The sequence below is a fragment of the Cyprinodon tularosa genome, unplaced genomic scaffold (assembly GCF_016077235.1).
Source record: "Cyprinodon tularosa strain WSP-4 unplaced genomic scaffold, ASM1607723v1 ctg256, whole genome shotgun sequence".
In the NCBI taxonomy this organism is placed as follows: Eukaryota; Metazoa; Chordata; class Actinopteri; order Cyprinodontiformes; family Cyprinodontidae; genus Cyprinodon; species Cyprinodon tularosa.
Genome location: NW_024038950.1, coordinates 594,353 through 868,313, shown reverse-complemented (window position 1 = coordinate 868,313; position 273,961 = coordinate 594,353). Strand labels below are relative to the sequence as shown.

General features: G+C 39.4%; 6 protein-coding genes and 2 non-coding genes across 18 annotated transcripts; 3 read left to right on the top strand and 5 right to left on the bottom strand.

Moving 5' to 3' along the window:
- The first annotated feature begins 22,839 nt into the window (after positions 1–22,839).
- timm22 (translocase of inner mitochondrial membrane 22 homolog (yeast)) lies at positions 22,840–25,179 on the top strand. The gene is made up of 4 exons (XM_038288459.1): positions 22,840–23,117; positions 23,981–24,177; positions 24,462–24,534; positions 24,620–25,179. The coding sequence occupies exons 1-4, from the start codon at positions 22,859–22,861 to the stop codon at positions 24,694–24,696; spliced, it is 606 nt and encodes a 201-aa protein (XP_038144387.1). The 5' UTR covers positions 22,840–22,858; the 3' UTR covers positions 24,697–25,179.
- Positions 25,180–31,452: 6,273 nt separating this feature from the next.
- abr (ABR activator of RhoGEF and GTPase) lies at positions 31,453–205,195 on the bottom strand. Of its 7 annotated transcripts, none has more exons than XM_038288436.1 (23): positions 204,409–205,195; positions 137,282–137,448; positions 125,140–125,238; positions 123,242–123,427; positions 116,254–116,361; positions 110,255–110,315; positions 99,943–99,995; positions 97,650–97,790; positions 97,334–97,455; positions 86,695–86,863; positions 81,271–81,390; positions 81,008–81,083; positions 80,798–80,902; positions 77,766–77,840; positions 70,875–70,972; positions 70,651–70,782; positions 36,422–36,481; positions 36,068–36,177; positions 35,856–35,995; positions 35,623–35,757; positions 35,421–35,526; positions 34,454–34,607; positions 31,453–32,768 (listed from the first exon to the last, which is right to left on the bottom strand). In XM_038288436.1, the coding sequence occupies exons 1-23, from the start codon at positions 205,193–205,195 to the stop codon at positions 32,679–32,681; spliced, it is 3,294 nt and encodes a 1,097-aa protein (XP_038144364.1). In that variant the 3' UTR covers positions 31,453–32,678. The 7 variants fall into 7 exon arrangements, with proteins under 7 accessions (XP_038144364.1, XP_038144365.1, XP_038144367.1 ...); XM_038288437.1 differs by lacking the exon at positions 204,409–205,195 and adding an exon at positions 170,765–171,083 and having other exon boundaries at positions 32,679–32,768; XM_038288439.1 differs by lacking the exon at positions 204,409–205,195 and adding an exon at positions 159,965–160,088 and having other exon boundaries at positions 32,679–32,768.
- Positions 36,921–36,993, bottom strand: trnav-aac. The gene has a single exon. It is a non-coding gene; the product is annotated as a tRNA-Val (tRNA).
- Positions 41,023–41,095, bottom strand: trnav-aac. Its single transcript has one exon. It is a non-coding gene; the product is annotated as a tRNA-Val (tRNA).
- Positions 205,196–213,784: 8,589 nt separating the features above from the next.
- Positions 213,785–237,542, bottom strand: aspa (aspartoacylase). Of its 4 annotated transcripts, XM_038288453.1 has the most exons (8): positions 237,197–237,542; positions 236,916–237,117; positions 236,698–236,825; positions 223,040–223,235; positions 219,110–219,203; positions 216,293–216,400; positions 214,948–215,057; positions 213,785–214,823 (listed from the first exon to the last, which is right to left on the bottom strand). In XM_038288453.1, exons 1-8 carry the CDS (start codon positions 237,319–237,321, stop codon positions 214,632–214,634), a joined length of 1,155 nt encoding a protein of 384 aa, XP_038144381.1. In that variant the 5' UTR covers positions 237,322–237,542; the 3' UTR covers positions 213,785–214,631. The 4 variants fall into 4 exon arrangements, with proteins under 4 accessions (XP_038144381.1, XP_038144383.1, XP_038144382.1 ...); XM_038288455.1 differs by lacking the exon at positions 237,197–237,542 and having other exon boundaries at positions 236,986–237,122; XM_038288454.1 differs by lacking the exons at positions 236,698–236,825; positions 236,916–237,117; positions 237,197–237,542 and adding an exon at positions 226,807–227,164.
- A 1,593-nt stretch (positions 237,543–239,135) lies between these two features.
- cunh11orf54 (chromosome unknown C11orf54 homolog) lies at positions 239,136–246,810 on the top strand. Its single transcript, XM_038288456.1, has 8 exons — positions 239,136–239,300; positions 239,385–239,483; positions 239,572–239,645; positions 239,726–239,827; positions 242,771–242,947; positions 243,157–243,306; positions 246,004–246,120; positions 246,207–246,810. Exons 1-8 carry the CDS (start codon positions 239,234–239,236, stop codon positions 246,378–246,380), a joined length of 960 nt encoding a protein of 319 aa, XP_038144384.1. The 5' UTR covers positions 239,136–239,233; the 3' UTR covers positions 246,381–246,810.
- Positions 246,811–252,916: 6,106 nt separating this feature from the next.
- Positions 252,917–255,569, bottom strand: LOC119785685 (microfibrillar-associated protein 3-like). Its single transcript, XM_038288448.1, has 2 exons — positions 255,248–255,569; positions 252,917–253,614 (listed from the first exon to the last, which is right to left on the bottom strand). The coding sequence occupies exons 1-2, from the start codon at positions 255,495–255,497 to the stop codon at positions 252,917–252,919; spliced, it is 948 nt and encodes a 315-aa protein (XP_038144376.1). The 5' UTR covers positions 255,498–255,569.
- Positions 255,570–256,908: 1,339 nt separating this feature from the next.
- fam114a2 (family with sequence similarity 114 member A2) lies at positions 256,909–272,461 on the top strand. 2 transcript variants are annotated; one of them, XM_038288465.1, is made up of 14 exons: positions 256,909–257,094; positions 258,999–259,250; positions 261,688–261,787; positions 261,990–262,091; positions 262,182–262,285; positions 262,528–262,662; positions 262,748–262,912; positions 267,273–267,396; positions 267,474–267,559; positions 270,053–270,139; positions 270,315–270,439; positions 270,524–270,596; positions 270,741–270,794; positions 272,124–272,461. In XM_038288465.1, exons 2-14 carry the CDS (start codon positions 259,026–259,028, stop codon positions 272,223–272,225), a joined length of 1,482 nt encoding a protein of 493 aa, XP_038144393.1. In that variant the 5' UTR covers positions 256,909–257,094; positions 258,999–259,025; the 3' UTR covers positions 272,226–272,461. The 2 variants fall into 2 exon arrangements, with proteins under 2 accessions (XP_038144393.1, XP_038144394.1); XM_038288466.1 differs by having other exon boundaries at positions 256,909–257,120.
- The last annotated feature ends 1,500 nt before the right edge of the window (positions 272,462–273,961 follow it).

Here is a 273,961-nt window from a genome sequence, read left to right as displayed (position 1 = left end):
CGTCACTCCCCCCCAAAGCCCTGCTTTAGGAGGAGGAGAAGGATAGTGAGGTGAGAAACAAACAGCAGGAGGAATGCAGTGAGAGCAGCAGCAGGAAGAAAAAATATGCAGACAAGGAGCACAGGGGGAGGAGGATGATTAGGATGAGAAACAGCAGAAGGAGAATGGAGGAGGATTAAATGAAGCAGGATAAGGAGGATGAAGAGGATCAGGAGAAGCAGCAGTAGGCAGGGGATAAAGAGAAGAGCATCAGCAGGATGAGGAGAAGGAGATGCAGCAAGAGCGACAGCAGGATGAGAAGGAGATACAGCAAGAGTGACAGCAGGAGGAGAAGGAGACACAGGAAGATAAGCAGAAGCAGGAGGATGATGAGGAGAAGCTCCATTAGCAGGAGGATGAGGAAGATAAAGAGAAGCTGGAGGAGGAGGGGGATGAGAAACAGTGGCAGCAGCAGAACGAGAAGGAGGGGGAGGATAAGAGAAGCAGCAGCAGGCATAGGCTGAAGAGCAGGAGCATAGGATGGGAAGGAGCGTGGAGGTGGAGGTCGCTTGGTTCCCGCGGTCGCGACATACCAGGCGGTGCGAGCTGCGAGGGCCGCCCAATGCCACTTGTGGCTTTAATTGTTTTTAAATCTTAAATGCAATATACATTTTATTCAATTTTGATATAATTACTGCAATAAGTGGGTTTTTCTCTCACCAAAAGGCATGTTTTAGAAAATCTATACTGCGGTTAATCGATTACTAAATTAGTTGACCTTTATTTCAATAACCGATTAATCAAGAGTAATTCTTTCAGCTCTTCTGTAAACATGCAAACAAAAAAAGAGCAACAACATTCGTGTTAATAACATTTTTTTCTAAGTAAAAAGACAAGGTAAAGACGGTAATAAAAACATTTATTAGCATCTGTTAAAATCTTATGATATAAGAAATTAAGTTCTTCATTAAGGGTTTCCCTCTTAAGATAGTTTTCTTACTTAGTGATTAAGTAAATGGAAAAAATCTTAGGGAAACCTTTAGATTTCATAGAAAGTAAAAAGTTGTAATATTTACCCTCAAAGGTAAGAGAGTAGTGACGCACATGCTTCCTTTAATCCACACTTTTTCCTTTCATGAATGATCCATTATTAAGACTGTATGTTTCCCCAGTCAACCTAGAAATAAAGATATAAACTAGGAACTCCTAACTGACCATTTTAAGCTAAATTGTTACTTCATTGTTTGATTACAGCTACCTCACCCCAGACAGGAGCAGAAGATTAACCCCATGGCTTAAAGCGTTCTATCATTTCTACTGTCTTTGATATAGTTTTGCTAGTTTTTTTGAAACAAGAAACACTGAGAAAGGAGAAGAATTTCAGCAAAGATCCTTAAGTCAGTGTTCAAACTCTAGAGGATTGCCTCTATAACCGTCAACCTCTATGTAAGGAGCAGCTGATCTATTGCTTCATCACATCAGCACAGATGCTGAATATAATTGCTAAGAGAATTTTGTCAGATGATATTATTAAAAGGGAACAAAGGCGTCAAGGTGGGCTGAAAGTGACTGCCATTCAGGTAATCTTTTTGGTCAAAGATTTAGATTCTTGGCGAGTTCTTATTCAGTGCAGAGAAAAAAAAGAGTTTTCTTGAGAGTTTAGGCCAAAACTATTAACTATTATTGACTTTTTATGACTAGTTCAGATAGTGAATAGGTAGCTTGTTTAGTATGAACAAGAAATATGAACAAGATTTTTTTTTAAACATGTTTCTTTAAACTGAGGATAGTTCAAGTACTTGTTAAGGATGCAATTGAACAATACTTGATGCAAGCAAAAGAATGAAGAAACATCTTTTGCAATAAACAGGTTTCCATAACGTGCTGATGGAGATCCTCAAGAAACTGCAATTGCGAAGCAAGTACAAGAAGCCATGTTTTATCCATAGAATGGACAGCTAGTCCATTTCAGAACCAAATGGACGACGATTGGCAAACGACGGTAGGATGCAAATGGTAGAAGAACCATTAGGTGAAATAACTCTGCAAGCAGCAGACTGACACTCATACAGGGCTGCTGACTACATCTAGCTTACTTCCTTTTTCCTCCTTTGAGGCACAGGAAGGAGCAGTGAGTCAGATCCTCCATGCAGACAAAAACAAAGTTTTTGACCAAACAAGAATGATGATTCAGATGAATGCGTCTGAAAATAAATCTGTTTCCATTATTATCATTGCCCATGTATACGCCAGCAGCGAAAGCTGCAACTATCACGACTCTTGACGTCGAAATAGCATGTGAAGATTTGTAAGAGGTCAAGTAGTTCTGTTGTCAGCATAGAAAAGGTCTGTCCATTAGTCACTGTTCGGTCTCCATGGGAACTAAAGGTTTTTTTCTGGATGCTTTTTTACTCCGCCATCAGGTTTTAATTCAACCTTCAACAGTCTGTCCCCTGGAAGGAAAATGTTCCAACCTGTTAACAAATCCAGCCGGATTTAGACACATTGAGATGATCATAGACTTGAGCATGGTGGTGTCTTAACTGCAAATTTTCATGTTGCGTTTTTGATGTTGTGAAAAAAAAAAAGCATTAGAAGGAAGAATAGCATGGATTGTTTCTAAAATTAAGCAATAAACCAGGTTTAATAAACAGAGCTCCTCAGCGTCTTCCTCAAAGCACAATGCATTCACTGCATCTTCCTTCCTCCCGCCATAGCTCTGTATATATCATCGAATATCATCCTTATCTATATGTAAATACTTTTCTTTCAATGACTGGGTGATTTTTAACATACTGGTAATCTTATAATTGCCAGGTAAGATTCATTTGACACAGATATCACCACATTTCCATCTATTAAAGAATGAATGAATCCTTCCTGAGATCGCTCTATACAACAAATTCAAACTAACCAGGCTTACAGCTGAATAAGAAAACAAGAAATATAAAAATGGAAGCCACAAGGATTGCTATAAATGGGCATTTGTTTTGCAACAGAGAGCATAGATGATAGAGATGGTAATACCACGTTATGACAACAGCAGCTGAACTGATGGTCATTAACAGTGGACCAATAACATCGTACATGAACTGATTACAATGCAGGACTGCACCAGATCAAAAGATTTTCCGATCCTGACTATTTTGGTAAATGCATACAGCTACACACCTAAAAAGTAATGAAGTTGGTCTTTCAAATCTGGGTCCGGTGAGTCTGAAGGTTCAGACCAATCAGGATCAGGATGTTGCAGAGAAGTTTACAAGTAAATTCTGCCTTAATATCTTATTCCCTCATCTGCTGCATGACGTCTGCTCTACCTTTAACACTTTATCAACGTAGATTATGAGTTTATATCATTAGGCCTTGTCTAACACATGAACCTTAACCAATCAATATCTATTCCATGCAAAAATTTACAGTTTGAGAATTTTTTTACAAATGTGAATTTATTTAACAAATCAGAAGACATACATTAAAGCAACACTACATCATTTTGACTCAACTATTTGCTTAAGTTGAGATGTATAACATAGTGGATTTGGTTCGTACCAATTGTCCATGTGGGCTGTCCCCGTCAAATACTCTCCTATGTAACCTGAGAGGCTGGAATCTGTCGCTGAATGAGTCATGTGACCCAGAGCGCTCCTTTACAACAGTCTCAGTTCCTCTTAAACACAAGAGCAAACTAAGCTAAATGTTGTTATTCAACACAACAGATATGATAATAATTCATATAATCTCAAATACGATAATTTTATGACAGTGAAGCATTCACAAGAGGTCACAGGTCTAGCGCCCCTACTGGCTAAAATTTACACAGTGTTGCTTAAAAACCCTGGGCTGACTGGTTCTGGGCTCAAAGATGGTAAAGAATTAGTGTTGTCTTGAGTTTGATGAAGCATTTCTGTGCCGTTTTGGTTAGAAGTAGACAATCAACACACTGAAAGATCCAGTGGTGATTCACGTTAATTTCCTTTCAAATATCTTGTTGGTCCTTGTATTGTTGTTTTTTTTCCTCAAACCCGTCATGTTGCTGTTCACCCCAAAATAATTCCCAGGATCTCTGAGAGAAGCAAGACCACAGCATCACAGAGCCTCTGTTGTGTTTTTCTTCCTGTTAATGCTTGGCAGGCTTGTTGTTGAAACACAGTTGTTAAACTTTATGTTTGTAATGAAGGGACAGAAAAGGCAAGGCTAGATTGCATAATGACTTCTCTAAATGTTTGGTGTAAAACTGTGAACTTGTTATACAAGATCATTTCATTCCCAGCCTCACTTCCTAATGTTGAAGTGTGCATAAAACTGGATTGCTGACATCCATCCATAAAGGTATCACTGCTTCAACACATGTATAGCTTTCAAACATCTGTCCAACACCTGAACATAGTAAAGGAGATTTTAGAAAAGATGTTATGTCAGCTAAAGCCTAACAGGAAGCATGGGACCACTATGTATCCCATGCTGTGAGACAGTCTCTGTTCTCCCTCTGTGTTCCTATATTAGTCTGCAGGGATGTGAAACTTCTGTGCAACAGCACAAACAATGTGGTATTAGAGAAGTTATCATCACTCTTACAACAAAAATGAGAGAAAAAGTTTCAATTTACAGGTAGTAGAAGGTAGTAGGTCGCCTACATGCTGTGCAGTGTTTCAAAATATGTTACAAAGAGATGTCTTAGAGCCTAAAGTGAGTAAAATTACAAATCACTGTATCTTAGTTGAAGATTTAAATCGTTACATAAATGTTTTTTCTCAAATTGAACAGAAAAAAGCTTCTCCTCTGTGTATAAGTAAGAAAGAGCAACAACTGCGGTGCTGCTTATATCAGCATCTTTCGAGTTTGAAAACAAGAGGAGATGAAATCTGCAGAGGAAACTGCTGAACTGATGGTTTGCTTTGATGTGGACAGAGATCAATAGGATTTCCATTCAGCCTTTAGCCCTGGTTGGTTCACACAAACCTACAGAATAAGAAGGACTCACTATGGGACTCTGACTTGTAGCTTGTTTTGGCTCAGATTCAAGAAAGGAAGTAACTTTTTTTTTGTTATTTTTCTTACAGTTTATGCTCAAGAACCAAAACCAAAAGCTTAAAAATAGTTTATCATTATTGATCTTTTCTCTTTTAAAAAACATTTAGTGTGCACAGATGAATGCAAATAATACTATTGTTCTCTCTGTATCTATTATTCTAAACATCTTTGACAAAAAATGATTAATTTTTTGCACCAGAGCTTCAGTCACACAAGACGGTGACAGGAATCTGATGGTTTTACAATATTTTGCTTATTGACCTGACAGCTTAAGCTAACAATAGGCCTGTTTTCTGTATAATTTGTCTCTGATGATCAAAGACAGCAAGTTAAAATGAAATCAGAAAAAAGTTAAATTCGTTATTTAAAAAGGAAAGTATAATTTTCAGTAGAAAGATGCTGGCTATTTAATCCAGTTGCTACAAAAGCGAAGCAGCAATCAGCAACTAACTGAAGGCTTTCTCAAACTTAATGATTTTCTTGCAGGCTCTAAGGAGGACTGTTCTGTTATTTTCATTGAGTTCAATTTATTTCTACTTTATTAGTTAGTAAATAGGATGGGCAGTTATTCCTTTTACTTTATTTTTTGGGGTTCATTGTAAAGTGCATGACTTTATTTACATTTTTTTAGTAATGCAAGGTAAATTATTTGCTTTTCTTGAGAAATCACCATTTTGCTTGATAACGTGATATTTAAACTAAAATTAGCTAAATTTAACAACAGGTTTCCTAACAAAGGAAAACAGTAATCAGAACTCAGTCACACAAGCACAAATGTAGTCCTCGGTTCAGTCAGTCATTGCTTTCTAAATAATCCTCCTTTCTGCATATTTTGGGGTTATAAAATGTCAGCACCAATATTTATCCCTTTCATTTTCTGTTTCATCTTTCTCAGAGCTACGGGGATCCCCTGAGGTCTGAACTTCCTGCTCCCTCAGAGTCAAAGTTCTTGACTGATAAACAGTCGGTCGGAGCCACGTTGCAGAAACTTCTGCTGCTTTGCAGTCTGCCAAGCAGGCTGCGTGCACCGAGTGGGCGGACTCCATAGAAACACAAGCATCCAGAAGGTCTGTTAGGAAATAAAAAAAAACATGCAGCCGCTCAACAGAGCCGAGATATTTTCCATCATAATATGTCCAACCCAAAAAGACGTGATTCCTCCCGTCTTTAAGCTGTTCTGCGGTATGAAAGGCATTTGATGTTCCCAGTGGGTGTGTTCGGTTTGTACGGAGACTAAAGGAGATTACAATGGGTCAGACATCTGACAGACAAAAAGCAAATATTTTAGTGACACAACACGTCAAACAGTCAAACTTGCCGGTCCTGTTTGCTTTTTAAATCTTCTGCCGACCGGGTTTGCCCCAATTTAACCAGAATCTTTAAACCAGTGAGTTTTGCTGCTGAGGGCTTGTCAGGTATGCAGATTGTTTCCGGAACGTTTCTGTAATTCAAACAGCCTGAGGAACAAGATGCTTGGAGCTTTTCTCCATCAGTAAACTGACAGACAAACACCATGAACCATAAAATAAATATAGATTGTGGTCCATCATCTTTGGGCAGAAAATCTTTAAAAAAAATTTGTGGAGGATGAGAACCATCTGTCGTTTACAAGGCAGCAGGACAAAAATCTAAAACAGGAGCAACCTTCAAGCCCACGATTTCCCCGGTAATACTGATATTTCTAATGCATTTTAAACATTAATATAATAATTTTGTTATATTAAAAATTAAACCAGCAGACTCCCTAATTAGCTACACACCACTCAGAGAATAAAAAGGTGTAGATGCTGTTACTAAACCAAGAGAACAACAAATTTAATCTGAAGGAGGCAGCATTTTCTGCTACATCTCCACATTTATCTGCAGGTTAACAGGCTCTGAGAGAGCGAGATTTTCAGCTGATAACAGAAAGGTTGGACTGATTTCCACTCCGTTTTACCTCTTAAGAGCTTTCACTGCTGGGTGCTATTAGCTGTGATCCTTAAATGTTTGTCAGCTGAAGGGAGAAAGGTGTGAAGAATGAATTTAAAGAAACTAGAAACAACTGCAGTAAAGGAAGAGAGAAGCTTCACAGGAATTAGAAGAACACTGACTGGCTCATCTCTACAGCTCAGAGTCTGTGGTCTTACCTTCGTCACTCACCTTCTGTATGCCCGAGTCCTTATGAATAATTTCAGATTTATTTCTTAGAAATCTGTAACAGCACGATAAGTTATCTCAGTTACTGAGCTCAGACCGGTCTTGGCACGTTTTTTCAGAGGTAGTGTAAATGGGGTATAGCCTATGTTTTTTTAAATTGTCAGTATGAGTGTAAACTATGATAACGAGCAGAAGAGTGATGCATTCTGTGTTTAGGCCACAGGTGGCAGTATCATTAGAAAACTTCGCAATGCCTCTTTGATCATAAAGGGCGGATTATACTTCTGCAACTGCACACATGAAATTTGCTTGCGTCTGGTCTCAAACCGGTTTTGCTGGTATGCTTCTGCAACATCAGTCTGGAATTTCTAGGCACGCACAGCAGTTTCCCACCAAAGCTCTAGGGGGAGCCTATTGGAGAACTCGCAAGAACTTCGGATGGTAAAGAGAACTTCTTCGGTGGCGCAGGCGAGAGTGTTTACTTTCCAAAACAACATGTATGAGGCATTGTACAAGTGGTTGTACTTCTGAACCTCCTTGATCAACCTTTCGTCGTGGTTATCCATTGTTGTTATTACTCCTCAGTTTTTAAATGGCGCGCCCCGGCACCGAATCGAGAAGGACGACCACACAGACAGCTGGAAAGGCATACCAAGGACAAATCACAGCTGCTCTTTGTCTGCGTACTTCGGCTTGAGGTCTGCACTGGTTTGCGAATGTCCAACACGTAGTCAGGATTTCTTAGAGGTGCGCAACGATGGTTGCAGAACCTCTGCGTGAGGGATGTGGTCACGCACAGAGACAGATTTGACGGTTGCAGAGCCTATGCGTCAGTAGTATAAATTGGCCTTTATACTGTGATATTTCTAGTCGATGTCCCAGATCTCAGCTGCCCCTGATTTTTCCTGACTCTGATCTGTGCAAATCCTGAGCGTAAGGTAACCCCTGATGATCATCTCTGAAGTTCCCATTGTCTAGTGCAGGGTGGGCCCTCCCCGTTTAGTGGACAATCATCATCCGGTTACAAAACAACCCACCCAATGGATGTCTGTGAAACAGACTGAATGACAGCAGTGGAGAAAACAACCAACAGCTCCTGTAGAAGGACAACCAGCTTTCTAGAATTGTCCAATACCTTAGGCATCATCAGTCATATAAATTCACAGTAAAATACATAGTGGTTTGAGTGTGTAGCATAATTAAGTGTGTAATGTGTAAGGAAAACAGAAATCGTCTCACCCTATGATAGAAGGAAAACATTTTTGTGTAACCTCCACCCATAATGCACAGGAATGTAAAATATGCTGACAGAGTGGAGGAATTTTATTCTAATTATAAATGTGATATCTAAAAGGCTACATAAGGTTTATCGTATTAATCATACACGTCATTTAAGGAGCTATGGAGGACAAAATGGTGTGTGAGCAGAGAGAGGTAGACATCAGAAGCCGATCTTTGCAGTCTCTTCATTTTATAAACCTCGACTTAGCTGGACAAGGTCAGTCCAATTGTAGTAACCCATCCTGACTTATTTCATTCTGCTTTAACAGTCCAAGGGTAGCAGAGTTCATTTTCTCCTCAGCAGCACTATCAACATTATCCGTTTCCAAGACACCGCCGCTGCTGGGAGATGGGACCTCGAATTCCCTTCTCAGCGTCTCGCATTCACAAGGAAGACATATTCAGATTCCTCCCACCGAGTCAAGTAGAACACGAGATAACATTTTCTGCGTAATATAAAGACAGTTTGAGCACTGTACAGCTGGACATGTGTGCTCCCCACACAAACCCTGGCTATAAATAGCACATGACAGGAAGTGCTTGGATAATGAGTTGAACAGAAGATGAGAGGAGCCAATGACAAACTTAGGAAAGACTTAACCTTCTTGGTGTTGGATATTTATAAGAAATCAATTCATTCAACAGCAAAAAGAATCAAATCTGTAACTGTTATTAAACACTATCTGACATCTTAACATTTGTGTTCAGCAGAAACACTCCAGATCAAAGTGAGCAAACGGTCCCATCAACAAATGAGGAATTACAAAATAGGATGTTTTTAACTGAGATTTCCCATACCTCCGCTGTCATTTGACTAAAACATCCTGAGGCTTTTCAAAAGAACAGCCAGTCCTGAAAACGGCCTCAAGACCGAAGACGGAGCTCCAGATTAACCGCACGTAAAATCTGGGATTTTAATGGGCCCCTTTACAGAAAGTATGCACCGCAAGCATCATAAAAAGCAGTAAAGCCCTTATTCTATACTTTTCTCTGCTGTTCCTGTCAAAACATAGAGAAAAACTTAGAAAGTTGGAATTGACGGGCCTTTTGGTTTTTTATCCAACCGGTGTCATGAAATTATGACAGCCGTTTTTGTCCCAAACCTGCAGATCTGAGCATCCTTCACAGTCATGTTATTTTCCAGGCAAGTTGATGCACATTTGGTTTATATGTGGTAAGATTGGAATCGCAAACACTAAAAGACAGAAACTGCAAACAGTCAGAAAATGCTGCAATAAACACAACAATGCCTCATTTAACTACACAGGTAACAACCTAATAAGAAACAAACTGCGAACTGATCACACCAGGAGGAACAGCATGACGCTGCCAAGGAGGGGACTATGTGCAACTTGGCACTAAAAGCAACAAAGGACATCCGAAGAAAAGCCGCTCATCTGGTTCATTTTTGGGAAAATTTGAATTAATCAAACTCATAAAAAGGAAACTAATGGTTGGTTGGCAACAACTTTACATATAATATAAGGTTTCTGCAGCATGTCAGTCTGAGCTCTTGTTAAAAATCTCAAGAATTTCTTAATCAACATAATTTCTGTTGGGTTTTCAGATATAAATTTTAATGTATAAACAGTAACTAGAAACAATAAACATTTAAAATATACAGTGCTATAAATCAATCCCTGTATCTAGCAGTCTAAACTCACCTTTAAATATTATTTTGAAAAAATTAAAATAAAAATCCAGGTAAAAATTGCTTCTTTCACAACTGTCACAATGTTTGGTACTCCTAGCAATCTAGTTACAGCCATAAGCCCCATTGCTTTTGTCCACTAACCTCTAGGTTGGACAATGGCAGCTAAAAGACACAATGAACCTTTACAATAATGCAACCCTAAAAGATCTGCCAAAGTGAGGGAGGCAAATAATAAAGAGACCAGAGAGAAAAACATAACTGGAACGGTGACTTCAGCAGTTGTTAAAATGGTCAACACAAATTATTTATAGATCATGAAATTTTTAGATTTTTATCCATTCATGCCTTGATCAGTTCAATGTAAGTTTACTGCAAATACTTCAAACCAGAGGTCCATTTCACAAAGCAGGTTTAACAAACTCAGACTGAAATCTGCAACTCTAAATTGATCGATCCTTAAGTTGGGAACTCTGAGTTTTCGGTTTCACAACGACTGCTATCCAAATATAAGTAGGTCCACTCAGAGTAAAGCGCGTGTGTAACACGTAAGAAAAGGTATTATCAGTGGAGCACTGGTTAGATGAGTCATAATGACAACAGGCAACAGGAAGAGCCTATTTCACCCCATTGGAACTAGAGATGTTAATGCAGAAATAAAAAAAAAGGAGAATGTGTTTAAAAGACAAAAACAGCGCTACAGCTACAAAGGAGAGGAAGATGACGAAGGAGAAGATTGTTACTCAAGTTAATGTGGAAGTCTATATGAAGTTTTATATATCTAGATATATTTACACATTTAAAGTGACCGTTTTGACATTTATCAGCTTGACTGAATATGTATTTATATCTGAAATACTTGACTAATAACTTTGTTCTAATATATAGAACCTAAGCATCATCATCATGCATCCCTCCTCATGTTGATTCAATCCTTTTTTCTTTTTTTTTTTTACACGGAAAACACTAAGTGGCTGTATGCAGCCATGCTTTGGTTGTTATCATCCCAGTAAATGTTAGTTATTAGCAGCTATCAGTCCACAGAATGGCTTCAGATTGTGCCAGTAGGCTCATTAGGTTATTATCATCGAGTGAATCCTAATCCTAAAGTAATTCCTTTTACTGCAATGGAATTAACAAATCTATCCATTTGTAATCTCAAATTAGTTTTAGTACTTCATATACTTTAAATATAACTTAATAAAAATAAAATAATCCGCATCTTGATCATATTAAACAAACCAAAGAAACAAAAATCTCTCATCCTGTCACTGAGTTGTAGAATCCTCTTCCTATAAATACTAATTCTCTGTGAAAAAGCGTGGATCATTCTTTAATAAGATCCTATCATTTGTTTTTAAAACCCAATGTATTAAACAGACCTAGTGAATAATATATATTTTATGCACAAAAATACGACAAAAATCTGATAAAACAGCATGATTTGCTAAAAGGAGACAGTAAGTTTAGTGAAGAAAACCTGCTACGGACCAGGTTAGCTCTGGGGAGAATGTTACTACGGTGACGAAATCAGGTTGAAGAAAGTCTCTCAGGTTTAGACAACTTACGAGTTTTCGATAAACCTGCTTTGTGAAACGGACCCCTGGAGTTTCTTCTACCAGTTTCAACAATCACTGATGAAAGAAGCTTACCAATACTCACCCTTTAATCAACCCCCTTTCGGGGTTAGGCAGCGATAATCGATCAGAATTGGTTCCAAACCTTTAAATTGTTCCAGAATAGTTACATTTCTTATTTTTCCTAGTTTCGATGCCCAGTTGGCAGCCGGAAACAGATCCATAAAATCAGCAAAGAAGAATTGGCAGGAGTGTGTGCGCAACCATCTGTCGAAATGGTGGCTTAATATTACGAGATTATATTATGCAAGGGGCGGCACAGAGCCAACATCATTAAACACCAGCTAATCATCTCTGACCAACTGCATTAGTGTTGCGAGATAGATTCCCTGAGGGAATTTGTTCCTCCTCTAAATTCGTAAGGATCCCTTTGCAGGGAGTTTGGACCTTTTATATGCTTTCTTCTTCTTACTTTACATCTTAACTGATTCCCTCCTTATTTCCTATGCGTCCTGAATAGAATGGAAAGCAGTTTAACGTTGACCTGCTGAACTTATGAATAATTCCAAGGGCAAAATCATTGATTGCTTATTTTTGCTCATTTGGAATCAGTTTTTAATATTATAAATCCAACAAACTGCGCAACATAATATGAAATCCAACTTTCCTCTGTCCACAAAAGTAAAACATCACTATTTCCACGTCTAGTTGAGTAGAACTGAGGCGCAGGAAACAATACTGAGGACATAAATTGTGAAACCTTTTCTGCAGCGCTGCTTTTATCTCCAGCTCAGACAATCTTTCTAGCACTGCACTACAGCCAGAATCAGTTTGATGATAAAATAAAATTGTCGGTGGCTGTGGCATCACACACTGAATATATGTAAACGTGTTTAATAAGGTTTTAAACGATAAAGCTCCATGTGTAAATGCTACTGATTATATGGGGGTTCATAGGTTTGATATTTATAAGTTGAAAATAACTATGTGGTCATTTATAGTGATGTTCACACAAACTTAAACGATCGAAATGTGCCAGCTAATTTATAACATGCAAACTTTCATGATTTTTCTGCTTAAATGAATCAAAATAGATAATCGAAAAGAACTGGACTGAAACAAAGGAATCACAACTGGAATTGTTCCAACGATGCCCAACTCTACCCTTAAGCCCTGAATGTATACCCAGCTGTACATAAAAAATATACATCACGTGTGTTTTCGCTGTAAAGTAGATCTTAGATTAAACAGAGGTTATTTATTTCAACATTGCGCCTGTAACTAGAGCAAATTTAGGTATGATGCTAATTAGCGACACTAGACATCTAAAGCCCCTCTCACACCTTGACTATTTAGGCCAGCGTATGACTGACGTAAAAAAATAAATCTGGCAAAAAACGCTGGCATACATTGGATAAGTTATGGTTGAGTTTTATATAAGTTATTGGCACAGTGAAGCATGCTGAAACACGCTGGCACATGTCGAGATGCGGCAAGAACATTTTGACCATGCTCAAAATTTCCAGATATTTGCCAGCTTATGCTCATACGTGGGGCCTAAGTTACAGATAAAATATCTGATCGTTGACATACGTTAAGGGTAAGTTACTCATAAGTTGTGGTGTTCAGCTTATCTAAAACCTATGAGTATTGTGTGCATAACTTATTTGTAACTTATCAAGAACTTATCTCCAACGTATATATCAACCACTGAACGTGTTTCCAACGTGAAGCTACTGTTTAATGGCGTATTGGCAGCGTTTTGGTATGAAAGGGGGTTCATAGGAGGAAACTGTCAGTTCTCCTCCAGACTGCATCCCCATCATATGTGAGTGAGAAGGTGAGTGTGATGGATCCTTCCTGCGTTCACGCCCATGGCCAACAAACTTCCTAGCAGACAAGACACTGAATCTGCTGCGACTGCGAATCCTCTTTCTTTCTTTTTGTCTTTTTCTTTTTGTTATGTTATGCATAAGTAAGGCTGACTTTGGTTAGTTCTACAGGTGCTGGTCATAAAATTAGAATATCATGAAAAAGTAGATTGATTTCAGTAATTCCATTTAAAAAGTGAAACTTGTATATTATATTCATACATTACATACAAACTCATATATTTCAGATGTTTATTTTGTTTAATTTTGATGATTACAAATGACAACAAATGAAAATCTCAAATTCATCATATCAGAAAATTAGAATATTGTGAAAAGGTTCAAAATTGATGGCCCCTGGTGCCACACTCTAATCAGCTAATTAACTCAAACCACCTGCAAAAGCCTTTAAATGGTCTTTCAGTCTAGTTCTATAGGCTACACAATCATGGGGAAGACTGCTGACTTGACAGTTGTCCAAAAGACGACCATCGACACCTTGCACAAGGAGGGCAAGACACAAAAGGTCATCGCTAAAGAGGCTGGCTGTTCACAGAGCTCAGTGTCCAAGCACATTAATAGAGAGGCGAAGGGAAGGAAAAGATGTGGTCGAAAAAAGTGTACAAGCAAGAGAGATAACCGCACCCTGGAGAGGATTGTGAAACAAAACCCATTCAAAAATGTGGGGGAGATTCACAAAGAGTGGACTGCAGCTGGAGTGAGTGCTTCAAGAACCACCACACACAGACGTATGAAAGACATGGGTTTCTGCTGTCGCATTCCTTGTGTCAAGCCACTCTTGAACCACAGACAGCGTCAGAAGCGTCTTGCCTGGGCTAAAGAGAAACAGGACTGGACTGCTGGTGAGTGGTCCAAAGTCATATTCTCTGATGAAAGTAAATTTTGCATTTCCTTTGGAAATCAAGGTCCCAGAGTCTGGAGGAAAAGAAGAGAGGCACTTCATCCACGTTGCTTGAAGTCCAGTGTAAAGTTTCCACAGTCAGTGATGGTTTGGGGTGCCATGTCATCTGCTGGTGTTGGTCCATTGTGTTTTCTGAGGTCCAGGGTCAACGCAGCCACATACCAGGAAGTTTTAGAGCACTTCATGCTTCCTGCAGCTGACCAACTTTTTGGAGATGCAGATTTCATTTTCCAACAGGACTTGGCACCTGCACACAGTGCCAAAGCTACCAGTACCTGGTTGAAGGACCATGGTATCCCTGTTCTTAATTGGCCAGCAAACTCTCCTGACCTTAACCCCATAGAAAATCTATGGGGTATTGTGAAGAAGAAGATGCAATACACCAGACCCAACAATTCAGAAGAGCTAAAAGCCACTATTAGAGCAACCTGGGCTATCATAACACCTGAGCAGTGCCACAGACTGATCGACTCCATGCCACGCCGCATTGCTGCAGTAATACAGGCCAAAGGAGGCCCAACTAAATACTGAGTGCTGTACATGCTCATACTTTTCATGTTCATACTTTTCAGTTGGCCAACATTTCTATAAATCCTTTGTTTTTATTGGTCTTCAGTAATATTCTAATTTTCTGATATGATGAATTTGAGATTTTCATTTGTTGTCATTTGTAATCATCAAAATTAAACAAAATAAACATCTGAAATATATGAGTTTGTATGTAATGTATGAATATAATATACAAGTTTCACTTTTTAAATGGAATTACTGAAATCAATCTACTTTTTCATGATATTCTAATTTTATGACCAGCACCTGTAGACTCATTATGAATACTCCATGTACACGCCAAAAATTGAAAAATACATGGAAAGTTCAGGGTATGCCAGCGTTTTAGGAGATTCTGGGACGTCAGGCATACGCTGGCTAAAATCGTCAAGGTGTGAAAGGGGCTTAAGGTACAACACAGTTCATAATATCAGTATGTTAATTATTAACGTGTTTTACAAAGTAAAAAAGCTATAGAGTCAAAACATATTTATTTGAGTTGAAAAGTTTAGTATCGTGACAACCCTAATTCCTTGTTTATAATCCTGTTTCAAATTGCCCTAATTTGTGGAAACTTGACTCACTGCACAGGAGCTGTAAGGCCTTTCTTTTTGCAATAAAACTAAAAAGTGTTTGAAATAGAACAATGTAAGAAATTTGATCTATAACGTGTGTTTTTTAACTATTTTTTATGTCAATTTTTTTTCCAATTTAGAAAAAAATACTCTAAAGTATTAGCTGTTCTTTCCCATTAGCAGCAAAACCTTTTTAATTAATATTAATAAAGCTGTACTGTCTGGATTTAGAGTGAAACTGATACAAAGCTAGTTAGATTCAGCCGTCCATAAAGAACTGAAACAGTTTTATCACCTCCATCCCAGCCTCTTTGCATTTAACTCAGAAATCATTTAAGATTCTGCTGAAGTATTTAGAGCCATTACTGACTAAGTCTCATCATATTACAGATGAGACTTGGTCTCTGGATCTGACAGCTCTCAGGTCACCAGACAAACCTTAAAAAATAGTGATTTTTCTGTTAAGACAAACCCTCCAAATGTGGAACTCGGTCCATCACTTCTTTTCAGTCTCCAGCCGTGTAACTCTTTGGTTCATTGCTGCTTCATCACAGCTCGATCAAATGATTGATCATCATTCATCACACTATCAAGTTAGAAAAGGCCTGATAACAAACTGCTTTGATTCAGGTTTGCTGGAGGAACAGGGATGTGCCCGGATATTGCAGGACTAACAGGCCTGTACCCTAAAACTTGTAGACATAAAACTGGTTCAACTAGGGCTGTCAAATTTATAGAAACTCAAACCTGTTATCCAGATACAGTACAAATTTGGTATAATACAGATACTAAAGGCTAGTGTTGTATATTTCTGCTGTTGTTATTGTAGATTAATGGATTATTTGCACATTAAAAGAACAACGCCAAAGACAAAGTTTAAATATTGTCAAACTGTGTTATATTTGGCTTCTTTATTGAGCATTATTTGCAAACGTATTTAACTATCATCTGCAACTCTGTTGAGATAGAATGTTTCATGTTGAAATCGAAAAAGAGTTTTATTTATTGACCAAAATATTTTCACATCTTTGTTTATCATCACACCATATTTTTAACCCCCATGAGATCAAAATAGCATTAGTTACTGAATATTTTCTTGGGTATCAATTACAGCTGTATTCTTAAAAAGATGATTTCCTATTCTAAACTGATTCTCATTAATTCTTAAATATAGATTTGTATGAGCAAAAACCTATTTTTTTCCCAATCAATCCATATTCCACTCTCCTTACAGCTGCCATTGACTACAATAACCGTCATCATTTTCTGTTGAATGTTAATATAATACTAGTATCAATATGTTGCATAACTACAGACACACAAATCACCGAACAGCTAAAAATGTCTTAATTACAGCGATCCAATTTGAGATTGGATTAAAATGGGAATTGAAAGGATTCTTAAAATTTGAAATTATATCCACCCCAATGTTGAGTTTAAAATATCAGTATCACGGCAACCCTAGGTCCAACATACCGGAACCAAATGGCTAAATTAACTTCTGAGTTTACAGCCAAGTTCTGCAGAGTCCCGCCTGCTGATGACCTCATTACTTGATCAAGTCTGTAAAAGCAGAGACACGGACCCTCGAGGGACTGGAGTTTGAAACCGGTGCTCTAAGTTGACCATTTTTCCCTTCTAATTTTACAACAAATCTGTATTATCTTTGTTTTTTAATTAGTAGTTTTAAAGGTTGCTTGATTTTACTTCTGCCTTCTGCTAATATTTTAATAAAATTGACAAACTCAGATATTCAAAATATTGGGCTTTATAGCATCAGCAGCTTTAACTGATACATGGGATAAATATGAGGAACATAATCTCATAGTGTCTGATAAGTATGGTGGAGAATCAGTGGTACTGTGGGCCTGGTTCTCTTCTAAAAGCCTTAAGCACCTCAATACAAAACATTATTGTAATTTTGAAGTCCAAAGATAATAAGTAACTAGTGTATCTCTCTAGTAAAGATCATTCAAGAGATTAATGATCCAAAGCATACGACCAGGTTGACAAAGAAATGGTTCAACAGACACTCTACATCGATAACAGCAGGAATCTAAATGCTGCTGTATTAGTATAACTTGGTTTTTGTGAAAATAACAGTTGGGTCAAATCCCTTTTTTTTTTCTAATAGACAAACAATTGTTTTACACATTTTATAAAATTCCCAAATTAAAATGGCAGTTTCTAAATTTAACTTAATTTTTTTTATTTTTTTATTTATTTTTTACATAGAATTGTTTTACAGATTTATAAAATTCCCAAATTAAAATGGCAGTTTTTAAATGTAACTTTCTATTTTTTTTTTAGACAATTGTTTTACACATTTAATAACATTCCCAAATTAAAATTGCAATTTCTAAATGTAACTGTAATTTTTATTTATTTATTTATTTATTTATTTTTTTTTTTTTTTATTATTTATTTATTTATTTTACACACACCTTCACTAGGGGCACCCATTTTAAAACATAAAACATTTTTAAGTAAATAAATTATTATTAAGTAAAGAAAAGTACGAATGTTTTCATTAGATTCTATTTTATATATAAATGGGGAGATTTGTATCTATTACCACTAAAATAGATGGGATGACCTGCCTTAAAAAGTTAAGTGAGCACAGTATAGCTAAAGGAACATCATTCTATCAGGATTATTAGGATTATGTCTCCAGATATGCCAGATTAAGAATCAATAATAGATTAAGTGCAGGTGGGATGTATTGATGGAGCATTAATCCTGCAGACTTTTAACATTCAGCCTCTGCTGTCCAACAGTATAGCCACCTACAGGTCCAGTTACCCTGCAGCTTCACCCCATAATAATATGCTAAAATAAAAACAGGATAAACAGCCGAGCTGCAGAGAATCTCCTCCTGTATCGGTGGCCAAACCAGCCGGTCCACAGCAACTTGGGACTGCTTCTTAAATGTCCGACAAAACACAGCGAAAACATTCAAATATTTAGATTTTAAATGAGTGGACTGAAGGAAACCAGAGGAACCGCAGCGAGCTGTAAAGATGATTTAAAAGAAAATGTAGCGGGTTCGTTCTCCTCACCTGTTCGCTAATGCGGCGGGGTCTCTCCGGCTGATGCTGCTACTGACGCCGCCTGGAACAGTCACCCTCCTACTGAGCCGGAGCCGGGAGGTGGAGCGCGCGCCGGACGGTTTGGCGCAGTGCTCGAAAGGCTTTCTGGGAAATGTAGTCTTTAGTTCTGCAAAAACACTAAATGAATGTATTCCAACTGGTAAACTTAGACTAACTTTATTTTCGTTTTGTATAGACAGAGTGCATACAAAACGAAATTTCTTTTTGTACAACTCGAATGACATTTCTATTTCTTAAATTTCAGTAGTGATCAAATGTAAACATGTTGATCAAATGTAAACATAAGATTGTGATATGATTTACAGTATTTCCAACATTCAGTGCTTTTTTTTATTTTTTTATTCAAAATTCAATAGTCTGATGGCAGTGGGGAAGAATCTGTTTCGGGACCTGCATCGGATGCTTCGAAGCCTCTTCCCAGAGGGCAGCAGGGAGAACAGTCCATGGTGGGGGTGTGAGGGGTCATTGATGATGTTACGGGCTCGAGACATGCATCACTGGGATGAAATGTCTTTAATGGAGGGAAGAGGAGCCCCGATGATCCTCTCTGCTGTTCTCATCACTCTCCGAACTTTCTTCCAGTCTGAGATGCTGCAGCCTCCACATCACACAGTGAGACAGCTGGTCAGAACGCTCTCTATGGTGCTTCTGTAGGAGGTGGTGAGGATGATGGGGGCAGGTGGGCTCTACTCATCCTCCACAGGAAGTAAATGTGCCTCTGTGCCCTTTTGACCAGTGAGGTGGTGTTTACTGTCCAAGTGAGGATGTCTGTGATGTGCACCCCAAGGAATTTTGTGCTGTTAACCACCTCTGCTGCTGAGCTGTTGATGAGCAGTGGAGCGAGCTTCAGCTAGTTCTTCCTGAAGTCGACGATGACTTCCTTCATCTTCTCCACATTCAGAATCAAGCTGTTATCTCTGCACCAGTCCACCAGCTGCTCCACCTCCTCTCTGTAGTCCTGGTCGTTATCGTCTCTGATGAGGCCCACCACCGTAGTGTCGTCTGCAAACTTCACGATGTGATTGGTGGTGAACCTGCGGACGCAGTCATCTGTCATCAGGGTGAACAGCAAAGGGCTCAGGACACAGCCCTGAGGGGAGCCTGTGCTTAGACTGATGACATCAGAGGTTTTCTGTCCGACCTTGACTGACTAAGATGTAGTTTCAATTCAGATGTATAAGTTTACAATTATTTTGACCCCTTTCTGACCCCGTACTATGGAGTCGGTCCATTGGTTAGGTTTGCTTTGTTCATTTTAACTTCTAGATAAACTGAGTCAGGACAAGCATAATTGAGGAACAAATGATAGAATATCAGATGATTAAAGCAATGAATCATTACTCTGATCTAAGCAACATTGACTTTTCAGCTCAGTACTGACAAGAGTCGTTCAAAGATAAGAGCAAACATTGCAGCAAGTTACGCCTCAGGCCCAAATAGGGCTGAAATTTGCATGGTTTAGTTGCAACACAGTGGCGGTTCTAGACCAAATTTACCAATAGGGGAACAGAACAAAACAAAAACAAACACAAAAAATAAAATAATAAAGGGTCAAAAGTGCACCATTTAAAATATTAAGTGAGTCACAAAGCCAAGACTGCAGACTTGTGATTTAACTGATAAAAATACAGCTGATTCTATATTAATACGGCCAGAGCTTAAAGCTGACTGTAATTTCTAACTAAATGTTAAAGTGAATTATAAAACTGAATATTAAATTGATCCAAGGGACATATCAGTTATGGTCCCTTCCACCACTAAAAATGTATTTAGAATTACAGGTGCTGGTCATAAAATTAGAATATCATGAAAAAGTAGATTGATTTCAGTAATTCCATTTAAAAAGTGAAACTTGTATATTATATTCATACATTACATACAAACTCATATATTTCAGATGTTTATTTTGTTTAATTTTGATGATTACAAATGACAACAAATGAAAATCTCAAATTCATCATATCAGAAAATTAGAATATTACTGAAGACCAATAAAAACAAAGGATTTATAGAAATGTTGGCCAACTGAAAAGTATGAACATGAAAAGTATGAGCATGTACAGCACTCAGTATTTAGTTGGGCCTCCTTTGGCCTGTATTACTGCAGCAATGCGGCGTGGCATGGAGTCGATCAGTCTGTGGCACTGCTCAGGTGTTATGATAGCCCAGGTTGCTCTAATAGTGGCTTTTAGCTCTTCTGAATTGTTGGGTCTGGTGTATTGCATCTTCTTCTTCACAATACCCCATAGATTTTCTATGGGGTTAAGGTCAGGAGAGTTTGCTGGCCAATTAAGAACAGGGATACCATGGTCCTTCAACCAGGTACTGGTAGCTTTGGCACTGTGTGCAGGTGCCAAGTCCTGTTGGAAAATGAAATCTGCATCTCCAAAAAGTTGGTCAGCTGCAGGAAGCATGAAGTGCTCTAAAACTTCCTGGTATGTGGCTGCGTTGACCCTGGACCTCAGAAAACACAATGGACCAACACCAGCAGATGACATGGCACCCCAAACCATCACTGACTGTGGAAACTTTACACTGGACTTCAAGCAACGTGGATGAAGTGCCTCTCTTCTTTTCCTCCAGACTCTGGGACCTTGATTTCCAAAGGAAATGCAAAATTTACTTTCATCAGAGAACATGACTTTGGACCACTCACCAGCAGTCCAGTCCTGTTTCTCTTTAGCCCAGGCAAGACGCTTCTGACGCTGTCTGTGGTTCAACAGTGGCTTGACACAAGGAATGTGACAGCAGAAACCCATGTCTTTCATACGTCTGTGTGTGGTGGTTCTTGAAGCACTCACTCCAGCTGCAGTCCACTCTTTGTGAATCTCCCCCACATTTTTGAAGGGGTTTTGTTTCACAATCCTCTCCAGGGTGCGGTTATCTCTCTTGCTTGTACACTTTTTTCGACCACATCTTTTCCTTCCCTTCGCCTCTCTATTAATGTGCTTGGACACTGAGCTCTGTGAACAGCCAGCCTCTTTAGCGATGACCTTTTGTGTCTTGCCCTCCTTGTGCAAGGTGTCGATGGTCGTCTTTTGGACAACTGTCAAGTCAGCAGTCTTCCCCATGATTGTGTAGCCTATAGAACTAGACTGAAAGACCATTTAAAGGCTTTTGCAGGTGGTTTGAGTTAATTAGCTGATTAGAGTGTGGCACCAGGGGCCATCAATTTTGAACCTTTTCACAATATTCTAATTTTCTGATATGATGAATTTGAGATTTTCATTTGTTGTCATTTGTAATCATCAAAATTAAACAAAATAAAAATCTGAAATATATGAGTTTGTATGTAATGTATGAATATAATATACAAGTTTCACTTTTTAAATGGAATTACTGAAATCAATCTACTTTTTCATGATATTCTAATTTTATGACCAGCACCTGTATACAACAAAAACTGATTTAGAAAAGTACGAATTTCTTAAAATAAGTGTATTTGCCCTTTATTTGAGCAGGCATTGAAGATTATCAACCAAAGGCATGAATATTTTTGCCCCTAGAATGAGATAGTTAGATATGAGGCTCTTGAAAGAAGATTGCGTAAAGTGGATTTTTTCTCTTATTTTAAATGTAAATAATCATTTTCTGTTTCAATATTTAGATACATGCTCAAATAAAAGGAAAATACACTAAATTTTAAGAAAAAAACAACTTACAGATAAACTGATAAAAACACTGTCTTAAAAAAAACATTAATCAAATTAATTAACTTAATATAATAAATTGCAAACTGTGGAGTAAAACAAAATTACTTTATATTATTTATTTATTTATTTATTCATTTATCCATTGTTGTTGTTTTCTTATATTTTATTTGTGTTTATCCGTTCTGTCTTCAGGGCATTTACAAATGTTTATTTTTAAAAACAAACTCCTCCCACATCGCATCGTGAAGACTTCTTGTCGGATAATACACCGGTTAATCCTGAAGGAGTAGACGCTAATTGCGTTTATGTCGAATGTACTGATGAGAAATCGTGACTTTAAAAAAATACTTTAAAAATACATATACTTCAATTTATGTTTTTCTTTCTTTGATTATAAAATATTATTTACATATAAGTATTTTTGACCAAACACGAACTTAAATTTGCAGAATTATTTCGCGAATCTGCAGTTCGAGGCTTCAAACTACACCTACCTGAATCAGTGTCATTGAGAAACATGGCGGCCTCCACGGGAGCTGCAGATGCTGCTGGATCAGAGCCTAAAGGTCCAGGTTCCTCGGTTCCTAGCATGGGCAGTCCAACGATCCAGTACAGCCTGGTTCTGGAGCATCTGATCGGGGAGAAGAGGCCCGTTAAAGAGCTGAACCCCGCAGTTATGGGGGGTCTGCCGGTGCCTCCCAAAAGCGAGGAGCAGAAAATGATAGAAAGGGGAATGGAGAGCTGCGCCTTCAAGGCTGTGCTGGCCTGTGTTGGAGGTAAATAACTTAAAATTAAATAAAATGTTGATATTAAATTGATTTCCTACCAGTTACCTTGCTATAATGTATAAAGCTGATTGGCTAAAAGAAAATAGCGAATAATTTATGTAGGGTGGATTGACTCATTTAGGGTTTTTTACGTTTAAACATAGTCCTATGTCCTCTTAAATAAAATCGAGAGCAATCACTTAACTTCAGAATTAATCTACTTTGAAAAAAAATTAAATAATCTGTTATTTAATCTCAGTTTACATCCAGCTATTCTGTGAAGGCCTCAGAGGTTTGATTGAGAACATTTTTTTTAAGGGCATCATGATGATCAAGTTTAAGACATAAATGATAAGGATGCATCACCACTATATAAGCATCAGATCAGTTCATCCAAATAATCTTTCAGAGCTAAGAGGCGAATGGTAACTAGCTTTGCTAGTGGTCACAAATCTGGTCTTTAAGGCAGAATAAGATGAGAATCCTTGCTTGTTCATAAAAAAATAATAATACTATGAATGTGGTGGAAGATCTGCTCAGATTAGAAAAAAACTGAACCGTACAGTCTTGACTCTTAAGTGCCAAGAAAAACACCCACACCCTAAAACAGTGGTGGTTGCATTATGCTGGGGGACTATTCCCTTTAACAGCTGGTCAGAGTAGATAAAAAGATAAAAAGGTTTTACGTTTTACTTTTTTTACTTTTAGCTGTAGGTGATTTTAGTCCATCCTTCATCTTATACCGGTATGCACTATATAGGGAAAAGGATTTAAGGAGGATAAACACTCACTTCTACATTTCTGTGTTCATCATTAGCTGCAGTGGTTCTAGTTTAGTCCCATTTGAATAAAGAGCGTTTCTCTTTCCACAGGGTTTGTCCTCGGAGGAGCGTTTGGCGTGTTTACAGCCGGTATCGATACCAATGTCGGCTTCGACCCCAAGGACCCCCTGAGAACCCCGACCGCTCGAGAAGTCCTTAAAGACATGGGCCAGAGGGGGGTGTCTTACGCCAAGAACTTTGCTATTGTGGGCGCCATGTTCTCCTGCACCGAGTGCATCATAGAATCGGTGAGCCATCACTTCCTGGTTTGTCCACTTATTGAGAACGGACACAGGTGGTGACATTCTGTCTCACTATTGTTATGTTTGGTATATTATCATTTCCAGCCACGTAGTTTACTAAGATATTTGATCATTGCTATTAACCAGCGCCCTCTGCTGATTGGATTTAATATTATTCCCACTTGAAATTCAAATGCAAATAAAGGGAAAAGAACCTCAACCTTTGACCTATAGTAGAATGTACTGATAAAATTTAACCATCCTTGTTTTTATATCTGTTTGCTCTGCAGCACAGAGGTAAATCAGACTGGAAGAATGCGGTGTACAGCGGCTGCGTGACCGGAGGGGCTATAGGGTTTCGTGGTAGGTCACCTCGATGCTTTCTTTCCACACGAGGCTCTCTTTCTGTCTTCCAACCGTTTCTCTTTTTCTTCTGTCCTTATTGCAGCCGGTCTGAAAGCTGGGGTCCTCGGATGTGGTGGATTCGCTGCATTCTCTGCAGCCATTGAGTATTACTTACGATGAAGAGCTGTGGAGCAGCCGTATGGAGAAGAACCTTTTTTTTTTTACATGGACCTGCTGCTGCGGAACCAAATATAAAGAAAGGAAAACAAATGAACTATGGCTTTAGTAGCACCGCAGGGACCTGATCAACACTTATAGGGGATATTCCCCTGTTTATTTGTACAGAATCTCACAAGCAGAGACTTCTGCACCCAGGTTATGGTGATGAGGCCACCGCTGCTCAAGCAGCGCTGTTAAGTTACAGGTCTGTTGTAGGAATTAACAGGATGTCTTCTGTAGATTTATTTAAATTAAAACATTTATTTTCAATAAGTAATAAATGTAATAATTCCTGCTTTAAACTCACAGTAAAAGTTGAAGGAAATCAGAGATTCCTACAGCTTCCTTCAGCAACGTGGGACCTGTGAACGTATGGCTGCTTTAAAGGCTGCAGTCGGTGTCTGTGTGCTCCTAACTGAATAAAAGGAGAATAATCAGGTTTTATATCATTGTTGGGATTTTATGTTCAATGCCCATCCAGGTAGGATGTCACATTAATGTTGTGGATTTATTTTTTATTCAATTCCCATCCAGCTGGGAATTTCTATTTCTGATACTTTAAGATGTTTAGTGCACTCCCCGGTAGGGGTGGTATATATCAGATAATCAGATATTATTTTGGCTGTTATATATTGTTTATGAACACACGCCCTACTAGCTGTGTGTTAGAACAATAAACGAAAGAGTAATCCGAGCCTTTATCGAGGTCAGACAATTAATTCTGCACATACATGGAATACATTCACCACAACTTCGGTTCAAAATATAAGAGTTTATTAACAGAAATCATTCAGCTCCTAGTCAAACATATTTCAGTTTAACACTCTCAACTAAGACTAGTAAAACTCAACTAAACTAAACTACTAAAGTATGTACAAAGAGGAAGGAGAACATGGTTAAAAAACATATTACTTTTAAGATGGATTTTGTGTTTGAAACCAAAGTCTATCTGGAAGAATTTGGGATATGATCAAATCAGCTTTTCAATAATTTTAAAGAAATTGGAATGTTTTCAGACCAATTCACAATGCAAATCCATGAGCTGAATAAAACATTATTTGGCCAAATACTGTTTTATTAAATTATTTCATTAATCAAGAACCAAAAACCTTTATTCAAATGATTCTTTACCCTCTTTAAAATAGCTAGCAGCGAATAGACATCGGGATTCAACTAAATGACTCTTGGTCAGACTTGGTAATCGAGATGTAATGAGCATCTTAAGAACACATGAACACTAATGTTATATCAGTGTTTAACCCTTAGTGAAATAAAGCTTGTCCAAGCTTCAACAACAGCTCAACACATGTTTCTGTATGGCATAGCGTAGCATGCAGTCCATTCTGTTAGCTTTGAATTTACCCATCAGTAAACACGTGAAATGATCAACATCATGGAAGGACATATTGTTTTTTTCGGTCCGTAATTATGCCAGACCTGGAAATATTTTTTTTAATCCATGTCCATTTGGGAAGTTGAGTTTCATCCAGCCACAGTTCAGCAGTCAGGTCAAGCTCTCTCTCTGTCTCAGAGGCTGACATCAAGGCAGGCTTCTTATCCAGTCTGGCTCTATAAGTTCTGAAACTGAAGAGAAATGTGTTGCAACAGTCTGTTTTGCAGCAGTTTGGTTCTGAAAGGTCACCATCATGATTGAATCCTTGATGATTGTGGAGGTCTGGATCTTTTTGGGCCCGGATCTCCATTTTTGCTCCTGCGTCGACGTGCAGGTCAGGCAGCTCCATGGGAAAAGAGAGGGAAAAAGAGAAGGAGATCCGGTTTGTTCTGTGGTTTTCTCTGTCCTCACATAGAGGGGGCTGGCAAGTCACACCTCTATGGGAGGTCCTGTGGAGAGATCTTACAACTGGTTATTCACCAAAACTATTTCCTTCTCTGGTCATCATGTCCAGATGAAACATGGACACTGGCTCCCAATATCCAAAAATAATCATGGCATATGGCACAACATCGTTGTCATTCTAATAGAATGAAAATCAATGTGGTTGTGATATTTAAAGGGCGTTTGTATTTAGGTTATGTTGGTAGTATGTATCACTTAAGAACGGAAGGTCTAAAACCATACCCAGGATTTCAGAGGTTTGTGGAAATCTTTAACTTTGATACCTCTAAATGAAGTTAATTGGTTTGGAAGGTGCGCTGTGAGCTGCCGTCTGGCTGAAATCAGCAGATCCTTCAGCAGGTTCAGAAAGCAGCCATCTACTCCCATTAACTCACACAGCAAACCCTCCATCTGCAAACTCCACCTCCCCTGACATCTCACTGGCAGCGGCGTTCCAAGATCTGGAAAGCTCTGTGATATTTACTCTACACCAGGGGAAGGCAACATCAGTCCAACATCAGAGTGCCAATGTCCTGCAGCTTTTGCATGCATCTCTGCTCCAACACACCTCGAAAAAAAAGGCCAAATTCCTTCCTTGGCATGTCTGTATGTTAAGCAGAGGCCTGGCCATTAACTATTCATTTGTTTCAGGTGTGTCGAAGAAGGGATGCATGCAAAAGCTGCAGGACAGTGTTACTCGACGTTGCTGCTCTGCACTGATATTTGCATTATTCCAACCAAGTCTTTGTTTGTAAAATAAATACAGCCTCTTGCATTCAAAGCGACACCGCAGGTGGCTATGGGGTGAACTGGTAAAGGAGAATCTCATGTTTAGAGTATTTTTCCCCCCCACATTTAGTCAAACTACAAAGTTTGACAAAATGTTTTTTTCTTCACATCTGACTGGGAAATAGGATTGCAGAACTGTTCACCTACAGGGCCGTCTTCCTAAACTGAAAAAAGGTCAGTAATCTATGAAATAGCCAAGAGGTTCCCATGGTAACTGGTGGAGCTTCGCAGCTCAGCAGGGCAAATCTACTGCCAGGATCACTAATCGTTGTAAAATCCACACGTTTGACATTTATGGAAGCGTTAGAGGAAGGAAGCCAAAGTAAGTCCCATTTATAGTTTAGCATAAACCATGAAGGAAGGTAATCTGGTCAGATGAGACCAAATCTAAAGGTTTTTCTGTTTGTTTTTATTTGGGTATTTATGTGTCTGCATTTGATCGTTCATGAACTTTGTTGATATTTTTCCAGCAACATAAAATGAAGTTGGCAGTTTTACCTCAAAACGTGGAGTTCTGCATGAAGGAGTTTCATTTCAGTGTTTGACTGCAGTAGGACTGAAACAATCAGATTAATCCTGATTAATCAATTATTTAATAATTGTCAACTAATTTATTAATCGATTAATCATTAACTGGAGCACAGAGACTATCCAGAACTCCTCAAGTAGAAAAGTTTGAGTTTCACCTGGTTTAATTTGTTAAAAAGTCTTTCTTAAAGATTCCCAATCTATCCGATTATCAATCGATTTATCTGGGGGGAAAAATTGTCAACAGATTAATTAATTTGTAAAATAATCGTTGCAGCCCAAGAATGATCATTCCCATTTATTTCATTGACTTTATTGATCTTCAGTCGAGAAATTGACTCAAATAGTTAAAGAAGAAAAAGAGGGTGCCGAAGGAAGAAAAAGGTGCATGGGATATATAAAGTATATACAATGCCTCCACATATCACAGCTTTTTTTTTATTTTTTATAGTAGCATCATTATACAGGGTTATTGCACAGGGTGCTTACAATGGTATTTATATGGATGGATATTTATATATATAGTTATTGCACTGGGTATCAAATGTAAAGAAACAGGTTATTGCACAGTGTATTAGGTAATAATTGCACATTATACATTGCACAAGTTATTGCTGTTGTAGCGTCGCATTGTAGAGTCTGGTTGCAGCAGGGATGAATAACCTGCGGTTGCGCTCCTTTTTATAAACAGGGTGAAAAAGTCTTTCACTAAAAGAGCTGATCAGCTCCTCTACAGTCTGGTGCAGAGGGTGGAAGGTGTAGTCCATGATGGATGCAAGCTTGGACAGCATCATCCTCTCAGCCACTTCCTCCACCGAGTCCAGAGCGCAGCCTAGGACAAAAGCGGCCTTTCTCACCAGTTTGTTCGGTCTCTTTCTGTCCCGCTCTGAGTGCGGTAAAACTAAAGCTTTAATAGAGATAAGAAAAGATGAATGGAGGCTGCTGATGACATCAGAAGACAGGGAGGGACCTTAAAGTGAGACAGCAACTGTCTCACTATAAGCAGCGTCTCACATTACAGCCAGAGCTACAGGAGGGATGGTTTAGATCAGTGTTAGATCCAGTCTAAGACCAGACCTTAATCTATTTGATCATTTGTCGCAAGCCATGAAAAATGCTGATTGAAGATCTAGGAGGAATCCAAGCTGACCGAGCTGTGAGGCAAAAAAACCTTAAGCTGTCTTTTAAAGAATGGAGGCCAAAAGGGCTGAAGGTCTAAAATGTTCAGATATGTATTATTATCAAAGACTTTAAATGGAATAAATACATCTGAGATCAACCAGAATGTAAGTTTCTCTGTTTTACAAAACCTTCTGTCCAACAATGCGAGTTTATTTACGATGCACATTTCAGTGACCAGACAATTTAAAGTGCTTTACATGAAGAAACAGATATAAAAAGAAAACAGAGAAAAGTACATTGCAGTGGCTTAAAGGCATTCAAATAATGAACATAAATACTTAAATCGAAAGTTGGACTTTAAAAAAAACTACTCTGATCAAGTTTTTTAATAATGATTTAAAGAAATTTAAGGGTTTCAGCACTTTTACAAACCCTGATCAGGAAGTGAACAGGGGTAGATCTTCATTGAGTGATAGCAACATCTCTCCTCAGTTTATGTTCCTCACTATTTGCCTGCATGATAAACTGAGAGGCTTTATTTTACAACAAATGAAACCAGATTAAAACATTCAGCTTAAGTCCTTTCTTTCCTTTAGTTAGATAAATTGCTTTCACAGATTGGATTTGCTATTACAACTTTATTGTCTTTAAAGTAAAAAAGAGAAAACAACTTACATGTTGTTCTCTACACAAAGTAGTGCATTTATGGTGCTACTGAAGCAGAGTTTGTTCCAGGTAATATTCAGCCTGTCAGGTCAGAGGATGTTTATCTACGGAAGAGGATTAGGGCCACTGAAAAAAAAAAATTAAACTGATTTTTACATTTTATTTCAGTTTAACATGGGAAATCTCAGAATTCTGACTGAATTCTGACAATAAAAAAAGTCAGAATTCTGAGATTAAAGTCAGAATTCTGACTTTTTTCCCATACTATACTGAAATAAAAAAAAAAAAAATCATTTAACTTTTTTTTTTTTCAGTGGCCCTAATCCTCTTCCGTATTTATCACCTGAACCTTCTAAAAAAAAAAAAAAAATCAGTTCATGCAATGACGGATATTGGCCACCAGAGGGTGCAAAAGATCAAAACTGAAGAGCTCATTAAATCAGTCTTCTATTAAATGCTATTTTAGATTTTAATATCTATATTTCTAAACAGCCATTAGTAACATTATAGCACTGAGCTTTGAGGAAGTAAATACCCTATATCTGATATATAGCTTTGCTTTTCTGTCCCAACTAAATGTTTGAACATCTTAAAAGACTAAGTTTAAAATGCTGTTTTCAATCAAAAGCTCTCCACACTAACTAGGCTCTGCAGCAATAACTGCTTTTGGCAGCATTAACTGCATTAGAGTGTTTGCAATGAGGCTTTCAGAGGAGATTGGTGAAGGTTTTAGTTTTCAGCCACAGTGCAAGATTTCTTATGAAAATTAACCTCTTATCTGACCTGTACTGTTCAGCCTACACTTTGACTAGGCCCCTTTAAAGCTGTGATCGTTAAGTTTTTTTGCTGTGTTTTAGCCTTTTGGATTTGTTGGTCAGCTTCATACTGTCGCTCTGGTAGAAGTTTTAACGTCACAAACTGATGCCCAGATATTTTTTTAGGGTTTCATGCTAGAGAGCAGAATTTGGGGTTCTATCATTTACAGGAAGTCATCAAAGCGACCTGAGACCATTCAATTCTCTTGGATTAGCAGGTTTCGCCTCTAAACTCTTCCACTGTTGCCAAGGAAACGTTTCCACTGTTTGGCGAGTCTCTAATTGTTGAATTGTGAACTCTGACCTTTGCTGAAACAAGTATCGCTCACAGTGCTTTAGATTAGGGCTGCAACTAACAAGCATTTTAATAATCGATTAACCTGTAGATAATGTATAGAAAAATGTTCCTTAAATAGTTTTTTTTTTTTTTTTTTTATAGAATTTAAACAGTTGAAACTCAAATTTAAAGTATTTATACGTTTCTTTTTGCAGTTTTGGAATAATTCCTGCTAAAGAGTGTTGCTCTGTCAGCCAAATGTTTTAAAGTCTATAATCAGTTAATCATGACTAATCTGAATATTTCAGCTCTACTTTAGATGTTTTGGATTTGTATGACTTTTATAAGTTTCTTTAGATCAGATTCCGTAAAATTTCAAAAAAGTAAAAAAAATGTATATATATATTTATCAGCATATTTAGATCAGATCAGAGTATTAAATCTTGTGGTGAGATCCATTTGCCTACTTCATGTCGTCAGACAGGTCCATTTTAGTGAGTTGAAGTGGTTTTAATCTAATTCATTTGATATTCCAGACAAGATCTGTTTAGGTCCCTTTCTACTCGCTAACAAAATAAAGTTAAAATTGAAAACTGGTTTTCTTTTAGTTTAATCTAAGTTTGATGATGTGCAACATCTGGGTAAAAAAAACAAAAACATTTTCACATCAACAGACACAGAGCGAGTGCTTCAATAATTTTTATTTTACTTTAAAAAAGAGGGAAAAAGTTCACATTGACATTGAGTCGCAATATTACAGCATATTGAAATTCTTCTCAGAGGAAGTAAAATACAACAGTTTTTCATTTCTTTTTATTCTTATATTAAAAATATCAAATATTACTCATCTAGCAGTGCTTGTATGTTCCTTAAGATATGTAGGCTTGATAGCAGAAAGGTTGGCTTTGCATGGGTTTGTTTCCGTTCATGACATTAATGACCTACCTTTGTGTTACCCCACCTGATTTCATGGACAAGCTGAACATGCAATGAGGGCGTCTAAACAAATCCTCCTACAGATAACACTGGTGCAGCAACACTTGGAACAGGCTTGAAATGCAAGAAGCAGCAGAAAAAGAACAAAAAAAGGGGTCAACTGTTCCATCCATGGTGTTATCCCCCCCCACCCCCATAATAAACCCTCATGTGCCCTTGCATGTTTACAAAGTGAGCAGAAATGAACCTGGTGATCCTCTCAGAACAGCTCACCTTCAACGACATGGTGAGAAAGAAAACTGACTAATAAAAAAACATCACTACCTGGATAAACTTCAAAAAACATACTCCTTGGAGAACATCTCTAGTAGCACAGAACTGTACAGGCACAAATATTATATATATAATTTTTAAAATAAATAGGGCTAGTTCAGCCTAGACTCAGTGGGAAAGGACTGACCCGAACCGAGTCACGATCCTTGCTGTTTCATGGGGCGGCTTATCAGCCACCTTTGACTTTAGTCCCTTCAACACTTCCTCACAGTCTCAGAGGAAATCATCCACAGTCCTACGCCCCCCCCCCCCCCAAAAACACACACAAAGTCAGAAAGACCAAAAAGGAGAAGAAAACATGAGGAACTTTCTTTTTTTTTATATAAAACACATAAATGCCGATTTTTCTGGAATGCCTCTGATTAGGAAACAAAAATTCAGCTCCTGAACCACCGCACCAGGCTGTGGTCTATAGACCCCCCCGCTCGTGAGGCAGGTCATATTGCTGATGGGAGGAGTTTGTTTAATGACCACAAAGAGTTCGTCTTCCTCTCTTCACAGGGTGAATACCAGGCTGGGTTCAGATGGAGGAGTGAGGGACTGCGGTACAGATGAGCTGCCTGCTGGGAGCAGGAGTAATGAGTGAGGGGGGGTCCCCCCCCATCCCTGCTTAGGCGAAGCCCTGAGTGGGGTGGCAGCTTTAGACGTCAGTGGAGAAGTAGAGCGTGTTTCGCTTCAGTTCGGCAAAGGAGATGGGAGGATGCTGCAGGTAGTAGAGCAGAACCTGGACCTAAGAGAAGCAACAGATGGAGGAGTTATCAGGACTTAAACAACCCACATCAGCTGTGATCAGCTTTATAAACGTACTGACTTTATAGGAGATTCCAACAGAAAGCAGACGATACTATTGAGTAACATCACTTTTTGGTAGAAACAGCAGAAACCCCAGCAGCTGTAGGTCTAATGTGTTACGTCTCCCTTTCCACCATCTGCAGACTAATTGTTTTTTTTTTTCACCCAGATTTCTTTGCAAATAAACCTCTCAGACAGACGGGAAGCATCTGCTAACAGTGATTATTAAGACTTTTCACTGATTCATTTGAACTTTAGAATTCAAATGTTCTAATAGGAATTTTCTTATATCCAAAGCAGGAAGCTTCATGTCCAGTCCACCAGGGGGCAGTGTTCTGCTACCTTCTGATGTGTCCCTGAATGAAGCGGCTAAATTATTTCCTCCAGCTTACATTCATTGAGAGTTTGGCTATTTTATATTTTATTTTTTATTTAGGACTATTGAATTGGAGACGGATATAAATGCTGCACGATTTATGTTTTTTAATATTGGACCAACAGTAAAACCTTCTAATTTACTTCTAAGTCTCTCTTTTTAGGCTCTTTAATCTTTCCATCAACTGTAACCATCTCCCCTGCTGAGGAAAAAAGCAGTCCCTCAGCATGACGCTACCAATACCATGTGTCAGCATAGGCTGGTGCCTTCTGCCCTGCCAACGGGTTCTCCCAACTGAACTTTAAATCTATGCAGCTCCTTCAGAGTTACAATAAGCCTCATTTATAGAAAATATAAGTTTAGGACATATTTCTGTTTTTATTCATTTGTTTCTAAGTAAAATTTGTTTTAGACATACTTTGCCAGTTGTTTAGGCTTCTGTACGGTGGCCAGGAAGCTGCTTTGGTTTGGAAATTTATGTGAATAAATGAGCAACATTAGAGCCTAAAACAGCCTCCTCTCCTTCATTTCATAGTGTGAGAACATCACAAGGTAGAATGGAAAATGTTGATCCTACAGTTACCATGGTAACCATGACTGATTTTCTCAGCTTCTCTTTGAGCAGGACTATCACATCTTTGCAGTGTTGAATATGTGCTCTGCTAAACAAATATGCATATTGTGCTTAGAAGATTTTCTTTTTGAAAACCTGAATCCTTTTTTATTTCACAGCTCTTTATCGCTCCTTTAGATAAATCAGAGGTTGCTATCTCCAGTGTGATCGGTGCCATTAAGTGCTGTAAAAGTGTTTTTCCTTAAAAATGCAACAGAATGCATTTAAGAAAAGGTCTGGATAAAGGTCTTTCCTGCAAAGACTCTCAGGACAAACAGCAGAGACCTGCCCTATTTATGGTGTTTACCTCCAACTTGTTTATCCAGCTCAGAGAAGACATCTGCTCGCATGAAAGCCGTCAGTCAGAATAAATAGATAAACAGAAGAACAAGCTAAATACAGCTGGGAGAATGGGTCCCTCTGAGAGGGGTCAGTGGGCCACGAGGGAGTCCAGTTAATCCAGGAAACATGCAGCAGCAGAGGAAACACGTGTTTAGTCACTTCTTAAAGGGACTCCTCTTTCTTACCGTCTATCAACCAAATGAATGGAGACCGAAGGAGCATCAGGGAGGAACCGCAGCAAAAACAGTGGAAAGAGTTTTTTTTTCCCTTTCCCAGTAGATCATTTATTTACCTGTGCCATGACATCATGTGACCAGATGTCAGAGGCGCACGTGATGTGCTGTCCCTTGGTGCTCTCCGACTCTGAGGGCCTGAGCAGGGTGGGGCCAAACACGGTGCCCAGGTTGTGGAGGGACATCTTGTTGATGGGCTCCTTCTCAGCCACCCTGCAGGAACAAGCAGCAGCGTTTGGTTCTAGTAAAGGAAACGGATCATGATAAAACTAACGGTACAACGATCTAATTCAGAACCATGTCGTCAAACAGCTTTAAGTAAACCATGAATAAGAGAAAGCGATTTTATGGGAAAATATAATTTCTGTGAGAGTTGGGGAAGTGGAGGCCGAGTGGTAAGGACAGTGCACTTTGAGTCCAGAGGTTCTGAGTTTGACTCCCACAGATGCCACTCTGGGTCTCTGAGCAAGACCCTAAACGCCACATGGCTCCCCAGGCGCCCCACGATGGCAGCCCACTGCTCCCCAAGGGGATGGGTTAAATGCAGAGTTAATTTCTCCAATGTGAGATCAACAAAGTTGAATTATTATTATTAAAGAGGATTATTTGTTAGTTTGAGTCAAATGATGATTAAACCTACACCCATTTTTTTTTTTTATATAATAAACTGTTCAGATTTAGCCAAACTCTTCTATAACTGACTAAGAATGAAAGATATAAGATGCTTTTTAAATAATTAAACTCTTATAGCAAAGTTGTTTTTTTTGGCGATAACTTCTTTACATTTTTAACAACCTATAATATCAAATAAATACAAACAAACATATTTTATGTAAAACTGCATTTTGGTTTCATAAATACGGCAGCTCTGCTTAAGTTAATCAATTTATTCTCTTTCAATAAAGTAGTTCTTTAATGCAAGCATTAAATCTCCTGGTCGATGTTGATGAGATTTAAATGTGTTTTAAGAGTTATCCATCTATAAAATCCCCGTAAATAATAAAACGCTAGTGACCCCTGTCTGACCTTTTGAGGTGGTCCAGCAGAGTGAGGAAGGTCATGAGGTTGGGGTCGGGCAGAGAGCGCAGAAGGTGCATCATGCAGTTCTCCTTGGCTGCAGGGTCAGAGAGAGCTAAAAGACAGAAGAGACATGTCCCCTTAGATCCAGACAGCCTTTTCTTTTAACTCTAAACTTGACGTCCTGCAGCTGATCCAGCTATCCTCCTACCTATCCCCTCCATAAAGGCCGGGTACAGACGGTCTGTGAGAAGAGGCTCTGGCAGCTCCCTGAAATACAGCTTGAGTGTTCCTGCGATGGCGTTGATGTCCATGTCGCTCAGCATCATCAGGATGTCTTTGGTATCTGGGAATGAAGACAGACGGGTCAGAGAGCGATCACGCAGCTGCTGGTGTACATGTGGGGAGCGTCTGGTTTAAAACATTTCTGGAGTGGATCTTTACTTGTGTCGAAAGCTTGTTTGAGTGCCTGAATGTCGGTGGCCACCCCTGAGATCCTGTAGATTCCCACTTCGTCGATCCCCCTCTTCTCCACCTCCTCAATGCACTGACGGACGATGTAAGGCACCTTGGAGCGCTCGCGCCTGTGGACGGTCGCAGCGGTCAGTGTTTTAGCAGATATGACATCAGAACTCCCTCTATTTGGTGACACTTACTTCGTAACCACGTTGATCTTGACTCCAAACACTCCGCTCTGTTTTTTGGACGGCGTCCTCTTAAGGCTGAGGTCCCGACTCGTGAACTTCATGGAGAACTCCACTTTGATCTGCAGATTAGGATTCAGACAGACTGTTTTAAACTCCTTCTGACACATTAACACCACCACATAGTTTGTCTGGAAAAAATGCTCAAGTCAAAACTGTTTAGCGACAAAATAATCTGTTTTCCATGTACAGAGCAACCAGCTGTCATTCGGACTTCCTGTGGATACGGCCAGAAACACAGCTGTGTTAGAGACGGAGGCGCTGTCTCTGCTCCAGTATAAAAGGGAAACTCGACACCATCCTTACCCCGTTCATCTCGATGACATCCATGTGCCAGTTCTTGGACTGTACGGTCTGTGGGTCCAGCTGAAAGACACAACAGACAAACGCAGCAGTTAAAAGTTTGTTTTGACCAAATATAGGAATAAAAAACTTTAATTTATGTTGTCATTTTTCCCAGAGGAGAGCTCAGCTTGATAAGAAAAGGATTGAAACACATGCTAATGTGCTCAACAGCTGAATTTGTAGCCGCCTTTTTTCTGCTCCATGTCACATATTAGTTGATGATCCGTGAAGATAAAGGATCTCTGGTCCCTCAAAAAAAAACCAATTGAAACGTGTGAGTAACTTTTAGGAACCTTGGTGTGTCTTAAAGCTCCGACCTCGTGCTGCAATTTATGATTCAGTTTGTTTGATTCAGCGAGGAAACTGTTGAAGAGAAAAATACACCAAGGTTTTGTAGCTTAAAAACAACCTGAAGACCAAATAATGATTTAATTAAAGACAAAAAAAACCTCATCACTCTTGTTCCTGCCCGGTCTCGAACCGAGGACCTTTCGCGTGTTAGGCGAACGTGATAACCACTACACTACAGGAACTGATATGACTCACCACCTACCCCGAGATTTGATCAGAGGGAAGCATTTCAGACTACATTGACATTAAAACGGGGGTTGCTCAGTGGCACAGTGCACTGCTGCTTTACAGCGAGAAGGTTCAAAGTTTTCATGTTCTCCCTGTGCATACGTGGGTTCTCTCCGGGCACTCCGGATTCCTCCCACAGTCCAGAAACATGACTGTTAGTTTAACTGGCTTCTCTAAGGTGTGAATGTGTGTGTGAATGGTTGTTTGCCCCGTTTGTCTCCAAGTTGCCCTGGGATAGATTGGTGACCTGTCCAGGGTGTGTGCCGCCTCCCGCCTGTAAACAGCTGGAGATAGGCACCAGCAGGGCAACAGAAAATGGATGGATGGATGAACCTTAAAACTACTCGTACATAAAGTGTTTCACCTTCGTCACGCTTTATGTGTCTGATACATAAAGATACAGTTTAAACATTTTCCCAGCAGCACAGTCACAGTTCCTTCTTCTGGGATAAATGACGCCATTCCTGCTGCGCTCGCCCTCGGCGGATCCTCTCGGGTCCAATCACAGCTCCAGACGCTTGGCCTTCTGCTCATTGTTTTAAGTCCGCAGTAGTCTGCACACTCTGCATGAGGCCTAAACAACTACAGGTGCTGGTCATAAAATTAGAATATCATGAAAAAGTAGATTGATTTCAGTAATTCCATTTAAAAAGGGAAACTTGTATATTATATTCATACATTACATACAAACTCATATATTTCAGATGTTTATTTTGTTTAATTTTGATGATTACAAATGACAACAAATGAAAATCTCAAATTCATCATATCAGAAAATTAGAATATTGTGAAAAGGTTCAAAATTGATGGCCCCTGGTGCCACACTCTAATCAGCTAATTAACTCAAACCACCTGCAAAAGCCTTTAAATGGTCTTTCAGTCTAGTTCTATAGGCTACACAATCATGGGGAAGACTGCTGACTTGACAGTTGTCCAAAAGACGACCATCGACACCTTGCACAAGGAGGGCAAGACACAAAAGGTCATCGCTAAAGAGGCTGGCTGTTCACAGAGCTCAGTGTCCAAGCACATTAATAGAGAGGCGAAGGGAAGGAAAAGATGTGGTCGAAAAAAGTGTACAAGCAAGAGAGATAACCGCACCCTGGAGAGGATTGTGAAACAAAACCCATTCAAAAATGTGGGGGAGATTCACAAAGAGTGGACTGCAGCTGGAGTGAGTGCTTCAAGAACCACCACACACAGACGTATGAAAGACATGGGTTTCTGCTGTCGCATTCCTTGTGTCAAGCCACTCTTGAACCACAGACAGCGTCAGAAGCGTCTAAAGAGAAACAGGACTGGACTGCTGGTGAGTGGTCCAAAGTCATGTTCTCTGATGAAAGTAAATTTTGCATTTCCTTTGGAAATCAAGGTCCCAGAGTCTGGAGGAAAAGAAGAGAGGCACTTCATCCACGTTGCTTGAAGTCCAGTGTAAAGTTTCCACAGTCAGTGATGGTTTGGGGTGCCATGTCATCTGCTGGTGTTGGTCCATTGTGTTTTCTGAGGTCCAGGGTCAACGCAGCCACATACCAGGAAGTTTTAGAGCACTTCATGCTTCCTGCAGCTGACCAACTTTTTGGAGATGCAGATTTCATTTTCCAACAGGACTTGGCACCTGCACACAGTGCCAAAGCTACCAGTACCTGGTTGAAGGACCATGGTATCCCTGTTCTTAATTGGCCAGCAAACTCTCCTGACCTTAACCCCATAGAAAATCTATGGGGTATTGTGAAGAAGAAGATGCAATACACCAGACCCAACAATTCAGAAGAGCTAAAAGCCACTATTAGAGCAACCTGGGCTATCATAACACCTGAGCAGTGCCACAGACTGATCGACTCCATGCCACGCCGCATTGCTGCAGTAATACAGGCCAAAGGAGGCCCAACTAAATACTGAGTGCTGTACATGCTCATACTTTTCATGTTCATACTTTTCAGTTGGCTAACATTTCTATAAATCCTTTGTTTTTATTGGTCTTCAGTAATATTCTAATTTTCTGATATGATGAATTTGAGATTTTCATTTGTTGTCATTTGTAATAATCAAAATTAAACAAAATAAACATCTGAAATATATGAGTTTGTATGTAATGTATGAATATAATATACAAGTTTCCCTTTTTAAATGGAATTACTGAAATCAATCTACTTTTTCATGATATTCTAATTTTATGACCAGCACCTGTAAGTAGCTTTTTATTGCTGCTTTTAGCATCTGCCATTACACCTCTACACACCATTAAACATTGTCTCCGAGTTCATTTCATCAGCTCTTAAAGGCACCATTTAGTTCTCGTTCCATGCATTCCTCAAACTGCTGCTGCATGTTTTCCCAGCAGGGTTGGCGTTTGTGTCAAAGGATGGGTAATCACCACAACTGTGGACAGTTACTGCCAGGAAGGGAGCTGGACTCTATGATGACGCCTCTTCTCGCTAACTGGAGGAGACTCAAAAGAAAAAAACTGCTGTTTCATAGATTTACACAAACACCTGATTAAATGTGACTCAAACAGGGTTGTAAAATCAGAAGATTCATTACAGGCAGCGGCTGAACTCACTGACCCTTTCTGGATCCTCAGACCAGGCTTCTTTTATTAGAAAATACTCCACTCAGGATTTTGACCCGTTGGCCTTCCCCTGGCTTTCATGGGAAATGACTTCCTCTGACCCGCTGGGCATGCATCAAGCTGACTGACTTAGCTTGTATCTATTCAGAATACTGCAGCAGGAACTCTCCTTTCCACCAGCGTGGTCATGAAACCCATTATGCTTTGCACCGGTTGTTTCAGGGAATTTATTAAAAACAATTTCCAAAGCAGAACTTTTTTTGTAGAACAACTATCCACATTGGGTTATATATAACCATTTGTTAAAAACTCAACAAGTTGATTTTTCTGAACTCCAATACAGGCATAAAATACTTAGAAGAGTTTGTAAAATGCATTAAAAAATGTGGTTAGACTGGATCTTCAGATATGATTCCATCTATTAGCATAAAGGCTCATTATGGACACACCGGAAGAAAGAACAATGTAAAAGAAAACAGTCTAATATTTTAAACTGATCCTACGCCCAAGCACAGCCTCAGATATTTAGAACTTAATATTGAAATTACCGCCTCCTGCTGTAGCCGAGGCGTTACTGCCTAATTGAATCCCAGAAAGCACATGGGCACAAGCTTTTATACAAAAACAAAGGAAATACAATCTTAGGGGGAAAAAAATGAAATATAGGAAAAAAAAATATTTAACTGCAGCTTAAATGTCAGAAAGATGTCTGCAGGGTGTGAAAATGTAACGAGTTGTGACGGCTGTTTCCAGGCAGCGAGAGAAGTCATCTTGAAAGACAGACAAACAGAGATAGAACCAGCAGAAAGAAAATAAATATTTTCTGGTGTCTTTCAGGATAACACATCCTTGGCCAGCAAGTTCTTTTTGAAGCCCCCTCTAAAATAAGATAATTAGATATTATAAGCTTAGAATAAGATAATGAAGTGTTTTTTTTTCTTATCCGAATCATAAATCATCATTTTCCATTAAGAAATTGTCTTACCAGCTCTCATCAAGAGGGAATAAACCAATTAAAAAGAAAAAACGACAACAAACTTCTACTTTTTGCAGCATAAGTGTGTGACATCAATGACTTCCTGTTAAACCATTTAATTTGTTCTGTTTTCCTTATCTGATATACTTGGTCTGGCTTCCTTACATGTGGCCAACTGAACCTGATCTCCTGTACTTACTTTCACTTTTCAGCAGGAAACCATGATTCAGCCCACATGCAGACATTAAAGAAAACTCATGGCTGCGCTCGCTAGTGGAAATACAAACGTGCAGCCATCAGCCAGGTCGTACCGGGTGTACCGTACTCTGATCTGACAGCTGATTAGACACACTCTGCAGTTCAACAAGCTACTGCTGTGCTATTTTTACTGCTGGAAGAAAGGGAGACCAACAGATGTAGAGAACAAAATAAAAAGGCTGTTTCCGCCCGGTTTCGAACCGAGGACCTTTCGCGTGTTAGGCGAACGTGATAACCACTACACTACGGGAACTGGCTGATGCCCCCTCCCCCTACTGCTTGCCTTATCGGTGTACCCTGAGCCTCAGACAGACACAGTTTCACAATCTCTCAGCATTTCTAAGAACCACAATCAATACATCAGCTCTGACTTACATGATAATTCATGCTTCACACTGAGAAATGAAAGAACAAAAAGGCATTAAGTGCTCTTGTTAAACAGAGAACCGCTGTGGAAGTAATGAGAGGTAATAGTGATAATAATGAGGACAGCCTCATTAAACATTACCCAGTAGAAATCACGCTGCATTCACTGTGTTAGTTAAAGCACGCTGTTGACAACCTTCTGAAAACCGAGCAACTTGATCCTTTGATCCGCAAAATATTCTAATGAATTGCTGCTTTAATTCCTCCTTTGTGTTTAATCACAGTTCTCCTCTGCTGCTCTCTGCCTGATTAAATATTAATTCGGCTTTTTATTAGGTCTTTAATTAGAACGCAGAGGAAAACTTGCACGCCCGCTTGGCTTTAGCAGGATTAGGGAAAGTGTTTGTGCTGCGAGTCCCAGTTAGAACGTCGCAGTATGTTTGCTTCGTGGAATAGAGTCAGGGCAGCTATTTTTAGCCATATTGTTTACATGTTCATCAGTGGTTGGTCTATTTACTACACAGCTGCTATAGGAGGTGTTCAACTCTGTTGCTATGCCTCCTTCTTTAACAAAATTTGAGCAGTGATAAAAAAAAAAAAAAAAAAAAAAAAAAAAAAGATTTAGAGCAGTTTCCTTCACAGCCACTGTATGCAATATTCAGGAGCACAGAGAGGAGCGCTGCACTTCTGGAAGATGACTAAGCCTACAGCCTGGATGAGTAAGAGATCTGCAGCATAACTGAGTAAAGCCATGAGATCACTTCTGGACAAAACTGTCTAATATGGGAGGAATGCAATATAAAAATAATATATAGACAGGATAATAATAGCCGCTTGTTGTAGGGAAAAAACCTCTAAATGTTTTTAATCTGCAATGAAGTTAGTGTATTTCCCTCTAAAGCTGGTTGATCCATATTCTACACTTACAAAAAATTCTAAAATAATGGCTTTAGTATTGCATTTTATTATATTGATAATCATTAAAAAAAAAAGTTTATACTTTCATCATTCTAACAGTAAAAACCAAAATATTGCTAAAATCCCGTCTTGTGACTCAGATTAGATACTGTTTTGCTAACGAGCTGTCATGCTGGAACACCATTATTACAATCATCTGTTCTTTAAACCAAACAATTAGAGGGTTATATTAGATACACTATACTATAGTGTACATTCCAAACAATGATGCTCTAACTGTAGATGATCTATATGTTGGTTTCATTTCCCTTGATAAACCCTCATGTTTTCATAGGACCGAGGATCCTGCATAGCATAACTCTGAGCTCATTACCTAATTTTTCTGGTGATTTGTAATCTTTATCTCTGTCAGCATGGAGGCCGTTAGAGACAAGTTTTCAGTGGAATAAAAGCGGCATTTTTAGCCCTGCACGGCATCTCTGTTCTTAGGTGATTAAAATATTCTTCTGCCTTAAAACCTCATTCTGTCATTAATCATAGTACGATAATCCCCGTCATCACTCACCTTAAACTACCTGGTAAAGTCTGTAATTAAACTCAAACCCACACCACCGGCTTAGAGGACCAATAGCTGGTTGTCGTCCTACAGGGGCAGAGGCCACCCTGCTCGCTTTTAGCCGTACAGCTAGGAGCAGGAGGTCATTATAAGTATTAACCTGAGAATATTTTACTGAGCTCCCGCTTGCCTCCTGAAACTCATCAACCAATCGCAATGCAGCACACAGAGGCACAGATAAGGGCCAATAAAGGGCTATGCCCGCTGGTGTGGACAGATGGAGATTTATGTGGCCTACATAAAAAGGCCATTAAAGGGCTGGCTGGCATTTTAGGCAAGAGGGAGGGATGAACCCGAACATTTCATCCTCACTAATCAACACTTAAATGGAAGAGTGTAATTTCATATGAGGGCGAGACGAGTGACGTGCAGGCTAGCCGACAATGGTTAGACGTTATTTTCTCTGATGGCTAATCCACAGTGATGGTTTGATTGTTTTTCTGAGCTAAGCTGGTGAAAAAGGGCACAAAAAAATAACACTAGACCCACCCAGGAAGCAGGTCACCAAGCAAATGGAGCAAAAATCCAGCTAACAGCCAGCCTGTGGCTACTTCATCATCGGTTGCTCTTTTGTGAGGACACCTAAGATATATGATGTCTGGTTCCAGTCCAATTAGTGTTCCCAGTCAGCCTGGCATCTCATCTCCCTGCGTCTTAATTAGGCACGGCTGTCAGCTGAAGGAGGAAGAACATTTCCCCGGTGTTCCTCTGTGCCCTCACAAATCTTCTCTCATGCAGATTCCTCTGAACAGAAATTAGATAACATACTGCTTCCATCGGCACACACTAAGAGAAAATACAATAATGTCTACTGCATTCCCTGCGCCGCTCAGTAATCATATTGGTGCATTCATTGCTCTTTTTTTTTTCTTCTTTGCAATTTTCTTTGCAAGTTTTTAGTGTAGAGTAATAAAAACTTTGGCATTCAGGGGGCTTTACGCCATAAACATTAAAAAACAACTACATTACTCTCTTCGTCTCATTAAAAAAAAACCCAGAGGATTTTTTTAATGTAGCCGTTTCAGGCAATGAGTAATGATTTAGCATCGCCGTATCTTTGCGGTCCAACTGAGATCCCAGTCATGCAGGGGCAGACATACAGCATAGGGGAGGCATAAAGGGAGAATTATACAAGACCTGATAGTATCAGAAGGTAAGTATGCACATAACTGCAACACAAACTTACTCAGTCCAAATGAATGAATGATTGTAAAAATGAATGGGGGCTCTGAGAGGTGGTGGTGGTGGGGGGGTTTCTCTGCAGTCTGACTATAAATACAATCCAAAGACATTAGCAAAATACAGGAACCTTCTTTATAGCATTAATGACACCAAGGCAGCAGTCTGTATGTAGAGGACTGAATCAATGCCAGACCTTTTGATTCATTGGTTAAAGGCTGATTTGAAGCTGTAACTCCTCTCCTATTTCTTTCAGATTGACATTTTCCTCAAGCTCATATTGCACACTGTGGAATAAGACATCAGATATTGGCTAAAGATAATAAAGTAGCTGATTATGTGCATCAAATACTAGGTGATATTCTGGCTGATCAGTCAAAACAGAAAGTGAAGACTGCTAAATAAACATGAGTGAACACAGAGCTAAAACTGCCTCACAGCATCTAATTTTATATTTTGGTTAGTCACAGCTGAAGGTGCACACGTGACGAGCTTTGCTTATAATCAGAGCTGCTGCACATGCTCGCTTTGGATACTTCAGAAGCAAAAAAAAAAACATAAAAAAACTGCTGCTCTTCAGCTTGAAGGAATGACTCATACATGAACTGCTGCATTTTAACTGTGCCATTATAAATCTGACCTAGGTATCAAACTAGAGCATTTTTTCCCTTTAATTTATGTGTAAATGGAAACAAAAAGTGTATCAAAAATGTGTTTGACCTACTTAATGTATCTGTTATTAGAAACCTTCGGATTTACAGGCGGGATAAAGAAATCGGATTGTAGTAAAATGCACCATGCCTATCAATTAGAGTCCTAAACACTCTTCGGTGTAGAAGTTCTATATGGTGGGATGTCTAGGCAAAGTTATGTGCGATTTGAATATAAAGAACTTTCTCTGTTGTGAAGATGTGTTTGAGGTTCAGTGAGAAAGCTAGACTTTAGCAGATAACAGCAAAGCTAAAAATGTAACCATAGAACTGCTTTATATATACTACGTTTTTATGCAAATTTGTGGAACAAGCTGGATTTGGAACTGGACTTGATAAACTTAAAATAATCTAAACATAAAAGCTAATTTTTACAAAATCGGAGAAAAAAAAAACAAGATTCTAATTATAGAAATGCTATTTGTTGTATAAAAACCAAGCTCATCACTAGCATGAGATGTTAAAGTGTTTAAAATGTCAAATAATGTTCAGTTAAAGAGCGCATTTTACATAATTGACGTATATATATATATACATGTCAAAAAGGGTACAAAGACTATTTCTTTACTCTCAGAAATAAAAATAAGCCAAATGATGCATATTCAGTTAATAGCTGAATAAAAAAATTAAGATTAGAAATTGTCCATAAAATTCTGGTTGGTGTATATCCAATTATATCCTTTATTTACCGAGAGTTTCATAAAAATTACTACAACTGAATGTTGCTTCAAAGAAACATACACTCATAATGATACAAAAGAATAAAAGAAATCTTCTATTAAAGAAATATTAATGCTAAAAATGCACTTATCGATTCAACCAGAGGATGATATCTCAAATGAACAGCAGAGGGAGCTGTTCTGGCAGAGACACATCTCAGATACATTAAGTCCTTTTTTTTCTCTTTAGCTGAAACTTAAAGTGATAAAAGAAAGTGATGGATGTGAAAACAAGTCAGGGGTGAGCTAATGGGAGCAGAAAGTTTATATAAATCAGAAAGGCAGAGATTATTTTATAATCCAGTGTCCAGGGAAATAAAGTTAAATTATTTCTGTGAAACATCTTGCTCTGCCACAAGCATCATTAAAGCTCTACCACCAGAGTGAGCAATAAAAGAAGCCTGATTTACAGGATATTGAATACCTTTGAAGACGTGAACATTTTCCATGTCTATCCTCTCAAATGAACGGCAGTTATATGAGGTTTGAACTTTGTTTTCTAACCGGGTCAAAGCTTTGGCATCAATGCCATCCATCACAGATTGACCCATCAGATAAGAACAACGGTCAACTAGGCAATAGAGAGACAGCCGGGCATAATGAGCAGATTCACTGAGAATAAAAGAGAAGCAGAACAAACAGATGGAAGCGAAACGGTGATGAATGCAGCAGGACAGATGCAGCAGAGAGACGACAAAAAGCAGAAAAGGTTTGGAGGTGACGTGTACATGTGTCAATATGTCAGACCTTTTGTCTGAGCAGCTTGCTGCGGACGCGGCCCCATAGCTTGGCCCCTGTGTTGGAGTGCCTCTTGAACACCGGGGTCTGGGGCTGGCTGGACAGGTTGTGCTGGTTCTGGTCCACACAGCAGTGCTGCTCCAAACGCTCGCACACAGAGTTCAAGTTTACGTCCGACACCATGATCTCAGTCATTCCAAAGCCGTGGAGTCTCCCTTCCACCAAAAAGTTGAAGGTGGAGGAAGCACTTGGGGTGAAAAAGGATCTCCACGTAACCCTTCACTGATGGAGAGACCAGGTGCCAGAGAGCAGAGGACCGTGGAATTTTTTTTTGTAGTTTTGCTTTAATTCAAAAACAATAAAGATGAAGAGCCAAATGAGAACTGGTTACTTCCATGACCGCCTCGACGAGCCGCGTAAAAACTCCAGGTATGATCCGGTTTCTGCGAGTTGTTTCCACAGTCAGCCTCCAGCATCTCCTCACTGTGTGATCTGACTTCCACCGCAGCAAACAGGCACAGAGCGCTCAGACAGCGAGAGAGCAGGGAGAGAGGGAGCCAAGCAGGAGGGGTGAATGAGCTCCTGAGCGGAGCTGCTTCTCCAGATGTGGATGGACACACCTCCGAAGGGGGGAGGGGGGCGTAAACAGTCAAAGAGAAATGAAAAGAGAACATACAGACAGGACAGAAGGGAGGGTAGGACGGCTAAACACTGCACTGTTTTGGTCAGTGCTTTGACCCCTTGTCAACTTTTCTCAGGGATGCTCAGGAACGATGATTTTTAGCTTGACCACCTCTGATTGGTCTTTAAAGTCCAATCCTTTATGCTTTGCAAACACCTTGCAGTGTAGATGTGGTGAATGAGTTAAGACTCATTAACTACTCATTGACAGACATTTTTTCAGTGAGGAGCTTTAAATTAAAGTCAGAGGAAGGCGAGCAGACGTGACAAGATAATTAAAAGGAAATCTTCACCTTTTATGTCTTAATGAAAAAAATCAATGGTTCATTCAGTAAGACTTTTAGCATTTAAGAAGGCTGAAAAGAGTACCTACAAGTTAATATGTTTTTCATTTTAAAATGTCAACCCTTTATGGAAGATGCACTGCATTTCCTATGAGCGTATGTCTGTCAGAATTCTTGTAAAAGGAAGTATGCACAATAAACTACTTTCCATGCACATTTTACACCCTTTACTTGAGCAGATTAAGAACCACGAGGCCCAGAAATAATGCTAGCATGAGCTTCCTCTCTAGTTTGCTTTTCACGCACTCGTTACCAATACTAGTGACAATCAAACAGAAAACAGGACGGTTTGAAGAGTAGCCAATCACGGATAATAATAATTTACTCTCTCCATGGGTACCACCCTAAAAGTGATGAAAGTCCACATCCAAGTAGGAGAGAGGCATGAGGAGAGCAAACCACGGGCCATCAGGATGGGGAAGAAGCAGGAGCATATTGGTAGTGAATCTACACCCGTGAAATGTTTAAAATGTTGGTGGAGAGCAGTTAAGTATTTGTGACCTACATAAAACTGTTCTAATGAGTATTTACTGAGCTTGTAGCAAATTTCACTTCATAAATGTCATTCAACAGCAAGAATGCAGCCGGGGCTATGGCTTTATCTTACAGTTTGGTTAAAAGACGACAAGAAAACTGTCAACCACATCAGCTCATAACAAATATTTGTCAACAAAGAAGATGACCTGGGAGAGCATTTTCTAGGGAAAGAGATGATTAAAGACATGGTATCTATGCTAACTCAGCTTATTGCTAGAATAAAATGCTAAATAGAGACCAACATGGCGCCTTTATTTATTTATTTTTTTGTCTTTGCTGTTTTTGTTTTTGGCAGAGATTGCCCTTTCTCACACTGTGGGACATTGCCTTTACTCCTAATAAAAAAAATTACAATAAAATTACTGCTATGGTTCAAAAACTGAAAAAAAAAAGATGCAATTGGAAATTAAGAGGGAATTAAAAAAGAAAAAAAACCCGCTACCAATCTCCAACATGTGCATCTCTGCCATAAATACCTCAAGTTGCTGGAAGACATTCTGTGAGGGCAAATCCCCACGTTTATTCAAGAGGACATTCAGAGTAGACTGCTCGTACGTCCTCTATGGATCGATATGGGGCAAAGGGAATCTCTGTGTGCCTGTCTAATCCCATCCCTGTTTTGTGTCAAACCCGCTGGAATTGGAGTGGAAAAATATTCAGCTTGGGAAAGGTTAGAGATGCGAGGATGCATTTTAAAAGGATGATGATTGTGATTCAGAGCGGATGTGTCTCTTGAGAGGCAGACATCTGTCTGCTGATCTGATTTATTAAGGGTCTCAGATAAGCAGAGAAAAAGAGACAAAAGCTTCTTTCATTGAGCCACAAACACCTGTGTTCACATGTTGAGGAGGGTAGTCATCTTTATAACTATTATAAATTCCCTCTAGAACATAAGAAATGTTTAGACTAAATATTACCTTAGCAGTAATTATCATAACAGTACCAAACCAGATCGGTTGCGTCATCACTGGGCGTTTTGGATAAGCTCAGACTGAACCAGACCACAGTAGAAAACATGTGGGCTAGTGTGTCTCCTGTAGTGGTGACTAAACAGGAGCAGATGAAAAGGGCAAGTGGCACAGCGTGGATGTCTGGTTCAGTGAACTAGAGGAGAGGGTGGAGCGTTTCTGTGGAGGAGGCCGGAGCCGACCCCTCAGCAAAAGATTATTTTTAACTGCCGAAGTCACAACCATGAGACATACACACTCCATGCGTCACAACTTGGAAAGAATGTCTGGGAAAACCATGTTTTGAAAACGGGAGAAAGAAAACCCACAGGGAGATCGGGGGGAGGGTATTTTGGGCAAAATGGGAGAGAATGGGAACACTGGTTTAGCTTTGTATTTTATAATTCATAAATGTTAAAGGCTTTTTACTCAAAGGTGGTTTCTGCTGCTACAGCATCCATCAGACAAACTGATGAAGACAGGAAGGGGGAAAACTACCCTTCAATGACTTTGTTCTCCAGTTGATGGCAGACAAAAAGCTTTCTAGTAAGGTCACTGGAGAGCACCTCTTGTCACTGTGTCAATAGAAGGTCAGGACTCACAACACAATTGATGAATGCGTGATGCAAGCTGAAGGTGGTGATTTTCCCTGTGTGCCATGAGCCAATCTGGCTACAGGGATGCTAACCCAACCACCCTGCTTTGTATATTCGTTAAGTTTATTGGTTTAGCTAGGGAGAATCAGTAAATCACAAATGTAATGTCCGTTTGAAAGTGGACCCAGACCACATCAAGCAGTGAGCTCTGGTCCTGATCAGGGTTCACAGAGTATTTTCACACCTGCAAAAGAATTCCTAATTCCTATTCAGGACTGTCTCTCAGCTCAACTGTGTAGAACTAAGTACCGTAATTTTCGGACTATAAGCCGCGACTTTTTCCCCATTTTTCGACCTTGCGGCTTATGTAACAATGCGGCTTATCTATGGACTTTTACAACTAACGGCCATTAGCGTAATACCTAAATCTATGGATTTTACCATCCACCATGTTGACGTCGCATTTGCTTCAACACACAAGTACGGTAGCCGCGCGCGGGGGAATGCGGAGGTCCTCCGGAAGCAGACTTCTACCGCGAGTGATTCGAGACAGAACGACAGCGAGAAAGACGGACATAAAAAACCTGCAGCTTATAGTCCGGTGCGGCTTGTATATGTACAAATCATGCAATTTAGCTTCTGCGGCTTATATTCAGGTGCTGCTAATAGTCTGAAAATTACGGTATTTGGGCATCATTAAAATGAAATATGAAAAAGTATTACTAAATATCATTGAAATTTTAAAGGTTTGAAGGAAAAACAAATGTTCCCCCAGCTCAACAAAAACACATAAAAACAAACAAAACATAAAAACCACAGAGGCAGTGAGAATTTTACAAAAATGTAAGAACCTCTTGGTCCAAAACAGACATAGGTAACTCTACTTAAACCCACAGCATATGATCATTCAACCCAGCCAATGGAGAAAAATGAATTGAAGACCTTCACATACTCTATGTTCTACCACCACAGTTCACAAACGCTCTACAGTCACAGACCCACTCTCACTAATGTCAGCTCATCTTATTTCAGACATGAAACTGTAGATCAAAGTTAAAACGGGACATGAGGAGGCCTGGCTAATATCTACGAATTTACCTTCAGCTTTGAGGCTCTGTTAGTCAGATTGGTTTTTACTGCATATGTGGAACCAAATAATGGACCTAAGTTTTCTAAAAGGCCTTGAACAGAAATTAAATAACTATAGAGATAAATTAACACAGAGATGAATGGCTGAGGGGCCTTGAGCTACAGAGACATGGACTGATAAAAAGGCGACAGATGAGAGCACAACAGGAGGGGGGACCCATCGGAGAGATAAGGCTGAGGGTTCTTGTGGGAATGGAGGGATTCAAAAGAAATAAAGGAGTAATTAGTCAAGCTCAGATCCTTGAGATGTTTTCTTTATCAGAGCATGGTGTTATGGTGATCTTATAGCTGATTTATTAAATATTCATACAATATACCTCCATATGTCTCTGCTGCGACATCAGGTTCAGACCTGTATCAATTATAGATGGACTAGTTGGGACGGCCCCTCATAAAGTTCTCTTACATGAACATAAATGTTGGTGGAGGAGAGTATTGAACTAGCTCCCACAGCAGCACTGGGATGCTGTTGGCTCAGTGATTCTCCAGCGTCTCTCTGCCCATCACACAGATTTTCACGGTCCTCAAATGTTGTTATGATCCTTTTAACAGCAGCAACTCTTCAACATGAACATGGAGTAGTTCCACATTTAAATGAACCCAATCAACAATGGATGGTCGCGGTGCCAGGCAGCTAGTTGTTTTAGTGCTAAACATCCTGGGATTGTTTAGTTTACTGCCTGGGAATGTTCCCAATCAATTCCCCACTGTGTTACCAGTACAGATGAACTGAGACACAGCTGGGTGTTCACCTTGATCAACTCTGACCACTCTGTGCTCAGTTTAAAAGGCTAAGAGTTAGCTGTTTCTGTATTGTTGTGAAACTATTTGGATTAATATTAATTTTAACAAGTCATTTTCTGGGTTTCGCTGAGGTTGAGAAAGAGCAACATGTCGGCCACCCTCTGTCCTACAGTTTCAACCACACCGAAAACATGCACAGATTTTTGTTTTTCTATGCTTAATCTTGCTAACTGCAAATATACTTGATGATGGTTTCCAATGTCATCTCCATCATTTATTAGATCTTTTATAAGAGTCACTGAATCATTTCTCACATACATGCTGCGAAGCTGCATCTGCTGCCATTATAAATATTTAAAGACCTCACAGCAGAAAGATTGTAAAATATATTTAGAAAGCTGCTCCTATTTCATTTAATATCAGCTAAAAGTAGCAGAATTAAGTAATCATTTCATTAGTAGGTTAAAGGTTTACAGTAAAATAAGACATTAGATACCATTTTCTGATCAAGTTAAATCTAAATGAACTATTGAATCTTTAGCTGGATACTTTTTCATTCGATAAACTATATAATATCATTTATGGCTCCGAGTCCAACTTGGATCACCTCACATGAACCTGCTCTTGTGATGGAAATGGAGAGCTTCTTGGTTCTCAGTGGCGGTTTCGGGCGCAGATCCAGCTCTCAGCTGGAGCCCTCTCTGCTTATTTATGTTGCTCTGCTGTCCTTGGATTGCTTTTAATACCAACAGAAATGATAAACAAACTTTCACATTGAGAGAATAGAGGGGGAGATTTTTACTTTTACTGGTTTACTTTACTGTTCAAATCAGAGCATGGATAAAAAAAAAGCCTTAAAGTGCGGGGCATCTCATATTTTTGTGAGAAGTTTATCTTCTGTATATGTCTAGCTGTTCCTTTAAATAAAGCATATTGCCATTGAGTTGCACTTTTGCTTTGAACTCTTTGCAGCCTCTAGGAGTGAATTTGTATGGAGCTTTCAGGTTTTGGGAGAATCTTTTACAATATTCACTTAGTACAATCATATATACTTGGTTTTGTTTTAGGGTTGGTCATTTTTATTAAACCAGAGCAGGGAAGGTGGTGGATTTTTGTCTCTTAGTGATTTTCTACCACTGCAGCTGATTTCTAAACCGACTTTAGATTAAGAAAATGAGTCGTTTTGCCCTGGGCTTCATCCTTTTATACCCACCTTGGGGATGTTTTGTATTTTCTTTGCCACCAGATGATTTAAAATTATTGTTTATGATCTACTCATAATAAACACATAATAAATGTGGGTGGATCTCCCCATTTATATTTATTTACCAGTGTTAAATCAACAAAAGCCAAATGGTTTGAACATGGATCAAAATCTGCCACCAGAACTATGAACCGTTAAAAGAATAAAGTATTCAGAAAATCAGATCCTATCACAATTAAATCAACATGAGATTTGTAATTTTCTTTTAGATGTATCTCTATAATTCATAAAAACTTACATTTGTAAAAAAAAAAAAACTGGTCATATCAAGGTATAAAACTGGGTTAACAATAACATAAACAGAAAAATGTCTTGATAAAGTAAAGCCTCCCCCCAATCTACTGCTTTATAAGTGTCCATTTATATTCTAGGCCTCAGCTCTGTGTTGATGCCTCTGTTAAACCCTTAAGAAGTTATCTGGGAACAAAGATGATCATTTGGGACTGCAAGAATGAAAAACGATGAAATTGAAAAGAAAGGGGAAGAGGCCTAAGGCATATTTGATTTACTCATCACCGAAGACAAAGTGCTTCATGGTAATCGCGTGCATCTCATGGAGGACGGGGATTGGCTGGGGGTGACGGCTGCATACGCTACTGAGCGGATCACTCAATCAGGTTAGAGTCAATAAATCTGGATAAGCATGTTTGGGGGATGACCCGCTGCACCTCTTTGATCTTTCCTGCTACTTTTGCAGAAGCTTAGAAGGAAGCGGAGGAGATGGAGTTTAATAAATAAAATAAAAAAAAAGAGAGGAGTCTTTGTGAGGGGGGCTTTCGAGGGAGGATCTTTCAGGGTGCAGTGAGAGTGCTAATGTGAGTGCAGAAGCATCGGGGAGGGTTTTGCACGGTGGGAATTCACAGCCTTGGGGTGCTTTAAAGATTATTCCTGCTTCTCTTTCATCCTGGCCACTGGGAGCATCTTCCTCTGATAAACCGCTCCATCTCTTATTAAAGCACATTAGAGCAAAAGTGGTGAAGGAGGCTGAGGGGGGGCAGAAGAGAAGCTCGCATTAGAATGTAGCCCCAGTATGTTGTGTGTTGTTGGGTGTGGCTGTGATGAACACAAGGAGAGCGTTACAAAGAGTTCTCAAACAGCCAACAAGCCCACAGATATTTTAAACCTTAAAAAAACCTCAAAGGTGAAGATAGAAAAAAGGCTTTGAAAAGTTTTCTCTTGTTTTTTAGGGTCTCATGAATATGTTTTGATGCAAACTGTGAAATAAAGTGAAGGAAATGAAGAAGGCTTGAGAAACAGACTGATGCAACAGCAAACAGTGACGAGTAATGCTGCAGTTTATACGAGAGCAGATTCTACACCATCAAATCTGTTTATTTAAACAGCCATCAGATGACTTTTAATTGTTTAGTTTATGTTTACATTTCATCTTTATAATTATTTTGACTTGAAATAGTTTCTTTCAACAGAGAGATGGACAAACAAAACCAGTGAGATTTATTCAATTCATTTTGATTTGATCTGTAAAAAATTTTACACATATAATTCACAATCAAGTTGTTACCAGTTTATCTGCGTCTAAAAAAAAAAGAGAGAAAAAAAATTGAGATGGAGGGAAAAAAGGAAACGAAATAAGATTCAGAATTAGCACCAAAAGCAAACTGTGTTTTTCTCAGGCTGATGTGAGAAAAGATACCAGAAATTGACTTTGATCAAAGCCAAACCAGAAGCTGCTCCTCTTGTCAGACCAGAAGTAAAATTTCAGATGCCCTGAAATAAAACGTTGACATAAAAATGAGTGTCTGTCTTCTTTACTTTTTTTATAACCTAGGATTGTTTTCTTTAAACTTCACCTTGTGATATTTGATACATATTGTGATATAAAAGGAAACATACAGACCCATACTCAGCTTTTATCCTGAACTAGAGTGCAATGTTTTTGGTCATGGCTACAGTATGTAGGTTATCTATTCATAATTCAAAACCTCTCTCTTTAACATACTAGCCTTCCTCATGGGTTATTGGTTATTTATATAAGGAGAACATCCTTAACTTAACCTTTGAGATTTCCACTTTGAGGAGAAACATAGGCTGAGATGTTAAAAGGAAAACGTGGACCAAATATGCCTTTCTGTTATCTGCTGGAAGTATTGCTCTCTCTCAGATTGAATTAACTGCAGATGAGTAATATAAATATTGCTGCAAGTTTTCCTTTTATTATCTATGCATATCTAATTGATATACCAATCCCCAATGTTGTGCATTTTTAACGTAGCATACTGCGATTAAATTGGAAGAACCTAAGGTGAAAGTCTAAGTAGTCTGCTGATGAGAACTTTTAATGAACCCTACAGAATCAGGTGCTTTAAACAACCCTGTAATGTAAACAGATATTAAACAATCCTGAAGTTTTAATCTCTGCTTGACTGAAGCGAGGCTGTGTTTCATCTGAGTGTCATGACCCAGTTCCAGGGATGAGGAGAGTGCAGCCTCTAAGGACAGAGCTGCTGCTGCTGACCTGCTTGAATAATTTATCTGAAGCGTGCTCACCACTGCTGACTGGACGCAGCCACCTGGAAGATTACACGGACGGGGAGGAGGGGCACGGCGGGACAGAGAGAAAAAGTGATAGCATGATCCCGGGTGACAAGAGATGAGAATGGGTTATGCAACAGGGGAATGTAGTAGGAAACGTGTGAGAAAGAAAAGAGGATGGTCTAAATATTTCAAGAGGAGGGCAAGAAAATGTCAGTTTGGCTTTCCAGGATCATGAAGTGAACAGACCGAAGCTGCAAGTCTTCCTCAGAGCTAAACAAAGACAGCTTCACGTCTAACAGCAGTTTCTACCAGTCAGCAGATTACACTATGCTAATTATCAGTGACTGTCAGCCAAGTGCGCAATCCACACCTTCAAAATTTGACATTTTACTTTATTTGAATCTGTTAGGACTTATTTGAATTGTTAGGGACAATAAAGATACAAAATAGATACAAAAAAAAGTAATTGGTCAGATTGAGAGGAAAATAAATGTTGGATGGATTATGTAGTTCAAAGAGACATGATGGACACAAAGCTGTTGATATTCTGGTGCAAAATTTATTATTTCTATTCAGTTATTTTTATCTACTTCTCTATGTGAACAGTGCAACAAATTATGCCCCTAAAAAGCTTTCCTAAAAACTGTATTTCTCTAAGAGGACTGGATAGCATCAGATAACTGTCAGTAAGCTCCAGGTTAGCGGACAAGGGGAGGCATGTCAAGACCTACATCCTCCGTTTCTACTGCTCCAAAACTCATCCAACCCATCATTAATTCTCACAAATCCTCGTAATTTGATTTCAACAGAAATTTAATCAAAATTTTGTGCTTCCAAACAACTCCAAAAACAACTGACCCCAACTATCAAAAATAGTTTTATAAGTGGGGATGTTTTCCATTCCAGTAAAATCAGGTCAGGCTGTCACGAAATCATCCATTCCCCCTCCCCGTTCCTCCTTACTGTACCCAATAAAAACAAAAGCCCTTGAAAAAATAAATCACTTTGAAGTCGAACCTCATTTGCAGGTGAACAATCCATTATCGTCTGAGTGGGGGGAAAAAAATCAATAAAAACGACCAGCTTTAGCGCCCGGCAGTGATTGAAAGAGCAGCTTAACACTTTTTCCCTACTGTGACAAACCGTTCTACCTCAAAGTCTTCCCCGTCATCTTCTCCTCTGTTCTGCATTGATCTTAGTCCTCCTCTTTCTTCTAAATCTCACAATAAGGTGATAGATTAGAAACCAAACTGGACAGCTTGCGGTTAATGATTAACGTCGGGTATTAGTGAAGACGGATCATAGAGGTTTAAGTGAAACATTATAAGTTTGAACTGGAGGAAGAGATGCCATCAACTCTTCTAAGACTCCTGAAACACCAAACATAAAGTCCACATCACTTTCCAGGCTATTACACAACATGAATTACATAATCCAAACAATTTGTGACTGCGAGAGATGGACTTCTGAGGTGCACGCCCTCACAAACACCCACTCAGCTCTTTGAAAGCACTGGAGGGAAGAGGCACACGCTTGATATCGCCACATTGTAGCATTCTGCCAAGGACGGTTTCAAAAATATTTAAGCCACAGAAAATGTTTGCTAGGATGAATTCATGGCAAGCTTCCCATGTAACATTGCAGAGATCATCATCTCTGAAACATGGAGAGCGGCAGATAACCGCATCAATATCAATGGTTTAGTTGCTTCATTGTTGAGTTGCGGGGTAAAATCTGCCATTTTTAAAGGTTACATCGGGAGCAAACAGAGAGCAGAAAGCTCTTAATGTTGCAGAAGATCTAATATAAATGTTCTGATCCCTGACAGGTCAGCACAGAGGGTGGATGTGGAGCAGCTGCATGGCCTCATGCAAGTTCAAAACATCAGAGTCTGAACAAACTTTGATAACTCCCATTAAACTCTTACATTTTTACTCTATTATGAGACACAAAAGTGACCTCTAACAACATGAAGGTCCTACAGAAAGCTTTCTATTCTCTGTGACGGTTTTAAAGAACATATCAAAACCATTTTTAATGCAGAAACATTAAGTATTTATGTCAGCTTTTTTGAGGTGATAACCTCAAACTTTAATGTGTTTAATGAAGACGTTTGGTGACATAAAACACAAAAAACAGCATGATTATATAGAGGAAGTTAAATGATGCATGGTCATGCATAGATTGTAGACCATGTGTATTTAAAGATATCCTCCTGCCAGACAGGGAACCTCCACCTCAGTCTCAGGTCATTTACAGCTGCTAATAGGCTTTCTTCCAGGATAACCCCAAATTTAGCTCCAATCATCTCCCCATCCACTCTGATCAGCCTCTTTTCTTGTTTCCATTCCCTACAGTGTGATGCTGCCATGTGGTGAAGAGATGCTGAAGAAAAAACACCCCCCTCTGCATTTCCAGATGGATCAAACAGAGCTCTCTGAAATGCTCAAAGACTGGGGCATTGTTTTGAAACCGAATTGACATTGTTCCCCCTGACCTGTCTGTTTTGTTCCTTCGTCTTTGTGATGCCATTTGTTCTCTAACCTCTGAGCCGTCCACAGACAAGCTACACTTTAGTAACGATTGAATTATACACATTCATTGATCAGCTGACCTTTGAAGGAAGTCAGTTATATCAAAGTCAATCTTGGGGTAATAGAGTAATAGAGTAGCAAACCTGTGTCCAACATCCTGTAGTAGACAAGTTAGAAAAGAAAAGGAAAACTTTAGTAGAGCTTTAGTGAGTACCAGTCCTCAAAGTCTGCAAAGTTGGACAGGAAACAGGCCGTTCTCCCTCCCTTGCCTTAGGACAGGAAGTAATAAATCAGGATCAAACGGCTCACAGTTCTGCCATATGAACAGTGCAATGTCAATTGGGATCACAACCTCAGCAATAACTCTGAGGAATGTCAATAAGGAGAACTTCCAATTTAAAACTCGGCTCTGCCGGTTTGTAGTGTACATTAAACTTAATAATGCAAAACAAAAAGCGTTTATTATTAACATAGACATTCTTCAGGACAGCAGTTTGAAACTGCACAACTAAACACCAACTGCTTTTCACATTAGGGTTAAATGTCAATGTTAGGTCAAGAGACTAAGAGTTGTATTTTAGGAGTCCAATTAAAGAGCGTTAAAAGCCTGGGAAAGATAACTAATCAGCAGTAGGTTCTTTATGTCTGTGCCTTCTTATCTATAAATATGCCTGTAGCTGTCCGTGTTAAAGTGTTTTAGTGCTTTAACTTTGTAGTCTGACAATAATATGTAGGTTTTGCAAGTTGAATTTTGTGGCAAATATCTTGGTTTTATTATATAGTAAAAAATATACAATAAATTAGATTTTTAAAATTTATTTGGAAAAAATGATGCACGTCATCTTCCATTGATGATCCTAATTTCCTAAAGATAGGCCATGAACATACAACAGAAAGGATTTCCCATTCACCATGATGATGATGTGTGGAACCACAGTGAATTGATTTTAAGTTTTCGTATCATTCAATCCTTCATCCCGTTCTGTATATGGGTTCAGCAAGAGGAGAAGAACGAATGTCAGCTCCTGCAGGAGCAGCTCTGATCACTTTAAAGACAGACCAGGCTCTCAGAGCAAAGACAGAGTTGAGTTGCCAAGGCATATTTACTTTAATAGTGGCCAGAAAGGTTGCCAAAAAACAACACGAGGAAGAGGAAGAAAGTATTTTGGTCCCACCGGGGTTTAGGGAATAGAGAAAAAAATAAGCTGAAGCTTTTGGAGGAGACTTGAATCTGCAAGTAATATGAAATCTGACTATGAGAAAAAAAGCAGTGAAACACTGACTGATGTTTATGTAAAACTGTTCCTCCGGGAATTGTGTTTCAGTTTTTGACTAACCTTAATCGACAATGTTCTGCCTCCATAAAAGACAAGTAAAACAATTTAAAAAAGAGCTAATAAAGAGCCCTCTCACTAATCTTAATGTTTAGTTTCATCAATGATAATAACATTTTATTTTCTTCTCTGACACAAAAACATAGATTATTTCTCATCCAATGTTTTATCAAGACACTATATAATTTCATTAGGGCTTACTTTGCCTTAAAAGTATCATAAAAGCTCTTATTTATGGGACATACTTTAGAATGATTTGTTCAGTCCAGTGTGTTCCAAATAACTAATGCTTGAAGAAGGAATGCAAGAAATAAAAAGTTTGAATGTCTGTATATCGTCTTTTAAGATGACATTTAAAGAGAGAACAGAAAAAAAACTTTACAAAAAAAATGGGAAAGGAAATGGCGCCAAAGAGGTAGTGGCAGATGAACAGAGGAATCTAACGGACCCAGAGCTGTGGAGAATCTCTGATAATCCACGGGGCACAGCTTCACAGTGTACTGGCAGGCAGAGCGGAGCATGAAATGAGCTTTGTCTCTCTGGGAGTCAGACTGGGACTGTGATGAGAAAGAAGAGGTGAATCTTTCCCCCCCCATCGTCATCTGTTGTCAATAACCCCGCAGCTTGAGGACAGCTGAGGAATGGGCGTTCAGAGGTTTGTGAGCAACAGCAAGAGGAGGAGGACAGCTTAAACTGGAGATGTTTTCCCAGAGTTCCAGCTTACAAAGCAAGAAAAGGAGCTGCTCTAGAGGACAAATTGGAAACAAATAAATAAATAAATCTAAGGGTAAATTGTATCATCTGCCATTCCAGAGTAATAGTTTTGTTTGGGAACTTTCTGAAATGGTTTTGTGATTTTAATGTAATGAAGCAGCTTAAACAATAAAAAAAAAACACTTCATACACAGAAGTTAACAGATTCTGGTGGCAACAACACAAAATCTGAAGCCCTTTTAGCCATGTGAGAGCCTCTCTCTTATACTCATTAATTATATGTGGATGTAGAACAGACAGGTTATCTGTTCAAGCATCTGAAAACCTCCTTCATACAATCCTTCCTGAACTCTGACTCTTCCATGTGGTGGTAAGTGCACACACAGATTCATGGTTTCTCCCTCTGGAGAGCATTTCATTTCTCAGGCTGTGATGAGCTCCTTTGTTCTCACTTTAACTCCCATAATTGGCCACCATCTGGGGCTCTCATTCCTATTCTCTTCTCCCTGATCCGGCTCCTTTGTTCCCCTCCCTCTGCCTTCTCCACATGTGAATGTTTCTGGTAGGAAATCTTACATCTGTTGTGTATTCATTAACTCTTCCGAAAAGATTATGCAATTTTATTAGGAATGATTATAAAGTCGGACTTCCTTTGACTTCTGAAGGTGATTTTTGGTGTTTTTAATGAAGAAGGAAATATAGAGGGACATATGGGGTAAGGGACAGAGGGCATTATGCAGGTGGTCCCCCGGAGGTCCTTTGGCCTTTCAGTGACCTTTTTACTTTAGGCTTTTTTGTTGTGTCATCTGGGTAGACTTATGAAAAGCAATTTTCAGCCTAATTCATCCTACAGGGTTTATACAGGAATGAGTAACTATAATTTAATGCTCTTAGAAATACTTTTGTTGCCATCAACAAGTACCCATGAGTATATATATATATATATATATATATATATATATATATATATATATATATATATATATATATATATATATATATACATACCCGGAACAGTTATATCTGATATATCTGACGAAACCTTCCTACATGGGTCCAGTCTGATCCGGCAGAGCAAATCCAATGCCACTGAGTTTTACAGAGGTCAGCAGCAATTTAGGATTTTTTTTTAATAGTTTTCTTTTTTTTTTTTTTTTTACTTCTTAACTGCCCGACCTCTGGATTCAGCTTATTCCCCTGACTAGCAAAACAGCAGTCACTACAGGAGACGTATCGATTAAAACTATGTGGCTCATTTCTGGTCATAAAAAGCTCTGATGTGATAAAACTGATTTGAAACCAATTAAGTTTCTCTTGAAGAACTTTAATATAAGAACTTTGTGTGATAGAGGCTGTCAACGGAAACTTGCTGAAACGATTTGGAGCAAAGGTGACACAATGTGTGAGACCAGCATTATTTAAAAAGGGTTTAAGATATATTTTGAAACTTCTGCATCACAAGGCTATGAAAAGGAGGTCAGAGGGTTATCTTTAAAGTTCACTTTTCAGGTGCCGTTGTTCTACAAATGTATGTTTGATGATCATTTTAGGCGAGAACGTTATACCTATTATACTTTTATATGGCCCATTTACAGATTTAGAGTGTAATTTAAAAGAAAGTTCTGATATTGAGAGGACCGGGACAATTAAAGGAGCTCCGACGCTAACCGCAGTCAGGGCTGACGTTAGCCCGTCTGCAGCAGCCCTTTCTGGGCATAGTCGTGTGTGAAGTACTGCTGGCTCTTGTGCCGATTTGTTTTTTCCTGTTGTATTCAATTTGGAAAAAGTTAATTTGATTTTATTGGTTATCTGATTGACTTGTGTTTTTTAACTAAATACTTATTGGAATAACATAATTATACCGTAACATTTTAATACCATATTATAAACACCCTTTTCAGTACAAGTATAATTAGTTGTACAGTTTAATAATTATTGTCCCTCCTAAATAAAAAATAATAATAAATGAGAATTGGCCAAAGCCTCCACATTTACTTCTCTAACCTATTGAGTTCCACAAGGTTTAATTCTAGGCCCAATAAATTGTCCAAGTATTAATTATCTATTTAAACCTTTAATAAAACTTGGTGCTGTTCCAAACCTTGATACCAGCCTAGAAACTAACAGTTTCTGAAAAGCACAGGACAATAAACAACTTAGACTTTATTTCATTTTTTTTTTCATTTTGGCGGATATTCTAAAAACTAGTTGAAATTATTTTTTCTTACCAGGCTTTGGGGTCATGATGTTACTAATGCTACTGATTTACTTAATGCTATTTAAGTCCTTTTAGGTGTGATGTGCAGCACTGCACTCTCTGTACGGGAAAAACGCTTTATGAACATGATTACTGGCGGCTTTTAAGCAAAAATTGTTTTATTATTATTATTTTTTTGGAAGGTAACATATTCATATATCTTAGATCTCTTCATCATTAATCAAGCTTGTAGGGATTTCATTATTTGTGGCATCAGAACACAACAGATTTTGGCCATTTTCCATATTTTCCACTCCAGCAAAAAACCTTTAAACCAAAAGAGATGAAATGCTTTGTCTTTCTACCATCATACAGTGACTGGTTCTGGCAGGTCCACAGCTTTTACTCATCTTCTAAAACCAACAAAAAAGTTAGTGTGAAGGTTTGCTTGAACTGTTTGCATCCAGATAGGGGGAGTGTATTCCCACAGGCAGGGTGATGAAGGTGGTTTTAAAGGGAACAAAGGCTTTAGAAGCGAAGGCTGTGATGGATGAACCCCTCTGTGGGATTATGACAGAGGAAATCATCGGAATCCATCAAAACACTGCTACCAGCTTCACTGATCAAGGATCCACTGATGAGGAAGTTGGCTTAATTGGGACTCCTCATCAATAAAAAAATGCCATATGTCATGGGAGGAGCATGACAGATGAGACTCATTAAAAAACATAGTTGGTATAAACAAAAAAAAGCTGAAAACCCCAATGAATGTTTTCGTTTCTCCTATCATTGTTTTATTTTTGTATTATTTAAAATAAATGTCCAGAATCTTTATATCTAAAAGTTGAACAGACCGACGTAGAAATTCTAAACTATAAAAGAGCGAAGCTAATAAACACAGCTGATTATTGATATCATTTACATTACATAACATTTATCACCCCATCACCCACTTGCGTGTATATGTGAGCCTGTGGTTTGTCCCCGGAGCGGCATATCATAAGAGCAGCGCCCCATCTGTTAGTGTTGTTGACAGCTGTGGGTGAGCTTGCGCGTGTATGGCCGCAGGGGGCGTGTAGGGTGGGAACATGATGGATTGCAGCGTCTAATGACTGAGGGTGGCTGAGGTTGGGAATGGGACACAAAATAAATGACACCATGTATTGGATGCTAATTTATATCAATACTAACAGACTAAAGCATGACACACACGCACATTTATTAAAATCACCCAGCTCGGTGGGTAAAACAAACAGCATAGTGTGTCACCGCCCTCCAAGCACTGAAATGATATCTAGCCAAAAACACTTGGATGTTTTAGACACTAATTCCATACAAGCAACTTTTTGGGGAGTGTTAATAATTATACACAGTGTGCCTTGTTAAAAACGTATGTTTAATTGTAGACATGTGAGCCTCATCCTATTTTTAACAATGACATTGTAACTCAGTCTACCTCTATAACCAAGATACTCCTCATCGCCGCCATGTTGGCGTGTTTTCCTCACATGAGTTGTCTGCACTTGTCCAGTGTTTTTGTCAGTGATCACTGATCTCTATTCACTGGATTGCTGATAGGCCATTGGTAGTACACGGTGAAGTGAAGTCTCCGGCCACCATATTGGCAGTCCCTAGTTAGACCGGTCGGAATGTAAACAATAAATGCACCACAGCATCAAACAACGATGATGTTCAGATTTTGACTTTTAAAATAAAGATAAATTCATCCCTTTGACAGAAACTTGCTGTTTCATAGCATCAGCAGATTAGTCATTTATGGTAAAATAATAGGCACATCACATTGCATATTCAGTATGAAGCCCATGCAGTCTATAAATCTTGCAATATAACATATTATACAAATCCATCACAACAAAATTAGTGTGTTAATGAATCTTAATAATACTGTAGTCAGATATTAAGAATATTACACACACAAACACACACAATCTGATGATGTGCCAAAAGTGCTAAATTGATGATGTACATGTATTATGCATCTATTGATTACATTTTTATGGTAATAACATTACACTACAGGCATTTTTATGGCACTACTCTATGAGAGAGTAAGGAGTAACAAGCAGTTGGTGGCAGTTTTTTCCGGCCTAACAGCAATCCAGTGAATAAATAGGGATCTGTGGCATTGATTCCCAACAGGGGGTACTCCTACCCCTAGTGGTCTGTGAGGGCATTGCAGGTACATGCAAGAATTTCATTTATTAGGTAGTAAAATAAAATTGGGTTGGGATCTCTTTTACTTTGTGAGGACCAATTGAAATTAAACAAGCTTTATCTACCAAAAAGTAGATTTTTTTATGATATGTTTGAGTCCACCAAGCAGATGAACAGACCTGATGTAGAGAACAGCCTGGTATCTGCTGTTTTTCACACTGAGCTATAGGAGCTAATCAAAGCAGCTTACGTGTTTTGATGAAATCAGTAAAACTAATTAAACTCTTAAAACCGGCGATCCGTTCTTAAGTGGGAGTAATAATTCAGAATGCATAAAATTGCACCGGTAAAATTTTTACCTGCAGTTGGAGCATTGTGTGCCGCTCCAAGCTGACACCAAAAGTTCCAAACCCCCACAGCTCTAGAACGGTTATAGCTAAAGGTCTGAAATTTTCTGAATTTGTGGTTGATATGCTGTAGAAAAAATATAATGCAATAAAACCAGATTTTCCTCAAGAGTGTCTTTATTACTGCTGTTCAAAAAGACCTATCATTTCCGAGAATAAAAAAAAACAACTTTGAGTTATGTTTGAACTGATGCAGCTTGGTCAGTGTTCCACTTACCCAATTTTATTTTATATATACAGAAACTAGAGTGTTAGCTTTTAAATAATGTATTACACGTGTAATTTGGGCTTACAGTTCATAAGTTATTTGCTTTTCCATTTGGGTATGCAAAATAGGCGAGGATTACCCAAAATGAGGTGAATGTTAAGAGGTTAAAGCTGAAGTCTGTAAGTTTTTAAAAATCACTTTTTTGTCATATTGGCTAAAACTGTCCCTATGCCCAGACAGCAGTACATCTGATATGTAACCTGTGAAAAAAACTGCTTCAATTGGTACCGCCTACTGCCTGTATTTCAATCTGGAAAGAATAATTCGGGACGAGTCAAAACAACCAACCACAGCCAGAGGAGCGTCTGATGGAGTGTCAATCACAGCTCACACACGCTGAATCGCGTGTGTGATTATATTTTAGAAGGGTAAAAAAGTTCTGAATTGGTCTGTTCAGGCTGTCGTAAACATTTTTTTGATATGATAAGCAAATGACCCAAAAAAAACCCACATTTGTCACATTTGGTTGTAGTGTGAACCTAGCTTTAGGCATTTAAGTTACTGGACTTTGGTAATAATCATAGTACCTATAGTAAACACGTAATAAGCGCTGATAATAGATGTTAAAGCTAGTTTAAAGTTTTATCTAGGAAAATATTTGGATCCAAATAAAACACTGTACCCCCTCAAAGCAAGATGGTTAAAAATGCTTTAATTGGATGGTCTTCTTGTATCAGTTTATATTATACATTTTAGAGATGATTGCAGGTCAAAGCTTTACAACAGAGACCAGAACTGGACCACAATCCTCTGATGAAGGCAATCAAAATGTAATAAGAGCTCCTGATTTGTACTTTTTTCTTGAAAGCCAATTCTCCAGATAACCATGCTGCTCCCTTTCCCATCAGTTGCATTTTCTCTAATAAAACCATTTGTACAGCACGCCAAACTTTGCATCTAATGCCCCCTTGTAAAATCAGAAGAACCCTACCCTCTAAAGTGGAAATGAAAGTGCTCGCCTCAAACTTTACAACGCCTCTGCAACCACAGCTTCAAATTATTGAAACACTGAGCTAATGCATGTAGCCTTGCTAGATGGGAAGAAAGAGGTAAGAGCTTCAAGAGACAAACAACTTTATCACCCCTTTGTCTGTTTGCAACCGTAATCCAACTTTTCTGGCTTTCATTATTTCTGGGAAGCGGCTCAGAGCGATCAGGTTACACCTTACTGAGGCCTGTAGGGCTGCATGCTGGGTGAGGTGGTGGTCCTCTGCTGGGGACATAACTCTGCAGGAGACCCTGCATTCTCCAGAAATAAGATAATCAAATGTAAGCTGCAGCAATGTGATACGCACAAAATGGGATGTTAAAAAAATATGGAGGTTTTCTACAAGCAGACATCACGGCATAGTGGTGTTGATGTGGATCATGTCAGGGATTTATGGAGGGAAAAGCTGAATTGTGCATTGTGATGATATTTCTTTAGAAAAGCCATTGTCTCTTCTTTAAAACTGACCTGCTATTGATTAGAAAACATGAATACATCTGAACCAACACTCAAACGCTTTGCTCTAAAAAGGGGGCAAAACAATTTGTGAAATATAGACTCTCTCAGCTTCAGATGGATCTAATTTTAAAGTCTAAAACTTTCCTTAAAAGACTATGAGCTCTGGCGTGTATTAAAGACAACACATACAACAGGAATACAAAAAAAAAGAAAGCCCAAACAGAGGAGAGTTTACCAGTTCTAAGCTTTGTTGCATTTCTACAGCTCAAAGCACTGTGACTGAAACCTAAACAGTTACATAACCAGCGCTTTGAGAGAAACTATTGCAGGCTACAGCCGAAGCAAACCGCTCGCCAGGGAGGAACCATACAGTGTAAGAGAGGAGGAAGGCCACAGGAGGACAGTTTGGACTTTGAGGTTCTGGACTTTGATAAGACTTAAGCAGGCCGACTAAACGAAAAAAAATGTAAAGATTAAGTTTGAGCTTCTGAATTTTTACAAACATATATTCAAAATTTAATCAATGTATTAAATTGACCAATTGCTTTAACCAATGAATAGCTGCATAAATTTGATACACATTTAGACTCCAAATATAAACTTCTCTAAGCAGCTTTTGAGAACATCTTCGGAGGCCTGAGGAATGTAACCCTGACTCTGTTACCAGGTGATGGAGGATTAACAACCTTATCTGAAAGGTTAGAGGTTACGTGCTTTGGCTCGTGGACGTCAGACGTTTCAAGGTTGGAAATAAATGCTAACTATTCCCATGTGGAGAAACTCCATCAAGCATCGTCAGGATTTCTCTGCCGTCACATTTTTGAAGGTTTACCATCTGGATCTCACATAAGGTTAGAGAACACCTCTAAAGCTCGGCATACACTATGTAAAAATTTCAATCGTTGCACGCAGCTACAGCTCAAACTGTATGATGAAACCGCAGGGTTTCAAAGTTCACATGTGATGATGCATGTTCTAACACTGTGCGGCCCGACGCTCTGATGCGACATTACGATGGCCGACTGAATTTCAAACATGTTTGATTTTCTCCCAACCTTATGATTTCTGTTCAGGAGGTGTTAATTACCCACTGTATACCGCACAAAGCACAATCAGGCTGAAAGTATCGGTAATCCGAAAATTCTCGCACGACTGGAGAATTGGCCCAAAAAGCGCAAAAGATCCGTACAGTGTAAGGCCGGCTTTACAGGCTACAGAACTTTTTCTATATTCATCTCTAAACATCCTTCCATGTACTGTGAAGATTTTACCCATGTCTGCCAGAACAAAAAACATCTCCCAAAGAATTACACTGCCACCATCATGTTTAACTGTAGCAATGTTCTTCTCAGGAATATTCTGTGGGTTGAATACTTGAAAGGGATGTCCTGATCCGATATCAATATCGGTCCAATATAGCCAAAAAACACTAATATTAGATTTCAATGGTCGGAATCTAAATCTCTTATATTCTCATGCTGATAGAAACACTCTGCTATTGCCAAATTTCTATAACTCATAGGCTAATTTTACATGGGTTAGTAATTTTCATACCCTTTGTTGTTTACTTTTGTTCCCTGTTTTAGTAATATTACTTAATCAAGCTTTTTCTAACATTCTACAGAATAAAATATGTAATAAAACCTGGTATGATTGATAATATCGTATTATGTCAAGATCGGTTACGGCCAAAACTCAGAGCTGCATATCGGTATTGTATCAAAAAAAAAAAAAAAAGTTGTATCGGACATCCCTGTGAAACACATCATTAAAAAAAAAAAAAAAGGTAGAAACCTACAAACTAAAGCTTCATCTGAAGACAGAACAACCTTCTCAACAGTGGGTAGAAAAAAAAACCAAAAAACCGACAGACCACTATGCCTATTTATGGTCATCCAATATTCTGCAAAGCTTGTTAAATAAATCAGATGGTCTCTGGAGAGAAACAGAAAACACTGAAAGCTTCTAAACTGTTTCATCAGAGAAGTAACCAGCGTCTCTCTAGGCGTGGAGTCTGAGCTGCACCAATAACAATGTGTTTAACTGCAACAAGTTTCACGGTAACATCCCAGAACAAACAACAATAACAAAAAAAACATTTAAAGATTAAGCTTGAGGTTCAGAATTTTTACAAACAAGACCAAATATAAATATATATGGCTTTGATAAACTGTTCCATCCCCCTGAGGGTTTCACACAGTACATGCCATTCTCCGATTCCTTTCAATAACAGAGAACCAGCAAACATGTGGCTGGTTTATTTTTTCCCCTTGGCTGGGAGCGGAAATTCCCAGCAGCAGCAGTATTTGGCTCGTGGATCGGCCCTCATATCATTAAGGGTGTCAGATATGGTGCAAGAGGAAATCAAAGATGACCTCTTCTGACAAGCTCAACATGAATCTGAGATCGTTGCACATAATCCAGGTTACTGATCTGTAATCACTACCACAGTTTACTCATACACTGCGGTGTAATGGTATCCTACCTATTTACATTTTTGTTTCTGTTACTGGGATTGATATGATGGGCTACAGAGTAAAAATCCTTCATTACTGTACACCTTTTAGGTATCTATACTTTACTCCATTACTTATTTTTCTACCTACCTCTGAAAGGAATAGAAAGTACAGAAACTTGTGTGAAAATGTAATGAGTAGAAACTCATTACATTTTTACACAACTATCTGTACTTTCTATTCCTTACATTTTTTTAAACAAACGTTACTCGATACTCTTGGCTTTGCTTTAATGTTTATAAATATATATTTCACGTCATGTGCGCCATCCAATGCAGATCATTGGCTCCATCCACATCTAGTGAAAACTAGTGTAACTGGATGAGTCATATAACGCAAACACTCATTGGTTAGCTAAAGGAAATCATCAGAAGCAAGCAGGTGTTCTTCAAACTGTAAACATTAATTATCTATGCCATGCTACAATTTCGGATTCAAAAAAAGATGTTGAAATGTCTGAAAGGTCGGACATAGAGCGTATCGGGAGATGGAGACTAACAAGACCTCCCTCATCCTTGGCCCTATCTCAATGAATTTTTAGAAATAGTCGGAAAATTGAGCTTTCAATTCATATAGTGACAGCTGGCTGTTTTTTTTTAAGGCTACTTTATAATTTTATACTTTAAGTAGTTTTTGGAGCTCATACTTTTTCACTTTTACTTGAGTAAAGAGGTCAAGTTGATACTTCAAGTTTTACCAGAGTGTTTTTAGACTGCAGCATCTATACTTCAAGTCACAAATGTGTGTACTTTGACACCACTGATGGGCTGAGGCGACGCCAAAATCTGTAAGGAGTGGTATATATATATTTTTTTTTCTTTTTACACCCACTTACTCTGATTATAAGGTACAAGAAGACGTTTGTGAAGAAGTGTTTTTTATTATTATCTTATTGTTTTTAATTTTTTGTTATTCTAATTACTTTTGTTCACTAATAATCTTACTTCCTTAATGCCACTGAAGTATATTTTTCTTATTAGGTTTCATGAACAGCACTTTCATTTGTCTTGCTACTTATTTGAGCTCTATAAATAACTGACAAAACTAGAAGATTGAATGTGTGAAAGTGACGCATGTTTCCCAAAGACTTTATTATTGTAATATATAGAAAGATACATGACAAACTTTTAAGTCCAGATTGCCCAAAGGTGAATAGTAGTTTAAATGTTTAGGAATGAAGAGAAGACAAAGACGTTGGAAAATCCTTGGAGAAAACCTGGTAAAGGCTGCAGAGCACCTGATGCAGGGTTGCATAGCTCTTTAGTCAGCAGTTAGTCTCTGGGTTTTCTGGGAGAGCTAAAGTGTTCAGCTACTTTAGACTTAAGCAATCTGAGTGGAAGTATCGCACAGAAAACATAAGTGGATCAAGAAGGATGCATGTATGGTGCTGCAATGCAATGCTGAGGAAATCAAAGACCCAACTCAGGGACATCAATCATTAAACTGAATGGGGAACTGCGAAATGCGAACAATCACATGCAAGTTGGAAATTTTTCAGACATTTGTAGCAGAAACTTCAGGAGTGAGGAGAAACAACAAAACGCTAGATACTTTTAATAGGATTCACGCTAGTGTTCTATTCTTGTTTGTCCCACTTTTCGGATATGTGAAGCACAACTCTTGTAAGAAAAAAAACTGTCAGGGATTCTTCTTTTACCTGTTGACTCTGCATGCCAAAAAAGAAGCCCCTCCACAAGGTTTAAAAGCGACAAATAAGTTCTTGAAGTGTGAAGAGTAAAAGAGGGAGGGTTATAAATAAGCAGCACACACTCACTGCAAAGCCGATCTACATTCATGGTGGGAGGTTCTACTGATTAAAACACTGCAGATGACTGAGCTGTGGGGAAATTACAAGACAAATGCTTTATTTGACCAAGCTGGATTTCCAGATAGTTCATGGAAAAATGGAAACTTGGTAGCTTATTGGGGTATTCTGTCAACTCAGCATTGATGCAAAGCAGAATGAAACCCCCTAATTCACCATGCGGGCAGATTGCACTTAAATATGGAACTTTAAAGAGATATTTCTCACATCTAAACAGTGGAAACCCCCTTTGAATTCTCTCTCAGACTATTAATTTAACAACTTTCTTAACAAGCCGCCACTACGAAACCACTTTATTGCACAGAAAGGGTAGACGGCTCATTAAAACGTGTCGCATGAAGAGAAAAGGAGGCCAAACATCATGTTTTGTTCAGAAACCAGCCTCACCTGGACCTGCCCTTTGCCCATGATCTTGTCCACGATCTCGTTGTCGTCCTTGTTAAGCATGCTTTTGTCGTAACACTTCTCGTAGCACAGGATCCGCAGGTACTGTGAGCCCTCCAGCTCGATCTCAAACTCCTACGAAGCAACGCAGAAGGAGAGGGGGGGGGATCAAAACGGCGGGCTGAACAGAAAGCAAAGCGCTGGGAGAAATGTGTCGGGGGACTGACTTCGTTCCACTGAGGCTCTGTGGTGTCTCTGAAGACCCGAGTCTTTGCCTTGCTCACGAAGTAACCAAAGGAATCCACTTCAAGGGTGCAATATAAATCTACAAGAAAACAGAAGGAACCTGGATTAACAAAGCTCCTATACATTTTTACTAACTTTAAATATGAAGGTTGCAACAACAGAGACAAGAAGGAAGGAGTGAACTGAATCAATGAGGAGGAATCATGAAGGGTGGATGTGACGGGGGACCCATACAACTTTTTCACTCAATTTAGGATTAGCAAAATGTTTCAATGAGATCTAAACAATATTAGGTTCATACCTCTTGGTTACATTCCTTACATTACTTTCCAACTATGGTAAAACAACTTGGATGAAGGAAATGTTAATGGTGTTACATTATTCTAGGGCAGGGGTGGGCAATTCTAGTTCCTGGGGGCCGGTATCCTGCAACTTTTAGATCCATCCTTGGTTCAACACACCTGAATCAAAGGGCTGAGTTACCTCCTCAGTATGCAGTCGGTTCCTGCAGAGTCCTCCCAATTATCTGATTACTTGATTCAGGTGTGTTGAACCAAAGGCACATCTAAAAGTTGCCCTGTTTTGCCCAATAATGAAAGGTTCAAAGCTCTGTTAAACAGGTTTAGAAGACATTATGAATAGTGAGGCTTTAAACTAGATAAATCAGGTTAAAAGGAGCTGTCAATAAGTGGGTCTGAATGCAGCCACTGGATCGGATTGCTTTAAGGACACAAATACATTTTCATTGAAGGCAAAATGCACAGAATCAGCAGCCTGAACTAGTTAGGTGGGAGAAGACAAATGAAATGTGGCATTGGGAAATGGATTGAAATGTGTTATTTAATGGTTTCTATCCACACAGTCGGCATCAGCAACTTTGCTCCACTTGTCCTCATTCCACTGCCCTCCTTCCACTGACAGCAGCTCCTGCTATGCCTTACACCGACCATTCAAGTCCATTTATGCGTTTCCCTCAGTGCTGCTCCTGCAGACTGAGCTACCGACTGTCTGGGAAGGTTCTTCAGCCTGGACCCTGTCCCCCTGGAGTTACCTCCGTCTGCCAGGAAGACTAATGGGAGCGTGTGACAACCTCTCACCAGGACGGTTACAATGATAGGTGTAGGGAGTGAGAGAGACCTGAACTGAAATCAAGGCCGTGCTGATGAGGAATATATATAAGTCTGACCTATCATTAATAGAGGAACATGGATTCTTATTCCATCTGGTTTGACTCCATCTTTGTTTATTTTCTCAGCATCCTGAAAAGTTTTGGGCATAATTACTCCCAGGGTTGGAGAGATTAGTGGAAGTGATATGAAGAAAGTTCAGCAGAGCAGAATATAATGTGACCATATGGGGAAATTCTTTAAAGATGAAGCACGTCCCTACAAACAGAGGAATAACTGCTAAGGAAGCAACACATGTGCAAAAATAGAACATGAAAAGTTATAGTGATCTTTGTAAAGAAAAAAAAATAAAGGAGAAGTATTTTTGTCCACATTTCTTAAATTTTTCACTTCCTTCCATATGTCCTTAAACTGTGAGATCTTTCTCATATTTAGTTAACAACAAACTCCCATGTGTTCAATGGTAAGTTTTGGTCACAGACTCCAATAAGAGTAACAGAAGAATAAGGTAAGAACAAGGTGAAGGGAAAATGATACTGGTCATCAAAGTTCCTTAAAAAATATAAAAGACCAATGGCGTCCAGTTTGACCATACTTATCTTTATTTACTTCTATCTTCCCTGACAGTGCACAAAAGAAACACATCTAAAACATCTATGCCAAACCCATTAAGATGTTGAGCCTGATCTGCAGGGCTTGTTTTTTAACCTTTTATAGGATTATGGTTGTTGGGTCAATTTAAATTATTATTAATAACCACCCTGAACCTGTTTTCTGTACCTTTGCCATGGACTGTGGGAAAGCAAAATGACTCGTTTCAGATTCTCCCACCTAAGCTTCTTCAGAGCTACTTCTACTTCTTGTACAGCCATTTCTGCTGCATTTTTAGGATGAATCCCATTTCACCGCAGCAGTGTGTCGCAATGAGCTTGTCGCAGATATTTTTGGAAGTGGGGGGAAGTTTGTGCGACAACGGAGGGACATGAGGGCGAAAAAGAGCGAGGATCCAGGTGGAAAAAGGATCCCAGCATTCTCTGCACCTCGCTCTTCTAGCTGGTCCAACTTCACGAGCCGTTTTCCGCAATGGCGGTCATACAAACAGAACCAGTAAGGTACCAAACAGAAAATACGCATAGTGTAGAGCGGCTGTAGATTTGACCAATTAGAGGCCTCCTTTCTGCTGCACTGTATGCGGTCACCTACAATTTGGAAGAGGTGCAGCAGACTGTCAGTGGAAGGGGCGTGGGGACATTCGTAATTACTGCGATACACACGCAGAAGACATGGTTTCTGAGTATAATCAGCCTTTAGCCCTTCCGCTTTGCACATTCATATGTAGGGGTAGAGGTACACTATATTGCCAAAAGTATTTGCTCACCTGCCTTGACTCACATATGAGCTTAAGTGACATCCCGTTCCTAATCCATAGGGTTCAATATGACGTCGGTCCACCCTTTGCAGCTAGAACAGCTTCAACTCTTCTGGGAAGGCTGTCCACAAGGTTTAGGAGTGTGTTTATGGGAATTTTTGACCATTCTTCCAGAAGCGCATTTGTGAGGTCGCACACTGATGTTGGACGAGAAGGCCTGGCTCTCAGTCTCCGCTCTAATTCATCCCAAAGGTGTTCTATCGGGTTGAGGTCAGGACTCTGTGCAGGCCAGTCAAGTTCATCCACACCAGACTCTGTCATCCATGTCTTTATGGACCTTGCTTTGTGCACTGGTGCACAGTCATGTTGGAAGAGGAAGGGGCCAGCTCCAAACTGTTCCCACAAAGTTGGGAGCATGGAATTGTCCAAAATGTCTTGGTATGCTGAAGCATTCAGAGTTCCTTTCACTGGAACTAAGGGGCCAAGCCCAGCTCCTGAAAAACAACCTCACACCATAATCCCCCCTCCACCAAACTTTACACTTGGCACAATGCAGTCAGACAAGTACCGTTCTCCTGGCAACCGCCAAACCCAGACCCGTCCATCAGATTGCCAGATGGAGAAGCGCGATTCGTCACTCCAGAGAACGCGTCTCCACTGCTCTAGAGTCCAGTGGCGGCGTGCTTTACACCACCGCATCCGACGCTTTGCATTGCACTTGGTGATGTATGGCTTGGATGCAGCTGCTCGACCATGGAAACCCATTCCATGAAGCTCTCTGCGCACTGTTCTTGAGCTAATCTGAAGGCCACATGAAGTTTGGAGGTCTGTAGTGATTGACTCTGCAGAAAGTTGGCGACCTCTTCGCACTATGCGCGTCAGCATCCGCTGACCCCGCTCCGTCAGTTTACGTGGCCTACCACTTCGTGGCTGAGTTGCTGTCATTCCCAAACACTTCCATTTTCTTATAATACAGCTGACAGTTGACTGTGGAATATTTAGGAGCGAGGAAATTTCACGACTGGATTTGTTGCACAGGTGGCATCCTATCACAGTTCCACGCTGGAATTCACTGAGCTCCTGAGAGCGACCCATTCTTTCACAAATGTTTGTAAAAACAGTCTGCATGCCTAGGTGCTTGAATTTATACACCTGTGGCCATGGAAGTGATTGGAACACCTGATTCCAATAATTTGGATGGGTGAGCAAATACTTTTGGCAATATAGTGTATCTCTATGCCTGTTAGGACTGAGGGGTTGAGGTAAATGGTAGGCCTATATAGGCCTTCAAAATGCACTTCCAACAGAGGGGTGCGACAGGATTTCCACGCTAATGTTAGTCAAATTTCAAGTTTTTGAACATGATCCAAAACACTTACAATCAACAACATTCATAATTTATGTAACTCTGCCAAACTGCAAACCTTGTTTGCATAACGTCGTACATCCTACTTTCTTTAAGTGCATGGAAAAACAAACAAATGTTATGTTGAAAAAGAAGGGATGTCCTCACATTGAAAGTAACACAGTCATTATCATTTTTACACTAATGTTCTCCATTTCATCCTACATACCATAAACTGATCCACCAGAGGCATTAAAGAGGTTGCGTTGTTCTTACATTCCTTCGTTTATTGTCACATAACAAAATGATGCAAAATGCCCATGAGAGAGGGAGATTGTCACAGCTAAAGACGGCACAATTTCCACAGATTTCTGTCAACACCTCATCGCATCTGCTCACGTATAAGCCAGCAGTGACTGCTGACGATGTATGGGATTTTTGAAGGGGTGTCCTAATTCTTAGGGGTTACCCTTCAGACCCTACCCTTTGTAGGCTCGTTTTAAGGGGCAAGGGGAAGGATTAGGAAGCAAAGGGTGAAATGGGATTCACTGCAGACATCTTCTTGATGTTCTCCCTGAAATATCACCTCCATTTGTGGATCTTCATGCTGCTTGTGATCTAATGTTCTCTGACAAACTTTTATAGGCCTTCGCCAAACAGCTGGATCTATACAGAGATTAAACCACACAGAGGTGGACTATTTTATTCCAACTGAGTGGTTGAAGAAGGAACCTTTGTTGTACAAGATTTTGTTTGGGGCTCATGTTGGTAATTTCTGGAAGTATTCATACATATTGAAGTCACTGTAGCTGCTGTTGATATCACAAGTATATTCATAGTGAAAATGAGGCTGAATTGCTCTCTGAAAATGACTTTCCTCTCTATCTGTCAAGGTTTATAGACCCAGAACTGCATAAGCACAACCACAGAAAGCATATTTAGAGGCTTGTCTCTCTGTATTGGATCCAGGGGGCTTTGAAAAGCAGGACAAAAATCCATGAGTTTTCATTTTCCTGGCAGGTCATCATCAGGCTAACCCGGTGGGGGGGATAAACCGGTCAGCACTGGGTCTCGACCCCTAAATACCGGGTAATGGATACCATCCTCCTCCATCTTAATTAGCCAAATAACACAGCCGTTATGTGTGTGTGTTTGCTCAGAGAGGGCTAATCTGTGCCCAAGGCTAAGCTGAATGTTGGTTCAACACGGCGGGTCCACAAGTGCTAATCATTAAAACTAAATCAGGGCTCCACTGTCGCAGCCACCAGAACAGATGTTTGTGGGTTCCCTGAAAGGCTTTAGGAGGAAATATTTGCTTTGATGAACATTAAAAGAAGAACCGGAAGAAGTGCAGCAACTCATTCAACCCAGAGAGGGACAATGAATAAAAGCTGGATAAACAACGAATGGGAAGCAGGCAGCCCAGGCTGAACCCATAGGACTGAAACAAGTATAAAAACATACTGTTATCCATGTTTCTATTTTGTTATAGCAGATATTATTCTATGCGTTTCTCACTGTTTGGCCTACTTGTTCTTATCTGGATCTGTTCTTATGAAGCACAGCAAAGGCTGCAGAACCTGATGCAGCTTCCTGTCACTTTAAGACCAAAATAAAAACGTCAGAATAAACGACTGATGTGTTTTCCACCTTTTTTCCACTAGGATCGACTTTTTTCATTTTCTTCATTTTTTTTAACGAGCAGTTTTTGTGACATGCTCAACTCCCAGTTTCTGTTGCTGTGACCCAGTTAGACAAACTTTTGCCCTGGGCTGAATTTAAAGCCCCTTTTCCCACTGAGCAGAGATTGTTTTGACACAAATAAAAAAAAAACAGTAATGTCTTCTGTTACATACTGATGAGCTTTATCTCTAAAAGAGGAAGGACAACCACTGGATAATGGTAAAAAATACTAATTTGAGATGCATTTAGATCCTGAAAGGGACTCTAATTAAGCTGTACAGCAATAGAAATTCTGAATGCACTATGTGAAAAAAGAGGAACTTATAAACCTTTTATTCTTTTATCAGTTTATTGACTTGATCTCCTTTTATGTGTGTTAATTTGCATCTCTGGTGTTTCCCAAAACCATCCGTCTCCATATCTGATCTGTTCTGTTAGCAAAATAACTTCCTTTAATAAGTTCAGCTTCTTTTAAACAGTATTAACTATCACTTGTTAAGTACTTTGTTATGTTTAACTGTTACATTGAATGAAGATAGTTAGACCTTAAAGAAATAATGAGATATGACTATCAGAATGACCTCAAACAGCACTGACACACAACCTATCCCTCGCCATAGCTGCCGTGCCCCACCTTGAATCTGCATGCTTCACTAGACACACCAAACAAAATCCTAACACGCGCATCCATGTTTCAACCCATCAGCTCCCTCCGCTCGATCGAGGATCAAACTGTCTTTCAGAGCAGACATAGAAAGCTTTTCAATCCATTAACTGGCACATTCTAGTGGACCAGCTCTCATATACAGAAGCAGGGCTGTCATGGTAACTGGAAAAAGAAATAAATAACAAAAAAAAATTCCTATCTCCCCTTCGCTGTCTCAGCTCTGATATCTGATCTGCTATTTGTGCAACAAAGGTAACAAAATGTACTGGAGCAGCAGCTGTCCTCCGCTGACATGTCTGAAACAGTCTCTGCGGTTTTCTACCCAGCGCCACTCTTTGCTGTTACAGAGTTGTCCGCGCTCAGAGCAAACACAAAGAAACTGTTGTTTAAAGTGGTCAATCTCACAGAAAGTGAACAAAGCATTTCAGCATGTTTGGCTCTACCCTGAAAGCAGCGTGGATGATATTTACTCTAACAATGCTTTCTGAGCCAGCAGTCATTAAAAAAGGGGGTAGGCTTTCTAATTGTTCTTCCTCCTTTCACCCTTTTGCAATATTTCCTCTATCATCTCGACATGCATCATACAAACACTGAACATGCATGACTGACAGACTGCAATGACTGATTGGATGTTATGTTTTGGTGGATTAAACAAAAGGTCATTTTGATCTGACGACTCACTTGTTGACTCGTTGAATCCTGTGGCAGAGTGGACGATCACATGCAGGAAGCCATACAGGCCGGGCGTCTCCTCATCTGGAAAACAAGCAGGAACGAGTGTTATCCATTGTTCTCACCTGCTACTGGATCAGTTAGAAGATAGAAAAATGTGTTTTTAATAGCAACACAGAATGGTTTACAGCAGGAAGGATCGGTTATTTAATGGGGGAAGAAGGCGGGCAATAGGTAGTAATTGTTTTTCAATATTCACTTCAAATTAAATGTAAAAATGACATCATATAATAAAGTTCACTATGCTTAAGGGTGAACTTTGTTTTCCACCTTAAGCATTCCACCTTGGGACCTTAAGCATCTATAAATAAGATCTAAAACAGTGTCAGGTTCATACTTTGTTTCATTCATCTTTCTAACTGTGATATAACAACAGAAACTCTGGAAATTTTAAGATTAAAAAAAGACAAATAGTGGGGCATGCATGCACACGGCTGACCCGCGTTCAAATTCAACCTGTGGTCTTTTGCCTCATGTCTCTCTCCCTCTTTCGTCCTACTGTCCAACAAACGAGCCATTAGTGCCGTAAAAACTCAAAAATAGAATAAAATTAGGGTTAATCTTTCTTTAAAAGGTCTTTAACGTTGGGTTTAAACATCCAACTCCCCCAAACAGTGAATGGTTAAAAGCTTCAATATAGAGATTTGGAAGAAATAATGAGTAAAGAGTATGAGACCCAGCTGGCTGAAATTATAATGGAGCTATCATGTTATGATTTTCCCCACGCCTCTTGTCACATTGTTTGCAGGACTTCCTGTTGCTTTGACTAGTTTGGAGAATCATCATCTACTGTGATAAAACTCGCAAACTGTGATTTTATGAAGCAGGACATAAATCATCCATAAATGATTTCATTTTACAAAGTTCTTGTGTCTACTGATATTTCCTTACTGATAGAGCAATATATACTGTATATGCTGGAGCTCAGTGAGCAGGAAGGTAAAAGTATCAAGTCATATTGTGTTTTGGATAAACTAAGTTTCCCCCAGACAGAAAATAAACTTTCTTACAGCCATTAAAGACCCCCGAAGAGGATTGTATATGCAAGCTAACACAGATGCATATATAAGCATTACAAAGCATACTATTTCCTCACTATTTGAAGATCAGAGTAACAGTGGACAGTTATACCAAACTACTTCTGCTCCTGCTGGTAGCGGACCACACATGGTCCACCAGAACAGATTAAAGCTGAGCATTGGAGGGGCAGTCAGAACCCTCCCAATAGACCATACATTCCTGCTTTGCTTAAAGACTGCGAAGCTCAGCTGCTTCCTGGTAAATAAACCAGGATGAGAGCTGATGGGACCGTCGAGGGCTCCGGTGGAGGTGAAACAGGCAGCACTGGGGGTTAATTCTGTGCCTGTGTGTGTTTTTTTTCTACAGGCAACTGAGAAGTTTCACAAGGAGATGGTTCATCGAGTTCAGCTCTGGGGTGGCCTGTGTGCTGCTTCTCCATGGAAACAAGAGATCTTTATGCATCTGATAATACCAAGTAATAAACGATGCAAAATCAGAGAGATTTCACAGAGTAACCACTTCTCTACCAGCCTGTAACCGCTCCTCCTTACATCACATGTCCTTCAGATAGAACATTTATGTTTGCTTTGTGATAAGGAAATGGTCATGAGACTGCACTCTAAAAACACAAGATTGTACATCTTTGATGAAAAGAAGAGCATCAGAAGTAGAGAAGCAGGAAGACTGCAAACTTTCAATACACTGCAAATACTGAAATCTCAATAAGTTATTTTTTTCTAGAGAGGAGTGTTTTTTTCCTGAATTGAGGAGGTAAATGAGATACTTTGCCATTGGAACAAGAAAATTTACATTTAAAATAAAAGATAACAGTTGCATTATTTTATTTCAAGTGCATAATATCTAGTTATGTCACTTTAAGATAAAAAATACAAATTCCAAGGGCAAATACTCTCAATTTAAGACCTTTTTCCTTATTTCTAGATGTGGAGGGGGGCAAATAAAACTGTTAGAGGCTGCAAAAGACTTGAGAGCAAGCGAAGGTTCACCTTTCTTCTTACTAAACATACAGCCAAAGCTACAGAGGATAGTTTGGATCAGAACACATCTCTGCTGCTAGAACAGCCCTAAATCCAGAGCGGGTTAAGGCTCCTAAATTCTGCTTGTAGAGGAATAAGAATACACCTGCAGCTGTACTGCTGCAAAAGGTGGTCCACCTTAAAAATAACAGGTTCAACATTTTACCTGTGAATAACCTGTAACCTTCTACATCTGCTTAATAATTCTTTATCTATGCTGGCCTGATGTGCCAAGTTTGTTAAATTTTTTGGCTGTTTTGTGACAAATGTATATAGTCCAAAGGGAATGAATATCTGTGTGTCGAGGAAAACAAGCAGGTTTGGAATTAAAGGGAGCAAACAGCAAAGCTTGGAGGGCTGTAGTTGTGGCCTCAGTGTGGGAATCTCAATATGAAAACACGACTGCAGGGACTTTTTAAAGCCCTTTGGTGTTTAAAGGAACAAACCTAATGCCACATTGAAGGCAAATGATAGCGCACTAAAGGCTCACGCCAAGGTTCTCTTATGCAAGAGTCAAACCATGTGCTTTGGGATGCGCTGAAACTGAGGGGTTTGTTTGCCTTCTGAGTGAATGTAAGAACCTCCTGGCATTTGAGAGGGGATCAGAGCGGGTCGGCCAGATGGCTTTAATGTCACCCCCCCCCGTCTCTCTGAGGAGCTGCAACGCTGCGATCTGAAGCAAAAACCAACACAGGAGGCTGGGGGCTCAGCGCAGACACACGGTGTGGCAGTGACCGCCATGAGCGAGATCAGAAACATATTGTATCCCTGATTCATCTCCTAAAGGGGCCCTGCTTTCTTTCTATGGCTCTGCTGTACGGATAGGAGGGGGGAAAAGAACGCATTTTTCTGTAAAATCAAACTTAAACAGCCGGGAAGAGAGGAAGGATGAAAGGGACACTGTGAGGGATATGGAAGATGTACCGTCTTTGTTACTGGTGACGGGAATGTTGTGGACAGTTCGGAGTTTGAAGCAGGAGCTGGTCAGAACCTGGAGCTCCACAGAACTCAACACACACGCCTGAAGATCTGAACACAGAAATAGAAAAATTTGGTTACATTTCTATAGAGTAAAATGTTGAGTTATTTCATTCTTTATGAATAATAAATGATTTCATTTAAAGGCTGACCTACCTTTCTTCTGGAGCTTCTGCATGCTTTCTCTCCACTCTGATCTCTCATAATCAGAGGAGAGAAGAAACAAATAGCTCTGAAATCACAGGAAAAAAATACTTTCATCAATATACACATTTTTTTCATTAGAATACTTTTAAAGAATCAATGGAATAATAAAACGATTTGAAAGCTTTATCTATTTGCAGAGATTCTGGCTCTAATTGGCTAGAACACTGAAAGGTTTACAGCTCTCTCTAGTGGCAGGACTTGGTCATGTGTACCTTCCCATGTTTGTTTTGGATTCGGAAGGGGATGGTGGGGGAATGCAGGAGTAGCCACGACTCCTGTTCGTTCATCTTCTTCCTCAGACGCTCCACACGGCTCTGACCCTTTGGAGCTTTCTGCACAGACACAGAAAAACAAGTAGTTTGCAGAGGGTGTATATTGGTACCTGAGACAGAAAGGCCTGCTAGGAGCAAGAGAGGGGCTTCCCCCACAGCTAAACTCTCATCACAACACTAAACTCTAGATCCAGCATGAATTTATGATCAGAGATTTCAAGAAGACATTGTTTTCTTTTCACTCTTGTTTTTTTTTTTTTTTTTATCCAACATCTAATTATTTGTAGTTATTGATATTTATTTAGTAAAATGACAAAGTAGTTATCAAACTGAGAAGAATTTGATGTACAAATCTCTCCACAGGCTATCATATGCTTAGTAGAAATTGCTGAAGATATTTTTGCAGTTTATATGTTGTCAACATCTATCTTTAAAAACGGATAGAAGCCTCCAGCTTCAGAAGATGCTAATCACAGCATTCTGTCACATTCAGAGCCTTCCATCATTTGCCTTTCTTTTGGTAAAGTTATTCAATCCCAACTATTCAAGTTAGGATTAGGATTTAGATATAATCTAAAAACTGAATAAAAAAAAATTAAAAAATCACTTTTATTTCTGTATTTGAAGCAGGACTAAATATCTTTCAGTTTTGGTTGATTTTGGCTCCTCCTAGTGGACAAAAGCTGTATTGTTTTGCCTAGAGGAAGACAGCATTTCCCATGAGGACCAGTGCATGGCGTGGTCAAATCCTGATCTCACAGTCACCTGCAGTTGAATTGAACCACAGTTCTGTTTCCAGTGGTTCTGAAAGATGGATATTGATAAAGCAATGAATCTAACTGTGGCTAAACAGTCTCATACGACAGTGTTGAAAATAAGAAACGTTTGGTTTGTGCTTTATTCCTGCACCCCCCAGCAATACAGGCCCCCATAAGGCCATGACAGAGGTGTCACTCAACTAGCTGTATTTCAATGTATTATCACAAAAGTTATGGAAATGTTTTATGATGGTTAAAAATTAACTTAGTATTGGTTTAAGCAACGCATTAAAAAAAGGAAAAGATCATTGCCACAATTCTTTATATAAGGCCATAAAACAGTTGCTGCTTCCCAGAAGAGGACACTTGCAGAAGCCTAACACACATCCCTTTTACCTTAAAGATGAGATATATTTTAAAAATGCTCATAAAGGAAGGCTGATATCCAATAGAAACAGCTTTTATCTTTTTTATCTATTATATATAGTGACTGCGACTAAAGCTTGTGCACGTATTTTATTATTTATTGAATTAATCAGATTATTATCTGATTAATCTGATTCTTATTTATCTGATTATTATTAACATAATTGTGTTGTTTTAATTCTTAACTATTGGAAAATGTAAACCTGTAGCTAAAAGAGTTGTGCAAAGCCAAAAGTGTGTTCTAAATTGTGTTTAAGTTCCTGCAGTTCTTGTATTTTTAGTCTGAACCTTATGGCTATGACATATGCTTCATGTGATAGGACTAACACTCCGATTTCAAACAGATCAGATGTTGTGCATCCGTGTATGAATGTGAGTCCCAGTGTAATGCTGCGTTCACACCAAACACGTTTTAAGTGCACAGGCAGCTAGTTTACATTTAAAGTGGGGGAGTGTTGGCCTGGTGGTTAGAGCAGTGCCCTTATGCTCAGAGAAGGTTGCAAGTACACGGTATGATCCCTATAGCCTCCACTCTGGGTTCCTGAGCAAGACGCTTCCTCAGACAGTGCTCCACGGGCACCACACAACAGCAGCCCACTGCTCCCCAAGGGGATGGGTTAAATGCAGAGGGAAATGTCTGCAGTGTGAGGTCAATAAAGTTTTATTATTAAGTCTAAGGTGGACACGCATCAACAGATGTAGAGAAATCCTGTAGTGAGTGTCGACCATCTGGTGTGACACATCTTGAAGCGTTTCAAGCATCAGACATCCGCATAAAAGCATAAAAAAAGAAACTAGGATAAATGTATTCAAAATTCAGGAGATTGTATTTTTTTATGTACAAAGAAAAGTGAGATTTCTCTAATTGACTTTGACAAAATAGTTTATAAATGTCCATTTTATATTGTGGTATTTGCAGTTTTTATCACCTAATCAGAATTTGTTTTAAATCTGAAAGTGCTTTTATTTCAATATAAATGGGGTCATATAAGGACATTTGGGACTGCAGAATTCCAGTAACGTTGGATCTACCAACACTGGTCTAATTTATTCAGTCTGATGTAGATTTTTGATAACTTCACTGATGCAAAAACAAGCGCTAATGTGTCACACAAACAAGCAGCAACAAGCCAAACAGTCTGAGCTTTGCTGTTTTCTTGCTTAGATTTTTTAGGAGATCTTCACTAACAGTCATTTGGAAAGCTCACATTCAGCATAGAGTTGGCTCATGAAGGTCTCAAGCTTTCTTTTTAAAAACACCGGAGGACATGAATAAAGTAAGCCATTATGCAATTAGCGGCATAATTGCAGCAATGTCTTTTCAGCAACGAAAGAAAATAAAAAACAATTACTCTCAGCCTTCACCAGGAAGTTATGAGTCAGAGTTTCTCAGACAACAATCAGACTAGTCTCTCCCTCCACGGGCCTCAGTGCCTGTAAATATCAACAGTGGTCACTCAGTGTGCCCCGGGTGGGCGAGTCAAACGCTGTGAAAGGGTAATAACAGGAACTTTCTGCTCCTGATGACTGTGATCCAAATCGGCCTGGATGGCACTGTGAACTACTGAATGTACTTGAAACTGTTAGGAGTCAAAACACTTGATACTTCTGCTCTTTTTAGCAACAGTTTTTTTTTTTAGCATTAACTGGACATGTTGACACAATGGCACATTTTAAAGTAGCACTGTGTTCTTTGAACATGCATGATAAGAGTGGAGGCATTTTGCTTTGATCTGCTGGGGCAAGTCGGAAGAAAAGCAAAAATAAAATCCCGTAGCAGCCGTCAAGCTTTTGGGTTGCAGAGATTTGGAGCAATTTAAAGTTCCTTTTGTAGAGTCAGGATTTTTTTTATCATTTCCTCTGTCACAAAGGTAAAAAGCTTTTCTTACGCCTACACTCAACTATTGTGCAAAATCTTAAAGGGACGATGATCAGAATTTCAGAGACAGTTTAAACCTCTAAACAGTTTCAGCTCAGTTTAAAACAGGATTAAATACTATTTTATTTTTAGAAAACATTTTGTGTCTTTAAGCCTGGTTCAAACACCGGCATTTTTAAATTATTAAAACATTTTAAAAACTGCTTAGACCCTACATATGCCTAGTGGAAAAAAGAAAATCACACATATGACAGGATTGGACCTGCAGCACCACAACAAGCACACCACAAACAAACAAGTTTTATTTAAAAATCTGCCGTTAGACAGGAAGTCTCACAAAACCAGAGGCAATAAAACTGCAGAATAAACATAGCCACTGAGGAAGGAGCATTGGGGATACTTTGTAGACTAATCTTAAGTGCAGAAAATAATAAATAAATAAATAAGAAAAGGTGTTTGTTAAAGGACCGAAGACAACACAAGCAGGGGTTCTACTTGTTCAAATGGGGGTTTTTAGCTATTTTCCCCTTGGGAATCACTAACTGATTGGCTAACGGTCACCTTTATCAGGTTGCTTCCGTATCTACAGTCGCATACACCAAACATGCTAGTATATCAGGCCAGGAGAATGCAACATGATGGATTCCTTGATTTTCAGAGTAGTGAGGGCGTCCTCCAAGCAGACTAGCTCTGTCCTAACACACCACACACAGCAGGGACATTGCAATCATCGGGGCGTTGTTTTGATTGTTGGAAAGGACAGATCAGGGCAAAAATTTAAAAGAAACAGGCTATTGTGTGCGCACGTTTAAGACTCGGTTTAAATACATCAGGCATGTTTCAATCAATATAAAAGGGTTTAGCTTTTAAGGTATTTCAAATCAGTTTCAGAAGATAACCTCTGAAATAATCATGAAAGATGGATGTAAAGAACCTGCTGGGAAAGAGACAAAGTAGGAAACTGGAAGTAACCATCTGCAATATCCATACAAAGTTTCTTACAGACATAGTTTTTAAGTTTGGAGGGATATATATGAGGTGTAAACTGTAATTACAGTGGCGGAATATTTATTTATACTTTTACTGCCAAAAACCAGAGCTAAGACATAATGATTTTAGGAATCTCTCAAAGCAGATTTCCTCCAGTAATAGAAGGAAAAACTTTATTGGTATCAGCAGAAATAATTTACATAAACCAGACTGTTTTCTACTGTATAGTAGAATGAATTCAAATACTGTCTGGAAGGTTCTGGGGAAAAAAATCTGGGGGGAAAAAACGTTAATAGGATGCAAGGGTGTAACTTTGTGATGAGAGACTCTAAGCGTGGTGGCTGATGGACCTAAAGTTACTTGACACAAACACTTTCAATAGGGTGTGTATTTTCCAAAATTGAGCTCAAACATATTTATTGAATGCTTTCCTATTGTTGAGAACACAAAAGAACCAAAATTAACTGATATTTATATTTAGGGGTATTTAGACATTAATGCATATAAAAAAAGGATGAATAACAGCCGGTTATGATGCCAACAGCAATACATCATGCCTCCCTAGTATGGACACAATTTCAGTTTCATTCATCCATCCATCAATCCATCCAGAAAAATTTGGATTGACTGATTGGATGGTTTCCCTTTCAGCTACATCAGTGATTATCCTCCTTCAAAATCCGAAAGATCTAATTTAGAAATTTGTCCCACATATTGAGCCAAAGTCTATGTATTAATATTATTGGTGGGGGCATGTCCACACCAGTCCTTAAGAAGGTTATGTCTGTGTCAGGGTACATCTAAGCAACCATGTGCTTGTCTATAAAACCAAGTTTGGCCAAAGTGGGTCAAAAAAAAAAAAAGTACCAAGCAGAAACACTATAAAGCAAAGAGTGTGTTATTGAACAAATCATAATACAAATGCTTCAGTTATAACTGTATATTAAATTATGCACATAGAAACAATGTTGAATTTCCCTTTGCTTCATATTTTACAGCCTGTGGTATTTCAGCCCAGCCCTGCTAGGATGAACAAAATCTCAGTTCAAACTAAAGATGCAGCCGTTTCAGTATGGAAGCACCTGCATCAATGGTCCAGGTATTTTTTAAATCACAACATTTAAGATTATTCAGTCCAATCTGAGAAATGAATTACGTAATCCAAACTTTTCTAAGATTCGTAGCCTAACAGCTTTAGACTTTAGAGAGACAGATTTTATTTGTCATTTTGTTTACAAAAGTGTAAAACAAAAAGAAATATCATTTGGAAAAAGCTTTTCATTCATTCAATCTCATCTTTTTAAAGCGTACCTTTTCTTTCTGTATCTCATTCTTTAAAACTGAGATCTTCATCTTCATCTCTTCAATCTCATGCTCGGGCAGGACTTGGATGCTGTGACAGGAGTCTGACTCGTCCAGGGTTTGGAAAGTTAGGTCTGCCAGAGGGATGTACCACTTGCACTCATACTGCTGGTGGCGACTGCGGATGCGCACAGAAAATAGACAGAAGAGGGAAGGGAGGAAAAGAAGATTAATTAGTTCAAATTATTAGTTCAATAGGTCAAGCAATTATTCCTAATTCACAGATCCTTGACATAAGACTATGTCGTTCTAGCGGATCCATCCAAGATCACTAATTCAATAAATAAGAGCACCTCCTTTAGCTGCCTTCCATTACTTTTCTTTAACGTTTGATTTAAATGCATGTCTGTGTGAAGTGGGTTAAATCAACCTGATCATAGAGGAATGGACTTACGGACTAGCTCCACTTGGTAAAGGCCAAAGAAGAGTTCATTAACTGGTAGTTTATGAAGGCAGAGCACTCTATTCTAATACATTAGCTGCCTGAGCAGCTAATGTATTAGAATAGAGTGCTCTACTAACATATTTCCATCTTATCAAGTATGGATAGCTCTATGGGTGTAGGAGCTATTTCTCTATTTTTGTTTAAGAACTTAGATTATTTAGTTAGTTTGTATTTATTTGGTTATTTGTTGCATTTTTGTTTGAAAGTAGTTGCTTAGAATACAATTATTTCTTAGTAAATAGTTTAATTAGTTAATTGATTTCGCCTGGGTGTCTGGTATATAAATACATGGACTCCGGGTAGCTCAGGTGAAAAGTGGGTGGGCTTATGGTTTTTTACCAGTCTTCCAGTATTCTAGCTGCAGTCTACCAGGCCTTTCAGAAGGCAAGTCATTCAGCCTTAATCAGGTGAAGTGAGCACAAAGGCAGAAACCAGGCCAGGAGATGTGGCAAGTAGTCTTTTTGAGTTTTTGAATCATGTTTATTTTTCCTGAAGAAACCTGGAATAAACTAACTGAACTGCATTTTTCACGTATTTTGAGAATTTTTTGTACTGCGTAAAACCAGAAACCCACTATTCCTCAAGTGACTATTTGATTTACATTTATTTTTTGCTTTTTCATTTTTAAGTTTTTTCATAGACAACTAGTCACTACATCAAGTAAAAAACCCGCCCTAGGACCTTTGTTTTCAACGATCTCAAATCTGCTGATGAGTGGATAGTGAAGCCATGGATTCAACTTCTTTGTTCTTGGATGGTGTCACCTGGAGGAAGTGCCGCGCCCACAAGCCATGAGGTGCCTCACTTACAAGCCACAAACACTCATGTCTCTCTTCAATGAGAACGGTATGTACAAAGATTGCTAATGCTGTAAAGGAAAACGGCCAGACGATTGGAGTTTGATGATAGCAATCAATGTTAAAGCACAAGTTTGTCAACATGAAGATGAGTTAAGGATTGAATTAAAGCATTTGCATTCCTAAACAAAGCAAGTGGATTTGAAATATAAATGGAACAAAGGCAACAACAAAGTTACACGCAGTTTAAAGTTTGTGCACAAAATGTCTGATGTAACAAAACCACAGATGGCCAAGAGTGACTCAGAGGTTTCATCCAAAAGAAGCATTAAATACACTGAGAAAGGCTTGATGTCATATATAAAAACATGCCAAGATAAAAGAAGTGCTAAATTGAAACAGGGAAGACGGATAAAAGATGATTTAAATGTTTTGATGGAATCAAAGGATAAGGCTGACTCAGTAAAGTCTCTTTTGGCTACATTTATGCAATGTTGTGAGGATGCAGAGGTGTCGCATAAACAATTAACAAGTATGCCACTCCCCTCTGATGAACTCAAGAGACAAAATGAACATTTTCTAAGTATAATGAGTACCTACCAGGAGTTTACTGAATGTGTAAAGGGTTGGTTATATGAACTGGGTACGCCATTTGTGATACCAAATGCAGATACTGATGATCAAGTCAAAAATAACACTGAATATGTAATTAACCCTGAAGACAGTGTTTCCAATGTGTGCTCTGTAAAGTCCAATCCATGTTCTCAAGTGTCCTGTGTCTCTTCCATTAAATCTGCACACATAAGAGCAGAGGCAGAAAGAGCAGCGCTGTTGGAGCGTGCTGCAACTCTCAAAAGGAAGCATCAGCTTGAAGCTATGGAGGAGAAGTTAAAACAAGAAAAGGAGCAATTTGAACTTGAGACAGAGCTAGCAGCTGCTAATGCAAAGCTGCGCATATTTGAAATAAATTCACAAGGTGGCTCGAAATGTTCTGATCATTGGAATTCGTACATTAAAAAAGGTATTTGTAAGTCAGGGCCAAAACTTAATGCAAGTGCCAACATAGTCGTCCCCGAGGACAAGGATTATGTTATGTCCTCTGCCATCTCTGAGCATCCAGTTGTTCGACTGAAACATAAGTTAGCAATACATGGCACTGATGAGCCACAAAGTGTCCATGCTCAACTAAATGTTCAAAGTCCAGACGCAACTGTACAGCCACAACTGGAACAATTGGATCATCAAACCAGTATAATTAACATCATGCAAAGGCAAAATGACATCACTGCCATGTTGGTTCAGCAAAGTCAGAGTTCGGTTTTGCCACCAAGAAGCATTCCAGTTTTCGATGGCAACCCTCTTGAATACAAATCATTCATAAGAGCATTTGAGAACGTTGTGGAAGCCAAAACATATAACTTAAGTGATTGTTTGCACTTTCTAGAACAATTCACTAGGGGACAACCTAGAGACCTTGTGCATAGTTGCCAGCATTTACCATCGGAATTGGGCTATCGTGAAGCTAAAAATCTTCTTTCTGAACATTTTGGAAATGAATACAAGATTGCACAGGCCTATATGGATAAAATTAACAATTGGCCAGCTATTAAAAGTGAGGATATTAAATCACTGGAAGCATTCGCTCTGTTTCTTAAGGGATGCTCAAATTTAACGAAACACCTCACTCATATGAAAGAACTGGACTTGCCTTCAAATATGAGGAGCATAATCTTTAAGCTTCCCTATAAAATGAGAGAGAGATGGAGAAATGTAGCCTGTGACCTGCAAGAAAAAAGGGATCAAAGAGCATTATTTACCGATCTTGTTGCTTTTATTGAAAAGCAGGTTAAAATTGCATCTGATCCGTTGTTTGGCAATATCATTGACCTTCAACAGTTCAGCTCTAAAAACCCCAATACCGGCTTTACAAAACCAAAGAAAAAGGGAAGCAGCTTTGCTACAAAAGTTCTTTCAGTGAATAATGAATCACCTGAAGATGAGATGAAGTCCTCTAAAAGCCACAACTGTTTGTATTGTTTCAAAAGTAATCACTCAGTTGACAAATGTTTTAAGTTTAAAGACAAGCCACACAAGGATAAAGTGAACTTTATTAAAGAAAAAGGCATGTGTTTTGGTTGTTTAAAGGTGGGACACATAAGCAAAGAATGCAGAGGTCGCTTGGTCTGTACTGTCTGTCACCAACAACATCCCAGTGTCCTGCACATTGACAAGGAAAGTACAAAAGCTTTCTCCAGATGTCCACAGATTCCTCTGAGAACCACGTCCACCATGACTCAAACCTGTAGTCATATTAAGGTCTGTGATGAAGATAATTCAATTCTCTTTATTGTTGCAGTTCAAGTTAGGAGTCCAACAACCAACTCAACCGTGCAGACATATGCATTTCTGGACCCGGGCAGCACAGCGACATTCTGCACAGAGAGTCTAGCCAGAAAGCTGCAACTGAAAGGCAAAAGAACAAGCATTCAGCTGCAAACGATGGGTCATAAAGACATTGTGAGTACAAACATCATTTCTGGACTTCAAGTAGCAGCGTTTGATAAAAATGATTTCATTGATCTTCCAGATGTCATGACACAAAAACTAATGCCTGTTTCAAAGCGAAATGTTCCACAACAGGAGGACATTAACCAGTGGCCATACCTGCAAAGTATCAAGCTCCACAACATAGATGCTGATGTAGATTTGCTCATTGGCACAAACGCACCTAAAGTAATGGAGCCGTGGGAGCTGATAAACAGCCAGGATGATGGCCCATATGCAGTTTGGACTCGAGTTGGTTGGGTCATTAATGGACCACTTAGGAGTGAAAGGAAAAAGACAGACTTTCATGCTTTCACTGCAAACAGGATTTCTGTTCAAAATCTGGAAACAATGTTGATTGAACAATATAATCATGATTTCAATGAAAAAACATCCCAAGAACAGATTGAAAATTCCAGAGAAGATAGCAAGTTTATGGATGACATGATATATAACGGATACGCTGAAGTTGTTCCTGATGACCACTTGGTGGGCAGTGAGGGAAAAGTGTGGTATATACCCCACCATGGTGTTTATCACCCCAGAAAAGGCAAACTAAGAGTTGTTTTTGATTGTGCTGCAACATTCAATGGGACCTCACAGTTTTCTGCTATATTACAGCAGTCTGCAGAAGATGGAAACACCAAGAAGAAAAGGGTGTCCCAAAAGATGCAACAGTTTAAAGCTAAGCTGAAGAAGCAGTGTTTGACATCTGAAGATCTGGCTAAAGCAGAGCGTTTCATTATTCAGTTTGAGCAACATCTCAAGTTTGGTCCAGAAATCATCTTGATCAAAGCCAAAAGGATCGTTTCTAAAGACAGCCAGCTGTACAGACTTGATCCAGTGTTGGACGATGGAGTCCTCAGGGTGGGTGGACGTCTTAAAAGAGCGGCTATGCCATTTGAAACGAAACATCCTGTCATCCTGTCCAAAGACCTGCATGTGGCAACCCTAATTCTGCTCTACATTCACCATCTGCTGGGTCATGCAGGAAGAAACCACATGCTGTCCAGGCTGCGTCAGAGATATTGGATAATCAATGGAAACTCTGCTGCCAGAAAAATCTTGTCTGATTGTGTGACCTGTAGAAAAAATAGAGGGAAGCTTTTGGAACAAAAAATGGCTGACTTACCCCAGGAAAGGGTTGCACCTGACAAAGCTCCGTTTACAGATGTGGGAGTTGATTATTTTGGCCCCATTGATGTTAAGAGAGGCAGAAGTCTGCTCAAACGTTATGGAGTAATATTTACATGCCCAACAAGTCTTGCTGTTCATTTGGAGGTGGCTCACACCCTTGATGCAGATTCTTGTATCAATGCTATCAGAAGATTCATCTGTAGACGTGGTCCTGTCTCTTCCATCAGGTCAGACAACGGCACGAATTTTGTGGGAGCCAACAGAGAACTAAGAAAAAATCTGACTGCCTTGAACCAGAGCAAGATCCAAAGAGTTCTGGTCCAAGATGGCATAAACTGGCACTTTAATACACCGGCAGCTTCACATCAAGGTGGTGTCTGGGAGCGTTTGATTCGTTCTATCAGAAGTGTACTCACCTCAGTTCTAAAACAGCAGGTTGTGGATGATGAGACTTTGCAAACCGTTTTCTGTGAGGCTGAAGCCATTCTGAATGATAGACCCATCACACTGGTCTCTGACGATTCGGATGATTTAGAAGCCCTTACACCAAATCACATCCTGACCCTAAAGAACAAACCTGTTATGCCACCTGGGCTGTTTCAAAAGCAAGATCTGTACCTCCGACGACGATGGAAACAAGTACAATATATGGCCGAACTGTTTTGGAAAAGATGGATCTCTGAGTATTTGCCTTTGATGCAGGAAAGACAAAAATGGATGAGACCGAGAAGAAACGTCACTGTTGGAGATATTGTCCTGATTGCAGATGCGACAGCACCCAGAGGATGTTGGCAGATGGGGAGAGTCCTTGCTGTCAACGCTGATGTACGAGGACTGGTTCGTTCAGTGCAACTTCGGACCAAAACCAGTGTGCTGGAGAGACCCGTGACAAAGCTCTGCTTGCTTTTGGAAGCATCTGAGGACTAAGAACATTTATTCTTTCTTTTTTCTTTCTCTCTTTCTTTCTCTCTTTTATCCAATATCTTTGCAGGTTAATAATAAAGAAGAATGAAGAACCCAGAAGATTTGCTTTGTATTGAAATTGTTGTTAGAATAGCTCCTTTTAGTTAAAGAAGTAATTGTGATTTAATGCACAATTGGGGGCCGGAGTGTAGGAGCTATTTCTCTATTTTTGTTTAAGAACTTAGATAATTTAGTTAGTTTGTATTTATTTGGTTATTTGTTGCATTTTTGTTTGAAAGTAGTTGCTTAGAATACAATTATTTCTTAGTAAATTGTTTAATTAGTTAATTGATTTTGCCTGGGTGTCTGGTATATAAATACATGGACTCCAGGTAGCTCAGGTGAAAAGTGGGTGGGCTTATGGTTTTTTACCAGTCTTCCAGTATTCTAGCTGCAGTCTACCAGGCCTTTCAGAAGGCAAGTCATTCAGCCTTAATCAGGTGAAGTGAGCACAAAGGCAGAAACCAGGCCAGGAGATGTGGCAAGTAGTCTTTTTGAGTTTTTGTATCATGTTTATTTTTCCTGAAGAAACCTGGAATAAACTAACTGAACTGCATTTTTCACGTATTTTGAGAATTTTTTGTACTGCGTAAAACCAGAAACCCACTATTCCTCAAGTGACTATTTGATTTACATTTATTTTTTGCTTTTTAATTTTTAAGTTTTTTCATAGACAACTAGTCACTACAATGGGCCATAAAGAACATGTCAAAAACATCTTTAATTTATAATACCTCTCAGATAAGGAGATTTCACCTCCTCAGTTTCAGTTCCTTTTGGAAATTTTAGGCAACTCGCTGTTTTTAAGCAACTCATTGTTTACACTGGGATAAACATAGAAATGGATACAAATAAACATGGTACAGCCGTAAAAGCTTTGTCTTTTTGTTTTTTTAGACATCAACAAAACATTTACCTTATTGATAAAAACAAATTAATGGGTTGTTTTAGCACTAAAAACATTTCCAAAAGCCACCATGAAGAGGTGAATTTTTATAGCAGGTCCACTTTCATAGAGTCCAACTGTAAACAGTATTAACACTGCAATTATCCAGCAATAGCATTAGCACACCTGGCAACCAGCTGGCAAACGCTACAAAATAAAAGCGGGCAAGCATTAGGTGCGACACTTACTGGTTGGGTGGAGTTAAACTAGTAGCTATCACTACTAAGAAACCAGAAGCCTGTAGCATAAGAGATGGACCTGCTTTGTGTTTTTGAATTACAGAGCACTCCATCAGATCAGCTTTTCCCACTGATAGGTGACTGAAGGTGTCTTTCTACCTTAGGGTTGGGTCTGAATGCTTGGCAGCATCACAATGATAAGGCTTTGACTCTCACAGTTTGCTTTTCATAGTCTCCTTTACTTCAAGTTGTAAAATATATTTCTTGTTAATGATCAGAAAACATCCTGTTATATCCTGACACTACTTTAAGAATACGAGAAGTTGCCATTACTACTTTAGAGTTTTCTGTCCCCATCTCAGTCATTGTTTAGCTCAAACCTATTGTAATTTTATGAAATCAAGATTATCTAAGAGTTGTGGTGACAGTGTTCAATGTAATGAACTTGGTAACTACATGCGTTTGAAAATGTTGCATATGAGGCTACAATCCTTATTTAGTAGGGAGGTGAATGGTGAATACAGATTATGATTATCACATATTTATCGTACAAACAAAGAGAAATAAGTACTGATTTAAGTGCTCTGTGTTTCACTGAATGCTGAACGCCCCAACTTTCATGTCAAATGTATTTTTCAGATATTTCCACCTTCTTAACACTTAATGGAACAGACTATAAACGGGGCCCAATTAGAAGTGTAAGGAATAATCTGTGCATTAGTAGTAATGTCAAGCAGAATATAAATACAAGACAACGATGGAGTACATATAAAAAAAGGCATCATAAATATGAATTTAAAATCATCTGAAATAACTGCGATAACCTTGGGATTGAAAAGGATTAGCAATCCTCAGTAATTTAACACAAGGTGATTGAGTTTCTGGATGGATGCTCTGATGGGAGTTTGTCTGCTGAGATAAAAGCACAGACCTTATTGGTCGACTTCCTGGTCTGGTAGTTATGGGAACACTAAGTTTCTTCCATTGAGGGGTGAAAGGAGGTAACATGAAGCATGAGAACACAAAAAAAGGATTAAAGGAGGGGCCATAAAGAAATTTGAACAAGCAGCAACATTCAGACGTCTTAATTTTTTGTTAAAGCGCTAAATAATAAAAAGAAAGAGGGATTCCCAATAGAGTAGATGTTACCCACCCAGATGGGACAGCAAAATGAATCTACAGACTAATGTCAGGATGAAATTAACTCAGATAAACATACGTCACACTGCACTGAAAGAAATGAACCAAACCAGACCCTAAATGCGCTTGGATTTGTTGATCCAGGCTCATGAAATAAAAAGTCTGGGAATTAATAGCAACAAGATTCTAATTACATCCTTCACTGACTACATATATAGAACTGTGGTGTTTAAATTCCTGTATGTTTCTGAAACTACACACATCTACACACAAAACATTCATCTATTGATTTCATATTTGGGTTTATTTAAAATACGGAAATAAAATGGTTTTTAGTTGATTTTATTTAACATATAAAATGGGGAAAAAAGTATCAAACTGCAGAACAATATTTTGTAATTGTATAAAGCAGGGGTCTTCAAAGTTTTCCAGGCCAAGGACCCCATAATTATATCACACTGGTCCTATAGTCACTCTATTACAGATGGAGTAATGTAAAGAAATTCATTTCTCCTGGGATTATTAAAGTATTTTTGATTCTGATTTCTGGTTGATGGGACAGGTGTTGTGAATGAAACGGTGCCCAGCTTGAAAGAGCTCCTGTGTGTCGCTGAATTTGTGCATTGATGACTGAAAGACATCATCTAATTCCATTTATTTGTTTAACACAGTGTGTGGAATTCATGTTAATGTGCATTTAAAGCCATTTCAATTAGTGGAAAAAATTGCAGGGGGGGGGAATAAAGTCTAATTGATCAAACTTTTACGACCCCCATGCAGTAACTCTGTGGACCCTCCTGTTGAAGACCTCCGGTATAAAGAATACATTTAACCTGTGAGAAGCACCGATATGCCAATATGTGACAAGTGAATTTCTCCGCTGTTAGATCAATAAAGCTCATCTAATCTAATATGCATCTATTTTTGAAGAAAATAATCCAGCAGTGAATGATAAATTATAGCCTGGAAATTAAAAAATCTTAAAAAGGCTTTTATTTTGTAGATTCTCCAGTGTCAAAACTATGATGCAGTGAAGTCCTGTTAGTTCCTGTATAAGGATACATACAGAATCTTAGAAAGTTTTGTTTTCACCTCCTCTCAGAATAGTGTAATAAAAGAATGAGGGAACCTTCGGTTTCTGAACGGACTGCAGATAAAGTTTTTCCTTTAACATTTTAAAGTTTGCTTGGAATGCAGACATCATCTTTAAATACGTCTGAGTGGAAGCTGATGAGAAAGATGAACCTTCAACCTGAACGTCTCAAAGTCACTTCCACCCCCAATTACACAGTGATGGGAGTAATGGCGTTACTAACGGCGTTACCTTTTTTTAGTTACTAGTAATCAAAAAAATTACTCAATGTAACTATAACGCAGTTACCATTGCCGACACCCCGTTACTGCACGTTACTCATGTCGCATAATGAACCTTTTTTGATAGGACTCGTGCGTGCCTTGTCATGAGAGAGGAGGATTAGATTGGCTGTTACGGGTGTTAACGTACAGCACACACAGAGAGTAGAGAGTGAGGAGGATTACAGTGAGCTGCGTTTCCCCATCAGATAGTTTCCCCTGCATCTCCTCACAGCACAGCCGGCACGATTCACAGCGCAAGCGACAGAAAACGTGCATGCTCGCTAAAGGCGCGTACAAGCCGCCCTGTGCTCGCGCCACAGGGGAACTATGGAGAGTGTGAACGATCAAATGTTGGATGGATGGATGTTGCAGTATCTATAACAACCCAAACACACAGCATTTCAGAATTTGACATCCCCTGTTATTATTTTCATACACTCACCAGATCTGAACGCCCTGTTAAAATACTTCGCACCCATGAGTAGAGGTAATGCAGCCTGATGATATTTACACCGCATCAGATATCATTCCCCCCATGTTAAGCAGTGGGAACGCTATCTGATGGGTTTTAGAAGCCCATCAGATATCATTCCCCCCATGTTAAGCAGTGGGAACGCTATCTGATGGAGTATATCGGCCCGTCAGATAGCGTTCCCCCCGATGTCATTTATGTTGGGTTGCAATAAATGCAAAACTCTCTGCAGGTTCTTGTCTTTGTCGTCCGCTCTATTCAGCTGGCTTTGGAAACACACGGCGAGAAGGTGGGGGCCGGGTGGTGAGGGTTACGGGGGCGAGAAACGCAAAAGTAACGCAATAGTTACTTTTACTAGTAACTAGTTACTGTTATTGTGGAGTAACTCAGTTAGTAACTCAGCTACTTTTTAGGAGAAGTAACTACTGTATAACTAATTACACTTTCAAAGTAACGTGCCCAACACTGCAATTACATGAGATGGCCCTTTAGATTTTGAATGCCTGACTACAGGTATAAGTAACGTCTCTAGTTGAGTTGAAGTCTGAGATCAGTTCTAGTAGGAGACTGAATCATGGTGTTTGAGTTTAATCCAACAGATGTACTCACCCCACTGCCGTCTTCTTCATCTTGGCACATAGAAGTAGGTCAGTGAAGAGGAAGACATGTCGCAGCTTCCTGGAGTTTTCAGACACCTCCACCAGAAAACCATCCTTCACCAGCTGACGGGCCTGGAAGGACAGCAGAGGGGGTTTACTCCTGAGCCGATAAACTAATGTTTGTTTGAAACATGCACACTGCAGTAAAACAGCTGTGATCTCAGAGGGAGGTGTCACCTAAATATATTTAACTTCTGTGTGTGAGGCCTGCTGTTGAAGAAGTTGTGGTTTTAGATAAAGAATATATATATAGCAGTTCTGCCCACCTCTCCTTTAGGTGTAGTGACGGCGGTTCTGCGAGGGTCAATCTCCTCATTGATGGAGGAAAGGAAGCTGTGAGAAATACGCAGAGCGTCCTGCAGGAGGGGGAAGTCGGGGTGGTCCTTGGGGGTGTGCTTCAGCAGGTCCTGCCGCAATTAAAGAAGCAAATCACTGGAAAATGTATTCAATACTCTGGTTTTACAGGTAAAGTTTATTTCCTTTTTCATAGAAAAACAAACATTGTACAGCAGTAATCCCTCATATTCTAGTTTTGAATATTTGTTGAAGGAGCTTTGATGAAGTTGAAGAATACAGGAGAGTTCTGGACAGCTTTCGCTCCAAAATGAGCCCTGACGGTTTACTTTGCCTGGTCAAGAGATAGATGAAGAGATCAGCATTTTCACTGTGAAGGGCTTAGAGCCGCTCTGCAGGTTTTATCCAATGTATGGATAAATGATAATAAATGTAAATAGCTCGTGTGACCTCAGGGGACACATAAGGTTGCACATGTTTCCATACCCTACAGCTTCTACCCTGTGGTTTCTCCAATATGGTGGAAGCTGAAAAACAACCCCTACACTGTTGGTAAAAAAATAAAAAAATAAATGCTTGCTACTTTAATGTTCTTTATCATCATCATCCTAAACCGAGCAGAGAGTCTACAACAAAAAGGAATGAAATTTTTTGTTTTTCTAGTCAAAAACCAGACTCCTGCTTAAGTAAAGCTGACTTATATGCTGTGTAGAAACATGTTTGTGAAGTCCAAATTGTAACGATACTGAAAAGCAAAGTGGAACAGAATGACCATCAGAAGATCATGGTGTGTGCAGAGTTGGTGGAGTTTTTTTTTAACACAAAAATGAAGCCATTTTGGCCTCACTAGTCCTTAATAAATACTAGAATTGTAAAATCAGTGTATTTTACACACTATAAGTCAGGTTTATATAATTCTAAATCCTAGTAAAAATCTGACTGGTGATACTGCCCCCAACCAAGCGAAACCTGAGATTAAGAACCAAATGATTGGAATCAGGTGTTCCGATCACTTCCATGGCCACAGGAATATAACATCAAGAACCTCGGAATGCAGACAGTTTTAACAAGAATGGATCTTGCTCTCACGAGCTCAGTGAATTCCAGCTTAAAACTGTGAAAGTGAAGAGTGGAAGTGTTTGGGAAGGACAGCGGCTCAGCCACCAAGTGGTAGGCCATAAATGGACAGAGCGTGGTACGTGGATGCTAAAGTGCATGGTGTGAAGGGCTCACCAACTTTCTACAGTCAGTTATCACTCATCTCCAAACTTTCACATAGATTAGCTCTCGAACTGAGCTTCAAGGAATAGGTTTCCATGGTCCAGCAGCTGCTTCCAAGCCATACATCACCAAGGTCAATCCAAAGCATTGAATACAGTGATGTAATGCACTGGACTCCAGAGCAGTGGGGACGCTTTCTCTAAAGTGATAAAAAGTGCTTCTCAAGCTGAAACCTGATGAACGAGCAATGGTTTGGTAGTTACTAGGTTAAGGTACTTCACTGCTTTGTACTTAGTGTAAAGCTTGGTGGAGGAGGGATTATGGTGTGGGTTTATTTTCAGGAGCCGGGCTTGACCCCTGAAAGGAACCAAGATATTTTGGACAATGCCACCCAGCTTTGTGGGGACACTTTGGAGCTGCTCCCTTCCTGTACCTTTAAGCTAGTTCCATACAGAGATGGATGGCTGAGTATGGAGTGAATGAACCTGACATGCCTTTAAAGAGTCCTGACCTGAACCTGATAGGACACGTTTGGTAAAAATAGAGTAAAGACTGAGAGCCAGGCCTTTTCATCCAACATCAATGTGTGACCTCACAAATGTGCGAATGTTCAAAAATTCCCATTAGCTGACTCCTCAACCATGAGGACAGCCTTCCCAGAAGAGTTCAAGCTGCTCTAACTGCAAAGGGTGGACTGACGTCATATTAACCCTCTGTGGGAAAGGATAAGGATGTCCAGGCAAGTGAGCCAATACTTTTGGCTATATAGTGTATTTATTCCCAAAGACTACTTTCTAAATTCACCCTCCCGGAAAAGTTTTCAACCTGTCATCTATTTCATAAAGATTGTATAGTCTGTACCGAATTTATATAATTATGACAAAAATAAATAAAATAAAGTTGATGGTTTTAACCTGATAAAATGGGAATTTTTGCAAGACACTGAAAAGAAGTTGAGGTACAACCAGCCTAATATTGTTCTAATTCCCCTCTCAGTTCCTGGTTTAGGTGGGCTGTTCCTTGAAGCTGTGGGTGTGAACTCACATGGAGGACCAGGGTGCTTCTGGTAACACGGTCAATGGGCTTGTAAAGCAGAGCTGTGGGGGAAAGAAGAGGGAGAGAGCGAGTCAGTGCAGTAGGTCCCAGTCCCAGAGTTAAAACAAAAATAAATACACCTACGCAGATGACGATACTCTGTAGAGGTAACAAGAGAATCTAACAAAAGATGATTCTCAGCTCAACTTCGAGTCTGAATCTTTCTCTAATGACGCTGCTGATCCTATTTTCCGTCTGAAGGTTAAAAGATCTATTTCATTGATCGGTTCTTCCTAGATTTGTGCTCTGATTTGGTTATAGAACAGCTATCTTTAGCTAAACTGAACACACACCATCAATGCATCTATAGAAAGTACTCTGACACATCTCATCACTGCACTTGGCTGGTTTCCCTTGGGTCTGCTTTGCTGCTAAGGCGGTGAAACAGCAGCAGGTGACATACGTGACGGCTGGAGGTAAAATATGCCCACAGATCCAGTAAAAAGAAATGTTGAGGGAGTAGAATCAGACTCGCATAGAGGAAAATGATGAACTGGTGGGTGTTATGGTACCAACAAGGCCCTAAGGCGTGAAGAACAAGCTAACTTTGATGTACAATGCATTGTTATTCATTTCCAATGTATAAACTCTACTTTTCCACAAGAAACACATATCCGGTTTATCCATTATTGTGTTTTCCCCATTAAACTAAACTTTATTTCAATCTGATACTTAGTAGTGTCCTTAGCAGCACAGCAGAAACATTCACTACTGATTTAAGCCGTTTTCCTTACTACTCTGAGGCACAGAAGGGTGAAAGCGAAACAACTACATGCCCTGTCAGCTACAGCCTTATTCTGATCAGACGCTGGAAGACAACTGTGCAGATGCTCTTTGAAGCCCCCCCACCCTGTGATCATTAATGCAGCTCCTGTCAGTGGTCATGGCTCAGTGAACCGACACAGCCACCTTCAAGGGTTTACTGCACACTGTATAAACTGCAGGGTAGAGAAGATCTCTCTGTGATTCACAGCAAAAACATGCGCTGCAGCAGGATTCCAATGACCTTAGCCCCCTTGATGGGTTAGGGTTAGAGTGTAAAACAGGAAATACGTTTGTTGTGTGGGATGTTTGTCTGCTGGCTGAGGTTGGAAACAGGAGCCGTGGTTATCTGAACTAAATGCTAAAATCAACAGATTCATTTACAAGTAGGTCTGCACCTACCAAGAAAAAAAATGGCCAATCATAAAACATATACATATATGTGTATATGTTTTATTATTGGCAATTTTTTCTTTATTCTAAATGTTTGTTTATTTAGAATGTTAATTTACTAAAAATATCTCTGTATTTCTATATATATATATCTATATATATAGATATATATATATAGGGCTGCAAATAATGATAATTTTGCTAAATAAGTAATATGTTGATTATTTTTTGGATTAATTGATTAATAATTGGATAGCAAAAGTTTCCTTGAAAAAGATTTCTTACATGATTAAACCAGGTGAAACTAAACCTTTTACAATTGAGGAGTTCTATTTCATCCCTACTGACCGCCAGAGGCGGTGCTTCAAGCACTGAATGATCATTCATGCGCATGCGCAGGTCGAGTATTAATGACAACAAAGTCAGCTGTGACCTGCCGGGGACCCACGTGACTCTATATAGTCACGTGGCACCCGGCAATCAATCCCTTTTGTTCTTCTCGCGCGCAGGTGTGTTGAGTACAGGAGTGTGGTCGTGTGAAGCTGGTTGCTTCTGTGTATACCACTAGTTTCCTGGCTGCTTGTTGCTGGTAGCCCCGTGACCGGGTTTGGTCGGAGCTGCGGGTAAGTCTCGCCCTCCAGGGTCTGCACAAGCTGCTTTCACCTTACCAGATCTGCGGTGACTGGTAAGTTTTCGTTCTTTTCTCAGCAGTAGTTTACTGTTCGCTTTGATTTGTGGCTCTTTTAAGCCCACCAGTAGCGTTTCTGCTCGCGTTGGGTTCTTCTATAGTTTGTTTATCTGCACTCACCAGTGGCGTTTCTGCTTGCGCTGAGTTGTTTTCAGTTTGTTTGCCTAAGCCCACCAGTAGCGTTTCTGCTCGCGTTGGGTTCTTCTATAGTTTGTTTATCTACACTCACCAGTGGCGTTTCTGCTCGCGCTGAGTTGTTTTCAGTTTGTTTGCCTAAGCCCACCAGTAGCGTTTCTGCTCGCGTTGGGTTCTTCTATAGTTTGTTTATCTACACTCACCAGTGGCGTTTCTGCTCGCGCTGAGTTGTTTTCAGTTTGTTTGCCTAAGCCCACCAGTAGCGTTTCTGCTCGCGTTGGGTTCTTCTATAGTTTGTTTGCCTAAACTCACCAGTGGCGTCTCTGCTCGTGCTGAGTTCATCTTTAGTTAATAATCGAGTCGCCAGTAGCGTTTCCTGCTCGTGTTGACTTGTCCTTGGTAGCGGACTGATCACGCCTTTCAGCAGTATGATGCTGGATAGTTTATGTTGCTCGACCTGTCTGGCTCCACTTCAGCCCGATGACGGGCATGACTTGTGTCCCTCCTGCCTCGGTGTGGAACATCTCCGGGAGGCACTGTCAGATGACGCTTGCCCCAACTGTCGCGTCATGCCCCGGTCGGTCAGACTGGATCGGTTGGCTGCACTGGAGCAGCCTACCGACTGGGCGGGCGCTTCGCCGCGTGCTCGTTTGCCGATGGAGAAAGCGTTGTGCAAACGATCTACTGTGGCTGCACCTTCGGTACCGACAAAGCGTGCTAGACGGACCGATGCAGGGAGGTTGTCCACGAGAGTGGATCATCTCACTACTGAGCTGGCCCAAATGAAAGCCCTCCTCCAGTCCTTTCAGACTGCTGGTGATCGTGGCACGGCTCTCCCTACCGAGCAGGATGAAACGTCAGTCAATGACGACGATGCTGTTTCTGTGGCGGCCTCTGGCACCCATTTCTGTGAGGACCTTCCGGAGCTGGGCTCCGGGGCCTCTGGGTCGGACTCCATTGCCTCCCAGGAGGATACGGGGGAGTCTGTGACATCCGCTATTCGAACGGCTCTTGCCCGTTTACAAATTAGTGTTCCTCAGGCCCAGCCTGCGGCTTCCAGCGCCTTCTTTAGGCGCAGTAGGTCAGAGACTGCCTTTGTGGTTCCTCCCTCGGCGGAGTATGTGCGGGAACTGCATGCTTGCTGGTCAGACACCAAGGCGTTTTCACGTCTGACGACGGATGGCAGGGTCCTGGCAGCTATGCAGGAGGCACCCAAGGTTGGCTTGGGGCAGATGCCAGCGGTGGAACCGGGCATTGCCTCTCTTATAATCCCGCCTGATGAGGCCTTGCGGCCCAATGCCCGTTGTCCGCGTCCTCAGTGCCGTATTACCGACGACCTTCTCTGCAAGGCCTATGACTCTGGGGCCCGCATGGGCCGGATTGGGAACTCTCTCTCCCATCTTATGATGGCCCTGTCTTCCTCCTTGGAATCTGTTCCGCTGGATCATGCCACGCAAGGCCTGGTTGATGCATCTCTGCAGGCCTTTGCTCTTATGACGAGGGAACTTGGACGCACACTCTCCACACTGGTTCATGCTCGCCGCCAGGTCTGGTTGGCGCAGTCACCACTAACTGAGCCTTGTAGGAGGACCCTCCGGGCCCTGCCTGTGGTCCCGGGGGAGCTTTTTGGTTCTGCGGCACTGGACACCTTGGACCGTACGGCTCAGGCCTCTAGAACGAGGCAACAGCTGGCAGGGCTTCACAGACGTGATCTCCAGCCAGTAGGCACCTGGGCAGCTGCGGGTCCTTCACGGAGGTCCTTAGTGCCTTCTCCTTCTCCCACTGACCCCCAGGGTCTGTTACCAGGTCAGAGATCGGTCCAGAGACCTGCTCTAGATCGGAGGAACAGAGCTCGAGACCAGGCTGGGACAGGGTCCTTTCATCCCTTTCGAGCCGCGCGGTCTGGCCGGCGCCCTCCCGGGCCTTCGAAGGGCCGGGGGACCCGCAGATGATGCCTTAGGGCCGGCGGTCGGTTATTTTTCCCCGGGACAGCTCAGCTTCTGGGCTGCCCACACTCCGGACATGTGGGTGTTGTCCACCCTGTCCCGGGGGTACCGTCTTCAATTCCGCCGCCGGCCACCTATCCCTGGCCAGGTCAGGATGACTGTGATCCACGACCCGGTGAAGGCACAGGCACTGAACCAAGAAATCTGCACCTTGCTGGCCAAGGGTGCTATAGTGCCTGTGGACCCCCTGCTGGATCCAGGGGGCTTTTATTCCACGTATTTTCTGGTTCCGAAGAAGACCGGGGGCCTGCGTCCAGTCTTGGACCTCAGAGGCCTGAATGTGTACTTGAAGGCCATGCCCTTTCATATGCTGACCACCAGGGAAGTGTTGCAGGCGATTTCCCCGGGCGATTGGTTCACTTCCATAGATCTCAGGGATGCTTATTTTCACGTTCCGATCGCTCCGCCCCATTGGCGTTTTCTTCGTTTTGCTTTTCAAGGGAGACATTTCCAGTTCAGGGTCCTCCCGTTCGGACTTTCACTGTCCCCCAGGGTGTTCACCCGATGTGTTGCAGCGGCTCTCTCTCCTCTGCAGGCACAGGGATTGAGGATCCTCCCATATCTGGACGACTGGCTCATTTGTGCTGCGACGTGGGACCAGGCGGTTCGAGATACTCGGTTAGTGCTCCATCATGTGGGATGCTTGGGCTTGCAGGTGAACATGGAGAAAAGCAGTCTGACTCCCTCACAGGAGACTGTCTTCCTGGGCATTGCCATGGATTCCATCTCAATGACTGCTTGCCCGTCACCCCAGCGGGTGGACAGTATATTGGGCGTGCTCCCGGAATTCAGGCGCGGCATGGCGCTGCCTCTTGTGCGGTATCTTCGACTCTTGGGCATGCTTACAGCTGCGTCCGCCGTAGTGCCCTTGGGGCTGCTGTCATTGCGGCCCCTCCAGATGTGGTTGAACAGCTTGAATCTGGATCCCACACGGAACACTCATCGTCTCCGAAGACTTCGGGTGGGGCCTCAGTGTCTTCAGTCTCTGTCCCAATGGAGGGTGAGGTTGTTTATGACCACAGGGGTCCCGCTCGGTTCCCTCCCGTGTCGTCGGGAAGTTGTGTTTACAGATGCATCCTCCACGGGCTGGGGTGCAACCTGGCGGGGTCAAATGGCACAGGGGACATGGTCCCAGCGGCAGGGCAGGGAATACATCAATGTCCTGGAGTTACAGGCTGTACTTCTGGCTCTTCAGAGCTTTCTTCCAGGCTTGCGGGGGAAGCACGTGCTGGTGAGGTCAGACAACACCACAGTGGTCTTTCACATCAACCACCAGGGGGGAACGAGGTCAAGGAAACTGTTGTGCTTGACTCGACGGCTTCTGACCTGGGCAGCTCCACGCATAGCCAGCCTCAGAGCAGCCTACATCCCAGGGCCGGAGAACGTGCCAGCAGATTTTCTATCCCGTCAGAAGCCGCTTCCAGGGGAGTGGAAGCTTCACCAAGAGGTGGTGGAGTGCATCTGAAAGGTCTTTGGCAGGGCGGACGTGGACCTCTTTGCCTCAAGGGACGCATTTCACTGTCCCCTTTGGTTCTCGTTGGACAACAGCAGCCCTCTGGGACACGATGCTCTGGCACACGACTGGCCCCGGACCCTCCTTTATGCCTTTCCGCCATTCAGCCTACTTTTCCAGACTCTCCTCAGGGTACGTCAGGAGGGGCACAGGGTCCTGCTGGTGGCCCCTTACTGGCCAGCGAGGACTTGGTTTCCTCTACTGTGCGAGCTCAGCTCCGGCTCGCCAATGCGTCTCCCCTCCAGGAGAGATCTTCTTTCCCAGATGGGGGGTCAGATCTTGCACACCGAACCGGACCGGCTCCAGCTCTGGATTTGGCCCCTGCAAGGCCGGGGTCCACCTTCTCAAGATACACTGGGTCCATAGGGCATACAATGGCTAATGCATGGGCGCCGTCCATGCGAGCTGTCTATGCCAACAAGTGGACGGTCTTTGCCACCTGGTGCCGTGATAGAGGGCAGGACCCGGTGCAGTGTTCAGTTTCTGACATACTGACCTTCCTGCAGGCATTGCTGGATCAAGGACGGTCTCCATCTACCTTAAAGGTGTATGTGGCTGCCATTTCCTGTTGGCATGTTGGGCTGAATGGTTGTTCTGTGGGCCGAGACAAGGATGTTGTACTGTTTTTAAGAGGTGCTCGGCGTTTGCACCCACCCAACCGCCCTGTGGCACCGGCGTGGGACCTTTCTCTTGTGCTTGAGGCTCTTCGGTCCCTCCCATTTGAGCCCCTGGCGTCGGCGGACCTCAAATGGCTCTCACTGAAGACTGCGTTCCTTTTAGCTATGGTTTCCGCAAAACGTGTAGGGGAGTTACAGGCTCTCTCGATAGCCGAACCCTGCTGCCGGTGGAATCCTGATGGCTCAGGCGTTACACTGTGGGCTGACGTAGCATTTATTCCTAAGGTATCACTGCCAGCAGGCAGCACCCAGCCTCTCCATCTTGCCCGGTTTGACTCCGGAAGTCCCTCTGAACCACTGTGTCCTGTTCGTGCCCTTGAGACATACATCAATGCCACGGCATCCTTCCGAAAGACAAATAGCCTTTTTGTTTGCTACGCTGGCTCACGGAAGGGTCAGGCACTTTCTAAGCAGCGACTTGCACACTGGGTTGTGGATTTGATCTCCAAGGCTTATGCCTTGCAGGACCGGCCACTGCCGGCGGGAGTGAAATGCCACTCTACAAGGGGCATGTCGACATCGTTTGCTGCTATGACTGGGGTGCCATTGGATGTTATATGCCGTGCGGCCTCCTGGAAATCACCTAGTACCTTTACTCGGTTCTACAGGGTGAATGTGGCTGCGCCCCATCCGCTTCAGGGAATCCTCGAGCAGCATGCCTCTACATCACATTAGGTGGGTGGTGTAGTCGTTGTTCCTTGAATGTTGCTGATTCCTCGTGACCTTGTTGATATGAGTCATCCAGTGCTTGAAGCACCGCCTCTGGCGGTCAGTAGGGATGAAATAGAACGAAAGTTACTACCGTAACTACGGTTCTATGAATCCCGGATGACCGCCAGAGTGCCTGGTCCCTCGGAATCTCTGCTTTCGCGAGAAGATTGAGGGATTGATTGCCGGGTGCCACGTGACTATATAGAGTCACGTGGGTCCCCGGCAGGTCACAGCTGACTTTGTTGTCATTAATACTCGACCTGCGCATGCGCATGAATGATCATTCAGTGCTTGAAGCACCGCCTCTGGCGGTCATCCGGGATTCATAGAACCGTAGTTACGGTAGTAACTTTCGTTCTGGATAGAGCAGGTTGACATTTCTCTTATCTTAAATGCAACATTTTTATATATTGTTTTACAATTTTAGTATAATTACTTCTTTAAGTGAGTTGCTCTGTCAGCTAAAGGCATGTTTTAGAGTCTATATACACCAGTTAATTATTAATTGATCACTAAATTAGTTGACATTTCCATAATCAATTAATCATGATTAATCTGATTGTTTCAGCTCTGATACAAATACGTGTATTTTTATATGTAAAAGAAGCAATTAAAATTTTAAAGGACATTTTCTTTAGATTTATTTTTTTATAGTTTATATTTGTTGAGTTTTGCCTTAATGACTGCTGTAAGTAGATTATTCTCTTATCAAATACATTTCTTTTATATGCTACTTCTCTAGGTAATAATTCGATTCCCAAATATGTGGACATTTATTTCAATGATTGTTTAACCACAATAAATAAAATGAATAGTTTTAGCCTTAATTATAAGTATGTTTAATTTTTCTCTTGTTAGGCCTTTAACCTGTATTTCAAAAATTAAACAAAATAAAAATTGTTGCAGAGATGATCTGATTAAACATGCACTGACTAAAGCTTTCGAACTACAGCTTTAACTGTTTAACTGACAGGATTTCAGCACGCTTTAGTGGCTCTTTTTAACATTGTAACATATACTTTCCAGTCCTTCTAATATGTGAGGATATTAATTAATTTTAACATAAAGCACATAAATTACCATTTTAACTAAACATAAACCAGCTTAGATTCAATGTTATTTTCACTAATGACACATTTCATTTCTTGGGACTTTTAGAAACTTTTTCCACCTATCTTTGATGCAGATCATTGTATTTACATATTAGAAACATCAGGATTAATAATAACAAATCTGCTTTAAATTCCTACAGCAAACATCTGACATTTGTCAACAATAAAAGAGTGAGAGGACTACAGCCAATATGCTGACTGTCTCCTGCTCCCAGCTGAGTGTTTTTATAGGATCCTATCTGAACGTCTCATGCAGCTTATTGGAAATCGATGCAGTGACACAGAGGTTATTCTGAGTGGTCTTGTCTCCAAGGTCGCCTTGACAACTTGATTAACATGCAAACTGTTGATCTTTATTTGTGATGGACCACTCAGCCTGATCCTGAAAATCACCTCCTACACAGTTTCAGGTCACAACTGGAACAGAGGAGCTGTCAGCTTTCACTCTGCAGACTGTGAGAAGTTTCTTTACTACAAAGAGCAGGTTAGATCCAATCCTGAACTTAAGTTAAGGCAGAATGCAAACAAAAAGATACAAAAAAAAGGGTGAAACATTAGAAAGAGGAGCTGGCATCCCGGATATCTGCAGAACGGTATACGCCTTACTGATAAAGACTATGGATGTGTGCTGCACATAAAAACATTCCCAGGGATATGAGAAATATTAAAATTAGAAGGAAGAAAATGAGAAAATCAAAAGATTCTGAATCTAGAGCTTCCGTCTAAATTTCCCTGAAAAGCAGCCAGTGAAGTTAAAGATGATTATCAGTGGTGCTTTAGTTTCATTGACCTCATCTGCTGAGAAACTAAAGCAGCTGGGTACAGATTGCCTCCGCATGAGCTAGTATCAATAAATGCAAAGCTCTTTAAAATAGAACTAAAGATTAAAAAACTGAGCTGACCGGCTGTAATTAGTACTGTTTACTAATGACAGCCTCAGTCGTTTTCACAGACTGATTCCACAGATTTCTTCTGAAATCTGTGCTGTGTTCTTAGATCTCAAACCTTCTAGAGCAGAATCTTTTCTGTTGGACAAATTGGATAACAGATACCAAAATAAAAAAATAAAAAATAACATGCAAATCAAAGATCTTCCTGATATCATTGTACCAGATGCTGCAGTAGATGTAAGCCCTTTTTTCAGAGAAATACTAGCTTCTAACCAAAAAGCAAAGAAAACCAGAACACATGACCATGACAGGCTCTTCATCCTGTAACCAACTAGATCCAATGAGTTTAAATTATTTTACAGCAAAGTTTAAACTAAAAATTTAAACCCAAAAAACAAGTATTTAAAACCCTAAAATTTCCCATTACTGCCTTTATTCAAATAAATAAATCTCAGGTCACACTTTCATTTCATTTGCTCTCACAGATGCCACATTTCCAAAAAAGGATCAAACAGAGCAGTTATCATTTAAACCAGCAGCGGGAAAAACTTGAAAAATGTGGGTGTGTTAAGAGTCCCTCTGATATATGAATGGCAAACAAGGGACTGAAGCTCCAAATTAAAAACAGATTCCTCTGGATGCTGATATACCCTGCTGGGGGGGAAACATTCTCTCTACCAAAAGCACAGAAACTGCATAGCAATGTCCTTTAGACCATAGATCACACACCCAGGTTCCCTCGGCTGGATAAATGTACAGAAATCTAACCCCTGGCCTAACCCTCCATTAAGTCTGCAAGTAGAGGCAGAAGATCCCTACCTAGCAGATTTACCACATTTACATTCACTCACATACACATGCACTATAATGTAATAAACGTTTCTGAAGTCTTATTTAAAAACAGAAAGAAAGCGTTACCAATAACTGCAAACCATGAGATAAATTTCCAGCAAACCTCCAAAAATAGATGGTTAATCATCTGCTCAGCTCCTTTTCCACCAATTAACCACAGAATCCCAGAGATACAAGACAAAAGATAAGAAAAATAAAAGTCCTCTTTGTCCAACAGCAGCTCATTTCATGCATTTCTTTACCGTATGTGCAGTTACAACAGAGTCTGAGCACCAGCAGAACCTCCATATCCCTCTTCTCCTCTCCTGCCTCTACTCTCCAGCTCACCGCCTCTCTTCTCAGGCAGCCGGAGAGCGAGAGAGTGAGTGTGTATGAGAGGAAGAGAGAGAGAGAGAGCAGGTTCACACATCCTACAGTTTGAGTCCTGATGCCCACCGCTGCATACGCAAGCAGGAGGGATTCTTTTCCCAGCACAGACGGAGACAATCTGAAACACAGAGGCAGATGTGTGCTGGAACTCACCCTCCATAGAGCTTGTTGTGGTGCAGTCTTTAGATTCTTTGGGGCCTTTCACTTTAACAGTCTGAATGGAAACAAAGAGAGAAAATCTGATTTAAAAAAACATGCAGTCAAAGACATGTACTGAGAAGGGCTGACCAAAAACCCATCAGGCAGGATTGTAGGCAGGAGGAAAAAAAAAAAAAAAAAACTCCAAGTAAAGCTATTTGAGGTTAAAGGATCAGCTAGTAATTATATTCGACTTAGACTCAACAACTGTCCAGGGATCAGAATCTGTTTATTTAAGGGGTTCTGAGATTTCTGAAATATAAGCCAATTACCAATATTTTAAAAAGCCTGAGTTTGATGGATACCGCTAACTTTTTGCCTAACTAACTAAACTCTATCCATCCATCCATCCATCCATCCAATATCAATCTAATATCTATCTATCTATCAATCAAATATCTATCAATCAAATATCTATCTATCAATCAAATATCTATCTATCAATCAAATATCTATCTATCAATCAAATATCTATCAATCAAATATCTATCTATCAATCAAATATCTATCTATCAATCAAATATCTATCAATCAAATATCTATCTATCAATCAAATATCTATCTATCAATCAAATATCTATCTATCAATCAAATATCTATCAATCAAATATCTATCTATCAATCAAATATCTATCTATCAATCAAATATCTATCTATCTATCCATCTATCCATCTATCCATCTATCCATCCATCCATCCATCCATCCATCCATCCATCCATCCATCCATCCATCCATCCATCCATCCATCCATCCATCCATCCATCCATAATAAATAAATGGTAAAGTAAACAAAGAAATTACTAAATTAGCTAAAACTTTATTTCTAAATATGTTTTGTGTTTTATTTATTAAATAAACATTTATTTGGTGGAATATTTAATAATCTTTTTCATTTAAACTACTATTTTAATGTAAATAAAACAAGCTACCATTACTCTGAAACCTTTTCCTTCAAGTAAACATAAGCTGGCTGAGATTTGCTTCACAGCCAACAAATGATTGGTAATTAACAGCTAAACGGTTAGCTCTTACTGACAGTTAAATCACAGGTCAGGGATACATTCCATTACTTGTTTTTCAAAGGTTTAACTATTAACTGATGATGTTTAGTATGGTGTCACTGTTTTATAGGCTAGTTCTCTTTGTGCTGAAGCTCTCTCCAAATGACAGCTACAGAAAGGCACCAGTACCTCTCTGTAGCTCTGCATCGATTAGAGTATAACAAGGGATGGGTAAATGTTTCTATCCATGTTATACAGATAAACCCAGCGTATCTGTATTTTTAGCACGGTATTGATTGCAGGAGCCTCAGGACATTCAGCACGGTCAGGTTTTAGAGTAGCATCAGTAGCGCAGAGAAAAAGATCAGTAGACAGATACATGTCTGATATGCTTCCACAATTCAAATAAATTAACTTTTAAGTTATGTAAAAATTTTAATACTTATGAATTAGTCAATCAAGCTTTTCACATTTTATGTGTTTGTTCTTATTGTACTTGAATCGTATAGAGAAGTATTTATTATAGGGGTCCTGGTCTGATCCAGAGTGTGGAGGAATCTTTTTTTTCCACTGATGATGGGGTACTGTGGCTAATTTCATCAGCTGTATCACGAAAAGGTTATGCAGGTTCTTTTTTAACAGTTCAATTTCATGGATCATAGACTATTTTAATGTGAAAAAATAAAATAAAACCACAATCCTTATGCAAATCCCCGGTCACACCAGTTTAACTTCGACTTTTCAAATCTACGATGCGATTTTTTTCATTGTCACACTGACTGTAATTTGAATAGAGAGGCTCCTGCTTTGCATAGAGTAGCAGATCCTGATCTGTGCATTTTATTTATTTATTTGCTCTGGTCTCTATGCCCAACAAATTGAAACAATGTCCCACATTTGACTGGGAGCGATTATGGAAAGCTTTTTAATAAAATGAAAAAAGTAAAAAACAGCCAGCGCTGCTAAAGTAAAGCCTGTAGCCTAAAGTTCATGACCAGCCTGTACAACATGCTCTTAAGCTAGAATAGATAGAGTATGGCTGTTACAAATATAAGGGGTATTAAATCTAAAGGCTGTGGGACAGTTTATATAGGTACTGGTGAGGCAGTGAGAGGTTATTCTCTGAGAGCTTTCTGTGAAGTTTGTTAAATTGTTTTTTTTTAAAGGGGGAGTGATAAGCTGCTCTTTTCTGTTCTGTCCCTCATTGTTTTTTTTTGTTTTTTTAGGCTCAAAGACGATCGATATTTTCTTTATCTGATTTATATCTTTCTAAACTCCTATAATGGATAAGGTTTAGTGAAATCTTTTATTTATTGCTTATGTCCGAGTCCCTCCAGCCTGCACCCTGTATGATTCCAAACAGAGCAAACCTGACTGTTTTTCCTTGCAAGGGACAGATTTTATGTTGTAATTCCCTGATGTGTTTTACTTTGTAATGGCGTCTCTCTTCCTGTCAGACCCCTGAATTGCTGCTGAATTGCTGCGTAGTCTGACTAATGCAGACCTGGGGTCTATCTTGGGTGGAGTTCACAGTCAGTAAGTGCTAAGCGCCATTACGTGTTACAACACTATTTTCCGTCGCATTGAACGCAAACTCGTTTTCGGTGTGTTCAGGGCTTAAGAATGACAGAGCCATGGTGCTGTTTTATGCCATGATCAGACTGCACGCTACAAATGCGGCAGAAGCAGCTACTTTGCATGCAAAGTCAATGGTTGAAGCGCATCTTGGCGCAGCAAAAGGTTCAGCAGCGTGTTTTTAAGCAGCAGGAGTAGCTGAAGCAGTGGTAAAGAACTTCTAAACATCTGTCACACGAGACGCAGAGCAAAAAGCAGCAGATGCTGGAGCTGGAAAAATCGATCTTTTGCTGCTTGACGTGCCACATCCACTAATCAGAGAAGCTGAACTGGGAGCTGGCAGGGAAACAGACACAGAGCTGCTGATGCAGATCCCTATAGTCACTCCTCAGAAACAGTTTATTAACCTCTAAATTAACTTAAAATGATGAAACCTGCTGGCGAAATATGTTCAACTTTATTATTCTGGTGCCTGGAGTTTGGATTGCGTACATGAAAACCGCTTACACCACCTTCCAGCTGACGCGAACAGTAGCGGAAAACCCAGACCAGGCGACCAGGCCAGAGGCTGCTGTTGAACGGGATTCTTAGTGACAGCGAGTGTCTGAGCAGCTCCGACAGCAAAATAATATTTGAGGCAGGATTATACAGGTGCTGGTCATAAAATTAGAATATCATGAAAAAGTAGATTGATTTCAGTAATTCCATTTAAAAAGTGAAACTTGTATATTATATTCATACATTACATACAAACTCATATATTTCAGATGTTTATTTTGTTTAATTTTGATGATTACAAATGACAACAAATGAAAATCTCAAATTCATCATATCAGAAAATTAGAATATTGTGAAAAGGTTCAAAATTGATGGCCCCTGGTGCCACACTCTAATCAGCTAATTAACTCAAACCACCTGCAAAAGCCTTTAAATGGTCTTTCAGTCTAGTTCTATAGGCTACACAATCATGGGGAAGACTGCTGACTTGACAGTTGTCCAAAAGACGACCATCGACACCTTGCACAAGGAGGGCAAGACACAAAAGGTCATCGCTAAAGAGGCTGGCTGTTCACAGAGCTCAGTGTCCAAGCACATTAATAGAGAGGCGAAGGGAAGGAAAAGATGTGGTCGAAAAAAGTGTACAAGCAAGAGAGATAACCGCACCCTGGAGAGGATTGTGAAACAAAACCCATGGTTTTGGGGGAGATTCACAAAGAGTGGACTGCAGCTGGAGTGAGTGCTTCAAGAACCACCACACACAGACGTATGAAAGACATGGGTTTCTGCTGTCGCATTCCTTGTGTCAAGCCACTCTTGAACCACAGACAGCGTCAGAAGCGTCTTGCCTGGGCTAAAGAGAAACAGGACTGGACTGCTGGTGAGTGGTCCAAAGTCATGTTCTCTGATGAAAGTAAATTTTGCATTTCCTTTGGAAATCAAGGTCCCAGAGTCTGGAGGAAAAGAAGAGAGGCACTTCATCCACGTTGCTTGAAGTCCAGTGTAAAGTTTCCACAGTCAGTGATGGTTTGGGGTGCCATGTCATCTGCTGGTGTTGGTCCATTGTGTTTTCTGAGGTCCAGGGTCAACGCAGCCACATACCAGGAAGTTTTAGAGCACTTCATGCTTCCTGCAGCTGACCAACTTTTTGGAGATGCAGATTTCATTTTCCAACAGGACTTGGCACCTGCACACAGTGCCAAAGCTACCAGTACCTGGTTGAAGGACCATGGTATCCCTGTTCTTAATTGGCCAGCAAACTCTCCTGACCTTAACCCCATAGAAAATCTATGGGGTATTGTGAAGAAGAAGATGCAATACACCAGACCCAACAATTCAGAAGAGCTAAAAGCCACTATTAGAGCAACCTGGGCTATCATAACACCTGAGCAGTGCCACAGACTGATCGACTCCATGCCACGCCGCATTGCTGCAGTAATACAGGCCAAAGGAGGCCCAACTAAATACTGAGTGCTGTACATGCTCATACTTTTCATGTTCATACTTTTCAGTTGGCCAACATTTCTATAAATCCTTTGTTTTTATTGGTCTTCAGTAATATTCTAATTTTCTGATATGATGAATTTGAGATTTTCATTTGTTGTCATTTGTAATCATCAAAATTAAACAAAATAAACATCTGAAATATATGAGTTTGTATGTAATGTATGAATATAATATACAAGTTTCACTTTTTAAATGGAATTACTGAAATCAATCTACTTTTTCATGATATTCTAATTTTATGACCAGCACCTGTAATCTTGATAAACTGGCTGCACACATGAAGTTTTCAGGTGGACTTTCACACTTAAAAACATATTAAAACTAGTTTTTACCAACTAATAACAGCAAATATAGCAAAGCCGTCTCTGCTATTGAACACAGAAGCAGCAGAAGCATCAGACGCATCTGGACACACTATACTGGACATCTGACCTTAATGTAGACAAGCATAAAAAATGAATCAGCAGAAGCTTTTTTGCTGCTTCCATTGCTTGCGGTCTGAACGTAGCATTATTCATTAAAATAAGCCAAGCCACTCTCTAGAATTCATCCGCAATTGTTACAGGCAAAGAAAGGATAGGGTAGCTCCTCCCAACGCGTGTCAGCCAAACTTTTTGACCGCGCAGGTAGAGCAGCAAAGATGCTTCAACTGCGCTTCAGAACTAAACTTATACAAGCATCAAAAGTGAAGAAGTTCTTGCTGCTTCTGCTGCGTGCGGTCTGAACGTAACATAAGACTGGGTGTTTGGAGATACGGCTTAACCAATTACTTGTATAAGCTTTTCAGGGTAAAGAGCCAAGTAAAAAGACTTTTCTGTAACTCCAACAGAAACTTTAGTGACCATGACACAAGATGAACTTGCTTTAACTGCACTTAAGGTAGAGCTCAGAAGTATAAATGAAAGGGTTAAAGCCTGAATTATCAATAAGTCAAATCTAAATTAAATTATGTACCAAAATCAGGCTCTAGATAAACGATCAGCAGGAGGAAGACAGGAGTTAGCTCAAGGCTGCAGCTGTAGGAGTCTTTCATGTATCAACACGTGGGCTTAGTTTAAAAGGCTAACTATATGACCTTCACTCTGCTTAACTTCTGTTCCTCATAATAAAACCCACATTTCCCCATAAACACAGCTGCTCTCTGAATCAAAAAAATTCTTTCAGATTTATTTGCTTCCCACCTTTGTTGTCCACATTTATTAATACAGGAGGATTTACGGCAGCCGAGAGAAACTAACAAGTTTACGGTCTAATTTATGCTGGAGGAAAAGCAGTCTTTAAAACAAACTTCAGGACACTAGCCAATGGATTGCTACTCATTTTCAGCTTTGTGTTTGACTCCTGATCGTCCTACCAGGAAGGAAAAACTGACCTCACATATCTTCTGGAACTGGATGTTTGCTTGGCTAGACTTCTCCACCGTCTCCAGAGCGTTCTTATAGTTGTCCACAAAGGCCTTGTAAACTCCCAGCTGGCTAGCCTAAAACATGAGAGAGAAAGACAAAGGCAGAGGAGTATTAAGAAACCTGCTGAGACAGAAACAGACTATTATTCTAATCACAGGTGGAAATAATCATTCATTTTCACTGAAAGAGCAACCATCTTTCTCCTCCCCTTCATCCATTAACAGACCCACTCTGCTGCCCTGTGAGTGAATTGTAGCACAGGCTACACATGTACTCTGCAACAGCTGGGCTTGAATGCAGAAGGTGAGGAGTTGACTTGATCCTTTTAAAGCAATGACAGTGGATTAAGCTGAACAGATTGAACCAGCAACCATTTGTTCCTGAACTCCATGTCTAAACGTCTCCATTTCTCTCCACCTCTCATGTTGCAGTTTTCAGGATTTCTACAGATACAGAGCCTTAGGAACTTTTTTTTTTTTTCATTTGATATTTTCATTTTACTATGTAACCACAACCTTCAAAGGATTTAACTTGGTTTTATATGTCAGAAACTGACCAAATGACAATAAAAAACTGGCGAAGGAAAGGGATAAAATAAGAACTGAAAATGACACCAAGAAGGTAAAGAATAATAAACCAGATTCATGGAATAATCGAAAGATGTCCTGTTATGAGTTTTATTAGGCAAAGATGGAAAAACTGGTCAGAGTTTAAGACAAGAAACCCAGAGGTGAAAGGGGCTAAATACCACACAAACCTGGATGAATAAATAAAAGACCTAAGATTGGGTTGTGGTTCTCAGCCACAGCTGAAATGACCTGGTTTAAGACTTTAACACTAGTGCAGTCATCCAGTCTGCTTGAACTAGAGTTAAACAGCAGAGTAAAACTGTCCATTTTGGATATTCAAACTTAGAAGAGATAAAACACAAAAACCTGTAATTGTGACAGCAACAAAAACAGAGTTTTGCAAAACTTAGTCCCTGCATGGAACTAACTAAACAAACACCAACTAGAAAACATAGACCAGTTTATGTTTTCCTTGTAATTACTTCACTCTTTTCTATCAGAAAACTTTGGTCCTTTTTAGTAAAAAACAGAAATGATGTCCATAAAAAAGGAATTCTGTCCACATGACTTCTCACTATTAACTAGACAGATTTGCACAACATTGGAAGGAGAACAGAAACCACCATGTGTGATCACTGCATTCCCAAATATAGACACAGTGAGAAGGCCAAGCTCGTGTTAAAGTCACCATTCTCTCTGTGCCACATGTTGACGGAGCACACCGTGATAAAATGCGTCCAGGATGGTAGGAAACAGGCAGCGCTACAAAGAAAACAACAACACTTCTTCACACAACAGGTCAAACTTTGGTTGGAGAGGGAATCTGAGGGCTGGAGCTATGCCGGACCATCATTTCCTCTTCAATATTGTTCTAGATTTTCTTTTTTTCTTTTTCTTTTCTCGAAAAATCATGTTAGACTTTGCAGGATGAAGCACATATGAACCAATGACACTTTGATTGCTCTGACTTCTAGTTCAGACTTATTTGATTGGTGCAAATCTGTTTCTAGGCACAAGAGATGTGCATATATACAGTTAATAAGTCAGTAAGGTTTATTTACAAATCTCTTTAATAATGATAGAATAAAGATCAAATCTAACAACCCTTTGGTTGAAAAAAACAACAACATTTGAATAGATGCTGCTTTGATAGTACAGGCAAACCAGAGTGCTTCTCTATCATTATCACACAAACACTAGCTAAACTCAGGGATCAATTGATGGTGAATTTAAAAAAGTTAAAACTTAGCTGTGAAATTATCCCATCTCCTTTTGAATGCCGACTAGGTTATTTTATTTCTTGGCTAAAACATAAATCATTAACAGTAGAAACTTTTCACAGTGGAATGCTTAACATTTTAGGGCACAGAGTGTGTGTGATATTCTAATTTATTTAGGAGATCCTATTTTCCTCTTCGTATAAATTCTACTGTTGCTTAATAGAAATTTTGACTGGATTTGTAGATTTCCATTGATGCAGAACCTTAAAATAAAACAAAGAAAAAACATCCCTAGGCTGGTCGTGATCTGATTTTATAAAACCCTGTTAAAAAAAAAACGCAATTTTCATGTTATGCAGTTAGGAAGTTTGTTGTTGTTTCAGTTCTTAAATTAAAACTGACTAAAACGGTTATCTGCAGATTAGACCTTTTTTTTTCCTGCTTAAAATTCCTGTTTGTTGTATCTGAAAAAAACAAACAAAAAACATTTGGATGCAACAGTCACATCCTTCATGTTACACTAAGAGCTTCATTGCATTAAGGCCTGTGCATTTGAGAAAACTCATCATTTAAACTACTCGGCAGAAAAACAAAAAAAAGAGTAGATTGAACATATCCAACAAAGTAACTGATAATAACTGGGAGCTGAAGCGGTCTTTTCTCCCTTCTTTGCGTTTTCTCCTTGAAATCTTGCTCCGGTGGACACCGTGTTGCTGACGAGGAGCAGCAGGGTGTATAGCAGCTAATTAAGCTTCCATCTGTACTCTCACATTGCCGCCCTGACTAAATGTTTTTCTGTCGCACAGCATGTTCATCTACGCACATTTAAACAGCACAGATGGGAGCTGATGACTACAGTAATGGCTGAATGTTGCTAGTGTGACTGTGATCCCAACAGAGGAGAGTCATTAAAGGGAAACTCTGAAAGTTTCTAGTTATTGTACCACCTGGTCTGATGTTAAACATCAGCTCATTTTTAATAAACACTGCTTTTAGTCACACATATGTGGGTTGGTCTGCCTGGGATATTATTTAATGAGTTAAATAAATCTGTTTTTTTTTTTTTTTCTTTAATAGATACGGACAGGGCATGGGGTTTTGGTATATTTGTCATTTGGTTGTAAAAAAAAAAAGCCCAAGTTCCTCTTTCATGGGAAAAGCACTCCCACATTGAGAAGGCTTATAAACATGTAGCTTTTAATTTGAGAACATGTCTCTACTGGGGGAAAATGTCACATAAATTAACGTTATCAATCCAGTCTAAACATTTTATAAGATTATATTGATGGATTCTCTTGCTTCAGTCTCTCTTGAACAGGGTTGTCTAAACTTTTTGCCATGGTGTCAAAAAACATGGTTTAAAGGACAGTATATTAATTTTTTTTTTTTATCTGCTTAATATTTATATAAACACACAATATTTTAAAGAAACACTCAAATTAGTCAAATTTCTTTAGAAGAGTGATCTATAAGTCATAGATTTACAAGTCACTCTTGTTTTATTCAGCCCAAACTCCAAATTCGGATAGATTTGTTTAATTTGTTATTAATATAACATTTTTAGTAGGTTTTAGATTTTAAGTAAGTCTCTTATCAGTAATATTACACTAAATTTAATATTAATGCTGCGTTTACACCCAACACTGTTTCAGCAACCAGAGCAATTAATCTACATGTAACCATTTAGGGGAGCGTTCAGGAGTGCACTGAAGCGACTGATGTGCGTTTATAGAGATGTGAGGGGCACCTTTAATTACCATTGTTACATCATTTAGTCTAATCTGACCAAATCCCAGTTGAATTTGACCAACCCTGATTTATAACAATTTCTGATGGTAGGACAGAAAGACTTCAGGCCCGTTTTCACTTTGCAGGTTTGTTAGATAACTGGCGTATAAATGGGATCCAGTGATATTTCCCCTCATCAGCCCCCAGATGTTACTTTTTTTCAGCAGTTCTCCAACAGCAACTTAAAACATTTCTTTTCACCTCCCTTACAGAATCAGGTTCAGCATGGGGGGGCAACAGCTAACAGACAGGGGTCTCTTCATAATGGATTACCTGCTACAGGTTGATAGTAACCAGCTAAAAAAAGTAAAGCAAAAATTAAATAATGTTTCAGTTATAAGTACCATTAACAATGCCTAGATTAATACTTAACATTATTAATGAATTATTCACAAGAAGCTGCTGCAATGAAGCACTGATCCATTTAAGTATTTTAATGTGGCTTAAAACCAATAATTGTGGTTGCACGTCATACATACAGTACTGTGTAACCATTATTGTGAGGGATTGCTGTTGAGTCAATTAGTTGATGCAATCAACTGGTTTTCCATAAGATATAAAAGTTTGAACCAATCTGACTGTACGATCTGGTTGAATTGTCTCTATAGAGCACCTTGAGATAATGTGTTGTGAATTGGCGCTTTATTCACAGCTTTAACAAACTGAATTGAATTATTGACGTCTCCTGAATTTAAAGTGAAATGTTAAAAACTACGGTGGTTTGGTCTGCAGTGAGTGTCCTATTTCTTTAATTGTGTCATTCAAAATTGCAACACATCGTTATAGTCAGGTGTCTTTATGCTCTGAATTTTTATATTTTTTCACATCACAGCTGCAAACTTTAAAAGGGCTAAGAGAGATTTAGGTCTTACACCGGGCTGCAAAGTGGGGCAGTGGGTAGCACAACAAGGTTCGGGGTTCGATTCACGGCTCGGATTCTTTCTGCATGGAGTTTGCATGTTCTCCCTGTGCATGCTTGGGTTCTCTCCGGGAACTCTTAGGTTAATAAGCTTTAAATTCTCCTTAGGTGTGAGTGTATGTGTGTGAATGGTTGTTTGTCCTGTTTGTCTCTGTGTTGCCCTGTGATGGCCTGGCCACCTGTCCAGGGTGGAGCCTGCCTCTCACCCATTGGCAGCTGGAGATAGACACCAGCAGTCCTCGCGACCCCAGTAGGGATACAGTAAGCGTGTGGGAAAATGGATGGATAGGTCTTAGACTAAAAAAAACCAAAAAAAAAACATTTACAGTATGAAGGTGAAATGTGATGAGGATTGTTCCAAGTCTTGTGAGAGATATGCATATTTTTCCATTCAAGCATGAGAAAATAAACACTGTTGATGTGGTATCGACTACATACGGGGTGATTTTCCAGCTGGAAGGTTAATTTCTGCCCCAGTCAAGACTTCAGCTCCATCCTTCTTTCCAAAGCCTCTGACCAGCTTCCCTGCTACAGCTTACTAAAAGCTTCCCCACAGCATGATACCACCACCTGCGGTGGTGGTGGTTGTATCAGGATGTGTTCAGAGTGAAGCACAACGCTACTTTTTCCCCACGTGTTGCATGTAGTTTTAAAAATAACATCCGACGTTCATCCACATCTACATAGTTTGTCCAGAATGGTAAATAACAATTCCTCCGGCTTTCTTAAAACAAGCTCCTGCCCATACTCAGCCGGTTTGTGTTATGACCCAACTAATGGCTATTTTATTTTATTAATTTATTTAATCCTTTATGTAGACAGGAAAGATCTCTGAAGACTTAGTGTCTCATGTTTTAGAAAACAATAACAGGAATGATACAATACACGGTATAAAAAAAAAAAAAATCGAGAATAAATATATTACAGAAATCATTAAAAATGGGTGCAGGTGCATATAAATGTTTTTTTTTTCTAAACATCTCAAAAAGGTAAATAAGGTGGTAACAGATTGGAATGGATTTGTAAAAGAATGTGTACCAGTGTGGGAGTCTGCATGTATGTAGAGGATGCAGTGGTGAGTTCATATAAACATCGCTTTAATCTAGCGAAAGCGAAAGAAACCAGCTGTTTCTCGGCATTGTATTAGAAACAAGATTTATTTAGAAAAAATATAATAATTAAAATAATTAGCTTAAGCTTTTTAGCAGGTTTTCAATGTGGGGCTTAAATGTTACACTTTCATTTAAAAAGATGCCAAGATATTTATAAGATGATACAAAACCAACTGCCGATCTCTGTACTGTGGTGATCGAAGGGAGAGTTGAAGGCACCTTCTTTTTGTTAGAAAATAACATTAGTTCAGTCTTTAGCATTAATTTCAAGTAGATTTAAGTTAAATTCAGTAAACAGATCCGCCCCACTGAGCTGTGAATCTGTTAAACTCCTCTAGAAAAACCATAGATCATGATGGTATTATTTTCTCATTTCATAGCACAACACAGAGGCTGACTGCTTTTAACCAATAAGGTGACTTCTGAGGTTATCCTTCAACCCAGAAGCTTCTTAGAAAGCTCCGTCCACCCTCAGTCATTTTACTGTAAAGCTTAGAGTGACCAGAAAGAAATCTCAGTTAAAGGATTAATGCTGCTTAGTTAGAATGATCTGGGATCATTAATAAGTGTTTCTAACCCGGCAGCCAACAGAAACAGCAAAATATCAGAAGCAGGCTGAGCCACAATCAGGTTACCGCTTCAGTCGGTCTAAAATAGATGCTGCACTCTTAACTGAGCTGAACTGCTTCCTCTGCTCTTATCACAACAACAATGCAGCCATGATGGCATAGCGGCACAGGATCTCTCATGATGGAAGAGACGTCTGGATAAATTCATACCCAGAAAGCTGCGATGTGTTCAACCTTCAGGAAACTGGTCTTAGTCAAAATATGGAAACAGAACAATAAATCAAAACAGTTTTTATTTAGCTTCCATGTTTGCTCTCAGTAGGAGAGACTGTGTATGAACTAAAAGTCTAATAACACGGTTCCAGTTTTCCTGAAAATGTCATCTGAACTCAACCATTTCCAATGATTAGGCCTCTAAAGTCTACATGAGCATTTAGTTTTATACCTTATGTAGGATAACATTAGCTTTAACCCATTGAAAGTGTTTAACCCAAACTTTAGCTACTTCAAAGCACAAATTCACTGTGCAGACGACCAAACTGCCCTGAACCAACACATAGCTAAACATCCTGCTTAGCTTTAAAAAAAAGAAAGTGTTAAGACTAAAAGCTGCAGTGTTTCTTCAAATGTCAGGAAAACACACAAACAGGCACAGCCACTCAGTGAATCACTTCTCTAAATTTGGTTGGCAAACAGTGAGAGGCCTGACAACTGTGGATGACATCAAGGAAAAAAACAGAAAAGGCAGCGTGACTCTTGAGGCAACGTCAGACCCACCAGCTTCTGAAATAGATGCCCCACGGTGACCTTTTCGTCCCAGTGCTGGATGCTGGGTAGCAGGGCGTCGTAGAACTCCTTGTGGATCTCGAAGATGTCCTGGATTTTGTAGAAGATTGTCTCTATCTGCTGCATGGTCAGGACGGGCTGGGAGGTGGTGGCTGCAGCCTTCAGGGGCCGCATTGGCTGCAGAGGAAGGAGGAAATCGTATCAATGGAGACCGTCAGCGAGCAGGTGCTGTGTAAAGTGCGTAAAATGTGTAATGAAAAAAACAGCAAATATTTCCCATCTGACATCTAATTTCTGCTTTGTATCTGGCCGTTATTCTGCATCAATGTGTCTAAGCGAGCAATTTTCACACCAACCCAATTAATGACAACATGCAGAGTGGTTCTGGTGGGTGGGAATGAGGGTCTGGATTAGATGAAAGCTCTCTTGGGCTGACGATGAGTCAGAGTCTTGCTGATTGCAGGGGTTTTGGTGAGGATTCATTAAACAGAACTGATTATTTTTTAAACAACCTTGATGATGGCTGCAGGCTCACTGTGTGGTCCAGTTTATAAGATACTAAAGTCTGCTCTTCACAAGAACAATCAAAGCATGTTAAAATGAGGTTAAGCTGTTCATTTTCACACATTTAAGAACAGATATGTGAAATTATCAAAGTTTCACGCATCATTAAAGCAGCTGGGTGAAGTTATAGGAAATCAGTGACTGATAAGTGAAAGATAAGAAGCTATAGAAGGGATTTTATTTTAATACACCTCAGTTTATAGCTTAATTATAGAACAAACGAGAACATGACTCTCGGCCTGTAGAGGGAAAGCAAAACAGCTTATCTGGGTGTTTTTTATTTTGGAAAAATCTCAGAGTTTAATGAGGAAAAAGTAAGAAATTTACTGGTAACTTAACCAAAATGATTCTAATTCATCACTTGGGATGAAGGCAACATTCTTAAACAATCACTCCTCTTCATTTACAGCATCTTAAGTTTTCAAACCTAGAAATACAATCCAGAACTACTTCTGGAACTCTGACGGGTCCGTTTCTATCACAGCTCTGTGATAATCAACCAATCAGAATCCGGCTGATTCAAAATAAACATTGAAACTATTTTAAATAAACCCATGATCTGATTCCCCCACCCCAGTCCCAAACTGGTGTTATATGAATACATAATAATATTTCACAGCGATTGAAATAAATAAACCAATTACATTCAGGTCATTTGTTTTTAAAAAACAACAACAAAAGAACAAAAATAAAACATCCGACGGTGGTTTTATGGTATAAATCGTTGAACTTTACAGCCTAAATAAAACACATGGTCACAGTGGAACCAATCTATTCAATAAAACCAAACACTAGATGTTGTCCCAAACAGAAACTACTTCTGCCAGTGGTCTGTCGCTGTGGTTTTTAAGAAAAAAACTTGCTGAATATGTCCTTTTAAAGAACAAGAATAAAACACATGGATGAAAATGTGTTGTGGGAACACAGAGACGTAGCAAAGAAAGGAGAGCAGAAACAGACGGGGAGTTGTGCAACGTCCCGCCGTGTTGTCATTATGGCCTGAAATAGCAGGAAGTTGGTCAGGACAGACCTCTGCCAACATTACTGAAAGCCCAAGAAAAAAACCTCCTGCTTTTATTGCTGTACCGCTTCTATCCTGATTATTATCTGCTGTGTTTCTAAACAGTATAGCAGTCTTTATCTTAAATTCAACGTGTGTAAGACAACCGGTTGATCAAAGTGCAGCATGCGGCTTTAAAAAGACAGGAAGTGACATATTGCGCGGCTTGATTCTGGGGAGACGCGTCAGGAAGCTGCAGTGACAGTGGTCATGACTCTGTTTGAGTCATTCTGTCTTTGTATGGGGATGTGCTGATGGTTCTTACCAGCAGGAGGGCTTCCAGTTGGTTGATGTAGATCTCTTCACTGGCCAGGAATCCAGACAGGACCAGTTTCTTCATCTCCAGCCCCTTTTCAACATCGCCCTGAGAAAACAGCAGACAACATAAGAAGGTGCACAATGCATGCAGCAAACAGCTCATTTCCTAGATGATCCCAGAGCAGCAACATCAGGATAACATGAGGATGAAGCTCATTAACAGCTTGGAACAACTACAGGAATCCAGATACATAAATGGGATGAAATTCAGAACCTTTAAGGGATGAAACCGAAAGAAAAACAAGGTTATAATACTCAATCGGCCTCTCCTCAGCTACAGGATTTTAATTAAGATGGTCATGGGAGAAAAAATAAGTAGGTCTGGTTAAATATGTCAGTGTTGATTTGGCCCAAATGTTTCATTTTTGTTATTATCCTGTAGAATGGCCTAGTTGTGTAAATAATGTCCTAAAAAGGCTGGTTTAAATGCTATGTAAAGGCGTCATTTCCAGGTAAAGGTCTGAGTTTACATTTATGAAGGTAGGACACAAACCTCCAAAATGCCAATCTCTGTCTGCCGCTAGGCTCTAACATGATAGGATTGGATCCAAAGTGCTGACACTGTCCTTTAAAAGAAAGCACCTTGTTCAAATAATGGAGCCCCTTAATGAGGGATGTAACATGACCAGGTGACTATTTCAGCACATCGCTAACAAACCATCAGGCCTTAAAATCAAGCATTCTAAGTGCATTTATAGCCTAAACAATCATCTTTATAATGTTTTTTTTAAAAGTTGTTTATTAAAGTCTGATTGAAGTTGTTGACAGGCAATAAAGTTTTTTTTTAGTTTCTAGTTTGTGCATTAGCCTCACTTTTGTCTCCTTTTCAAGCCAACTCCTCTTTAGGGCCACAATATAAAAATATTTCCGATTATGACTTTTCCTTTCCTCTTATTATCCATTCATTACTCCGTCAGTGTTGTCTTTTACTTCCAGGTATATTCAGTTCAAAACCTCTCACGGTTTTGAAACTTTTTTCCACTAGAGCCCATATCTAAATCTTTATGCATCCCTTTCCACGGTTCTCAGGACGCTAAGGGAGAACACATGTTTTAGTAATCTGTTCTCAAATATGTACCTTTATAGATCCACACAGTGAGCAGAGAGGATAATTAATTATTAACACAGTCAGATTCTTAGAATGATATCAGCGCAGCAGGTCTGCCAGATAAGACGAGGAATAAGGCCCGACCAAGGCTCGACGTGTCAGATCCAGCTCAGCTACTGACGGTGAAGTTATCTCTGAGGAGAAAGGCGTGGCCAACGAGCGACGGAAAGATCAACATGGGGACGACTACACAAAGAAGAATGATTTAGGAGTCTTTTCTAAGGACGCAGCTAATCGAAGCCGGCCTAACAGTCCTAAAGCTTTGAGGAGGATTTATCATAGAAGTAACAGACGTCTCTGTGAAGAAATACAGAAAATAATCAAACCTGGAGGTCTTATTATTGGATGTTGATCCTTGACACATGGGGTAAGGTACTAGGTTTGTATCATGGCTGGTATTCTTGGACATAAGACCTCACTACGTCATTGTTTTAAAACTGGGCATGACTTTTTGTTGAAAAGGTCGTCCCCCCCACAGCATGATGCTGCCACAACCTACTGACTTTTACATTGCACCTCTTTAGTGAAAGTATTTATGCATGCTACACTGCATATTTTGTCACTCATTCGGTTTATTTTTAACTCAGAATTTGAATTAAGAGGACGAAATGGAGCATGAGGTGGAAAGAAGGAAGTACATTATTTTCATCTTTTGTTTTTAGCATGCATTCTAACTTGTAAAAATTCTAACGAAATTCTTTTTTTTTTTTTATTCTACCACACCAGCAGCCACTGCTCTGTGTTGGTTTGCTGCATTAAATTTGAGTACAACACGCCGAGGTTTGTTGTTGTGATTTCATGTGAACAATTTTAACAGGGTGTGAATACTTTGCAAGATCCTTCAGCTTTACAATGAAACCTAACCACTGGCTAAACTGGTGCTCAGTTTGCCATGTCAGTGTTAGAATAAGTCTCAGAAAGTATTTTGGGGGGAAGAGAAAAAAAAATGAAGAGGAAAAAGAAAATGTACAAAGAGCTACTGTGTAGCAAGGCCAGGATGAGAAATCCAGAAAGCAGTGAAGTATTTTTTCCCTCCTCACAGAAGGATTTGCTGCACTTTCCTTTTGAGTCCCCTGCACTCATTGGTTGAGATGATAGAGCTGATATTGTGAGTGACGGCGGGCAGTTCGTCTGCAGAACGGAGTTTGCATGCAGAGGCAGAAGTTAGTCCGGGCAGCAGAAAACAGAGGTGTTTACAGAGCAGCAGAGTGAGGAGACATGTGCTCTAGAGAAGCTGCTTCATCTCTCTCCCACACACACACACAATCGCACACACTCCAGATGGCTCACAAGCACATAAAGCCACATATTGACGCCGCATCATAAGAGGACTCCAATTACAGCCTTCAGCTTTCAAGGCTGCTTTGGTTTTTTCTCCTGCGTCCTGCTGTCCGGCGCCTGCCTCACCTTGAACTGCTTATGTACCGGAGTGATGGGATCCAGCTCCCCATCTCCGTATTCAAACACCTCCTCTTCCTCTTCCAGCACCTTGTCCAAGTAGCCCAGCGCCTCCTCCTCTTCCTCCTCCATAGTATCTTCTTCTCCTGTCCAGCCTTTAAAAACCTCCTCTCTCCTGTCCCTGCTTCCAGTTCCCCCCTTCAGCGCCTGTTTGGCCACATCAGGATTTTCCCTTCGGAGCAGGTCGTCTGGACGCCTACAGAGAGAGAAAGGGAGCGGGCCCCGCCTACGCAACCCCACCCCCCTTCCTCTGCTGGGCTTCCTGGTGTTTGTGTATGTTCAGCGTGTGTTTTGTGTGTGTGTGTGGCATGCAGTTCCACTTTGGTCGATATAGTCTGCCCTTCCCTCTCTGCTAGCGCCCCTCCCCTCACAACAAACTCTAGCCAGCCACTTCCTTGATGGTGGCTGAGGCCGGCTCTTTCAGGGCGATGGTCAGACACTCCGCTGTACTCTCTTTACTTAAGCCTTCCGCTCTGATTAGTCAAAAGCCACTTCCGCCTCAAAGGTTCACAGGTTCTTCCTTTCTCACACCAGAACACACTATAGTTCTCCTCCTCTGGTCATTGTCTCCTCATTGATCTGCTCAAGGCTGCAGATGTTGGCCTTTAAACAACTGCTTCTAATTACGGGTCAGGTGGTGTAGTTCTGCAGTATTTCAGGCTTTAAAGACGCCATCTAGTGATGTCTTTAAAGCCTAACAAATGGTCATAGAGAAGAAAAACGTGGCAGGGTGAGAGGGCATTATTTTCCACAGCATTGGTCCTAAAATCAAACCACAAATGCTTATTTTTTGTGTTTATTTGGCTTCATGACATCACAGGAGGCGCAGGAAGGGAGGCGCTGGGAAAAATGTGGCGGATGATCAACATCTGACTGATTCTTATCAGAATTTGCATCCATTCGAGTTCAGACTTATGCTGAACCCAGAGTCGGACCATAATGAAGGCTAAAGCCATTTTATGGATAATGAAGCCATAGCAAACATCAGTAAAGGCAATGATCATCTTCAGAACATTAACTGCCATTCATATTTATTTATATTCCAGATTGAATTTTCCCTCCAGTTTGATTTTGCGCCAAGTGTTGTGCAAAATGTTTCCTTTTTAATCCACTTTTTTTAAAACTAGGCCTGCTTCTAACCATTGTTTTGCCAATTGATTAATCTGTGTTTATTAAATGAATAAAAGAATTACTACAGAATTTAAACCAGCTGAAGTTAAAACTATGCCCGTACCATTTTAAATGTTTAAAAATTATTTTTCAAATTTTGGCATAATTAGTGCTCTAAGAAGGTTACTGTTTCAGCTAATGCCATGTCTTAGAGTCTGTTTACTTTAACAATTAATCAAGTACTCAATGAGTTGATGATTATTTCTGTAATTGATTAATCACCATGAATTGTTTAAGCTCTATTTAAAACAATGACATGTATCCAGGAAAGGGAATGATAAATAAATCTGTTATCCTTCTTAGTTTAGATTATGGTGATTCTGCTTTCTGTGTTTTAATTACTGAGGACTAGAGGATCATCATGACTATAAGGTGCTACAGAGGTGTCACCCTCTGACAGCAGAAGCATGTTCCTTTCCGCTTCACCCACACAGAACATTAAGCTCAAGGTTTACTTCGTCTGAGTGCCGTCACTGTTTATGCTCAGTGAAAAGGGGAGATATAACAAACGTCAGCCTAAGCTTATAGAGCAAGCATTGAAGGAGGTAAGGGTTGGATAATTTAAAGCTTATGTTCTCAATTTCATAAGTCAGCAACATTTTAAGGCATTAATGAGCGTGGTTGTGGTTGGGGGTTAAAGAGGAGCAAACAGAAGACAAAGTGACAGCAGACTTGAAGAAGGACAAAGGGAAAACAGTAAAACTCACTATTGTCTCAGGGGGATATAAATATGTGCATATTCCACTCATATTTATTCATATAAACCACACTGAATCCATGTTATAGCTAGGAGCTGTCAGGTTTGAAGAAGACGTCTGCAAACTCAGCACAAATACAGGCCAAATTATCAAGAGTGCGAGGAGGAGAAGGTCAGGAAGCCTTCAGGCAATCGCATTACCATCTCTGGATGTACTGCTGTGTAGGAGACGCTGACGGTTATAGTGTGAAATATAGGGGAAATATTTATTTAAAAAGTGCTAAATATTAAAATTATCCATATGACAAACTAACTTTTGTTAGGGATCCAACACAAATAATGTGAATTTATGCTTTTATTTCCAAGTCAAGCCCAAAATATACCCAGGTCTCTACAAAGACGGTAAAAAACAAACAAAAAAGATCTATCATGCAGTAGAGTACAGCAATAAAAACAGATAAATTATTTTAGGGTGTTTTGCTTTTTAAAAATCTGAAACCAGAGAAAAAAGTTCAAAGACATTTTTTTATATTTCTAAAGAGAAAAAAAGAAATGGGTCACTAAATCAAAAGCTTCTGGAAACCAAAAACCCATGTGGTCTGAGTTTGAAGGCAGTTCTACAGTAAAAGATCAAACCATAACAGCTTGTTCTTACTGCTACTTACCACTAGATGGAGACATACTTCTGTTTCAGTTAAGCATACGAATGCTTAGAATATCTCACTGCCATTGGTATACATCTGAATAAAAACCTTAATAATTCATGAATTACCTCTATTAGTAACTGATCCTGGATCAGAACCAGATTGACATTATATCACAGTGATTACAGAGTAATGTGCTCTATATATAGAATAAAAAAAACTGAATCAAGAGGCCAGAGCAGAGAACAGGTAGGAAGGAATGCAAGACAACTAAAGCTCAGCTCCTCATTCATGTCGATACTGTCGGGTCTGTTTGCAGCTTCGTTTAGAGGATTTTTTGAAATGTCACTGGGGAATGGGGTTTCAGAGCACCCAATCAAATTTCTGTACGGGTCACATACTGGCCATGCAATCCCATCAATATAGCCACAGGCATGATAGGATCCCCCTAACCTTTGAACAATAATGTGAGGGAAAGAGTAACTCTATGACAAAAACATCAGGCAATTACTAACTGGATCAATTTGTAGTAAAAAACATTAAGCATCTGTTTAAACTAAATTACCTCACAAAAAGGCTGGGACTTATCAGCAAGCCAAGCAATGGTCGCATTGCTAAATGAGGAGATATCAGATTTTATTATTATTCTTTTTACCTTTAGTATAATTAAGCTCCAAAACTCAGATGGAAGAATCCTTTATATATGGACCAACAAGCAAAAAGCTACACTAGATTAAGAAACAATGCTGTGAAACATGGTGGCAGAAGCATCATGATGAGGGGATTTTTATTTTTAGGATGTAGGGGGTCGCAGATCAGAGATTAGGAGAAAAAGGTTTGTCTTTAACAAAAGTCCCAATTAACTAATCCACTGCAGTTGCTTTACACAGGGTTTATACAGGAATGAGTAACTCTAATGTAATGCTTTTAGGAATATATATATATATATATATATATATATATATATATATATATATATATATATATATATATATATATATATATATATATATATATAAACAATTATAATTTAATTACTTAATTATTTTTAATGACCTGTGGAAACCCTTTTTATAGCTTAGGAAAAAATGAATTTAAATGGCTTACAGGTGCTGGTCATAAAATTAGAATATCATGAAAAAGTAGATTGATTTCAGTAATTCCATTTAAAAAGTGAAACTTGTATATTATATTCATACATTACATACAAACTCATATATTTCAGATGTTTATTTTGTTTAATTTTGATGATTACAAATGACAACAAATGAAAATCTCAAATTCATCATATCAGAAAATTAGAATATTACTGAAGACCAATAAAAACAAAGGATTTATAGAAATGTTGGCCAACTGAAAAGTATGAACATGAAAAGTATGAGCATGTACAGCACTCAGTATTTAGTTGGGCCTCCTTTGGCCTGTATTACTGCAGCAATGCGGCGTGGCATGGAGTCGATCAGTCTGTGGCACTGCTCAGGTGTTATGATAGCCCAGGTTGCTCTAATAGTGGCTTTTAGCTCTTCTGAATTGTTGGGTCTGGTGTATTGCATCTTCTTCTTCACAATACCCCATAGATTTTCTATGGGGTTAAGGTCAGGAGAGTTTGCTGGCCAATTAAGAACAGGGATACCATGGTCCTTCAACCAGGTACTGGTAGCTTTGGCACTGTGTGCAGGTGCCAAGTCCTGTTGGAAAATGAAATCTGCATCTCCAAAAAGTTGGTCAGCTGCAGGAAGCATGAAGTGCTCTAAAACTTCCTGGTATGTGGCTGCGTTGACCCTGGACCTCAGAAAACACAATGGACCAACACCAGCAGATGACATGGCACCCCAAACCATCACTGACTGTGGAAACTTTACACTGGACTTCAAGCAACGTGGATGAAGTGCCTCTCTTCTTTTCCTCCAGACTCTGGGACCTTGATTTCCAAAGGAAATGCAAAATTTACTTTCATCAGAGAACATGACTTTGGACCACTCACCAGCAGTCCAGTCCTGTTTCTCTTTAGCCCAGGCAAGACGCTTCTGACGCTGTCTGTGGTTCAAGAGTGGCTTGACACAAGGAATGCGACAGCAGAAACCCATGTCTTTCATACGTCTGTGTGTGGTGGTTCTTGAAGCACTCACTCCAGCTGCAGTCCACTCTTTGTGAATCTCCCCCACATTTTTGAATGGGTTTTGTTTCACAATCCTCTCCAGGGTGCGGTTATCTCTCTTGCTTGTACACTTTTTTCAATCCACATCTTTTCCTTCCCTTCGCCTCTCTATTAATGTGCTTGGACACTGAGCTCTGTGAACAGCCAGCCTCTTTAGCGATGACCTTTTGTGTCTTGCCCTCCTTGTGCAAGGTGTCGATGGTCGTCTTTTGGACAACTGTCAAGTCAGCAGTCTTCCCCATGATTGTGTAGCCTATAGAACTAGACTGAAAGACCATTTAAAGGCTTTTGCAGGTGGTTTGAGTTAATTAGCTGATTAGAGTGTGGCACCAGGGGCCATCAATTTTGAACCTTTTCACAATATTCTAATTTTCTGATATGATGAATTTGAGATTTTCATTTGTTGTCATTTGTAATCATCAAAATTAAACAAAATAAACATCTGAAATATATGAGTTTGTATGTAATGTATGAATATAATATACAAGTTTCACTTTTTAAATGGAATTACTGAAATCAATCTACTTTTTCATGATATTCTAATTTTATGACCAGCACCTGTATATACTGTATTAACATCTAAACATCCCTGAAACCGACAGACGGTTGATCAATGCCACATTCACTCAGTTAACACAGGCAACAAATTGTAATGTAATTTACAGTGAGACTGGCAAACTGATGCTGGCTGCATCAAAGCCTATCTGGTTCAGGGGTCATTTCCTCTCACTATGCATGCACCGCCTGCAGAGTGCAAAGGCCATTTAGCTAACACTGCTAAAACCTGAAGATTACAGGGGTTAAGCATCCTGTGACTAAAACACAGAGGGAAAGATAGATCCATGAGAAAACCATCCCAGGTTCAGTATTTAACAGTAAAGAGCCATCTTATTTAATCTGACAGTGATAAACAGAAGTTTATATTATTATACCTGCTAGAATGGTGTTTTTGTAAGTTGTTTACTGAAAATGTAAAAGTATCCTGCAGATTATAGCAAAAACATTCTACAAAGAAGAGAGCAGCAGCTGAAAATGGAAAATACAAAAAAAAAGCTTTCAAGATCATGAACAGAGTGAAACCGTATTTCCTGGACTATAAGCCGCTATTTTTTCCCCACACTTTGAAGCGTGCGCCTTATGCAAAGATGCTTTTCTGAGGATTTTTGGGAGCCGTTAGGGGGCGGAAGTGAAAGATGGAAATCAAAGTAGAAGAGGGCAATTTTCCTTTAGCCCAAGCACATGGTACAGGCACGACACAGAACGAAGATCATGAATTAACATATTCTGAAATGTATTTGCAACATTAAAGCTGCCGAACCAATGAAGAGACTGTGGGCAACTGCTTCAGGGCTTCATTAGAGGTTCTAACTGCAGAAAGCCAACAAGCTAATAAGAGCTAGCATTTTTCTTTGTCCCTATTCCAGGCATTATATGTGGAGCTCCCCCTACAGGTTTGAAGGGGGGCAGTTCACTATATATCAGATGCTTAGAGTCCATGCAGCTTCCAGTTTAAAAGAAAAAAGAAACTTCTAAAGCTTGGCATGCACTGCATGAATATTTGCCCTTTTTGGGCAATTCTCCGGTCGCTTGAGAATTTTTTGGAGCAGGCCGTGTTTCAGCCTCCTCATTCGTCCTGTAGTATACAGGGGGTAACGAGGGGGAAATTGACCTCTTATGACCACCTTTCTGATCAGGAATTGTAAAGTTGGGTGAAAATTAAACATGTTTAAAATTCAATTAGTCCTCGTGAGGTGTTTGTGGGCAAATTCTGCTGTTGAAGCAGAGCTATGAGCAGATTTACCAGAACCTCGAGCACTGCGCATGTGCAAATAAGTTCTTCTTATTCTTTGTCCAGATTGACGAGTCTGACCAGCACCATCTCTCGGCGCTGAGTCTGATGTGCAGGTTTGGGACATGCAGTGTGAGCAGTTGGAACGCATCAGGCCGTACAGCGTAAGAACATACATCGTGAGCTGTAACTTTTAAACCCTGTAATTTCATCGTACAGTTTGAGCTGTAGCTAAGAACAACAATTGAAAATATCGTACAGTGTATGTCCAGCCGTAGTGGGTGCAACTTACTTTATAGTGAGGTGCACTCTATAGTTTGGAAAATATGGTAACATTTCTGTAGTTTAGTGTCGAGGAACATTCAAATAAAATTTCTATTTTAATTTTTGTCTAAATCCATCAGGCTCATTAGGTTAACAGTGTGCATATGTGCATAAACACCCCCTGTTAAGGCTTCACGCTGTGCCTGGGCTTCGCCATACAACCACATCTTGTTTCTCCTTTGAACATGACAAAAGGGGAGCAGGATGTTTGCAAAATGTTAAACTACAAAACATGTTTGTTGTCTATAAAATACTGCTGTTTTCAGAGGAACCGTGAGCTTTTCTGTTGAACATTGAACAGTAGAAACACAACAGAAACTATCAGTTTTCATCCCCAAAACATGTCATGTAAGGACAGTAGGGATAAAATATTTTGTTTTTTTTTTCCACGTGTTTGACTCATTTACCATGACCTGAATTTTAAAATAAATGTATTCCTAAAATTAGATTTGGAAACCTTCTAGACTGCTTCATCTACTTTAGTAGTAAACAAGTCTTTAAAATTTCTACATGTTGGGGAATGTCAGCACTAAATTAAAGTAAACCTCTGAAATACTGGAGCTGTCCTGAAAAGAAACGAGTCGGGTGACTTTTTAGACATCTGCAAGTAACTGGAGACTGTCATCATCACACGGACCAGAAGATTACCGTAAAGAAAGAAATAACTACATCAAAAGAGGCACTTTTTCAAAAGTATGCAGCAGCATGGATGTGCAAAATAACAAGCACCATGGTGAGAAGTACAGAGTAACCACTCAACCGCTTCACACCGAAGCCCACAGTTTATCTTATCTTCTCAGCTCACTGTGTGAAGCTGTCAGGGAAAAGAAGCTGTTATGATCCACAGTCATTACTCCAACTCAGATTTGGTTTTGGAACATCTGGGAGAGGGACGGCTGAGAGGCTTAATCAGACGTTTGAGAGTAAAACAAAAACTGAGTGCTGCTAGAGGAATGTTTATATATGCAGGACAGGCAATGCTAGCACCTAATGGACGGCAGTGTTTCTAGTAACACTAACTGCTCCATATCAGGCCCTGGGTGACCTAAAAAATCTCTTAAATTGCTACAAAACTACAAAAAAAACGTACAAAACTGCTACGTAAATATGTGTAAAAATGTCTCCCTTTGAAATATAATCAATCTGCACAACAAGATAATAAGGGACACAGCATTATCCCCCTTTTATCAGTTATTTACATACCAAGAAACATGAACAATGGTGTGTAAATTGGAGCAGTTTTAAAACACACACCTCATCACCTATTGTTGACATTCTGTCTAGGATTGTGTGATTTGGCCAAAAACAGAAATTGTGATTCTATTTTTGATTGAGATGACATGTGTGTTGGGAATTGGCGCTGTATAAAGAAACTGAATTGAATTGAATTGATTGTCTTCTTCACTAACAACAAACATCAACATGTTTGGCTTCAGGGCTCCATTGTTTTCATGACCTTTCATGCTCTCGTTGTTAAATGCTGCATGGTAAGTAGGCCTGAATGCTTTTGCAATAATTATTAATCATGATTATTTTTAACCAATACTGTGATGTTTGTAAGAGTCAATTTGAGACAAATTCATTTATAGTTGTAAAAAGGTTAAAATACAAGATTTGATACATTTTTGTTGTTAAGATTATAATTTAAGTTTAAAAACTCTAATATTAAAAGCACAGAATATAGAAAAGCTAATAATGAATTGCATATTTTGGGCTTCCCTCATGCTGTAATTCTGTACGTTTTTATTGTTTGCTTGTAACAGATATGCTGGAAGCAACACAGTTTTTGACTGAGTTTATATTATGAGAATGTGGATGTTCTCTTATCTTTGTTTCTTTTATTAAACATCACAAGTTGAAGAATATTATCTGGTCTTGCTCGCGTTACAATACTTGTTGCTAGACTGATTTTCCATGCGGTACAGAAGAAACTGAAGGAGCTGGAGTGCCACTACAATGTGATTTAGATTTTCTTTTGCACTAACCTGAAGCTTGTAAATGTTTTATTGTAGAGTTTCAGTTTTTCATGACGTTTAAAGCTACTTGTCCAGAGTCCTTTGTTGCAGGACTTTGCTGTAACCTTTTTATGAAAAGGTGCTTAGTTCTACTTGCAGGCACACACCCACAGTGTATTGCTTAAAGGGCTGCTGTGAGAAATTTAGTGTCTTTTTCCTGTTAAATATGACGCAACCAAAATAGAGAAAATTGCTTCTGCAATTTGAAAATTATGTTTTGTTTAATTGCAATTATATAGCAAATGCAACCAATTGCCCAGCCCTAAGAGAAAGTTGCTAACTTCTAGTACTTATGCATAAATCTGCTCACAAGCTGTTTGACCAAAATAACCCACTTTAAGTGTATTACTGCCACCTAAAAAGAGTGTGAAATTTAATCTGATGTAAACACAATTAGCCATCTTTGCAGTTTAGAAATGACCTTTTTTTTAATTGATTACAAATGCAATTATTGTCCAGAAGTGTTTTTTTTTTCCCCCACAAGATCCAATGTAACAAAGAGTACCAAGCTCAAGTCATAACAACCTTTAACTGGTCCTATTGGAGGAAAAAGATCCCCTGAGCATGATGCTCCCTCCTCTGAGTATCCCTGTTAGGCTAGGGTGTTTAAAGTCTGTCAGTCAAATAGCAATGAAATACAGAGTAGTTTGTGGCAGTCAGGAGTGTAAAAAAAAAAAAAAAGTTCATTTTTTTCCGACTTGTGGGTATTTGTTTGCAAGTTCTTACCTCGAGAGGCGTGGGGGAGATTGCCTCACCATCAGGCCCCTGGGACACACACAGCTGGGGGGACATAGTGGGGGATTCATCTATGTAGGGCAGCGTCTCAGAGCTGTCCTGGGACTTGCCGTCTTCAGCTCCGTCCCCATCATAGCCATCTGTGTTATAGTTGAAGTCTAAACAAGGGGGAAGGAGAGAAAGAAAAAAAAAAAAGGTTTAGTTCAGTTTTTATGTAATATGCATTTTGATCATAGCCTGGAAGAATGGTATGTTTGCTTTGAATTTTAGCCCAGATTTCTGCTGAAAAAAACTAAAGTAAATAATTCCACATAAAAACAACAAATAGATGATAAATTACCTTGATCAAAATATCCACAAACAATGGAGCCTTCAAGTAAACAAACTAAATGTATGCATTAAATGTAGGAGGTTCCTGATGGATGATTTGGTTCTGGGTTGTATGGCATTTTAGAAACATTTTAGATGTGTTTTTAGGACAGTTTATAATGAAAGTATTACTATAAGATAACTAGAACAAGAATAATAAAAAAAAGAAGGTTTAATTAAAAGTATTCCCCTGTGCAAAAATACTCTAGAGGCAGACGCCTTGTGGTCCACCCCGACTTCATTTCCTGTTAGCATACAGCCTTATATCAGATTTTGTGTCCGAAATCAGGCTGAAAATCCTGGTCGGCAGTCAGCCCTAAGTAGCAGTGACAGCTCTAGTGGAAGGGAACGACGATGACTGAAGTTACTCCTGTCCTGCTGTCAAAAGAGCAGGAGAAAAAAAACAAGACGACTAGAATAACAAGTACATCCAGGAATGTATTCAAAGCCTGAGTGAGAAATAAAATAAGCCATAGGGTTTATTACAGGGTAATATCATAGCTGGTTCTTTCACAGATAGCAGCTGATTTTTGTAACAGAAGCAAATTGAGTCAGCACTACATGAAAAGCAAATTTTCTTTTTGCTCTCATAATAAATCTTGTTTTACAGGAAAACGACACATTGCTGCTGGCAGGTGAAGAAAAAAAGAAAAGCAGCTGACTGTGTGGGAGGTGTGTGGGTGTCCGATTGCTGATTACTGGACAAGCTAGTCCTGAATAGGGAGGCTGTGTTTGTGTAAAACATATCAACGATCTCTAATGAGATGTAGATAAAAACTAATAGGAAAAGGAGCACTCTGTCCCCACTGGGACAATCCACCGACACAGTCGTTTGGCCCACCTGTCAATCAGAAGCTCCATCTGCACGCTGGCGTATGCGTGGATAATTGAGAATGTGAGAGAGGGTTTAATGCAGCTGTCATACAAACGGCTGGCATGTTCGGCATTTTCAGAAAGAGATGGATTTCATGAAGCGCTGCAGGACGCCACAAGCAGAAGACATTAACACACTGAGCATAATACCAGGAAATAAAATGTCTGCATGATTTGGTTTTGGTCCTTCCCGTCATTGACAACCCACTGGGAAGCATAATAGGACTCATTCATAATAAACACCTCAAAGCTTCGGGTTTTTCATTAACTGGGATTCAGTTTGTGAGTCACTCATCAGAACAACGATGCATTAACAACTACCAAGGTTGGCTCCTTCTATTTTAAAGCAAGCAGCCATTTTTGCTCTGTATTCTCTATTTGTAGAAACATCGGAAGGACACAGAGCCACAAATGTTAGTCAATAACTGAGCAAGCACCAAGCTGCACATTAAACTGCAGACTGTAAGCTACCTGCTTTCTGGCTTAGCTCATTGCTAACTGTTATGCATATTAGCTGTGCAATCAAACAGTTTGAGTCCATCAACTTGCCATTTGATTGGTCCATTATCCCTGCTTAGTGATGTTTTTGCAGACCACATAGAAGCAGAAAGGGAACAGCAGCCAAATGTGTCAAAGCTGCCCTGCTACAACTGAATAAATAAACTAAGCATGCCCCAAAACTTGCTGCAAAACAGACAGAAAAATGTTTTTTTTTTTACCAACAAATCTGTGACTCCAATAAAATCCCAGCAGGTGAAAGCAGCATAGACACAATGAGGCAATAAGACATGTTCTGCTTTGTTTATGTGTGTGACGACTAGGGATGGGAATCGAAAACCGGTTCCTGTTAAGAACCGGTTCCGTATTTTCCGATTCCATGGCATCGTTTGGCAGCTCACTGAACGATTCTTTTTTCGATTCCCGCAGCACCAGAGCCTAGAGCGCCGGCTCTGGGGAGCACGACTTACGTCACGTTTTTTACGTAAGTTACGCAAGTTACGCAAGTTACGCAAGTTACGCAAGTTGGAAGAACTATTCGAGGAGGAAGACAACGAGCTGCGGTCACTTTGTGAATCAAAGCCCCGTCTTTCCTTAGCCCAGAGGGTAGATCAGGAAATCCAGCTCTGTAAAAGCTTGCCCTCCATCCCCTGCAGGGATAGCGCCACACTGTGGTGGTGGAACAAGCAAGATGTGCTGCCCTTGCTATCTGGACTGGCTGAAAACTACCTCTGTGTGCAGGCTTCCTCCACCCCATCTGAGAGGGTGTTCTCCACGGCTGGAGACACCATAAGCCCTGAAAGATCCCGTATCCTTCCAGAAAAAGCAGATATGCTCATCTTTCTGCAAAATAACTGTTAATTTTCCCTACTACTGTTTTATAATTAGTATTTTTTGTTATTTAAAATAGGTTATTATCACATCATTTGTTATTAGACATTGTTGGTTATTAAGTTTGTTCTTGTATATTGATTTTTCATTTAAACACAGATGTTACTCCAGTTTCACATTTCCTGTGGACATCTTGATCTTGTTGAGTTTGTAAGATTGTGCAATAGTTAAGTAAACAAATTTGATTCTGATAATCAAACTGTTTGTTCTCCTTTTCCCCCCAAATTGGAATCGAAAAAAGAATCGATAAAGAATCGAATCGTTTCATAGAATCGAAAAGGGAATCGGAATCGTGAAAATCTTTTCAATTCCCAACCCTAGTGACGACTGCATCAGAAGAGGCACCAGAACGGAGCTGATCAGCTGCTGTTCAAAGACATTAAGGACAAGCGACTAGAGAAATTCTGACACCAATGCTGAAGTGTCGGGATTGTAGAAAGATCAGTTCTACATGTTTGACCCCATTTCGAGTCCGATGACCCCCGAACCTTGACACTGCTGTGGATGGTAAAGCTAATAATCTTCAAAGCTTCATCCATGTGAATTTGCTTCAGTTCCTGTTTGTTTGTTTTTAATCAAACTGGTTTCCTTCTATTTTCCACCATCACTATGCTCACTGAAGATTCTTTTTAATCAAATCTGTAGAGAGATGTTTAATATCGATATCGGCCAATGTTGGTCTTTTTTATGCTAACTGGTATCGGTTCAATATGTAAAACTGGGTTAATATTTACAACCAATATTTATGTTTCTCAAAAGGGTTGATAGCTGTAAACATGGGTTATTTGCCAAAACAGCAAACTTAATATCAGATATCGATATTGACCTAGAGTTTTATAAAATGCATCCGTAGAAATCTGGCTTTGTTTCGCTGCACGAAAAAGGTTCAGATAAAGAGTATGTAGATAAAGAGAAAAGTCAAATAGTAAACATTAATGGATGTACTGATAAAAAAACGAAATCATTGACTAACGCTATTTTTTATTACCTCAAACCAACAATAATCCAAAATACAGCTAAATAAGCAGAGAATAACATCTATTTGAAACTGTTTTCACTGCTGGTTAATTAGATCACAAAAGTAGTTCAGTAATTTACAGACTAGTTAGATTAGGTTTACAACATTCAGCGCTCAAACAACAATAGAGTTCCTCCTAAACACGAGCAAAATCAGATGTTTCCTCAGAAGTCTAACAAATGTTTAAGAAAAGGCTAAATGTATTTAGGTCCAAGTTAATAGTAATTTATATTGACATCCATCTCATCTTGATTATCGTTTTGAAATCAAGAGATGAAGGATGACAATATGCTGGACACCTCAGCTCTATACGGTTGCTTTACATCATTGTATGAATGTACTTCTCTAAACCTGAGCTTCACAGGAACAGAAAATATCGCTTCCTCTTCTTTTGCATGAAAATGTTCATGTTTCATTCACAGACCAACATTTTTGTGATGATCTCTTGTTTATCCATAGCATTTCTGAAATGATAAAACATGGGCAGCTTTTGTCAACTAAAGCATCTGGATGTTCCTCATGCGTGACAAACACTAAAATCCATCCAAGGCTGCCAATCAATGGAGAGAAATCATGTTTTAGTAAAGAGGAACCAGCAGCTGTATCCTGCTCTGTTTGGCCATCTGTATTTGCGGGATTGAAAACTGGAACAAGATTGACACGCTGATTGATTGAGTAGCTGGTTTCATCAAGTCAGAAGAAATAACCTGAGAGGAAAGTCGGGTTTGTTTTTTTTTTTTATCTACCCAGCTATTTCATTGCACACCTCTGAGATAATCAATGTACATGCTGTAAGGTGTCAGATACACACAGATTTTATAAACCAAAAAGAACATAGCAGGACTCACCCTCACTGGCAAACAGGGAACGAATGGAGCACACAGCCTCAAAGAAGAAAGCCATAAGTGTGGCAGGGTGTTGAATTGAAACAGACCTCAGATGTAGATGTTCAGTTTACGACCAGGCAACATCTTGTCCCATTCTAAAAACCAGCAGTACCAACTCTAAATCACTGCATGTGTGGACTGTGGCTAAAAAAAGTGATATGAAAACCATGCAGCCAGAGTACTACTCATCAGGTCTGAAGGCTCGCCTTGTTTCAAACCTTTGAGCCATCATTTATTCAAATGAAGGCTCGTGCGTAGTTCACTTCTAAAAGCTAGCTGATGAGCATGCAGTAAACACATCCACGGTGAGCCGTTGCTAAACATGAGACGGCAGCTTCTCTGCAGCTCACTTTGACATCGCTGTCACTTCCCAGCCAGCTGGTAGACAGCGTCATTAAAAGGTCACATGTTTAGAATAAACACTAACATCAGTGTTTTTAAAGGGTTAAAAAATACACATGTAAGGTTACATCAAAATAAACAGCTACAGACGGAGACAATCCTCTGTTAGAAATAAATAAAGCTCCATTACTTACGAATCACATGTAGGACTTTACAACAACTGTACACCTATACACGTTGCTGGATGTTTAGATTTAGTTGGATGTCATTCAGGTGAGTATTTAAAGGTATAGTTTCGTAATTTTTTGAAAAAACCCGCCCTCTCCACTAAAAAAAATGCAATGTACAATCCTGTACCCGCTCCCGATAGGGAACGCCTATTTAATGTGTGTGAGAGTATGTAGGTTCCCGCTTCTTGTGCACGCTTTGTTTAAAAGTTGCTGTTTGCATCACTCATACAAACTTTGTTTCCAAATGATTTGCAATTTTTCCACTATGTCAGACTCACCACCAGTATGTGAAAATGGGGAAAAGCACGTAGGACTGCCTTAGGTAAACATACCTACAGAATGATTGACAATTGGGAGGACCACTTATTTAGATGATGCACCCTTTAAAAGAACATCCTCAGCTGTAACTTTAGGTTCAGCATAGAAATAACCGTCTACCTTAGTGTTGATGAAAGATGCCAAGATGTGGTTTGGGCCCATCATTACAAATGAGATATAAATGTTCTCTTATGGTGCTCCTTAGCAAGAGATGGAGCTCCTCATACTTTGATTTTTTTTTTTTTTTTTTTGTCACATTTTAAAATTCCTCTCAATGATAAGGGAAAAAAAGTTTATTCCAGTTTTAAACAGTCTGCATCTGTGTAGATTTATTACAGAAACATTTTACATTTACAGTTTAGAATTTCTCAGTAGAAACATTACTGTTACATGTGTCCAAAACAGAAAAACCTAAAGTTAAAAAATTAGGGGGGATACATGGTTAAGTCACATGCTAACATGGTAGCATAGCATGTTAGCAGGTTTTGGACAGTTTCAATGTAATTTATAGACGAGGTTTAATTCAATAACAACACAAATCAAAGGTATTAGACTCATATTATTGGGTGACCAGAGTTTGCTCCCAATATATGTAACATAGAAAAATAAAATGCAACCCTTTCCCCACCTGTTGCTGTGTACTGCTACTAAGCTAGCTGGATAAAGCTGCTAGAATTCCCCTTAATGTCCCAACAGATACATTTGTTTAAGCTAAAAAATTTACTGCAGAGTACACCAACCTGCAGATTGTTGAAAACAAAATGAACAAAAGAAGTATTTTTATGCAATAGCCTATGGAAAGCTTTAATCAAAAGATTTAAAGGGGATATCTAAAAGTTTAACTCCTCGCAGGCAATAAGTTGCACAACTGTCAGCCGGCTTCCAGGTTTGCAGATGCCAATGGTGACCTTTGGCTAGAATTAGCAAACATTCTGTTAAAATCTCCAGAAGTAAAGCTATGCATCTTCTGAGCTACTCCCTAAATTAGCATTAACACTCAAAATTTGGCGGATGTTCACAATCGTTTTGCTTTGTTTTTGTTTTTTAGGTTTGAATCAGAGAAATGTAACGCTGAGAAGAAGTATTTCTTAGCTCTAAAACAGAGTTAGTAGGGTCTGGCAACACTTGAGTTACAACCCATGTCTATTGGTGCAGGATTCTTTGGCATCAATGTCACCAAAATCTAATATTTCGATATTTTAGATCTGTCATAATTTAAATAATCATTATTTTTTAGCAAAAATAATACTTATAATAATAGATACTGCACCACTGTAGAGGCCTGGGATGTTTTATTTTTGAAAAATGTATGTTTTTATTAAAAAAAATTCCACAAATGACCTTTAAATCTATGTATCAAAAATAAAATGTTGTAAAAATAATAAAGAGAACTGCCATTATCAATACTTTATCATAACAAACAGCAAGAAGAATGGTGGATTTTCTGCTCGACATAAAGTTAATAAAATTTCTTAATTTTGTTCTCATTAAGGGTGCATATTGTCAAGGAAATATCTAATCTCTCGGTTAAAAAATAGACACTACAATATATCATTTAAATGAAACAAAATTTACATAAATCTTCATTTATTAGAGTTTGGTTTAAATTAATAGAATAATTATCTACATCCCCTCAATGTACATTAAAGTCACACTAACACTAGAAAACAAATATTCATATACCAGTATGCAAATTGGTAGCAAAAGACAGACTTGTCCAACACAGCATCGTGAGAAAAAAAAGAGGGAATAGATTTTTGATAGGTGTATTTCTTTTGAGAGGTGATACATTTTATATACAGTTGGTTAAATTTGACAGATTTTAGATAAATGTCTGGCTTGTAAAGGTTAAAGCTGACAAGCTGCAAGAGCCAAACATCAAAAGCTCCACAGTAAATCGTGAAGCATGGGAATAATCCATTTATTATTTATTCATGTAAAACAGGCTGCCTTTCTCTGTGGTTATGTAAACAGTTAATTTCTTTATAAGGTATTATTGTGTAGCAGAGTCAACCGTTCCTGCCTTATTAAAAAAAAGGCAGCAACGCTAAAAGGTCCAGCCGACTAATGCAACCGTTTTTGGTTCTGCCCACAAAGCTGAGCTTTATCTCCTAAATGACTGATCCAGTGGTCACAGTTGGGCTAAATCTCTAAATGCTGAGTCATTACTGTAGCATTAGTTAAACAGAAAGGCTGTATAAACACGCCGCTGTAGGATGAGGAAAGAGCCTTAAGCAAGATCCAAATCATATCCACCGCCCACAGAATGATGTGCCAACATAGGCACAGAGCTTTTTACTAAATACAAGCTTTGACTGAAATGGGTAGGTGATGGGACGGTGGGTTCACTGGTACCGCTACAGGAAGCCATTCCTGATGTGCAGTCAATGGATGAAGAAGGTGGTCATCTACACAGAGCGGCCTTTTCTGAATGAATATCTAACAGACACTTTAGAATAATCATAAAGGGAACCTCGTGTGGATGTTGCTCCGTTTTTCAGATAAAATCCATTCATTTTTATAGCGCTAATTTGAAAAAATGTGAAAGTGAACAAGATATGAGTCCGCTTATAAGGTCTATATATCTCCTTTGAGCTTGCTTTAAAGCTGCCCACAACATGCTTTGGGAAGCTGGAGATGCCAGGTAGGAAACCCAGATACTCTCTCCCTGTTACCCAAACCACAGAGTCATGCTCTACACAATTACTCCTGAGCTCTGCTGTCGGCACCAGATCAATGGGGCCGCTGTTATTACAGAGAAGCTAACATTGGAAAACCTTTTATAATGGGGCGAATACACAGAGCACACTGATCTGCATTTAAAACCCTTTCAGCTGCGCCGTGTGACTCAGACTGTCTGGAAGTGTTCACATCATCAAACAGCAGTTTGAGCTTAAACAACAAACTATAATCATCTCAGTATATCCTTAGAGGTATTGTTAGACACCTTAAATGTTTAGTTCAAGAAAAGTTTTGATCTTTTTAATTAGGTAATTTCCCATCCTCATATTGAAACATCCAAACTCAGCTTGCTCTCCATCACATCATTGATTCCTATTTAGTTCTTGTGGTGCAGATTAACATTAGTCGTATGAAAAAAAAGAAACTGAATAAATTTAAATACAGTCTAATTTCAAAAACACCGCTGTTTCAACTCAACTGGTCAGACAGAACGTATAAAACAAGCATAAATTCTGATTTGGAAAGTTTAGATTTTCCTAAATCTTTACTTTGATTCAATCTCTCCCTCCTGAACATGAAGAAGAGCAGCATTCAACCAGAGAAAGCTGCTGAGAGCAGGCCAATTTATTTATAGTTGAAGAGACCAGGAATAATCAAATCAATAAAAATTAGCTGAAATCATAAACTCTGATCTTCATCCATCAGAAAGCTGTGAGGATCTGGGCAGGACTTCTAGATGTGTAAGTATACAGACCAATCCAAGAAAACAAACAGCTGGCTGTTAATCTGATGCCTGAACAATCACTTACATTTAATGAGCTGTTTTTAACAGAATCAATAACCCGTGTCCAAATGTGGGCTTCTTTGATTTCCCATTAAATCCGGCTGGTCTGCTAACCACCTGGGTGGGCAGATCCTGCGCTGTCAGGGACAGCAGGGTTTCCTCTGGTCTTAGCATAGCTCCAGAATAACACTCTTTAGAGGATCATTCTGCATAAAAACCCTCTCAATCCAGGAAAGACTCGCCTCCTATATGCCAGTATGATCTAGAGCAGTGGTTCCCTGATGGTGTGCCGCGGCACACTGGTGTGCCGTGAGTCAAGTGCGGGTGTGCCGTGGAATTTTGTGACAACCATGTATGGTCATTACAATATAATAACAGAAAAATAAAAAGCCTATACGGTCATATCACTACTTTCTTTGCATTCATTTTCACAAAACAGAGGCAAACTACATCACAATAATCTAAAAAAAAAAAAAAAAACTCAAGGAGAACTCTCTGACCACGGAGATGCGCAGGTAGGAATTATCATCCTGTGGCACGATGGACATGTTCCCGCTGCCATCAGCTGCGCCGCAGGCAGCAAAGGAGCGCGCATTATATGCCGAACACCTTCAGAGCTTAAAAGAGAGGTTTGAGCGCTACTTTCCACATGTTGCTGACGTTGAGGATTACGACTGGATCCGAGACCCATTCAACCAGGAATCTTCAACAGAAAAACTGACAATGAAAGAAAGAGAGGAGTGGGCACATTAAAACTCAAATTTAGTGAGCTCCCACTGGATCAGTTTTGGTTGGCTTCTGCATCAGAATACCCAAACATCTCACGCCACGCAATTGAGCACCTTCTTTTTTCCCCCACTATTTACCTGTGTGAGCTGGCGTTCTCTACTCTGGTTTACATGAAGAACAACAGGAGGTCACGGCGCTCTGTTGAACAGGACTTGCGTGCGGCCCTCTCCTCAGGGCCACCAAGGATTAAAAAAAACTGTGCACACCGACAGGCACACGTGTCTCACTAGTTTTCTTTGCTTCGTTTTTAATTTTGTGAACCATGATTTAAATAGGCTGCTTTGATGAAGCCTATTTTGATGAAGTTTCAAATAAAATTTTGGAATATTTTGTTAATAAATATTTCATGAGTAATATAGTTGTATTGTCACAATTTATTTTGAATTTGTACATAATTATAACAAATATTTTGCTAAACACGATGGATGACACAGGTTTTAAATGCTCTTTAGCACAATAAGTGTGCCTTGAGATTTTTACTTGTCCTTTGGTGTGCCTTGGGCACAAAAAGTTTGGGAACCACTGATCTAGAGCACCAGCCACAGAGGGATGAAGACGTTTTACACTCTTTATCTTGTTAATGCTGTAACTACAACAGTTCAATATCTGAGAAATCTTAAACCAAGTCTCCTCTTCTAACAGACATTTGTTAAACAATATACAAGCCCTTAATCTCTTGCTTGGAAATGAACATCCATTGATTTATTTATCAAATTTAATGGATTTTAATGCCAATTAAGGCCTTAATTTCAAAAATAATAATTTAATGACTTTTAATGATTTTTAATGACCCACAGAAACCCTGTATATATAAGAGAGTTATGGGTACTACAGCCATTTCCCAAATTCATTAATTTAAATAATAATAATGACCTAATGATTTTTAATGACCCGCAGAAACTCGTGCTCAATCGTTTAGATGTCAGACACTGAGAGCTGGCAGCAAAACATGATGCTAATAAAGACACAATAAATGTGGTGTAATGATTGACCTGTGACCTCTATCAGCTCATCGCTCTTTCTCGGCTAACCTTTCCTGACAGATGACTCTCAGTCCAACTGTCAGTCTCAACATCAAAGCTTTCTCCACAGAGACAAAGATTAACAGCCCATTTGAACCGGATGCTTCCTGATACAAGCTGATGCGCAATTTGTGAAAGACAAAAAGTAAAACTTTCTACAGCCTGAATTCTAAACTCCCTGGAGGGTGAAAACGTCGTAAAAACATGACCGCTGTGTACTGCTGCTAACACACGACCATCTTCATTTTTGTTGTAAAATGTGACAAGAGCTCAAGTGTCTCTTCCCGAAGCTCATTATTTAGTTTCTCCTTTTCTACTTCAGCTCTGACCTTTAAAGGGGACATGAAGATGTGTGAAACATTCACCGTCGGTAGCTGAGATAAACTGTGTCACTACGGTCACAGAGAGAAACGGCCAGGATTGTACTGGGAAAAAGTAGTTTCGCTACGATACAAGGGCAGAAATAATCAAAGGTCTTTAAGCTAGAGAAAGTATGCATGTGTTTTGTTATTTCAAAAAGTTTAAAATGTCCTAGAGTAATGTCAGACTCTGATATCAATTAGGACTATTTTTGGCCGTTATCACTCCGCCGCGTAAATACCGAAGACAATTCCTGACAACAGAAATAAACTAAATAAACTAACAGCCGGCAGAAGGATCCACTACGGAGAACAGAGGCAATGATAGACGGCATTCTGTAGCACGTGAGCAGATGTCTCACCTTTTCTCTGTTTTCCATAGTGGATGCTTCTGTGATCTGATCATGAAAAGAAGGGATTGTTTATTTACACTAAACTTCACATCTATTCCTTTGGACCCTGGATGATCCTTACTAGGCTTTAATAATATATGTAACTATGTGTTAATTTTACTGTACAGCTAGATCACATACAGAGTAACTCTTTTACAAAAGACTATGGTAGAGAGCAGATTGCTGCAAGCCAGGTCACTGTAGCAAAAAACATAGAAGGCATTTAGTAAGATGCGGCAGGTTAAAAAAAAAAAAAGATCAAATTTTGTTTTGTAGATGATATTTTTTTAATGGACATGACCTATCTTGGTGTGTTTTTGGAATAAACATGCAGTAAAATGTTGAAAAAAAACATCTTTTTCAGATTTAACCCCCTAGATCTATACTAGGTGAATATGTAGGATTTAAAAAGAGATAACTAGCTTGATTATTAAAGTATAATTTGATCTTTTTGTGCCAATAACAAAATATCACCCAAACCACCACAATCTTTAGTGTGGAAGTTGTTAGTAGCATAATGATTATTTAACCCAAACATTAATCCTTTCATATATAAAATAAGTCTTCTTCATAGGGCCATTGGGAACGCTGTTCTTGCTGCATGCTCGGAATCCAACTCATAAAATCATAAAATCACAGTGAGAAAAAGTTGCCGCTACAGTGTGAGAATAATTAGGGAGCTGTGCTGCTTTCCTCAGCAGTTTCCTCTGGAGTGAACGGATTACATCATGCCCTGCTTCCAGCCAACACTGTGTGGGCACCGAGAATCTGGCCTGCAGACAGCGTGTGTTGCTGAAGTGAATAAGCAACCAGACAAACACACATAGATCTACAACACTTTAGTTTCAGATATTTTTTTTCACCTCCCTCTAAAGAAAAAAACTCTCGTGTGTTTGAAGTTATTATTCTGTGTCCTAAACACTGCTGCTGGAGATGGAGGCAAGTTAAAGAAGAACAAATCAAATCCTCTGAAGAGAAAAACTGCTTCCAAAACAAAGGAGAATTTCAGCTGCCAGGTTTCAGGCTTTCTAGCACCAACAGTCCATTAGTAGCATAACAAATGCACAGTCATTGAGTCTGTATGTGTGTTGATGCAGTGAATGTTGGCTTCCACACCTCCCTGTCCTGCTTTTATCAATTAGGGGGTGACACTGGGGAAATTAAAAGCCTTCATAAAGGTCCCAGTTACTCCAGCCCACACCCATAAAGCATTTTTATAGCAGAAATCCCACATGGGACTCTTTTGGCCACAACAAGATGCATTACTCCATCAATCCTTTAAACTCACAAACTCTTCCTAACAAACTCCCTTGTATTAAAGCGTCCATAAAGAGAATCAAAAGCATACCTGTTGGCTTAAAACAAGCAGCTGCTGACCAAAGGGACACATGAGGAGCAGGAGATTGCATTCTTTACTGCTAGCCGCTTCGTCCTGGAGCCATCTGAACTGGAATCAATACATGAACACACCCATCTCTTCCAGACAACATCCCACTTCACTTTACAATGAGAGAGAAAGCACAGGGCCAAGTGTTCACGCAGCAACAGATGGGCGGATGTTTCCGACGATTCCCGCTGCACGCATTCCAATCTAGTCTCTTTCTGGAGCGGGAAATTCAGATTTTATAGGAGGGAGTCAGTATCTCTGAGATGGTTGCAGGTTTTGAGAAGAAAAAAAACATGATGTTTGCAACATGTTAAAGTTGAGGTTGATTTATAGCAGCGACGAAAATTCATCAGTGTAGAGAAAAACTTTAGAGGTTTCTAAGAGGGTATGATTAAGAAGGTAGAGTTGAAATGAAACAGGATGGACAGAAAAAGAGGTGTGAATGAGTCATGTTCACCTTTCCATTGTGACTGGACTGCTCCAAGCAAAACCACTAAGACATCTGTCTTTGGTTGCTTTATTTTTAAAAGGAGGAAAATAGAAGGGTGCAACCTCGATTGATACTCCAAATTAGCCACATCCGGGTATGCATGTTCTCACCTACAGACATGTTCAATATTTAACTAGAAACCAGGAGATTTAGATGAAGTTGTAATCTGAACGTCTTTTGCTGGAACTGCCATCGTTCAATTAGCAGGATAAAGCCGATGTCTTCAATATACAGTGATGATACAACAAAAAGGTCCTTTTGTGATTTAACGAGATTAAAACAACATGACGTAGTGACTTAATTACAGAGTGAAAGATAAACGCGGTTTTCAAATGTTGCACATAACAAAATCTGAATGGTAGCTTGTACTTCTTTGTTAGACCATCAGTCAGATTGAATGGAGATAAACTCCAACTCAAGTTTTGCCACAGATTTTCTAATTAGAATAGATCTGGAGGTTTTCAGCAACCATCAAAATCCTGAATATGATGATTTAAACCCCCACTCCATGGTTCAATCTGCCCTTCTTCTCAAACGTCCTTCAACTAGACAACTCTGACCTTACTGCTTAAGCAAAGCCACACCCCTTATTGCTGCCACCATCAATAAGACTGTTACTCCAGTATGGTGGAAATACCTTCTTAATCTAATGTTCCACGATTCTTCTTCCTCAACGATCACTAATCCTTCACCAAGTAAAATCCTGAAGCAGCCCAATTGTTTAACAAATTTATGAACCTTCTGAACTCAATCAGACTGTACATAAAATCTTAGATAACCCTTCCATGATGGGAAGAAAATCAGTAAATGTTAAAAAAATATTAGTGTATAGTTCACATCCTTCATCCAAAACACACGCACACACACACACACACACTACCAAAGTGCATTTCATGGAAGAGTTTTTCTCCTCGTTTTGAAACATGTCTAGCACCAACAATAATGGCAAAATAGGATTCAGGGATAAAACAGACCAATAAAAATGAATTCTTGAAGATGAATTAGAAGAATTTGTTTAGATTAATTGGAAGCAGTGATAGGACACATTAACAGTGCTGAGAGTCTTTGGATTATCAGGTTTAAGTTGAATCAATCCAGTCTGATTGAGTTGTCGCCGGCTGGGTCATCTCATTTACTCCAGAGACAGACCAACACATAAAGGTCAACATGAGAAGAGACTCCCACCCTCAACCCCAAAAAGATCAAATTAAAATAGGGAAGGACACACAAAGATTGAAATGTGCCATAAAACCCAATCTGCAGGAAACGCACTAGTAAATACTTATCACTGCAATCCAACAAAACAAACACCCCTTCTAAGCTAAGGGAGATGATGAAGGGGGCTCATTATGTTGCTACTTCACATCGAGTGTACACACATGTAGGGCACCTCCTGCCAGAGGACAGCCTGATAGAAAGCAATATTGTCCCTTAATATGTCAAATGACTGACAAATCCACAACTGCTGCATATCTCCACGAGCCAAACGCCTGCAGGAAGCCAGAGATAAGGGCCCCCCTCTGCTTCAGAGCCACATGCGTGCATGCATTCAGTACCCCTACTCTTTCCCTGCAACCCCCCCTAAACCCAACCAGGCCATGTTGCCATGGCAGCTACTGTAGGCACTATATGTTATAATTACCAAGCACAAATCTCAGGTTCAGGCTGGTTAGAAACAGCAAACCGCTTCCATACGTTATGTCAAAGCCAATCACAGCCAGAGCCCAAAGCTGCTCCTATCTGCAGGTGTAGAAACACCTAATGAAGAGACCCAGAATAAGAAATATTCACTACAACGCCACTAGTCCCCAGGCTAGAAGTAGGCTGGAGGAGATCAATCAGTAGAGCTATTCAGTGCCAACACACCCACAGTCAGTGCAGTAAAACAATCTGCTCTGTGCTTCTACTGCTCCATGAGCCTCTAACTGTGCAAACCTGTTGGTGGGCATGCACTAATGATGAGTGGATCAAACCGTCCAGTGGCACAAATGCCCTACAATGAAGTCATTAAAATGCAAAAGCCCAGTTACTGCCTTTGGGGCAACCCAATCAGTGACTGTACTGTCTGTTTAGTAGGCTCCATAGACCAATTATGAGAATATGATGCAGTCAGGGGGGAGACGGGTAGAGACTTTGAATGTAGTGGGGGTTACTTTAAATTCCCCAATATTAACAAAAAAATGGTGGATTTGTAATAATGTATTTGGGTAAGAGTTTAAACACCAATTTAACGTTTGGGTGTTTCTTCTTTTTTTAATCATTACATTTGATTGTGAAAGATATCACAGACGAGTCCTGAAAAACGAGTTCCCTCATGTCTTCTAGTCCTTAGCCCTTTGTTGAACATTACTAAAACAGACCTGAACCACCATCGGTTTATCCAGAGCACCCCAAATGTTCTATTATCCTACTGATAATAGAGCATTCAACAATGTTTTAAATGTTTTGATCTGTATCCTCTGTTTGTACACATTAGCCATTAAGGCTTAGCTGAACTTAACTAGCTTAGTTAAGAGTTGTTTTTTTTTATGAAATATGTCTGAATAGGAATTAAGATTTTTGTTTGACCAAGAATTAAAAAATTTTTGTTAATAAATTCACCAAATAATTTTTATTATTTCCTGTTTCCTGTCTCCTGTTTTAAATTGAGAAAATAATTTCATACATTTTTATTTCACCAAATAATTTTTATTTACTTTGGATTGGATTTGCTTTGACAATTGGGTTAATGACATTGCAAACTTTTGAAGATAACCTTTGGTTTTCCAACATAAACATCAAGGCTGAACTGTACTTTCATTGCATGATGCTACTAATAATAGAGTTTAACAATATTTTGGTCTTTTGCCTGTTTGTACACAGTAGCCATTTAGGCTTAGCTGAACGTAACTATTGTTGTCAAAAGTTTTTTTTAATGAAATATGTTTGACCAGGAATTAAAAGATTTTTGTTTATATTTTGAATGTGAATTTATTCTGGATGTGTGCAGATTTAACTGATTGACCATGACTTTTGCTCAAATAAATGTTTTCCCAAACAGTCAGCTGGGCGTGTGTTCACGTTAAGTTAATTGATTAATAACTAAATAACATAAATGCATACATTAAAAACAACAGTTGTTTATTTAAGAATTTGTTTCATGAATCTGCTAAATGATTAAAGACTATTTTGACCCATGAGGGGGAAAAACAGTTAAACTAAGTCCCGCCCCTAACCTTCTCCCATTGGGTAACTCTCCTCCCAATCTGGCAGGTAATAACAAATACAAAATCAGGTAAAGTGGCTTTAAAATACTTTAAAAACCCTTGTTATAAAATGGATTCCCCTGAACCAAAGTCAGCTGGTCTAAGGTTTTGTTGTCCAACAGAATTCAAAGGTCCCACAGCCACCGTCACAGCTAAACAAAAGCTAATTTCAAACCTGCAATAAAGCAGCTGGTGGCTATATGCTAATCCTCAGGCGATTATACGTTTAGCAGAGATAGTTATTGCAGTCACACCTTGTTTCTGTTTACAATAGGTAAGACAGAAGGAACACAGTAGGCCATGAGTAGAAAAATCTGCCACATCGTACTGAGTTTCTTCCTTGTCTATCAAACAGGACTGGCCGGGGATGACACCGTAAAATCAACAATAACTGTATAGAGGGATGTTTGAAATGGCTCTACAAGAGAACATGAAAAGTCTTTATTATGAGCTATATGCAGATACACCATTGTGAAGGCTCAGACATAAACTGAAGCACAGAATAAAGTAAATGTTTCCATGAGAGGCTGTAATGATGCAACTTGGGTGGAATAGCACTAAGCAGTGTTTTAGCAACTATTTTAAGAGGATATAAGACAGGAAATCAGCTCCCTTTTCACAAATCTTCAGGTACCGTCATAAAGGAATCAGGAGTTGGTGGATTTCTATCTTTACAGCTTAGATTATCTATGAAGGAGCCACAATTTCGTATGAATTGGTTTAAAACATTTTATCTTTGCAATAAGCACAAATAAAATGTTGTGAATTAACAATGGATGCCTATTGCACAACTAAGTTGGAGTTATTCTCTCTCTCTCTGTATGCTTTTTCTAAATTCTCCTGACCATAAATCTATAAGTGATGTTGGCATTTTTTTAAAGGCATTTTGTCTGCCAGTCAGTAACAAAGTCGCTCCCCTGTCACCCTTTCCTTACCAATCTCACTAATGCACATTTCTGTTATTCACCAGAAACAATGTTGACTGTTCTGAACATCAAGGCATTGAAACAAAAGGAAGACCATCCATTAAAGTTATTAAGATAATGTTTAAAAAAAATGAAGTTGGCAAGCTGTGAGGTTTTTAGCAGAAGACTGCATGTTTACATCTGAGGAAACAGCCTGGCGAGTAAAGCAGCAGATATCAGCTTTTATAGCCTCTCAGTATCAGATATAAACAGGAGAACAACAAGGAATCAGTTTCTGCGCAGTAAGCATATTTACTTCAATACATACTTAGTGAGTCTCCCCTCAATGTCTGCTGTAAGTAAGTCTGATGATTATAACCAAACAGATACACTGAAAATAACATTGCTAGGTTGCACTAAAAGGTGAGAAATCCCTCTGTGGGAGAAACCATTTTAAACAATTCTACTGCTGCTAAATAAAGATGCACCAAAGATGTGATGAAGTTTTAGCTGATGTGGCAGAACAGACTCCATTTCTGCAGAGGAAAGTCGACAATGTAGGTTTACAGTTCCTCCTTATTTTCACAGGTTCAAGTTGTTACATTTTGAAACTATTTTTGTTGCAAGGCAAGAACCTATGAGGCCCTAATGTAGTATTTTACTGCAAGACACTATTATTATTATTATATGATTATTTTTGCCATATGAGATTAAAAATCCTCACATTAGCACTGTTACTGTGTGCATATACACCTATTTTCCCTTAAATTGCAAGCCCAGCAGTATTTTATATATACACTATATTGCCAAAAGTATTTGCTCACCCATCCAAATTATTGGAATCAGGTGTTCCAATCACTTCCATGGCCACAGGTGTATAAATTCAAGCACCTAGGCATGCAGACTGTTTTTACAAACATTTGTGAAAGAATGGGTCGCTCTCAGGAGCTCAGTGAATTCCAGCGTGGAACTGTGATAGGATGCCACCTGTGCAACAAATCCAGTCGTGAAATTTCCTCGCTCCTAAATATTCCACAGTCAACTGTCAGCTGTATTATAAGAAAATGGAAGTGTTTGGGAACGACAGCAACTCAGCCACGAAGTGGTAGGCCACGTAAACTGACGGAGCGGGGTCAGCGGATGCTGACGCGCATAGTGCGAAGAGGTCGCCAACTTTCTGCAGAGTCAATCACTACAGACCTCCAAACTTCATGTGGCCTTCAGATTAGCTCAAGAACAGTGCGCAGAGAGCTTCATGGAATGGGTTTCCATGGTCGAGCAGCTGCATCCAAGCCATACATCACCAAGTGCAATGCAAAGCGTCGGATGCGGTGGTGTAAAGCACGCCGCCACTGGACTCTAGAGCAGTGGAGACGCGTTCTCTGGAGTGACGAATCGCGCTTCTCCATCTGGCAATCTGATGGACGGGTCTGGGTTTGGCGGTTGCCAGGAGAACGGTACTTGTCTGACTGCATTGTGCCAAGTGTAAAGTTTGGTGGAGGGGGGATTATGGTGTGGGGTTGTTTTTCAGGAGCTGGGCTTGGCCCCTTAGTTCCAGTGAAAGGAACTCTGAATGCTTCAGCATACCAAGACATTTTGGACAATTCCATGCTCCCAACTTTGTGGGAACAGTTTGGAGCTGGCCCCTTCCTCTTCCAACATGACTGTGCACCAGTGCACAAAGCAAGGTCCATAAAGACATGGATGACAGAGTCTGGTGTGGATGAACTTGACTGGCCTGCACAGAGTCCTGACCTCAACCCGATAGAACACCTTTGGGATGAATTAGAGCGGAGACTGAGAGCCAGGCCTTCTCGTCCAACATCAGTGTGCGACCTCACAAATGCGCTTCTGGAAGAATGGTCAAAAATTCCCATAAACACACTCCTAAACCTTGTGGACAGCCTTCCCAGAAGAGTTGAAGCTGTTCTAGCTGCAAAGGGTGGACCGACGTCATATTGAACCCTATGGATTAGGAACGGGATGTCACTTAAGCTCATATGTGAGTCAAGGCAGGTGAGCAAATACTTTTGGCAATATAGTGTATATATATATATATATATATATATATATATATATATATATATATAAAAAAAAAAAACTGTTTTCTCACCCCTCGTGGGGTGGTATGTGTCATCCTCAAGCTCGGGTCCTCTACCAGAGGCCTGGGAGTTTGAGGGTTCTGCGCAGTATCTTAGCTGTTCCTAGGACTGCGCTCTTCTGGACAGAGACCTCTGAAGAGCGCAGTCCTAGGAACAGCTAAGATACTGTGCAGAACCCTCAAACTCCCAGGCCTCTCCCAGGCCATATATATATATATATATATATATATATATATATATATATATATATATATACACATCATGCAAACCTCCCCACTTCTCAAAGGAAAGGAGAGAATGTCAGTTCACTAGCAATTTACCAAATTAGTCAACAAACAGGATCAATCTATCCCTCCTCAGCAGGGGAAACCCATAACTTTATGAATAGAGTCTGCACTTTGCCAGTAACACTGAAAACATTCAAATTAGCTACTGCACGCGCATCTAATTCTTTCTTTTCTTGTTTGCACACAAACAGAAGTAAATGCATATAAGATCGATCTGCACTGTCTAACAGTAGGAAAATATCCTGACTACTGCAGGCTGATTTATACTCAGAAACCAGGTCGTCTGCTTGTGTGTCGCAGTGAACGCAAACCTTCCCCCGCCCCTTCCGCAGACACTCTGCTGCACCTCTCCAAAATTGCAGGTGAATGCAGACAGATAGGAAGCATCTGCTCTATACTATCTGTATTTCCTGTTTGGTACCTTACCGGCTTGTTTTGTTCGTATGACTCCTTTGTGGAAAACGACTTGTAAAGATGGACCAGCTCAAAGAGCGATGTGTGCAAGAACGCTGGGACCCTTTTTCCACCTGGATCCCCGCTCTTTTTCGCCCTCATGTCCCTCCGTTGTCGCAGAAACTTGCCCCTTGCATTTTTCTACTTCCTCACCGCCTCGGCCATATCTAGACCCACAGCTAGTTCGTGATTGTTGCTCTTGCGTTGTGGCGTGGAATAACAGAGCGCAGACCACGCTTCAATATTAAGCATAAATCAAAAGTATCTGCAACAAACTCACTGTGACACACTGCTTCAGGAGGATAACCAGCCCTTTAGATTTCAACTTCTGGGAGGACTGAAACAACTGGATAAAGAAATGTCTTCAGTCAGAGCCCTCTCCAGACCTGCTGTGAGACAGACCACTACAGGAGTCAGCAGCTACAAACACTCTTTGAAGAACCCCCTTTAAAATTAGTTACAGTAAAATTTATTCTGTATTCAGGATTAACAAACCTTAGAAGATTTAATTAAATATTTTGCACCAAGCAAAAAAAGCCTTTTGTTGATTGTGCCTTAAACGCTTAAACGGCATAGATGTGCAGATATGCATGTATATTTATTAATATGGGGAGGCCATCGAAAAACGTCAAGTCTGTCTATAGAGAATTACTTGGAAAATGCGAATGTTGTGCTTCTTCACCATCTTGTTGGTGCGAGGTGATCAGAGCAGATTCCATAATGGATTCAGTAAAAATCTGATTGAGTTCCGGGGGATAGGCAACCATTGATTATAAAGACTGCATATTTACAGCTGGGTTTGTACCTGAGTGGAGCAGAGCCACATGGAGAGTTATTAGGGTCTAAGGCATTACCTGTTTATTTACTAACAAAGTGTGAGTAGTACTTGATTTACCTGTAGTTGACCTGATGGATAATCTAACAGATAAAATCAGTATTTGTAACCATCTCTATAGATACCACAGGATGATATTAAGATTTTACACAAGTTATGATGCATCTATCATTTATTTACTTTTATTTTATGTCCTAAATATATATTTTCTTAGCTTTTCAGTTTTTTTCCCTGTATGGGGGTAATATTTTAGTGTTTTATAAGTTCTGCTTTGTTGGCAGTAAAGGGATGGGCAGTGCTTTTGAAGCAGGTTAAAAACCATTGATAGGTATAAATGTGGGGCGACAGTAGCGTTGGATGTGGGAGTTTGCCCTGAAATCGAAGGATTGACGGTTCAAGCCCCGGCTCTGACTTTCAATGTCGTTGTGTCCTTGGGCAAGACACTTCACCTGCATTGTCTACTGATGGTGGTCAGAGGGTGAATGAATGTAGTGTAAAGCGCTTTGGTCAAGTCTCCTGACTTGAATAAAGGCGCTATATAAGTACATGCCATTTACCATTTACCATAAATTGTCCTAAATGTTAAACAGTGCTAAAGCTAATGGTGGCATAAATTAACAGTGCAGGAACCTTAAAAGTATGCCATGAACAGTCAATGTGTTCAGCAACAAATCACTGACATGGTTCACTCGAGTTGAATCTAACATTTATAATACTCAGGATCAAAATCAAAGCAAGTTCTTACAGATTGATATAAGAGTCCAGTTTAGAAACCTGAACTCACTTTGTGTCCATTCTGCGACTTTGTGACATGTAACTGTGAGATGTTTCCCCATCACAGCCTTTTCCCAGGCTCAGGACCTCATAAAACTGTCTAGTAGTCCATTAATGTCACCTTGTTCATCTCATGTGTTGAGCTTGACAATCTAAGAATTTTGCATTCGTTGTCATGATGATCAAAGTGAAAGCTGGTCTGTATCGGCTGCTCCAGCTTCCTGCCTGTCTGTGTCATGTGACCTGATCTACATGATGCACTCAGACATCCAGGGACAGCTGTCGGTGTAGGAGTGAGAGCAGAGCAGGGAGCAGAGAGGAGACAAATGAAGGCAACCTACATCTAAACGCACAAAGGAAATACCCATTCTCCCCTTATTGTAATCATCACTCAATTATCTCTTATCATGAAGTAATAAACTGCTCTACCTGCCAGCATCATTGCTTGCTTTTGGCCTCTTTCCATATTTCCTCTCTATGGATCCCTTTAATGCCAGATGAACCACATCCTTCAACATAAGCATATAGAGAACATACTGAGACCAGAAGGCAACAGCTTAGTGGGTCAATTAATTTTTAATGACCCAGACAAAAGCATATGTAAACAAGGACACAGAGAGAAGAGCAAAATATCAACGAGCTAAGGGATTCTTAAATTTAGAGCCACAAACTGATAGTGGATACATCTCTGAATGCAGAACGTAATCAAATTCCTGAAGATTCAGTAAATAGGTCGCCTCACCTGCATCAGGCTGGTTGACTGGTTGTTGCTGCAGAGCATCCATCAGCTCCAACTCATAATGGTCTCATCTTCCCTTCCTGTCTCCCCCCACTCCTCTCTTCCGCTACACTAACCTGAATGCTTAATGATGGCCCCTGCCTTCCGGGAGCATGTAAACATGCCAGCCTCACCATTGGCTGAGGAGGAGCAGTAGAACTATGCCGATTGGGCGAGACGGATGGGGCACGGATGGCAGAGGAGGAAGAGAATGGTGGTTACCACAGCCCTACAGCATGACTCCTGTCCATGCTATGGAGCACATACACATGTACTAACCCACACACAAGGCTTTCAACCCCCAGGGTGAAGGTCCCCACAGACTTGGAAGACAAACACACTGAGACACATGACACACCCTCTAACATCAAGCACAACAAAGAGCATAACCAAAACAATGATGGTAACACATAATCCTTAAACTAGTGCTTTCTTTTAGGAGTTAATAACTATCAAACAACTTATAATTTGAATGAAAGGGCATTTATTTAGGCAAATTACATCTATCTGTGTAAGCTATGTGATTATAAAGAACAACCTTAGATGCAAATCAAAAAAGCAGGTGTCCTTACTGCTGCAAGCAAAGAACATGTTCCGTACAAGGGAAAAAAAGAGAAATGCCAAAAAAAAAAAAAAAATAAATAAAAAAATATATATATATATATATATATATATATATATATATATATATATATATATATATATATATATATATTAGCTTAGTAAACTACCACTCGCCAGCGGCCAAAATATTTTTTGCCTGAGAGTTTGGTCTAGCCTCGATCAATGCCCCAGGCCTTAGAACTGGCGGGCCAATCACAACGCAGAGATGGGTTTTGCATTTCTGGATGCAAAGCGGGCGGGGTTTTGAGGGCGTGACCCCAAAGCTGCACGACACTGGGGAAAGCACAACAGTAGCATGCACTGCGACAGCAACAGCTTTCAATGGAGCGCTCCATTGAAAGTTAAAAGTTCTATTTTCTGTTGCTATTGTTCAATAAAAGTAAGTTTTAAGATCATTTGAATATTATTCTTTAGAGCGTCACTATATGGTCCATTTACCGATATAATAAGTAATTTAAAAAACAATTTCTGAATTTGAGAGGACCGCAGCAAGCAGTGGACCTCCAATGCTAACAGCAGCCAGAGGTAACCGCAGCCCGTCTGCAGCAGCCCTCTGTCGGCATAGCCGTGTGTGCAGGACCGCTGGCTCTGATGGCGATTTTTGACTCAGCTTTGGAATCAGTTTTGGAAGGATTAGACTTGGGGTTTTTTGTTGAAACGTGAGCAGGATGTATGCTCATTCATTTTTAAGAAGGACGTATTCGCCATTTTACCAATAGGCTGTTTGTTTACACTCCCCCACCAGCTTTCTGTCGCGCTTACTACGTCACAGTCAGTTGCGCTCATTGGTCAGAGTGTTGGCCAGTAGGCACAGACATGGTTTAAAAAACAACGGGTTGTTCTCATCAACGATCTTCAAGTTTTAAAAATTTTATTCTTTTTACACTGTGTTTTAGTCATCCTTTAAGGCCAATGCAAACTACCGCTCTAAAGCAAATGTTAAAAATGTTGTTGCCTACGTCCATGCTGACCAATAGAAATTAATCTTTGCTACTGCAGAGGAAAGCCCGGCCTAGAAGTGAAGAGATTGTGAACAGGAAAACGCAATTTGAGAAGAATGTGATTTGTAAAAGAGAAAAAGAGAATATGATGCATGTAAAATCTCTAAAAGGAAAAATATAAAGTATGAATACATCCATCCAGTCCTTCAGTCTTCCATTATCTGCAGGGGAATCCTAGAACTGAGCTGGCCTTCCTAGCAGGCTTATCCAACCCTTTCTGCTTCCAGCTGTATATCACAGAAAATCACAGATGCCTCCAAAGTATCAAAGACCATCCTGAGGAGGACTGCCTGCACTCCAAAAGATCTTACCCTCTACAGCGAGTGTCTGCTCTGACCCTTCCTGTAAAGAGCAGTTTACCCTTCAGAGTATAAATAACAAACACAGTTAATATCACTAACCTTTAGAAGACCTACAACATGCTAACTCCTGCTAAGGGGTCAGCTGTCTAGCTCCAGCTTGATTGCTGCTAGAAAACATCATCAGTGTCAAAAGCTTCATTTATAATGGAAAAGCTTGTCACTGAATGAACTCCGGCTGCCATGGTACACCAGAACCCCTGCAGCGATGGAAGCAACTAAGAAGTCAGGTCGGAGCTGTAACTGATGGCTAGAACTCCATTTCACTTCTTTCACCATCATTTTTTTAATATTGTTGCAACCAAAAGAGCTTGTATTTGTTCCCTCTGTGTGCAATACAGTAAAGTAATGCATAAAAAAAATGTAGTGTTATAAAAGTTGAACCCGGTGTTTAAGAAGCGACAAGTTCAGTTGTTTGATGAAAGCATCGTCAGCCAATGATTCTAGTCATCGTTTCCAGTATCTTTGTTTTACTAAATTAAACTAGAAAGCATTTGGTTCAGGTGCATCATGGGATTATTGGTGGAGTGTTTTTGGAGAGATGACCTTCTTACGTAAGACAGAACCCCTTACAGTAACAGTTTCAAAGCGAAGACAATACTTGAACAAAAAGCAGAGAAGCTTAGCAGTGGGATGATGGTATTACATAACAACAGCACTTCAGGCTGACTCAGATACTTTCCTCCTCGTGTGTGTGACAAGACCTCTGAATTGTTGTTTCTATAGCTACAGCTCAGAGAGAAGCAGGAACAGATTCATCTGTTGATCAGAACAATGGTGGAGATTAAACAGTGAGTGGAAAATTTGCAACCTTTACTCTGCAAGCCGTGCAAACAGTAGTCTGAGGACTAAAAGCAGTTTGATCAGAGGTTTGTTTTTTTCCTCACCTGTAGGCAAATGGCAGTAAACACTGAAGAGCTTAGAAAGCACTCTCAAATGACACCGGTTTGGATTTATGTCCCCTGGCACTGAGCGCAGAAGTAATGGATGTTCACTCTGAGCAGTTAGCTTTAGAGAAGACAAGTCGGATCTTTAAATTGCAATTCACTGGTTTTATTAAAAGTCCCTTCAGACAGTCTGTTGGGAAGCCATCCAGAATAGCTGAGAGTCGGTTTGCTGAGACTAGCCATGTGACAGCCAAATAATTGCTAACATTTCACACTTCAGACAGAACTGGGACTGGGTCAGAGTCAGCCAGGAGCTCCTGGCCAGCAGTGAACACCATCAGTTACAGTAAATGTGCTCCGAAGGGAACTCAGACAAAGAATATGGCAGCCTGGGAATCCCATCCATCTCTCCATTGTCCCCTAACCTTTCAGAGATCAGATAGTGAAGGGAAAATATTCAGGAGGAAAAGCCCAGATGTTCTTTCTACAATCTGACTTCAGCTCACCCTGGGCATTCCAGATTGTATATACTGTCCTTTCAGGGACTCTTGAATAATACCTCCCAAGGAGCCATCCTTTTCAAACTACTAATAATTCACAGCAGAGCCACCATAACCTGGTGATAGGCAGGAGGACTCCAATCATTTTACAATAGTTTTTAGGATCTTTGGCTCCCGATAAGATGAGCTTAGCAGAGGGACATAGACAAGAGTAATATAACAATGTCATTGACGGCTGACGGCAGCGAATGGTGAGGAGAGCCTGCCAGTGACTGTTGGACTTTGTTCTCGATCAGTTCAAAACCTAAAGTAAGCCCAACACTTGCAAGAAATGTCAAGGTCAGATTTGAAGCGAGGCCGAGTCATTGAGAATCCTGGAATAATCTAGGTTTTAGGAATTTACAGTTTCTTTCTCAAAACACTTCAAGCTGAAAGGTAGAGTCCTGTAGGCCTTTGCTGTGAACGCAAATTCACATGTTATACCTATGCAGAGGCCCGTTCATTAGTAAAGCGGTGCTAAAGGTGCACTTCTAGTGATGCAAGTTGCCTGATGCCAATTACAACACTAGCTACGTTTACATGCGCAAAATTTCCCCGATCCGATCCAAACCTTGGTTGATCGGAAATTCAAAATCTCCGTTTACATGGACACTAAATGAAATGATCCGATCATGACGTGTGTATACATGTACCAAGCGTTGGATCAGATTAAATCTTTTAAGCATGCGCAGAACTTCCTGCCAAACTTGGCAGTTCTGTCTGCGTCTGGTTTTTGGGAGGCCTGACAAACGATGCGCTCAGAGCGAGCGGAAAGAAAAACGGAGAGAGGAGGAAAAAAGCGCTTGGCAGCGAAATGTCCGAGAGAAAATGTAGAGAATGAGCGATTGAACCGGCGTGGGAGAGCGAGTGGGCTGTGGAGAGAGAAAAGAGGAAGAGGAGGAGGATAAATTCCTGCTTCCTGCAGCTTTAAATGAACTTGAGTGTATAAGTCGGCATTCCTAGACTCCTCCCGCCATGTTGTTCACAGCGAGAGCGAGAGCGACCGGTGGTTTCCTGTTGTTGACAAGGCGGAAAAACGTCACGCTGACGTCGCACACATGCGCAGTGAAGATTATTTTACTCTTAAGATCCGAATGGGTGTTTACATGGACGCCAATCGGAATGGCGATCGGCAAAAACCACCTCTCTCTTTCGGAATTAAATTTAGATCCGATCGCACCGAATCGGATTAGAATCTTCAGTCTGACATGTTTACATGAAACATTTTTGATCTGATCAGGCCTTCAATCCGATTAGTTGTGTCCATGTAAACGTAGCTATTGTTAAGGTGTTTTTCTTGAAGCGTTAAAACGGAGCTACTTTGCGAAAGACACAAGGTTTGGAAAAATAAGTACACGACCAGCATCTGTGATTATTTGTCTTTACTATTCTGAGAAAAAGTTGCTTATAACATGATTACAATACTTTTATCTCTTAAAATAACAAATGGCTGGCCAGTAGAGCTCTTTTGCCTAATTATTATAATAAAACAAAGAGAAGCCTGCTTGAGACACATCATCATTCGATTTTATTATTCTGCAAAACTGACCTTACAACCAAAAACTATACTTGTGATGTCCAATTTTATGTTCATCATTATCATTTGCTTAGATATTGTTTTGTTATGCAAAATGGATTGATAACATGGTAGATGGTAAATGGCCTGTACTTACATTGCGCTTTTTGAAGTCAGGAGACTTGACTAAAGTGCTCTGCACTACATTTAGTCATTCACCCATTCACTCACACACTGATAATGGCAAACTACATTATAGCCACAGCTGCCCTGGGGCTCACTGACAGAAGCGAGGGTGCCGTACACTGGTGCCACCGGGGCCTCTGACGGCCATCAGTAGGCAATACAGATGAAGTGTCTTGCCCAAGCATGACTCTGAAAGACGGAGCTTGAACTGACAACCCTCCGATTGAAGGGCAAACCCCTAGATCCAATACCACTGTCGCCCCCATGTTATCACAAATTTATTATAAGAATGCTTCAATCAATAAAAGTGAGGACTCATGCTCCATTCTTTCATCACTGACAAACCCCCTCTAATCCCGATTCCCATGGTTTGGTTGGTTGAGCTCTCCAACACACTTTCATGACAGGATTTTTTTTTTATGCATTCCCACACACACATAGAAACTCAAGCATCCCTCACTGTGAATCGGATTATGGGAAATCCAATGACATATGTGCACGCGTTATGTCCCTGCATGTCCACGTGCCACATCAGCCCCTACATGCCAAAATGTCCATATCCTAGTTATTACATAATCCAGCTTTGCCCTCTGATGTAGCTGCACATGCCACTGGAGCAAGACAGAGACGAGGCTAATTCTGTGGCTGTTACAGTTGGGAACCAGAAGACTGAGACCATCACAGAGGCTGTGGAGGTGGCAGCAGCTCTCAAACTCACGGAAGGACAAAGAGGGACAATGCTCTGCTTGGAAACACACATGCATTTAAAGCTAATTTATTCCTTGTTGTAGTTTAGGATGAAAATTTGTGATTTAAAGTGATTGAGATGAAGTTTAAATTACTTTGAAGTGCAATTCTTTATTTCTGTTTCAATACCAATAATACAGCTTTAAGTGTTTAAAGATGTCGATATCGCCCCAAATTGACATCAGCATAAATGATATATACTTTTAAAAGGTAGCTAGATGCGCTCCAGCAATACCATCCATGTTTAAACACAGAGCATGTTGGTGACGTCATTGCGTCCTCTACTGCACATGCGGGAAACTTGCATTGTGTGAATGCAGTTCACACAGGAGATCACATAGTCGCCTATATATAGAAATGTGAAAGGTAACGCAAAAAAAAGAAAAAAAGAAAATTGTAATTGAGCATTACGGCCTGCCGAGTAAACGTAGCCTAAGGTGCTATATAAAACACCAGTAATTGTGGTTGATCCCATTTTAAATAAATAAAAAGAAGAAGTCATTTTCAGAAATAAAAACAGTTTAACTTTTGCTAAAAAGCTAACTGGTTTTGTTTCAGCCACCTTTTCCATGGCAGAGAGAATGTAATGGCTGCTGCTATGTCTATGTCCATCTTTGAGGTGCACTCCTTTCAGGCAGAGCTGCACAGAGAGCAGCTAAAACACTAGCAATTAAACACCACGGCACATATAGTAGAAGGCTAATTAAATGGGCAAAACACTTCTGTTTTTTTTTTATCATCATCAACCAGAGCAAGATGTGAGTTTAATGGAAACTGCAACTGTAAGGATGAAGTTATGTTTAACTGTCCTGCAGAAACTTTGACATCAGAAACATCCTGACTTTCAAAGTAGGTATTAAAAAAATACTATATAAACTAAAGATTAATTAGATGGTAATTAGATGTTATGTGTTCATTTACTACGCTTTAAAGATCCTGTTTATAAGATACACATTAATCTTCATTAATAGGGTTTGTGTAAAGGCGACACAGTAAAAAAAAAAAAAAAAAAAAAAACATCAACCAGTGAAGCAACGCTCAGATAGAAAATAATTAGAAACCACTGCTGCAACAAAGCAATAAAGCTGCTAGGATGATGAATGTTACATGATATTATACCATCTGATAAAGACAGATTTCAAGACAGAAAACTGAGATGGCAGCTTAAGGCACCAAACCATCCCACTAGAGGAAAAAAAAAAAAAAACTCCTCACTCTGCAGCAGATTAGAACAGAACTGATTGGGTTTATGGGTCTGCGTGAGAAAACCACTGGAGACAATGATCATCCTCTTAAATTGAAACAAGAGAGCAGATAAAAAAAGATGTTAGCAAGAAAATTAGATTTTGGCAAAGAAAAGAAATTGAGATGCACTAATTGCTCTCTGAGACTCAACTACTTTACTGTAGATGCTGACTGGGACAAAATCATGCAGAAGACAGATAAAAGGCCTCGACTTATTTCATTTATTTTATGGTTCTACAAACTGGTGTAGTAAAAAATGTACTGTATTACAATTTGCAAAACAAACAGCAGACTATAAAAACACAAAGTAGATATAAAACACTCCATCTAGAGCAGCTGTGGGGTTAAACAGAAAGACTTCAGTCTCTAAGGGAGAAGCAGACTCACTCTGCCTCGGAGCATTCACTCCCACTTGGCTGCTGCGGTTCAGGATGTGCGGTCACTGCTTAACGCACACACTGCCATTAACACGTTGGCAGTTAGTGAAAAGAAGAGATGCAATTACACCCTTGTGTTAGTAATTCACTAGAACACAGAGGAAGCTTTAGTTGAGATGCATACTGGTTTAAAAGGAGAGGGACGGGTCAACCTCCGCTCAAGCATGAGTCAGCTCACACGTTTGGGGGTGTTACTGATAAACTGGAAGCCTTGAAGGAGCCAATCTAAATACATATGCAGGAAATATGAAATGTGGCGGTGCGGTGTTAATCCCTTGAGGAGAGGAGGGGTTTAGGAAACAAACAATGAGAAATTAAAAGGTGATGAGCTCTCAGGAGCATAAAGGTGTGTGGCCTTTGTCTCACAAAAGGACAGCCTGGATCCAATCTACTGTGATGCTAATAATCAGGTCTGCTAGAATGTACACTGAGCCTCTGATTTCAAAAATTAAAAAATATTCAGCTTCACAGGAATGCCAGGATGCACAGAATATGATGGAAACTCATCACAGAGAAACATCGACCCGATTCATAAAACTAGCAGTAATGTATGCAATGAGCATCTAAAAATATACAGCTTGGCAGAGCATTTCCAGTCATGAGGGACAACTGGAGCCAATGGAAACATAAGGGTGCTTGTTTCTCTAAATCGAGGCAACAGCATCATGAACTGCATCGACCTGCATTATAAAAAGCATACTCCAAACATTTTCCAGCAGTTGGATCGGATCAGAGATGTTTTGTAGTCAGACCAGGAGTAAATAGCACCAGAGTCTGTTTGGAAGTAGATGGTCCTGGTCTGGGTGGTTGGTTCAGAGCTGAATATGCTCTAGTGTGTTCCTATCAGCTCAACAGGGCCGGATAAAGTTGCAAACAGACTTTGGTCCAAATAAACTGCACCAAACCTGGCAGCAGGTTTGGACAACTAATTGCATTTACAATATCTAGTATTCTAAAAAGTTGAAGCACTTTTTGGTCACGTTGAATTTAAAAAGACATTAATTCTCATTCAAGCCCTTTAGGTGGCAATAATACTCTTTAAGTGGGTTTGTTGCCACCCAGAAGGAAAAGTGAGGCACAGCTAACATGCAGCTCAATGAATGTAAGCAAGAAGAATGTACTAATTCGCAAAGTACCAAAACTTTGGTTAAAAGACTCCAAAATGGGCTCCCTCTAACATTTAAAGATCAAAGGCCATGAAAACAATGAAACCCTGGAGGCAGAGAGAAGCTTCTTCTCTCAACTGGGAATAATTTATATATATATAAAAAAAAGATAAATGTGTGCAGTCCCAGGGATTACTATTACCTTAAACAATCACAATATTACCAATGATTAAAGTAGCAATAAAAGCCTTTTTTTTTTTATAGGCTGGAACATTGCGTTTAACAACGAACAATGTCAACAAGCCATACTCTAGAAAAAGAAAAAAAAAATCACATCAATAGAGAAAAGCAAAGAAAAGCTCAAGCTGTTTCAATTACACCTCGTATCCAAACATGTATAACTACAACTATAGGGCATATTTGTTGTTTGTGGCATGTGTGAGGAAAAATATTGCAACCACAGATTTAGAGTCGTTTTGGTTTGTGGCAAAAATCGCCCAGCCCTACATGGCAGGTGTGAATACATCCTTTTTCTTTTAGAATCTGCATTTCTAGGGCAGCATGTTGACAGTCCACTTAGTCTACTTATTAATTAAATCTAGAGAGAAAGAGAAACAGCCCTAAAGACTGAACAAATGTAGGTTATATAATTGCTGTTTTTAAAAAAAGAATTTAAATCCGTTGACCTGAGGAGCTGTTCAACAACATGGTATCCTTCTACCATTTAAAAGGGCTCATTAAAGCTCTTATATGATCACAAAAAACGCCCCAGAAAACACACCAGAGTTACTTTAGGCTTAAAAAACAACATCAAAAGAAACCTTGAATAACTGTCAGACATTTCAGAAGGATTAATGCCCAGGGAGCGGTATTATGGCCGATGTGTGGTAACGCAGATAAATGATGCCTGTTTGTTAACATGCCATGCTTTGGTGCTCCTGATGTGTAAACCAGTCTTTAATATTCACCTGGGTAGCAGATATATTTGAAATAGCCACACTGTAAATGAAATTTCATCTAGGGATACAGTGTAGGTTAATTTTAAATGTACAAAAATGGTTTTAAAGGCACAAAAATGTATTTTATTTTGTTTTTTTAAATGTGCAGATCTCTGTCCAATAATCAGTTTTGTAGTTTCCTTGCTTCTGAGAGAGGCAGCTTTGGCTCTCATCTCTAAAATAATTTCCCTTACAAAAAAATATTACCAAAGAATCTTTTATTCAAATTTCCCCAGAAGCAAAATGCAAAAAGAAAGAAAAAAGTGTAAATCTGAGGAAAAATGTCACAAGACTAAGCAGAAAATTATCAGATTTCACACAGTCTATGAGACTAAGGGAGGGGTAAGAGAGGAGCACATTTTTCCAGAGTTAAAATGAGTTGATGTGGTTCTTCCTCTCCTGTTTACTTTCTCTCAGGAGATTACAACATGGTAACAGCAGTGACACAGTGGAGGAAATCTCAGGAGGCTGTGCCATGTGCCCCAGACTCACAGGGAACACACAAAGCAGCTCAACAACACTCCCAGAACTGCAGCTGCAGCTGATCAGATGTGGGTTAAATTCAGAGAACAGCACCAGCGCGCCCTAGAACAAGTACTCATCCATATCATTGTTACTGTAAAGCTTTTATAATAAAAAAGCTGAAAAGAACCAAAAGGTCAGGGGTGTATTAGAAGAGCATTTCCAAAGGGAATGTTGAAATATTTGATTTAAACAGGACTACCAGCTGACCACTTATTGACCCACTGCTCAGCCTACAACACAGCATGAGGTATAGAGTAAAGGATTGATTAAAATTCAACATCAGAGAGCTGCTCTTCTGCATGGCTTGGAACAGAAAGTTCTAGCTCCTGGTTGTTAGACCCATACCATAGATAAAAGGGTCCCCCCCCTATATGAATCAGTTTGGCTTGTTCCCTCTATCTGACGCACATGATAAAGAAGAGGCTGAAGTTACTCACAGCTACACTTGAGTAAAGGTAAAGATAAAAAGATATTTAACAGTGTGCATGTTACCATGGGTGTAAGAGTCACCAAGAGGAAAGGTGGGGGTGCAAAATAAAACGGCTTGAGGTACAAGTGATAAGTGGAGATATGGATGGCTGGAAAGATACATACTACTGTAGAGAGTGTCGATCCAGGAGAGCCGGGGCAGACCGTGAGCGCTCAGAGGCTCCATCCTCCTTTACCCTCCTTCTGTCACTCACTCTGCTTCCCTCTTATGTCCGCCGCTCTTTAATCTGTGTTTTCTGCGAATGATTGCTTTTTTTTCTCTTATCCTTGATAAAAAGCCTTTGTTGTATAGAGAAAAGCCAAAAGTAACATTTGGAGACAATTAACGTGAAGAGACACCTCAGGGGTCCAACAGGCTGAAGGCGAGCGAGCTGATGGAGTGTAGGAGATGTGTCCGTGTGAGCGCGAAAGAAAACAAGAGGTTGGAGACCGCCAACCGTTGCTAGGGAAAGGGAGAAACACTCCCTCTCTCACCCACCCCTCCTCTCTCTCTCCATCTCTCTCTCTCTCTCTAGCAAATGCCTCATCAGCTACGCTCTCTACCTCTCTTAAGCACAGGAACGAATTAAGAAGCAGCTGTAAAGCAAAAGGTTTGTGTCACTACATGCAATAGCCAACAGAATCTCTGTTTTCCACGAGTAACAGCTGCTGAATCTGAACAGCTGGTCCAAAATAACTAGACAAACTCTTGGATGCTACTCTAATTTTTAAAACTATCAAAGCTATTCGATTTTCCTTCTTATTTATGCACGAAATCAGGACGGCTGTGATGTCCTAAATATTTTGTTTCCAAATTAAAGAACAACAAAAAAAGGTCTGATCTTTTGTAATAAATTGTAAGACAAGAGAGAGCATACCGAAATACTTACAGAGCAGAGGTGCATAGATTAGAGATCATTGGCCAACCTTACGTTTGAGCATTATGATTATGATTATATTTTTTTCCCTTTCTTAAATAACTGGAAAATAATCCTGCTTCCATTAAAAGTCATTCAAGATCTTATTTAAGAGCAGTGAATATGTATTAAAAAAAAGGACAAAATGTTTTTTATTTGATTGTTTATCATTTAGTATAAGTGCTCTATAACCATGATCGTGTGATCTTAATTTATCCCAACTCCTTTCATTCATGTATAAATAATACCATTACTGACGTCAATAATGATGACGGAAATGCAAACACTAGTCAAAACTGAAGAAGAAGAATCAACTATCAATTCACTGATAAGGAGCCATGTTCTTTTATATCAAGAGGATCTTCACAGGTAATGAAAGGCTAAACATTTTTTTAACAACCTGACGAATAAAAAAATATATACATTACATCATCTATATGCATAAAATGTTTTCTTACACATTATTAAACTTATTTATAAGTTTAATAAGTTTAGGTGAGAACTTAAGAAGCTTATAAGCAAATTAAATTAAGCTATCACTGGCAAATTACCAGCGAGGGTCTACTTAAGAATGAACAATAAAATGCTGAAAAAAATATTTTAGGCAAACTCTATAAAAAAAATCGAATTGAACACATTTTAATCTAATAAACCAAAAATCAGCATTTAATCCTTAGTGCATTGTTTGTTTAAAACCCTAGTCAGAACCATGCATACCCCCTCTACATCCATACCAAATAAACAGTAATTTAGAGATAAAAGATTATATAGATCTAGAATTAGAACTAAACAGGAAAGAGGCTCAATAATAAGGATAAGAATTTTCTTTTTTTACAAATTTTAAAATGACCGTGCTAGACATTTCAGTCAAAGGTATATATATATTAGGGGTGGAACGGTTCACAAAATCCACGGTTCGGTTAATGGTTTCGTGGTCACGGTTTTCGGTTCGGTATATGTTTATTGTTACACCAAAAAAAAAAAAAAAAAAAAAAAATTATAAAAATTAATGAAAAAATAAAAATTTATGAAATTAATGAAAAAATCCCAAAAAATGTATGAATTGTAATTATTTTTAATGATCCGTGGAAACCATGGATCATTTCCGCATGTTTTGCTGCTTTGAATTTAATCATCTCGCGCATGGCCTCTACGATCCCAAAGGAACTCAGAGCGGAGCGGACGGGAGCCACAGCGGAGGCTGTAGGCTTTGCTTTGTGCAGGCGGTCTGGAGCGCAGCGGCGCGGGGCGGAGCGGCGCGGGGCGGAGCGGAGCGGAGCGCTGACGGAGTATGTGGGATTTCGGGGTTAGCCTGACATGTTGGTCGTGTTGCTGTTAGCATAAACAAAACGTGTAGCACAATGCTTACACACTGTTGCACATTTATCCACAACTTTCTTTCCGCCGTCATCGTAGGTCACTCTAAATGCAAAGTGGTCCCATACAGCAAACCTATAAAGTGCTGCTGGCGCGTCTTCCAACTCCTGTTCTTTCCCACTCGCCATACCCACACAATTCTCCACAACAGCTGATTTTTTTTCTGCTACACCCGGCTACGCTGCTCCGCTTCTTCTTCTTCTTGTTTACTGCTGGTGGTTGGCTTTGGTCGCAGTAGCGCCACCTTCTGCTCTGGAGTGTACATGCGTCGCCTATGAGAAAAAGGAGCAGCGCATGAACTGAACGCAACACACCGAACCGCACCAAGACAGTCGAACCGAACGGTTCGGACGGTTTTCATAAACCGTTCCATCCCTAATATATATATATATATATATATATATATATATATATATATATATATATACACAGGTGCTGGTCATAAAATTAGAATATCATGAAAAAGTTGATTGATTTCAGTAATTCCATTTAAAAAGTGAAACTTGTATATTATATTCATACATTACATACAAACTCATATATTTCAGATGTTTATTTTGTTTAATTTTGATGATTACAAATGACAACAAATGAAAATCTCAAATTCATCATATCAGAAAATTAGAATATTGTGAAAAGGTTCAAAATTGATGGCCCCTGGTGCCACACTCTAATCAGCTAATTAACTCAAACCACCTGCAAAAGCCTTTAAATGGTCTTTCAGTCTAGTTCTATAGGCTACACAATCATGGGGAAGACTGCTGACTTGACAGTTGTCCAAAAGACGACCATCGACACCTTGCACAAGGAGGGCAAGACACAAAAGGTCATCGCTAAAGAGGCTGGCTGTTCACAGAGCTCAGTGTCCAAGCACATTAATAGAGAGGCGAAGGGAAGGAAAAGATGTGGTCGAAAAAAGTGTACAAGCAAGAGAGATAACCGCACCCTGGAGAGGATTGTGAAACAAAACCCATTCAAAAATGTGGGGGAGATTCACAAAGAGTGGACTGCAGCTGGAGTGAGTGCTTCAAGAACCACCACACACAGACGTATGAAAGACATGGGTTTCTGCTGTCGCATTCCTTGTGTCAAGCCACTCTTGAACCACAGACAGCGTCAGAAGCGTCTTGCCTGGGCTAAAGAGAAACAGGACTGGACTGCTGGTGAGTGGTCCAAAGTCATGTTCTCTGATGAAAGTAAATTTTGCATTTCCTTTGGAAATCAAGGTCCCAGAGTCTGGAGGAAAAGAAGAGAGGCACTTCATCCACGTTGCTTGAAGTCCAGTGTAAAGTTTCCACAGTCAGTGATGGTTTGGGGTGCCATGTCATCTGCTGGTGTTGGTCCATTGTGTTTTCTGAGGTCCAGGGTCAACGCAGCCACATACCAGGAAGTTTTAGAGCACTTCATGCTTCCTGCAGCTGACCAACTTTTTGGAGATGCAGATTTCATTTTCCAACAGGACTTGGCACCTGCACACAGTGCCAAAGCTACCAGTACCTGGTTGAAGGACCATGGTATCCCTGTTCTTAATTGGCCAGCAAACTCTCCTGACCTTAACCCCATAGAAAATCTATGGGGTATTGTGAAGAAGAAGATGCAATACACCAGACCCAACAATTCAGAAGAGCTAAAAGCCACTATTAGAGCAACCTGGGCTATCATAACACCTGAGCAGTGCCACAGACTGATCGACTCCATGCCACGCCGCATTGCTGCAGTAATACAGGCCAAAGGAGGCCCAACTAAATACTGAGTGCTGTACATGCTCATACTTTTCATGTTCATACTTTTCAGTTGGCCAACATTTCTATAAATCCTTTGTTTTTATTGGTCTTCAGTAATATTCTAATTTTCTGATATGATGAATTTGAGATTTTCATTTGTTGTCATTTGTAATCATCAAAATTAAACAAAATAAACATCTGAAATATATGAGTTTGTATGTAATGTATGAATATAATATACAAGTTTCACTTTTTAAATGGAATTACTGAAATCAATCTACTTTTTCATGATATTCTAATTTTATGACCAGCACCTGTATATATATATATATATATATATATATATATATATATATATATATATATATACACTATATTGCCAAAAGTATTTGCTCACCCATCCATATTATTGGAATCAGGTGTTCCAATCACTTCCATGGCCACAGGTGTATAAATTCAAGCACCTAGGCATGCAGACTGTTTTTACAAACATTTGTGAAAGAATGGGTCGCTCTCAGGAGCTCAGTGAATTCCAGCGTGGAACTGTGATAGGATGCCACCTGTGCAACAAATCCAGTCGTGAAATTTCCTCGCTCCTAAATATTCCACAGTCAACTGTCAGCTGTATTAAAAGAAAATGGAAGTGTTTGGGAACGACAGCAACTCAGCCACGAAGTGGTAGGCCACGTAAACTGACGGAGCGGGGTCAGCGGATGCTGACGCGCATAGTGCGAAGAGGTCGCCAACTTTCTGCAGAGTCAATCACTACAGACCTCCAAACTTCATGTGGCCTTCAGATTAGCTCAAGAACAGTGCGCAGAGAGCTTCATGGAATGGGTTTCCATGGTCGAGCAGCTGCATCCAAGCCATACATCACCAAGTGCAATGCAAAGCGTCGGATGCGGTGGTGTAAAGCACGCCGCCACTGGACTCTAGAGCAGTGGAGACGCGTTCTCTGGAGTGACGAATCGCGCTTCTCCATCTGGCAATCTGATGGACGGGTCTGGGTTTGGCGGTTGCCAGGAGAACGGTACTTGTCTGACTGCATTGTGCCAAGTGTAAAGTTTGGTGGAGGGGGGATTATGGTGTGGGGTTGTTTTTCAGGAGCTGGGCTTGGCCCCTTAGTTCCAGTGAAAGGAACTCTGAATGCTTCAGCATACCAAGACATTTTGGACAATTCCATGCTCCCAACTTTGTGGGAACAGTTTGGAGCTGGCCCCTTCCTCTTCCAACATGACTGTGCACCAGTGCACAAAGCAAGGTCCATAAAGACATGGATGACAGAGTCTGGTGTGGATGAACTTGACTGGCCTGCACAGAGTCCTGACCTCAACCCGATAGAACACCTTTGGGATGAATTAGAGCGGAGACTGAGAGCCAGGCCTTCTCGTCCAACATCAGTGTGCGACCTCACAAATGCGCTTCTGGAAGAATGGTCAAAAATTCCCATAAACACACTCCTAAACCTTGTGGACAGCCTTCCCAGAAGAGTTGAAGCTGTTCTAGCTGCAAAGGGTGGACCGACGTCATATTGAACCCTATGGATTAGGAACGGGATGTCACTTAAGCTCATATGTGAGTCAAGGCAGGTGAGCAAATACTTTTGGCAATATAGTGTATATATATATATATATATATATATATATATATATATATATATATATATATATATATATATATATATATATATATATATATATATAATTGACCAGATTCATGTTAATAAAAAGAAAATAATCCACATTAGATTCAAGTAAACATGAAACCACCAGTAAACACTCCTTATATTAATGCTGTGCCCTGAATATAACATTGTATAACAAAGCTGTATGTTGAGCTCAAGGGAATCCAGTTTGCTCCAGAGTTTTCAGACGCATAGAAATATTCAGTAGCTTTAAAACCTTAAAATGCAGCATTGTTGTGTCACCACTATAACCCTGACACAAAACATATTCAGTTTCCAAGCAATAACATTTAATAATCTCTTGCTAAGATATGCAGATGTTCTGTCTACACCCATTAAGAGTAATTGACCACAGCATGGTGAAGGCTCTGGATATCTAAAACTGACTGCAGCAATATCACCGCTATTTCTTATCGGCTCAGCAAATAATTTTGTATCTAGAGGTGAGCAAAATACTGAAGCTTCATCTAGGGACATTCAGGTGGTCAGTGATGTCATACAGAAATAATGTACTCTAATCCAGGACTGCTGGATCCACAAAGTTCATCTCTTTGTTCTCATACTCAGCTCCACAGTAAGCTTGGGGGTGAACAGCTTTATACATTAGTGCATTGTCACAGTTGGCTGCCATATCCACATTTACATGTAAATCAAAGAGTAATATTAAAAATAGATATCTGCTGTATGGGACATATGTTATGCTTTGAGGGAGACTCATCTTATGTTTCCATGGCAACACCTTGTACTCCAGTCCTTGAAAGTTGATTCAACATGTAAAGACACCTGTGTTTCCCTACCTCACTTTAATCTTAAGTAGCAGCCATATAATCAATAAGAAATTGGAGGTTTGTGGCATTATGTTACCTCCCATCAGGCCTTTTATATTCTGTTGTTTTATGAACCCGAGCTACAGCGAAGGGCAATCAGGGACAGACATCACAGCAGTGGCAACAAAGGCTGACATGAACCTCTCCCCTCAAACCTCTGATGGGCCAACTCCCCCCACATTCCCTTCTCCATCTCCCAGCATCGTAGGGGGGTTAGTCTGGAGGGTTGGAGGCAGAAAAACTTCAATTAGGACACAAAGGATGACAGGAGGAACCCCTAAAACCACTCACCCCCCTCCCTTCCTCTTTCCTCGATCTTTGGAGACACTCCTTTGTCTCACTACAGGCCAGATAATGAGCCAGCTGATGAAAACATGCACCGGGTCAACATAAGGATGATTAAAGAGTTAAATCTTTATCTTTTGATTCTGGCATTTAGCAGAGGATTATTAATGAATATAGGCCTGCTGTTAGGATGCATAGACATAAAGAGCCTCCTACAGAGGGAGCAGACAGAGAAAAACATTGGCGAGTGGCTCTTCATCAAAAATAGATTGATGATCCAGACATATGCCTCCTTTGTTCTAACTCTGGGACAAGATATTTCTCACATACACACCTGATTCAAGATTTTTTTTGTTTTGTTTTTTAAGACAAGGCTGCCGGTTTCATCCTTCTGAATGCATCATCATTCAAGGGCAACAGCCAAACAAAGACCAGAAACACAAACAAATCAGGCAGCAGGTTAGCCTTCCTGGAGATTCCTAAACCCACATCGATCAGAAGTGAATAAGCAGTCACGCTGTGTAATAAAAGAGGGCCATTATGAAGTGCCCCTACAACAGTTTGCTCCACCCTGAACTCCCACACAGCCAACACAATACGCTCAGGTACTGTGGAGAGCTGCTGAAGTGTCCGTCTGGTTGCCAATGACGGGGGAAGCAGCCTTTCTTTTATCACAGCAACATGGTAGTTTATTCTGCAGAAAGGTCAGCCTTCAGTGATGTCTGTCACAGTGTGTGTGTGTGTGTGTGTGTACTGGCTTTAGGGTAGAACAGCTGGGGGGGATAAGATAAGTGGATTGATACGATCTTCACTTCAAGCAGTTCTTGGTTTTCATGTAGAGAAAGGCTGTTGCATTTTGTGGATGTCTTTACAGTGGATTGGATTTGTTCTGAAGGACGGAGGAGGCTTTCTCTTGGATTAAACACGATGCACCACGTTTCCCCTCCACACAGTCAATGTGATCGAATCTGACATATAATCGCACTTTGATCAAACGTCCAGGGTTTGTAGGGGCTCAACTGATCTCATTAAAATGAGGCGTTAATCTCTTCCCATCTATGAAAGGGATGTCAGATCAGTGACCGACGGAGAAATGGGGTTCAGTACATGGAAAGCTTTCAATGAATATCAATGGCTGTGCTATTAGAGTATTACAATAACACTGCAGAAAGAAAAAATGAATGACGTTTGATTTAAACCAAAATGTCTCTGGGTCCTATCATGTTATTTCTGGAGATCAATAAAGATTTCCTGCCACAAGCCCTGGAGGAAGTCCGCCTGATCGCTACCAGCCCACTGACACTGTGGGTTGGTATGTGTGTAATTAGGCAGCCAACCAAACTGCCCCCCACCGCTCCTAACACCCTGATCTACCCAGATACCCCAGCCCCATCCACTGCTTTTAGCCCCCCTCGACATGCCAACCCCAGCTAAAGGCCTGAGGGGAAGATTGGGTGATGGGAGGATTGGAGGGGGCTGCTCATCTCTCAGGAGGGATGGTAGTGTATGGGTGTGTGTTGGAAAACCCTGCACCCCCCCCCCCCACTATCTCCTCTCAGCTTCAAGCTGAAATATTTACTGGTGATGAGTACAAAACAAACTAGCAATAAAAAAAAAACATTAAATACTTGATCCTGTTTAACCTCCACCAAAACACACTTTGCAATCAGTTTCTAAGAGCTTGTGTGTGAACATTAGCGTAAGTGGATCGGAGTACACAAAGAGCAAACAGCTGGTTTTCCATGTAAGTGGCCTCTAATAAGCCTCGAGAAGCACTGGTGTGAAACAGAATCCACAGCTTTATGCACCTAAACCCGACGTGAAGGAAGTGTTTTCAAAACAGAGATAATCCGGTTAGAACACACTCATTTTACCAGTATGCTATAATTCATAACAGCTGTTATACCGTTTTTCAAAGAGGTGTAGACACACAGTTGGATCCTGATATGTTTTCCCACGTCTCTTTGTTATGTTTTTTTGGGGGGAGGTGGGGACACAGACAAGCAATGAGCATGCATTATTAAAAAGCCTGGAGTGCACCATTCATAAAGGTCTGCATGTTAAATGGGAACGCCTGACATCATCTGGGGCTTTGTTCTATCGATTCTGATGTCCTGCTGATTAGCTCAGCTTTAAGTAAAGAAAGTGGCAATACATTATATTTTACAGTCACTTCTTCACTTTATGGGCTTTAGGGGAGAATATAAACATCTGATATACTGTGAGCATCATTTATCATAACAGTTATATACACTTGACTCCTTTTATTCACCCAGTCTTTGACAAATCATCTCAAAATGCATGTACAGCTAAAGTAAAACAGCATTTTATAATGGATCTCAATTTGAAGCCATCATCACCCTGTTTTTAGCCCAACTAAATCTCCCACCATCATGTATCTGTGTATCATCTAGTATTTGATGTTTGACAAGTTAAAGTGTCCCTCAGTGCAATCCTCAGTCTGTTAGTGTAAAGGAGAAGGATGGAACAAAGGGTCTGAAATAATGTGTGTAAAAGAGAGAGAGGATTCATCGCCTGCCAGCTGAATTCACTTTGATCCATTGAGGTTAATGTGGAAATCATCTGGATCACGCTATGATTGGACAGACACCAGGTAACCACAGACACACTTACCCTGCTGTACACCCGCACAGTGTGGTATGGTGTTTATGTAGATTCCTTATCTTGATTTTTGGTCTCTATGCATTTCACAGTGCAGACAAATGGCAGACGGAACAGAAGAAACCTTAAAAATGTTTGTTTGCACTGTTATTTCAGTGAACTGACATGCCATTAAGTTTTAGGATGGAAACCATAGGACTCACTTTTTAACCAAAGGACTACTGCCCTCTAGTGTTTGGTTTCTGTTAGAGCAACGTTGATGTTAAAAGCAGAGTTTTAAATGTCTGCAGACATAAAACATGCAGTGCAAACTATTAAAATGGTTTTGAATAAAAACCAGTAGAAAATGCTGTTGAAAGTGGAAAAGTATCTCAAGCTACTAATATGGCACTGAATAAATATGATCCAAGGAACAGAACAAGTTCATATAAGTTTTTGATATAAGTCTGAAAAGTTATGAACATGGATTTTTTTTTAAGCCATGGTAATAAAAGACAAATCAATACCAGCACGGAACTATTTCTACAGAAATGAGAACGTTTTTGTTTGCGAGGATTTTAAATGTAAAGCTAGGCTCTAGAGTGGTCCAAGCAATGACCAAAGGTCACTAAATAACAGTTAGTAACCACACAATTAAGTGCTACTAAATGTTGCTTAAAGGGAAATTCCGGTTTTTAACACTTTTAGCCCCTTTTCTGTAGTGTCCAGGATGAAATCGAATGATCGACACCAAAATTTTGACGATTGGTCCTGTCTCGGCTATTTGGCTCATGCAGAATCCCCCCCTGGCTGCTTCAGAATGGCTTGCATAGTGCATGTCAGATAATGTCCTTAAAACAACCTTAAACGTTCTTTTTTTTAAATATGCTACTCACCGGGTTGTCAGCGCTGTTCAATGACGTCATCTGTCAGTATGATTGCAAGTCAAAAAAAACCCAAACAAACATACTCTCTGTACTGCTACTGTTTTGAAGTGCTTGTGTTTGAAGGCATAGCAGTTTAAGCCATAATTATATTCTTTTTAGATTAATGAATAAAACACATTTAAAGCCCCAAACAATATTTTCCCAATTCTGTTCATTTTTTAACTTTGTCTACTCATTTTAATTAGTTTAAGTAGAAAAAGAATGAATCATATATGCCCACAAGAGGGAGCTCTATTCTCCTGTAAAATATGGAAAGTCTCCTCCAGTCAATGTGAGCTTCAGTCCCATCAGCCAACTTCTCATGCAACTTATAATGCTGTGGTTGTGTGATGAGGTTTGTTGCTCTTTTATCTGTGTGAGATTAATGCTGCCAGGGTACTGGTTGTTCACACAGAACACTTCCGGAGTCCAGTTTCACCAGGGGAAGGAAACTGCACACCAATGCACACACATACACGCTCGGATACCCGAGAGGGCTTCAGTGGAAAAGGAGAGTGAAAGGCACCAGCAGAGGATCTCCCCATTACCACGCCGTCTAAGTTTCCTTTCGATTTGGTCGCTATTGCTAAACCAGACAGTTTTGTGAAACAGACCTAGATTTAACTTTCATGTCAACAAGGGTTCAAGACGTGGGCCTTATAAATCACTAGAGGGACTATGATTGGATAAATAAAGGGGGAAATGGACCATTTATTGCTCAGTTTGATGTTAATCAAACCTTTTTTCTAGTGTTATCTTAGTATTAGATTTAGTATTAGATTATTTTATTTTAGTTCTAAAAACTGTTGATGCATCGCCATTCAAACATCGGAATCAATCGTTCTTTCATAGCTTCTTTAGATTTTTAATGCTTCCAAGTTAGCTAAGCTATTTTTCTACATTCTCTTACAACTGAGATGGGTAAAAAAAAAACGATATACAACTGTGATAAATGGCTGAGAGATCAATGGGAAAACATCTTATCGAGTGACAAAAAACAGGAGCGTCAGGAAGAAGACTCTCAGGAAAAAGAGACTTGACCTTTGTCCAGTGCGTTGCTTTTGTTTCCATCTGTCATTGTGGAGAGTAACACAAGACACCCTGTAAAAGTGACTCAGTGATACTGAAATGCAATCAAATGCTTCCGTTTCTCCTCCACGCACTTCAGGAGAAAAAATAGGTGACTTTTCCACCCCCTGGCTGTTTAAGTACAACATTTTACAAAAAAAGCATAATCCAATTGGATCAGAGGAAGTGTTTGTTACTTGAAATTGAATTCTCCAGTTTGCTGCTTGTTTCTCCATCTAATCCAGTTTCGTTCTGACAAAAAGGAGGAGGTGAAAGTGATAAGAACAGGAACGGATCTGAACCCCAGAAAACAGAGGATGCCTCCGTGTTCTCAGAGCAGGCGTTTCAACAGTAAAGGTGTCAGTAATTCCCTGGTGAAATGTTGACAGCAGAAACGGCTCACTAGAGACGGCCAAACTGACCAAGTCTGGGGGACCATTATGTCTCATCAGATGGGTGAGGACTGTCTAGGTTTAGTGAGCTCATCAGAAAGCTTCCTCCACTGAGGCCCAGGATCTCAGCCAAGCTTCTGTAGGTGTTGGTCCAGGATATTCTGATCCTCTTATGCATGAATGTGCCAGTTATTTCATTTGGTAACACAGTCGACATAAGGATTAACACTCCAGCAGGGAGAACGAAAGCCTGACCGGCAGTCTGTTCACAACTCCCACGCATCTTTTGATTTCCAGTGTAGTAAAAGCCAATCATTATATGCTCTCAATAAATGGAAAAAGATATGATGGTTATCTGGATTTGTATTTTCTAAATAATTCATTCTTAAAGTTTTTTTTTATGCTAATAGACAGACTTTAGGTACATATATTGAATTTGCAGCAACAAACGATTTGTTTTTCTAAACCTTTGCGTCGAATACAAGCTTCAATCTGTACATGCTTCCGGTGATCACAACACTTTAATTTGGGTCACACTATTTGTACGTCTTTAAATGTTTTTCTCTCTTTATTCATTTGATTTTAACTAAACTCCTCCATCTACAGGTACTTAGATGTATTCTGCATGGCTGCAGCTAAACATGCAAACTGGATGGTTTTCAGGAAAACCAAGCAGCCATAAGAATACACAAAAGCATCAAATAGGAGAACCGGTTCAGACTAGAGCGTCCATATTCTGCTGTTTATAATTGGAGGTGATTGGGCACATCCTCCAATCAGAAATCAGATAGGGGGGGGGGGGGGGGGGTGAAAATTGTTTGTATCCATGCTGTTACCCACGCCATTCTGTTTCTAGTTTTTTTTTCTTTAATTTAATTTTTCTTTTTTTAACTGTGAAATCCTGTTCTAGGAAATCATAGTTCATCATCTCGCTGCATTTCCTTTTTCACACTTCTATAGTATGTCACTTTGTTAACCTCTACATTTGCATTTGCAAAGGAACACTTTATAAAAAGTAACATTTGAAAGAAAAAAAAATGTACACAAGCCCACAACGTTGCTCAACACAAAGCGAGAAGATTTCCTCTTTTGATGGTCAACAGGGCAGTGAGCCATGAGAGGTTTGCCTGCATCACTGCATCAAGAGGAGTTATATGCTGATTATTAACTGCATAAGGATTTAGACTCTGAGCTAACATCCACAAAGGGAGCTTGATCGGTTACACCAGGGGTCTGCAACCTTTCATATCCAAACAGCCATTTTGCTTTGAGTACGACCAAGTAAAAGTTGTTTAGAGCCACAAAATATAACTTTTTTTATTAGCCGGTAAAGGAAATGTATGTATTTTTTGATTTTAAAATAATATTAAAAACACATAATTTCCAAGCTAATTCAAAGAAAAGTGGCTCTTAAAACATATTTCTGGTTCTTGTGATGTAATTCTTTTCCATCTTATAAAAAAACACTAAAGCTTTTAATACTGGTATTTTTATAGGTACTTATAGTAAATTATTTAGCTCTTTATATACATTTTATGAGCCGCTGGAGAGGATTCAATGAGCCACATGTGGCTCTGGAGCCGCAGGTTACAGACCCCTGGGTTAGGTCAACAGGCTTGCAAATAGTGTCCAATAATAATAATATCACAAAGAACTAGGAGACCCACTGCAGAAAATCCCCAGAGCTGACACAGATGAGAAACCAAATATGGGTTTATGCCAACAGTCGATCAATAACAGGGTGCTATGACCATCTTGATGAAGTTTAAACTGTTATAACTTCATAAAGTCAGAGTGTTTTGAAAGCAAATTTATGGTCATTGTTAATGAAAAAGTAGAGTTATTTAAAGTGATAATTGTGTAGACTGCAGGTTGATTGACCCTAGAGAACTTAATTAGACAACAAAGACAGAAATGATGATGATTCAGGATCAAGATTTTGCTGTTATTATACATAAATATAAGAGTGTCATCTCTATAGAGTGAAAAGGAGAAACAAATTAGTTGAATATTTCTTAGCATCAGTGTTTATAATTTTATGCAAAACTGAAACCACAGATGGTATCGCATTTACAGAGACTGCAAAAGAAAACTAAGAAGCACTAAGTCAGGTACATGATGTAAATGTGTTAATCTGTTCTTTCCCACAGAATAAAATACAACACCCCGTTTATTGAATGATGGCGGAGTGAAGCAGAGATTGACGGGACAAAATACGGTCTAATCAGTCATTGATCTACCAACTTTAAGGTTCAACTTCACTACACTCTTTACAAACCAACCTGATGTTTCCTGAAACTCCAGCAAAGAGGTTTCCTCTGACTACTAAAACAACAACTAATACGGCCCTCCAACTAAAACAAGGTCTGTCAAGATCAGCCAGACTTCTATATGAATCTTGCTTTAAAGCTGCTCATCTGATTACAATAGCTAAGTTGTTTTTTACTTTGAGTTAAGTTGTTAAATGCCACTAACTGAGTTTCACAAGTTGACACAAACTGTTTTGCAGCGAGACAGGCATAAAGGTGCATAAAAGGTTATTACTTTTAGAATTCAGGGGGGTAGGATTTATTTTCGCGTTGAAAAAAGTGGCATGACCTCATTATTGCAGTAGTTTTTACCCATGTGGCTAAAGCATACCACCACAATAAAGTGGCATAGTATCACATGAAGAGAGCTTATTAAGTAACAGAGTAATGCTGAACATAGAAATGGTAGATAAGGAGGCATTTCTGCTTGTCTTCTCATTTTGCTCTTCCATAGAAACCTCGACATCTGATTGGTTCCTTCTGCCTAAGATAAGACAACTTATTCCTGTTTTTTCTTTTACTCCAAAGTTAACGAAAGGTATAAGTAGTTTTCCAAAAAATTTTGCCACTTATTTGCAGCATATTGAGTTAGCATCTCTGCGCTCTCTATAGGTAGTTCGGCCTCTAAAATTTACAAGAGAACATAAGAAGATGTCAGTCAGTGGGCGGGGCTAACAGTGATTCTTTCTTTGGCGCAGTCCTAGTCCCGCCTCCTCGACTTTAATGTGCGACAGTTTAAGCACTGGAACCTTAAAAAGATTTTTTTAATAAATTAAATACTTTTGAGGCCCATGTAATCAATTCCATATTAATTTTGAAAAAATTCTGTATTTCTTTCAATTATTAATGAATAAATAACACATTTAAATAATTATTTCGGAGGTTATTTTATTTCTGTTGTATTGTGGCACTTTTCATCCTTAATACTTCACAGCTTGACAATATGTCTTCTTAGTTTTTTCTCAAGTAACTACTTTCACTCACAGCTCTGCTACTAACTGAGTTTCATCAGCAGCCAGCAGACAGTCGACACCATTTTTCATCATTTTCAGCTTCCATTAACCATTAATATTGAAACAAAGGCGATTTTTAGTTCATATGGACCAATGAATAACAGGGAATAGTGTATTTAAGGAAGAAAAATGAAGGGCTCAGTGAACTCTCATGCAGCATACGCCCTCATGCACATCTACGCTCACCACAAATGCACCACACTGGGGTCTCCATGGCAGCCAGAGGAATCAGCCAACCCTAAATGAGCCAGGGTTGTCTCTCACTACAGAATCTGACTTTACTTTAAATGCTTTTGTGTAAATGTGGCTTCTTGTTTATTAAGTGGGAGGTGGGGGTGTGTGAATCAGTTAACTGACAGGAAAACCACCATTCTTTCACACACTCCTAAATCTTGCAGCTGCTCAACTCTAGGAGTTTAAGCAAAGACATTTTCTGTGACAAATCCATGTCTTAAAAAGTTGGGATTCACCTAGATGTTAAAAAAGTGGGGAGAGTCTGAAAGAGGAAGAGAGAAAAGTAAAATAGATAACTCCTCTCTATTACAAACCTCTGGGAGTTCCACGCCTTTGTTGAACAAAGGGGCATTATGTCAAAGTCTCATAAATAAGGGAAAAATCAGGTGCAGTTAACAAAGCTCTCATTGAATTAACATGGTGGTAATTTGTGCAAATCCTCTTTTAAAACAAAACAAAAATAATTATAATTCTGTGTGACTTCAAATACTGTGTATCTGATCTAAAGACCAAAGGAAAATACAACTAATACTGAAACTAAATCCTTAGTTTAGAAAGCCATCACAGTGCAAAGCATGGCCTCTTTAACACTTGCATTAATAGTCACACATTCCACAGTTGACTGTGGCTGATGCTGTCAACCGAGGGGAATCCTTCTAAGATACAAATCCGTTAAGTTCACCTTGTCAAGTCAAGTTCATCGAAACAGGAAAAAGCCCAAATGTGAATCATAAGGTGATCACTGAAGGAGCTTATAAAAAGTATATTTTTACACACAGAACTGAATAAAGTGCCTCCTGCATCCTTTTCGGATATACGTTTTTGCTGTAACATTACTTTGGTTCAAAGTTATGAATTAATTGGATAGCCACATTTTAATCTAATAAACCATTAACAGATAATTGATGGTAAGGTTATTTATTTATTTTTTTTACAATTCTGGCTGAAATCCTCTAAAATAGGGATGTGAAAAAATAAAGAAAAAAACAAACAAAACAAAAACAAATGTTGCATCTAGCAGAGGTTGACTTAAATCCTCTAATTCTTCCCCACAACAATAATCCAGCACAATTTGTGCTGCTGTTGAGTAAGGCACACTTCAGTTTTTATGGTTTAGCCCTTTCTGCTTCCCATTCCTGCCAACCCAGAGATAGAGAGGAGCTCCTTGCATTCCAATGAGGGGAGATCCGGCTGAAACAACTCCTCTTTTGATAAACTATGGCTGCCCCTCTAGTGGAAAGAGATAGGTAAAACTGTTTGACACAGTGACATTTATTTGGTTTAGCTGTACCCCTGTTTTCATTTCCATCTATCCACCCATATCTATCTATCGATTGCACGTTCCTTCTAAAGACAGACAGCTGTTTATCATATAGAAAAAGGAGAAACTGGACTGATATTTATATTGCCTTTTGGTCTGATAACCAGTAGCTAATAACATTTATTTCTGCATTATAATTCTTTTCAGATAACTGGAAAAATACCACATGACCAACCTTGTATACATAAAATATTCCTGGAGCCCTTATTAAGAGGACATTCTTATTTTACTCCAATTTAAAACAAAAAAAAATAAAACAAACTATGATTTCTCTTTGTAAAAAATCAAGTCTTGTTTGTCTTCTCAGATACACACTGTACTGTTAACACTATATAACACTGTATAATACTTTCATATATTTAAAAAGATGTATGAATGCTTCTTGAAAGAGCTTACATTTTCTCAATTCAGTCTATGAAGGAGCCTTATGATTCATCACAAGCCTCAATAGTTTGACTCATCATTGAACGTCATACTGGTCCACATTGACGATGCTAAGATGAAACCACTGGCATATCCTTACTTATAAAGCTATTGTAGGCTTCCCTTTTTTATCTCCGACAACTGATATTAAACTCAAAAGTGTCAGGTCTCAAAATATTTAACTAAATCTGTTCCTACGGATGATGATGCTAAGAGCTACCACTGATTTGCAATAAAAATCTATTAATTACCCCCAAATAGTAAGTTAGTTTTTGGGTGTCTGATTTAGTGTGATGGCTAGCAGTTAGGCTTGTTAGCAACACTAAAGAAAAAACTAAAATTAGAAGAATAAAATTGTAGGTGACCACAGACAGCGCTGCAGACAGGAGGCCTCTGATTGGTCAAACCTACATCCGCTCAACACTAACCGTATTTCCTGTATGGTACCTTACCGGCTTGTTTTGTTTGTTGGAAAACGACTCGTGAAGATGGACCAGCTGGAAGGGCGAGAACGCTGGGACCCTTTTTCCACCTGGATCCCCGCTCTTTTTCGCCCTCATGTCCCTCTGTTGTCGCACAAATTTGCCCCCACTCCCTCACCGTCTCGGCCGTATCTAGACCCACAGCTAGTTCCTGATTCTCTCTCTTAAGTTGTGATGTGGAATAACATAGCGCAGACTACGCTAAAATATTGGGCGTGGATCAAAAATATCTGCGACAAGCTCACTGCAACCCGGGGTCCTTTAACGTATGTCTCTCCTCTTTCCTCATACCCACTTTCCTATCAGCCTATCGTCGAAAAAAAAACAAAAAAAAAACAACAAAAAATCTGTCACTCTTGAAACTCAAGCCAGAAACAAAGTATTATATGAATAATAAAGAAAAGTCACAAGCCTATGGATGTATCAAGAATACGGAAATAATAATTTGAGTACAAAGAAACAAAAAATTTTACAAGTTTAACAAATCATAACAAGTTTTAACCAATATGTTTCAAAACCCCAACCCTGACGATGGAAGGATCACCATAAGCCAACAGACAGCATCCAAGTCGTGATCTCTCTGCAGGTGTAATGATTGTTAGCACCCAGTTAGCTTAGCCAGTCTGGTCTCACAGAGGGTCTCCAAACCTCTAATGTAACAGCCTACACAGATGAAGTTTTAAAGGTGTATTTTTCAATATAAAAGCATCTTTAAATGACTTTTTAATTAACGAGTACTTACTGCCTGCCTTTGGGCTGGGATTAACTGGAGATCCCTGCTCAGTAGGCTGCTCCCACCGCAGATGTACACATACCACCCTCAAAAGCCCACAAAGTACTGAGTCTTTAGAGGCTCCAAAGCCCCAGGAAAGTAAAGCCTTGGGAAAGGGAATTTACCCAGATAAATGAGTAGGGAAATGCTACCTGGGCTTTTAAAAGCCCCAGGCTTTTGAGTGGCAATTTTAAACGGAGTTAGATGTAGAAATAAATGATAAATAATGGAGAAAAGCCTCCAATTTAGTCCTGAAGATTAGATTCAGATTTCAATCCTCCAGCAACTTTGAATTGTGTTTGCATGCAGCCATTTGCTCCAGTAGATAGATCCTAACCAGCAGTCTGACCATGCATTTCACACCTCCAACATTGAGGTATTAGTAGAAACATTCAGCCATACTGCACTAACACGCCTCTCATCATCCAATGCAGTAACCCACACACACAAACACATTTTGTCCATCTTCCATCTCGAACCACGCTGACTCGTCACCAAGGCAACTCAAGGACAAAAAAAAAGAAAAGCGTTAGCTATGAGTAGGAGAGAATATGAATCCCTCAGAGAGTTGTAGCAATATATTATATAAACCTTTTGGCTGTGCCATGTCTACTCGTTGCATCTTTATCCTGACTGCGTGGGATTCAGATTCAGGAGACATTGGAACTAGAGACGCAGCAGGTTTTTACTGGATAACATTCATTACCATTCATCCATCCATTTTCTGTCGCTCTTATCCCAAGCAGGGTCGCAAAGGGTGCTGGTGCCTATCTCCAGCTGTCTACAGGCGAGGGGTACACCCTGGACAGGATGCCAGTCCATCGCAGGGCAACACAGAGGCACACAGAACAAAACTATTCACACACACTAGGGGTGGGTATTGGCAAAGAAGTCACGATTCGATTCGAATCACGATTCACATGCCACGATGCGATTCTATCACGATGCATCACGATACTTGAAATATTGCGATGCATTGTGATATTTTCACTGAACACTGTAAGAAAAAGATACAGCCCTTACCAGTGGCTGACTGGCTGGGTGTGATCTGGATAGTGTCTTCAATTGATACATAACTGAAAGCAACTGAATTCATACATAGCTGTATTTATTGAAATTACTATTGGAGGTGTTGCAATGAAAACAAATACTGGACAGAAATATTACTATTACTGGCATGGACACACCAACAAAAAGATCTTAGGATTCATCAAACTTAAAATAACAAAATGAGGATAATCAGTCCGGACATGCTTATGACACAAAGCAGCAGGCGTCAACACATCCGCAGCGACATCTGCTGGACTGGAAGTTGTATTCCACTTGGTTTGATTGATGTGCGCCAACCATTAATGTATTTTATTTGTTCATTTTTTTTTTTTTTTATAATCGATTCTTGCCTTCAAGAATCGATTCAGTAGATCACAAAAATTAGAATCACGATTCATCGATTTGACGATTATTTTGCACACCCTTAACACACACATTCATTATCTTCTGAGTTTGTTTGTTTTTTTTTTTTTTGACAGTATTCCACAAAATTTATTCATCAACTGATTTCTGACTTCCCCTAATTCTTTTTGAATCCCAAAAGAAATGCAGTTTTCTAAAGCTTTAATGGGCTGACAATAGTGGCAATACTGAGGGGGTCCAGCATTCGAATTGAAACCCAATCAAGGGAACATTTCCACAGATTAAATATAAATGAATATCAAAACTAATGTATGTTATAGGCTTTTTAAATTCAATATAAGAATAGCACACAAATTAGTTCCCTTTTTTATGAGATGCACCTGTTCACCTATAAACAGAAATCTTGGCAGGAAGTGGTTTACGTTCAAACACAAGTTTAAACAAATCCCAATGGATGCATTAAAAATAATGAGCTATCTGTTGCATCTTAGTTCAGAAAAATAAAATCCAAACAATTATTATCTATTATCACTGGTACATTTGTTTTGAATATCCATTCAATATATTTCCTTCTCCAGTCAAATGGGACATTTAACTTAGGCTCACTGAGTAAGTTAAATCAGCTGCTTTTATAGCGTATTGCTAAAAGAAATAAATACAGTTCAACATTTTCCACAATTACAACTACGTGGAGAAACTAAGTGATTCTAGATTGGGTTTCAGCTAAAGCCGTAATACGCTGAAAGTCTTGCATTAAACAAATAGAATTTTGTTCAATTATACCTTTTACTGTACTTTTTAAAGTAAATATTTTGGATAATGAATTTTTCTAATTAAGTTCGCACATTTAAAAAGGTTTTTGCTTAGATCGTGTGAATTTTGCTAATCAATTGTTTTGCACTGTATGCTTCCAATAAAGTTTTAAGCCTTGACTGAACTCCTTGATCACAAATCAAACAAGGGCTGCAACGAACAACTATTTTGCAAATCGATTAATCTGTTGATTATTTCTTTGGTTAATCCATTAATAATCGGAAAGAAAAAAAGGTTCCTTAAAGAAGATTTTTTGTGAAATTAAACCAGGTGAAACTAAATCTTTTCTCGTTGAGGAGCTCTGGATAGAGCATATAGACAGATGAGAACGTTTTTGTTTTTTTTATCTTAAATGCAAAATGTTTATATATTTTTTTGTACGAGTTTGGTATAACTGTCAGCTAAAGCATGTTTTAGTCTCTACACTCCAGCTAACCATTATTCAGTCAGTATATTAGTTGACGATTATTTCAATAATTGATTAATCCCGATTAATCCAATTGGTTATTAAAGCCTTAGATTTCACCTAGGGAAGGTTCATTTCTAAAAGCAGAGTTTTATGGTGTTCTGAAAGTACAAGGTGATCAAATTAAAGCCGAAAACACAGATTTATTCTTTTTTTCTACTCTTTGTCCTTTTTGCAATAAATGCCAGAAAATATGATCTTCATTCTCTTCCACCAGCCCAGTTTTCAAAAGAAATAGATGTATGAATGTACTTCCACTGTATTACATTTCCCTTTGAATTCAGAGCAGATCTGAATCATATGTCATACCTGAGAGAACACCACTTTAGTCAGAAAGATAATGGGATTTGCTCACAGTTGTAGCTCTAACCCCTTCTAGTTATAGTGATGCATTTTTATCCATTTCATGCTTTTAGACACTAAATAAAAACATCCTCAAACAGCAGCAATGCAGTATGATGCGTACATGTGGTTAAATCAGATACAATCATCAAAAAAGGCCAATAAACTTTATTAACAGCTAAAAAGGAGTCAACCTAATCATAGCAAACACAACAAACACTTTGTTAATCTAGAATTCTAACATTAACAAGTGCTAATCCTTGTCTTTGCCCACATTTGAACAATTAAAAAAAAATAGCAAAAAGCTAACTTAATCAGAATTATGGATGATAAATTACATGTTCAGTTATCAACTGCTAGGTATTAAACAACTGCTAATATTAAAAACTTTGAGACAATGATCACTGTACATGAACATGACCAGTGTTCAAATTAATAAGTTCATGTATTAATCTAAGGACAAACAGTACGTGTTTGAATTCCTGACCTACAGCCATGGAGGGTTAAAAGTGACCCAGATGAAATGACATTTAAGAGAAAATTTTTATTTCAGCCATTAGAGACTTGAATTGGACTTGTAAACATATCTGTATCTAGTATGTTGGGTCAATTTAATCCATAAATTAATTACTAAAGCTTGAGGTTGCTATTCAACTATAAATGTAATCTGTTTCCATTGATGTGTTTGTGCTGCAGTGAAAAGAGCAGCTAACATAGACACACATGATCTCATCAGCAGTCTAATGACTTCAGTGAGCCAAACTGTCCTGGCTGGATTGTTGTTTTTTTTTCCCCCTTCCAACTACCGTAATCTGTCTGCCACACAGTAAAGCTCTCACTCTGCTATAAAAGACGACTTTATTCCACAGATCAGGTTAAATAAAACCAATAAAAAGTCAGAGCTTATTGTTTAATAATGAACCATCAATAACCAAACCAAGCTGAGGATTTGAGCATTTATTTAATCCAAACAGTGCAGTTCCCTCGCTCCACATGTAATTCGGGACGGGTCAGGACAAGCCCTGCTTTTCTGAGCAAAGAAACAGCCAACCCAGAGGGAAACATGAAGGTGTCTCCTGTCTCCTCCCCCACTCTCAGGAAAACATTCACAGCCTTCAGCTTCCTCTGGAAAGCATTTATATCCTTTTACATCTGTGGCGGAGAAGTATAAAATCACAGCAGTAGCTCTATAGTCCTTTGGAATAACAGGGAACTGTCTCTACTAAAGTGAATTTGCAATCATTTATTCATGATTTAAGATCACTAAACCCTTTTTAGATAAAAGGATTGTGATAGAATATCTAATTCTTTACCAAAACAGGAAAGAAATTCCTATTTTTCAAGCTCCATATCCAAATATACAGCTGGTCAAAATCAACACAGTAACAGTACAAACCCTGACTGTGGATTCATTTATGACACTCCTTCCTGTGAGGGGCGTTACTGACGGTCCTATGGGCTTCGCCTTCATACAGGAGCCAGTCATTTCTTCAGAGTAAGAGGGCTGTGGTTGTTGCGTGTCAAATCTCTTCTCAACAAGTTTCAGCTCGTTTTGGAGAGATAAAGATCTCTTTGGCTTTACACTAATGATGGCTTTATTGTGCTTCTATGTTAAGTTAGCATTTATAAAAAAAAAAAAATGAAATTGAAACTGAAACTGAAAAAATAAAAATTAAATCTAAAGCTTGTGTACTGCTGCACAGAATCAAGAACCAACTTGTTCCATCAATAAAGCGATTAAGGGTCCACCATTGGGTCCTGTTATATTATGATATTCCTAATTAGTTGTTTAAACTTGTTAACATAAAAGTAGAAGATAAACGGCTCATACAGCAAAACAAAACAACATATTGTGGTCAATTAAGATAACCATTCTTTTTTTTGCGGCACCAGTGGCTCGTTTTTTCAGTCAGCAGGCTGACAGGAAAGGGGGAGAGACATGTGGCAAAGGACCACAAGCCGGATTCAAACCCCGGTCGGCTGCATCGAGGTCCAAGGCCTCCGTACATGGGTTGTGATCACTAACCACTGCGCCACCTGCACGCCCGATAATCATCCTTTCCAACACATGATAATCTGCTGAATTTGAATGTCCAGTGAGATAGCATTCGGGTTCAGGATTTCAATAAGTGTTTCCAAATCAGGGCCGGACTCAAAGATGACAACAGTTGGGGATTTTGCCAACAGAAAACATATTTTTAGCAGAGATAGCACTAGCATTAGATCACCTTGAGGGTTGAAATAAAGGTTTCTGAGCCTTATTAAGTGTACTTTTCTTCTTTTTTTAAATTTTTTACGTAATGTTTTAAGTAATTTTGACTTTGATTCTGTAATACAATCTATCTAAAATCAATCTACCTTAGCCATTCTCTGGTATAAAGCTTGATTCATATAAGTGATTTGTTGGTTAGGTATGAAATCTCTCCAACAACTTTTTAACTATAAAAAACATAAGTAATAGTTTTGTTTTTTTTTTGTTTTTTTCTCCCACATTCTCATTATGTTGTTCTTTAATGGTATATTTATACCTACTGACCAAATAATTTAAGTCTAAAATTACAATGATTCAGCAAATAATATTAATTACAACAAAGCATCCCTGTTATCTTTCCATTCATTTGACCTCATTCCCAGAACTTATTTTGCTTTGTTTTTTCCCTAGAGAATTGTTATTTTACCTCTTCCTTATTCAAGTCGATATACAGTGCACTGCAAAAGTGTTTAAATCACATAGACTTTTCCACATTTTGTAACACTACGACCGCAAACTTTCATATTTAATCAGGATTTTATGTAACAGACCGACTTGGAGGAAAGTAACAAAAAGCTTTAGATGAAAGTTGAGTCTTGTGTTTGAATGGTCCAGTCAATGTCCAGTCCTGTATAAAAACAGGGAAATCTGGAGCAGCACTTTAAAATGATGCTTGCAGATTTCATGCATCCAGTCTGACTGGGGTCACCTTGCAAGCAAGATGAATAGTCGTGAGATTTGTGAATTCACAAACGCCTGCAAATACATCTTGACAGATGCCAATTGGTGCAATAGCCTCAATGCAGAAATGTTTCAAACCAAGCAAATGTGGTTAGGTGATTGACTTCAACCAGAAGCAGAAGGCTGAAGCTAAACAAACTTGGCTGTGCAGATTTTAGCTGGAATACTGAGTAAAAGGACGCAATTTGTGCCTTTGAGGATGGAAAAGATGTTTGCATGTTCCTCCCGAGCAGATTTGGCAAGAGTTTGATTCATCAGTTTTCTCCACCAGTTGTGAAACAAATCAAGAAGCAGCAGAGGAATCCGACTGTCATAATCTTGTCTCCATTATTTCCCCTCCAGGACAACCCAGTGGCTGAAGCTGAAAGGTTGAATACTAATGCTGTAAAACTTGGCGACAGTGATGAAAAGTGTTTTTTACCAGCTGGTATTTGAGAGCCTGGAATCATGCATGCTCAACATGCATCCATCAGAGATGTACCACAAAATCATTGTTGTAGTTATTGTGGATGAAGAATACACCTGAGCTAGCACTGCTGCCTTTAGGGGGATTATTGCCATGGAGTTGCGATATGATACGTGTCATGATACTTGGGTCACGATACAATATCACAATATTGCAATATCCCCATATAATGCCATATTTTTCCTGCTATTAAAACTGAATGTATAGATAAAAAAGCAACCTCGGTATATGTTCATCAGATGATATTGATCATTCAGTTATTTTAGTTTCCATGGTGTTTGGGGTTTGAGTCAGTCCACATCCTTCACTTTGACAGCCTCAACTACAGATATAGCTCTGCACCACACATGAAAAGGGCTCCACAACGCCATCTGCCAGAGTGGCGGTGCAGAGGTAGCCAATTTTCCCTCCGTTTTAGGTAAAAATGTTTTTGATTTAAAAAAAAACAAAAAAAAAACAACAATACTAGGAACTCAAAAATCGATATTATCAAAATCATGATATATTGCCAAAATTATTTTTTTTTTTCACACCCCTAGCTGCCTTGCAGCAAGAAGGTTCTGGTTTGTTTCCCAACTTCCAACACGTCTTTCTGCATGGAGTTTGCATATTCTTCCTGTGTATGCATGGGTTCTCCCTCGGGTACTCCTGCTTCCTCCCACTGTCTTAAAACATGACTGTTAGGTTATTTGACTTCTCTAAATTCTCCTTAGGTGTAAGTGTGGGTGTGAATGGTTGTCTTGTTTGTCTCCGTGTTGCCCTGCGATGGACTGGTGACCTATCCGGGGTGTACCCCGCCTCTCGCCCGTAGACAGCTGGAGATAGGCACCAGAATCCCACTCAACCAGCACCCCTCGTTTATCCCCGCTTCTGATAAGAGTGACACAAAATGGATTGAAGTATATACCACACATAAAGGGTAAGTAAATAAGTACACAAGAATATGTCACAGCAACTACTGCTGCTGCTGCCATTGGCTAAAAGCTTGACATGGGAGGCAGGTGCAAATTGCCGGAGAATTGTACTGTAATATCCCTCCCTTTTATGACCACTTGCCACAGACACCTTTACAGATTTATAGCATCTAAAAAAAAAAAAAAATTTTAGGTACTTATTAACATGTACATAATGACCTCCTAAGTGTCAGTTTGTCAAATAAAATGGACTGACCCTTTTTGATATGTGACAACGAGTGTAAAGTTTACGAGGTAAAAATACTTCTGCAAGGAAGGTTGCAGGATGTGAGGTGTGAAAATGCATTTCCTAAAGCGCAGCTAGACCCTAAGAATGTCAGAAGTCTCTGCATGTGTACAGTGAGGAGCTGTGGGTAAGGCTCAGAAGCTGAACAGACTGTGTGATAGGTAAAGGGAGCAGGAAACAGCCTTGTCAGCACAACCAGAGTGACTTTAGAAGGCAAATGTCGGTCACCAAGCAAATCTGTTTTACTGTGAAAAATCTTATTTTACTGACAACAAAAGTCCAATTTTGCTAGATATAGTTTATTACCCTTGTCCGCAATATGAAATAAGTACATATTAGAATAAAGATGAAAAACTTCAAACTCAGCGTTGCTGGACTGTACTAAAATTCAAACTTGGAAGAGGAGTATTCACTTTACATCCGCTTTAATAAATAAGCTATGAACCAGTCGGGCAAAAACTGGATTTAAGGTAAAGACAACAGTTTTATGAATCAGAAACAAATCAGGAACAACACAGAGGCTAAAGGACCTGACTCAGACTCACATGACCTTATGGCTGATCTCCTCTTACTCAAAAGCTTTGTTGCATGATCTGCATGGGAAAGGCTTCTGGTTTCTGCCCCTTATTCAGGGGGGCGGACAAGAAAGCTGGAACCAGACAGCTCTTATTTGGAATCACAAAGTTGACCTGTCGGCATAACGGGAGGAATTTCTGGCTTTCTGTCCCACACACCCTCTATTGTTTATGGTCAAAGCTAGACTCTTTCCACTGATTATTCTGCCCACTGGAGCAAAGCATCAGCATCCTGTGGAATAACAATGATGGGGCAGATTAAGGGACAAACACTAATTGCTTTTCCTTACTTTCCCTAAAACGTTTACGGTAAAACACAATCCCACAATCAGTAACGAAAATACAAAGAGTGATTAACTGTGATTGGAAATCTCTGCAATGCTTTCCTTTCTTTGTTGTGGATAGTTTTATGACTAAGAAGCAAGGCCAGAACCTCACCCACACAGACACTTTGTTTCCCACCTGCTGTGCACACAGCCTGACCTTCATTACAGGGAGCGTTTAAAAAAAAAAAATAATAATTTGCGGCACGCAGGTTCCCATCTTTCGCAAGAGTTGCTAAAATGCTTTCACAGCAGCGTTTCTGGTTTCATAAAGTGCAGCTTAAAATTTCACTACCCGCTACATCAAATTTACTGCAAAATGAATTAAATGCATCAGTAAAACCAAAAACACTTTTTTTTATTTTAAAAGAAGATAAGTAGACAAAAATCATCTAATGATGAGAATAAAAAAGCTCTTGAATTACAGAAGATGTTCAGAATGCCTTTCTCAATCTATTCTCTTGTCTGTTACTGTCAGTCACTTAATTTCGACTCATGAGATCGCAGACAATCTCGGTTATTATTGCCACACTTTCTGAGGAAGTCTCAGATCTGTGGAGCAAGATTTGTCTGAATCCTGCGGTCTGAGTCTCTCCTTTCTCGACTTCCACTGTGCAGTAAACGAATATTTTAAGCTCAGGAGAAGCACAGCTACACATAGCAGAAAAAGAAGCGTTTACTGGTGAGAAGAGAATGATTTTGATGCCCGTTAGCAGTTTATATTTAGATCTGAGCATGCACACAGAAAAGCTTATCTGCAGGAAGATGCACTTTGCATTTGCAGATTTTAATCGGATCAGAGGCAACAGGGTGACAGACAGAGGGCCTGTTCAGTGGCCCAGGGGTGCAACGGGTCTCAGCCTACATACAGACAGAGGGATCTATTCCTCATCTAGAGGAGAGGTAGCATCCACCCACACTAATTGGTAATAAACAATCTGCAATATATAAGCATCACAATATCATGATTGAAATCACATATTCAGAAGTATTCATAGACTTTAGCTTCTTAATCTTGTCTCATTACAAGCACAGACAGATGTACTCAAAAAAGCACATATTTATGAAACTATTTCTGTTTCTCCATTTAGAAATAAAGTTAGAGAAGTGTCATGTACATTTGTGTTCAGCACAGATGTGATCACACTCAGTGGAACCACCTTTAGATTCCAATGCTACGTCTCCAACAGCTCTGTACATATAGCAAACAAAGACTGAATTACAAATCAGCTTAGCATTAATTACTAGAGTTCAACAATTAACAGAAATTCTTCAATTCAGATATATAGGTCTGGACTTTGACTAGACCGTTCTAACACATAAACATGCAAAGGTCTTAACCGTACTACTGTAGCTCTGAATGTTTGTTTTTTTATTGGAAGCTGCATCTCCTCCCCAATCTAAAGTAAATCGTCTAGTATTTACCTCCATCCATCCATCCTCCCATAAAGGTGCAGTAGGAGATATTTTCTGACGCATTTTTTACCATGGGGCTTAAAGATCTCCCCATAGCAGCTTAACAAGCAGTGAAATAGAGGGTCTGGAAGTGAAACTAAAATAAATGGTCCCCGTTAAAGTGAGAAATCAATGAATAACCCCAACCAATTACAAAAGACGGTCCGTTGTACACGATTGGTTCCTGACACGCCAAAATCCCGGACAATTTTGAAATTCCTCCTGAACTTTTTTTTTTTTTTTTGTTAGGTATGAAAAGTAGTACATGTCCGGGAAAAAGAGGATGTCTGGTCACCCTATTCACACCTAAAGCAGCAAGAGCAGCGTGTGCTGCTTCATTTTTGATGCTTGTACAAGTTTAGTTCTGACACGGGGCTGAAGGATCTCTGCTGCTCTGGCTGCGCGGTGGAAAAAGCGGGTCTGATGTGCACCTATCCTTTCTTTGCCTGTAACAATGGCACCTATATTTGCTGTGATCAGTGGGTAAAAAGTAGTTTGAATCTATTTTGAAATGAGAAAGTCCACCTGAAAACATAATCAATGCAGTCAGTTCATCCACATTACCATCCTGCCTTCAAATATTGTTTCTGTCGGAGCCGCTCAGACCCCTATACACCGGCGGAGCTCTTTCACTATAGGAATCCCATTCAACAGCAGCCTTTGGCCTGGTCGCCTCCTCGCGGTTTGCCGCGTGGCTGGAAGACTTTTTTTTTTTTTATGTCCGTAATCCAAACTGCAGGCACCTGGATAATAAAAGCCAACATGTTTTTCCAGCAGATTTTGGTATTTGAAGTTAATTTAGCCGTTAATAAACTGTTTCAAAGGAGTGGTCATAGTGCTCTGCATCATCAGTGCTGCCTGTCTCCATGCCAGTTCCAAGATCAGCTGCAGACAGCATGCATGTTTATGTCTTTTGAAGGTGTGGTTTCGAGGGGGTGGTCTAAAGGGAGAGGCATGGTTGTGTATGTTCAAAAATATAGCTTGCTGGAACCGTTAATGCAATATCTCCTACTGCAACTTTAAGGCTGAGTTATAACTTTTTCTTCAAAATTATTTTTTTTCTCAAACTTATAAGTGCCGATTGAATTAATTAATAATTAATTGAAAAAAAATGTAGAGCATATGAATATATTTTTTTATAAATGTTTACAGGTCCAAAGTACATGAATATTTAATTCTGGTCATGATGCAACATGTTGACACATTTGGACCAGTAGGAATCGTAGTTTGAAGTCACATGACATGAAGCCCAGGCATTGCCAGGTCCTAGTAGCTCCATGATAGAGCTGAGAAATGGCTTCTCTTTCAGTGATACATTTCTCAGATACTCAAAACAAAAAAGTAATAAAACAAGGGAGAACATTGCTCAAGCTTTCGAGTGTTGGTGCTGGCTTAGAGAGCAAAAATTTAATATTAACTACAGAAATAATCAAAACCTTTTTCATTTTCTAACCGGAAAGAAAGTAGAATTACCTACAAACAATTCATCCTCTTCATCAATGTTAAGTTTTTCTTCTTTCACACATAGAGTAACGGTCCAAAGCTACTTGCAGCTGTTTTTATTTCCTCAGCCATCTTTTTGAGTGTTATTCAGATTTTAAGCACCAAGCGTCGTTATCAATGCTTCGTTAATGGTGTGTTCGCACCGATCCCATTTTGGGCATCAAAAACCCTAAAAAAAAAACAAAATTTGGATGCTGGATCAAATGCTGGTGAAGTTGAATTGAAGCTCCGATGCTCTGGCTGCTCGGCGCTCTAGTCGTTTATCTGCTCAGTTCTGCAGCTTCAAGCTAAAGATCAGCTTGGCTTTTTTACTTTTAGGAGATGGAAAAATAGTTTTCACAAGTTTCCAAGCAAGAAAGTCCACCTTAAAACACCATCTGTGCAGTCAGTTCAGTAGCATTATGATCCCACTAAAAGATGTAGTTCATCTTCGGAGCGTCAGACCTCCAACATACCGCAGGACAGCAGTGCTAGGTTTACGCTCTGAAAGCTCTCTGTTGCGGGCAGCTTTTGGGGGATTTCCTGCTGCTGTTACCAGCAGCTGGAAGTTAATAAAAATAAGATTGTTCCATCGGCAGGTAACATTACTTGTCAATTTGGGTATTTAAACAGTTTTGCAATAGTTCTTAAAAAAAACAAATGTTAATGGAGTATTAATGATCAGAGCTCGCTCTCTTTTCCTTGTAGCTTACATGACAATCCATTCTTCCGGCTCTTTTTTAAAGTTTTGGAGTTTAATCCCTTGATATTTATTTATCATTCATATGCAGCTCTGCAAAAACGATAACGGCATGATCTCCCCCGAAAAACTCCTGGATCAGTTTTTCTTATTGGCTGACGCTGAGGCGTCCAGCAGCAAAAGTTAAATTTTCTAAACTCCAGAACGCCAGAACACTCCCGCTGCTCGAACACGCTGCTGGACCTCTTGACGCTGTCCCCCATAGACTTTCCAAGTAAATCAGAAGCTTTGACGCCAAAAACGTATTCAGTGTGCATGCACCATAAGGAAGCAAAGGGCTTTTGAAGTACAGATTTATTTGTGTGTAAAATAATTGCATATGCTCCATTCTGAATGGAGCAAAGAGTGCATCGTCCGGTTACAAAAAAACATAGATGCACCACTAGGCGCTACGGTCGGGCATCAGTCTGGATTGATGCAACATTGCACCCTGTTCAAAGCGCTTAGTATAATCCAAGTTTTAGCATGTTAAAGAACAGCAGCATACCCACAGGATGATGCAGCCACCACAATAATGCTTTCAGGAAAGATCTGAGGTGTTCTTTCTTTACCAATCCATAAAGAGCATTTTACTTAGTGGCAAATAAAACACCAGATTTGGTCTGAATGAAGCATCAACTTGCTGCTATTAGTTTCTCCCTACACGTTAAAGCACATGGTGTTTTCTCAGTCAGCATTAGCATACTGTATGGGTGTTTTCTGGTCAATCTACCATGAATGCACAATGTCTGACAGCCTTGGAGTGGTTTCAGAGTACTGAGCAGCTTGCAGCATCTCAGACCGTTTGCAGCTGCAGTCACACTGGCGTTGTACGTGGCAGCTTGTGTGATGTTTAATCTACTGCTGCACTGACAGGATGTCACATCAAACAGCACACACCTGACTACCCACCAGGAAGCTAAAAGCCTTTGAGTCATACAATAATGCACCATGAGCCACCATTTAATACATATCAAAAGAAAAGCGTTTTTTTTTTCCCTTAAAATAAAATCTGCTTTTGAATGCCTTACACAGCCCCTAAAGCCTACAGGCTAATAAAATAAACAACTTATTTAAATCAGGTTGGAGGCTAGCCTAATGTAAGGTAAAACTAAATCATCTGCTAAAGTATCCCAGATAAACTTCCCACTTTGAGGCAAACCATTTTGCTTTACAGAATCATCATCATATCTATTTAAAAAGAGGAAGCAGACTATTCATGGCCAAAAAAAAAAAAGCCAACACCAGAAACAAATGAATCTATCAGCTGACTTTTTTGTCTAAAATGAGATCTAGGCCTGTGTGCCTGAAGCCTGGGAATATGATTCCCTTAGAAAACAGTAACAGCAGAAAATAATAGCCCAGTGCCTTGTAAAAGTATTCATGTTACACCACAACGACCTCACATGTATTTTGATGCTTGAATAATGTTTTCTGAGAAACCATTGTGTCCTTTACAGAACAACTGGACCAATGGTGAGATTCAGTTACACGCAAGAAGAATCCTTTTAATCGTGTCTTACTAAGACATTTGGGTGCACCTAGATGCATTATAGCAGGGGCTCCCAAACATTTCCTGTGACCCCAAAAATAAAGCAAAATATCAGAGATGCTCATAAAATACATTGGATTAATTTACTCTTTAATGAAACTATTTATCTATAAATATAATATAATCCATACATCCATTTTTCGTCACGCTTATCCCAACCGGGGTTATAAGGGGTGCTGGGGCCTATCTCCAGCTGTCTACAGGCTGTCTCCCGTATTATATAAAGATGCCAAGGAGAAAGTTCTCATGGCCATACAACCAAAGTTCTTCCGAGTTCTAAAATAGGCGCCCCCTTGCGCTTTGGAGGGAAACTGCTGTGCATCCCTAGAAATTTCAGACCATAGCATACCAGCGAAACTGGTTTGCGACCTGACCCAAGCGACATTTGATGTGTGCGAAGGTAGAAGTCTAATCTGCCCTTAAAGGCCAATTTATACTTCTGACGCATAGCCTCTGCAACCGTCAAATCTGTCTCTGTGCACGACCACACCGCCAACACAGAGGTCCTGCAACTGTCGTTACTAGGGGTGGGTATTGCCAAAGAAGTCACGATTCGATTCGAATCACGATTCACAGGCCACGATGCGATTCTATCGCGATGCATCACGATACTTGAATTATTGCGATGCATGGCAATATTTTCTCCTCCATGTTTTGTTTTTGAATGACTCGGCGCAGTAGAAATGCTTGTGACACAAGGCAGTGTGCATTAACACATCCGCAGCGACATCTACTGGACTGGAAGTTATATTACACTTGTTTTTGGCTGATGTTCGCCAACCATTCATGCAATTTTATTTACTCATTTTTTTAAATTAATAATCGATACTTGGCGTCAAGAATCGATGCAGTAGATCATGAAAATTAGAATCACGATGCATCATCATGACGATTATTTTGCACACCCCTAGTCGTTACGCACCTCAAGATAATCCTGACTACACGTCGGACGGTTGCAAACCCGTGCAGACCTCAAGCGGAAGTGCGCAGACAAATAGCAGGTGTGAATGGTCCTTGGTATGCCTTTGCGGCCTTCTGTGTGGTCGTCCTTCTCGATTTGGTGCCGGTGTGCGATATTTTTAAAAACCGAGGAACTACTACAATGGAGAACAATGACAACAGGTTAATCGAGGAGGTTCGTAAGTACAACCACTTGCATGATGCCTCAGACAAATTATATAAAGATGCCAAGGCGAAAGTTCTCAATACAGAAAGACCCCGGGCTGAGAATCGAACCAAGAACCTTCTTGCAGCAAGGCAGCAGTGCTACCCACTGTTCCATTGAGCAGCCCAATAAATAATATAAAATCAATTCATTTTTCTTTTAATTACATCAAATTTTATTGTTTGATACGTACATTTAAATTGATTTTTTTATTATTTATAGGGACAATAAATCATAATTAGTACAATAATTGTAATATCATTATATATGATTAATAAATCAATAAGCATTATTTTTTTTTATATCCTTCCCTTTCTAAATTATTTTCTTTAACATTAAGAAGGTATTTTTATTCATTGTTATATTTCAAGTTGCGCACGGACAGAATGATCAGTGGTAGTATTGATTCTGTAGGAAGGCATTGCACATTACCTGCAGAGGAGGAGTCATCATGGTCGGAGCTCAGGTAGCCATCGCTCCTCCGGTCAGGTGTGCTGCGGCCTGAGCCCCTGGATGCCCGGTGGTGGACATGGGGGAAGGACGGGGACAGCCGGCCATCATCCCCGGAGTCAAAGTCCCTGCTCTGGCGGAACGGCCGCAGATTGTCCCTGCAGATGGTGGGGGTCCGCTGGCCGTCCTTGCCTCCGCTTTTCGGCGTCAACAAGTTATTCCTGACGAAATTGTCGTTGAGCTCCACATCCTCGTATTCTCGGTCACTGTCCTCCTCGTCGTTGTCGTTAGCGGCCTTGTTTCCCCCCCGGGGTTTCTGCGGCGGCACCGGGATGGGGACGTACTTACCTGTCCTGCCGATGAACCTGCTCCGCTCTCGGCTGTAAGGGCTGGGTGTGTCGGCCGCCCCGCTAAGCCTCATGCCTCCGGAGTCGGACACCTTGGTCCTCTCTCCGCCGCCTTCATCTTCCCGCCGCGGTGGCTTTTTAACATTCCCTATCTTGGGAACGACAAACGTCTCTGCGTTGAAGTTTTCATCTTTGCCCACGAACCTCTGCGGGTCGTTTCTCTTCTGCTGGGCCACGGTGGTCTGCAGGTATATCACCTTGAATTTCTCCTCCGCCAGAGCCTTCTGGAGCTTCTTCAGGTTGGCTTTGCATGATTCCAGCTCCGACTCGATGTCCTCCACGGAGCTCAGGTCCATTCGAGGGACCTCGGCGTCGGGGAACTCATTCCTCCAGTGTTTAGCGAATTCCTCCTGCTCCCACATTGTGATGTTCAGGCGACCGTTAGGGAGAGAAAGCTGGAGCTGACTGTCTTCACCGTCACTGAGCGGTAAATCTGTCGTATACACCCACCTTCCTCTTGGCAACCTTTCTTTTTTTTTTTTTTTAAGACACACAAATATTCACTGCTGACAGTAGGCTAACACTTTTCAGACAGTCTTCATCCCTCCACAGACAGCAGGCAGGCAGGCAGAGGACGCGAGCGCTCACAGATGCGGTTTAACAAGTTCGCCACTGTGTTAAAAAAGTTTGAGACTTCCTGTATCGACCCATGGTGCCTTCAAGTACTTCTGGGAAAATTTCAGTTTTCATTGTTTTTCGATTTTTTTTTTTACGCTCCAAGCTCTAATAAACAATTAAATCTAATAACATCTAATAAATATTTGCTGAAAATATGCTGTATTTGCTGTACTTCTTTTTATTTTTATTTTCTAAAATTTCTCTCCTTTCTTTGTTAGTCATGTTACTTCTACACTTCTAGTTTGGTTTTATGGCTTTTGGTTACACATATATTTTTTGCTATGTATGTTATGTTTAAAATGCCGAATAACTTTATTGCATATCATATTCATTAAAAATGCAATGTTCTAAGCTTTTTTTAATAACATGAAGCGTGCGCTTTAAATAAAATCCGACTTTATCCAAATGCAACATGAGAGTAGTCAATGTTTAACGGTCTGGTCCTTTCATAAAGGTCTGTTTCCAAAGGTAAAGAAGCCACCGGAAAAGGCCAATCCTTTATTTTCAAGGCCTTGTAACTTGTGACTTTTTTACAGAATACTGCTGCTCATCTTGTTCCTGTTATAATGTGTTTTTGATATATATTGCTGTACTAAATGTATCAGGTATCTGCAGGTTATGATTATCATTTTATGACTACTAGTGGTAGTAGGGGTAATAGTATGTCCCAATTCTTCTTCTTTTTTCTTTTTTTACCAAGGGTTGCACTAAGGGGCCAGGGTTGGGTGACAGTCGCCCCTATTATTTTCCCAACTAATCTCCTAGACAGTGTCTGAAATTAATGTAAAGTTAAGATGCACATTTTCAGTGAGCTGCAATATCTATCTATACTTTGCAAAAATATATAAATAAATTTCATAAAATAAGATAACCCCATTTTTTGAGAATAGTAAGGTGATAAAACATCTAACACTTTCAAGATTATTTAATTTACCTGGTTATTTGATTATTATTATTATTTAATTATTTATTTTTATTTATTTTAACCAGGGGCAGGCCAATATTAAATGCACTATTGTAAACTACTCAAAAAAAAAAAATTATAGGAACACGTAATCAGAGTATAGCATCAAGTCATTTAAACCTCTGGGATATTGATTTGGTCAGATAAGTAGCAGAGGGGGTTGTTAATCAGTTTCAGCTGCTTTGGTGTTAATGAAATCAACAACAGGTGCACTAGAGGAGCAACAACGAGACGGCCATCAAAACAGGAATGGTTTTACAGGTGGAGGCCACTGACATTTTTTTCCCCTTCTCATCTTTACTGACTCTTTTTCACCAGTTTTGCATTTGGGTCACTGTCACTACTGTTAGCATGAGGCGCTACCTGGACCCTACAGAGGTTGCACAGGCAGTCCAACTCCTCCAGGATGCCACATCAGTACGTGCTATTGCCAGAAGGTTTGCTGTGTCTCCCAGCACAATCTCAAGATCATGGAGAAGATTCCAGGAGAGCTGGACAGGACTGTAGAAGGTCTACAACCCATCAGCAGGACCGGTATCTGCACCTTTGTACAAGGAGGAGTAGGAGGAGCACTGCCAGAACCCTACAAAATGACCTCCAGCAGGCCACTGGTGTGAATGTCTCTGACCAAACAATCAGAAACAGACTTCACGAGGGTGACCTGAGGGCCCGACGTCCTCTAGTGGGCCCTGTGCTCACTGCCCGGCACCGTGGAGCTCGATTGGCATTTAACACAGAACACCGGAATTGGCAAGTCCGCCACTGGCTCCCTGTGCTTTTCACAGATGAGAGCAGGTTCACCCTGAGCACATGTGACAGGCGTGAAAGGGTCTGGAGAAGCCGTGGAGAACATTATGCTGCCTGTAACATTGTTCACCATGACCGGTTTGGTGGTGGGTCAGTGATGGCCGCCAGGTTGCACCTCAGACTGTCCAGGAGCTCAGTAATGCCCTGGTCCAGATCGGGGAGGATATCGCCCAGGACGCCATCCGTCGTCCATTAGGAGCATGCCCCGACGTCGTCAAGCAGGCATACATGCACTTTGGGGCCATACACATGACTGAATACCATTTTGAGTTGCTATGAAATGAAATTTCAGCAAAATGGACTAGCCTGCCGCATCATTTTTTCACTGTAATTTTTGGGGTGTCTTTGAATTCATCCCTCTGTAGGTTGATAATTTTCATTTCCATCAAATGATGTGGCATCCTTTGGTTCCTAACACATCACCCAGTACATATCAGTATAAATAAACATTATGATTGTTTTCCCCATTGAGATCTGATGTGTTTTCAAAGTGTGCCGTTCATTTTTTGTGTGCAGTGTGCTGTTTGTGTATTTGTTTGTCAAACAAAATCCCAATGGTTTCAAAATAATATTTCCCAAAAAACCTTAATATATGTTGTTAGACTTAATGTTAAATTAATGATTTTTCTCATAAAAGTTGGGCCAGATTTCCAAAAGCCTAACCCAGTGGTCCAATAGCCAAGTAATCAAGTCAAAAGTTGTTGTGGGTTTAAAAAATATATATTATTATGCTTTTTTTTTTTCACATTATACACACAACTAAGTTTGCAAATATTCTCTACCAAAGGGTTGTTGAATTCATTTTAGATATAAAAAAAAAATAAAACTGTAATGAGACTGGAGACAGTTGTAACAAGGGAGGATTGAAATGACTATTTTTCTCCAATCAGACACATGCTATATTGATCACATTAATACCACACATGCCCATTTGGACCCTCACCATAACCAGCGGGACAGAAAGGACATTTGAGATAACCTGCTAGATGTATTGGAGAAAAAAAACAAAACATGTTTTTAAAAGTGTCAAAGCAAATTTTTCATGTGTTTTCCATGTTTTCTGTCTGCTTGTATGAATTAATTACCACAGAGATAGACTGATTCTTATTTAGTTTACAGGTTAGGTTGGGATGTCTGATGATCCCTTTCACAAAATCAGCATTTGTTTTTTTGTTTTAATACTATATTATTCTGAGATTTTGCATTGTTTGAACAACTTAATTAACAACGAATCTCCAACTCTGAGCATTCTCGTTATAGAAGTTCTACGAACAATTGAAAATCTTAGGATAATACGTCAATTGAAACAAAAAACCGATGTTGATTTTTGTAACTGAATGGATTTATGACATGTTGCAACTGTTTCAGAGATGGGACTGTTGTAACACGTAATTTCTTAAAATAAATATTAATGAAAAATTTGTTCCATTCCAGGGTAATTAAACGAGAGGTGTATGTTAGATAAATAAATGGTTCCTACAGTCTCCGATGTTGTGCAGTAATTGAGATATTTCTCTTTTTAAAAGAGAAATATCCAGTCAATATTATTTCTGGGTTCAAATGCAAATAAAAGAGACTACAAAAAATAAGGTGATTTCCATCTACATTAACAGCTTCGCTGGTGAGACAAAGGTCCACTGTCCTTTAATTGCAGCACAAAACGATCCGAGGCCACTTTGGACGTCCTGCAATAAACCTCACATGTAATAATAATGCAAGAGCCACAGATTGAAGAAATCAGTTTATTAGAACCTCTCTGACAAAATGAAGCAGAATTAAAGATTATTCTGTAAATTCTGCTCTCCGCTAGAGGATCCTGAATACTCCTTTATAATACTGTAGTAAGAAAGGATATATCATTCTAAGACCTCATTCAGACATATATTTATAAAAAAAACAAAACACAAAAAACATTTTTATTATTATCATTATTATTATTTTTTTGGAGGGTTATTCACACTCTACTAATGAATTTCTGCTTAATAGTTAGTAGCGGTTCTGGATTTTTCAGATTTATATATATGCATCCTGCTATGACAGACATAAAAGCAGGAATTTATTTGCATCTTATTGCCAAAACAACCCCAGCATTTCCAACAATGTGCTGCCAACTGTTCTTTTTGCAGAGCAGAAATATAGAAGGAAGGCACAAACACACTCTTACATAACTGTTCTTCCGTCCAGCTGGTGGTTTTAGCAGTTTGACTTCAAGAAAGAGAAGTTTTATCAGGCTGCTTGCTGAAATCGGAGGAGAAGCATAACTGCTCCCACTACAAGACCCCAGTGGGGTTTGAACATGCATTTAACCACAACAGGTGCATGTCAGAGCGGCAGAAGATTACTTCCTCATTCTCCTGTCTGCGCTGATGTTTATAATTAACAATGTAAATGTAAACTTTTGTAAAATTTTATGAATCAAGCAGTGAGATAAATCTCCCCTTACCGTGTGCATTTTTCATTGCAAGTAAACATTTCATACAAATAAATATAATTTCTAGAATGCAGAATGGAGTCCAGCTAAACTCAGTCTGTATCATCTTAGCTGATCCCAGCAGCTGCATCCAGAAACAATCTGGTAAGCTGCCCTGCAGAATTCTTCCAGTAAAACAGATGCAATGGGAAGCAGTGAGGAGGGGAGGAAACAGAGGTGGAACCAAAGTGCACAATTGGACTCCTGCCCAGAACTTAAAGATCTTTCTCCACTCCATATCTATTGATTAGGTATAGTTGTGGTCATCTGAGTTCTGACTGGATTAAAGTGATGAACAGGTCAAGACTGTCATGCAGCTACATCTCTACTTTCATGCCAGTTAGCAGAAACTATAAGACATCAACAAGTGTTCAGCACTGTCCAAATAAACAACAGCCAGTAAAGCAGAAGTGAAAAAAAAAGCTTGCTCAGGGTGGTTTACACACCAAAAGCACGATGAAGATGAGCCGACTAAAGCGTGGGCAGAAGAGTCTCATTTAGAGCCCATATCAATTAATCAAAAACCAACATGGAGGCCTGCATGTAAGCCTTGGTACGTGTACAATCCAGCAACAAGGTGCAAACTAAATGTTTTTCATGCAGCAGCTTTACCCAGTTGTTTCAATACCACGCCCCTCGGCTCCCCTCTCTTCCAGCTTTTCTGGATTCCTGACATGTTTAGTGATAATGACTTCAGCCATGTCATAATTATAGTTTTTGCTCATATTGGACATATTTTGGCTTGAGCCAGATGCTATGCATACTAAATCAAAAACACGTTCTTTACTCTCTTTTGTTCTCTTTGTATTCTTTGGAAATCTGAAATACAGTTTAGTTCTGAAAACAAGAGAACCCAGAAGAAAATTATACAGCTCAAAAGTTGTTCTTCTATAGTGAATGAGACATATTTGAGTTTCTCATCTAGGCCTCATTTTAGTTCTATTTTATCAAAAATACCTCTTATGTGTTTATTCTATCATGCACTAGGAGAAATAAGGTGAGATGCTAACATTACAGTACAGAACTCCTGCAAAACTTGAATTTACACATTCAAACTCATTCATACTCATCATCATGGTAAGCCACGTTGTAGCCACGGCTGCCCTGGAGCTCGCTGACCGAAGCGAAGCTCCACAGGAGCCACCGGGCCCTCTGAACACCATCAGATCTCTTCAGTTTAGGTCACTTGCCCAAGGGCACAACAACACTGAAAGTCAGTGCTTGAACCCACAACCCTCTGTTTGCAGGACAAACTCCTGCATCCAACGCCACTGTTGCAAAACCGAGTGAAAGCGAAAGAAAAAAGATGGGTAAGTTAATTTGAGAGAGTGCCTCCACTCGAAAATAGAAATATGTCTTTCTAGTCAGGGATTGAGAATGGATTTATTTTTCTTTATGAGAGGCAAAATATTCAAATCTTATTTTACCTTATAATCCTGCATATAGTCACACCTAAATATGTTATTTCTTCTTTCTCTAGAATCCCATATAAGGTGCTTTAGTGATAGTCATGTATTGACATTATCTCACATTTTCACAAATGTTTCTATAATCCAGAGGCTCTAGAAAAACTAAAGGGATCTGTTTCCATCTTTCAGAAAAATAGTGGTGTCATCAGTGAGCTTAGTTTTATCAGAGGATAACCAAATACATTTAATGGCTCAATATCTTGGCTATTGTTAAGAAAAACAGCCAATTCTAAAAGCCAAAAATAAATAATAAAGGAGAGCAAAGGCAACTCCATTTGATTCCCCGCTGTTCTTGAAGCTGTGGTTGTTCCTTCAGAGAGGAGACTGAACTATTAATAGCCTTAGACAGTAAAATAACCACTTTTATAAACATTTTATTTTCTTTCCAGCATTTTATTGTCATTAAACTGTCACAAGTACAGAGCAACGAAATGTAGTCCCTGCATTTAACCCATCCCCTTGGGGAGCAGTGGGCTGCCATTGTGTGGTGCCCACGGAGCAGTATGGGGTTAAGGTTCTTTGCTCAGACATCCAGAGTGGCAGGCTGTGGGAGTGGGGCTTGAACTCAGAAGCTCTGGGTTCCAGGCGCAATGCCCTAACCACTAGGCCGCCACTCCCCAAAGAAATGTTTTTTTTTTTTTTTTTTTTTTTTTTTTTTTTTACCTTTTTTTTAAAGTGAGTTTAAAATTTTTAAAAAATGTTTAATAAGCAAGCAATAATCAGACGATGGCTTTCAATATATCTTTTGTCTTTTCCTGGTTTGGGAAATACTCTTTGATTCATTGTTGGCATAAAATTTTTTTTTTCAATTCATTCTTTAATAATTCAGTTAAATCTTCCCAGAAAAAATTTCTGAAAATTGGAAGTGAAACCATCTCGACCAGGTGTTTTACCTACTGACATTTGTTTTAAAGTAACATCTAATTATTTATCTGTACTTCAGTTGAATAACATTTTGAATGTGGATTACATTCTAGGAATGCTGTGTTTAATACTTTTCAAAAAAGGATATGAAGCTGTGATAAGAGTAGACCGCCTTCAAAGAGAGGTCTCTGATTTCTGTAAGTCAGTTCACAAAGAGACAGAAAAGTTGAGAAACTCTAAGATTGGGCTTTCTGAGAGCTTTTCTACAGTTTGAAAGAAGCCTAAATCGAGCTTTAGTACAGAGAACAGAGACACAAGAGAATTAAACCTTAGTTTCATTTTGGAGTCTTAAAGTTTTCTAGGATAAGCACATGAAACATTTGGAGATCTCATTTCAGATTTTCCTTTCCTCTGGGATTTCCTATCTCTCCAAGGTTATTGTCATAGCTAAATGTTTTTGGTTATCATGACAGAACTTACAAAATAAACAAAAGGATGAGTTGCTTGTATTGACATAATGAGTCAAAATTAGAGAAAAATGATTGCAATCTCATCTGGCCATGTGTTAAAAAAAATTTAGAACTGGTTTTGTGACTCCTGGAGGCAACAACTGTTCTCATGTGATTACTAGTGACTATTTTATGGCTGTGAAGGCATTTCGGCCCACTCTACTTCATGGAGTTGTTTTAACACAGACACACTGAAGGATTTAGCTCATATTAACAGCTTGTTTGAGATCATGCTGATACATTTCCATAGGATTTTAGTATTGACTTGAATTTCCCCCCTGGAAAAAAATAAATTAATATATATATATATATATATATATATATATATATATATATATATATATATATATATATATATAAAAACACAATAAAACAAAAACAAAGCACTTCTTTGAGCCATTCATATGTTGACCTGCTGGAGTCCAATTGTGTTGACATCCAACCTGATAGTTATGAAATAATGGCTGCTCCAGCCATCAGTAGAATTCACGGTTCAATTGTGCACAACAACACAACAGTTTACAGCAGCTGATAAGCACAGTAGTGGAGGGGTGATGATTGGGGCTTGTTTTAGCAAAACAAGATGCGCACTGCCGACCAGTTGATGGTCAAATGGTCAATGCTCTCTGTGCATCGTTCTAGAATCTTACGCAATGAAAAGAAAATGGAAACCGAAGTAAGTCAGTTTTTCTTAAAATAAGTGCATATTTCTTAAATTGAGCGGGTAAATGAGACGCTTTTCCAAAGGAAAAACACAATTTGCATTCAAAATGAGAAAATAAAACTACAGTCTCTTATTTCAAGTGCATGATATCCAGTCATCTTTTTTTAAGGGTAAAAATACTAATTCCATTGGTGGATCATCTTATTTTACCGGCTCAAATTAAGGGTTATTACAAATTTTTCAATTTCTTTAAACCGCTTTTTATAACTGACATCAGAGCTATACCCGATTTTTTTTATTTATTGGTTAATTGAACTCATTGTGTCCAAACAAAGCAATTAAACACAAAAAACAAACATTCTAAAGTCTAGAATGAACCGGAGCAAAAAGAAGAAGCTTCTAATGTTGAATCATAGTTTTTTTAAATGACTTGATTTTATCTTTACAAATAAACGAAAATGGGTAATCTGGTGGGTTTGCACCCTGGTTTACATCCAAACCAGGAGCTCAATTTGTGGTTGTATGGCGCCCTCTTGTGGTCTAAATGGATATCTTGAATTAGAAAGTTCAAGGAAAAACAAACTTCTGCACACAGATGCACTACATTTATTGAATGGATAATCTTCACAGTACTTTTACTGTTTAATATAAACTGGGAACATAGAAATATTGCTGATTGAAAAATGACCAACAGTAAGATAATGTTGTTACACAGAGAGACGCAAGACAACAATAACATCAGACAGTAAAGTGTCTGAACAAGTTCTATACAACACTCAAAAATCAAACATACATAAATAGATATATATCAAAAAATACACATCGATATAGTTACAAAACATGTCTCACACTGTCAATGGAGCGTAAAGGACGAGAACATGTACCGTCTATCCTAAACATGGCGTTTTGTGGATCGACACCCTTTTACACAAAATCCTCATGCGAGTTTCTCTGAAACCGCTTGAATAAGGCAACAATAGGACAGCACCTCAGATGCAACCACTGGAGTTAAAGGTAGGTGGAATCAAAGGCCACACAGCACACCCAGACACCTCTTACAGACACGTTTCCAGCAGAAGACAACAACAGTTCTGGGTTCAGAGGTTGTAGGTTTTGATCTTCTACGGCCTTCCTGAGCAGCAGTAGGAAACTTAGAGAGTGTGTTTGGAATGTTTAATAAGCCAAGAATAATCAGGCCTTCGCTTTCAAACTATAAGAAATAAAAGTTTGCTTCATTTAATGTAAATAAGTGGTTTGAAATAACAGTATCATAAATACTTAGCTTAACAGGTGAAGTTTTGCATAGTTAATACATTTTTTTATTGATATTAAAAAGATAATAACTAAATCAGAATGTTATTTTGCACTGAAACTGTGATTTGCAGCCTGTGCAAAGTTGACGCACATATTTCTGTGGGTTTTATTTGCCTCTATCACGCTTTCCTGATGGCACTGGCCAACAAAGTTTCTCTCCTGGTGGTCACGAACGCCTGTTGTTTCTCGTAGTAGGCGGCCTCGTTTATAAAAGTGGGATAGACGGTGCTGGGGGCTTGGTAGTGGATGGACTTTCCGTCAAACGTTTGGAACATTGGGTCACCGGGGTTCAGCGGCTCCCAGTCGCAGTCCTGAAACAACAACAAACAACAGTTGGAAGGGAAATAACTAATGGCTGCTTCAGCTAACATAATAATCATAATAATAAAAAAAACCTCTCCCATCGAAGGCAGCTGTGTATTACTTCAGATTTACCTGCAGGTTGGGGTGAACCATGGCAATGATGTTCCCATTGGCATCCCTGGGGTAGTCAATCCTCTCCAAGACGCGGAAGACCTCCACAGAACATGCAGGAAACTCCATTCCTAACGCACACACCGAGACATGCACTCTGTTAACAACATAATCATGAGTCTCGCTGTGGATCAAAGGATAAAACCTGGCACCTTCACTTAAAATATATAATCTATAGCAAGGTGTGCATATTGTTTACTTTTTTGTTACTACTAAGAACTATTATAATGTAGCACAACTCTGTGCAGCAGAGAAAATAAAGCTCAGGCTGTCTGATGCTCCTGCTGGTCTGCCGTCTAGCTTTTGTTCCATCAAACTTATCACTATTGTTATTTATTTATCTTCACATCAGTTCCTACAAGCTTAAGCAAATACTACCCACAGCATGACTCTGCCAGCTCCATGTTTCTTAGTGTGCTCAGGGTCATGTGTAGCTGTAGGTTTTCCACCACAAACAGTTTGTATATAATCAAAAAAGTTATGTTTCGGTCTTATCCAATCAGCACATGCAGGGAAACTTTCTAAAAAAATATATATATTGTCCTCCATCAAACTAACAATTTAATACTCTGCATCGGTTTTGCACACACAATCCCATTACATTACAAAGCATTTTATAGTTTTAATGGATTTTCAAAGACATAACTCTTTTAATGTTGTTGCATTTGGACTGATTTAGAGCTGTGTTTAGTAAAAGATTTTGAAAACAGTCAAGGAACCATGAGAATAAACACCTCAGCCACAATTTTACCCAGTGTCCTGATGCAGTGAGGCATTTTAAACGGTAATGGGAAGTTTCTTTTAAAGCCAAAACCCCGGATTTTATCGAGGGGTTCAGCTTCAATGCGCTGGAACATCGGTTCATTGTGCCGGGGCATTCGTTAGCGCCAGTGTGGTCCTTCGACAGAAGGTTACAGCAGCTTTGGCAACCAGATTCTCAGGACATGGAAAGCGACCAGCTCCCAGCAAGCAGACCCATTCAACAGCAGGACAGTCAGAGGAGAGCAACAGGCTGCAACTAGGACTTGGCACAGACAGCTGGCTTATGTAAAAAGAAGGACAGTGCAGAAAACTAAACACCGACCAGGATAAGTCAGCCCGAAGTGCATTTAATGGATTAAAGAAAGCTTGTTTTTCTAAAACATGTCAGATGCAACATCACTTTGTCTGCTCTGTCCTTCAGAGGATTTAGAGGGCAGCTCATCTTTCTGCATGCTAATCTTTACGTATGCTTCTATTTCAGCCTTAAAGTAAAAGTTTCATCAAAGTCATCAAAGCTTTGCAGCCGAAACATTAAGATTTCTACCTTCGTTAAACAGTTCGATGAAGTCCAGAGCATGTTTCAGTATGACCCTCATGGCTTCGAAGATGTTACTTCTTAAAACTCCTTGAGGCTGAGGACCCACTTCCAAACCTGCAATAAAAACAATAAAGTATCATTTGTTTGCACTGAGGGGATAACATCAAAAAGTAACCTGTAGCTGCAGATCTATATAGGAGCAGGTCAAATATCTGAGAATATCTTAGAAAGACGGGGAGATCAGACATCAATCACCAGGCAAGAGATGAAGAGAGGAGATTTACAGGCAACATACACTCAACGAGAACATAACTGTCAGTAATACGAGGCTTTGGGGTGTGATTTTACGGTATGACCCCCTATCCAAATGTTAAATCATTTTTTAAGCAAATTGCAAAGAAAGTTGCACACAGTTGTGTTTGCAGGACAGGTGAGCTACTGGCATTATCCAACCTGGAAATTTACCATTTTTGTAACCAGAAAGGTTAGATGTCTTTTTAAATTCCCATCAGGAACTCTGATAATGGGCATGGATGATGCATCCCCCCCAAAAAATGAGGTCTGATCCCTATCAGAGGTTTAAAATGAGAAATGTTCTTGGATTGTTTTTTTTTTATGGCTTTAAGAGTTAGTGTTTTTGTGTGTCTGTGTACAGGGTAAGTTGAAAGGTCATGGAGGAATTTTAATGACATTTTTTATTAGAGTTGTCCCTCATGCCAAGGAACAATCCATTACATTTTGGTGCTGATCCAGATCATAATGTGGAAAAGTGAATTGTTTAAAAGATTCTCTAAAGTTTGGAGGTAAGGACACTTGGCGGGAAAAGCAGCTCCCCAGTAAACCAGAGGGGAGCAACTTAGCATTAGACTCAAGACTAAGTCTTAGCATTGACAAAGTCTGCAGGTATTTTACTGAAGACAAACACACAAGAAAAAGGAACATTGTAGGTTTGTTACCAGCATCAATTGAAAACTTCTGAATGCATTTTATGGACATTTTGGAACAATTTGTTTAAATTTGGTGATGATCCCAGATCATGTGGTAGTTTTAGCTACAGGTATAAGCTAAAAAATGGGGCAAAGTTTGCTGCTTGGCGGTGGTCTGCGCTCTCTGAGTGCTGTTCTAGTTCATTTATAGATTCAGATAGATCTATAAAATTTTGCTTCTTTATTTTCTCTTTTATTTAGTGTATCCTGTTTTCTGTCATTTTCTCTCAGCTCCTGATTTTAGTTCCTTTAGTCTGTGGATTTTTCTCAGCAGTTTCCAACCTCTGATCACCTCTACAGCAGCTAATGGTGTGATGGTTTCCTAATCACGCATATCTGCCTGTCCTGATACCTCACCTGCTTCCTGTCAGTCTCTAGTTTTCCTCATATGTCTCCTCTCTTTAATCTGGTTAAACACAAAATTGTGTCCAAATTTCATCCTCCATGCTGCTGAACATGGAGTTGGTCCTCCTTTTACTTTTAGCAATGCAACATGACCACTTTTAGAGTGAAGTAATCCTTCAGCATAATGCAGCCACTACCGTGCTTTGACAATAGGCTCCAAGTTGTTTGGTGTTGATGCTGCCAGCCATTCTTCTGGCAACTGTGAAAATGGAGCTTAATCTTTGTTTTCTCTGACCCTATCAAACTGTTCCTCAGAATAAACTGGAATTATCTTTGAATGCTATTCAGTTTGATTTGTCAATTTTAGGGAGCTAAGGCTCCTTTCTCCGCTGTTCTCCATCTACAAAGGCGTAAAACTGCAGCTAACATGACAGCTGACTCTGATGCTATAGCATCTATATGAGAGGTTTGCAACCTTGGTTGGTTTCTGGACTATTTTTGAACATTTCCAGGGGCGTAATTTGAAAGGGCGTAAAAAATGTGGCAGCAGAACAGTGGCATTTCTAATGGTTGGGTAATGCAACTCACCCCCTTTCTAGCCAAAAAGTTGGTTTCACGCTCCCTGTTTACCCAACATTAACCATTTGCTTTACTTTGCAGCCAGAGTAGTGAAAGCAGTTGTACTTCAAAAACAGGAAAAGTGAAATAAATAGTAGCCAGACATTTTTTCTTACTATTGGTTGTTTTGTAAATAGCCCCACAGTTCATGAAAGAAGAGGTTTAGAGGTGCATGTCTGTTAAAAAGATGCATTACCCCACAAAAAATGACATAATTTTCAACTTTATCTGAAAGCAATAGATATTTTTTTTCTTTTGCTCTCCATAGATTATGGCCTGATTAAACTAAGCTGACAGTGAGTCAAGTTAGGTGGTTTATGATAGAACCAAAGTTACACCACCGAACATTTAATAGCATTTTCATAACCAGATACTCCAGTCACACAATGATTAGTTTTGGGTCAGATAATTTAAGGACTTCTTATGAAAGGGCATAAAATCAAATAATTTTTAAAAAAGCCTTTCACAAAAAAGGTCAAATATCAGAGCTGCATTAAGTCAGAAGGTTGTTGAAAGAGGCAGCTAGTGTATAGCTACGGTGCAATTTAAGAAAGATTTATGCAAAACGATTTTAGTTCACGTGTAACGTTATAGACCAGTATGGATCAGAGAAAATTCACCTCATTCCTAAATGTGCAGCCAGTTAGAGATGATTCTTTATTTTAATTGATTAAAATGATTAAAAGCTTTAAATTATGACATTTATGACCATGATGAGTAAATACACTTCAGACTGAATCTATATAAGCTTTAAACATATAAGTTTAAGTACTTGAATTCTAAATTACCTCACTGCTCTTTGTTAATACCTTTTATTGTTTATTATAAAATTTTGGAACCAGCAAAATAAATAAGGAATGAGTCAGAGACTTACCGACAGGGTGCTTGGCCACAGAGCGAGAGGTGGAATATTTCAGCAGAGGGTGCTCATTGAGCAGAACAAGACAACTAGCAGGAGCAAAGGCTTTCTGCAAAACAAAAGCAACAACAATCAGATAAACTGCAGATAAAAAACAAAACAAAGAAAAACACACCAAAAACAAAACAACAAAATGGAAAAACCTTTTGTGTCAAAGACCTATCAAACACATCAGAGTGGAAAGAAACATCTGAACCAACTCTACCAGCCTGATGCAAACAGTGCTGTGTTCAATGACCAATGGAGTTAATAGAAATAAACATTTCTGTTTCAAAATAAACCAGTGGTAAATATCTATTTATATTCATACATATAAAGCTGTCAAAACATGAACTCTGCTTTACAGTCTTCTTGCTGCTGCTTATTTTTTAAATAACTATTTCATTAGAAAATGGAATAGTTACAGCAACCAACCTGGTCCGAGGTTAAAACATAACTGCTACCCAATTATAACCTAATCACAACACACAGCCGTTAGATGTTTATATAAATGTTCTTTGCAAAACTTTTTGAAATCAGATACACAAAGTTTTTTTAAGAATGAGCAGCTAGGATAAGATATGACCTTAGACACTGATAGAAAGTTCAAAAAGGTTATTTTTAGCCATAAAGAGGCAGGTAGAGAGCAGAATTTTGGGACACCGGTGGTGAGCATTAAGCTTTGGTCCTGGAGGTTCTGAGTTTAAGTCCCACAGACTGCCTCTCTGGGTCTCTGAGCAAAGACCCTTAACCCCACACTGCTCTCTGGGTGCCAACAGTGGCAGCCCACTGCTCTCTAAGGGGATGGGTGAAACGCAGAGTTATTTTCGTTTCTCTGTTCTTGTGACAGCGTAATGACAATAAAGTTGGAAATTTCATGATTTTAATAAATACTTTAGGCTGTTCAGGTTCTGAAGCAACAAAACACTCAGATCATCATTCTACCTCCACCATGTTTGACTGAAGCTATGATATTCTTTTCAGAAATATCAACGCAATGAAATATTCTTCCAAACCAGTTTTTTTATTTTTATTAAATGAGCTGCTCAGTGGTATAGTGGGTAGTACTGCATGGAGTTTGCATGTTCTCCCTGAGCATGTGTGGGTTCTCTCGGGGTACTCTGGCTTGCTCCCACAGTACAAAAACATGACTGTTAGGTTAATTGGTTTCCCTAAATTCTCCTTAGGTGTGAGTGTGTGAATGGTTGTTTGTCCTGTTTGTCTCTGTGTTGCCCTGCGATGGACTGGCGACCTGTCCAGGGTGTACCCCGCCTCTCGCCCGTAGACAGCTGGATATAGGCACCAGCACCCTTTGCATCCGCACTTGGGATAAGCGTGACAGAAAATGGATGGATTTTAAATTAAATGAGGCAGGTCTGCTTCCCAGGTGCCACACAATGACAGCCCACTGCTCCCCAAGGGGATGGGTAAAAGCAGAGTTAAAATTCTCCAATGTGAGATTAATAAAGTTCAATTATTATTATTAGGTCTTCTCTTTGCTCCAGAGTGGTTTCATAGAGAACACACTGATTGCAGATCAGATTGTTCTGGGTTTGTTTGACATCTAGTTTATTAGTTGTGGATCTTTTAGTAATTTTTGTAGACAGGCTACTGATCAGGGTGGCTCTCATTTCGGTTTGCCAATTTCAAAAATCAAAATTACTTTTTTATCTTTTCCATCCGGATAGCAAAACAAATGAATGAACTTTCATTCAGCACATTTTATGGTCCTACAAACGTCTACATCCGATCTATACAATAATTCAGAATTCTGCTGTGACATGTTAAGTTGAGGTGTTTCAGCAGATGTTTTTTTTTTTTTGGTGCTCCTCACTAAGTCATGGTTTGGAGCTGAAGGCAAGAGCAACACAAAAAATCTAAATCCAGATGTTTAGGGATGACTTCTATGTAGTCTTGGGGAGAGATGAGTTTATAAAAACCTTCTGAAATAATCCTGCAATAAGCAGACTGAGGGATGTTATACATCTCCTCATTCTGTCAAAACGTCAGAGTGATGGTTCTTACCCAGACATCAGTCAAATATCTAGAAGAACGAAACCACCTGACAAACAGATGTGGCTAATTCCAGGTTCGGTAAGTGTAAAAGCTCCAGAAAATCTGTTTCAATCATTTGCATTTCCAGCTCCACAGCATAGACAGAGGCTAATATTTAGTTTTTAAATCACATGGTTTAGTGAACGGGATGAAGGAATACTAGGCAGTGTGTTTTTCTTTCTGAAGCCAGATTTAACCACCTCGGCTGACAAGAAACTGTCTGCTGAGCTGAAAGCTGCAGCATGGATCTAACTGAGCACATCAGGCAGGAGGTAAATATAGAAAGGCTTCACAGCACGGTCGTTCATAATCTGCAAAAAGCCTTTAAAACTGTACATCAAAAAGCACTGAAAATGATTTTGGATTTGCTGTAGATAATCTTAGGACATTGCAAAAACAAATCATTTCTGCATATCAAACAGTGATTCAGCCTTTCTAACTTCCTAACATATTTTTGTTCTTTTATTTTTACATGCAACCAATGTTTCACCTATGAAGGGAACTTTGTGTACATTTTCTGGGTTTACATCAAAACATTTTATATAAAGACACTTTACCTTATTACTGATTAAAATGAGGGAATAAAAAAACACTTTCTTGTAAAAATACAATAAGAGCTATAAGCTACATTAAAAAAAATGAGAGGTTAGCATTGATTTAAATGTGAACGATTCCACTCCTCCAAAATAGATGTCAATAGACTTGAGCTTTCCAGTTTTTTACTTCCTGATAAACAGAGTATTCTGGGCTAAAGTCAGTATGCACCAAAGTTCAATAGTCTTACTTGAATAGTTAGTTAATCCTCTACATACCCCCCCGACCCCAACCCAGCATTCATGGGAAAGGTAAGAAGGTCAGTTTATTGGTAACATATTCTAATTAAATCTGGTTACAGAAAGCAAGTTGATGTAAATCAGTGCAGTGATGGAAAACTAAGAGAGGATCTGTGACTTCTGGTCTCCGTCCTTCTGTTGCTTCATTAACCTTATATAAGATGTGTGTGTATAGGGGGTTTATATAACAAAATTCACTATGCACATTTATTTTAGTAAGGACTCACTAACTTAAATGTATTATTGTATTATGATTTTATGTGAAACGTACATCAAGACAAGGTCTAAAAGAATTGTAAATGTGGAAATAAACAAGACATGCATTGCAAAAACTTTCTTAAATTAAGCGTATTTACACTTTATTTGAGTAGGTGAATAAGATGATGTGCCAGTAGAATTAGTATTTATACTCTTAAAATAAGATAATTAGATACTATGCACTTGAAAATAAGACAATGCAATTGCTTTTTTCTTATTTTTAATGTAAATTGTCTTGTTTCACTGGCAAAATGTTGCACTCACCTCCTCAATTCAAGTAAATAAAACACTTATTTTAAGAAAAAACTTGATTTCAATGTTTTGTAGTTTCTTTTTTTCCTAGATTTTTTGCAAATAGATATTTTAAAAAATGTTTCATCCTTCCTGTACTCTGATGCCAATTTTAAAATGCAGCCCGCGACCTGCTAACAAGCTTCTAGAATTACCGTCCTGCTGGAAGGTGAACCTCTGCCTCCATCTCAGGTGTTTTGCAGCCTTTAACATCTCTATCTACTCTGAACTGCAAATGGAAACTAGACTTTCCTCCAGCAAGTTTCATACATTGGAAGGCTGGTTAATTAGACATATTGTAGTAATAAAAACTTTTAATTGGCCTTGATAACATAAAAAAATGAAACAAATTGTAAACATTATTACTTTTGTAAGGATTTGTGTTCGGTTGGAGTCTCTGAAATATTTTAGACTTTTGCACACCTCAGACGTGTCTCATCTTTAACTAATAGCCTACGGAGGCTGTCACCTTTATGTAATTCATCATCTGCAGATTGAAGGCGTCTTTGGAGCTTTCCAGGATCAGTGTGCATCCCATGTTGGATGTGGTGTTGTGGAGGTCGAAGATTACGTCGTATGCGTCTGCGCTTCCTTTGGGTCCGAACATCCTGTTGATCTCCTGGGCCCTCTGCACTTCGTAGGGCAGCTCGTCGCCTCCTGTCACACTGCAGGACACAAACGGGTATATTATTAAAAAAGCAATCAAAAACACAGCTGAAGGCTGAAATATGTGAAACACGTATGTATGAAAAATACATTTTCCAGATCTAAAGGAATATCTTTAGGCATGCTAACCCTCAATTTATCAGGTAAAGGCCGGATTTAGCTTATTTCTAGTGTTGCATTTTGCAGGACAGGGTCAGTTTATCCTCTAATTAAACTGTAATGCATTTGAAAAATGACTAATGATTTAGATGAGGTGGTTGAAAAGGACACCCTGCGGTTTACATTCTATCAACCTCATCACATCTGGTCTGTTGTTAGGACATGAGCCTATAAGCACTTCAGAACATATGGGCCTACAGCTGAGGGACAAGTAGGTGCTGAGGACGAGGAAATGCAGAGCTTTCAGACTATGGAGATTTATGTTGTTGTTTTTTGTCTTAATGAGCTCTTTTTAGTCTCCTTATACTCTGTCTTCAGGGAGGAAAAACAGCATGGAGACTGTGCAGTTTGAAAAATGAACCAAGACAACTATCAGACAACCTGAGCACTCGCTAAATCGTCTGCATAGGAAACAGATGTGTCCACCCCACAGAGACACGGTATGTTGTTGAAAAGAAGCGCTTAGACATTCAAGTGTGTAAAATAAGCAATACTTAAACCCTTAATAATGATCTCTCCAGACTGGGGCTCATATTTAACTCTTTTTAATAATTTTTCCCATGCAAAACAGCAAAAAAAAAGAAGCTAAACATAAAATGTTGTTGCTATATCAGCAAAACATTAATCATAAAGAAATATTTGAAATACATTCCACAATTTTAATTTCAGTTCAATCTATTTTTTTTTCTTAACAAGCTTTATGTTAAAGTCTGCAGGTCGGAGATCAGCTAACATGACACACAGGGAATTTTATAGTCAAGAAATACATACAGATGTGGGTGGTTATTGGAGCATTACAAATACATTGTTTTCCCCTCTTACAGAGATCTTTCAACCATTAGATTCACATTTAAGAATGGAACTGAAGTAATAATTTCTGGAGCAAAGGAAGAGCCTTCAAAGATGCAGCAAGAAACCTTTAATCGGGCTCTAAACCTGTGTGTAAAGATGGACATAGATCTGAACCTTCAGAGGCACATAAAAACAGTAAAGTCGTCCTTCTATCACTTAAAGAACTTCTACTGGATTAAAGGAATAATTTCTCTGCAGGCCGTTGAAAAACAAATTAATCCATTCATCTTTAGTAGATTACTTCAACAGTGTCCGCACAGGTCTGCTTAAAAAAATTATCAAACAGCTGCAGCTGATCCAGAATACTGCTGCCAGCATCCTCACTATAACTAAGAAAGTAGAACACATCAGCCCAGTTCTAAAGTCCTTCCACTGGCTTCCTGTTTCTCTGATAACATACTTTAAAATAGATCTGTAAATCTATAAATCACTGAATGGCTTAACTTCAGAATAAATTACACACAGTCAGTGGATCAACCAGCCTGACCTCTCAGATCTTCTGGCTCTAATGTACTTTGCAGGACCAGAGCCAAAAATGGAGAAGCAGATTTTAGTTCATTATAAGCTCTAATTTGGAATAAACTACAAGAAATCTGTAAAAGTGCCGAAACCCTCAGTTGCTTTAAAACAAGCTTAAAAACAGATTTGTAATTAGTTACATTTTCAGTCAAACTTTCTTTTTTTATGAATAAACAAACCTGCACAGCTTTTTGTTTATTTTTGCTGATATTTGCATGTTAAATCACACATTAACCCAATAATAACAGTGAATATAACCTAAATCACAAGTTTATAATCATGATTTTGTTTATCAAAGCTACAACCCAAGCTTTCCAAGCCAACCTCGTCCTTTTGTCAAAAGTACAACCATCCAACGTTTTAACATGAATCAACGCTGACCACCTTTTTCAGTTTCAGTATTAAAAACCAACATTAGTAGCAACAACTTACATAAATAGAACCTATATAGCAACCTGAAGTAGTCCACAGTGTTCTAAAAACCAATACCTCATGTTTTCACTGAAACATAAAACATGGGAAAGTGTCGAACTGACCCAAGAGGGGGCCGATACTAAGGACTCATCCAGGAGTTTGCTAAAGAACTTAACACAACAAGCTCTGCAGGACTCAGAGTCAGAGTTCATGATCCAACATTACGCAACGGATTGAGCAAAAAAAAAAAAAAGGCATCTATGGGAGACAGTTCTAAGGCAAGAAAGAATGCTGACTGAAAAAATAACAACATTAAGGCCCTCAGGGTTACTAAAGAACTCACTAATCATCTTTGACCCTTCGGCTAATAATATAGATGTAATAAACCTCATGTAAACTCATTGCAGAAAATGGATGACACACAGTCAAATGTGAAAGTACTAGTTTAGATCTGAGGCTGCTTTGCTTCCTTGAAATTTGTTCTCTCTCACATAAAATCCTGAAGTAGAAAATGTTGCCTTGAAATTCATCCCCACTGGTCATGGTTCTGCAGCTGGACTCTGATCTAAAGCACAACAAGTCTGATTTTAAATGGTTAAAAAAGGAGAAAATACAGATTTAAAAGTGGCCTAGTCAAAGTTAGGATTAAAACTCAGTTGTGAGTTTTATCAAGCTGTTATAGTGGGAGGGGGGGGGGGGGGGGGGGTGTCACCTAACACTAGGCCTGGCAGTTTTTGGATGCAAAAAATTGAGAAGTATTTGGAAACCACTTTCTGTATCAATTTGTATCTGAAAGTACACTGCAAAAAAAAAAAAAAAAGATTTAAAAAAAAATTTACAAAAAAAAAGTGAATTTACCCTTAATTTGAGTAGGTAAATGAAATGATCTGCCAATGGAATGAGTGTTTACATGTTAATTTTATTATTCTATGGGTAAAGTGTCTAACATTCCTGCTCAATTCAAGATAAAAAAACGTATTTTAAGAGAAACTGACTTACTCAGATTTTTTACATTTTTTGCAATATAAGATGTGTTTATTTATCTAACATTATAGATGCAAAAGAATGGAAATAGCACAGGCCGTTATGCATGAATCCGTTATAAATTGATCAAATGAATAAATAGTTGAGGATTTTTCCACAGTGAACCATAACAAACCAGGTGGTGTTTTTCCTCCATAATAGGTGGCGGTGCCCACTGAGCCAGCGTTTGCGTAACGCGTCCTCTCCTCTCCGATCCACAGAGAGTGACAGCGCTTCTTATTACGCAGCTCGGTCACGTTCCGCTCACGTTGCTCCTGCAGGCTGTCTGGCAGTCAGCTGCAGCCCGGCACAGGAGGAGGGGGCCACGCTGCTCCGCCCTTATTGGCTACTGGACCCAAACACCAACCTATGATACCAACATCTTTATGCTGATCCACGTGATGCAACAGAAAACATACTTTGATGACCTTTGAAATGTACTCTGTTATGTTCCAGTGGGATTCCTGTCTCCTGCAGCCTGCTCTTTCATGCATCATATAATGTGGCATAGCCTACATGTTTAGTGTTCTATGAGTTATTTATTAGATTGTTTGCATAAAGTTAGATAAAAACAGCAGCAGAGTCCGTCATCCAGCTGTTTACCTGAGGTTCTCCTGAGTGAAGGCTCTGTTCAGGTCCGTGTCCACGTATCTAACGCACTTCTCCACAGCCTTCGGGTTCGTGATGAACGGCTGTATTTCCACTCCCCTCCTCTGGATCTCCGCGCTGTTCTGCATCCACAGATTCACTAATGTCACGCCGGACATCTCGTTCCCGTGCGTCCCCCCGAAGATCGCCACTCTCCTGGCCGCGTTTAAGCGCGCCGTGATGTTGTTGATGTTGCCATGGGACATGACTGGATGGTGGGAGCTGCGGACGCTGACGCGCAGGTCTGGAGGCTGTGGAAAGTTTCCACCTGGAGCTGCTACAGACGCGCCTTTTTAAATCCTCAGTCAGCGCTGCGTCCTGACGTAACGAGCCGGTCAGCTGTTACCGAGGCCAGGGGCTGTTACAGAAAGAACGAGGCCCATGGCCACCCCAAAATAAAATAGACTACAGAAAACGAACCAATTTTTTTTTTAATATATATAATCAGCCTTCTACAAAGAATATTGACAAATAAAACAAGATGGTTTTCAACTACCAAATATATAAAGACATGCATTTTCTCCTTATTCATGTTAAAATCAAAGTTTCCTCTTTCACTGGTTTACATATTTTAAGGTCTTAAAGGGAAACACAGTTTTTTTTTTACATTGGGCCCTTGATTTTACGTTAATACATCATGTTCTACTCACCCATATGAGTTTTGTGTCATTTGGAGCCATTCTGAAGATATTCCGTTAGGTGTGTTAGGTTATATCCAAGTAACGTCTTCCTATGAGAAACGAGTTGAAGGCACAAACTAAACTGTTCATAATTTATTCTTTATGGTACGCCAGCATTCATAACATGTAGGCGAATCACTGTCCCCCAGACATCAGCGGTTATATTTTTTATATTTATAGTTTTTAAAACAAAGCGGAGTGTGTATGACGTCATCTGTGCGCGCTGGCTACCGTTCATTCTTCCTGTCCGCTGAACTGCTGCTAGTTTTACTCACGTGCCTGGAAGATGTCTAGTGCTACTACCACAGAGGATCTCGCTCTGGAAATGGAATTGAACGATTCAGATTAGCTAGCCGAACGAATAGAAGAGGTAGTGCGTAGCTGCCTGGTGTAATGTACATTGGTTAAATAAAGTTTTTTTTTGAAAAAAAAAAAAACCAGGTTGCTGCGCAGATGACGTCATACACGCGCCGTTTGATTTTTGAAAGATATAAATATGAAAAATATAACCACGGATGTCAGGGGTACAGTGATTCGCCTACATGTTATGAATGCTGGCGTACCATAAATGATAAATTATGAACAGTTCAGTTTGTGCCTTCAAGTCGTTGCCCATAGGAAGACGTTACTTGGATATAACCTAACGGAATATCTTCAGAACGGCTCCAAACTCATATGGTTGAGTAGAACATGATGTAATAACGTAAAATCAAGGGCCAAATGTAAAAAAAAAAAAACGAAATTCCCCTTTAAGCAGGGCGTACACTATGCGATTTTTTTCAGTCGTCGCACGCAGCTGTTGCGTTAAAGGAATAGTACACCCAAAACATGATTAGCCTTCATTTTCTACTCACCCCCATGCTGAACAACACTCTGGAGTACTTTTTTGATATCTCAAATGCATCTGGAGATCTGGGAGGCTTCTTGCTGTCTGCTGACATTCAAATAATGGAGGTCTATGGTGCCCGAGGCAGAAAGGTCCATAAAAGTCCACAAAAAACGTGTCAATATTCCTCCATACTGCTCGTCCAATGTATTCCATGTGTCTTGAGTGGGTAGCGTCCATAATTTACTCGAAACGAAGTCATTTAGAATGTTTTTAGAGCATAAACAGTAGTGTATATGATTTCCTAAAAGCGCGTTCACGAGTCTACGGAAACCGCGGCAGACCAAACCAGACGAAAGTGCGCATTCAGCTCTGCAAAGAACTCATGCTCTTCCTCAACACTGAAGTCCTCAGACATTTTTCCTTTCGTTGTGTCTTTCTTTGCACAGGTAAACAGCACATTTCTTCTTCTACGCTTGCATTATCGGCAGAGTAGACGCTGAATGCGCACTTTCGTCTGGTTTGGTCTGCCGCGGCTTCCGTAGGCTCGTGAACGCGCTTTTAGGAAATCCTATACACTACTGTTTATGCTCTAAAAACATTCTAAATGACTTCGTTTCGAGTAAATTATGGACGCTATCCATTCAGGACACTTTGAATACATTGGACGAGCAGTATGGAGGAATATTGACACGTTTTTTGTGGACTTTTATGGACCTTTCTGCCTCGGGCGCCATAGACCTCCATTATTTGAATGTCAGCAGACAGCAAGAAGCCTCCCAGATCTCCAGATGCATTTGAGATATCAAAAAAGTACTCCAGAGTGTTGTTCAGCATGGGGGTGAGTAGAAAATGAAGGCTAATCATGTTTTGGGTGTACTATTCCTTTAAGCTGTACAGTGCGAGTTCAAAGCTCACGATTTATGTTCGGCCCGATGCTCTCATGCGATCTACCTGCTCACACTGTACAGATGAAAAGCATGTGGGACTCAGCTCCGCAGTGAGATGGAGCTGCTCTGACACGTCTATCCGGAAGCCAAACGAGTAGAAGGGGGATATGAAGCTCATTATAGTGAAACGCATTGCCTTGGCAATTTGTGCATTTTTGTACTGAAAGCCCTAAAAAGAAAAGGTGACAACATATTTGGACAAAGACATGGCTGAGAAAACGTGGCTACTACGGTCTGTCAATTTTACAGAAAGAACTCCATTTCATTCATTGCACCTCCACCATGCTTCTGTGTTTACATCTGAGAGGAGGAATAAAAAGAAGAATACTTGTTTGCGCATGCCCATTGAGCGTTTTGCCCAAGACAGTTGGGGGAAAAACAAACGTTTGATTTTCTCCCGACCTCACGATTCCTGATCGGGAGGTGGTCGTGAGAGGCTGATATCCGCTCGTAATCCGCTGTACACTACATGACACACGATCAGGCTGAAGGTCGGCCCGATCGAAAGATTCTAGCACGACTGGGAAATCTCCCCAAAAATCACAGTGTACGCCGGGCTTTAGGGAAACGGCTGTTCCAACTGTTGCATTTCCGAATTCTCCCGAGTTGTGCTCGACTTTACACGAGTGAATAAAGTCCATGTGATTGGTCAGTTATCAATCAGGAATAGTGGTGAAGATGTGTTAAAGTCCTTGATGTTCCTTTGCAATAAACGTGATTAACTCCAGGGTTCATATTGTCGTTTTTCACACCTGAACAGACATTTCGGTTTGTCTAATATCCTGCAAACGACAGTGAGAGGATCCTCTTCCTGTCATCACTGCATCATGCACTGGAAGAACGATCTAAAAATAAGTAATAATTGATCTGACAATGGAATGAGTACTTTTAAAGTTGTACGGAAACGGCTGTTCCAAACTTTGCATTTCCGAATTCTCCCGGGGTGGTGCCCGGCTTTACACAAGTAAATAAAGTCGATGTGATTGGTCAATTATCAAGGCGGAAGGTTCGCAAGCAAGTTTGGTTGTGGCCGGTTTGTCGGAAGCATCGTGCTAACAAGTTACCAACTTAATACTACTAGGTTCCCAATGGGAAATCACACTGGGACCAAGAAGCACTTAGCAACGACACTGTCAAGGAACACTATGGACAGCGGAAACATGCAAGAGGAGGAGAGTTTTGTGTCAGAGGTCATGGATGAGTCTCTTCTGTCATACATTTTTTATTTAAAGGAGGAAAGCAGGGACAAAGATGCTGTGAAAGAGGCGGCCAGTCAAAAATCAACGACCGTTGATATATGATTGGCAGAATTTGGGTGTACAAGGTGACGTATAACTAACTGGCCTGCATAAGATAATGAAAAAACCCCACAGATTTTAAGACAGGATTTAAAAAAAAAATACAAACAATCAAACTTTTGGGACAATATGGTCTGATAAAGAGTACATTTATATACATGTTTAAGCCAGAATGATTTGCCATTTAAATATGACGTCTCTACGACTTTAAAGGAATAGAGGACGATCGTTTATTTCTGGGTGGATCATCTAAATGAGTGGTCCTCCTAATTGTCAATCATTGTAGTGATACGTTAATGTAAGGCCGTCCAACGTGCTCGTCCCGTTAGCTATCCTTTTCTGCGCATGCACACTTTCAGGTGTATATCTGTGGGGAGCTACGGTTTCAGTCATTGAAGTTCACCTTTCTCACTTTTTCTTTGAAGAGAAAAAGTTTTTACGAAGTATATGAGAAGAAAGGCCTTAGAAGAGGCAGATGTATCCCTGAATGCTTTGCGCGGAGAGCTCCCCTCACAAAGCATTATGACATTTGCTGTCACAGCGGCCCGCTGTCGCTACCTTAGAGCAGCGCCTAATAACAAAGCAGGCGCAGGCACCGCACAGTAGAGGAGTGCAAAAAGCAGTGATCATCTGCCTGTATGGTCAGCTAACAGAGTTCTGCTCTATATAGTGATTGAGGGATTTAGGGGTTAGGGTGGACGTTCCGGAACAGTAAGCTTGTGTGAGCTATGAGAACAGCAACTTTTAAACCGAGCGTGCATGACGAGAAATAGGCTCGTGCATGCTCTCGCACATGCATTCTTTTTTTAAGTACAGAGGGCAGGTCTTATAAAAAAAATTGCGAAAGTACCCCACACTACCTTTAAGATTACTGTGCCTTTATATAATTTGATTGGTTTACTGATAAGAGTTAAAAGAAAGCTCAGCTGTGGATATGCTTTAAGGTAATCCCTCAAATACACCAATTTCTTGCATCACTTCATAGGAAAAACTGAGTAAAAATCAGCTATCATCAGGAGTGTGGATGCTGCTTAGTGTTTTAGTGTAAAACATAACTTCCCTGTATCCCTGAATAGGAAGTAGTGTAGCCATATCACTGTACATGTGCACCACACCTTCACAGTTGAATGCAGCAACCTGCGTCGGCTCCAGAGATTTTTCTCTACAAGTGCTAAAGGGGAGCTGAGTGGATAATGAATATGCACTGTTCTGCTAAACAATTAAAACATATCATTACAAGTATAGTGGGTATAGTGACGTTTTTTGCAAATTTATTAACAAAATATTTCATATAACTATTTTTCTCATCAACAGGTCAACATTCTGTTAAAAATTACTTCTGTTAAAAATGCTTCCATATGAAACAAAATTAATTATAAAAAAAACAATGAATTAAAAATCCAAAGGTTTGAAAGTTGTCAACCTAAAACTGATGACTATTTACAATAAAATTGAATAAATTTCATATGTGATCAGGGGTTTAGGTCTGAGAGAAAGTCCTCATCTGGATTATGAAGTCTTCTTTTAGCTTTAGCTTCTTTTTTCCTCTTGTTACATAGAGATGAGGACTCCTGGAGTCCTGGAAAGCTTTTAGACTGAGTGGACATGGAACCATTCTGTGGCTTTGTTCTGTCCTCTTTGGTTTGTGTATCTTGAGTTTCATGGAATGATTTCCAATTAGGATCATTTCTGTCAGCATGTTTCTTCTTACTCCTCTTTATTACATGACCAGATGTTTGAGGATCTGAAGCACCTTCAGTTAGAGGTTCTGGGACCCGTTTCTCAGTAGATACACCGGAAACATGAGATGTTTCGCTGTGTTTTCCTTCTGGTGTCGTGAACAGCTTTCGACTGGAATGAAGTGAGCCGCAGACGTTAGGAGGGGAGTTTTCAGATTCAGCTGGCTCAGCGGCAGATGGGGGGACCTCCTGTGTGCCTTTTTGTTTCTTTTTCTTCTTAACCAAAGCTTGTCCAGATTGAGACTGCCCCTCATCAGAAACACTCTCCAAAGTTCCCATGAGGCTTTTGGTTCTCTTGCGTTTCTTCTTCTTCCTGACCGCTGCCTCTGATGTTTCCTCTGGCTCGCTTTCCTCCCTCTCCAGGACTCTTGCTGACCTCTCCTTTTCCTTCTTGCCCCCTTCTGATTCTAGCACATGTTCAGGACCATCTGCTGATTTGCTGCTGACCTCAGGTTTTCTAGAACAACCCCTATGAGCAGATGCAGACTGCAGGGGAGGGAGCTGTTCCTCATGAAGCTGGTCGACTTCTTCCTCTTGATCAGCAGTAAGGAAGGAAGAGCTCCTCCATCTGTTCTCCAGCTCAACATCTTGCTTCTCTTTCAGAGTATCATCAACGCTTTCACCTTCTTCATTTTGGATCAACTCTGACACTCTTTTGGTTTTCTTCTTTTTAACAGAAAAGTTTGTATTTTCCACCACAGCTGCAGCGTCAGTCTGATTTTCATCAGAAGGCAACTGGTGTTTCTGCTTTTTGTGCTTTTTTCTTTTCCAGCCTATAGATTCTTGTGCTTTCTCAGCAGATTCTTCCTGCTCTGACTGATCTATTGCCTCTAGGTGTTCTGTTTGTGTTTGATGCAGATTTGAAGAACTAAATGTTTTTTTCCTTTTTTTCTTTGGAACAGGTCGATCATCGGCTTGTCTGGTCTCTAGGGCCTCCATCTCATCGGCCCCTTCCGTCTTTTCCCTCCTATCCTGACTACTTATACAAGTTTCAGTGATCCTGACAAAGTCATCCTCACTCCAATCCTCTGATCGTCCCCCTTCCTCCCGTCTCAGATCTTTTTTTTCATGTTTATTCTCCTCTTGCTGACCCTTTCCTTTATCTACATAATCATTCCCTCCTCTCTTTTTTGTCCTCTCCTTTGTAACAATTATGAAACGATCTGTATTATCTTCACCTCCCAAACTGCTTTGTTCATGCCCTATAATATGAATCTCTGCTACTTCTCTGTCGCATTGCTTCATGCGTGCGCCGCTATCTGTAGCATCGCAGTCGTTATTGGGCATCTTTCCACTTTCGTTTTGATGATGACCTTTCGCTCTTTTTCCTTCTTCCGCATATACAGTCATATTTTCCGTTTCGGCTGGGAGACCTCGAGCCTTCGTCACAAGTTTAAGTCCTGACTCCGACTCTTCTGAGTCCTCGTCGGACTCCTTCAACTTAGAGGACGTTCCCTTCGACAAGGGCGTCCAAGTCGATATTCTACGCGTCGCCTTTCCCCGTCCTCGCTGTGTTCTGTATCCTGCATCGTTAGGTTTTTGGGTATGTGGCCCTTTCTCGCTGGACCTCTCTTTTGGAGTGTACCAAGGTCGGGAGGTTTTTCCGGTAGATGCCACATAGCGTTTCTTCTCCTGTGAGTCAACAAACAGTTTCAAGTTGTAAATTTACCTCAAGCAGATTCCCAGAATGGTATTTTTAGTTTCGTTTTTAGCGACACACTCACCACCACTTTGAAGTCTTTATCCTCTGTGGTTTCAGCATCTTCTCTACAACAGAGGCACATGATTAAGAGTCAGCCTGACATGGAGCCTCCCTCAGAAGTGTTAGTCTGAGCCAAAACTCCTCACAATACTGTGGAAATGTTTAAGCCCAAACATCAAGATGAGCTCTGCAAACAATTTGTAATTCAGGCATTTTATGCCACAGTTTAACATATAGATCTACTCTACATTAAGCATTTTCAACACATTTAACAGATAATAGATTTGACCTCCTCAGTTCTGCATATTTTGAGCTCCTTTCAGAACGGGCTGTTTTGGGGCTCTGTCACCTTTATGTAAAGAAGATGTAGCTGGTCCCAAAACTAAACAGTCACTTCACACACATTAAAATGGCTGCGTATGGATGAGGAAAGGCACAAATGTCCAATTTTTACTCAGAGGCTGAAGAAATGGAGCCTCCTGATGCAGAGAGCGGTTTCTGAGCTTTGGTTTGAGTTTTTGCTTGACAAGAGAACTCGTCGCTGCTTATAAGGAGTAGTTCTTTATCTATTCTATGATGACCCAAATCTAAAAGGACGCAAGCCTCCTGTTCCAGGCTGTGAACCATGTTTTTTTTTTTTTTTTTTATGTGACGAAGGTTATACCACTGAACCATTAAAGTTATCTTTCTCCAAGCGTCCAACAGAACTGTCTGCAAAAGATCCCCGAAATTGTGCCAGACGCAACTGCTTAACAGATAGAAGTGAAACCCTTGTACGTAAATGTTTCTTGCTTCTGTGTTCCAATATTAGAATTCACAAATATCCCTTTTTCTGCTTTTTAATACACATTTTTAGCCTTTGTTTTAATGGGCATTTGAGGAATAAGTCCACTGGATGTGAGGGAGAGCTGGGACCTCAGGATAACGCTGGCCTGGGTACATGACCGACTCCTGGCCTGAAAAAAATCTCCCAGTAGAGCCCCGGGTGGTGGAGGTTGGATGTGTAACTATGGCGTAATTTTGGTGCCACCAAACTGAGCGTGCAGTGAGAACTTGGACACTCAGACAATGCACTCTCTGCGTGCTTAGCTTCATCTCTGCTTCCGCCCAGCTCTGCAGGATTAACTGATTTCGCTTACAGCTGTGTTAGCTGCTTCTTAACTGGGCTCATCCACCATCCTCCTTGCGTACGCTTCTGACTGCATCGGTGGAGTCACGTGATTATCCACCTGCTGCAGCGTGTTTAAGGGGAATGGAAATACCAGCCACACTCACATACATGAAAAACGGCAGAATTAAGTTATTTCTTTTACTGACATGGGAAAATTGGTGCTGGTTATTGTAGTGAATGATGGTGAAGGTAAAAATCCGGTTTATAGCCAAGCCCTACTTAGAACAGATTAGTTTGAGGATGTGCAATACTTTTCATCAACTGAATAAAAACAAAACAAAAAAAAGCAAGGGAGGAGAGAGTTAGCTCACAGCAATAATACAGTTAGAAACAGCTGATTATGGCTGAAATATTGGGGTCATGAGGGACTCAGACATAAATCAGTCTTTTATCACCTGAAGAACAATTCAGTCTATTAATCACTGAACGGACCAGCACCTCAATGCATAACAGATTTGTTGATCAACCTCTCAGACCACTCATCTCTTTTAGTTCAAGAACTAGATCCAAACATGGAGAAGAAACCTTTCGTTCCTATGCTCCACTGATCTGGAATAAACCCAAGAAAAATCAATTTATCTAGAACTGATTTTGACTGTTTAAGTTAAACCTCTAACTGAGGCATCATTAGTTGAAGTTTGTGGACCAACTTTTTTGTTTGCTTCACTAGCTGCTCCTTTATTCCCCTTCGATAGAATTTTGCTGAGGAGGACAGATGTGATTTTTTTGGGTTAAAACAAACCTTCATATAATGTAAACCCTTTAAAACCCTTTATTGAGCAAGTTACTTTTTTGATTTAATTTAAGTTAATTTATTTATCTGACACGGACAGTGTACATTAAAAAGCATTCCTGCAAATGCACCAGAATTAGCCAAAAGGCTATTTTTCATCTGTTGTCTCTGGACAGATCTTAAAATTGTCTACCTAAAAAACACAACAGTAAGCATGCTATAATGTAAACTACAAGTATAAAAAGAAATAAAAACAGCTATAACTCCTCAAAACTGATTTAACACTTGCATACCCCTTAAAACCCTTACCCCATCTCTCAGTGAAGTCTAGAAGCACAAGATCTATATCCAGCCATTCAGCAAAGATACCGCTCCATGGCTGTACATCTTATTTTGGCATTTGACCAATTAGATGAGCCCTTGAATGATATATTACCTACTGTAAATCAAGTTGAAAAAAAAAACAAGTCAAGAAAAAGGCAAAAAGCTAATTGAAAAGTTAAAAAGTAAAAGTTAAAAAGTTAATGAACCCAGTTAACAATTATATTTAGGTTTATACCCCACTGAGAAATTATGTTGGACCAAAAAATATTGTGTTTCTTTCGTGTTTTTCTTTTGTTTTTCATGAATTTCTTATAGCAGCACTTTTGTTATTTTTCTTAATATATTCAAACAAGTTGGCATTTGTTGTTATTACATTGACTTTGATTAAATTGTTAAATAAAGCAGTTGGTTAATCAAACTTACTCTGACAGTGGAGATATGGTCTCTCCATCTATGTCCACGGTTGGCAGAGATGCCAGCAGGTCTTCTCCTGTTTGGTAACCCTTCCAGAGCTTCTCCACACATTTGAAGTAACCTCCCATTGCATAGTACTGAAAGCACAATTAATATGCATATTGTTCATTTATTCCCCATGCAACTTAAATAAAGGGGTATTTAAGTTTTTTTTTCTGTGGGCTTACATGCAGTTTTGTGCTCTGATAATAAGATAACCTAGTCTTTTTCCTCTTCTTGATAAAACGAAAGATGAACCTTGGTGTTGTGTAGGATCTCTTGATCGTTTTTTCTCCCGTTTCTGCGCTGAAGGTGTCATATTGAGGCTCTGATGATCTCACGTTGGGTGGTTTACATTTCTGAGTGATGAAGAAGCTGTCACCTGAATCACTGCTCAGACAAACGGATACAAATCCAGAATAAAAATCGGATTCTATCCAACTGCTGGATTGGTATCATTAGTCTTTACCTGCTTGTATCCTTTTCACTCGACTGTTCCAGGGTGGACACGAGGTCTCGCGATATTTGCTTATGTTGATCAGACGGGGAGTTATCCGAGGGAACACATGAAGAAGACGGAGCCGACTCCGACATCTTGTTAGCAGCTATTAGCCACAGACATTAAGAACCGCGAAGCTATACATTAAGAAGAAAAAAAGAACATACAAAATCCCCAAATTAGTGTGGAGTTAGTCAAATAACCGGCATATCTCCAATGAAAAAGACAACAGAGAAAGTGTTCAGGCATTAGCATTGTGAGGAACGCAGGAAGAAGCGTCACGTGAGCATTAGACCGGAAGTTTGCGACGGGTGCTCCAGTTCTTCTTCTTTTCTTTTATAGCGGTTACCAAGCAACTTTAAGGTGAAAACCGCCACCTACTGTACATGAGTATGTAGTAACATCTCACACCCACTACATTCTATTCTTTTTTTTATTATGCAGAAAAATAAATAATGCTTTCCTTACTGAATAGAAGTCATTTATGCTTCCAACCGTTCCCTGTAATCCTTTAAGACTCCATTCCTGATGTTTTACAATTCATCAGTACCTGTTCTACATTTTCTTTTCCTCCGTATCCCTTACATTTATAAATATTTTTATTACTGGTTAAACAAAGAATGCCATTTAGATAGATATGACCTACTCTTGATCTAGTCATTATTATTTCCTCCTTTGTATTTTTCTATTTTAAATAATGCTGATTTATGTATGTTATACAAATACCTTCCTTTATCATCTTCCTCCCACCTTTTTTTGTAACATTTCTGTTTCTTTACTCTTAATGCTTCAGTTTTCCAAACTAAATAATTCCTGTTATTGCCCCGTCTAAAGCCCTTCTACTTAATTTATCTGCAGTTTTTTTTTTTTACTTTTACTTGTGCTGGTACCCAACAGAACCAAATATCTATTAGGGCTCACAGGCTCATTATGAGTGGCAAGTTTTTATTTTTGTTTTGTTTTGTTGTAATAGATTTTTATGGGACTTTGTTAAGTGGTTACAGAGAATACACGGATAACAGTCGATAGATTAAAAAATAATAATAGCCTACCCCTAAAAATTCCCAAAAATAAAAAACAAATCCACTGGACTTTATTTCCAGGTTTGAAGATGTTTCGCTTTGCATCCAGGAGGCTTTTGGTAGGCGAAAGTTCTTCAAAGTTGGAAACAAAGTCCACTGGATTTTTTATTTTTTATTTATTTATTTTTTTAAGATTCGTTTTTTTTTTTTTTTTTTTTTTTGAATGGCTTTACCTGGATGACTGAGAATCTTAACCAGCACATGTTATAAAAAACATTAAAGCATCTGATACCCTAACAATTCACTGTGGTCACTAAATTTTTAAAAACAAGGTTAATATAATAAACAATATTCTTTATTGTTAAGATTAATTTACACCTTAAAATTAGGATTAAAGACATTACACATCCAAAGTATCAATTAAAAAGTAGCAATTAAATATTTAGTCTAAAAAATAATTTTAGTTTTAAGTCACATGAAAATTGACGGATATAAAAACTATAAATTCAAATCAAATGGAATGAAAATTTCCTCCCCGGAAACCCTCGTTTCCAAGCATGCCTCTCACAATATGGCGGAACCAATCACGTTTCGTTGCTGTGTTGACGAAGGATCCCATGACCAATCATCAAAGAGCACAGAACGGCTGTTGGAAGCAAGAGCGTTCTGTCCATTTTACACTTAAAGTTCAAAGCTAACGTAAAACATAGAGCAAATCTAATTGATATTGCACAGGATTTATATAAAACAACAAAAGCAGAAATGTCATATCTTAATGATGCCGTGATTAGTATTATTTCTTTATTAATATAAGCTTAATTTCTCATTGTAAACTAAAGGTTATTGAGGCATGTTGTCGCAGTTGAGCCTAAAGGAGGGTAACCATCTTGTCAGTGTCTCCTCTTTGTTTGAACTTCAACCGTGCAAAGTCCTGCATGTGACAGCAGAGCTAATAGGCAGATTCACAGCCTCTATAGGAGAAGCTATGGCAGATATCAGCAAAACAGAGAAAGTTCAGCTGCACGCTCCGGTCCTGGAAGAGCTGCGGGGAGGTAAGGACTTCATCCTGGAGAGATGAAGAGTGACCTGTCCATGCATTGCATTTTCATTAAGCCAGCGCTGCTTGCTGGTTTCAGTGCTGCAGGCTGGGCTGGAAACCAATTTTGCAGAAGTTCAAGTTAGTGTTGTGGAGTGTCCAGATCTCACCCAGGAGCCTTTCCACTTCCCTGTCAGAGGTATTTACAGACATGATGCACATGCTTGGATAATGCTCTCCTGTCATGTTTTGTCTCATTTCTACCTTTCTATGTTTTTGTTTTGCAGGTCTGTGTGGGAATCCTCGCATTACTGATGTTGGAGGTGTGCCCTATCTGATCCCTTTGCCTCAAAAACATAAGGTAGTTTTTTGGAGTTGGCCTTTTAGATTAAAAACAACACAAAATAAAATCTAATCTAATAAAATCCCTCCTTCTATTAGGAATATGATATGAACATAATATCCAAAGAGCTGGAGCTGCCAGGAGCTTTTATCCTTGGAGCAGCAGCCGCCCCTTCCAGAATAGTCGGGATGAACGCTGAGGTGAGTGATCAAATGCACTAAGGCTTATGTGTCTATTTTTATATAAATATCTTAGTCTAAACAAGCAAAAATTAACAACAAACAGTCTTCCTATTTTCTTCTCATAATTGTCGCAAATATTCACCATTAAAGGAATAGTACACCCAAAACATGATTAGCCTTCATTTTTTACTCACCCCCATGCTGAACAACACTCTGGAGTACTTTTTTGATATCTCAAATGCATCTGGAGATCTGGGAGGCTTCTTGCTGTCTGCTGACATTCAAATAATGGAGGTCTATGGTGCCCGAGGCAGAAAGGTCCATAAAAGTCCACAAAAAACGTGTCAATATTCCTCCATACTGCTCGTCCAATGTATTCCAAGTGTCCTGAGTGGGTAGCGTCCATAATTTACTCGAAACAAAGTCATTTAGAATGTTTTTAGAGCATAAACAGTAGTGTATAGGATTTCCTAAAAGCGCGCACATGCGCGTTCACGACGCTACGGAAACCGCGGCAGACCAAACCAGATGAAAGTGCGCATTCAGCGTCTGCTCTGCCGATAATGCAAGCGTAGAAGAAGAAATGTGCCGTTTACCTGTGCAAAGAAAGAAACAACGAAATAAAAATGTCTGAGGACTTCAGTGTTGAGGAAGAGCATGAGTTCTTTGCCGAGCTGAATGCGCACTTTCATCTGGTTTGGTCTGCCGCGGTTTCCGTAGCGTCATGAACGCGCTTTTAGGAAATCCTATAAACTACTGTTTATGCTCTAAAAACATTCTAAATGACTTAGTTTAGAGTAAATGATGGACGCCACCCACTCAGGACACTTGGAATACATTGGACGAGCAGTATGGAGGAATATTGACATGTTTTTTGTGGACTTTTATGGACCTTTCTGCCTCGGGCACCATAGACCTCCATTATTTGAATGTCAGCAGACAGCAAGAAGCCTCCCAGATCTCCAGATGCATTTGAGATCACCAGATATCACCAGAATGATTGACAATTAGGAGGACCGCTTATTTTGATGATCCACCCGGAAAAAGAACATCCTCCACTATACCTTTAATAAAAGGATTTTTCTCAATATTATTTTCTGTCATAAATGTAAACCCTTTATTGTCCCACAATGGGGAAATTAACTCTTTGCATTTAACCCATCCCCTTGGGGAGCAGTGTGCTCCCATTGTGTGGCGCCCCGGGATCAGTGTGTCGTTAAGAGTCCTGAACAGGGACCCAGGGTGGCAGTCTGTGGGAGGGTGTAGGACTTGAACCCAGAACCTCTGGCACCAAAAGCAACACTCTAACCACCACTCCCCTATTGCATATTACTATTTTGTATTAAAAACTTCTTATATTATTTATTGATTAGTATATTCTGTAATTCTCACATGGTCAGCTTTTACAATAGGAGAATTACATATTTTATTAGATGAGTATCTTTATCATTGATATTTTAATTCAAATATAAGTACTTTTATATATCTAGAATATTTACTGTATAATTCAAAGCTCATTAAAAGAATTGTAAAATATAAACCATATACACATATCTGGATATACACCAGATGCATGCACATGTGCAAACGCATAAACCTGTTCCAGGCCTAACCTGATTAACTGTATTTATTGAAGCAAAAACCTAATTAATAAATGTTAAAATATACTGTTATATGATTTGTTTCCTATTAAGGCTCCAACTTCTTGTCAAACATGATAAAGTCCTGATAAACCATATTAACTAAAAGTAAACTTATCACTTCTTTAAACTGTTTAGATTTGAGCTAAGTTACATAAAAAGTTTACAAAACATAACTTATGCAGAAAAACCTTTTCATACCATTAAAATGGTATTGGTCCAATAAAATCCTGGAGTAGCTGCAGAATTTGCTAGCTTTTTCTTTAGAAAGGAGGACCCTGACTGTTTTACCCGTTGCAAAACAAAAGTAAACTGTCATTTTTAACAGCAGTAGGTAATATTTATAATCCCTCTTTTGATAGATTGACAAAAAATTACCTATCTTTAAATAATTTTAGAAAGGTCTTTTTTCTTTTCATTCTAAAATCCCCCATGTTTCTCTGGAAATTATTGTTCTAGATTTGATTATTCAACCGTGGCTTTGGTGCCCCTCCAGCGCAGCACCCCATATAGTACATACCGAATTCTCACAGCACTGGTTAATTATTAACGTTTACCAGGAAAACTTATTACCTGGTGTCCAATTTGTGATGCTGATGACATATGGGGGCAATGATGATTCTCATCCACTGCTTTCTACTCAATCACATCCCATCACTGCAAAAAATAGAAATCTAAATAAGTCATTTTTTTCTTAAAAGAAGTGCATTTTTTCTTGAATTTATGTGGTAAGTGAGACACTTTGCCAATAGAACAAGGCAATTTACATTTAGAATGAGAAAAAAACAATTACAATGTCATATTTCAACTGCATATTATCTAGTTATCGTATCTTAAGAGCAACACTACTCATTCTATTGGCAAATCATCTTATTACCCGCTCAAATTGAAGTGAAATCTTTACTTATTTCTGGATCGTTTTTGCAGTGATCACACAGGGCAGACAATGCATGCATGCGTTAAAGCCTAAGGGCAATATGCTTTTTGGTTTACATATGCACTGGGATTCTTGTGCTGCTTTGCAACCCCCAGCAAGACTTATATTTCGGTTTTATTTCACATGCATATGTATTTACAAAGAACATAACATGTTGGTACAGCTCAGAGATTTTCACAACTTATTTTTATTGTGAGGTTAAAAGTATCGAGGTTATTATGTGACATTTACCATTTATGTGGTGCAACTCAAAGCTGTATCATTTTTTTCAGGTTGAACGGTAAAGCAGTGGACTCCTGAAAGTGATGTCATTCTCTGTTATACTTGCAGTTTTTTTTTTTTTTTTCATGTAGAAGTTTATAAAATTAACTTTGTGACCTGCAGCTCATGCCTCTTGTCCTCACTGAGGCGGAGGGACGACCGGCTGTCAATGGGAGCTACTTTTCCTTTATCAACCCAGCAGATGGCCAGTGTCTGCAAGAAAAGTACAGTGACAAATTCTCTGACTGCAGCTTTGGACTGTTGGGGAATCTATATGCCTGCGAGGGGAAGCCTGGAAAGGTATCAGCAGTAGAGATAATGCGCAAGTTGTTATTTTAGGGGTTCAATGAAGGAATATCTGGTAAATATTTGAGAGAAATTAACCTAACTCTGTTATTAGCTTTATGCACTTTAGCCCCGTTGTGTCCTGTCAGCATTTCAAACATTAACTGAAGGTCAGGTGCTGATGAAGCTGATCGTTCACCCTCAGTCTTTGTGCCCCTTTCTAGGTCATAGAGGTACGAGCCAAAAAGAGAACAGGAAGCAACAGTCTGGTAACGGCACTGAGGAAGACTCTGGAAGCTCAGTATCCAGATAAGAGCCTTGCTCTGGGAGGAACCTTCATCATCCAAAAGGGGAAGGCTAAAATTCACATTATGGTAAATACTGGACCATGAAAGAAAAATACAACTGTATAATATTTGAATTATTTCTTAATACTGACACAAACATTTTAAACAAAAAGTGTATCACAGTCTGATTGCTTTTATTTTAAACAGCTTGCAGGCCTGAACCAGACTATCTAGATTTGTTAAACCTTCCTTATGTGATGTTGTTATGATCAAATTATGGCTAGAGGTTGCTTTACCTGTAGTGGAAAGATGGCATATAACTGTCGGCTGGTTGGAGGACTGGAAAGGTGTCCAGTATACCTTGATAATAAAGAAATTGGATGTAGTTGCATCACTGATGCAAAACCTAACCGATTACTGGTAGCGTGCCTCCTGTTGGACCTAGAGGAGGTTATTGATTTATAGCTGATTTGCTATAGCTGATTTAATTGGTGTTACCTTCACAATAAAACATAGAAGTTTTCCAGGTGGATATAAATAGAGCTGCTAATATCTGCTAACTCAGAGTTCTTTACCTGTGAAGTGAAAAATTTCAGTTTAAACAGTTTTAAACCGCCAAAGTTAGCTTAAACACACGAGGAATGTCTGATTATCGTAAGGTTACAGTTAAGATAATGACCAATCTCTAATAGACTGACTTCTTAAAATGAGGATCGGTGACGCTCCTTAAGCTTCCTCACCATGGTCGTCAATTTTTTTCTGATACGGAATCTTTAAAAAGAAGACGAACAATGTTTTTCATGTACGGTGCAACATAGTAGCTGTCCTTCAGCCAGTTGAGCAGCAGCGTGCAGCAATAAAAGGATCAGTGACAGCATGGCATTGCTTTATGCCTCAGGTGGAGAGAACTGTGTTTACAGAGATGGTTTGTATGAAATCTCATTAGAGGACTTTAAACTGAAGATGTAAATATAGCGCATGATAATTATTATACAATAAAAACTGTCCATTAATAATATTTTCTCATGATAACAAATACTCAGAAGCTCCATGGATCACAAAAGGTTTCCAAAATGCCTGCAAAAAAAGAACAAGCTATATAGAGATTTCATAAGGTCTTTGGAGGTTAAGAATAAAGTAACTCCTATTCTATGAATATCTAAACAGGATTATCACAGTAAATTATTAGATAGAAATCTGAAAAATATCAAAGGCATTTGGAATGTAGTGAATAATTTTATTAAGAAAAACCCTGGGAAAAATGAAATTTCTGCCATTTTTGTAAATGACGATAACAATTTTGAGGACATTAACAATGTTGTTTATAATTTCAATAAATATGTTGTAAGTGTGGGACCCAAACTGGCAGAAAAAATCCTGCATCCTACAACAACTGGAGCTCTGAATTAATCAGCAGAAATCCTTATTCAAGGTTTCTCACTGCTGGGAGAGAAAGGAAAATTAAAGATTCTGTCAACAAATGTAAAAAGAAGAGGTAAAGTGACTGTGATTGCATTGATATGACAGTAATTAAGAAGGTAAATGAGTAAATTATTCAGCCTCTTTCTTGCATCTGCAATCTGTCATTTCAGTCAGTTAAATTACCAGAAAAGATGAAAATTGCCAAAGTTATTCCTCTTTATAAATCTGGTCAAAGACACCATTTCACAAATTACAGTATAGGCTTGTTTCTCTACTTCCACAGTTTGGAGAAGTTATTTGTGGATAGATTAGATACATTTAATAATAAACATAAACTGCTTTCCTAAAGTCAGTATGCATTTAGATCACAAAGGTCTACAGCAATGGATGATAGAAGTCACCAGCGCCTTAGATAATAAGAAACGATAAATCATGAAATATTATTTAAGAAATTGGAGCGTTATGTCATCCGGGGAGTAGCACTGCTCTGAAGGAAGTCATAAGCAACAGGCAACAATTTGTGCAAATGGGTAACTGCCAGTCATTGTGCTTGGACATTGTTTGTGGTGTCCTCCAGGGGTCAGTATTAGGGCCAAAATTATTTATCCTTTTTTATTAATGACATGTGCAAAGTTTCTAAAATACTTACATTTGTTTTTTTTTGCAGATGATACTACTATCTTTTGTGCTGGTGATGATTTGGATCAGCTTATGGCTGATAACTTTCAGTTGTGGCAACTTAAGTTATGGTTTGATATCAGCAAACTATCACTAAATTTGGATAAATCCAAGTTTATCTTGTTTGGAAACTCCGAAAGTAAAACAAATGTACGTAGGTTTGCCAATTTTTCGGACTGACTGACTTTCATTTCTTAAGTTAATGATGGCCACTCGTTTTTCTTGGCTGCTCTATTCATGTCATAATACAAACTCTAAAAGTCTATTCAGTGGGACTATCAGCTGTGTATCCACCTGACTTCTGCACAACACAACTGATGGTCCCTACCCCGTTTATAAGGCAAGAAATCCCAGTTATTAAACCTGACATGGGACACCTGTGACTGTATAACCAGTTAAGTTAAGTTGAAGGGAATTTAGTTACTTTGGAAATTGGTGTTTGGTTTCATGTTAACAAGTCTCTTCTGTGTGTATTCGGTTGATTAATTTATTGTCATTTGTCAAATTGTCTGAAATATATTCCCATTTATTCATTCATTCATTCAGTCGACTGTTTGTTGAGAAATGCTAGTCATACAACTTTGATATAGACTGATACTACTTACTTACTTTTTCTTTGACATGTGACTTTTAGCTACTGAAAGATACTCTCTCATTTATTCTGTGCTTTGGATCGTCCAACAGCCAAGAGAGTTCTCAACCTGCCCTCTCAACTCCAATGACGATGTCAACAACTGGCTGAAGCACTTTGAGGTTAGCGCTCCCTTCATCTGCCAGTCCGTGCTTGTTTCCAGAGACCCTGTAAGTGAAGCACACAAGCATCCATCTCAATAGGATCCATGTTTAAAGGTCAAGGTTTTGCAGTCTTTCATGTCTTGTGATTCCAGGGCTTGGACCTGCGCGTTGAGCACACCCATGGCTTCAGCCACCACGGAGAAGGCGGTCACTACTACATTGACACCACGCCTGACAGCGTGGAGTACCTGGGGTATTTCCTGCCCGCAGAGTTTGTCTATCGCATTGACAGGCCTAGAGATACACACACCGTTGGGCGAGATTAGAAAACAGGGATCATACAAAGTTGGTAACACAGGATTCAGCTAAATCCCACTGATACTATGCAATTTATAATTCAGGCCTAATCATTTCTTTTTATTTTACTTCAAGTCTGATGATGTATCTCAAGAAAAACTAGCTAAAGGATATAAGAAATGTTGATCTAGTTGTTTGCAGTATAATTATATTATTATTTGACTTGAGGTCCTTTGTGCTTCGTTCTTTATCCAGCAAGTGATCTGTGCTCCAGGTAGACATGGTAGACACCTAGCCACCATTTGATTTAGTTTTTTGTTTTTTTGGTTTTTTGACATACATTTACTGTAACCATGTGACTGACATAAACATGAAAGTAAAACTCATGGTTTTGGGTTTCTAGATTTCAAAAAATACTGTCCTAAAGAATAAATAAAACGGTGAGTTTGCAAAATGTGATGGAATGCCCAGCTGTGTATTATCCCAGATGTGATCTTGGCTTATTTTTATTTTTTTTTTGCATTTTAACAATTTTATAACATCATAAACGTAGATTCCCTGTAACCAAGGGGCCATTGTGGCCATTTGTTTTTAATGTATTGATCACAAAGGTTGAGTGAGCAGCTCACAATGATTAACATCAATCTGTCTTCACCATATGTCATAAAATGTATTAGAATTTACATTTCATATTTGTCATTTTTTTCAGTTGAAAACATTCACCTGTGATTGAATAGCTAACACTTTAATAAAATATAGAAGTAATAAATGAGAGTAATGTCAAAACAAAACAAAGCATTTTGTTTTTTTGTTAATGATTAGATTTTTTTATTCTAACGACTACAAACGTCCCTTAATACGGTAATAGATGATGCTGACGTGGTCCAAAATAAAAGTGAGTCAGACAAACAGCACCTTCCTCTGACAACAACAAGTAAGTAATTAATTCTCACAATGCTGCTCCCAGAAAAAAGCCAAGAAGAAAGTGATTTACTGACAATATCATAAGGGTTTTACAGCGTACCTCTTTATTAAAATTAGGTCGTTCTTAGTCTTCTCTTCATCAACATTCCAGAGGCTGTAGTTTTCTTTTTAGTCTGCAGCATATGATGTGTTACCTTAGTTTTAGCAGGATAGCCTTATGTTTCAGAAGATATATCCTGACATATATACATATATATATATATATATATATATATAGCTATAAAACAAAGAAGAATATGAAATACTAGGTTAATATTTGCATATTTACCCTCTGCTTTAACTGGATTTAATTCAGTACAGTCTATTTATACAGGTGCTGGTCATAAAATTAGAATATCATGAAAAAGTAGATTGATTTCAGTAATTCCATTTAAAAAGTGAAACTTGTATATTATATTCATACATTACATACAAACTTATATATTTCAGATGTTTATTTTGTTTAATTTTGATGATTACAAATGACAACAAATGAAAATCTCAAATTCATCATATCAGAAAATTAGAATATTACTGAAGACCAATAAAAACAAAGGATTTATAGAAATGTTGGCCAACTGAAAAGTATGAACATGAAAAGTATGAGCATGTACAGCACTCAGTATTTAGTTGGGCCTCCTTTGGCCTGTATTACTGCAGCAATGCGGCGTGGCATGGAGTCGATCAGTCTGTGGCACTGCTCAGGTGTTATGATAGCCCAGGTTGCTCTAATAGTGGCTTTTAGCTCTTCTGAATTGTTGGGTCTGGTGTATTGCATCTTCTTCTTCACAATACCCCATAGATTTTCTATGGGGTTAAGGTCAGGAGAGTTTGCTGGCCAATTAAGAACAGGGATACCATGGTCCTTCAACCAGGTACTGGTAGCTTTGGCACTGTGTGCAGGTGCCAAGTCCTGTTGGAAAATGAAATCTGCATCTCCAAAAAGTTGGTCAGCTGCAGGAAGCATGAAGTGCTCTAAAACTTCCTGGTATGTGGCTGCGTTGACCCTGGACCTCAGAAAACACAATGGACCAACACCAGCAGATGACATGGCACCCCAAACCATCACTGACTGTGGAAACTTTACACTGGACTTCAAGCAACGTGGATGAAGTGCCTCTCTTCTTTTCCTCCAGACTCTGGGACCTTGATTTCCAAAGGAAATGCAAAATTTACTTTCATCAGAGAACATGACTTTGGACCACTCACCAGCAGTCCAGTCCTGTTTCTCTTTAGCCCAGGCAAGACGCTTCTGACGCTGTCTGTGGTTCAAGAGTGGCTTGACACAAGGAATGCGACAGCAGAAACCCATGTCTTTCATACGTCTGTGTGTGGTGGTTCTTGAAGCACTCACTCCAGCTGCAGTCCACTCTTTGTGAATCTCCCCCACATTTTTGAAGGGGTTTTGTTTCACAATCCTCTCCAGGGTGCGGTTATCTCTCTTGCTTGTACACTTTTTTCGACCACATCTTTTCCTTCCCTTCGCCTCTCTATTAATGTGCTTGGACACTGAGCTCTGTGAACAGCCAGCCTCTTTAGCGATGACCTTTTGTGTCTTGCCCTCCTTGTGCAAGGTGTCGATGGTCGTCTTTTGGACAACTGTCAAGTCAGCAGTCTTCCCCATGATTGTGTAGCCTATAGAACTAGACTGAAAGACCATTTAAAGGCTTTTGCAGGTGGTTTGAGTTAATTAGCTGATTAGAGTGTGGCACCAGGGGCCATCAATTTTGAACCTTTTCACAATATTCTAATTTTCTGATATGATGAATTTGAGATTTTCATTTGTTGTCATTTGTAATCATCAAAATTAAACAAAATAAACATCTGAAATATATGAGTTTGTATGTAATGTATGAATATAATATACAAGTTTCACTTTTTAAATGGAATTACTGAAATCAATCTACTTTTTCATGATATTCTAATTTTATGACCAGCACCTGTATAGTGCCAATTTACAACACATCTACTCGAAGCCTCTTGCTGAAACAATTCAGTCTGATCATACAGAGAAACTGGTTAAACTTGTTCTAAGCAAAGCTAGCTGGTTGCAGTGTGTCATTGGGTTTACAGGATCCCTCACAGAGAGCATGCAGCGACAGTGGAGAGAACAAACAGGAAGGAACCTCTGGCAGAACCTGGCTCAGTGTGAGCAGAGGGCGAGTGAGGCTTCAAGGAGACAGAGGCACTGATCCTTAAATATTTTCCATGGGTGGCTATTTCTAGGAAAGAAAGTGATGCAGACAACCCTGGAGCCAGTTTTAAATGCCAAAATGGATAAAGAAAGGCACATACATTTAGTCACAGTACAAGTTGAACCCATTGTAGTGATGTTATAAGAGCCGAGGCCTTGAGGGTGTTTTGAATAGTTCAATTCAATTCAGTTTATATCTATAGCGCCAATTCACAACACAAGGCATCTCAAGGTACTTTACAGTTCACCAGATCATCCAGTCAAATTGATCCAAAGTTTTCTATCTAAGGAAAACCAGTTGATTGCATCGACTCATTGACTCGGATGCAATCCCTCACACTAATCATGCTTGTAGTGACAGTGGAGAGGAAAAACTCCCTTTTAAAAGGAAGAAACCTCCAGCAGAACCAGGCTCAGTGTGAGCGGCCATCTGCCGAGGCCGACTGGGGTTCAAGGAGACAGAAGCAGAGATACAAAAAGCAACTGTAAAAGGCGGACCCGTCCAGGAAACACACAGCCAGGCAGACGTGGAGGCTTGCTTCATGTAGAAGTGGAGTTGAAAAAGATGAAGTACGAAGCCTCGCTACCTGGCCATATCATGTGTCTACTTTGGAAAGCTGTCCAGATTCCCTGAGAGTTTAGACAGACAGGGGTGTTTGCTGTCAGTTCAGGTTTTAGATATAGTTTTAGGAAACAGTTTCAAGAGTATAGGTCAGGGATCGGCAACCCAAATGCTCAAAGAGCCATATTGGACCAAAAAAAAAACTAATCTGTCTGGAGCCACAAAAATGTAAAAGTCTTATATAAGCCTTGTATGGCAACACAGGCTCTAAGTGTATTAGACCACTACAAAAAAAAGATTACGTGGGCTTAAATATATAAAAAGCATTCATGGTTAAATGTTAATCCTGGAGCAAACGTCAGATAGCAGCATGAGGTGAGGGAGGAGCTACAGTTTAAGTTTTGTTGCATTGATGGAATTATAGAAACATGATAAAGGAATCTTTCTATGGTGGACGTGTTTCTGTTGGAAGGAGTTGATTGAGTCATGAGGAACCAAGCAGGAACTGACATCCATCAGAGCAGAGCTCTCTAACCCTGAAATGCCGCATCCTCTGTCACCAGCGTTCCTTGGTGTTACTTTTATTCTGAGGATTTGGGAGGGAAAAAAAATAGAAAAAAATTCACATCCCTGCATCAGAGCGCTACCTGCTTGATCTGTGGACGGTTTTTTCATGCTTGAAACAAAACTAGCAACAGTAGTGGAGTTTGGAGATGCAATCCATTTCCTAAATCGATCTTTGCTCTCCTCTAACTTATCCAGAAGTTCTTCAATCGCATTCTTTCTCTCACTCACATCTTTGTGATCAGCTTTATATTTAGCCTTCCCTGGAAATGCCTTTCCAAATTACTCTTTTTATAATTTGACAAATTCTCGTGCCAAAGCAAAAATGCAGGCAGTCCTTCTGCATTGATAATGAAAGCAAATGATTTGGTCCATTCTTCTCTGAATCCTCTGTTCTCATCAGGTATCTTCTTTTTTTCCCCTTTGGGATCCATGGTCCGAGACACACCTGCCACTTTCTTTGCCTGGCACTGCGCTGCACTGAGACTTGTGTTACAGGTTATGACCACTGAACTCTATGGCTATGACACACATTTTTGTTGAAATGAATGTTTACATATATTTACATATATTGTTTAAATGTATTTATTATTCAAATGTTTACAGCATAGGGAAACATAATGTATGTCTGTTTGAACTCCTGTACACCATATTAAAATAAACAAACCAAAAACGATGAGAGGCCAGCTGATAAGGCTGAAACACAGGAGGGCCTCAGGACTGGACAACATCCCCCCCAAGGCTACTGAAGACCTGTGCAGACGAGCTCTGTGAGGTCCTCATCTACATCTACAACCTGGGCCTCAGCCTGGGGGTGTTGGAAAGTAAGCCAACATCTCAGAGATTTGGCGTTAAACTGTTACCATATAGATCAAATCCTCATTAAATCGATCAAAACATCTGAGCCACGACTCGCATTTGAAGCACTTAAGCCATCATTTTCTCTTCAATCATTGAATTTTTAATTGTTGATTTCACCTGTTCTCAAACTGAAAATATTAAACATCATAAAGCCAATTCACCTGACTGAAGATACCTGTTCTCTACTCAGATTAACTTAACCTGTTTTCTAAATTAGGGCGTTGATGCTTGCTTATTAAATTCTTAGACATCCTAAAACCTTGTTTGCTGCAGCTAAAACTCTGAGCTTGAAAGTTTTAAATGGTTCATAAAGCTTTTCTGTTGCCTTCTTCATAGATGATTGGCAGCCATTTTGATACAAAAGAATAACAACTGGATGATTTTCTTTTGAGGTAACCATAGCTAAAGCAAAATCATCAAGTCTTTCTCACTTTTAGCATTCAGCCTGAAAATTAGATTGATTTCAGCTTAAATCTTTTACAGCATCAACATTTACTCATTTTCCATCATTGTGACAGAAAAAAATGTTCATCTTCTACTTCCACCTTCTACTTGAACACTTTCAGTTCAACCCATTTCGCGGGTGTTCTAATTGATTTGGTTTACTTCATACCATCAGAGAAACGAAGTAGTTGTGACAGTATTTTATTACTGTAAACATAATTTAGACATCTTTAAAATTCATCTTCAGGAAGGATAAACATACAGATATTAACAACCTGTGCCTATTTTTTATAAACAAAAAAAGAAAGTGATGCATTCCTTGAAAATAACATCCATAGGAGTAACAACTTCACCTTTCATGCAACACAGTTTGCCCACAAAACCTTGCATAACACATAATTAATCAATAGATCTTAAGAACCAAATCAAACATTCTCTGCAGAAAGCATTGTGTAGACTGTATAAGATTCAAGCCTGCAAAAATCGTTTAAAAAAGGTCCCTTTAGATTCAAAATATTCAGCACTTCAGCTGAATGACTTATTTCAGGCCCTGTAATTAACTGCTTTTGAGACAAACAAAAGACCTGTGTAAACAGACACGTGAGATTGCAATCAAGCCTCACAAAACTCAATTCCCATGAGTGATATGACCACAATAGAGATGTTAGAACAATGACATTACAAGGCAACATTTTCTCCCTGGAGGCTTACCGGTCTGTCAGATGGAATAATGAGGACAAGAAAAAACAAAAGACATATGAAAGAGTTAAATTAGCTAAACCTTTATAAAGAGAAAACACAAAAATGAAAATTTTATGGGAAAAAGAAATAAAAAAGCAGAACAAAAAAATTAAAATATGTTTCAGCAGATGTTTGAGAACCTGAGCTGTCACCATGCGCAGAAATAAGAATAAGGTAAAACTACATTTTAAGGATTAGACAGATGAAAGTCCAACCTGCAACCAGACCTAATGATCTCATGCATTACTCTCATTTCTGTAATCTGTATCCTCCACGTCAACATTTATTCTATGCAGTGACACCTTAAAGTCGTCATTGATCCTTTGTCTATCACTAGACAGCATTGCCAAACACACCTCTTTCTCTTCTTTTCTGTTATAACCAGTTGGGCCTAAAGCCTGTCTGTTTTTAGAAGCTGCTGCTTGCAGTTCTGCAGGATTACAGTCTGCATTCATGTTCTCCTCTGAAAATGATCTGCAGTTCAGAATAAGTGGCGGCAGAGGAATGCTGCGTGCCAGCTCTTCAATGTGACGAGCAAACTCCATGGTTTTAAACTGGGTGACTTTGGCAAACTCCACCGTCTTCGCTGAGGTTATTATTGGGATGGATTTTGCAATGTCAAATGCCCTCTGGAGCTTCTCTGTTCCCTCGGTGCGGAAGAACTCATTAATGGCTATCTCAGTCTCCTTGAGGTGGGTGCTGACCATGCATAAGCGCGCCACATTGAGGACCATCGTGATGGCGAAGGCCACCAAGCACACCACAACGAAGTACACTCCAAGGCCACTGTCAGTGTAGGCCACACGCAGAGTTACGGTGTAGTTTTTGGTGAGTCCGATGCCGGTTGAGGCCACGCAGGTATAGCGGCCACGGTCCTCAAAGGACACTGCTGTGATGTTTAAGACACCCTTCTCCTGGATCTGCCACTTCCCACCTAAAGCCAAAAAACAAATGTAAAGGGCAATTTCCAGCAGGCAGTATTAATAAATGAACATTAAGCAGTCACTAACAATGGGCCAAATCATCCTACTATATACTTTAGCTATAATGCATTCTAACACAGGCATTATAAACGCATTCATTATAGTGTGTTTGTTCCACACAATGCAGCCTGGGATTATGGACTGCATGCTGGCACAGTTTGTAGCACTGTTACCTTGTTGCCAGTAGGTTCTGGGTTCAATTCCCGACCCTGGGTCTTTCTGCATGAAGTTTGCATGTACATTCTCCTTGTGCATACTTAGGTTCTCTTTGGGTACTTCAGCTTCCTCCCACAGTCCAAAAACATGACTATTAAAGATGTAGTGGAGGATGTTCCTATTCCTTATCAAAATAAGTGGTCCTCCTAATCGTCAATCATTCTGGTGATATGTTTACTTAAGGCCCTCCTATGTGTTCGTCCCCATTTTCACTTGCCGGCGGTGAGTCTGACATATTGTGAAAATTGCAAATCTTCTTCTGGAAAGTTAGCTTGTATGAGCGATGCAAACAGCAACTTTTAAACAGAGTGTGAAATGGGCTCATACATGCTCTCCCATGCGTTTACTAAGCGTTCCCTCTCGGGAGTTGGTTCGGGGTTGTGCATGTGCATTTTTTTTTTAAAGTGGAGAGGGCGGGTCTTTTCACAAATTTGCGAAAACCTCCACTATACTCTAAAGTTAATTAGCACCCCTCCTTTTGCACAGACTGTTGGAGATAGGCACCAGTCAGACCATGACTGGCGGATAGGAGGAAGAAGATGGATGGCTGGATGGGTGGATAGATGAGTGGAGAAATGGACGGACGCAATATACTAGACTACTTAAGGTGTGGTGATATATCTGACACGTAGATGACCTTATAAATTCTGTACTTTGTTAGATGTAACCTCTCTGGACCTAACTTTCCTTTGCATGGCTAAAATGAAAATTGCTCAATTTGATAGAGATGTGGGGTATCTGGAGGCCAATTCAACACCTTAAAAACCATTGTAATGCTCCTAAAACCACTGCTAATTTGTTTTTGCTGTTTTGCAGGATCATTATCCTGTGAAAGGTCAGAACCATCAAGGAACACTGATGCCACTCTGACAGGTCTGCAGCCTATCACCTATATTACAACATATTATGACATACCAGTGTCTTTTCCCAGAATGAGCTTTCCCTTCTTCTGTAGTTTAAGTTTAAGATTCAGATCTCTCACATCAGGCCATAAGTACCAGGTTTCATCATTAATGTCTCTTTGAACACCATGTACCTGTCACTGGTTCTCCACTGTTCTTTCCTTGAAAAGTATTTGACAAATACCTAACAGAACCCCCACAAGAGCTGTAATTTTGAAAATGTTCTGACACTGTATTCAAGCCATTGACACGGTTTCTGCAACATCTTGCTCTTTGCTGTCTTTGCTGACTTGTTTGTCACAGGTTGATTTTAGGCTGTGTTTACAGTTCCTTTTAAGACTTTTGAATTTAAAGACTTTTAATTAGCTGCTCAAATATTATAAGACTAAATTACTATCTTAGTCTTCACAAAAGGTTTTGTCCATTAGCATTTAAAATAATAAACCTAATCATGGAATCACCCTACCTTCTTTGTCTTCAAGGAGAAGTCCTTTGGAGTTGTACCACCTAACATCCTCTTGATCTGCAGTCACATTACACTCAATTAGTGTGCTGGATCCCTCCTTTGCCAAGATATACTTGCCAGGGGGGACCGAGGCCAGATGTGTGAAGGTCCCTGCCTCTGTGTCATTGTGAGCTCCATCTGCTGTCCAGCAAACAAGCAGCAGGAGCACGATGAGGGCGTGTGACAGGCGGTGCATCTGATGTGATAACATTTTGGGTGGAGTTTCAGGTTCAGTTCACATCTAGACCAGAAAATCCTGCAAAACGGGAAGAGTCACTGACTGTCACACAGCACATACACTCCTGACCTATTTTTTCCTCCCCTCAGTTTCCCCAGTTTTGGATAAAATGTTAATATTAAAATCTTTAAGTATCTTAACAAACATTTGTTTTTCTAAGTTTAATTATAAATGAAAACAAACATGCACCTTCTTAAATTCAGATAGTATAACTAAAAGATATGAGGGCGTTTTGGGTCCTCCTGCTCCTTATACAAAGACACTTCATATCCTGATGAATATGGAAATTATTTACATCTTAGTTTTAGTAGAGCTAACTTGATTGTTTTACATCAACATTTACTGGTGAATTTACATTATAAATGACTTTTGAGTCATGTTTATGTTTCCAGTTAAGATCTGATTTAATTATGACATATTCTCCTTGAACATAAAATCATCTTGTACATTTAAAGGAATTAATGGAAACTAAGCAGTTTTAAATTAACCCTGTATGTAAATGAATTTACTGAAAACTTTAGAAAATGTATTGGATGGTAGATGGCAATAAATTGTTTTAAAAGGTATTTTAACTCACAAAACTTAATTGAAACATTTCCAAGACATATATTTAGGGTTGATACATTTTAGAAATACATTTTACATCTTAATAGATGTAGGTACTTACAAAAAAAAAAAAAACAGTGAAAAGTTACTTTACCTTAGATTACATCAGCACAGATCCCTACCAGTTAAACAATCAGCATACTTCAGACAAACATCTTTCATAAAGTTAACTCACCTATTGTTTGGCCTCAAAATACTGATTGTTAAGAAGATTTAGATTTGTTTTAGATCAAAAGAAAAGTGTATTTATCAGGAGTTTGTCTTCCTCAGCCTTCAAGTCAAACAAAGTGCATGATCCAACAACTTCCGGGTACAGGTGTTGAAGTGGGCGTGGCTCAAAATACGTAGAACAACTGTAAAAAATTTTTTTTTTTTTAATTATGTCAATATATAAATGTAAAAATTTACCTAAAAATAAATCGTTGGCCTATATTTTTTTAAATAAAATACATAAATAGATTTTCACTTAAAGGGGAAAACAAAAAACTATTGAAACTCTCTAAGTTCTATTTTCGATATAAAGTGATCTAAAATTATGTACTGCCGTTTACCTTTATAGAATAACCAATAAATATACCTCTCCTTTAAAAATAAAGCACATTAATGGTAACGCCGATAAAATTTGGTAAAAAAAAGAAAAAAAAAAAAGAAACATGAATGCATTATATAGCAACAGTGAGATAAATTGTCTGATGAGGTAATGCAACACAGTGAGGAACGTCTAAGTTTGATTTTTCGGGAAATATTTTATTTTGAAAACCTCAGACGGAAGTCCCGGCCCCCACAGCAGTTGACAGACCCTAACCTTTGAAAACAAAATGTGACGTGGCTAATCCATCTGGACAACAAAAACAAGAATCCCGAATTACTTCGCTGCACTCTGACAAAAATATATATAAATTTCAGATCTGCATCTTGGAATCCAAACAGTAATTTAAGGGACAAACTCTTCTAATTACTTCCGGTAAGGACATAACGTGCAGATTTGAGGTAAACATTAGCTGCTAGCATAAAGACTTTAAACAGCAGAGATCACAGAAGAATTGCTTTTGTTGAACAGTTTGATTAGATTACTACAGTTTTCTTTTTGTTTCATGACTGTTCCTGTTCCGTTTGGATATGAGACCGTTGATGTTTAGTTAAATTCACAGATTGTAGGACCAACTTTAAACTAGATTGTATTTTAAAAAACATTAACATTGACATTAATACTCAGAGCTTATTTAGATGAACTCATGTTTTCATCATTCACATATATATATCTGATCCAATAGATTTGAAACAAATAGCTCCTTACCACGCAGTTAATTTCTACACTGGAAAAAATGAGCAAAAATGTCTTAAATTAAGTGTATTTACCCTTAATTTGACTATGTAAATGAGATGATTTGCCAATGGATTGAGTATTTTTACTCTTCAAATAAGATATTTAGATAATATGAACTACAAATAAGACAAAGTAATTGTGTTTTTTTAATTTTAAATATAAATTGTCTTGTTCCATTGGCAAAAAATCTCTTTTACCTTCTCAATTCAAGAACAAATGCACTTATTTCAACAAAAAATTGACTTATCTAGATTTCGATTTTGTTTCCAGTGTAAAGAGTTCTCTGCTAATGATCTGATTCCAATGTGAAGGAAGGAGATGCATCTAAAAGCTGCTGGGCATCGGACCTAATAACCCTTATATATAGGAAAACACAGAAAAACCTTTACAAGGTTGAATTAGCAGGTCGATACAGAAGCTCTTTTTTTTTTAGGAAAGGTTATGACTTAACAAGAGTTTGTGGCTGCAATGACCTAATACAGACAGTCTAATGGAAGTTATACACTGCTTGATTAGATTCAAACCAGTGGGTAACGATTAAGTTGGGTAAAGGAATGCTCTGTAGCCTTAAGAAAGGTCTTTGATTCAAAGGAAAGCAGAGAAGAGTGCGATTCAGCCAAAATATTGCATGCTTGTTGCAAAATAGGACATCTAGACTTCAGTTTTGTCATTAAATATATTATAAAAAGAAAATCTCCATTATGATTTAGACATGTATATTTGTTAACCAATGTGACTAAAAAGCTAAAAAAAAAAAAAGTCATGTCATGAAGAAAAACTACCAGTCCTAACAGCATTTGTTCCAAAGCTGCGAAATGTGGTCTTGGGAGACGTGCTTAAGGGGTGAAAACATTGTCAGGTGACAAAAATGGGAATGTTTGGAGTGACAGACTGAGATAAATCTGTGGATATAGCAAAGAATTAGGATGATGGTGAGACTTAAAGCTTTTTATAAAAGAAAAGAAGCTTGTTGGCAATTACTCTAAACTTTGAGTTTAGAACAATTAATTAATACCTACGTTTTAGTAGAGCTAACTTGACCGTTTTACGGTAAAATGTACATTAATATTCCCCTTTTGAATGATGTTTCCAGTTAAGACCTGACATAATTATGATATATTTTACGTGAACATGAAGTCAGCCTGTACATTTACTCTAATTAATGGGAACTAAGGGGTATAAAATTAACCCTGTTTGTAAGATTGAATTAGCTGAAAACTTAAGAATATTTATTGGACGTAGATGGCAATGTTTGTGTGCACTGAAAAAGCTTTTAACTCACAAAACTCAATTAAAACATTTTTAAGACATATTTAGGATTGATACATTTTAGAAATACATGCTTGCTTTTAAGTTGCTATAGAAGCAACAATTTTGATATCAGCAAAACCAGTCTGAGAAGTTCCCTTTTCTTTATTGACAGATATCCTCAGATATGCATGCTGTTGTTTAAATAAGAGTTTCACTTATAAAGCATTAATAGTCCCAGTTGTGTTATTAGAATATTCTTAAACCTTCATATCACTGGTTTCATTCTGCAGAGATGCTCTGCTGAGATATAAGATAAGATGTCAGATAGTGAAGCACCTCATGCCGTTGCCGAGGGAACGCAGGAAGCACCCGGGATGCAAGAGCCCTCTCCTGCTGAAACACCAGGCAGCTCCTCGCCATCTACGCCAGACAACACCACTGATGTTGCTCCGACGAGGAAAGCCAGGAGGAGGCCAGAGGCCAACCCTGCAGTGGAAGCTGAGGCAACAGCAAAAGCAGAGGAGAGTCCGCAGCCAGCAAAGGTAGCTTTTTAAGCACAAGTCCTTCCATTACCTTACTTCCAGCCACACATGATATTTAAAGCATGCTTGCAGGATGGGCCTTTAAATAAAAGAGGAGACCGCAAGCTTGTTACCCCCCTGACAGGGAGTCGTCCTTTGACATTATATGATGTGTAAATTTGTAAATTTAATTTTAATTAAGATGATCATTGGTAAATGTTGTTATCATTCACTGTTTCATTCAATCGTGTGGCTGCAATCTGTCGTTTTACTAAAGATGTAAAGTGCAAAATAAACCAAACTTTCATTAACAAACAATGGTATATACATAAAGACTATAGTGAGAGGGAAGCTGTGACGTGAGTGAGAGAAAGAGAGAGAAATCCTACCTGCATGATTAAAAAAAGGAGCCTGTAAAGTTTTTCTGTCAATGCCGATAAAGGTTTATCAAAAGTGAGATGTTGCAGCACTAACTGGTGACCTTTGGTTTGGACTTTCAAAGCTAGTTATGATTGTTCTACTAATCTATTATATGGATTTTTAAACTCAGACTTCAAACCTATTACAATCAATCAAAAAATAAAGCAGGTAATAACAAAGAAACTATGATGAGGCAAGAAACCTGGACTGAGATATGTGAAGAGAAATATAATCACCTGGTTATATGTTCATTTAATCTGTTAAGCTTGTAGCTCCAAATATCTATAATTAGATGTTTTTTTTATTTATTTTTTTACAGTTATTTCTTTGTTTGATAGACAATTTTTTTTTTCTTCAAATATTTGCACAGGCATCTGTAGGGGTCATTCCTGGCAATCTTTGTGAGGCTTTTCTGTTGTTCATATCGATATCAGAGTTATATCGCATCGACTGAAATTTAGATAATACTGTAATTTAAGTTTTGTTCATATTATGCAGCCATAGGACCATCAATAGCTATCCAAACCTAACACTCTTGATAAACAACATCTAATAACATTCTTCTCTGTAGACTCATTGACAAGAAATGCAAATCAAATTACTATTTTAGACTAGAGAGACGAGACTAATTTTTGACCAATTCTAATATATTTTAAATTTTTTATTTTTTATGCATTTCCTATTTTCATAATTTTTTTAATAGAAAGAATATCATGATTTTATTTAATTTTCCATTTTTAGAAAATCAGTCCTTATAAAATATCCGATGCAGTAATCCTTTTTATAACCGTGAAGGGGCGCCAAACATAGAGTTTTACGCAGGATTCTATTAAATGTGTAACAAATTTCCAGAATAAGAAATCAGCTCTATTAGACATCGATCTATGCAGTTTAATGGCAAAGAAAGTTGATTTAGGGGTTAGTAGTCCTTTAACAATAACACCAATGGAACATGCTTTATTTATTGCTGTAATGCAGCTTTGGACAAACTACACAGTGTTTTATATTATTAGTTTATTGTATTTGACAAATAAAGATTTTACATGTTACTGTTATTTTCTTGAATTTGTGAAGATTCTGGCGTTTATATTGCTTACGGGTACATCCAATCAAGTCCTGTAATAGTTAATTTATTTATTTCATTAACAAATAAAATAAGAGTGTTGTAGTTTATCTATACCGTCTCAATTCATTGTTATTTTAAAGATCCATTATTATGCTAATTTCCAATTATAAACATTTTGTAACAGTCATTTGTGTCCTGCCACCTCTATATTAGATTCACAAATGGAAAAAATGTCTTTCTCCTCTTTTCCCTATAATACTGCCTTTCTGCACCCCTCAGCTACTGTTTGCCCAAAATGGTATGTTTGAAAGGCTTATGATGTCATCAGGGAAAATAAGCGGTCCTGAGCGGTCTATAGCAGCCCGTCGGTCAATCTACGGCCTTCGTCTAATGTATTAGTCCATGCTGCCATCTTTACAACTCTGATTGGTTGTCATAGTTGCAGGTTGTGAGGGCGCAGTCTTTGGGAGGACGGGGCGTGGAAAACCAAAACAACTTATTTAGAAGTGGACTATGTGGATTTGGAATGAAGTCGATAGATTTAGTTAATAAACTTTTGGAAAATCAAATTTTTTAGGATACATTCTATGTAACATCTTTCAGGGTTTCTCTTTTGATTAAATATACTACCGTAAAAAAAAAAAAAAAAAATTATATTAGCCCAAGTTTGCGTTAATGGCACTCTTATATACAACAGCATACCAAATATTTGCTTTCAAGATTTTTTGTTTTTGTTTTATTTTAATAAGTTTAATTAGGTCCCAAAAAGTTTAAAGAAGCCCACATGATGTGTTCTACTTTTCTGCTTCTGGTTTTGACCCCTTATTAAGTCTAAGCTAATAAAACTTTAAAGAAGTACATCTATCTGGTTATTCCTGAATTTTTTGTCAAAGAATGACCTACTGTCCTATTAAACTGAGGTCTTCTTTTTGTCTTTCCTGTTTTATTTCTCTGTCTTCTCATCTTTCACAGTCTCCTAGTGATACAACCGTCTCTCAAGGCGGATGGGGATACTGGGGCAGCTGGGGTAAATCTATCTTGTCCACAGCAACAGCTACTGTGGCCACTGTGGGTGAGAATCCAATACTTCAAACTCTTATTTTTTTAGCTTAGGTTTCATGTACCTAAAAGATAATGATAATGTTTAGATAAAACATAAAACAATTTCTACATTTTTTCTTTAATGATATCAAATAGGGATGGCAACTAGAAAGACCTTAACCAAGTCTGTTCCCATATCTTTACCATTTGTGTCTCCCCATCCGTTCATTCAGGCCAAGGGCTCACCCAGGTCATCGAAAAGGCAGAAACATCTCTGGGAATTCCCAGTCCAACTGAACTGTCAGATAAGGTGGTAGAAGAAGAAAAACAGCAGGGTGAGACATGTTGTGTGTTTGAAGAAAGCAAAAAAAAAAAAAAAAATTTCTGTAAAAGTTTGTGATTGTGAGTCTTTGATTCTCTGGCAGAGGAGAGCAACAGCAACACTGAAAAAGCTGCAGCCGACGGATCGTCTCCAGTGGGAAGTGCGATGGGAATGTTATCGTCTCTGACCAGCGTCGTTCAGACCACGGTAAGATGTTTCACTGCAAGCGGTGCCTTGCACTGTTAATCAGGCAAAATAGCCTCAAATAAACTGAACATCTCTGAGGAATCGCATCTGAGTCAATGAGTCGATGCAATCAACTGGTTTTCCTTAGATAGAAAACTTTGAATCAATTTGATTGTATGATCTGGTGAACTGTAAAGTGCCTTAAGATGACATGTGTTGTGAATTGGCGCTATATAAATAAACTGAATTGAACTGAATTGTAGGGGAAGACTGTGATCACAGGAGGGCTGGATGCTCTGGAGTTCATTGGGAAGAAAACAATGGATGTGATAGCTGAGGGCGATCCTGGCTTTAAAAAGACCAAAGGACTGATGAACAGAAACGCCACTCTGTCTCAGGTTGGTAAAGCCTAACAGTTTTTAGTGAATCCGATAGGTGGCTTATTAAGTGACAATTTATTTCTATTATTAAATTTTTCTTCAGGTTTTGCGGGAAGCAAAGGAGCGAGAAGAGTTAGAGACGGCAGAGAAGGAATCGTCAGATACAGAGAAGAAGGTGGTTGCTCACTACAGCATGCTGTTTGATGAATATCAGGGTCTGTCTCACCTGGAGGCCCTGGAGATCTTGTCCAGAGATAGCGAGTCCAAGGTAGAGTTTATTATTGTTATTATTCATTATTGCCTTAAAAGAACAAGTTACATTGAAATAATGTGTGTTATTCAAAATACTTTTTAAAACTTAAAAACAATGTGAAAAGAACATTTTAAATGACATTCATCCTTACGGTCAAACATCAAATAACTATCTCTAGCGGTATTTTAATAGAGTTGACCAGATAAACGGGAAAACTGGATGGGACAGATTTTACTTGGTCAACCTGGGTAGCTTTGTGTCATTTGTCATTGAAAATATAGTTATTTTATTTGCAAAGCTTAAAAGCAAAATTAACCAGAGTAATAAAACTTAGAAAAACTTTATTGTCAATTTAACTGTATACAAAACAAAATTTTGTTGCATACAGCTTACAGTGGAATTCTATTGTAGTTGCAATAGATAAAAATTGCCAATATAAAGTGCAGCAGTGATCAGAATGTAAACAATGTTGGAAAAAAAAAAACAGTTTCAAAAATGTTGGTGCAAAAGGGCATTAATATGAAAAATTCCAGTGCAGTGCATAAATAAATATGGTGCAAAATGCAGTAGAAACATTGAGTGGTGTCCTATTTTAAGGGTTTATAGAAGTTCAGCAACATTGGTGGTGCAAAATAATGTGTTGCAAAGTCAATTTTAGAGTTTAACAGTTCAGCTGTCTGATGGCAGCGGACAAAAAGCTATTGCAGAACCTGCTGGTCCTGCATTGAATGCTGCAAAGTCTCTTCCCAGAGGGGAGCAGGGAGAACAGTCCATGGTGGGGGTGTGAGGGGTCACTGATGATGTTACAAGGATACGCAGCGCTGGGATGAAATGTCCATAATGGAGGGAAGAGGAGCTGTATTATGAAATTTAGGCAGGATCGGGATGAGTCGGTAATAAAGATCCACACACAGAACACAGCAAAGCAAGCACATCAATCAAGGCACGGTGCTGAATACAAATCATATTGTCTCCATACAATTTATATTGTCCCATTGCAATTTATATTGTCCACCTATCGTGACACAAGGATTGGAGGGCCAGTCGATCCCTGCAGGGCAGCAACCCCCGCAGCTAGGCGTGCGTGCGCAACCCTAGCAGACCCAGTGTGTGTGTTCTGTGTGTGCATCTTTATTACCGACTCTTCCCGATCCTGCCTAAATTTCATAATACATTTTCTGGCGTCACGAACAGGATTGCTGGAGAGCTGTGGTAAAGATGTTTAAGCAGAAACATAAGGAAGGTGAGAAACCACTTGTTGAAGAAGCTTGCTTTGCTGCGGCGGAATAAAACGACACATTTCACTCTAGCAGACACAGTGTGTGCGTTCTGTGTGTGCATCTTTATTACCGACTCATCCCGATCTTGCCTAAATTTTATAATACAGGAGCCCTGATGATCCTCCCTACTGTCCTCAACACTCTCCTCATGTTCTTCCATACTAAACAAATAGTAAACACACATATTCAATATATGTAGATTAATTTATGTAAATATAAAACAAAAATATAACCCCTAGAGGGGCTCCTAAAGCCTTGGGTTTATTTTTATTTTTTATCTTGCCCCGTTAGCTCAGATCACAGTTTTAAAACATGACGATACATAATAGTGTAATAGTAACATCTTTGCTTAAAAATTGAGCTAAATAAGAAAGTAATACTAAATGCTGCCTCCCTTTGCTCCCTTTGGTTCAGGGAGCAGTGAGGGATCAGCTCTTTCATGTTTAGGCCTGAAAACTAGCTACTGCAAAAATATGTCAGGGAGCAAGAAAAGTGATTTAAGGATCTGTGTCAGTCTAATCCTCGCCGCTGAAACCAACTCCCTGAAAATATGAGATATTTTGGCTCCTGTAAGTCCAGTGCATAAACCATACTGAGTTCTACCCGTAAAAATTCAAAAAATATCCACTGGACTTGGTTTTCAAGATTTGAAGACGTTTCGCCACCTCTCCAGGAAGCTTTCTCAATTCAAATGTCTGGATCCGCAGTGAGTTTGAGTCTTATATAGACACGCCTTGTATCGCTTGGAAACATGCAATGGTAACCGATGAATGGTTCGTTAGTTCCATCGTTAGCCTGTAATATCTGAACCTGTCTATGATTCTAGGGGTCGGTCGTTAAAGGGGGGATTGCCATTAACGGGGGGGATTGTCTCCTGTAATACCTGAAACCTGTCTATGATTGTTAAGGGTTGGTCGTTAAGGAGGTATTGTTCACCGGCTGGGGCGGGTAGGTCCCTCGTTCCTCTGTGATGGGGTGGGGGGTTTGGTGATATCTGGAAGGGATCATGTCTATGATTGAATTGTATGTTTTTGGAAGCTGGAATCTGAGTCCACCACCTCTGTTTAAAGTTGGTTTTTCTCTCTTAACATAGATGGCTTCCTTCACGCCCCTCTAAAACCACCTATTTTCTTTATCCAGAATATGGACATTCTGGTCCTCAAAAGAATGTCCTTTGTCCATAAGGTGTAGGTGTACTGCGGAGTCTTGTCCAGAGGCGGCCGCTCTTCTGTGTTGGGCCATGCGTCTGTGGAGAGGTTGTTTTGTTTCGCCAATATAAAGATCAGAGCATTCCTCGCTGCACTGAACAGCATATACCACTCCGCTCATATTCGGTCTGGAGGTTTTATCTTTAGGGTGCACTAGCCTCTGTTTAAGGGTTTGGTTTGGCTTGAAATGTACTGGGATCTTGTGTTTGGGAGAAAATCCTCTTGAGCTTTTCAGACACTCCAGCAACATAAGGGATTGTGATGTTTTTGCGTTTAATTTTCCCATCGCTGTCTTCTGTTGCGTGTCTTTTGGATTTCCTTGCTGATTTGATAAAAGCCCAGTTTGGATATCCACAGTTTTGGAGAGCATCTTTGATGTGTTTCTGTTCTTTTTGCTTCCAATCTGTTTTAGTAGGGACATGTTCTGCCCGGTGTTGTAAGGTTCTGATGACTGAGAGTTTGTGTTCCAGTGGGTGGTGTGAGTCAAAAAGAAGATACTGGTCTGTGTGAGTAGGTTTCCTATACACTTCAATGTTTAGGCTTCCATCTCCTTCCATGCTCACCAGGCAGTCCAGAAAGGGTAGTTTGTTGTCCTTGGCATCCTCTCTGGTGAATTTGATGTTACGGTCAACAGAGTTGATGTGTTTGGTGAAAGCTTCCACTTCCTCTAGTTGGATTTTGACGAAAGTGTCATCCACGTATCTAAACCAGTGGCTTGGTGGTATTCCATTGAAAGTGTCTAAAGCTCTCTTTTCCATTTCTTCCATGTAAAGATTGGCTACAATTGGTGATACTGGAGATCCCATTGCGCAGCCATGCTTCTGTCTGTAAAAATTACCTCTGAATTTGAAATAGGTTGTGGAAAGACAAAGGCCCAGTAGTGTGCAGATCTGGTCCGGAGTGAAATTAGTCCTGTTGTTTAAATCACTATCTTGTTCAAGACGTGTCCTGACTGTTTCCACTGCCTCTGTTATAGGTATGCATGTGAAAAGTGAAGTAACATCAAACGATACCAAGGTTTCTCCTGGAGCCATCCTTAAATGTTTGGCTTTGTTGGCAAAGTCTTTGGAGTTTTCTATGTGATGTGGTGTGTTCCCCACCAAGGGAGCTAAGATATTAGTAAGCTGTTTAGCAATGTTGTATGTTACTGAGTTAATGCTGCTGACGATGGGCCTGAGTGGTGCCCCTTCTTTGTGAATTTTTGGAAGTCCATATAAGCATGGAATTTCCTCCCCTGGATATAATCTGAAATAGACTGAGTTCTACATAATTTGAAATATTTTAGCTGTTCTTTTTTATTATCTATCATTGTTTTTTTTGTTTTTTTTAGAAAAAAAAAAAAAATTACACAAATAAACCTTCATCCTCAACTCAACTCAAACTTTATTTATAAAGCACATTTAAAACAACCAGGGTTGACCAAAGTGCTGTACAGGAATCACAGTTAAGGAACATAACATAAAAACTGAAGGCTAAAATACATAAACACATAAAAATAGAATAGGATAAATGTTTCAATTAAAATACATTTGAGAATAAAATTAAATTGAAAATAAAATTTTGCAAAATGTCCACTTAGACATGATTAAAAGCCAGGGAGAGGAAATGTGATTTTAAAGAGGATTTAAAAACCTCAAAGGAGCCTGCTTAAACAGTCAAAATTCTAAAATATTGAGTAAAAGTGCAATAGCTGCATCCTAACTGATGCTTGCTGTAAAGGGGTTTGTCAGGTTTTCACTGCTATCATCTATTCTAGAAGCGCCTCCTGCCAATTAAAATACCACCTTTAAAACATCTATGGAGGGAATTGCTGTTTGTTTTAGTTTGGTACCTTTTCTGAGGCTTTTTTTTTTACTTTTCATTTATTCCACTGCTTATTTCATTTAGGTGAAGTCTGTGTTGACAACCCTGTCTGGAGATGAGCCGATCCAGCTCAGAGAGGAGCTGGACCAAATCAAAGACTCTTTCTCCATGGTGGAGTTTGATGACGAGGAGGTCGACGACAAGAAAGGTAAGACTTTTTGGGAATATCATGTCTTCAACATGAAAGTCGTTGGAATTGAATCATCTTCCCTTCTCTAATCCAAGATGAAGATGGCACAGAGTTCGTGAATGATTTAACAGCAGCCGTAGATGGTCTCAACATTTCCGCCACAGCTGACAAGCTCAGTAAGGTATGACTGATCCCGGATTGGCTTGCATCGTTAGACTCAGAGTGTAGGAACCACTGATTAGATGAAAGCAAAATAAAAAGTATAATTTTCCAGGATAATATATAGTTTAAATGTAAAATAGGATTACAAATTCGGATAAATATATTGACTTTTTTTGTGAAGGCTGATTATACATGACCCTGTCTTTCCATGTCAAATAGACGTTGAATCTCCTTCCCTGTTAAATTAACAGGATTTTTAGTTCTGCCATATAAAACCAGGCTTACAGGCTCAGCAATGTGTCTAAAAACAATCACCCAGTGTCGTTAAAAACTTTTGATGCATTCCCAGCACACGCAACCGGACGTGTTAGACACCGCATGGAAAAAGTAATTTATGAAAATAGAAGTTTTAAAGTACAAAATGATTAGAATTTGTCTTTGCAGGTTATTTATACGGAATCTGCGAATTCACTCCATGGAGATGTTATGTTCAGTTTGCTTTAGTTTGTCTGATCCAACACATTACTCCTATGTTGTACTATAATGTCCTTTAGGACTGCATCTGTTATGGCAGATCTAAATCTGTGTAAATACAATGTAAAAATGTCCAGGGTAAAATAGCTCTGAAAAAGCTGTTGTGTCCAAATATGCTGGTTTAACATCTAATTCGATTCAATTCAATTTATTTATATTGCGCCAATTTTACAACACATGTCATCTCAAGGCATTTTACAGTTCACCAGATCATACAGTCAAATTGATTTAAAGTTTTCTATCTAAGGAAAACCAGTTGATTGCATCGACTCATTGACTCGAAGGCAATCACTTACACTAAGCATACTTGTAGCGACAGTGGAGAGGAAAAACTCCCTTTTAACAGGAAGAAACCTCCAGCAGAACCAGGCTCAGTGTGAGCCACAGTCACAACTAAAAATATATATGTAACTTTGCAATAATAATCCGTTTCATTCTATAGCTTTGATGAAAAAAATTTAAATGTTTTTACTGCTATTATGTTTGAAATTGTGACTGACGCCCTGTCCAGGGTGTACCCCGCCTTTTACCCGTAGACAGTCAGAGATAGGCACCAGCACCCCTCAAGACCCCGCTTGGGATAAGCATGACAGAAAAAAGAATGGATGGGTGTTTGAAATTGAGTTATTTTTGAAAGTATCCTTTTTCCAGGCTGGTTAAAATAAAGATATACACTCACCGGCCACTTTATTAGGTACCCCATGCTAGTAACGGGTTGGACCCCCTTTTGCCTTCAGAACCGCCTCAATTCTTCGTGGCATAGATTCAACAAGGTGCTGGAAGCATTCCTCAGGGAGTTTGGTCCATATTGACATGATGGCCTCACACAGTTGCCGCAGATTTTTCGGCTGCACATCCATGATGCGAATCTCCCGTTCCACCACATCCCAAAGATGCTCTATTGGATTGAGATCTGGTGACTGTGGAGGCCATTTGAGTACAGTGAACTCATTGTCATCTTCAAGAAACCAGTCTCAGATGATTCCAGCTTTATGACATGTTGCATTACTCTGCTGAAAGTAGCCATCAGAAGTTGGGTACATTGTGGTCATAAAGGGATGAACATGGTCAGCAACAATACTCAGGTAGGCTGTGGCATTGCAACGATGCTCAATTGGTACCAAGGGGCCCAAAGAGTGCCAAGAAAATATTCCCCACACCATGACACCACCACCACCAGCCTGAACCATTGATACAAGGCAGGATGGATCCATGCTTTCATGTTGTAGACGCCAAATTCTGACCCTACCATCCGAATGTCGCAGCAGAAATCGAGACTCATCAGACCAGGCAACGTTTTTCCAATCTTCTATTGTCCAATTTCGATGAGCTTGTGCAAATTGTAGCCTCAGTTTCCTGTTCTTAGCTGAAAGGAGTGGCACCCAGTGTGGTCTTCTGCTGCTGTAGCCCATCTGCCTCAAAGTTCGACGTACTGTGCGTTCAGAGATGCTCTTCTGCCCACCTTGGTTGTAACGGGTGGTTATTTGAGTCACTGTTGCCCTTCTATCAGCTCGAACCAGTCTGGCCATTCTCCTCTGACCTCTGGCATCAACAAGGCATTTCCGCCCACAAAACTGCCGCTCACTGGATGTTTTTTCTTTTTTGGACCATTCTCTGTAAACCCTAGAGATGGTTGTGTGTGAAAATCCCAGTAGATCAGCAGTTTTTGAAATACTCAGACCAGCCCTTCTGGCACCAACAATCATGCCACGTTCAAAGTCACTCAAATCACCTTTCTTCCCCATACTGATGCTCGGTTTGAACTGCAGGAGATTGTCTTGACCATGTCTACATGCCTAAATGCACTGAGTTGCCGCCATGTGATTGGCTGCTTAGAAATTAAGTGTTAACGAGCAGTTGGACAGGTGTACCTAATAAAGTGGCCGGTGAGTGTACATTTAGATAAGAGTATAGATTCTAGTTTGGCAGTCAGTTGTTACATGTTTTATGTGATAATGTTGTTTCTGTCATTCCACAGACCTGTAAGAACACCCGCTGCACAATAAACAACATAAGCGCACCACAGGAAGACGGAGAACAGAATGACAAGACCCACTCTGCAGAGGTGAGTCCATCTTTACTTTAAAACATGACGGTTATTAACAAGAGGCAGATTTAAAATAAACATAATCCAACGGGATTTAAAGCATCACAAACCAGCTTTTTTTTTGGATTTGGTTACCCTGTGGAAAACAAACATGAACAGAGAAAACATTTAGCCTTTTTGTTGAATTCCGTAGGATGTGCACGCTGCCGCTATCAGGAGTCTTGCAGAGCTGACTGCTCGATCCATCGAACTTTTCCAAAAGCTGGCCGAGATAATCCTGTTCTCCAACAGCAGCACGGACGCCAGCGTCCTGTCACAGTAAGAAGACATGCTACATTTTCTGCTTGCCACATACACAGAGACGGGCTGCAGGTTTACTACATTTAATCTGTCTGTTTTCAGATTAACGGTTGTTCTTTGTAAAGAAATCTCTCTGCTCTCCAAAAAGTTTACCTCCTGTCTGACCACTGCGGGGGTAAGTGAGCTGATGCTTTGTCATTTGTTTACCTTAGGAGAGAGTATTCGTGTTTGACTTAGTTCTGTACTTGAAGAAGTCAATGTTCTTGATTTGAATGAATAAAGATATGAAATCAGCGGTAATGTTTTTTTTTTTTTACAGTTGAATGAGAAGGGAGAGGTGCTCAACCCACTGATTACAGGAGTCTTTCTTGAGGTTTGTGTTCATATTATGCTTTATAACAAAAGCTTTATCGACAGTACACTTTCAACATTATTGCAGAGGATAGGGGATTGGCGGGGGGGCTAAGTGTAATTGTAGGGGGAATGGTCAAAATGATCTCAATAAATGACCAATTTTGAGAGGTAATAATTTTTTTATTTTTGATGAATATTTTTAACTGTTTTTCACAGTAACTTAAACAATTAAACTTAAAATAGTTACATTTTAAAAGTGGTTTGTTTAGTGTTTAAAGGAGATTGGAGTTTATTTTTGTGTCTATTTGTTGTTTAAATGTCGAAAAGATTGGTTGGATGGGATCACATACAGATAGTCACAGTAAAAGCTGAGCCCATAAATATATCTAAGAGAAACAGGACTAAACACTAAAAGCAACAAAAGCTGTTGATGACAGCAGCCCAGCTGATGCCTTCGTCCAGGTTAATCTCACAGCTCAACAGTGCATCAGACCAGATGAAGTTGCTCATATGAAAAAGTATTAAGATCACTTTAATTTAGACATCAACAAATATTGTAAAACTGAAGAAGAGAAGGCCCCCATGTCCTCCAGCCACCTAAGCCTATAGCAGCATAAATGTGGTGATAGCTCAAGATAGCTAGGCTTGTCTTCCTTGGACTTCGTTCTGGTTTACTTAAATTTATATTGTGTGTTTGATTTTTGTTCTTTATTTGATTACATAACCATCTTAAAAGTATCATGAAGGTACAACTTTTAATGTTTTTAGCTTAGAAGATGTTTTTTCTTATATTTAGATTTATTGAGACTAAAAGGTTTTGGGAATTTTGTGGTGTTTTTAATTTGGTCCAGCTACTGTACCATAAAATATTTGACACAGCTCTTTATCAAACTGCTGAAAGTAATAGAAACCCAAATAGGTAACTTTTCTTTACTCAACTTACCAGAATGTTGCAAAAACTGCATGATATTAAAACAAAGCATATGCTAAGGAAGCCTCTTAAGGAATATCATTCACACTGCCACTAGCAGGAGTTATTGTGACAAATTTTGAACTTGTTAGAGATAATATATTTCAGATGGGAGTATGTTAAGGGAATTTTGCATTTTATTGACACAAGCTTTTATAAAAGATGTAGAGGGTGGATGTAAGTCTGGGAAGAAGTATTGCAACTGTAGCCTCTAACTTCTATTTGTAGTCCATCAGGGAAGTGTTCTTGGTCCTCTATCATTTAGTCTTAGTCACTCTTTGTAGCACTTCAGTAAGCAAAATAATGTATTTAGCCCTGGTCAGTATATTTAATGTTTGATAATATTAATAAAATATCATAATTTCTTCTCTTACTCAGGCTTCCAACAGTGCATCTTATATCCAGGATGCTTTCCAGCTCCTCTTGCCAATATTGGAGATTTCCCACATCCAAAGGAGAGCTGGACCATCAGAGCAGTGATATCTTCCCTCAGCTGCTTCTGTAACTGACACTATGATGGGACTGAAGCTGCCATCAGAGAGCTAAAAAATCCTTAGTGCTTTTATAAACGTCTTGCTGTCACACAGTGTTAATGTTTCGGTGTTTTTATGTTCTGTGCAGTAAGTGGACTTACTGAGGTCCAGCGTGCCTGGATCTGTCAGAGGATATGAGACAACAAAAAAGAAATTTCATGAAAATAAACCAGAGAAATCATGTGCTCTTTGTTATGTTAAAATGCTTTTTCAGGACACTGATCAATTACGCCTTTGGGGCGTAATTGATCAGTGATCAAAAGGTGGACATAGATCAGGAATTTTAAGGAGTTTCCTGTTGCTTCAGAAAAATAAAGGTAACTTGACTGGTTTGAATGGTTTGATTTTTATTTTATTAGACTGGAAACTTGTTGATATTGTATAATTCAATTCAATTCAGTTTATTTATATAGCGCCAAATTCACAACCCATGTCATCTCAAGGCACTTTACAGTTCAACCAGATCATACAGTCAAATTGATACAAAGTTTTCTATCTAAAGAAAACCAGATGATTGCATTGACTCATTGACTCAAATACAATCCCTCATACTTAGCATGCTTGTAGCGACAGTGGAGAGGAAAAACTCCCTTTTAACAGGAAGAAACCTCCAGCAGAACCAGGTTCAGTGTGAGCGGCCATCTGCTGAGGCTGACTGGGGTTCAAGGAGACAGAAGCAGAGACACAAAAAGCAGCTGTAAAAGGTGGCCCCTTCCAGGAAACACACAGCCAGGCAGACAAGCTCCGAGCCAGCTCCCATGTCAGAGGATGAAGTGAGCACATCCACTCAGTCACGGTCAGAGAAACAGGACTACACTGGAAAACAGGCCGATCTTCAGCATCTGTAAACAAGGGTGTTGAAGGAAGCAGCACAGCTGACGTTTCTCTCCAGGATGACGTCACAGCCAAACAGGAACAGACGAGGCAAAGCTACTCTGAGGAAAAGCAGAGAGAGCAGAATGTTAGAGATTGAACTAACAGATTCTGCAGAATAGGAGAATAGAGAGAGAATGAAGCAGAATGATGAAAATGTATAGCAGAAGTTATCAGAGATAATCATCTCATACAATCCCCGTTTGTCACAGCAAAAAGTTACTGAAACCTCTAGTTAGTTGAGTTTGAGTTTAAATGTATTCTCTCTCATTTTGCCCTGCTCCTTTTCTACAGAAGAACTCCAAAAGTATGGCAACATAGTGGGTAGCACTGCTGCCTTGCAGCAAGAAGGTCCTGAGTTCATGTCCACCCTGGGTCTTTCTTTATGGAATTTGTATGTTCTCCTTGAGCAAGTGTGGGTTATCTGCAGATTCCTCCAACAGTCCAAAAACATGACTGTTAGGTTAACTGCATTCTCTCAATTCTCCTTAGGTGTGAGTGTGTGCATCAATTGTTGTTTGTCTGTGTTGACAGACTGGTGACCTATCCGGGGTGTACCCTGCCTCTCGTATGAAGGTTATTTTGTTTCAAAACTATTTGTGCATTGTAAGTGTGAATTTGAAGTTGTAGAGAGAGTTACATTCTAAGATTTGTATGTGTAGAATTAAAGTAAGTTGTTCAGATTTTAAGTACAAGTACACAAATTGTGTTCTACAGGTTGCACATCATCTCAGTTTTGCTTCAAATGGTTCAGAACTATTGTTGCAAAATTATTTGTGCAATGTAACTTTGTCGTTTTGTAACTGTAGA

Coding starts and splice junctions, on each gene's coding strand:
- timm22 (XM_038288459.1), top strand. CDS start 22,859: ATGGCGGCCTCCACGGGAGCTGCAGATGCTGCTGGATCAGAGCCTAAA. Junction 23,118..23,980: donor TGTGCTGGCCTGTGTTGGAG/GTAAATAACTTA, acceptor CTCTTTCCACAG/GGTTTGTCCTCGGAGGAGCG. Junction 24,178..24,461: donor CCGAGTGCATCATAGAATCG/GTGAGCCATCAC, acceptor TTTGCTCTGCAG/CACAGAGGTAAATCAGACTG.
- abr (XM_038288436.1), bottom strand. CDS start 205,195: ATGTGGGAGCAGGAGGAATTCGCTAAACACTGGAGGAATGAGTTCCCC. Junction 35,758..35,855: donor CAAACAAGCTTTCGACACAA/GTAAAGATCCAC, acceptor CTTCATTCCCAG/ATACCAAAGACATCCTGATG. Junction 32,769..34,453: donor CACATGATGTCATGGCACAG/GTAAATAAATGA, acceptor TGCTTCTCTTAG/GTCCAGGTTCTGCTCTACTA.
- aspa (XM_038288452.1), bottom strand. CDS start 234,128: ATGTGCCTCTGTTGTAGAGAAGATGCTGAAACCACAGAGGATAAAGAC. Junction 233,977..234,068: donor ATAAAGACTTCAAAGTGGTG/GTGAGTGTGTCG, acceptor GTTGACTCACAG/GAGAAGAAACGCTATGTGGC.
- cunh11orf54 (XM_038288456.1), top strand. CDS start 239,234: ATGGCAGATATCAGCAAAACAGAGAAAGTTCAGCTGCACGCTCCGGTC. Junction 239,828..242,770: donor TAGTCGGGATGAACGCTGAG/GTGAGTGATCAA, acceptor TGTGACCTGCAG/CTCATGCCTCTTGTCCTCAC. Junction 246,121..246,206: donor TGCTTGTTTCCAGAGACCCT/GTAAGTGAAGCA, acceptor TTGTGATTCCAG/GGCTTGGACCTGCGCGTTGA.
- LOC119785685 (XM_038288448.1), bottom strand. CDS start 255,497: ATGTTATCACATCAGATGCACCGCCTGTCACACGCCCTCATCGTGCTC. Junction 253,615..255,247: donor TCTCCTTGAAGACAAAGAAG/GTAGGGTGATTC, acceptor TTTTGGCTTTAG/GTGGGAAGTGGCAGATCCAG.
- fam114a2 (XM_038288465.1), top strand. CDS start 259,026: ATGTCAGATAGTGAAGCACCTCATGCCGTTGCCGAGGGAACGCAGGAA. Junction 262,663..262,747: donor GAAACGCCACTCTGTCTCAG/GTTGGTAAAGCC, acceptor ATTTTTCTTCAG/GTTTTGCGGGAAGCAAAGGA. Junction 270,440..270,523: donor GACGCCAGCGTCCTGTCACA/GTAAGAAGACAT, acceptor GTCTGTTTTCAG/ATTAACGGTTGTTCTTTGTA.